General features: G+C 39.5%; 22 protein-coding genes and 2 long non-coding RNA genes across 63 annotated transcripts in view; 10 read left to right on the top strand and 14 right to left on the bottom strand.

The window, feature by feature from the left end:
- The first annotated feature begins 18,227 nt into the window (after nucleotides 1–18,227).
- Nucleotides 18,228–20,406, top strand: LOC124177038 (negative elongation factor E). The gene is made up of 3 exons (XM_046559085.1): nucleotides 18,228–18,479; nucleotides 18,845–19,341; nucleotides 19,655–20,406. The coding sequence occupies exons 1-3, from the start codon at nucleotides 18,399–18,401 to the stop codon at nucleotides 19,896–19,898; spliced, it is 822 nt and encodes a 273-aa protein (XP_046415041.1). The 5' UTR covers nucleotides 18,228–18,398; the 3' UTR covers nucleotides 19,899–20,406.
- LOC124177037 (titin) lies at nucleotides 20,103–28,646 on the bottom strand. Of its 3 annotated transcripts, none has more exons than XM_046559082.1 (4): nucleotides 28,247–28,646; nucleotides 27,162–27,543; nucleotides 23,045–25,006; nucleotides 20,103–22,692 (listed from the first exon to the last, which is right to left on the bottom strand). In XM_046559082.1, the coding sequence occupies exons 1-4, from the start codon at nucleotides 28,453–28,455 to the stop codon at nucleotides 20,356–20,358; spliced, it is 4,890 nt and encodes a 1,629-aa protein (XP_046415038.1). In that variant the 5' UTR covers nucleotides 28,456–28,646; the 3' UTR covers nucleotides 20,103–20,355. The 3 variants fall into 3 exon arrangements, with proteins under 3 accessions (XP_046415038.1, XP_046415039.1, XP_046415040.1); XM_046559083.1 differs by lacking the exon at nucleotides 28,247–28,646 and adding an exon at nucleotides 27,760–28,042; XM_046559084.1 differs by lacking the exon at nucleotides 27,162–27,543 and having other exon boundaries at nucleotides 28,247–28,373.
- An 815-nt stretch (nucleotides 28,647–29,461) lies between these two features.
- Nucleotides 29,462–34,358, bottom strand: LOC124175704 (protein SCAI). Of its 2 annotated transcripts, none has more exons than XM_046556126.1 (4): nucleotides 34,061–34,358; nucleotides 33,012–33,859; nucleotides 31,917–32,327; nucleotides 29,462–31,005 (listed from the first exon to the last, which is right to left on the bottom strand). In XM_046556126.1, the coding sequence occupies exons 1-4, from the start codon at nucleotides 34,252–34,254 to the stop codon at nucleotides 30,761–30,763; spliced, it is 1,698 nt and encodes a 565-aa protein (XP_046412082.1). In that variant the 5' UTR covers nucleotides 34,255–34,358; the 3' UTR covers nucleotides 29,462–30,760. The 2 variants fall into 2 exon arrangements, with proteins under 2 accessions (XP_046412082.1, XP_046412081.1); XM_046556125.1 differs by having other exon boundaries at nucleotides 29,463–31,005; nucleotides 31,917–32,330.
- Nucleotides 34,359–39,592: 5,234 nt separating this feature from the next.
- Nucleotides 39,593–86,568, top strand: LOC124175732 (transcriptional regulator ERG homolog). Of its 10 annotated transcripts, none has more exons than XM_046556188.1 (6): nucleotides 39,593–39,999; nucleotides 43,108–43,391; nucleotides 73,333–73,392; nucleotides 81,005–81,064; nucleotides 82,370–82,673; nucleotides 83,566–86,568. In XM_046556188.1, the coding sequence occupies exons 2-6, from the start codon at nucleotides 43,121–43,123 to the stop codon at nucleotides 83,897–83,899; spliced, it is 1,029 nt and encodes a 342-aa protein (XP_046412144.1). In that variant the 5' UTR covers nucleotides 39,593–39,999; nucleotides 43,108–43,120; the 3' UTR covers nucleotides 83,900–86,568. The 10 variants fall into 10 exon arrangements, with proteins under 10 accessions (XP_046412144.1, XP_046412143.1, XP_046412142.1 ...); XM_046556187.1 differs by lacking the exon at nucleotides 39,593–39,999 and adding an exon at nucleotides 40,771–41,264; XM_046556186.1 differs by lacking the exon at nucleotides 39,593–39,999 and adding an exon at nucleotides 40,771–41,819.
- Nucleotides 86,569–90,262: 3,694 nt separating this feature from the next.
- Nucleotides 90,263–92,301, bottom strand: LOC124176576 (telomere length and silencing protein 1 homolog). Of its 2 annotated transcripts, none has more exons than XM_046558041.1 (6): nucleotides 91,978–92,301; nucleotides 91,720–91,825; nucleotides 91,490–91,638; nucleotides 91,188–91,406; nucleotides 90,973–91,106; nucleotides 90,263–90,726 (listed from the first exon to the last, which is right to left on the bottom strand). In XM_046558041.1, the coding sequence occupies exons 1-6, from the start codon at nucleotides 92,007–92,009 to the stop codon at nucleotides 90,560–90,562; spliced, it is 807 nt and encodes a 268-aa protein (XP_046413997.1). In that variant the 5' UTR covers nucleotides 92,010–92,301; the 3' UTR covers nucleotides 90,263–90,559. The 2 variants fall into 2 exon arrangements, with proteins under 2 accessions (XP_046413997.1, XP_046413996.1); XM_046558040.1 differs by having other exon boundaries at nucleotides 90,264–90,726; nucleotides 91,973–92,301.
- A 3,588-nt stretch (nucleotides 92,302–95,889) lies between these two features.
- Nucleotides 95,890–100,163, top strand: LOC124176578 (YEATS domain-containing protein 4). 4 transcript variants are annotated; one of them, XM_046558047.1, is made up of 5 exons: nucleotides 95,890–96,085; nucleotides 96,435–96,712; nucleotides 96,868–97,149; nucleotides 97,386–97,464; nucleotides 97,572–100,163. In XM_046558047.1, exons 2-5 carry the CDS (start codon nucleotides 96,665–96,667, stop codon nucleotides 97,742–97,744), a joined length of 582 nt encoding a protein of 193 aa, XP_046414003.1. In that variant the 5' UTR covers nucleotides 95,890–96,085; nucleotides 96,435–96,664; the 3' UTR covers nucleotides 97,745–100,163. The 4 variants fall into 4 exon arrangements, with proteins under 4 accessions (XP_046414003.1, XP_046414001.1, XP_046413999.1 ...); XM_046558045.1 differs by having other exon boundaries at nucleotides 95,895–96,039; nucleotides 96,603–96,712; nucleotides 97,284–97,464; XM_046558043.1 differs by having other exon boundaries at nucleotides 95,895–96,085; nucleotides 97,284–97,464.
- LOC124176894 (testis-specific serine/threonine-protein kinase 1-like) lies at nucleotides 98,092–99,200 on the bottom strand. The gene is made up of 4 exons (XM_046558730.1): nucleotides 99,060–99,200; nucleotides 98,567–98,969; nucleotides 98,221–98,493; nucleotides 98,092–98,132 (listed from the first exon to the last, which is right to left on the bottom strand). The coding sequence occupies exons 1-4, from the start codon at nucleotides 99,198–99,200 to the stop codon at nucleotides 98,092–98,094; spliced, it is 858 nt and encodes a 285-aa protein (XP_046414686.1).
- On the bottom strand, nucleotides 99,318–102,151 carry LOC124176577. 2 transcript variants are annotated; one of them, XR_006869414.1, is made up of 3 exons: nucleotides 101,737–102,151; nucleotides 100,951–101,651; nucleotides 99,318–99,984 (listed from the first exon to the last, which is right to left on the bottom strand). XR_006869414.1 is itself a non-coding variant. In XM_046558042.1 (2 exons), exons 1-2 carry the CDS (start codon nucleotides 101,818–101,820, stop codon nucleotides 101,034–101,036), a joined length of 702 nt encoding a protein of 233 aa, XP_046413998.1. In that variant the 5' UTR covers nucleotides 101,821–102,151; the 3' UTR covers nucleotides 99,318–101,033. The 2 variants fall into 2 exon arrangements, 1 of the variants encoding a protein (XP_046413998.1); XM_046558042.1 differs by having other exon boundaries at nucleotides 99,318–101,651.
- Nucleotides 102,152–102,364: 213 nt separating this feature from the next.
- LOC124176573 (ATP-binding cassette sub-family F member 3) lies at nucleotides 102,365–106,283 on the top strand. 2 transcript variants are annotated; one of them, XM_046558033.1, is made up of 9 exons: nucleotides 102,365–102,572; nucleotides 102,658–102,763; nucleotides 103,060–103,255; nucleotides 103,452–103,792; nucleotides 104,098–104,587; nucleotides 104,667–104,890; nucleotides 104,984–105,351; nucleotides 105,438–105,658; nucleotides 105,749–106,283. In XM_046558033.1, the coding sequence occupies exons 1-9, from the start codon at nucleotides 102,500–102,502 to the stop codon at nucleotides 105,902–105,904; spliced, it is 2,175 nt and encodes a 724-aa protein (XP_046413989.1). In that variant the 5' UTR covers nucleotides 102,365–102,499; the 3' UTR covers nucleotides 105,905–106,283. The 2 variants fall into 2 exon arrangements, with proteins under 2 accessions (XP_046413989.1, XP_046413990.1); XM_046558034.1 differs by lacking the exon at nucleotides 102,365–102,572 and having other exon boundaries at nucleotides 102,658–102,758.
- LOC124176575 (formin-like protein 3) lies at nucleotides 106,258–111,039 on the bottom strand. Of its 3 annotated transcripts, none has more exons than XM_046558037.1 (5): nucleotides 110,882–111,039; nucleotides 110,411–110,591; nucleotides 109,780–110,090; nucleotides 108,998–109,628; nucleotides 106,258–107,117 (listed from the first exon to the last, which is right to left on the bottom strand). In XM_046558037.1, exons 2-5 carry the CDS (start codon nucleotides 110,568–110,570, stop codon nucleotides 107,002–107,004), a joined length of 1,218 nt encoding a protein of 405 aa, XP_046413993.1. In that variant the 5' UTR covers nucleotides 110,571–110,591; nucleotides 110,882–111,039; the 3' UTR covers nucleotides 106,258–107,001. The 3 variants fall into 3 exon arrangements, with proteins under 3 accessions (XP_046413993.1, XP_046413995.1, XP_046413994.1); XM_046558039.1 differs by having other exon boundaries at nucleotides 106,258–107,114; XM_046558038.1 differs by lacking the exon at nucleotides 110,882–111,039 and adding an exon at nucleotides 110,688–110,777.
- A 269-nt stretch (nucleotides 111,040–111,308) lies between these two features.
- Nucleotides 111,309–114,537, bottom strand: LOC124176579 (LITAF domain-containing protein). 2 transcript variants are annotated; one of them, XM_046558049.1, is made up of 4 exons: nucleotides 114,356–114,537; nucleotides 113,859–113,987; nucleotides 113,413–113,569; nucleotides 111,309–113,135 (listed from the first exon to the last, which is right to left on the bottom strand). In XM_046558049.1, the coding sequence occupies exons 2-4, from the start codon at nucleotides 113,971–113,973 to the stop codon at nucleotides 113,030–113,032; spliced, it is 378 nt and encodes a 125-aa protein (XP_046414005.1). In that variant the 5' UTR covers nucleotides 113,974–113,987; nucleotides 114,356–114,537; the 3' UTR covers nucleotides 111,309–113,029. The 2 variants fall into 2 exon arrangements, with proteins under 2 accessions (XP_046414005.1, XP_046414004.1); XM_046558048.1 differs by having other exon boundaries at nucleotides 113,859–113,990; nucleotides 114,356–114,536.
- Nucleotides 114,538–115,176: 639 nt separating this feature from the next.
- On the top strand, nucleotides 115,177–116,574 carry LOC124176580 (transmembrane protein 258). 2 transcript variants are annotated; one of them, XM_046558051.1, is made up of 3 exons: nucleotides 115,177–115,323; nucleotides 115,560–115,799; nucleotides 115,934–116,574. In XM_046558051.1, exons 1-2 carry the CDS (start codon nucleotides 115,321–115,323, stop codon nucleotides 115,797–115,799), a joined length of 243 nt encoding a protein of 80 aa, XP_046414007.1. In that variant the 5' UTR covers nucleotides 115,177–115,320; the 3' UTR covers nucleotides 115,934–116,574. The 2 variants fall into 2 exon arrangements, with proteins under 2 accessions (XP_046414007.1, XP_046414006.1); XM_046558050.1 differs by having other exon boundaries at nucleotides 115,178–115,323; nucleotides 115,883–116,574.
- LOC124176574 (tumor susceptibility gene 101 protein) lies at nucleotides 116,283–118,980 on the bottom strand. Its single transcript, XM_046558036.1, has 8 exons — nucleotides 118,705–118,980; nucleotides 118,337–118,421; nucleotides 118,054–118,119; nucleotides 117,801–117,964; nucleotides 117,584–117,704; nucleotides 117,246–117,472; nucleotides 116,764–117,119; nucleotides 116,283–116,681 (listed from the first exon to the last, which is right to left on the bottom strand). Exons 1-8 carry the CDS (start codon nucleotides 118,756–118,758, stop codon nucleotides 116,495–116,497), a joined length of 1,260 nt encoding a protein of 419 aa, XP_046413992.1. The 5' UTR covers nucleotides 118,759–118,980; the 3' UTR covers nucleotides 116,283–116,494.
- A 10,285-nt stretch (nucleotides 118,981–129,265) lies between these two features.
- Nucleotides 129,266–140,513, bottom strand: LOC124175097 (cytosolic endo-beta-N-acetylglucosaminidase-like). Of its 4 annotated transcripts, XR_006869095.1 has the most exons (9): nucleotides 140,099–140,513; nucleotides 139,573–140,025; nucleotides 139,306–139,477; nucleotides 138,875–139,093; nucleotides 138,235–138,620; nucleotides 137,974–138,147; nucleotides 137,772–137,875; nucleotides 133,936–134,048; nucleotides 133,294–133,355 (listed from the first exon to the last, which is right to left on the bottom strand). XR_006869095.1 is itself a non-coding variant. In XM_046554994.1 (8 exons), exons 1-8 carry the CDS (start codon nucleotides 140,350–140,352, stop codon nucleotides 133,303–133,305), a joined length of 1,815 nt encoding a protein of 604 aa, XP_046410950.1. In that variant the 5' UTR covers nucleotides 140,353–140,513; the 3' UTR covers nucleotides 133,294–133,302. The 4 variants fall into 4 exon arrangements, 3 of the variants coding, with proteins under 3 accessions (XP_046410952.1, XP_046410950.1, XP_046410951.1); XM_046554994.1 differs by lacking the exon at nucleotides 133,936–134,048; XM_046554995.1 differs by lacking the exons at nucleotides 133,936–134,048; nucleotides 138,875–139,093.
- Nucleotides 140,514–142,565: 2,052 nt separating this feature from the next.
- On the bottom strand, nucleotides 142,566–182,386 carry LOC124175101. Of its 3 annotated transcripts, XR_006869096.1 has the most exons (5): nucleotides 181,997–182,386; nucleotides 151,253–151,389; nucleotides 145,900–146,230; nucleotides 144,192–144,463; nucleotides 142,566–144,116 (listed from the first exon to the last, which is right to left on the bottom strand). XR_006869096.1 is itself a non-coding variant. In XM_046555000.1 (4 exons), the coding sequence occupies exons 1-4, from the start codon at nucleotides 182,058–182,060 to the stop codon at nucleotides 144,291–144,293; spliced, it is 705 nt and encodes a 234-aa protein (XP_046410956.1). In that variant the 5' UTR covers nucleotides 182,061–182,386; the 3' UTR covers nucleotides 142,566–144,290. The 3 variants fall into 3 exon arrangements, 2 of the variants coding, with proteins under 2 accessions (XP_046410956.1, XP_046410958.1); XM_046555000.1 differs by having other exon boundaries at nucleotides 142,566–144,463; XM_046555002.1 differs by lacking the exon at nucleotides 181,997–182,386 and adding an exon at nucleotides 152,223–152,274 and having other exon boundaries at nucleotides 142,566–144,463.
- On the top strand, nucleotides 161,258–163,427 carry LOC124175100 (UDP-glycosyltransferase UGT5-like). Its single transcript, XM_046554999.1, has 5 exons — nucleotides 161,258–161,879; nucleotides 161,968–162,341; nucleotides 162,413–162,635; nucleotides 162,710–162,929; nucleotides 163,019–163,427. The coding sequence occupies exons 1-5, from the start codon at nucleotides 161,405–161,407 to the stop codon at nucleotides 163,317–163,319; spliced, it is 1,593 nt and encodes a 530-aa protein (XP_046410955.1). The 5' UTR covers nucleotides 161,258–161,404; the 3' UTR covers nucleotides 163,320–163,427.
- On the top strand, nucleotides 163,708–167,068 carry LOC124175098 (UDP-glycosyltransferase UGT5-like). Of its 2 annotated transcripts, none has more exons than XM_046554998.1 (5): nucleotides 163,708–164,321; nucleotides 164,896–165,269; nucleotides 165,341–165,563; nucleotides 165,638–165,900; nucleotides 165,992–166,032. In XM_046554998.1, exons 1-4 carry the CDS (start codon nucleotides 163,844–163,846, stop codon nucleotides 165,859–165,861), a joined length of 1,299 nt encoding a protein of 432 aa, XP_046410954.1. In that variant the 5' UTR covers nucleotides 163,708–163,843; the 3' UTR covers nucleotides 165,862–165,900; nucleotides 165,992–166,032. The 2 variants fall into 2 exon arrangements, with proteins under 2 accessions (XP_046410954.1, XP_046410953.1); XM_046554997.1 differs by having other exon boundaries at nucleotides 163,713–164,321; nucleotides 165,638–165,857; nucleotides 165,947–167,068.
- Nucleotides 182,387–185,673: 3,287 nt separating the features above from the next.
- On the top strand, nucleotides 185,674–189,604 carry LOC124176285 (serine-threonine kinase receptor-associated protein). Its single transcript, XM_046557384.1, has 5 exons — nucleotides 185,674–186,280; nucleotides 187,055–187,353; nucleotides 187,444–187,673; nucleotides 188,278–188,414; nucleotides 188,767–189,604. Exons 1-5 carry the CDS (start codon nucleotides 186,163–186,165, stop codon nucleotides 188,973–188,975), a joined length of 993 nt encoding a protein of 330 aa, XP_046413340.1. The 5' UTR covers nucleotides 185,674–186,162; the 3' UTR covers nucleotides 188,976–189,604.
- LOC124176294 lies at nucleotides 186,274–186,817 on the bottom strand. The gene is made up of 3 exons (XR_006869343.1): nucleotides 186,770–186,817; nucleotides 186,412–186,676; nucleotides 186,274–186,347 (listed from the first exon to the last, which is right to left on the bottom strand). It is a non-coding gene; the product is annotated as an uncharacterized LOC124176294 (long non-coding RNA).
- LOC124176293 lies at nucleotides 187,497–188,368 on the bottom strand. The gene is made up of 3 exons (XR_006869342.1): nucleotides 188,255–188,368; nucleotides 187,862–188,048; nucleotides 187,497–187,726 (listed from the first exon to the last, which is right to left on the bottom strand). It is a non-coding gene; the product is annotated as an uncharacterized LOC124176293 (long non-coding RNA).
- On the bottom strand, nucleotides 189,603–227,378 carry LOC124176272 (peroxidasin homolog pxn-2). 2 transcript variants are annotated; one of them, XM_046557331.1, is made up of 7 exons: nucleotides 227,221–227,378; nucleotides 225,409–225,513; nucleotides 209,543–209,622; nucleotides 207,714–207,801; nucleotides 205,218–205,390; nucleotides 192,181–195,791; nucleotides 189,603–191,772 (listed from the first exon to the last, which is right to left on the bottom strand). In XM_046557331.1, the coding sequence occupies exons 1-7, from the start codon at nucleotides 227,268–227,270 to the stop codon at nucleotides 191,512–191,514; spliced, it is 4,368 nt and encodes a 1,455-aa protein (XP_046413287.1). In that variant the 5' UTR covers nucleotides 227,271–227,378; the 3' UTR covers nucleotides 189,603–191,511. The 2 variants fall into 2 exon arrangements, with proteins under 2 accessions (XP_046413287.1, XP_046413288.1); XM_046557332.1 differs by lacking the exons at nucleotides 225,409–225,513; nucleotides 227,221–227,378 and adding an exon at nucleotides 222,087–222,659.
- Nucleotides 227,379–263,880: 36,502 nt separating this feature from the next.
- On the top strand, nucleotides 263,881–265,026 carry LOC124176290 (peptidyl-tRNA hydrolase ICT1, mitochondrial). Its single transcript, XM_046557388.1, has 3 exons — nucleotides 263,881–264,136; nucleotides 264,274–264,462; nucleotides 264,558–265,026. Exons 1-3 carry the CDS (start codon nucleotides 263,978–263,980, stop codon nucleotides 264,816–264,818), a joined length of 609 nt encoding a protein of 202 aa, XP_046413344.1. The 5' UTR covers nucleotides 263,881–263,977; the 3' UTR covers nucleotides 264,819–265,026.
- Nucleotides 265,027–265,150: 124 nt separating this feature from the next.
- Nucleotides 265,151–269,846, top strand: LOC124176281 (clusterin-associated protein 1). Of its 4 annotated transcripts, XR_006869341.1 has the most exons (6): nucleotides 265,513–265,662; nucleotides 265,775–265,971; nucleotides 266,488–267,131; nucleotides 267,203–267,459; nucleotides 267,974–268,350; nucleotides 268,488–269,846. XR_006869341.1 is itself a non-coding variant. In XM_046557376.1 (5 exons), exons 1-5 carry the CDS (start codon nucleotides 265,641–265,643, stop codon nucleotides 268,255–268,257), a joined length of 1,326 nt encoding a protein of 441 aa, XP_046413332.1. In that variant the 5' UTR covers nucleotides 265,513–265,640; the 3' UTR covers nucleotides 268,258–269,846. The 4 variants fall into 4 exon arrangements, 3 of the variants coding, with proteins under 3 accessions (XP_046413331.1, XP_046413332.1, XP_046413330.1); XM_046557376.1 differs by having other exon boundaries at nucleotides 267,203–267,381; nucleotides 267,974–269,846; XM_046557374.1 differs by having other exon boundaries at nucleotides 267,974–269,846.
- Nucleotides 269,292–279,968, bottom strand: part of LOC124176279 — a 19,305-nt gene continuing 8,628 nt past the window's right edge. For 6 of the 8 annotated variants that reach the window (XM_046557363.1, XM_046557364.1, XM_046557367.1 and 3 more), the window contains 7 exons: nucleotides 279,741–279,803; nucleotides 278,321–278,590; nucleotides 276,853–277,061; nucleotides 274,616–274,802; nucleotides 273,891–274,136; nucleotides 273,024–273,355; nucleotides 269,292–271,833 (listed from right to left, as the gene is read on the bottom strand). In XM_046557363.1, coding sequence (XP_046413319.1) covers nucleotides 271,308–271,833; nucleotides 273,024–273,355; nucleotides 273,891–274,136; nucleotides 274,616–274,802; nucleotides 276,853–277,061; nucleotides 278,321–278,578 — 1,758 coding nt within the window. In that variant the 5' untranslated portion in view covers nucleotides 278,579–278,590; nucleotides 279,741–279,803 and the 3' untranslated portion in view covers nucleotides 269,292–271,307. Of the gene's footprint in view, nucleotides 271,834–273,023; nucleotides 273,356–273,890; nucleotides 274,137–274,615; nucleotides 274,803–276,852; nucleotides 277,062–278,320; nucleotides 278,591–279,032; nucleotides 279,151–279,740; nucleotides 279,804–279,864 lie in introns of those variants that run through there. The other 2 variants (XM_046557365.1, XM_046557362.1) reach the window with 2 other exon arrangements.

The raw sequence follows: 279,968 nt of genomic DNA, 5'->3' as shown, positions 1-279,968 counted from the left end.
CCCCGAATTTTATTCCCTCTTAAACATGAATGTGTCTTTTACATGTCTTTTAAAGAAAACGCACATCGTGGATCTATTGCCAGTTGCATTGAATATCGTATCAACTATGTTTCTCGTCTTGTCGACTATGTAATAGTTTATAACGTAAGTACCGTCGCCTATGTTTCAATGTAGGGCTGCCTTGGCCAGTAAATTTTTAAAATCTGGGCTGCTCGGAAATTTGAGTGTGATTTTTATGCTGAACATAATAATAATAATAATAATAATCAATGCCGTTCCCCGCCATATCCGGTAGAGTATGTCCCCGTCAGTCTACAGAATACTTGTGCGGGGCAAGGAAAGGGATAGATTAGTGACAATCATTATGTGGCTGCAGCCGTCTTAAGATGTTTAGTATAAACACCCGCATTTGCACGAGGGACAAGGGAAATCTGCAGAAAACCTTGCCCAGGTGTAGTCGGACCGAGTTCCACCATCAATTCACCAATTGAGCGCCTGAACGGCGTGAGACCCGCCTTCCTTTGATTTGTTTCAAGCTGCCGCTCAGGTCCTCCTTGACAGGCTGGGGATTTGAACTCGGCGTGTCCTGTTCTGTTGGCTGGCACGCTACGCACTACGCGACTACGGTCGATAAGCTATTATTTATTTAAGAAAAATCCAACTCCCTGAAATAATTTGACGCTCGTACGAAGACAAAATTGTCGAACACGGATCACCCAAGATGAGCGTGGAGTTCTCCTTTTTTCGTTGAGCTCATATCGAAAGGAGATCAGCTTTTGAAATAAAAGTTTTCACTCACTTTTCATTGATTTGGGTCATTCGGTTTGAGAACTCGTTTGCCTGCTCGACGGTGACTAGATGTGACAAATGACGAGATTTTTAGCCCCACGTTTAGTGAAATATTGTTTTGCAACCGGACGAATAAACTGTTTACGAATGGTTGTCTCCCAGCAAAGCAGAATCCGAGGTGATGTTTCCTTCAACTCACAACATATATCGAACACAATGATCAAGTTTAATACTAAAATGATGACATTGAAACGAAGTCGAGTCACCGAGTTTGTCACTTATCATGTCCTGAGCCACTTCTCATCATGTATGAACCACTTTGTTATAACGACGGTTTTCAACTTGACTGCTTATCTGAAAGATTTTTTGTCAACTGCTTTGATTTTGCATGCTGCAACGCTCTTTCGAGGTCATTCTTTTGCCTGCGATTTTGTGTCGCGTTTCCTGATTAATTATTTTCATGTTTACGGAAGTTAGGGCAATGAGGAAGTTTCAAGTGTGTATAAATAATATTCCGGGCATTCGGGTTTATTCGATTTTCGGATATCTGATTTAATATTGACTCGTTCTTTTAGTATGCACGGGCACGTGAAACTGTTCTAGGATTTTCCGTTAAAATTGTATCTTCCTTTGTCTTTTACCGTCAGTTCCCGCCATACCCGTTATAGTATGTCCCCAGAGATCTGCGTAGACCTGTGCGGGGCAAAGGAAGAGATGGATTAGTTACCAACATTATGCGGCTGCAGCCGTCTTGAGATGTTCAATACGATCATGCGCATTTGCACGAGGGACAAGAAAAAACTGCAGAAAACCTTGCCCAGGTGTAGTTGTCGGACCAAGTTCAGATTTGTTTGAATTTGTCAATTATTCGTATTTTTATCGTCTAAATGGAGTAAGAAAATCAAATTGATACTTGAGAATAATATTATTACTTTTAAATGAATGTTAGGAATAAAATAATTTGGGACGAGGGGACGTATTTCGTAGACGACGGCACTAGGATAAACCGTGATCGTTATGGTATCGTGAAATATGAAAGAGTTCACTAATTCAAATTCAAAGGTTAAAGCTGAAGTCGAACGATTTTGTCAGGCAGTAAGACCACAATACGATTCGCGATGCGCCACCCCAATATGTGTGAGTACATCTGATTCGCTGAATTGACCGTTCAATTAAGCCCTTGTTATTCGTAATAAGATGTCTCCACGCGTCCGAGTCGCAATTATTGAAACTGCGTTTTGCACAACGTGACCTCCTACAATTCTAATTAAAGGATTGGAAAGGGTACGCGTATAAAACCTACGAAGGGTAACTTGTGGGTTGGATATTGATTGACTCAAGAATACTATTTAAAAATATATTCTAAAATTAATCATCTTGTTGTTGTGTTCTTTCAATTTCTTACCTATTGATTGACTCAAGAATACTATTTAAAAATATATTCTAAAATTAATCATCTTGTTGTTGTGTTCTTTCAATTTCTTACCGCTCGTCAATCTTTGGTACAATCGCATTTATTATATAATATACTTTTTTCTACAATGAATCAAGTCGATTGCACTATTGATACGCCTATGTTTCATAACAATCTTTGTAGTAGCAATTTTTTCCTCGTTGCCATCTCGGTCCTTTTATTTGTTGTATTTCGCTTTGTGGCTTTCCGGCCACGCGCACTTCATCAGAAATATTAATGCTGGGCATCAATTCCTTTATGCATTGATAATCGAGAACGAAGCTGAGAGCAATAGAATCCTTCTCAGGACGATTGGACTATACGATGAGCTATGACTGGACCTTGGGTTAGGTAAACGAGCGTGGCCAATAAATTGACAGGAGAAGGCAGGCAATTCTTACGTGATGGGAAATCAATATTTGTTTATTCATCATATTAACAAGGCGACATGGAATGCATATGGTAGGAGTGTGGGTGTTGGGTGTTTAGGATCTGGCGCAATTTTAAGTCTATTTGAAAAAGGAGAGTGGGTGGAATAACGTCACTTACGCTGTCAGAGAATTGTAAAGATAGTCAATAAAATTCCATTGTCGGATTGTGACACCAGGATTGATGATAGCGAACCTACACTTCTGGATGTTTACACTCAGATCCACTATCAGATCATTATTACAAGGATAATTAATTCTAAACCTCCACTATCTGATTGTTACACACAGAGATGAAAAGATAGTAGAATTCCGCTATTAAATGACGCCTATTATATAGTCACAAGGACCTTCCGACGAACGACAAATGTTGTCTTGAAGATACGGAGGGTAAATGACGTTTATAAGAAGCACCGAAATACAATCCGCGATGCGTCGCCAACGACGAGAGTTGATAAATGAGTTTAGAAAGTAAGGAATTTGTGGTTACTCGGAGTAAGAAAGCCCACGTATATGCTCATTTGTTTGCCGATCGGTGGAATAAATTGATGAAAATATGCGAATAGAGTAACCTAGACGAATTCCGTTACGTTTCTTTAGAGAAAAAGTCCTTCGGCTTGTAGCTCGCTGCTTTTCGATGTTTAAATGATTTGGTTTTTGCGATTGAGCCCGCAACTTATCAACATTTGCAAGATAATAATCGCGGTTTGTCGTTCGTTTGATTTCCGTATAAGACTTAACGACTTTGTTCTGCATTTTGCGTATCGTTTCTGTTTCTGAACACAAATATTTGTCGCGGTTTAGAAAATAGCTTGTATATTCACCATTTACCTCGCTAATCCTCAGCGTTCGCAAGATGAACTTCTAGCACGTGAACTCGCAACTTGTTAGCAATTTTCAGATAATAAGTATGGTTTTTACGGTATGTATGCGACCGGCGGTTGGTGGTAAAGTTGCACTAATGGCGACAGCGAATGGACCGCCAATGATATCGTGCAAAGCCAAATGCATTTGGCACCAGCGATTCCAGTTGTGCTCAGAATTTTCCCAAAGGATCTTGCGCAGGCGTTTGCGTACCTTCGAGTTTTCATCTATCCACCGATAACTATTGTGGACTAATGTTATTCTTGGATATGATAACTATTGTGTCTGTATACCACAGTGTCGATGAATTCCTTCTCGAGCGATTCTTCCAACGGCTTCACTGAATTTTCGGTACGTGAACAACTTACACACGTACCGCTGCGAGTGATATTTGGTTGCTGGTGATTTTCGCATCATTCGTTTTGAACAACCTCTGTTATTGTTCAATGGTTGTGGCGCATGTGTCGTCAATTGTGCTATTCTTCCACCATCCAACAATAGCTTGAAATTTTCAGGTATCACAAACCGAACGAGTCCCACTAGGTTCAGGTAGTACGCAGTGTTTTTTGCTCACAAAAGTTCGAAACACCGATCTTGAAATCGGGGTACTTTTCCTTGAAGGTGCGCTATGCCACTTTTAAATTGGAAACTATCAGTCGTTTCTGTTTATCTGTTCACCGATCATTTTCTTTAACCGCAGTATATTTTTTTCCCTCCTTTTACACGACTAATGAGTTCACATGTATAAAAAACTTTTCGCCAGTGTTCACGCTCGGAGTAGATAATGTTTCGTGTTCCTCGAATCCTTCTTTGGCTGTAGTAACCATTCGGTTCTAAACATCGAAGGTTTTATGAATTTTGCGAAATGACCGATTTTGAAATACTGTTTAAATATGAATTTTCTTCTTCGAGTTCCCTTGCTTTTGGAATTATTTCACGGTTTCTTGTTTTATTGATGGATGCCTGATCTCGAATTACACAGTGACTAACGCACACTTACAGAAATAAACTGCGTACGGACACCAGGTGGCTGAAAAAAACCTCAGCTTTCAAAGGATTTCACAACTCTTATTTTATCCACATTGCACTTGATACACGTAAAGTTATAGGAATGAGAAATCACATCCAATTTTTATTTATATTACAGTACTTTCCATCAATCAGTTTATTCACGTATGAAACAAAAGCATTATTTTTTTTATGTCTTCTCTTGTTAGGATTTCCCAAATGAAACTCTCGAATATCGTATGTTTTATACGACATAGTGTGTTCGCGATGGTGAGAATTGGTGGGGAAGATTTTTTATACATCTTTTTTTTGTAAACAAAAAAATGACTGAGAACTTTCAACAGGATTTCAAATTTTGTATTTCACTTACTTACAGCGGGGACTGAGCTGTATAGCCAACGAAAAAACCGTGATTGTTTATTTGAATGTCATTTCTCCCAAATCCAATCTCTGAAGTCTAATAATCCTGTAACATAACGTTTTTGATATAATGATAAATCATGCAATACGCTTTATTCCCAATATCTTCCGGAAAGTTTGTAATCTTGACATTAAAGTTTACTTGTTTCAATCGACGATATTTGCGATTTCCCATATACGTTGAAAACTCTAAATCGTTGTATCGATCGTTACCTGGAATTGAGGTTCAACATTTTCTACATAAGATACATATAAATTATTAGAACGACAATGTACTTTTCAATATATAAAAACGAGTACCACGTTCAAACCTGATATAACATTCGTCAGAATTTGTTTTAGATTTTACAGATTCGGTACTTGATGCGATTTTCCTAACCTCAAAAATTACACATGTACAATAGGGGTATATGCTTTCAAATCTTCTTACAGAGAACACTAAAGTCTAGCATATTGCTTACAACTTCTGCTACTTCATAAATACTAACATTTAGAATAATTTTTACAAAAACCACTTCATCTGTCGTCATTACTTTTTAACACTTTTAAATATATAACAGTAGATAGTATTGTTGCTAATGGGAGTTTATTAATTTTTGCTTAGAAATATTCAGGCAATGCAATTTGTTCACGCGTCCGAGTCAGAATTATTGAAACTGCGTCTTGCACAACGTGACCTCCTACAATTCTAATTAAAGGATTCGTGAGGGTACGTATGCCCCCTTTGTATTGATTGACTCAAAAATACTATTTAAAAATATATTCTAAAATTAATCATCTTGTTGTTGTGTTTAACGGTGGATGTACAAATTTATTTCAAGTTAGTTCTGTTCGGTTGCTCGATTTCTAGATCGATAGATATTAACGAGAATATAACTTTAAACAGCGTTGTGAAACGGGCAAAGACCGTGTTCAGGAAATTTTTGTATCTTGATTTGCTATCGAAAAAGTTATTTATTGTATAATAAGCGGTACGGACTGACTTTGCTAAGATCACTGTAGTTTTTACTTATTTTGATGTGAATGTATACGTCGCAAGACGCGTAGAAAAATATCATGATTTCAAATTATTGTAAGAATGATTATAAAGCTGTTGGAAAATCCCTGAATTCTTATATTTTGAGTCTTATATATTTTGAGTCTTATATTTCGTTATCATTCAGGGTCGTTGGACATTCCGGGACTTTGTTAACAATCAGTCGAATTCAATGTACAAGTTGCTGGCATTTCATTTTGACGAAACTTGTTCGTTTAACGCCTCCTTAAATTCGCTTTGAATCACATCTTCGTTTAACGTTAATAGCTAGATGTCACACGAGGTGAAATTCACTCCAAATGTGATATTTTGCTTCAAAAATGAGTTGTAAGAATTAAAAAAAATATATATCTGGGTATCGTTTAAGGATTAGAGAAAAAGCTCTCTCAGTTTTCCTCGCCAAAATTGATTATTTAAGTGTTTTAGAGCCACTGTAGAACATCATTGTAAAACATCAGCAAAGTTGAAGAAGGTGCCAAAAAATGTCGTCAAACCGTTTTTATTTCGCATGAAAAGAAAATACAATTCCTATTTCTAATCCTTGACATGTTTCTGTTGGATAAAATGATAAACAGACCCGGTTCAAATATTATCACAAATAATATATACGAGATATTTTTTTGGAAAATATTTTATGCAAAGTAACACGTGAGTCGATGTACTCAAATTTTCCAGATTTATATGACTACACATATAACGGTTTTGTGGACTGGATTGACTTGAGCTATTATTTATTTAAGAAAAATCCAACTCCCCGAAATAATTTGACGCTCGTACAAAGAAGGTTTTGGAACACGGATTACCCAAGATGAGCGTGGAGTTCTCCTTTTTTCGTTGAGCTCATATCGAAAGGAGATCAGCTTTTGAAATAAAAGTTTTCACTCACTTTTCATTGATTTGGGTCATTCGGTTTGAGAACTCGTTTGCCTGCTCGACGGTGACTAGATGTGACAAAAATTGACGAGATTTTTAGCCCCACGTTTAGTGAAATATTGTTTTGCAACCGGACGAATAAACTGTTTACGAATGGTTGTCTCCCAGCAAAGCAGAATCCGAGGTGATATTTCCTTCAACTCACAACATATATCGAACACAATGATCAAGTTTAATACTAAAATGATGACATTGAAACGAAGTCGAGTCACCGAGTTTGTCACTTATCATGTCCTGAGCCACTTCTCATCATGTATGAACCACTTTGTTATAACGACGGTTTTCAACTTGACTGCTTATCTGAAAGATTTTTTGTCAACTGCTTTGATTTTGCATGCTGCAACGCTCTTTCGAGGTCATTCTTTTGCCTGCGATTTTGTGTCGCGTTTCCTGCTTAATTATTTTCATGTTTACGGAAGTTAGGGCAATGAGGAAGTGTCAAGTGTGTATAAATAATATTCCGGGCATTCGGGTTTATTCGATTTTCGGATATCTGATTTAATATTGACTGGTTCTTTTAGTATGCGCGTGATCGTGCAACTGTCTGGCTTAGGATTTTCCGTTAAAATTGTATAACTCTTAAGATTTCCCAAAAGTGTTAGGTGATCAAAAAGGACTCGCGTGGATCGCGAGCAAACGTTGTAAAAGAAATAAAATTACAAGACAAAAAGCGAAAAAATTCTCTGGACCAATCGTAATATGAGTCCTAGGCTATATCTGTATGGTTTTTTTTAGGATCCGGCAGTTTAACGAACTTTCAATATGTTTGGCATACTAGTTATCGGTTCGACTGATAATTACCTCGTCGCGAAATAAAATAATAAAAACCCTGTTAGAGTTTCAACGTTCGCAATGAACAAATCAGAAATGAAAAAAAAATTATCATCCACTTTTTTTTTACACAATTTGTGTTTGCTATTTTAGGTATGAAGTAATCACAGTCCCAATTATTAAGATGTAGTTTTATTGTATTTACTCCTTTACAAGAACGTTCTGCACATAACGCTGCTTGCCTACCCGGTGTCTCTCTGTTTGCGGAATGATTCATTTATGTCGTGTTTCAATTGAAACGAAATAATAACAAATATTGGATCATGTTCTTACATGTACACTATTATACCACGAGGCAAAGAAAATTCTTGCTGCAACCGCTGAGCTGAGCTTCGTACGTAGTTCGGAATGTTTTTGCTGAATTAATTTCACGAGATTGGGACATCCTGACTTGCTGCTTATTAATTTTTATCTTTTCAGTGGAATTGTCAATTTTTTTTGCCCTTGTATGCTCGTGCCTAACATTTAAATTGTGTAAATACATACCTGCGTAATTATTTATTTATGGCTCCGCGTTTGTTCCAAAGGAGTGGAGAGGAGAGGAAAGGAAAGGGGGATAAAATACGGGAACGTTATCCACCGACATTTCCACATTTCCTTAATGTAAAAATTGAGACAAAATTTGATAGAAAGACATTTTTTTTTTTCATCTTGTTCGTTACGAGAAGTCTTGTAGAATTTATCTTAAGATAAATTGGCGATTTGTTTAAGACGATTGCTTTTAAGTTTTGTGAATTTTCCAAATCTTTAGCTGGTTAAATCGTGATCCTTGGGCTCAAGTCCTTAAGGGGAAGAGTGTTCTGGCGAAATTAGAGTACCTCCATCATGCGCGTGCTTCTCGATTGCTGACTCTCACTTTCTTTTCTTGTAGACTTGGCGAGCTTATTGAGAGGTTCGCACGCGAATAATTCGAGCTTTGAATTTGAGTAACAACAACTTAAGTTTCGTGGAAAAACGTTAGGGAATGTTGAATTTTTTTACGAGAAAAGTCGGGGATCTTATATAAACCTTTTTTCATCGCGCGGTATGTCTATATTTTTTTTTCTTCAATATCCTTGGCTTGAAAGTTACTCGTTCGATTTTCATCCCAAAATATTGTAAATTCCGAATTTTGTTTTCCATTCCGAAATTCCATTTTCCGATATTTCGTTGCTGTATGAATTTTTTTTTTAATACTCAACATATTGTTTTTCTAATTTTATGTGTGATTTCATCCACTTGCACATACCTGGACCTCAGTTACGATAGGCGATGTAGGTTTTATACAGTACATGACTTTGTTCTAATATTGGTTAACAACGATTTGTCATGGATATCAATTTCAACGTAAACTGCAAAATCGTGCTACTTTCACCGATGATTAACACATTGAAATCTCAAAAATTTTTAATAATGAGGAAAAAGTGCTATTTAAAATCCAGGAACCGGATAATGAAAATATCGGTAATCCAAAAGTTTAGGCCACGTTGGTTGGCAGTCCGTTGTCATTTGTAAAATTTTTTCCCGTTATTTATGCTGTAGTGACTTCGACAGAAATTACTGAACAACCTTTTATCGGCGGTATTGGTATGATACAAGTTTTATCCGTGTAGGTTTAATGAAAAAAAAAAAAAAAAAAAAAAAAAACATGGATCCAGTTTCGAAAAGTTATGAGCAGATGCTGTGATGAGCCTGATATTTCACGCATGTTTTCCTATTAATTTATACAAGAAATAAACAATTACGTTTCTCATTAATAACTGAGTGAGAGCTTTCGATATTTTTTAGTAAATAGAAGTTCCGGTGAAACAATGCGGACGATAGATTAGCCTTTCATTTAGCAAAATCGCATTCGCGAAGTCGCTTAGAAAATTTTAGTGTTTTCCGTGATGGCCGTAATGGTACTGCGGAGATGTTGAATGTACAGAAATCTTCCATTGGCTGTGAAAAAGTCATATTGTCGGATTCGAGTTGGACGCGGCCTTTGTGACGAAAAATCAGACCGAAAATCGAACGAATGATGATTTCTCTGATTTGACTTGAATATTCTATATCGTATTTTCGTGATACAATGATTTCCCGTCGATGAAAAATGCATTTTGTCATTCGTTTCATCCAGGACTTGATGATAGACTTTCAATCTTACCCAATGTCAGTTTTTCACCATTCATTTCTCACAATAAATATAAATCTTGAAAAACTGCGAAGTGGTCTTACTTTGGTATAACAATGTCAATTTTCTCTAAAAAATATTGAAAAATTAAGAAAAATGTCGCGTATTGGAACGAACACTCAATTTTGGTCCTGGCTTTTTCCCTGGATCTTTTTTTCCATACGAAGATACTAAGAATCCGGTATGTTACAGGCTGCGGCATCTTTGTAAAACTTCAAAATATGTCTAGGAATTTTTTTCGAAAACTCTGAAAGTAGTGGTGATTTTTTTTTTTTACGCTGGGGTAAGAATTGCACATGGTGGACCATTTAAACGTGAAATTTCCCCGCTTTTTCCGACGCTGTCGTTAAGAATGGGGGTTCCCATTTAAAAAAAAAAAAAAAAAAAAAAATCGACGTCAAAGTGACCTTGAATACGAGGTCCAAGATGAAATCAAAGGTCACTTTTGAATACCTTTTTAAAAGTTATCTAAGATTCAATCTTAGTAATTTTTTTTGTTCCAGGTGCCAAAACATCGAGATCTAGTGAATTGACATTTCTCGATTTTCGGTGTGATTACAATAACGCTCTTCGTTTTTTCCAAAATCTGAGAAATGGGAAGTTGTTGAAGAATAAAAAAAAAAAAAACTGGATCGTATCACGCACGAACAAATGTATTTCATATTCATATGAAATCCAGCCACCAAATTTAGTAATAAATTAAATTTCACTAAACATTACCATTACGGGCTCAAATATTGGCAGGCATGTTTATTTCCTCTTTTTACAACTATTTCCAGCCACCAAATTAAGAAATAAATTAAATTTCACTAAACATTACCATTACGGGCTCAAATATTGGCAGGCATGTTTATTTCCTCTTTTTACAACTATTTCCAGCCACCAAATTAAGAAATAAATTAAATTTCACTAAACATTACCATTACGGGCTCAAATATTGGCAGGCATTTTTAATTCCTCTTTTTACAACTATTTCCAGCCACCAAATTTAGAAATAAATTAAATTTCACTAAACATTACCATTACGGGCTCAAATATTGGCAGGCATTTTTATTTCCTCTTTTTACAACTATTTCCAGCCACCAAATTTAGAAATAAATTAAATTTCACTAAACATTACCATTACGGGCTCAAATATTGGCAGGCATTTTTATTTCCTCTTTTTACAACTATTTCCAGCCACCAAATTTAGAAATAAATTAAATTTCACTAAACATTACCATTACGGGCTCAAATATTGGCAGGCATTTTTATTTCCTCTTTTTACAACTATTTCCAGCCACCAAATTTAGAAATAAATTGAATTCCACTAAACATTACCATTACGGGCTCAAATATTGGCAGGCATTTTTATTTCCTCTTTTTACAACTATTTCCAGCCACCAAATTTAGAAATAAATTAAATTTCACTAAACATTACCATTACGGGCTCAAATATTGGCAGGCATTTTTATTTCCTCTTTTTACAACTATTTCCAGCCACCAAATTAAGAAGTAAATTAAATTTCACTAAACATTACCATTACGGGCTCAAATATTGGCAGGCATTTTTATTTCCTCTTTTTACAACTATTTAACGTCTGTTTCTGGAGGGGAAAAAAAGGTGACAAAGTCTTTTTTTTTTTCTTTGTTCCGGGGTGAAATATTTTTTTTCGAATTTTGGGAAATATATTCTTCTTCAGCCCTTGACCGGCACTATTGAGAGTTTGTGCCGTATTTAGGTATCTTGTCGATCAACCCAGAATAGGTTGTTTGCAAGCATAGTTCAGCTCTGAAAACTCTGGATCAGAGACGTTTTCCCTCACTCACATGTACTTGATTATCGCCGATGTGCGTAAATCGTTACTTTGCGATCACATTGCTTCGATCAGCAGTAACTGAGTAGCATCGTTCCCTGTAGCATCAGAGATCAATCGTTAAAGTCTTTGATCGGTAGCGCTTTAAGCCAGATATTTTCGATATTTGCCCACTTGATGATGATAAAGTAAACGATAGTAATACACTGTTGTTAATTTGGAGATCGTGTTCAAGAAGAAATTGTAGGTGAAGTTCGTTGTTGACGATACTTCACGTGAAAATAAACCAAGCCTCTGAACAGAAATCGCTAGATCCATGTACCAATACTTGTATGATGATGATTTCGGACGTTTCTCATTTTAACCTAAGCTAATTTTCCTCCCTTGATATTCTTTGCGCTATTCAGTACATAAATTATATTCTCAATTGTCTGCTTTTTCCTTCCAACTAACTCGATTAATCGATTAACTTTCGCTTTGATGACTATGCTCTTGTTCCTTAAATATTTTTGATAAACGATCTTTTTGACAATTGTATTTTTGGCGTTTAAATACCTTGGATAAACTATTGCTCTTACTAGAATTATCCTGTAACATCGTTTGTCCTTTCTAGTTTCGAATTGAAATTAATGAGTCAAAGTTGCTCGAGTATCACGAATTTTCTCCCATTTATTCGAATAAATCGGGCGCTTTGTATCATTTTCTGTTCGAAACTCTGTTAGCCACTTGTTCTTTCCTGCAACACTGCTGCTCGTGCTCCAGTAACGCGTCCTTTAATAGAAAGGATCTGGTTTTAACCTGATTCGATTTTTCAGGTAGACGGGGAATAATACTTTGGTTCGGTTGACTTGGTCTCAGATTTCTGTCAGCAACTGAACCTGTCAAATAATCGATATCCCCCAGAATAGCTAGAGCCACTGCCAAAAGTTAATCACTGAAAGCTTCTACAAAAATACATTCACCCGATGCTGGTTTTGTCATCATATTTTAGAAAAGCCACTAACTGAAAATTTATGAAGACAAGAAAAAGCTCTTTGGTTCGGTTGACTTGGTCTCAGATTTCTGTCAGCAACTGAACCTGTCAAATAATCGATATCCCCCAGAATAGCTAGAGCCACTGCCAAAACTTTTTCACTGAAAGCTTCTACAAAAGCACATTCACCTGATGCTGGTTTTGTCATCATATTTCAGAAAAGCCACTAAATGAAAATTTATGAAGACAAGAAAAAGCTCTATGTTGAGATTGGGTGTTTTGTTAAACCTGTCCCTGATAACCAAGAAGATGCCCGGTTCATAATAAATCGCAAATAGTCAGACAAATTGAATCAATTGAAAGGAATCGGCAAAACACTGAAGAAATAAGAAGAAAAGAAAAAAACCTTGAACATTTACTGCACGGGCATATCAATTTTTCATACTAAATTACCTCCACGTTTTATGATACAAGAAGAATTGGCCTTCACATTTCCATTTAAAATTGCACTCTCTGGCTAATCGATCGAATTGTGCAAATTTTTTTTAGCGTGCTCGGTTTGGTATTGGCGGAGCAAAATGGATGTGGAAATATTATAGGTAATTCTAATTTCGCCCATATCATTCTCCGTAACATGCGTTGTAAGTGTTAAAATACTTTGCACCGTAGAATCATATTGTAGTAAATTATATAAATTGAATAGTGCGCGTTTTTTCCCACTTCCGGTTACACATTTTCGTTGAATTCAAGAAATTAGTCGCGCCAAATTTCTACAGCTAATCGTAAGATGTTATGCATGTCCCAATATTGAACGATAAAATGTTACACGTCAAAAATTGATTATTGAGGACGGCGTGAAATTTCATCCCAAGAAGATATCTGTTTTTTAAAGAATTTCCAAATACATGAAAACCGAAATATGCTTGGAAAATTTTTTGGACATACCGGATGTTAATCGTCGTTTCATCATATATGTTTCTAAAATAGCGAAACCCTTGACAGAATTATTATAATATCCATAACCTGACGAATGAACGAGTATAATTCGAATATAAACGTATAGGTCAACGTAAAGGAGTGACAAAAACGTATTTTAGAATCGGACAAAATTATTTACTGCCAAATATCAAATTACAAGATCAACAGTACGTTACGAAATGCATAGAATGCCAATTGAAAGAATTAACAAGACTAAACACTAATCAATCCATGATACTAACTGGGTCAGGTTTTTTTTTTTTTTTTATTTTTTTTTTATTTTTACAAATTTTACAAATTTTACATTTTTACATGCCTACGATATAAGATCAGTTAAATAAATATTTATTCTGTTGCAGTGCTGTCGAATTCAACAACTTCAATAAATGTGGAAGATACATTAATCGAAAATTTTATTTGCAGATTCAAAGCTCCTAAACAAAAGTAAACAGATCAAAGTGCATCATTCTTACTAGTGCAATTATGAAAGCTGTAAGACTGGCCAATAGTAAAAAAAAAAAAAAAACAACAGTTTAGTTTGGGAGATTATAATTGAATGAATAAATTTTGATCGCACCATCGAACAATAACAAAATCGTCATTTATTACTAATAAAGTTTATTCTTTTCATCAGTAACGTGAAAGAAATCAAAATTTAACATTTCGAATCAAATAATTTAGAACGACTGCTTCTAATCCCCAATCAAATGGATCGATCGAATATTTAAAACTATTTGTTACTAATGAAATTAATTAGGATCGATGGCTAAATTCTGCAATGTTCGATGATTACTTAGTTGAAACTTTACTTTTTTTTTGCCGTCAAAAGAAAAATCTCATCATTCGTTATGATTAGATAACTTAAACCAGATGATGTTTACTGTGATTAGTAAACTGAACAAGTATTTGGATCCAAGAAAGTACAATTCTAAATTCAGGAAAATAAGTACCAGACTGTTAACATTATTAATTACTTGGAAAGAAGTTGTTTAGGAAGGAAATAAATGTAAACTAAAGCTTAAGTTTATAAGATAGAGTGATTGTGTAAAATTTAGTCAAAAATATTATCCAGAAGTTATAATAGAAACTAACTACGAATTATTAAATTACTCGATTATCCGTAAGGTTTGAAACAATGCCTGAAATTTGATCTTTGAATTCAACAAATAATCTTTGCTTGGCTGCGAAGTTGTGATAATAAAATGAAAGTTAGAATCTGAATTCTGAGATAGATTTCAAGTATTCATAACAGAGAGATAAAATGTATGTTGCTTGAAATTATGATATCGTAAAGTAAAATGCCATGTGCTGTAGATAAATATATATTTTATAAGTGACGAATATCAATCCAAAAGAGTTTAGAGCAAGAACCTCAGCCTGCAAATATATAATTTTCACTTGTACGTATTTGATTATTGGTTTCAACAACTCGACGATGAATCAGAAATAAATTTTACAACATGTATCCAGTGAAAACTTCTACGACTGCACTGCACATATAGAAGAGAACGAGGTTCCAGAACGCAACGCATTCAAAATCGGTTCAATCCTCAGCGTTGTGAAAAACTTGACATTCCTTAAAACGTAAAGAAGCTGCCGATATCGGATCACAATCCACGTCCACCATGAAAAGCATGGTCAGCAAAACAATCAGCAGTGTTGACCAGAAACAATGAAACCAATTCCACGAATAAATTGTGTTGAACATGGAATTATGTCGTCTTTCAAATTCATTCGGGATCTATCAGCAGCAGATTCCAAGGACTTTATATACCTATTATATACCAATCATGATGACTTAAACTACATAATTTCAATGCTTGCTTCAGCTGAAACGCATATTTGAAATTTTCATCAATATTTCCACGAACAATGATAGAATTTTATTGAAAACAGAGTTCAACCTTCACCAATGAATGACATTCGTAATCGGATGAAGACCCAATGAATTCTACGATAATTACGCTCCTGATGGATGACTTGCAGTAATTCATCTTTGTGGACCAATCGAAGAGACTAACTTAATGCAATATCATCACAGATCCGTGTTTCAGGAAGTACCAAATCAATTGACGAATCTCAACATCAAGACGCAGAAATTTTTATGGAAAAAAGAAAGCCTTGAGACTGATGATATTGTCCATTATTGAAGGAGTGTCCGTTGTTCAGAACAACTGACAAGTGTAAATGGTACCGGTGGAGATTTTCAGACTGTCCGTTGTGAAGTGGAATCCATCATTGGGAGGTGTCGAGAGTTAAGAGAAGTTTCACCGTAAACGTGCGTACAACATTTTAAACTAATGGAATCAGGAGGTGTCATTTTCCTATATTCAATGTTTTCGCTTTCATTACCCAATTTCTATTTCTTTTATCGATTTTGGATTGATATTCACTTAATTCTACATTCTATCATTATAAATTAATCTTTTCTCATACCTTGTGTGTTTTCGTTAAGTTGTCTTTTTGTATCGTGAGTTATCCAGTCGAGTTCAATGTGCTGCAATAAGGGCTACATTTTATTAGTGAAACGATGAGGAAATTCAAAAATTTCCAGTTTTTGCGAATTTATCTTCTAACTTATTATCACGTGACGTTGTCTGATGGACCCGTCCAAGTTATTTAACTTTACCTTCTCAATTTTCTATTGAGAAATACTGGATTTTCTTGCGACTGTATAGTCTATAATGCATCGCTGTTTATTACAGTTTGCGTTTTATTTCATTAATTTTGAATTGAAGCGAGCAAGCAAATTGAGCAAATAACAGATTAAATTCTTCAATTCCTTACTTATTCGGCATATCCGGTCTATACTGCTTATTTTGATTGGTTGCATACCATCAATTACGTTCTGCTTATATCGCCTGTTTCGCATATATGTTACAAATTTCGCTTGCTGTACATTTTCTTTTTCTATATATCTAGTCGTTAGTATAGTATCTTCTTTTTATGGATTACGCATCTCACTTGAATAGAAAAATAAGGTCTTCATCAATGGAAGGTTTCTGTACATTTAATATTGCCGCAGTAATATCACTTCGGATATCACAGACACTAACATTTTTTAAGAGAGTTTCCAATGCGGAGTTGCTAAGTTAGTTTTAATATTACTTATAATATCGTCTTTTTTTTTAAGGATATTACGAATGATTTTCGCAACTAGCGTACCGAAATGTTTAGATTATCTGTACTTTACCTTACTTAATCGTTCTGTGACTGTTTTGATTTATGTAATTTATGGTATTTTAATTTTCTTTATTTTTTATTGTTACCTGTACTATTCTTTTTGCACTGTTACGGCCGTTCAAACGATGCGAGACGTGTTGAAGCCATTCTTTTCTTTCATTACGTTAATCAAACCGGAGAATTAAAAAAGACTGTGATTGCTATTTAAAAAAATTCCAGAAATAAGTTACTATCTGGTGAAGACCAAACAGTTTTTCTCTTTTTTTTTTTTTTTTAACTTTTGGTCGCAGGCAATTAGAGCATTTTTTAATTCTCTTTAATTTCTTGTTTCGAATATGCCTTACTCTTATTATTTATCTTGCCTAGTGTTCTACGATCTTTTTCTGTTATTTATTTTCTTTGTCTTATGTTAACTATCGCCTTTCTCTTGCTTTTGTGAATTTCGTTGTTTAGCTTCAACCTTTTTTTTATTATATCGAGTCGCTCAACTGAGTTTTGTTTGTTTTGTTCATTGATAATAATAGAATTTGCTGTGGTATTTATATAGTGTTTTGTCTTATTAAGATACATTATACTGTGTTATATCATACTTCGTTTTCATACACATTAGATGCGTTATTGTGAAATATTTTATTGGTTGTTAAAATTTTAGCCTTTTATCGTTGTATCTTGAAATGTCATGTCAAAATATCGTCAGAAATTCTCATTATAAATTGCGCAAGGTTCAAATATACGGATTAATATCCACTGAAGGAAATAATTTGTCTGATTACTTAATCTATTGTTTAATAATCCCCTAAATCCCTCTTGTCTGCCATAAAGCAACGTTATCGCGTTAGCTGAATCGGCCCGTCATGAATTTTCTGAATTATCTATTTTTACTTTTTGTATCGTTAATGTATGCTGCATCTAGTTCCCCAAAAATCGAGCAGTTTTACCTTGTAGCAAATTCTATCGCTAGAAATTGCAGGTCAACAGTGATAATATTTACGACCTTTTTTAATTAAAATTTCAAAGCAACTGTCATCGGGGTGGTTAAGTTTTGTTCATTTAGCCAGATACAATAATTGTGAGTCGAACATTTCAACCGTTTTATTAAGAATCGTTTTTCAATAGAATGAAATATTATTACAATTCGATTCGTATCGATATACTGATGGTTAACACGCCTTCAAATGGACTTAGGATCAGTTACCGGCCGAGTACTAGTTGCAAGCTATTCACTATGGTAAGTATACTCTGTATTATCCACCACTTTTGGGGAGTTTGCACGGAAGGATACCAGTCGGTAATCGATCTGCAATTACCGTCCGGCGTGTCTCGAAAATTAATTTCTAAAACTCACACCTTCCCAGGCAGCGCTATCAAATGAGGGGGACACGTTAGTTTAGTTGTATAGAGGTCAGTGTTAGCGGCGCGTCGTTTTGTTGATTCCGGGGTGTCCGAAGGTTATGTGTGTTGACGTTTTGCGCGAAAACTTGTTATATTTCCATCTATTTATGTGTTATTTTTATTCAGTTTATACGAAGGGTTAGCGTATAGTGATATGACAAAATGGTGTACTTACACTTTCCGTCGAATTTAACTGAAGAGGAATTAATGCTGCAGGCTAAATACAACAAACTCAAACGGAAGGTAATTTTTCCCTCGCTTTGCTAGTCCGTACGCAATACCTAATTTATATTCATGAAAACTTCACTTGCGACTTTTCGTTCTCACGGCTTAATATCAATTAGGTCTTAGACATCGAAGTTACTTAACCTAGCTCTAAACTTACCGCTTTTGACGCGGTCCGTGTCGTCTTTTCCAACCTCAAAACTTACGTCAAGGAAGTCAGTTCTTGCAGTCTGTACCTATCTTAATTATATCATTCGCGAGTTGAATATATTTCTGGAAAACTAAATACCCAATGTATCTTTTACTTATGCGAGAAATTAGTTTTGATATCTTAATTCATATAATTATCTTAAACTCTAACCCTGTCTGCTTTCTTTATCAAGAAAAAAGCCTTGCAAGCTCTGAAGACACCTAAACCGGAGCCGGAGCGCATACCTCAGTTACCAAAGAGGCCTACAGAAGCCAGGGATGCTCGGGAAGTTGCTAAAAAATTAATCAAGTCAGGAATCATCCCTGCCATTACAAAGACGCAAAAGCGTCCGGAGCAGTCATTTAAGAGGCCGAGAGGGTTGGAAAGGAAACTTAATAGTACAGAAAAAACTATTTGTTCTTATCAACCATTTTCGGCGACGCAACCAGAGGAAGACGATACCGAGGCGTCGAGACCAAGAGTAAAAGACCTATATGATAGTTTTGTCAGTGCTCGAGACCACGAGGAAAGAGGGCTGCCTGACAAACAATTAGGTACGAGGACCGAAGCCAAACCTCGTGCTGGTAACACGATATTTGTTTGCGGACATAAAATATCAGAAGATTTTCTGAAGAAACACTTCCAAACGTTTGGACCGATTGTGAATATTTCTATGGAAACAGAGAAAAAGTAAGCAATACCATTTTTAATACGAATATTCACCTTAATTTGATGGATAGCATAAATATCTTGGATAATTTTGAAAGTGGTTACATTTCCAAGCTTAAAAGTTAAATTTTAAACTTTACGTACCTTTCTTTTTATAAAATTGACAAGTTTTAATGTGAATGCTTGTGGTCGGAAATCTGGATTCGATACCATCATTTTTAGTTTTGTGTTTACATTTTTTGTAACTAATTTCTCAGGGGGTTCTAGATTTTTTAAGTAATAGGTATCTGGCAAATACAAATATATGTTATGTTTTGAATTCTTATTATTTTAGCCGAGGATTCATAACCTTTGACAAAGCTGAGGTAGCGGAAAGAGCCATCAGTGAAATGGATGGCAGCATGGTATCGTCGATACAGCTGAAAGTGTCTTTAGCGCGAAGGCAGCCTGTGATAGATCCTATTAACGACACGACATCGAGTTCGATGTGGTCTTCAGTAGCAGCTAGCTACTCCCAAAAAAGTTCGCATAAGGACAGACGAGATTTAAAGGTTTACGATGAAGATCTCTTTGGATAAATGGACTAAGAAGCTTGATGGGAGTTGTAATAGGACTTTTATAATTGTGCGTTTTACCTGTGAAAATTGAGTGGAGCTGATACCTGGACTTGCGGTGTACAGGTACTCTAGAGAAACGAAGGTAAATTTTTAAATAGCAAAGCTAAATATCGTCAAGTCTACTTGGATATTTACGGAAAAGGAGATTGTTAAGTTTGCCTAAAGTGTAAATAATTTACAGATTTATTAAAACGTAGGTAACCATCAACAATATAATTAATAAACAATAATAATTTGATAAATCAAACTATAGGGTTGCGTACAAATCCACTATCATCATTATATCAAAATAATAGTGCATTAATCTGTTTCGAGGGATACGTGTGGCGTATATATACGAAGCCGTTTTTGTCACATTTCAAATGTTCATGTGCTCTGATAGATTTCTGCATAAATTCGTGCACTGATGATCTCAGCCTCATTGCGGAGGGTTGAAGTAATCCCAATGATGATGATGCGTCACGGTTCTCGGTGACCCAAAACATAAAATGAGGAGGCCAGCTATCAATAGCAGCAGCGCGCATATTGCAAGTTCAATTTCCTTGATCTTTTCGCCACGGTCTTCAGTGCTTACTCTGGAGGCGACATAGCCAACGAAATGCCTCATTGCTCTGGTACCAGCCAATCTAAGAGCCCTCAGTAGCTGCTGGGTCATGTCCATTATACTCGGTTCAGACTCATACCTTGAGTCGATCGGGGATGCTAGGGAGAAGAAGTTTGCTGGAATTTGGGATGTTGGGAACGCCACGAACTGTGTGACTCCGGCAACCTGCTGCCTCAGAGAGACCTCCTCGTCTATGCTTTGAGTGTAAGACACAGTTGCGCGCTGCGGCTGTGCCTGGACTTCTGGTACTGGGCTAGGAACTGGATCGGGTGTGTCAGGTGTCACCGAGATCAACGGCGGTAGCGATTTCACTGGAGAAGCCGTCTGCCTCACAGCTTTTTTTCCGTCTATCGTCGGGGAGGACGACCTCGATCTCGGACACTTACGTTTTTCACATTTGCTCTCGTCTCTGAGAGAGGATTGGCCTTGAATCCGAATCTCTTCTTGGTCAGTGTTCAAGCTGGATACTGTATTAGGTTCGGAAATATTCGGCGGTGCGGAAGCCTTGGCCGGTTCAAGATTTTCGATAATCGGTGGTGACAGAGCTGATTCAACACTTGCAGTTTTTACTGTAGATACCGAGTCGCTGGTGCTTTCAACTTCGGGGACTTTTTCGGGAGTCTTATCATCGGGTTTTACCGCCATGATATCTACGGATGCGGGTGATATGTTGAAAACCTTGGTGTCTTCTGTAACCTCCGTCTTTCTCTCGTCTCGCTGACTAACTTCCTGAACAGTTTCAGTTTTACTTATCGACTGATCCTCCTCAATGGGTTTAAGCGCTTCGAATAATGTTTTTTCATCATTAGTTTCAACCTGTTCATCAATTCTCTCACTCTCTTCCATGATTTCAGTTCCCTCATCGCTGCGGTCAGACTTCTTCAATGCCTCAATGAGTTCGTCGACTGCGGACAAAGGCTGGTCTTTTACCTTCTCGTCGATAGTCTGGACCCGCGAACTTTCAGGAGTCGGCTCGCGTCCCTGACGAGCCAAAGCGGCTTGTTCGAGGTGACTCCTGATCGCAATCAACTCCCTGAGTAGCGACGGATGGATTCCACCGTCCTCCGCGTTGGACGTATTCGAATTATTCGACATCTCCGAGGCGGAAATAACGATCGCATCTACTTCAGATGCCGATATTTTGTGGGCCTCAAGCTGACTTACATTCAGCCGTTCCACCTTAAGGTCTCCTACCTCCAGACTTGCGATCCTGATCCTGTCGTCGTGCTGAAGAAGGAGCGAACTCGCGGGTCTAGCCGGAGTAACCGGTCTGTCCGGTCGCTCCTCGGATCCGCGAGGATCCGGCGTTCCGGTCTCGGCCTCTTCAGACGGCTCGACGAACCTCTCGGAGTGAACTGACTGTGGCAATGGTGGCACAGCAGGTGAATTTCTCCCGAAAGTCGGTGTCGCGACACGCTCGGTGGAAACCAAGATCTGAGATCCAGCCCGCGACGGTGTCATAACGAGTCTCGCCCTGGTCACCTCTTCCTCTATCACCACGTCGTCGGGTAGCGGGTCTGTCTGGGTGGACGCGGCAACCTCGCCGAGGCCATTCGAGATTGTGCTGGCCTGATCCGGAGCATCGCGACGCGATCTGGGCGGTCTTGGCGGAGCGGGAAGTGGCCGGCCTTGAATCTTGTTGAGGACTTGACCGCTCTGCAGCTCGTTGCAGTCCGGGTCGTCGGAGTCGAGCTCTGTGTACGGCGTAACGTCCATCTGGTTCACCGACCTGTCCTCGGAGGGCGACCGCCGTCTCGCTGCTGGTCCCAAAGTGCTGTAGGCACGGGTGGGCCTCACTGGCACTGTTGGAATCGCCGTTGTCGGTGGGGTTCTTGGCGACGTTGCGAACTTTTCGCGACGTCTTCTCGGCGGCGGTGGTCTCGGGGGCTTTTCCCGTTTGTCGACAACAGCGTAACCCGGAAGATCACGCGAGTCCGTCTCCTGACCCGCTGCGTCCTCCTCGTCGAGGTAGCTCACCTCTGGTAGCGACTCAGCTCCTCTCGATGTTCTGTCGTCGTCTGCCACCGAGGTTCCCCGCGACCTTGACCTACGCTTTGGCGCGATCGGAGCTGGCTCTATGTACTCGTGATCCAGACGGTTCACCAAGGTCTGCAATTGTTCGCGGTTCAAGTTTTCGGGCTCGTTAGAAACCTGGAAAATTTAAATGTAAAGACGTTGCGTACAGGGTTGTAGTGAAAATGTGGCAAGATTGGAGAATAGAACATAATAGAAGTCCTATTAAAATATGGAAAGGTAGAGTATAGAAGACCAAAATATCGTAGTCTCAGAATTCTGACGGCTCTACGTTTTGGCCTTTCTATATTTTAATTTCCTACATTTTTACCACAACTATAGAATTTGCAAATGATGGGGCGAGATTCTTTTCTACCAATTTGATATGTTCGGACGTTTTATATCAATTCTTGCTTTATTTTGCTTCATCAACTACAATTTACTTGATCCAGAAAATTGGTGTAAAATTGAAAAATAATCTTTCTCTCACCTCAGGGGGATAGTCGATTCCCTCCGACCACTCAACGTCCCGACGATGTCCGTTGCAGATGGTGGTTGTTGGTCCGTGCCCGTTAAGGTACGGCCCGTTTCCATTGGCGCCGAAATTACGACGGCCGCGTTTCCGGCGCCTGGGTGCAACAGGAGGCGTGGGGGGCGTAGGAAGTGGCGGAAGAGCGTCAGATCCTAAATCCGAGCAGCTCCTGGCGACGGACCTGGACTTCCTGCGAGCCGGCTTGACGACCACGATATCATCCAGAGGTTCAGCGGCTCGGGGAACAGCTTCAGTCTGATACATGACGCGGTGTCGAGACCCGGAAACGCTCCCAGCTTTCTCTGGCAAATAGCTCTCGTATTCCTCGACTCTGACGGAGTCCTCGCTGCGTCGTCTGTCCCTCTTTGGACGGGCCGGTGGCGTTGCGTTGTGCGATTCCGGGGGTGGCGTTTCGTCCCACCGTTTCTTCCTGAGGGACCGGGTTCGGACGGGACGCGTCGGCGGACGGAGGTCCAGTTCCTGATCTGCAAGGGCGTTTGGCGTCGGCCTGAATGCGTCACGGATTTCGCTAGCCAGAAACCGGCCCAGGTTCATGTCGTCCTGACTTATCCCCTTGGCGCGGAGGAAGAATTCGTCCGAGTCTATCTCTTCGAGGACACCGCGGCGTCGACGGTCACACGAACTTCCACTGGACTGCTGTTCCCGGTCCGACCTCATGCTCGAATCCTCCGGCGTCTGCTCCCGCTCCAAAACGTACTTCATCGGTGGATCAATCGGCATAAACCCACGGCCGTAACTGTCTCCCGGTACCATTTCCCCGGAGTATTCATCGTGCCCGTAAGGATCCCGTTCCCCGACCACCTCTTTCTCCGCTCGCTCCCCAGTCATCTCCTCGTCCGATTCGTGTTGCCACTTCTCCTTCGCCCCCCGCCTTCGCATCTCCTCATCCAAAGAGTCGCCACGCAGTCCACGAGGATAGAGCCTCGGGTCCGGAACCTCCTCGACGACGTGAGCTGCCAGCTCCTCTTCGGGACTAGGCAGCAAGCCGTGACCCAGCGGAAGTGCGACTATTATTCGTCGGTTCTCGATGTCCGCGGAGTCCTCCTCGTAGTCGACGTCCTCGTCCTCTTCTCGGTCCCGGTTGGCGCGTTCTTCGCGGGATTCTTCGTCCGCTATTTCGTCGGGAAGTGGAAGCGGCGGTGCCGGCGGCTCGATTGAACGGTCGTCGGATTCCTCCCAGGGCAGTCGCTCTCTGGATTCGGTCGCCTCGCGTCGAAAAGCGACTTGAGGTTCCTCTATCGAGGGATGACGCCAGGGCTTCGAACGCTCAACCGCACTCTCCGGTTCATCGTCCGCGAATTTTAGGTCCGAGAATTTTTGCACCCACCTTGCGCCGATCGGCGCCTTCTTCTTGACCCGGGGAACGGTCGCGACTTCGGGCGATTGGCCGCGTGACGCTTTCGGCGATGACGTCGCGTACTCGCCCCGGTTCTTCGACTTCTTGTCGAAGAGTCTTGGATACGTTGAAAAGTCGAATATGTTGCGTTTTGCGCTGGAGTTTGACTCGCTCGAGTTCTGTCGCTCCTTCAGTGGCTTCCGGACGCGGCCCAGAGTTGGCAGGTTTATGTTTGGCCGTTTTATGTTGAACTTTGGCCGCTCGGGCATCGAGAATTTCGCCCGGTCTGGAAAGTTGAATTTCGGCCGTTCCGGCATCGAGAACTTTGGTCTGTCCGGTAGCGAGAACCGCGATTTTTCACTCTTCGGCTTCGCCACCTTCGGCTTTTCAACTTTTGTCGTTTTCGTCTTGTTATCTGTTTTTTGTCGTTCCGGCAACGAGAAACTCGGCCGCTGTATTCCTCGCAGACGGGAGCGCAGCTTTCCTGCCTGAGAACGCAACCGCTGGGGAAATCCCCGAGCGCCGCGACGGAGCGGAAGCTCCTCCAGGGCCGATGAATCCACCTGAAAGTAAAGCGGATTCTCATTTTTTGCCTTGCCTTATCTACCCTTCCCTGTTCAAGCATCTCCGTTTCACTCCGGAATTTCACAAAAACGCAATCCACCGCGTATTCCCGATTCTGTGATTTTTCACAAAAATCCCAGCAAATCCGACGAGTTTATTTATACATGTAATACAGAGGCGGCTTACTACAGGTATACAACTCGCGTTTATTAAGCAGTTCGTAAACCGCACACCGACGCAGTGTGGCTTTTGGTTGTGGGCGCGGCCTATTTTCCACACGAAATGCTAATATTACCTCCGTGGTTCTTGAATAAGTTAGGTAACAGAGAGCGGAGACGACGGAGTTCTCGAGTCGAGGGCGGATGGTAAGGCGAACGATGCTGCCGCGGGTAACGTTTTTTTACCTCGCCAAGTTTACAAGAGTTTCATTTAGGTCAGAGATTAGCCTTCCTGCAGTGCAAAATACATTATTCTTAATTTTTGCCACGACATTATCTACATTTAGAATACGCAATGTATAATTAAAGAGGAGACTTAAAAAAGGTCGAAAATTCCGTTCATTTATTTATATTTCTTCCCTTCAGAAAGTAGGTATGTATATCCCAAGGCCAATGTTGTCTAAACATGTTTTTTTTTCTTTTTTTTTTTTCACGGCACCAACAGGGATTTTTTATTTCTCCTCTTCGATTAATCAGATGCGAAAATTCGTACCACCGATCAGATTTTTCTCTCCTATCTTTGGAATTTGTTGCATTGGCACTATATAGCCAGATTAATTATTCTCGGCAGGTGTCAGCAACATCTAATTCGTATTGAAAATTTATCGATTGTTTACTGCGAATTTAACTCTCGCTCTTTGTTCTTTTCTATTTTAGATCTAGATACCGAATCGATTTGCGCATCGACGCGACTGCATTTCTAACAATAAGCCTGTTTGTTGAGATGATTTATTTTCATACTTGAACGTGTCGCGCGAGTCTTAAATCGACCGGGCACAGAGACAAACATTTGTTTGCGCTCGGTTCCGGACTGTTTTAGAATCCTTTGCGTCATAGCCTCGTTGAATCACGGCTACTTCAAGTCTTCGCTGTACAGATACGAAAAAAAAAAGAAACAACTACACGCACACACATACCGATAACTAAACATTCGCTCGTGCGCAATTAGCGTTTAATTTCTTTTTGGAAATTCGATAGTTTCAAGTGCGTTTGTACCAGTTCAAATTCAATTGTTCCGTGTTCGATAATTAATCGCTTCTACCTCGATATTGCGGAAAATTAGGAACTTCAGAATCCGATGATTCGAACTTCTAATCATACAAATAGATACGAACTTGAATTCGATTATTTTGCATCCATATACGTGTATATACCGTACTTGGTATGTATATTCCTCGTGTTCGGATTGAAATTCTGATTTAAATTCATACCGTATCATTGGTCGTGAAACGGCAACGATATGGGAAATAAATTACCGCCTATGATTTCATGTTATAATTACACGAGATTTTAGAGTCGGCAAATATTGCCGCGTAGTATATTCGCCGATAACAGCTGGGCAGAAACGCCAAACAACGCAACTTAAATTCCCCCGACTTATTAAGACTCAACGTCGTTTCAAGCCCACTTTACCAGGATTAAAGTCACAAAAGCTTCTCGTACAATTTCAAACTTTCTACACAACTTTTAAATACTCAAACGAAACAGTGTGCGTTTTGCGATTGCGTTAACAATACAACCTTACACAAGACTCGGAGTATTCATGGAAATAAAAAAAAAAAAAAAAACAACGAATGATATTATTCCACATCCATCTATGTTTCGGACCAAGTATTCCTCTAGTTCCGGATCTGAAGGTATATTAAAGAAATGTAATTAAACGCTTTGAAAATAATTGATATCGTATAATTTCAGTTATCGGAACTACATTTTTTGGCAAAAAATAAAAATTATTATTCAGGTGTATATATTTTGGTAAAGAGTTGGGATGCTCGACGATGCGAGTAAAAATTGTGCACCTCGCGCAGCCGTGATGAAAAAGTGCATTTCTCCCGTAATCGCGGTGCGAGAATGAGAGAGAAAGTACGTACCTATCAAGAGAATCGAGGAACGAGTGAGTGAGAAGTAAAATGAAGGTGCATAGTGGGTGCGCTACCTGACTCGTATTGATCTCAGCATCCGTTCTGGACTCGGTGCAGGGTGTTGCTGCGTTTAGGAAACGCTCCTCGAGACGATCCTGAAGCTGTTGGGGTGTCTCCTGGTCCTCGGACGTGTCGCCGTTGTCGCCGAGTTCTCGTGCCTGCATCGCGTTGTCCTCGATTTCGCCGTCGAGCGGCACGACGACGTCCCCGTCGAGGACCAGCTTGTTCGAGGTGTAAAGTCTTCGTTCCTGGGCGTCGATGCTCTCGTCGCTATCAGCGACGTGTACGACGTCCGTGTCGTTGATCCGCACCACCGGTGCAGTGGTTCCAGGTGTGCTGGCGTTGCTCCGGGCCATCACCAACGCCGGAGTCCCGATCGGCTCGTATTCGTGCTCGCTGAGGGCAGACGACATCTTGGTATATGCAGGAGGAGACCGGGCAGCACCCTCGGATCGTGATGGGGGTGAAAAGGGAGTACTCGAATCGAAACGAACGATTTCAAAATCGAAAGTACAATATATTTATAACGGGATGGATCGTGTCTTTACCGATACCAAAAGAGAACTTCGCGGGCAATTGGCCTGACGAAAAATGGTAAAAAGGAACACTAGCCTTCGGTTTATCTTCTCCCCGGCACAATTGAAGCTCCGTTTTCCACGGTTCACGGTTTCGGTCCCGATTAGTTGTTGTTGTTTTTTTTTTTTTTCTTTTCTTGCTTTACAATCGAAATTTTTCCCTTTACACCTGCACCGCCCCGGTATAAGGTCCCTGGTGTTTTCTGGTTCGTTTTTTCATGGCTGTGCAGAATTGGCGCGTATAGAGGAGATTCGGAGGAAGGTGAGAGATGGAGATGCCTCGTCGCCGCTGGACGAGGTACTGCGAGCTGACCGATGATTCTATCTATAGCCAGCCGGGCGGACCCTAAATAGCTCGGACACTAAGCGAGAACGCGATGGCGATGGTGTCCCGCGATGACGAAATCGCGGTTCTCCAATCCGCGATTGAAGTGACCGAGGATAGGATACGGCGAGATTCTCTCTTCTTACACACCATCCGCGCTTTATACCCCAATCAAAACAAAACGTCGTCGGATACTCACCATCTGGCTCCCTGGACCGTATGACCGGAAACCATCGGCGGTGGTGTCTGCATCGCTGTCCTCGAGGACGGTCGGCCTATCATCGCCTTCCGTTCAGGGAGCAAAGAATCGCTCTGGTAAAACTGACAGCCGCAACGCACTTCGCGGCCCAAACTCGAGGTCGACGAGGCCCTCGAGGCGCGGCCCTTCTCCCCACCGCGGTCAGCCATTTCCGATTCCGGGTATCGCGAACCCTGAACACCAAGCTCTTCACCGTCTCTTCGGCCAGGCCGATCTCAAGGCGTCACGCCATGGCGAGGAGCCGTTAACGCGGCCTGACTCCTGCAGTTTAACTGCAACTTTCGAACGGACCGGACCCGGTCAGTGTCGCGTCGCGGCGCGCACACCTCTGCAGGGTCGAACCTGATTACACCGGACTCGGCCAAGAAACGCTCGGGGATCTCTCTTTCGGCGCCATTATTTATAGCCTTTTCTATTCTCTTCGGCGAGACTGATCTTGCCGGCAAAGAGTGGATTGACCGGACCATCAACCGGCGATGACCCTAACGAGTTACGCAACCTGCACCGGGTTCGAGGCCCCAGCGATCAGCGAAGGGTCCCTGCACTCGGGATTACGGATCGGCGAAAAAACCGACGTTTAGTTTTGCCCTACGCGGCCCACTCTTCCTACTGTCCCAGCTACATAAATAGGAATCGGTGTCCACCGAGCGACGCTGATGCACCGCTGACGTCACGCGGTGCCGAACAGCGTGGGCGTATGTCGAGGAAACCTATAGCTAATGTCAACCGAGCCAGTGTGCCTATTTCTCCCAAATTCTTATGTGTGTGTATCCAAACCGCCTGGTATCTTCTTTGCTATCATGTCGTGTTATACGAACGTTCGTTTATTTTAAGATGTACACAGGCTGCCACTTCTTCTTCTTCTTCTTCTTCAGTTACGAATGCGTCTGTTTAATAACGGACATACAAGTCCTGATTTAATACCGAAAACGTAAATAACGCGTGGCGAACCCGTGTCTGTGTTCGAAGGTACGATCCGCCGAATCTTTGTTTATTTATAAACGTGAATTTCGTGGGTATACCTACGCACGAGAGTGAACCGTTTTGTGTATTACAGTGTGTATACCTAATATTTCTCATGTTTTTTTTTTTTTTTGAACTCTTGTATATATGCATGTGTGTCTGTGTTTTATTTATTTATTTATTTATTTATTTATTCATTCATTCATTCATTTAGATTTTTCAACTTCCTCATATTTTGCTTTACTTTTCATGCATTTCCACCATCATCACATCCCTCCCGTCTATACACTTGCGCGCGTTACTTTTAAGCTTTTCTAAATAATTTACTACCTAGGGATGCAAGGACGAAGTTCGGCCAAAAACACAACGTCATAAATTATGTACAGAAAAACGGCCATCATCGGTGACGGGAGGCCGTTGTCAGTAATGAGGGTACCATGTACTGGACGATAACAAACCGTCGAAACTGTCCAACTGGTCAGTCTCTGCATATCGGTCAAATTTGACCGAAAAATTCAATTCAGGATGGGATCTGACGGTCGAGTTGACGAGGGTTTCTGTATGAAGGATGCGGACTGAATGGAATATGCATTATCGCGGAATCTAATCACGGTTCACATATCCCTCTAGACATTGTCGAGTAAGCTACTTGCCGTGGCTTCTGCACTTATTACCGAGTTAAACTGACTCATTAATCTTTCTTATGCCGGTTATCATCATCATTCGTTTCCAAAGATGCTCACCGGATTTAAATTGACTAAAACCTCACTTCGCATTAACGATCACCGAATGATTGACTGATACTTGGTATCCATTTCCCAAGTCGCGTTTCTCTATAACAAATATCCTCGCGAGTTTTTTCGTTCACTGAGCTATGTACTTTGATTGAGGACACGTTTTTTGGAGCTTCGAGTGGCCTTACCTATAAATTCAGAGGATCAAATAGAAACTTGACCTACGAAATGGATATATAGGCTTCACATCGTGCAGTAGCATGTATTTCTTCTCTTCGTCAACTTGACAGTCAGTTTACTTGAGAAACAATGTTTATGCTACAGCTTGATTGGTTGATAAGATTTTCGATCATTCGTCAGTTATATAACCCTCGTTCAATTTCGAATGGTGTATGGATTTTTGGAAAAAGAACTTATCTACTGCAACCCGTGACGTGACCATGCCTCGTGTTAAGCTTATAACATAAAACTGATAACCGAAAAAAATCTCGCATTCTGAATTATAAACTATATAATCAGTATATGCGTATGTAAGTATATATATATGTGTGGTTGTATATATATATATATATGTATATATATATATATATAACGTATTATGGCACACTGAACAGACACAAGTCCGAGACGCGTTTTAATGAGGTCTCAATGTAACGATTTTATTGTAGTTGTAATTGTAATTGCAATAGTTATAATGATCGTGGTAGGGAGGCAAGGAGGTGGTTGTGTTGATGGCCGGGTAGGAGGGACGCCGGGGTCAGGCGAGTTCGCTGCTGTCGGGGAAATGGTCGCGAGCATCGATGCAGGCCGCTAGGTCTAGAACAAAGTGGTGCAGAGTTGGATGCTCGAGGACTTCCGCTTCCGGAAGGGGTGGATGACACCGGGGCCGTTGTTGGCGTCCTCGGAAGGACCTGTGCAGGTGCAGGACCACGTCGCAGAACACATAGCGGACAAGGAGCAGCCTCAGAAAATCATCACCGAAGAATTGCAGGACGCTGGTTTCTGGAATATAACAATTAATTATTGCCGATAGCGAAGGGAATTGGACAACGTGTCTTTTTACGTATCGAGACCTTACGGGACATTGGCATTTCTGGTTAGGTGCTGCTGAGAACGTGACGTCGGGACTGCGGGGTTTAAGGATTTATCGAACTCGCGGGTTCGTTCCGAATAATTATAATTCATGTTTCTCGGTTGAATGGCTGGGAAATTATTTCCTCTCAATCTGTCAGTTAGCTACTACTTGGTACAGTTCTTACGAGCCAAGTTTATGTGGTGGTAGACAGGCGACGTTATGCAATAATGAGTTCTCGTGTCTGGAAACGATTTCCGCTTGGTCGTAATTAATCCTAGTCGAGTTAGTCCTGCTTCGACTCAGTTTTCGTGACATTGTGCTTGTTTGACTGGCAAGTATATGGATATTGTATACGGTTGTCGCGTTCTTCGAAATATTTATACGAATAAAATACGTCGCGGTGTGTTATAAAGGTACACGATCGTGTTTTACCGTTCACAACGAGCTGTTTTTACCTTGTTTTACCCACGTGCAATTTCCATTTTCGAATTTATCAAACTACGATACCTAATCGCTTTGAATACACGCTTGATGGGACGGATGATTCGACCTTTTCCATTCTTGGTCAGCTGTGCTCGTGTGATATTCAAAGGCAAAAGCAAAGACGCGGTTACGGATTATAGACATTGTGTTCGGTTGACTGGCATGTTGGATCCGTATCAAGACTTGGCAGACGGTCAAGTTTTGAAAATGGGTCGAAAATTCGTTCAACCCAAGTTTGGCGAGGGGGAAAGTGAAAAAAGAGAAGACGAGAAAAAGAAGGATAGTGGGGAAAAAAGGCAATGCGAAACCCGGACGATCATAACTCATCGGAGTAAGGAGAGACGCAGAATCTTACCGCATCGCGAACGCGTAACCAGGCGGCTAGCCTCGACCAGGAAACGCTCTACGTAGGTCTGGCATCGATCCCAATGGTGAATGGGAAGGCTACCCACGTTGCAAATAAGGCAGAATGCGGCGAGAGGCGCGTGGAGGAATAGAGTGAACAGGCTTCCCCCGTGGCGAAGATCCCTCAAGGTCGGCGGTGTGTCTTGAGGCGACATCAGGACCATCAGCGGTTGTCCAAAGTACCGAGGTATCTGTTGGAACACGAAACTGTTGTCCGAGTCTACGACGACGAAAAGAGGTTTCCGTGTGAAGGGGTAGAGGTCACCGGGGTAAAGACAGTGGGGCTCCTTGCCCCCCGTTGGCCTCTTCCCGTGTTCCGGATCGCGTTTACTGCTCGTAGAAACTCCCCCCAGGTCGTACCCCACTGCAAGCAAAAGGCGAACAAAGTTTATTAGGCTTAGAGAAGGGGGGCGGGAAGTACGTAAAGTCTTTTTTCATCGTGGGGGAGTTAATGCTGCATGTGCTTTTTTCGCCTATATACCTTTACGCGCTCTTTGGAACTCGCGACAAAGGTGCAAAAGAAAATAGAACTTCAACTACCTGTCCGATATTAACAACATGCCTGCAGGTGAAACTTTAGCATGAATATCGATCGAAGTCTCGTACAGTGCTACAAATAATTACGAGTACATCGATCAAAGGGTGTTCAAACTGAGATTCGTTGTATTATAAGTATAATGCGGTGGGCTTTCGATTCTCTTACATTTTCACCCTGCGTGCACGTTCAGTGAGTGGCGCATGGAAGATGTCGTGGAGCGTCTTAAAAGAGGCTATAGTTCACCGCGTATACGATTGCTACAAGTAGCTTGTCGGAGCACGGTCAGGCTATCGGACCCCTATTTTGTCGTGAAAGGGCGGATGAAGCAAAATCGCGATCACACTATAGAAGGAAGCAGGGTAGATCAGACCACCAAGCAAATTGGATGGCTTTACACGAAGTACATCTCAGTCGAATTTGCTTGGTGATCCTACGTGTCTCACTTTGCAAGGTGCCATGCTACTAAAAAGTCCCGCGTCAAGCGAAGAGGGTGTTGAAGCAACTTACTCTCTTCCGGCTGTTTGACGGTCGAGAAGCAGCCGTCTGCCGAGAGGTAAAGAAGCAGGGCCCCGTTCGCGGGCAGCTCCTTGAACCCGCTCGCCAGGAATACCTGGACCTGGCTGTAGGTTGGCTTGTAGAGTAGATACTTGTGGGGGTTGTCGCGGCGCGGGGCCCCGTTTTCGGCGGGGTAGGGTCCCGGCCTGAAAGGCAGCCTTCCGGCGGGCGAGGCGTCGTGGAGGTGGGTCGGATCCTCCCTGGGTTCCCTCTCGAGGGTCTGCAGCATCCTGAACATGTCCATTGACAATTCGCTGAACTTAACTTGGTCGGAACAGTTGCCGACGATCAGGATCTCCTGCAGAGATAGGCACATGGGTGGTGAACGTTCTACGGGCGGCGAGGTCAGGGGGCCGAGTCGGTGGGTCAGGACAACGGGGTTCGCGTCCGCGTGGAGAACCCCGACCGCCGCCTCCGCCTTGACGAAGGCCTTTATCTCGTCGAGTACGAGGTTCCACTCGACTTGGTCTTCGGGCTCGTAGGTGCTGGTGTAGTCCGCTATCTGGGCGTCGAGTTCCTGCACCAATTCCCGGACCAGCTTCATCTTGTTCAGCAATAAGCACACGACGATGAACCTTGCGTAGTACCGCAGCTTCTTTACCATCAGGTCGGACCTGTCCTCCTTGGCAGCCCGACTGTAGTAAGCGCGGCCCCTTATGGCCGCGTAAAACGAGTAAGCCTCGTGGAGGTAGCTGGTCTCGCTGGTCCTCAGATAGTAGTGGTAGTACAGCTGTCCGATCTTGCTCGCTATCTCCCCGATCTGCCAACGCTTCAATCCGTACTTCGTGTCAAGAATTATCCTACAACAACGATCAGCTATTGGTCACATGGTCATGGTGGCATCCGCATGGTGGCCGCCGATCACCCTCATGCATCTACAAAAACTCGCAGGGCCGCGTTTTCCTCATTAAAAATACCGTCGTTACCACCGAGCTGAGCTTTCGAGTCCTCACCGAGCGACTCGTACTTAGGAGGGCGAATTAGCGGGCCAAATTACTAACCTGTGCTGCTGCTGGAACTTCCATAGTTTCGTGTAGATGTCGAAGGTGCGCCCGAAGTAGGCCTGCCATTGCTTGTGACCGTATTGGGGCAGGTCGCGGAGCCCGTTGAACAACTGTTTGCTCTTCTCGAGGAGGTGGCAGAACTCGACGACTACTTTCCGCTCGTGATCGTCCATTCCAGCCATCATGACCATCTTTTCGGTGTTCGCGGAAAACCTACGGTTACGTCGGCCCTGACGCGGTGGCCCGCGGGATGGCGCCTGACTCCCCGCTGCCCCCAATCAATACTGGCGCTCTCCCCCGCATTACGGGGGCGAACAACGCCGTCGCGACGTCCTCTCGAACTCGACCGCTGATTTCCCCCTCCACTCCTCTTTTCGGTCGGCAACTTCAGCTTTAATCGATGAGGAACCGCGTTGATAATCCACCGTGGAGCTTTTCCAGCAACCCCACTTTACTTTCATCTACCCTACCGCCAGATGGAAGCACCGGCTCAAACCACTTCATCCCTTAGGACGGGGTGCAAAATTCTCGAACTAAAAAATCGATCCTCTGCAATGTTTTTTCCGGGGCTGACTGCACATGCCAACGCAGAGGAGTCGAGAGGATTCATCTTTGTCAGGGATGATTATGGCCAAACATTTCAACTAGGGATAAATGTCGTATATGTCGTTTGTTCGTTATTAGTAGAAGCTAGAAAAGACTTGGACTTTTGACGAAAGTTAGAGTTTCACTGTTGTTTTCACAGTCGAAATAATAATAATTGTCATAGTAAATATTTGAAAACAAAGTTTTGTCTCAAGTTTGAGTTTGTATAGGATTAAATTGGCAATGAAAATACACACTGCATAGATTCAACAGCTGCAAGGTGATATTGAGCATAATTCTTGTGTTTCTTTTTGCATTTGAATCTATGTCGGAAGGTACAAGCTGTTAAATTTACAACAGATATATAAGCCACGAAACCCAAATGGGACTCTCTTTTCTCTGCTCGTAATCATTATACCCATTGCAACATAACGTAGGTTTTGTTAAACCAGAACATTTCGAAGACCTTTCAAAATTCACCTTACAGACTATAGTGGAAAGTCCTGGATCCGAGTTCCATTGAAATTACATGGCGAAGAACAACGAGAAAAGCCTACACGTTGAATATAGGTATAGGTATATATATATATATATTTATTTATTTCCATTTCCATACACAGATCGCTGCTCACCATGGCACGAGTTGAGTTATGAGCTAGAAAAACTTATACTTTTTTACATTCGTTTGTTTCTACGTTTGCGCGTGTGTGTGTCTTGTATGGTATAGTGTATGCTTTGCCGGATCGAGAGACAAATGTATCCAATCGCATCCCTCCCCCGAACGTCAAAAAAGCTTATATAAATTCGTTCTCGCTGATATTAATCAGCCCCCACCTGATGGAAAATTTTTTTTTCTCGCCAATACACGTAAATCGATCGACAAATTCATACGCGGTTGATGGTGAAACGAGAGATTAATTCTGGTCGAAAAAACAACCAAATTTTTGCCCATCGAATAGGACTTATACTTTTGCAAGTCATTTCCAATCTACCTGTGAAAATGCAATTCAAATATGTAACAGTCCGTGCTAGTATATAACGATGATCTGATCAATTTCAATCCATTAATTGAAATGAAATATTCTCTCGCAAGTAGTCAACCACGTGGGGTTGACAAATCAAAGACAATTTACTATGTCACTTTTAATTGGCACAGATGGAGTAATTTTATTGAATAAAATCATGCAATATCATCTCCAGGAATTTTCCCATCATTGTCATCATTGTCTGATACGCAAATGCGGATAAAAGTGGTTCTTCTTCAGTCAAATGATCAAAGCCAAAGATCTAAAATGTTCATGAAAGAATTTTCCTGGACCGGAGAAACTGGTCGAGTCAATTACCGTCAAGTTGTTACTGGGAACGTGTGTGTTTTAGTTCGTCGATGAACCGAGCTGCCGGTCATCTCAGAGCGAATCTCGCGGCGTCACAGACCGGAACGGCACCTGGAACTGGATCACCGATATTAAGCAGAGAAGTGATTAAAATCTGAAGCCTTTTACCGCCCGAAGGTACGATCAGCAGAAGTTGAACCCCGTTAGTTGCGGGGGCTGGCAGCCGTCGTCCTTCATTACGGAGTTTGTACAGGCCCCGTTCAACCCCCGGGTTCCAAACCCTCTCCTCTCTCCTCTCTCCTCTGGCACTCGGCAGCCGCCACCGCCGGCGAAGATTAATTAACTAGATTACGGGTGGTAATACAGCGTCGGCTAGAGACGGTGGCGGTTCTCCGCTAGCCGGCTAGATGACATACAGCTGCGTGGGCGTTTCGCTAGGGTGGTGGTCGCGGTGCAGCTCCGGTTGTATCGACGCTCGTCGCAGCTCTCTCGCCTCATCTACAAGTCAATCAGGTTCGCGTGCCGTGAGACCGTCAGGTCCGTTGGCGGGGCCCACGCCGTACGCCCCAAGCCCCAATCCAGAATTCCATCCACTTCCACACCCCGAGCTGGTTCTCCTTGGTAATAACCCTACAGACGTTCCTACCGAACGCTCGAGTGAATATATGAATGCTTATGGAAATCTTCGTGCAATCCTCAACCGATCGACTACCGCTTCTGCAGGAATAAGATAAAAGATACCCTGGCACCCCGACGCCCATCTCCTATCGCCCCGATCGCCAACCCCCGGCATTCCTCCCCATATTATACAATAATCCATTCACCGCGTCTTTCATCGATTCTTTGATACAAGATTCAGGCATCGATCCCACCTCGTTCTTTCCTCGCGGTTTATCGCTTAGTCTGACCTCGATGCGTCCTTTTTGGTACCACTGAAAAAAAGAGACTTGGACGTGCAGAGGATGACCAATGGTCAACGTCTTCAAGGATATCCTCGCATCGCACGCGTGCTTATCAGTGTTGTTGATTGAGGTAGGTACCTGCGACGATTTTCGGAATTGGGTGAAACGACCGTTAGGACAAAGTGAAACCCTTGAAACGAGGCACACTGCACCGTAGCCGGGAATACCCAATAATCCAGCGTGGGTAGTTTGAATCGTCGATGATTCGAGGAAATTATCGACATCGCGTGATTTAATTTGTTACAATTAAGGCAAAGGCTGCAACGGTGTACATGCTGGGAGGGGGGTTTAACCGAGGGGGCGCGAGAGCCGAGTTTCTATACCGCGCCCTGCTATTAATATCAGTTAACAAGCTGATATGATCGCATCGCTTATTCGTCTACCACTCGCACACCCATTGCCCCTGCACGCGGCCTCTACACGGTTTATCCTACACTCTCAAAGCGTGGATCGACCCCCTCAAAATGCCCAAACCGCCACCCGGGGCTCCACGAAACTTTACTCGCAGCTGAGTCACTCTGGAAACTCTTCAGACAGACAAATTTGACTGGTGATCTTGTCGAAAGTGAATCCAGAAAAGTGAAAATCATACATCGAGTTTCCAGACCCGTATCGATCCTGATTGGGAACCAAGAGTGTACAACACGTGGATAAACTATTCCGCCAGTTGGCCTTTCATCCGAGCCGAATGTCCTTTCGACTTTTTCCCATTATATCCACTGGCGGCTGGTAATGTCGTAATAAAACCTGTTGAGCGCGTTGCCTTCGTGACAACTGGTAATTATAATATGAATATACATATACACTTATAGTTTATTATTTTTTTTTTTTCATCCATTTGTCTTTTCCTCCTCTCATTCTGTTCTTGTTTCTACTCTTCCGTACCGTACCACGCATACAACCGACAAGGTACCTACTATTTATTTCCAGACATACACAGGCTCACACCGACCCTGTTATACCACATTACTTAACAACGTTACGTGGTACACGATTTTCCCGTGCGTTTACACGCCAGGCTTTTGCACCCGTTTTTTTCTCCACCCTTCTCTTCGCAACCATAAATCTACCGATGCTTGCAGTTGTATTTCGCCGTGCAGTTAGGTATGCCCATAACGTGAAAGGCCGCAAGTCGGTGGAGTCGTAAAATCGAGCATGGCAGTAAAGTTTGCTGGGAAATTATCCAATCTTTGAAAGTCGGAAAAAAAATAAATAAAATTGACCAACGAAAGATCGAAGTAAGCGACTTGCAGAGACTCTCAGCGTTAGAGGGGAAAACAATTGGACGCGTATTACGGTAACCGAGTGGGAATCCGCGACGCGTCTCGACGGTAATTAACCTTGAGGACGAAAAAAGAGCGTGTAAGGTCGAGTGGTCCCATTTAATTCCCGAAACACTCGGCTTTCCAAATACCACCATCATTATCACGATCATCATCATTATCATCATTCCCAGGCGCTGGTGCAGAGCGAGAGTTTCTCTGGGGGGTAGGTACCGAGGGTTTGGAGTCGGGTACGATAGTAGCGGGATGCGGTGGGATGCGCACGCGGAGAAGAGCCGCAGGAAGTCCTAACTCACGGGGCGAGGGTAAACCGGCTCCAGACCCCCAGGGTTCACCCCAACCTCACCCCGCCTCCACCATTAACATTAACCACTGCGCGTAGGTACGGGGTGGGTGTGTTTAGCACGTTCACATATTATCAGGTTATGTACACACCCGTGCACGCACCTATACAGATCGATTCAAAAAAGAGCAACGTCAACATCACGCCTCGTGCCGAAGTCACGCGTGCATCCGCGCTCCCATCGTAGTTACGCTGCACGGACAAGTCATGCTCTTGTATATACATACATTCCGTCCAAACGTCACACCGCGATCTACAAATATTTAGTATCTAGGGGAAGGTCGATGTCGACGCACCGTGCTTCGCGTTTAAGGTCGTTTAACGGTGAAACTGTGCGATTTGATGAATTTGTTCAGTGTATTTCGATCCAGAGAACTGCAGGAGCGATGGATAGATGTTGTTTCAACTGGGTGGTGCAGCCGAAGATATCGTTCGACATGGAGGTCACAAGGGAGAAAGTGAAGGGAGAGAAATCCTACGAGGTTTAGTGTATCCTCTGAGTTAATTATCCTGAATTCCGTACTTTGACGACCTAGAATCAGAACATTCGTTTGGTGATCAACGTCGTGGAAATGTATATATACTGTAGTGTACAAAGCTTGACGGTCCCGACAGGACTGGTGTCTGGGTTCAAGGTGTACACCCGTTACACTCGGCTCCCCTTTTTGAGGGAGGTGAATCCTGCAGGAGGTGGATTTTCTGCACTGTATCTAGACGTCCTCCTCTCGGCTGAATCCCTGCCATAGAGGAGGAGTAGGGGTCGAGCCCATACACCAGTCCTCGGGGGATGATCCCGCCTCTAGGTAAGGAATATCTCCTTCGCCGTTGCGGGGAGAGAGAGAAAGAGAGAGAGATAGAGAGAGAGGGAGAGAGCGAGAGAGGGAGCTGAAACCAGCGAGGGATCCTCTCGGCGCAGACTCCACGATACAGCCAATCGTTGGTCCCGGACTGATAACGGTGCCAAATGTGCGTCCGCCGTTACAAGCTGCAGAACCAAGCGGTGCCGGCGGTCCGTTTTCTCCCCCGCGAGCCTCTGACGCCCCGTCGCCATCGACGGCACCCCCGTTCCCTTCTTCATCCCCGTTTTCTTCGTCGTCTTCTTCTTCTTATTCGGTCCCGCGACTCGAGTAAACCGACGACGTGTGTCCTCCGGGACGTGTTTTCCGCCCTTCCGCCGCGCTAGTTTCTCCTCGATGATCTCTTCTCGCTGTTCACCCGAAGACCTCGATACCTGATCGCGCGCTCATCCGCCCCTCAGTTACAACCCCGGTTTACACGGTGAAAGGGTTAACTTGTTGTGAGGCATGCTTGCCTGGTGTGATTAGAAACGTGCACATCCCGTTCCTCCTGGGATCAAATCGTCCGTCGGCATCCATCTGGTATACTTCTAATCACGACACGAGGTCCAGTCTGGATCCCCGCGCAGACGGTGAGTCTTGTTTTCAATTTTTCTAATACATTCTCGACTTCTCGTGGATATACCGACCAAACAAACCCGAAACTTGCCAAGTTACTCACCTCCACAGAGGATTTCTTCTGTTGTATCAGTTCACTCTCAACTTCTTCGATATAAATATGTCAACAAGTCCTCGAGCTCCAGCTCCAGGTTCACTTTCGACCCTCCATCCCAACTTCCACGTACAATTCTTTGAAGAATCTTTTCTCACAGGTACAGTTAATGAAATAGATTTTCTTTCGCAAATTACATTTTACTAAGCTGCGAGCACCACTAGGTATATCAATAATCGTCAAGTACAAATGCATTCACATACACATAGAAAGTGAAAACGCGTGAATCAAATTGCGTAAACAGATACAATCAGGTAACTATATACCTCCTCCACCTATGTGTGCTCTGGAAGTTAAAAGTGTGATTATTTTTTCTATCCACTTGCCGTTTGTTCTCGATATTATTATTGTTTTTTTTTGTATTCTCTTTTTTCACGCGATCTGGATGTGCCACGGTTTTGCAGCCGCGTTAACACGCGCGTGGAAATGTAGTAGTGCCAGTTTGTTGTGGCGATGTGCGATATGTGAACGTACACGCATGCAGAGGCGAAGAAGAGGACTTGTATAGACGTGCGGCGGCAAGCGGAGGGGTTTCCGGCGAGCGTTAACGGAGTAACAGAGTGATGTAATGAGGCCCGGAAGCAGTCAATTTGCTAGCCGTGCGGCGAGCGCAGTTGTAAGAGTGCCGCAACCTGGGCGGACCACCGCGCGATTGCGCTTCGTTCGTCTCAAAAGCGCCGACCGTTCTCCAGGTGAATCCTCCGCTAGCGGTGACGTTAACGCCGACGGAAATTTCGGCCCGTGACTAGAAGAGGGGACGGACAAATAATCGGCGGGAATTCCGGAACTTACCGCATCACGATTTTCGAAAGCAATGGAATTCCTTTTCCCTTGGCTTGCGATGGTGATGCGAATAGGCGAAAACTGATCGATCGCACGGACACGTATTTTGCAGGACCCTGCGATCACCGAAGCATTATACCTGGATCGGTGATTAATATGTGCGCGGTGTTCTAAAAGTCAACGCGTTTTTTTTTTTTTTTTAAAGTTTTTATTACCTCTTTGAAATTGAAAACATTATGGTGACGACGTTTTACCTGTGGTCGTTTGAAAGTATAAAACGGGCCGCGAAAGTGTCGGATAAAATATAAAATATTCCTCTGTATTAATATACGAATACAGATAGTACGTATAATATTTTTGTGTTAATATTATAATATTTGTTAGACCGTACAACATCGAGGACTGTGCAACGCTTAGGGTTTCTCATGTATAAGCGGTAATCGCGACGGTTGAATATGACGGGATAAAAATAACTTTGATAAGGATACAAACCGCGGTGCGGACCGGAAGCTTTAATTCCGTAATGGACATCTTTAATTTTATTCGTCGTTGACTGACCGCCAACGGTTATTGCATCATAACAGCCGACTGATAACAACGTTGCGGTCTCAGGCTGCGCGAAAATACACGCTATGCGACAAAGAGTTTAACGTCACGTTGGGAAGAAACTTCCAGCAAGTCCTCGAACAAGGATAATTTTATTTTATAACAGTTTTCAGTGTAAGCTCAAGTGCGCTTCAAACACTTTCAACAAATGCGGTCTCGCGACTTTGGCAGTGTAATCGTGCGTTCATTTGGAGCACGCGATATCGGCCACCTTCCGTTCATCTCTGCTTAGAAAGTGGGAAAAGGACACCCTTGCAACCTACACCGGCCGACGCGACGGTGAATTGCCAAGTTCGTATAATGGGATGATTCGACGGAATATACAGTCAGGGGTTGATAATAGCTCTAAAACCGTTCATCCCATCATCGGGTTGGTTTTCAAAACTTCGGACTCGAATGGTTCACATAAAATCTAACCAAATTTCTGTGATGATTGGTGGGGTAAACTTAACACGTCTGCAGATATGTTAATTGTGACTGGTTATACGAGCGAAGGAGGAATTCAGGGCCGAGAGGAATTGTGAAAAATCAATGAATTAGTGCTACGCTGTACGTGCACAATATACAATACGCTCTTTCACTCTGGAAGGAAATACCTCCTTTGTGAGTGACTTTCGAAATTAAGACTGACTTACGCCGGCGGGGTGGCTTTAGGGTGAAAGACACGTTGTTAACCTCGGTAAATACGCTGCTTTAGCTATCAAACGTGACCTGGTCACGCGACGCTTACTTTTTACTTCATTCCGTTTTATCGTCCGCGCTCCAGTATGCGATGTAGCTCGTCTATACACGCCGACGTGATATCGTCGATCGTCCTTTTGACAAAGACGAGAAGTTATTTTCAGCGATCGTAATTCATCCCATCGTTATTGAGGAACAGCTTGTAATACACTGTATAATAAAACGGACCTTCGAAGAATCGGATCGCAAAACTGAGCCGGGGTCAACGATCGAGTGGAGATTCTTCGAATGAGAAGCCAGTTCGTACAGGCTTCGTAGGTATTACTCATATCATACCGTTTTGCTAGTTGCAAAATTGACCGCCAATTTCCACCGTCTGCAGGAAGTTGTCCCTTGTACGTTGAACATGCACACAAATCCAACAACTACACTAGCAGACACGTTATAATGTTGGAACCGCGATTGTGCTTCGACTCATGAGTCATGAATTTGCGGTTGTCAGTTATAGTTCGCATGGAATTAATGAACCCAGAAGCTCCTGCAGATACATACTCGCATATAATTACTTCATTATAACAGTTTATATACGCGGCGAGTTCAGGCTATCGAGATTGAGGAACCCTCTGAAACACAGAAACGAATTGTCATACCAATACGTGGATGCTTTTCTTCCACGTCGTATCCGAAATGACCGGTCAACGTTTTCCGGCCCATAAAAACGACGCGGATTCCTAAAAATTCACCCTCGAAGTCCACCCCTGGCGCGGAATTGACCGATTATCATGCTCTGACCGAGAGAGTCGGGTCGGGATGAGGGGTCTTGATTTACGTTCCAAGTTCAAGAAACCCGCGGTTGACCTTTGCACCGTCTTTACTTTTTACCCCGGCGTGATTTCAGGGGTGCTGTGGTGATGTACGACAGCACAAGCTGTTCGTACGCAGGGGCGCTAGATCTGAAGGGAGCTGGATCTGGCACGGCAGTCGCCACCGCCGGGTCAGGGGTCAAGCAGGAGAACTGGCCTTATCGGGGTCTCGCCTGTGGAAGCACCTTTCAGCAGCTCAAACAGAGCGTCGAAAAGGCGAAGCAAGCCTTGGCTGATCGAGGCGGCTACCTGGCCGGCGCTTTCTCACCACCACCGAGGGCTAATTCTGCTGCCATATCACCGACCACTTCCATCACCGGTAAGTCTGGAAGGAAATGTATTATCACCATTCTAACCTCAAAATGGCGATTTCGGCGTGATTTCTTGGCTCTGGTGATAAGTAATACTGATCGAAACTCATGTGGATAAGGTTTTTTGATTCGCGTGTTACGTACGTCTCGTCAAAAAGCCTCATCCATGCTCGTTACGAAATGTACTATTATTTAACGCAAGCATGTTTTACGCGTTTTTCCATGCGTGTTTTCCGTACACAAAGTACCCGTTTTTTATAGAGTGAGTCTGCGAATGCGCATGCGTGGAGTGCGGAAAAGACTACTTTTTAGTTCTAGGAGTTAAAAGTGGTGTTTTCTGTACCGCGAGCATGCGCTGTCGCGAATAAATCTGTCATTACGCGACCGTAACCTCAATTTCGTGCTACGTGGAAAAAACGTGTAACATACTCTTGTTATATAAAGAATAGTCTGCTAGAAGGAGGCAACGGTTTTATTGCCTCGCGTATTTGAAATATTCGTCTTCGACTCACTTACGACTTTTATTGCAAACTCACGCCCAGTCCGAAAAGACCGAGCTTGCTTCCTTGTTACGCAATATACTATTTATTTTATTTTTACTCGCTTAGAAAAATGGCTGATGGAAATTGACCTCAACCTTCGTTCAGCTGTTTATAAATACTACAGCGTGCAGACTATAAAAATGTTAAAAACTACTAAATTTTGAGGATAACTGAAACCATAAATTAGGGCTGAGGCATGCGCCAAGTTTTTTTTATCTGTGTACTCGTATTCTTCATGGTATAGAGAAATATTGTTTTGCGTAGAACTCGAAGATTGTATTATTATTTATGAGTTGACTGCTCTGAAGTTTGCAGAATTTAATCGCACTGCGTGAGCTTTTTTGAAAAATTTGATTTTTCAATATTCAGAATCTACGAAGCTTTGATTTCGGTTCATTGACCATTCGCAATTGAGGAGAAATCGATGAACTATTTTCACAATTTTTAAATAGTATGAAATTTCATTTCGTAATTGTTGGGATCTCTGAAGATGACTCTTCGGAAAACAATTTTTCATTTTACGAACTGTCCGAATTTGGAAAACAGAATATACTCTAATCTTAATAAAAAAAATTAATTTTTTGCAAATAGATATAATAAGTCTACCGAAAATATTTTCCACGAATATTACGAAATATTTTCACCAAAATTACTTCTATCCTGAAAAGTTTTGTACAAGGAGAAGAGATTGCAAATTTCGCTATTTCAAATAACAATACCAATGAAAAAAGAAACGAAGTCCTGTCAAATACTAGAATTTCGTTAGGAACAAACAAAACTCGGTGAATAATTAACCGAGATTATTGTGTTTAACCGAGATTAGCTGTATAAACGAAAGTTTATATACATAACATCCGTACAAGTTTTACCGACGAATATAAAACAGTCTCTATAAATAATATAAACGGCTCGCGACGTCTGTCGATGTAAGTTCGAACGTTCAAACTCTGCAACGATCATCACAAAAGCAGAAACAAATCGGAGGATTCGACTTTGAAAATGGGCGGGAAAATATGATGCACGTATAATATATTATATTCGATAAAATTTCTATCTCCAATCTCCATGAGCTAAACGAACTTATAAATCGGTCTGTCGTGTAGTGAAAACAAAGGGCAAATTCTGCGGAGCAATCTGCGTTTAGGTCGAGATACATTTTTTTCGATCGGTTTCTCGTCCCTTTTTTTTCCTCGCTTTTGCGGTAACGGTTATGGCAAGATGGTGGGTCGATCATGGCGGCGAGGCTGCAGGGAATGTCGGCGACGAAACGTCGGGGTGTGGTTTGGGGCTAGCTGTGCCCGTTTCCATGACAACCGACCGCCCTCCGACCCCTTCAGGGGCGAAAACCACCCCTGGGGAAGGCCGGATGCTGCCTTGAGCATCCCGCCGCGGCTATCTCTTCGCAGCTTCGCTCCGTTCTCCCTTTTAGGTATAAACCTTCCATCCCGAACCGGCCAGGGTTCTTTCAAACGAATCACGTAGTACAGCTACAGCGAAAAGTTTCGCCTCACCCTGCGCGAACCGCGTTTTTCCCTTATTATACATATTCACCAAAAACAAAACCGACCCTCTTTATTTATTTTGCAATACCTACGCATGGAATTTATTTTTACGAAGAGACGCGGTATCCGTTATTACTAGGGATGGTACAAAAGTTCTACCGCGTATTTTAGAATTGTGAAACTCTGCAGATAAGTCCAGGTAATGGTACCAGTTATTTCCCTGTCCCGATTATTGACGTCTTTTTGGTTCTCTCTGTGTCATCCTTAGTTACAAGATTACCGAAAAATAAATCTGTAGTGTTTAATCCTGAGAAATTCACAATTTGTGACGTCAATTTATAATTTTGGAAAATATTAAATACGCTATTTAAATAGTACAACCATGAAAATTTGAGACTGATCAGCTTGGAGCTTATCACAGAGATAATGCGTTCATTCATGGATCACGTTTATACACGAGGAACTGCGATATTGATTTAAAATGTAGGGCATATATATATACTGAGGTTGAAGTATTTTGGCTAATTTCTATTTAACCCTTTCAAAAATGTCAATATCAAAATCAAATTTCCTAATCGAATGAAAAGTTGACTTGGAAAAATTCAAGTTATCATTGCTTTATCTCCTACAACTTTAAGAAATAAAGAAAAGTATAGGTGAAAACGATTTGTCGTCACGCAATATTACGTCCCATCATCTGTAAACGCAGTGCCGTCGGTCAGGTTTCTCTGCATAATGTATAACTAACGTGGATCGGTCTTGTTTGCATTGGTAATTGATGTTTGACAAGAACGCGCGCGGTTGTATATTCGCGTTGACTATCGTGTTTGTTCGTGGCAACGACACGTGGCCTTGTCCCCAGTAGCACGATAGATTTCAATTTTTCAAGCCAAAGTCACACGCGTCTGCATGTATATGAAAGGCTCACCTCACATATCTAAATAGTACGTGTATATACGTCCTAATTTTTATCAACGTTGAGTAAAAAAGAATCCGCATTTCTCTCTACTTTTCTCATTGCTTTTAAACGCGCCTGTGTCATGAAATATATAATAGGTATACGCTTTGCACAAACACGAAGGGAAAAGAAGCTTGGACCAAAGTAGATATATGTAAGTACAGAGGGGATTTTCGGCCAATCTGCCTTACCATGCGAGTGGAGGCTGCAGGTGAGACACACCTTGCAACCCCTGCTCGTATGGTAAAGCAGATTGGCCCAGAACACACCCCTCCCCCTCCATATATCGACTAACCAATAAAATAGATTTGGTTGGAGTTCGTTTACCTCAATCTAGTATCCCTTAATTGTTCCAAATACGCTGACTTCAATTCAACAATTTCGATTCAGTTAGTTTGTGAAAATGATTCAGTGAAGCGAATTCCTTGATTCAAACAAAGCTTTTCTTATGGGTGAAACCCACAAAAATTTGAGTGAACAAAATTATAAATGACATTATTCGGAGAATACGTTTTGTACGCTGGAATAACTCTAATGCTCAATCAATGCAAAAGAGTTTTGTACCGACAAATTTAATTATCTGATTTTAACCATTGATCTCTCGACTCAAGGAAACATGAATCCGAAGAAGCTTAATTTGTTTTCATACAGCATTTGATATTTTTAAAACAAAGAGTTTAAGGTGCGTTCAATCAATTTTCTCCTAGTCATTTCAATCACAGATTTTCTTGATACAAAATTCACATCATGGCAAGAACCTCACGCCGTGTTATCCTGATTAAATTGATAGTCAGCATGGTCATTCAAAGGCTTGATTTAGTTCTATATTAAGTTGTAACAAGTATTTTTTTCAATTAAGTAAATATTGTGTTCAGTGTATTTGACCATAGCATTTAATTGAATCAAACGAATGCGACTTGACGCTAATAATCCTTTACCACCGTGTAATTGGTTCTTCACGATCTTTGGCAGTTGCAGTAATATACAGAAAAATTCTTTTGCGGTAAGAATTTACCGGTTAAACGACGCGTGACCGCAGTAAAACTGCACAAATTGCACGAAATGCAACGATTCGGATTCTGCACCGCTTCGCCCGCAGTTAACCCCTTCGGAAGAGTTTATGCCGTTAGTTTTCGGCTCGTTGAGTCCGTTGTGAAAAACACGCGTTAACAACGGGCCGCTGTCTAGGTGCGAGATAAATTTCTTTTCGGATTAAACGAGGCGGTTATGCACTCGCGATTCAGTACCTTTTACATGTACAATACATGTAACTTAATACGTGTGCCATGAAACAAAGCGAAGTATGAAATTCCCTCGCGTGTCGTTGATTGCCCATAAACCGAGGGTAGGGGTGTACGAAGAATATGAACCCAACGCCTGTACGGTTAGTTTTATGCCAAATTTATTTCCAGAAATTTAGCACCTCGGAGTTAAAAAAAAAAAAAAAAAAAACCAGCTTGTTAAGTGACTTTACAGAGAAAGTATATTTCTTCAATTTATCAAATCACCATCAAATTCAATTAAAATAAATCTTTTTAAATAAAGCGAGTATCTTTAACGCATTTTTTCCATACGTGTTGTCCGTGCACAAAGTACCCGATTCTATAACGGTAGAGTGAGTCTGCGAATGCGCATGCGTGGAGTACGAAAAATACTACTTTTCGGTCCTAGGGGTTGAAAGTGGTGTCTTCTGACCGCGCGCATGCGCTGTCGCGAACAAATCTTGACATTACGCGACTCTAACCTCAATTTCGTGCTTCGTGGAAAAAACGCGTAACATACTCTTATTTTATGAAGAATCGTGTGCAAAAAGGAGGCGACGGTATTTTCGCCTCGCGTGTTTGCGATAATTGTCTTCAACTCACCTACGACTCATATTGCAAATTTACGCTCGGCCCAAACACACCTAGTTTACCTTCTTGTTACACAACATCCTATTTTCATCTGAAGCAATGTTCCAGAACATTGATCGGGGTTATTTCATACCGCCACATTTATTTTCGTAAACAAAACATTTCTTTTGTGCATATTTGATCGCGATACTAGGTAAATGGAATACATTTTTTTCGTTCATACGAGAATTAAGTTTTCAACGCATTCGCTTGGTATAATAAGAGATGAAATATACTCATGAAAAAAAATAACTAGCATGGGGAGGGTATATTTGAGAATGATATATGCGAATAACATCATATGCATTCACATTGATATGCATTTTACATATTATATATAGTGTAATAGTCAGAGGGAATAAATCCTGACGATGATTATCATTGTTATTATTATTCGTCCAGTGGCGCTTTGCGCGTTATATCTTCGCGAAATCTCTCTCTCTCTCTCTCTCTTTCTCTCTCGCTCGCTTTCTATTCGCCGGGGTGTTTCATCCCTCCTCCGAGTCCCAGCGAAGGGTGCAGCAGGGTGAATCCAGGGTGACCCGGGGCAGTCGAGGGTGGCCGCGACGCGTTGATAATTGCCGGTATCGGTTAACCCGGGCCTCTGCCACCCTTCCCCCGCCCTCATTCCTCATCCGTGATACCCGCAGGTCTCGCAGAGACCCGCAACATTTTCCTTCCCCACACCGCCCCTCATCCCCTCATCATCTCACTCTCGCCCTTCGCTTCCGCAACCACCGACTATCGCTCCAGGGAAACAAATTCTGTTTCTAATTCATCCTTGGATTGCGTCCAGCGGGATCAAAAACCGAGAAAAGATTTTTCGATCCTCCTGTGACTGGTCTTTGTGCAGTTTTTGAAAAAAGGTTCGCGGTGCGAAGAGAAAATAATCGATCTGAAAATTAATTACTTATACAGATGCAGAATTATCGAGGTGAAAAAAAGAGACTTTGAATCTAATTGACAAATCGGGGATCGGTGTAGGCAAAAAGTTTGCAGAAATATTTCTGATGCGAATGTAAAAATGTATGAATGCGTGACCAACGGCCAAATCCTTAAAATTTGTGATTTAGAAATCAGTACAGGTTTCAACTGATCACCATTCTCAAAACTAGAATTACCAAAATTCAGACGAAACTATTTCTATCATTCAAAAAATACTTAATGATTAAAAAATTTCATAACATATTGATATAAACAATTTCGATTAATACGATTTATTCAAGACCAGTCAATTTTACTGGTCCGGTAGTTCTAGCGTTAACTAAATCCTCGATCTTGCACTCCATAAATTTGCCTCATATTAAATACATATTTTCGTTCAGAATTGTGTATATATATGTATGCACGAGTAAATTTTTATCTGCTTTGTGTGTATGAAAAAAAATTCAAATATCAAAAATTACAAAAAACGCTTCATGCTGTATGTGTACCTACAACAAAAACAAGTGACCAAAGATTTCACTTACATAGATCAGAGGTACGATCAAAGGACGAAGGACGTTAAACGATGCTTAAAAGTGACCCCGATTCTCTGCAGGACCCCAAGCCTGAAAATCAGATATGGGGTCTTTTGAAAAATATGATTGATTTTTGGTGGAGAGGGTTGCATATTATTCTGGGGTGTTTAACTAAAATAACTGCTGATTAGATGAGATGTGTTTAAAAAAAAACAAAAAATCGGAACAAACATGGTTATTCCCTGGACAAGCAGATTTCACTATCAATACAATGATTCTAAGAAAATTTGTAGCGACATTCGATATTCGGCAAGTTTAACTAAATGGGTTTGCTCGTACACTTGGAGCCAATGAATCTGAGACGGCTAATTTTTTACACTAGACAGTTACGTTGGCAACACAGAGAAACCTACAGCGCCACAGTCGGTTGAGCGCGAAACAAACTCAATCTCAATAAACATAACATAACTCGCGGGGATAATGACTTGTTGGATTGCACGTCATTTTCGACGATTCGACGGTCATGGGTTATGTTTTGTTTATTGAGATTGGGTTTGTTTCGCGCTCGGCCGACTGTGGCGCTGTAGGTTTCTCTGTGTTGCCAACATAATTGTCTAGTGTAAAAAATTATCCGTATCAGATTCATTGTCCCCTTGCCTTGACTCACAGGTGTACCAGCACTATAAAGTTTGCTGGTTGACCGAATTACTTTTTTCCGAATTTGACGCGGAGACCTTGCAGTAAGACTTAACGTAACTTACAGTAGACGGTTCGAAATACGGTGCGTCGTGGACGTAAGACGAACGTGGGGCAAAAGTAACGCGGGGGGCGGTCCGTGACTAATCATGATAGTTCCGCCCGGGAACGGCTAGGACACACGACTCTCGAGGTTCCGGTTCCGGCGCGTGCCGGTTCTCCCCCTGCCGGCCTGCGGGAGGCACACTCCCAAGCAATTATTACGCGATGCACAAAGCTCCGCCGTGCCGTGACGAAATAGCCGCTCGCGGGATCGACGCGGAATCAAAGAGCCGATCGGAGAACGAAACTCGGAGACCGGAACGCGGACCCTGTGAGTGCAGCAGCGCTATCTCTCCCGCTGATCTGACACCCCCAAACTCTCCCGCGATCATTATTCACCCGCCAACAAAATGCACCTCGTTATCCCCCGGAATATGCGCCTTGCACGTGTAAGTCAGCTATTCGTGTATATATGTATAAGGTACGTTGTACGGGGTGGTTCAGGTATTTGTATGTACACGTTAGGGTTATTTTTGAATTTTTATCATCCCAGGGGCTTAAACATTATCAAATTGATAGAAAAAAAATTTCCTGAAAATTTCGCTCTTTATGTCAACTCTAAGATAGTCCGCTTCGCGATCGAAGTATCTCATGGAAATAACATGGGAAGGACTTTTTTTAATCTTTGAAGTTTTATAAGCCGTTAACGAATGTACTGATGATATTGGAAAATACATATTTCTGTAGAGAATTGGACGCTCTACACTAAAGTTCTGATGCATAAAATTCGTAAATGAAAGCGTTCGTATGTTAATTAAGGTTCAAAGTTTGATTTATATAAAACGATCATTCTGTCAAGTATAGCTTCGAAATGAACAATCGGGTTGTAAAATATATTGCATATTTCTTTTAGGTTACAAAATTTGAAAGGAGATTTATTTAATTACATTATTCTACAATAGAATATCATTATGTAATAAACGAATATCTAAAATTATTGTCTACTAATAGTATCGATCGATGTAACTCTAAAAAAATTTGAATACTTCTAGTCTTGGTTGATAATGTAACCTGGTTACAATACTTTACAAAAATGTTTATTTTGCAATATCGTCAGTGCGTTCGTCAACGACTCATAAAATTTCGAAGAACAAAAAACGCTTAGCCCTAAATGATCCATATTATGCTAAACTGTTTAGTTTAGCTGTAAGCATTTATAATTATGAGAAAACATGCAGTTAAGCCCTTGTCCAAATTCCAAGATATCTGAAACTTCATTTGTGCAAACATGGCGTATGATGCTTCAGAACATGTCGAAAATTCAAAATCGTCTGCAACAAGTGTACTGTACGTATCAGAATTTTCAGTCTTGCAATTCAAATCGGAAACAAAAAGAAAACGTCGTAAGTTCCAGGTTTTGTAAAGAGGTTAATCTCTGAATTCGTCGAGATTCTAGAAGCACTTTCGTATACATAATGCAAAAAACAAACGCGATAATATTTTCAACATATTTTTTCAACATCCCAAAAAGATTTTCCTAACCTAACTGGATCAATTTAGCGCTAGATTTCGGTTGATCTATTGAAAAACTCTGAACGAAAGCCTGTCTAAAAGATTTCCAAGTCAGAAGTTATATTTAACCAGATCATTCACCCCTAACCTAAAAAAGCTGCGTTCCGTACCCTTGGCCGCTAATTATTATCACCGAAAATTAAGGCTTTATATTTAACCGGCGTTGACTCGAAAGATCACGACTTGACCGACGACCACTCTGCTATCCGAGGGTTTGTTTTCGACACCTTCCGAGATCCAATCAATAATCCGGCATACGGCTCGTTGGCTGCAATTTACCCCGCAGTGTTTCCGCAGCTGCGAGTAGATGGCGCTTCCCGTGTTTCCACCCTTGTTTTAGTTCCCGCATCGAACACCAGATGCTCCCGCGACGCCGGCGCTGCTTCATCTTTTGGTCACACGTCCGATTGTATCGGATTCATTTTTCATACCTTGACTCTACGCTGCTTGATTGCTTTTGTTCTTACTTGAAAAAGCACCATTTCAAGACCAACGGCATGTGCAAAAACAGGACTTTTAAACTATATCAATGCGAGAATAGACTTGTTCTTAATATTCCCTCGATAAATTCACCACGATTTAACCGATTCGTAAATTCTACTGTATACGGTACAGTAGCTACAAAAGCTTTTTCCACATCGCCATGTACATATAACGCCGATATAAACTAACAACTCAAGTTTCCTTATTATTCTCATAAAATTGCAGTTATCAAATAATATCTGAAAATTTAAATTCTTATCTCATTGTCAGACGGGGAACGTTTGTCTGGAAACAAACAACGCGGCACATAAATGGCATCGATGAAACCCAGCCGCATGTTTATTTTACCAATTAATTCCTCGCCTGGGTGTATAAAAAATATCCGAAAACCCCAGAGACCTGCGAGACAAAATTTTCATTCCAAAATGTGAACCAAGGTGATGATCGAGGCCCCGTTTTAATTGCCCGGTAATCCTCCTCGTCTAGTCGTCCAGCTTTTCGACCCCCAGATCTAAAGTGCTGCACATCCGGAGTCGAAGGTGGCACTCAATTCTTATCCGTCGTGACTCGGCAAGATTTCCTCCCCGACTGTGTACGTACGTATGTATGTATGTATAATCGCGACGTGTCGTTAGTACGTACACAGAGGATCCCTGGACGTCTCGGTAATCGATGATTTGTCGCGACGGGGGCTCGACGGCTGCAGAAAGTCATTAGCTAGTTAATCATGCGTTATCGTGTGTGCTTAATGTTGCGTCAATGAGGGAGGAGTGAACGAATAAACTCGCCGCCGAGTTCTTTGCTCCAACTGCACAGGGGCGGCGGGGGGGGGATGGGGGATGAAGGTTGAAGTATATACGCGGCCAGCTACCCCTGCGATGCATGCACCCGGAGCTTCTTGGCGCGCAGTCAATATTGTTGGCGTTCAATGCAGCGTGAGCAGTCAAGCAACAGATCACTGCTACAACTCCTCCTCCTCTTTCTCCTCCACCTTCACCACCGCGTTGCCAAAGGGCAATGGCGAAAAGCGTAGGGGGGGGGGGGGGGGGGGGTGAGGGCCCTATTCGTGAGCCGTGCAACCCTCAGCCAGAAGCTAACGCGATCACGATCAGTAGCTCTTTTCTTCGGCTATTCCTGTAACACGCGTTCGTGACCTTATACATACATGTGTTACAGGTATGTATTATAGAAAAAAAAAAAAAAAAAAAAGAGAGAAATTTGGTGCTTGAGAACGTAGAATTTGCGAATAAAATCATGATTATATCAGAATGGCTCTGGTTTTTATGTTATTTTAGTATCGAAAGAGGGGGTGGTTCCTAGTACAATCATGATTTCATTCGTAAATTCTAGGTTTTCGAACACCAAAATTTACGGAAAATATCAGGGCGATAACAAAATTGTTTTTTTAACCCTTCGTGGTCGCACTGGTTTATGTTCCTCCCCAGAAACCATGTATTTCTTATGGAACGACAAGTAAGTGCGACCGCGAAGGGTTGAAAGAAAACAAAAATTTTCAATGTAAATATTGCATTTTTGAGACATATATGAAAATTTCGATAAAACAAATAACTACAGCCAATTTTGATAAACTACGTTTACTCCTAGGGTCGTTGACATCAAATCTTACTAAAATCACTCAGATATCAAGAGCAACAAATACCACTGTTGACCAGTGTAATACATGTATGCACCTATGTATGTACGACGTACGAATCTTCGATACTCTTTGCATTCCTTTATTCTGAAAGAATTGCAATACGCGTGTCGCTCGGTTTCGGCGATTTTTCTTCTGCACGATGCGTTTAAAACTTTTCTAGCAAGTTCCGAACCGAGGAATAAACTACGTCTCGGGTCAGGAGGGTTGTATAAAAGTAACGTCAAATAAGTTGTCTTTCGTTTTGCTCTCGTCTAGGCACTTATTCAACCCTCGTCTCTGACCTTGTTTATTTTTATCTTTATTTTTTATTCTCTTCGTTTCTTTATCTTTTTTCTTTTTTCTCCATTTCAAAGTCAAATGTCAGAAAACGATATTGACTTTCGTCAAGACTTATCTGCAGGTAGGTGTCGACGTCTTTTGGCACTGGTCAGAGCTTCTCAAATTACAGTTATCGAATGTCCAAGACATTCGGTTCGTTGTACAGATATCGGAATACTTCGACCCTTTTCAAATTACAAGAAGATCGGAGAGTGTATACTCGTGTAAATTGTTCTCTAACCTTCGACGGATGAAAGTAGACAAAAAAAGAAAAAAAAGAAAATGGGAAGTTATAATCGATTAGCGAATAAGGGAAACCTCCGGATGCGATAAAACGAAGGTACGAAAATTTCAAAGAAAAACGTACATAAAACTCACGGTTCTATTTCGATTTACAAATCGCACCTATTTCTCGACTTCGAGGTGTACCCGCAAGATGCATGGGGAAGGGGGGAAGGGGAGAGGGGTCCGTTGAAAATTTCAGCAGGGGTTCGATTGTCGAGGGGGGCACGTGTGAGGGATTTGCCGGCGGAGGGAAGGGGAGGGAGGATAGGACCAGCGGCGACGACCGGTGTTTGCGGCGTCCGCCGCCGACAAAAAGGCGAGAGAATTTCCTGAAATCCTTTCTGAGGGGCTGATTGCCATCATTACCGTGGAGTGGGCGGGAGTCGGGAGTCCGGAGCGGCGGCAGAGCTCAGGGAGCAGTTGGGGCGCCCGGTGAGTGGAGGACAATCAGCGGTATTCAGCGCCAACGACGCCGACCGAGGCCTCCTCGACTACGAGAGGAGAGAGGAGAGAGAGAGGGCGGGAGGGAGGGAGGGAGAGGGAGGGAGGAGAGCGGAGGAAAAAGGGAGACGGAGAGAATCGATCCATCCGCCGCACGGCTATGTACGGCCAAAGGACGACCGCGACGTAAGTCAACGTCTTCGTCGGCTCTCCCTCTCGCCCTCTTTTTTTTTTCACCCCCTGTTTCATCCTAGAACCAGAGGATATGTTATACCTGTGTAACGGTACATGATATAGCTATTTATAGTGGGTAGGGGTGAAAAACTAGTGTTGCTGATTGGTAGAAGAATCGGAATGTCGAATTTTAATGGACGCGAAAATGTTAATCGTGGAATTTAAAAATTTGGAACGCTCAGGTTCGAAGAATTGAAAATATAGTTAGTTGAAGTACGGATAGATAAAGTATGGAAAGGGCAAAACATGGAACAGTGAAATTGAGAATCTTATCGAGAGGGATTCTGACGATTCTATCGTTTGGCATTCCATGTTCTGACCTTTTTCATGGTTTACTACGCTATACTTTGACTTTCAAGATTTTCGGAATTCTGTATATCTAGTTTTAGTTTTTTTCAAAATTCGATACTCCGGCTTTTCGATTTTTTCATCTTTCTATATTTTTACCCACACCCATTTACAGTGGACCAGGTGAATTATCGTTGAAAACTGGATTTTTATCTTCAAATTTTTTAAACTTTTCGTACAGGATTGTTTTATTAGACTGAATTTAACCTGAATATATATATATATATATATATATATATATATATATATATATATATATATATATATATATGTATACCAGTTACTATTGAATGGCAAAACTCTGCCAAAGGTAGCGAAAATTACTCACTTTCGGAGTAAAGACTGCACAAGATATTTATTATCTGTTATACATGTGTATCTTGTAACATTTTTCACAGAATCAACTATCTTTATTGAAAAATACTTGTCAGATGATTAGAAAAGTACAAAATTTTCGCGTCCATTAATTCCAACGATTTATTTAACCGTTCCAAACAAACGAACGACAAGAATTAGATTTCCGTGGTGCCAAAATTTAATGATGAATTTCGTATTTTCGAGTCGAAATAGACAAAAATTAAAGAGTGCTAAAAATTGATATTTCGATTATTTTACAAGATATTTATTACTACACAAACATTGTTATACGGCTGCCAATCTCATGATGAAAAAAGGCGTATATCGAATTACCGTTAAAAGCGCTTTTATCTCCTTAAGGAAGACGAAACTGAAAATTTATTATTCTTCAAATTCTCATCATTTCGGATCAAACATTAAGAACATATGGTCAAATTGCCATTATCTGACGATTTCAATTTTGTGGAACAAAACAGGATAGAAAAATCAAATACTGCAGTTGATAAAGAAAAAACCAAAAAAAAAAAAAGGAAGAAACTAAAACATACAAAACACGCCTATCACACCCCATGATGACCCTAAATTCGGATTTGCGGGGTTGAATCGCGTCGCGACGATCAGCTTACAATACTGAGGGAGTCTTTCGGAATTCCTGCACGGCCGTGGAACGGAATGCGGATACCCTCCTCCGACTGATAAACATGCAAGGTATTCCAGATGCAGACGCGTCGACGGTGGGCAGGTTCCAGAGTCGAATCGTCGAGGCGAGCCGGGTTTCCGCGCGGTGGCGGCGGCTGATCGATGTGTCGCCATGACAACGCTTCCGTCGGGAGTCGGCAGCCACCCCCGGGGGGCCGCTTAGGTGCCCGACGGGCCGTCGCTGATCTCTCCGGGGGTAACGAAGCACCGTGAGGAATTCGGAACTTCACCTCACTTCAGCGGACCCGCGAGGAGGAAAAAGAAGCAAGCCTATATCGCACGACGTGCCGCGAAGAGGGCCCTTCTCCTGCCTCCGCGATCTCGACGAGGAGGAGATCAAAGACCGGAAGTATCCGGTTCCTGATCGCTTCACGCTCCCGGAACCAAAGACCCGGGGGTCGCCTTCCGAGGCGTTGAAACCCGCGGCGAAGACGCCTAGCGGATCTCCGGATGGGTCTCGTCTCTTCTCCGATCAGACTTCGTCGTTTGTCATCATTTTTTTCATCAAGGCTAATTCGCGTCTTCGGTTATAGGCGGACTGCGTTTTTGATGAAACTTTATTACACTGATAATGATACTGGAGTATTGACCTCGATTTTTTATTGCTAAGGTAATTCTGGGATATGCGGGTCGTTGAATAAAAAATGCGGTAGGCTACTTTTCGATGTTTCGATCGCAGTTGTGGATCATCCTTAGAGGAACTGTTTATTTCTGTACACAAAGGCAAACCAATTTTTTTTGCATTCAAGTTCAACCGTAACACAGAATATAATCCAAGCCATTTTTCTTAAACGAAAGGAAAAGTAAAAATATGTATACAACTCATGTCGTTTGTAGACTACACGAATTGAATTCCAGCGTAAAAATCAGTGCAAAGTTTATTTCACTGATATTACGGTGACTGTTGACAAGAAAAATCATTCTAGAAATGATGATTTTGATGCATTTCAATCGGAGAAATGTCTCGTTGAACTTTTGCAAATCTTTGAATTATAGTTTCTCTCAATTGATCAGAGTTCTATTCGTTTTACAACATTTATAGCATTTTTATTCTTTGGTGCCTACAATTTTTGTGGTATCATTACATAGGTTCGAAATAATTTTTTTATACCAGTAAAACTCTATTGAACTTGATAAAATTATTCACTTCTACGTTTATTGAACATGGAACGAAGTTTTCTTCGTGTAGACAAAAGAAAATGAAACTATCCTTTGGAATCAAAGAATCACGATTTTTACCATGGGATATACAAAAACCAAGAAAAGGGTAAAATAAATAATAACATGAAAAAATCACCGAAATTAAAACGAGAACAAAAATAACAGCGTATCAAAATGGCGATACACATTTGTTAGTTCATAAATCCAAAGTTCTGCGTATGAAAAATTTCATGTTTCACATCATTTGGTCAAAGGTAATGAAACGATTAGCGGTGAGAAAATTGGTGGACCAGATGACTGAGGAAAGGAAGGTTTCTTATTTAACATTGACTTCACTTCGGAATAATCTGCGCCCTGCGGTACAATAAGCGCATGCTGTGAAGAAGAAAAACAAAAAAAAAAAAAAATATCGTGCTTAAAACATGTAGAGTCTTGAAATGGAGTCGACACTTGTAACAAAGTGTCACGAATTTGTTGACATATCCCACCGCTGACACCATTTTCGATAAATAAGCGTACACGTGCTTAAAAAATATGGAAAAGAAAAAAAAAATTGACAACCGGCAGAGTATTTCTGCACGGCTATATACGACGAAACGAAATGAAATCAGATATTAATGAGTACACCGTATTTCATACGACATAACAGCACGCGACGTAAGCCAGTTGAATATTTGCCATGAGAGATTGAAGGAGGCGAAGGGGTTTCCCCGCGTGACGTAAATAATCATTTATTGATTAACTGTTTGGCTGCGCAAGTTGAGTTAACTATGGCTAATCTCTGATTTGCAACGCCTCCCCCTCTCCTCGCCTCCTGGGGTGGGAAGTGGCGCAGGGTGGGCCGGGGGACGGCAGCCCTTCGCGTAGTTTTCGCCCCAGCACCCTTCCACGGCGCTAACACGGAATTAATATCTCGCGAGTTAGCAGCCCCCATTCCCATCCCCGTCCCCCTCCGCCCCCCCAACGACTACCGCCCGACGGCCCCAAAACGGAAATGAGCGCGCGGATGCCTCTACTGCCTCTCGTCTGTCCTCGTCCTCGGCCGCCTCCACTTCGTTCTCCTTCTCATTGCTATCCAAGGTTTCGCTCAATGCCAAAAGAATTAACTGTCATCATCAACCTGCGCACGCACACCTGAAATTACCTCTTGGACTCGTTTTCACTATGGTTCAAGAATTTTTCTTACGATGTTACGATCCCGCGAAGAGCGTTTCAACCTTTCGCAAAACTGGAATTTGAACTTTGATCAAATCATTATGGTTTACGGGTACTTTGGTCAGAAGTTAGACCTTGGATGGAACGGAATAGTAAAGCTGTATCTGAAATCATTCAGAGATACTCAGAAGGTAATTATCGCTTTAATTAGAGCTTGAACTTGGAGCCGGTTCACTGACTTGAACTTATCAGGACAATTCCAGCAGGTCTTGGGAGCTTCGACGTCGAGTAAAAATTCCTGGAACGAAATTCTCTGACACGAGTACCCGTGTCATCCGTGTGCATGCTGATTTCGAGTTATCCCTTCGATATGAGAGAAGCAAAGAACAAAGGAACAAAAGGCTGGGAAAGACGGAAAATAAAACCCGGAGTAGGGGGTTGGTTATATAGTAGCCAGCAAAGCGAGTATGGGTATGCAAATTTCGGATAATTAGCGGTGTTATATGAAGCGTGGGCGATACAGGGCGACGTACAACGTTGGTGAACACACACATGTACGGCTTCGTAAAGGCAGAGCAAAGTCCTGCGTGTATTATTCAACATATTATACGTATGTAGCCCGCGCCGCGGTTGAAGTGGGCGCTGAGGCAAAGAGAGAAGAGAAGCACCTAGAGACTCGCGGAGTCCTTTGTTTGAGACAACGACTGCGTTCTTCCGTGACGTAATTAATGGCTTTCAGTCCTTTTGGGTAGTACCGCGTGAGCAGAGGGAGGGTCGCCGAGACCTCGAACCACCCACGAACCATCCATCCATTCCTCTATCTTCCTCGCCCACTTCTCCAAACTTTTATACCGCTCGCTGCACGCACCTATACACTATACCCATACCATTTACGTGACTCGCCTCATCAAAAACTGGGACCAAGAGGTCAGAGAAGTCCGAAGACTCGATCAGGAGCATTTGGATTCGGCATCACGTTGTGTCACAGTGGTTGTTCCACCGTTGGACAATCCTGATCGACCAATTCTAGGCTTGGAATAAATGTTTCACGAGTGAACCAGCGGTCGGTTCATCGAACTATGATTTCTTTTTAACCCCAGTGGACCAGCCAGCTAAACGATCCCTTGGGTTTAGGGGCTGCAACGATACGTCAGATAAGCATCGGGCGATTTGAAACGGGTTCTTGGGAGTTGTCCGAAATCGTGGATAATCAGTGACCATTAGTAAGACCGCCAGCTTGGAATATGTATGTTTCGGACTTTTAATCTCGGAGATTGGTTCGGAGAGGTGGACACTTTTTTGGTACACACTTTAAAATTGGCTCTTCTTCACAATTGAATTGTCATTCACTCGGTTACACCGACGGTTGACAAAGGGTTGTTGGCACTGCAGGGCAAAACCGATGCACTGTATTATGTCGGTGTCATACGCACCTCGACAAACAGTCGCGTGACGTGGTTTGGAGTAAGTAACGCGTCGTAGAATGTGTGAGCTGAACAAACAGGGTGTTTTCGTCGTTGGCAGAGAAGGAGGAGTTGACGAGGAGGAGGAGTTTAAACGGAGATTCAAATTTTTTTCGTATAACGACATGCAGAAAGAATGTGCGAGTTGTCTGGAGAAGCGAACGTGACTCGAAAAGCAATTTCGTTTCGATTACTATTACTGGCGGCTTCCAGGCTTTCTCGGTCTCTCTGTTTACGAACACCACTTGAAACAACACACGTGACGACAACGTCCCTCGTCCTCTATATACTATCTGGTAAATTAGCTGGTACAGTTAGCTGCTCAGCAACGTCCCTCTCGTCGTCATCGGATAAAACGCTTTGATTCGGGATGATGAAAGCCGAGTGAGAGGTAGATCAGCCCCACTTAAACGACGCGGTGGATACGAAGTGACTCGAGCGTCGCCAAAGTGCCATATTTTCAGGATAAAACCGTGTTTAAAGAGCGGTAAAGAAGAAGAGCATCATCGGCACGAGACAGTCGAGGGAACTCGCTCTCAAGGCACTCACGTTCTCGCCTCTTTATTATACGCATCTTTCATGTTTATGCCGGAAGACTCGAGTGCCTCGGGAGTAGCTCGAAAATACGTTAACTGTCCGTAGGTACCAACAGTCAAAAATCACGGACAAGTACATGTCGGAGATGGGAAAAGTGGTGGAAGTTTTTGGTCGTTGAAATTCTTCATCCAACGCTAGGAGATCGCTGTCAAAGAGCTCCCTTCACGAAGAAAGGGTTCTTTTTTTTGGGGGGAGGGGGTTGGTTTGAAAGATTTTCAGCCGCGGGTTATCTTCTCCGTTAGTCAATCGGCCGGGGTAAAACGAGACCAGACGATGATGATCCGGAGGATGGCTGGTGCGCCATTCTGGATTAAGCATATTGTACAAATTGAATACACCGAATAATCTGGGACTCGCGATTCGTATCGTCTCGCACACTTAACCGTCCCCTGGTGTAACAAAGTGGTTACTAGGTGCCCCCAGCGCAATGCTGCAGGCTTATCGCACAACGAACGCGCCCTCGCCTCGAGTCTCTCGACAATACGACGTCGCCCCCTTCAACCCCGTAGCGATTCGTACCCGGGATACGGACAATGTGATACCGACCCTGAACGCTGGCTGCAGGCTGCCTCGCCAATCTTGTAACTCTATATTTTCGCGCATCGAGATAATGCCGGTGACGATAGCTGCCGCCGATCGCGATCCTGACAACGCGAACTGAATTTCGACGATGTAACCAATCGGATCCCGTGTACGTTGCTGCGATAACGAGTCACTGTGAAGGAGAACGCGGATCGAGTTACCGTCAGGGACTATTTTCTGTTTTCATTTACCGAGGGGGTCTTGGATCTTACGTCATAAATTTAGAGTCTTGAAGTGAAGTTGACACTTGGAATAAAGCGTCAAGAATTTGCTCGCACATCCCACCGCTGACACCATTTTATGTGGTCACACGCTTGGAAAACCTGAAAAACCTGGAATTGTCAGGGGATTTTTAATTTGGTCATGGAAAAGACTAAAAATATCAGTTTTATGTCATGGAAATTAGAAATGATTTTTTGAGGTGAACAAATATAACTTAAACTGACTTTTTTGTATGTTATATGTTTCTTCAATTCGAATCGAACATGAACCGAATACAGAGCTTATAAGCTGAACGATTTAGGTTTTAGTAACTTGATAGAACTAGGAAAATTTCAGAGAAACCTAGGTTTTAGGCCCCGGAAATCCTGAAAATGCCATGGAATTCTTTTCCATAAGATTTGTGGCCACCCTGAAACACGTAATTGTTTGTTTGAAAAACTTGGCTATTAGTAGTTATTCTAATCAGTGACGCTTTCGAAAAACAAATTTCCGAACAATTCGTATTTCGATACTTTACTTTCGCATGTTTAAAATTTCGATACATCGGCCATTTGCAATATTGACCCTTCCAAGTTTCGACCCCCACCCCCATCTATCTCTCTAAAAAAAAAAGACATCTAGTTCAAAGCAAAACTCAACATTAAGCTCGGACCTACCGTGGCTCCGGTGATTCGTTCCATAGTTTCAATTACGCCCCCCGTACAACGCACGTATCTACATCCATACGTCCATACACAGACCAAGTTATAGGTACCTTATAAGTACGTTACAAAGCCGCGTGCAGCGTTACACGCGGTATCCATATCGTTGCCAGCTCGGCGTGACCGCGACGCAGACCGGAAGGCCAGAGTAAAGAGCGCCAAGGGGGTTCAGGGGGTTCAGGGGGTTCAAGAGGGGTCCCAGAGTCGGAGGGGAAAAGGAAAGGCCCCTTTCGCGGGCTGACGGCCCAGGGCAGGAGACCACTCGAGAGCGATCGCGCGTTAAATGCGACGACGGGCGTCGACGAACGTCGGTGGTCGCGTGGCCGGCGCGTGTCTTCCTATCTGGGGGATCCCCGGGGTTCCGAATAGGCGAGAGAGAGAGAGAGAGAGAGAAAGAGAGTCTCTACTTACCTACCGTGAAGCTAGACTTCGCCGGGCATGATACAACAATACAAACTATATTTAATCGGAAATAGGAACTGGCTTCGAACTTCCTGCGTTGCGGGGAAGCCGACATATATTCAAGGATTTTCGGGACGAAAATTTGGGGTAAAAATTATTGGTACAAAAAACACGATTATACAGAGGTTCGAATTAAAAGATTGACCAAAACAATATATTATTCTTCCTTACAATCGGTTTTTGTTTTTTTTACTACCATTAACGACGCAATATAATATCAATTTATGTCATTAAAGTATCAATTATTATCATTGTTTTATTTAGTTAGTACCTATTTGATGGAATAACTGAAAGATAAATGAATATTTTCACCTAGAATCGAAAATTATTTCAAATGAAACTATAAATCTTGAAAAAACTTTTACCGGTATTAAGTCTACCTACTGAAATTTACGAAATTTTGATTTCGAATGCGACTGAACGAGATATAGCTCATTTTATTCTTCAATGAATCATCCACAAACATAACTATGAAAAAATACTATTCAATTTCACATTTCGCATGTTCACGTTGATTTCACAACAAATCTCTTGAACAGTGAATTCCTCTTTTTTTTTCTTACCAAGCATCGCAAATTTCACCGCAATTCAAGATAGATTTCTTGAATCCAACATTAATTCTTGACCGGATCTTGCCACGTTACAAGCTCGCAATTACTTTTCGTTTCAAAAATCGTATTTTCCGACCATTTTTATACTTCGCCTTCCCCTCATTTCCCCTCAATTATAATATTTCCCGCTCCGATCGTTCGTCCACCTCTTCACGAACGTCACCTTCTTCGTTCTACGGGTATTTATTCAACCACGCAGGGGCTTTAATGAGGTTAAATGGGTTCAGTGTTATATCGTTACGGTAGCGATTGGTGTCCCCCCCCCCCCCCCCCCCCAAGCTCCATACTCCTGCAGGGTATGAACTCCACGTGAATCACGGGTTAAAGGAATCGGCCACTTGCAGCCACCGGGGCGAGTCGTTGGCTGCAGGCTGCCGACGGCGGCACGGCAGACAGCCTGAGTCACCCCTCGTTTCCGGGGGCATTATTTTTCATTTTGAATAATGATAAATCGGACAGTAGCTGGTACATATGCATTATGCATACCTGCGTACACGTGTGAACGAGCCAAAGTGGCAACCGGCCCTTAAAACGCTCGACGATTCCATGCACCTAGCGCATATAATTTGACATTTCATTTTTTTACAGACGATTTGAAAAAAATAAATAAATAAAAATTACCAGCATGTCTGCTAATATTATTTGGATTCATTCAATCATTTTTTCAATTCATTACTCGTCGAAAGAAAAGGTACAAATTACATGTTACATGTCGATATGACAATTTACGTAAGTTGAAATTACAAAAGTTTGCGTTATATTTACTGACAGAAATGTAACGAGTAACGTAATAATAATGCGGATCTGTTGGGATATTATGTTCAGTCAAATTTTTCTTATGGTGCTCGAGGTACAGCTACGCAAAAAAAAACTATTGAATGCGACAAATGTGGCAAAAGATATATTTTGTCAATACAAACACCTAAATGTTGCTTCACGGAATGTCTGAAGCAAATTGTTTTTTTTTTCATCACTCTTTACATCGAGATAAATGAGAGTCATTTTCTTTCTTTCATTCTTTAGTTGACAGTATCGAAAAAAATTATGATATATACTATTTTTCAAGTGGCTGTATCATCTCCATTATTCAAAATCATCGTTTTAAAATTCTCAGTACACGATGACATATTTTTTATTTCGAATTATATGAAAAACATACACATCGACCCCGACTTCAAACCAAGCTGCATTTCTTTCTATAAAAAAAAAAAAAAATACACACACAATGCAAACATATTGTATAGAGAAAATGGAAAGCAGCCTAGATCACGTAATTCATAGTATAATTACATAGTACAAACGGCCAGTTATCGTGCAACCGAGAATCAAATAGTAAAAGCTGACCGTGTGGCCGGCAAAACTTCAGTGTAGAATCTAACGCAATGATTTTAAACGTATTGAATCAGCCTGATGTTTGAGATCCGTTGAAAAGCATGAAACCGATCTCTTTGTTTCCTCGAAAAGAAAAAGTGAAGAAATTTAATGAAGACGCTTGGATCAGGGTTGAATTTAATGGGCAGTCTTTGGATTGCCGTTGTTTCAATTTACTCATCGTCAGTATTTATGCCAAATTTTCATGGATTCTCGTTGCAAAGATGAATTCATGACGAATCGCACTCGGTAAATAAAATCACGGGAATTCTGTAATTGGAGAAAAATTGATAAAAGTCAGTGATGGTCTCGGCCATGCGCAGTGAAATGAGTCGCCGTTCGCTCAGACAGGCAGTAGAAGCTGTCGTGACGGCCAGCCGAAATTTATGACCGAGGCTTGACTTACGTATTTATAGACTTTCACTCAAGTTCAGACTTGGTTTATTCGGTATTAACGAACAAAGTTATTAAAATCAAAGTTTGATTTCTTTACTTTAAGTTTCGCCACCAAAACGTTCAAAATTAGGCGCTTTCGGAACTTTTCAAATTCGGAACTTCAACCTCGCCCCAAATCGAATAAAACATTCAAGGTACCTCAGATGCGACAAATTGTGATGATATAATTATGTCACTTTACCCTGTATTGTGAGATACTGTAAAAAAATTCAGATTCAGAACTTCAACTGTTCGTAGAATTTGTAAATAATCGTAAAGATTTAAGAATCAAACGAAACGAATTGAACTCACCGTTTTCCGTCATCCTAGGCAAACGATTTATTGCTTTCCTAAAAATTTGAATTTCAAATAATTCTTAATCAGTAAAGTCACACTTTGCAGCTTACGGAACAATTCTCTGCATTATAGACTCGCACATGCAATGCGGAAATAATTACGCGTGGCTCTAATCCAAGCGAATTGATGCTCGCTGCAAATTAACGACACGGAATTCATTACCATATAAAATTTCGCTACTCGTATACACCCCGACCTACAGCAACACTTCGTAGAAATCGATCTGTCACAGTTCCAACTGTTATTAATTCTTGTTGAAAAAAGATAATTCAAATCGCTTTATCGGCCTTTCCAGCTCTTATCGCAGCCTCCGATTTTTGAGTACATTTTACAGCTATATGAATTATTATATGAGAACCAAAATTGGGACTCATTTAAGAATATTCCGGGTTTTAGTCCTCAATTAATCCTTAAACTTTTCTTTTCTCGAATTCCATGTATTCGAGGTTCTGTAATTAATTGCAACTGAGATGCGAGGATCTCGAAGTTGATTCCGATCTAAAAATTTTAAAAACTTCAAGACTGATTTGTCGAGTCAAACTAACAATGAGCTGTCAGAGGATCTTGAGGGTATAAATGAGTTCTGAATTCGAATCGGCTTAGCTGAAATACAAAGAAACGAAGAGCCAAGTTCGATTCAAACTAGCTGTAAAATTTCGACGCGGGATTATAGATCCGTGATTTCTTGGTTCTATATCATGGTGTAAACCTAGTTAAAGACCAGTGTAATTATTTGAAACTCAACATCCCGTTATAAGACTGAAAAAAATGATGGCATAAGTAAGAGTGTTCAACAAGTGCAATTGTAGAATAATACTAGCCGCAACATGTCATAAAATAGAAAACAAATCATATTGTCATTTGTCCAAGTAAGGAAAAACGCGACTTCATGCATCGGTTAAAAGACTCTCGAGATTCTCGATCGAAAAAGATCCGAACTGGGTTTCGCTAGAAGCAAAGATGCTCTTGATGTACTTCACATTCAAGAAAATCCAAAGATCAATGATAAATAAAAAAAAAACAAATGATCTCACCCTGTCGAATATATACTCGAAATTTACGATGAATTCTTTGTTTCGCGAATATAATATGGAATAAGGTGAAATATCGTCAAGGCATATATTATAAACGAACGAACGAAGCAATGAATATGAATATACCAGATCCGTGATTCGACTTGGGATCTAAAATGATCGTACATCTACATTACCTACCGCTGATAAGCGGTACCTCTGTAAGTTTTCCCGTACTTATTTGAGATCTCGGTGTTTTACTTTTCCCTGCATCGTCTTACTCGGATCGGAGGGGCGACACGTTGATAGGTCGCTTCGGTGACTATAGCAACTCCTCTCCCCGTCTTCCGTCCCGTCATCGGGCAGGCTGCATGGATTCGGTCCGTCTTGCTCGTGTTCCATGGGGGTTGATTAGGAAGTAGTTGGGATGCGCGCGGCCGCTTCGACGGGTGTGAAACCCCGCCTACGTTCGGCGTCGCGACGCCGAGGGGGCGGTCCGGGTTTCCGCGGCGCCAGGCAACCACGGGGTTAACTTCCAGTGTCACTAAGAGCGGGAAGCCACGATCATGTCCTCACACCTACGTTGCCGACTGGGCTCAACCTTGGCCCGCTGCAAATGAATTGTGCTGTGCACGTGAATTTTTTCTTTATCCTTATTGTACGCGTCGAAACACCCTTAATTCTCATGGTTTTTTCTCAATTCTGTGTGCTTCGGGATCATCGTACCGCGTGATTAATTATATATTATTATTATTATTATTATTATTATTATTATTATTATTATTGCGGGTCCATTGATTGTTGTTGTTATTGTTATTATTATTGTTGTTGTTTTTTTTTCTGGTGCGGTGCTGCGTGACGGAGAGCAAAAAAAAAATCATAATAAAAAAATTATTATTGTGAAAATTTACACACGTACATTAAGGGGACTGTTTTGAGTATAATAAGAAACCGTCAGGATTCCCCGAGAGGACTGCGGTTCAACTTTGACCTTCCGGTCATCGCGACCGCGATGCTGGACCTAAAAAGCAGCGGTACCACTGCTGCGGAATTGCCAAGGACCACGGCCTTCACCAATCTATCGATGTTGTTCGCAGGTGAGTATTACGGATAATCAAGGAACAACTAGGGACGAGGGTTTAAGCTTGCGAGCTTATCAGCGAATCGTAGAAATTATTAACTCAGGGTGAATTGTTGACGCTTCTTATTTTCGTGTTAAATATTTTTTTTCTTCTTGTAAGAGTTGCGTGCGAGATGAATTTCTTGATTAATTATTCAAAAGGAACGCCTGTAATAAACATCTTACAAAATATATGTTAGTAGTAGTTGTGATATATATATATATATATAGAGAGAGAGGCTTATACACTGCACGGGGATGTTGCATTTTGATAAGTGAAATGTTACTGTCACCGCAATTTCGCAAAGCATTAAAATTTCGAGATGAAAAAAATTTGATGATTCAAAGCTCGGATTTTGGGTGAATAATTTTTATGTAAGCAGAAAAATCTGAGCTCAGAGATATTTTCTTTGGTATAAGTAAGAAGAGTATATCATTTAGATATTTATTTACTGAGGACCTATACGTAAGGACCTACAGGAGGTGTATACATGCCCGTAAATAGGTTGGTCCTACAAAATAAAAAAATTAGAAACAATGTTTGTTATAATTAATAACAGACGTAAAGTAAAGAAATTAAGATAAAAAATAAAAGACAGAATAGGCGGATATACTTCTTGAGCAGTTACAAAAATTACTTAACAAAATAACAATTTTGCATAACACGATAATAGAAAGAAATGTTCACTTGACATTGATATTATTAACAGTACATTATTCAGATATTTTTCGTTCTGATAATAACGTTTAAATTCTATTTGTTTATAGGAGTATTTTACACGCTCTATATTTTGTTCTTTCTTTGCGGCGATATATTAGTAATTGAATATATCTTTTCGTACGTTGCGTCTCAAATTAAATATAAAAGTAGGATAATTTTGCTACACTTAAGTTTCTTCACGTACGGAAATATTAATATGAAACGTTGTGGTGTAAAAAAAATATCATTTTACTCTGAAACTGCCTTATTAAAATCACGAGTAAAGAAATTTCAGATAAAACGGTTTAAGAACGGTTTTCAGTACCGTCAAGGTAAAAAAATTTCCAAGTCATCGTGACGAAGCAAAGGGTGAAAGGTAATTATTTAGTAGAATTGAATGTTTGAACTTGCTAACCGCCACACAATATTTTCAACGTGTAGTTTTAATGCAAAATAGTGTAAATCACCACATAAACTAGCACGTGTCGTCACATTTACGTTGATACATCTTCGTAACGTGAAAAAAAAAAAAAAAAACTTGGGGGAGAGTTTAAAACCGATTTCAATAATAATTAATAATTATATAATATTTTTACAAATATTGGATATCATTCTATATCTTATTTAACATCTCACTCGTATTTACAGTCCCGATTTGTAAAAAAATTGCTTAATTTTCAAGGTGTACCTACAATGTTAATGCATACAGTTTCATACTTATTCGGGTATAGTTTTGGTATTAGATACATAATTTTACGCAGCAATCCTCGTTCCCACCTGACAAGCTGCATAGATTTTAACATATTAACATACAGCCACACGTGATCGTGATTCGTATCTGACCTGAGATTTGAATTTCTAGGATAAGCTAACTGAAATTCAGTGACCGATTATTTCTGCAGATTGTTACCAAGATAGGACGAAAAAAAAAAAAAATTCCTTCCCTTTGATCATACCAGTGAATCAAATTACGTCGGTTCTCCAGATCGGATGGCGATAAACGGATTCCCGTATATAATACCGGTTAAAATAAAAACCTGAAAAAATATTCGTTACGGTACGTACGATTATAATGCACACATATAAATCTCAGAAACTTGAGTTTGAAGGTAAAGTTAAATGGAAAAAGAAGAACAGGTAAAAAAAAAAAACAATGAATCAATAAAGATAGCAAAAATCACACGCGAGCGAAGCTCCCTTGTCTGAAGACATAACTATCCAACTCGCATGGCGAAATTATTCTGCGACAATATATATATATATATTTTCTCAATACACTGAGAAAAATTTCATTTGTTACAGTAACCAGAAAAATTGAGTAAAACAGGTATCGTTAAAAAAACTGTTTGAATATTGTTGGAATTACGAAAAACGAAGTACGCCTAACCATTTTGCGCTATCGTCGATCCTTTTTTCGGTTATTGCAACGCAAAATCAGTTTGTGAGGTTTATTCTACTTTTATAGTTAAACAAGGCTTTAACGTCAATTTATCGTTGCACGAGCGTTAAATTTTCGCAACAGTTACGGGAAAATATATCAACAGCGATCGTAATGATAAAGAATAGCAACGGATACCAGACTTTCCGGTAACGGCTAGAAAACTAATTATCATTTTATACCCAGAACTACATTTTTCGATTGTGGTAAATAATGAAAATAGTCAAGGACCGAGCGGTAACCGGAACTAAAAATTCCTCTCAGTCTATGTAAAAAGGCGATCATTTGTACACATAACGCTTATTAGCACACGTTGATCGAGGCTCTGATTTTCGAATTAACCTTTTAAGGGGGTTAACGCGGATCAGTGAGTTTTCACACTGGGCCAATTTATGACTTTTCCGGACGACGTAGGCAGCATAATGCATCATATGCGGCGGTGGCGGCATCGAGACCCCCAAAAAAGCTGCCCCGACACACGACCCTCTGAATTCGGTCGTTAGCCGACGCTTCATTCGCTCATAGATAGGCGCATACGTATGATATCTGGAAGGTCGTTTGACCTTGGCTTGACCTCTGCAGACTCGTTCGTCTCCGTCGTCACGTATGCCAAATTAACGCTGGGTCATCTCGGCTGTAATAAAATTACGTTCGCGGAATAGTTTCTGTGCAAGGAAGAAGGGGGGAAATTTTTTCCACGTGCTTTTATTTTTCACGATGGAAATCAGACGAGGCACGAAATTTCTCTCGTCAATTCATTGTTCTCCCGTCATTCTGTGGCTCGTGGTCGGACAGTCGTTACCATTTTGCGATTCTTTGTACACATGTAAGGGTCGACTTTTACCGCCGGCCGAAGACAGGCCTTCGATTTTTACGACCCCATACGTGAGCCGTAAAACTGGCCTTTTGGCCTACGCGTCGAAATAAAATACGCAAACACCATGCGAGAAAACCAAACATCGCTCTTTCGGCTTTCATCTTATACGTGCAGAAGGGGAACGAAATCATCAGTCTTATCTTTCCGGTTGGTGTGTTATGCGTATCTTACACCGACTATGCAAATCGAATTTCCAAAATTATTTCTCCACTCGACGATCTCGGAGAAATTCTGCAACCGTTGAAAAAATATCGAATGGTTTTTTTCAAACAGCTGAATATTAAACAACAAACTCTTGGCTCACAAGGAAGGTATCTCAGGTCGATCTCATCGATTTTGATTCCCTCTTTAATATGTTATAGTATACTAAAAAAAGCATGTCAACGGGTGATTTGGTAGTTTCTTTTTTATTTTTTAATTGACAAATTTACCTTTTTTACTTCTCGTTATGAGAAAACTTTTCCCAGTTGGATAGGTTGAAAAAAAAAATTATATTCTTGTGGGTGAAACTGCCAAATCACCCCTCGACATGCCTTAGTTTGGAGGGTGGTTTCACCCCCTTAAAGTGTTTAATGGCGGATAAAAAAGAAATACGTGTCGCTTAATTTTTAGTCTACTGTAACATGCTGCAAAAGAAATCAAATCGGAGATATCGACCTGAAATATCTTCCTTCTCAGAGTCCATTTCATATTACTGATTCTAACCCTGTTCAGCGTATACCGCAACGATCATAATCCTGCATACCTTCTCCCCGAAGATTTTCCCCTGCCGTAAAAAATCTTTCATCATCGCGAAACAATCGGTCGATCATACCCTCCATTACACATATCGTAATCCCATAAGTCCGCGAACCCATCGAGGAAAAATGTCAAGTGGACCACTCGAAAATATTATAACCGCAAGGATTACCCGGATTTTGGTATTCCCCGTAGGGAATAGACAGAAAGAGAGAGAAAGAGAGCAAAGAAGGGGAAGAAGAGAAAATTTCTTATGCCGTGGCCATGTATTGTTATAGTTGTCGAGTAACCTGCACCATCCCCCTCGTCGCAACACGTGAAATTCGAGGCTGTATTAATGGACCGAAAGAGGCGAACTCGGAGGGGGGGACGGATCGGAGCCACTGGCGGACAGTGTTTGCTCCGAAGGTCACCCTGGACTTTAGCCGGGTCTTCGGTAGCCGGGAAGAACTCGGCGTTGTCGTCCTGGCACCGCGTATGTACACACTAGGGTACGAGGGGACATCCCCGGCGCGCCAATATCTGCCAAATGAAAATATATCTGTTGGCAAACATGCCCCCCGGGCTGACGAGCTCGAACCTTGGGAAAATTCATAGATAGAAATTCCCCAGACGTCGGCACTCGCTCCTATTTTACCCATCTCGACTTATGCTCAGCTGAATTCACATACGCGGAAACAGCGATAACAATGATATTCCAACACTTCGGAGAGTCCTTAAAGTCTTGACCAAGCACACAGTCGACTCGTTGGAGAGAAGTAGAAAGGCACTTTTTAAGCCAATGGTCGGGACCTTGTGACAATCATGAGTACGCAAAGTCTGCTAGTTCGGTAACTCAAAGTAACCGATTATATGTAACATACAATCTGTCTGTAAAATGACTTCTCATTCTAGTCAACTTATGGTCAAGAGTAACTGTAATATTGGGGTAACTATGATTTCGTTGATCCTTATTTCCAATGCGCTATTTCAACTTATGCGACTACTGTACGATATCTATGTTTTGTTGTGAATTTCATTTGATCTCAACGTTTTCGAGGACATTTGAGGTCGTAAAATTGACGGTACTCTGACTCCAGGCTTGTCAATCGTCGTGATTCGATCTCAATTGACTAGTCACCACTGTTGAGAAGCTTGGATCGAGCTTTTCGAATAGCAAAGGTATTCGCAAGATGTGGAAAGCGTGTCATGTCTCATGCTTGACTCCAAGATTCAGACTTCTTTTAAACATCCTTTCAACATAATCAAATGGATATATCAATTAGTCTACAAACTGATAAATTATCGTCAAGTCCAATTTTTGATCATTTACTGATCGGTCGAGAAATTCACTCTAATACTGTCAACGTGAGAATATTTTATTTTTACCTATTTTCAGACGGTTGATTCTGATACAGAAAATTTTACACTCTAGTACATTGTTTTTATTAATAATTCCATTTACTTTTACAATGTTTCAGATGCCAGCAGTTCGTACAAAGGCGGCTGGAGTCACGCCGCTTCACCTGCCCCTGGCCAGGGTGAGTTTATTTATCAACACCATTATGAGATGCATTTTAATCCCTTCAGACAGGTGATTTTAATCATAAAATTTGGTTCAACCCCATTTCTGGTATTCTATAAACCATTCGAACTAAAAGAATGTGTTCCAAATTGGAATCGCGCTCACGTCTCGACCGAGATCGTGCTCTGCGACGAACGAATTCTCCTTCCCATTTTGCCAATCTGAAAAAAAAAATCTCGTAGATTTTGAAGTTCATCATCGTCGAGAATCAGGAAAATTCGTACCATATCTTACGATTAAAAATACTCCGAAAACCATGTCACAGAGTCTTGAGGTCGAATATGAACGGTCTGGGAATTGGTTCGCGAATCGAGTTCGGGCGTCGCGACGTCGGGCGGGGGCGATAGGAGTCTCGGGGGCTTCGCCGAGTCGAGTAGGGCGTGGGCGTCGCGACGCTTTGTGGCGCGTTCAACCGCGACCTCTTTGTCGCGGAGTGCCCGAGGCATGCAAACGGGTGTGGAGAGTGACGCCTCGACGGGCGAGGAGCGCCGGAGGCAGCGCTGTGCCCTGTTGAAGGCACAACTCGCAATCACGGTGGAGAGATCAGAGCTGCAAGCCGCGGGGCAGTTTGTTATAAACAGCTTCCACACCCCCGTTCCTCCTATCCCTTTGCCGCATGCATCGGAGGAGCGAGAAAGGGCGAAATCGCGCCAAAGGACGTACCTCATCCCGTTCCCTGGCCTTGTTGTTGTCTCGCTGACTGCGTTTACACTTTGCAGAACACGCCGTTACGCCGCCCCCATCTCGCGGTCACTGAGCTTATGAAATTAGACCCGTCGCGGTTGCCCGGGGCGTTTCCATCCTCCTCCCCACGATTTTACACCCCGGTGACGGGTTCGACGGTTGGTTCAATCCAGAAAAACAATCGACTCTCAAAGACAAACACCGACGACCTTTTTGAACGCAAACGGTTTTTCAACGGAGAATTTCCTACTGTGAAATTATGTTTGATGGGGCCAAGAAGCACCTCAGACCTTCACCCTTCTGATCAAACTCCTAGACTGAACACTGTTTTCGGATTCGATGACACTTTTGGGGACGAGAACTGACCGACTTCAACAATTTTGATGAATCGACTTTCCCGGTAGTCACTCAATTGGATCAGCAGCTCGGTGGTGCTCATTGAAACTAGAATATTCAGCCAGAAATCGACCACGGTTGTAGGATCACATCAAGATCGGCAGAATCATTGAGCTACCGTTTCAAGAAGTACTTAGATTCGCAGGATGTTCGTTACATGATCAAAGAAAACCTGGTGATTCTGTAAATATCCCATACATCAGGAGGATAACACAAATATTTTTTCATTGGTCTCAGGAACGGCAAAGTGCATCGGATAATTGAATAGCAAAATCATATTTCAAAATAATCTTCTCCATTAATGACTACGCGGAGTTGTTGAACTGCAATAACGATATAGACAACAACTAATGCGGGTTAATTTGCTGAAATTTTGGTTTGCCCCTGACATAATAACTCTGTAGAAATCTGGTACCAAAAATCAAGTTGGACCTGCTAGTTAACACGGTGAAGTTTGCGGTGTTTAAACATCGGAGGTAAATATGCACCCCAGATTGTGTGGACATCCGTATGCAGGAAGCAGGTATCCGGGTGTACAAAAGCGGGGTGTGCAAAGCGTTGAGCAGTACCTACTGCAGGTAAGAGGGCGCCTAAGGTCAGGAAGTTGGTCGAAGCAAGCTCGCCCCGAGTCAGTGGTGTAGAATGAAAAATGGGTAAGAGTGGCCGCGGAGCTGCTAGGGGTCATTCGCGGGGTCAGAATCGAGGAGGGGAAAGGGAGGTTCGACTACTAGCGTGACTTTTCGACCCAAGTCGAGGCCCCAGAGACCAAGCAGAGTCGGTTCACCGTTGTACGATAATTATACGCCCCACGTCGGCGCGTGCCTCGCTGACGGCTTACGCGCCTCATCGCGTATCGCGTGACTATCTTACCAACTCTTGGGTAACGATCGGCCCCTCCGGAGTACCACCGACACGGAGGAGAACAGCCTTCCTTGGCTAATCACGCTTTTCGACTTCTTGCGAGGCGAACGATTTGTCCCCGCTACCGTCGCTCCATGCCATGTATGGCAGACCATTGTGCCTCCGCGTGATCCTTTGCTCGGAATCAGGTGCCCGGGTCACACCTCAATTACATCACACCATCCAGCAATAAGCTCTCCACTCGACCCGCGTTAGCTGAGATTGTTTGTCCCATTGCAGGTGTAACCCAACATGGTCACCAGATTGGCGAATCGAGAATAGGGCATGGATTTAGGGAAATGAACACAGCGTTCAGTGTTCTAGTTCCAAACGCCTTTGTGAAATATTCTTTTACACGCGTACCATGAGAGAACCCGGTTTTATTCTTCTCCCGTTCTTTGCTCCTTGATGTAGCGACTTTGATCGACGCGCATGAAGTTGTTGACGAGGAGGCTGTGGATGCCTTTTTGAGAGAAAACAGATTTCTCGGCTTTTACAGAAGCATCGCGAAAAGAAGTTGAAACGACAAACGTTGTATACATATATATGGGAGGCAATTTCGAAAAGAACCCCTCTGTTCAGCCAATCGAACGAACCAACCAGGAAAGTAGGTATATATGTACGAAAGTTTCGGCTTGATTCGTTCTCGAATCGTACAACAGTCCGAAAGATTCATCGCTCTTACATGCCTCTCTGAAAGTGACACGAGTGGCGGATATGGCTGGGCTTTTTACACGCACTTAAGCACCTACGTATCGCCTCATTTTCATGATCAATCAGATGCGGAGATGGAGACCATACCGAATCGCGATTCATGGTTTGAAACGTAATTCCAGGCTCATGACAAGTTTCATCGACAAGTATCTACTTGCTGGATGTTTCACACTCAGCGATTCCTTTACGCAAAAAACTGAAGACCCTAACTGCCGATGAGGGATGGAGGTAGCTATCCGAGTTCTTCGACCCGGAGTTGGTTGGCTGATCCTTCCAGGAGGAAGGAAATCGTCGGAGAACAACACCGTGGAGTGTAACTCGGGGGGATGACGATCAAGTCGAAACACAACCGACGATGCGTGAACGTGTCACGCATTGGCACGTGGCCGTGTGTGTACTGGTGAAGACATAATACAGTCTCTCCCCCATATGCTCACGCATTCGAGCCATTCGAATTGGGGGATGGCGACGCGTTTCCTTCGCCGTTATACGTCACGCGCGTACCGCTAGCTCTACGCACCGTTTCCCACTGACTTGTTGCCCGATCCGTGTCCCCCGACTCCCTCAGGATCGCGTCGGAGCCCGGCAGTTCGGAGCCCGCACTTCCTGCCCGAGGGATGGGAATGGGGATGGGGATTGCGGACCCTGATCGAAGGGTGCAGCGTCGCGTGCGTTTCGTCCACCCCGCCTCTATCTCCTCGTCGCGTGCGTTCAGTCTAGTTACTCACTTAGCTCTGTACTTATTGCTTATATGTACCATGCTTCTACTGCACCGTCGTGATTTGCACCCTGTAACCGGGGGTCGCTTATGGGTCCTGGTCATACAGCGTCTGCTCAGGACTCTGGGGTCGAAGGTCGTCGGCGTTTTTTTTTTTTTTTTTTTTATTCCATACATTTAAAGTTCGGTATATCAAGTATCAAAATTTTTAACAATCGCAGTTTGTCTAGGGTAATAATTATTATAAGATAGAAAAAATCCGGTGATCCTACAAGTCCTGGAAAGCTTCTGGAGAAGTTCTCCCCATTTTATACGTTAAAGGTCACTGGATGTCCTGTTCAGTTACCGTAACCTTAACAAATTAACCCACCCAATTCTTCACTTATTTTATTTTTAAACGCTCCAAGGCTCGCCTCGAACGCAGCAGCAGCAACAACCTGTTTCAGTCCGCAAGAGCAATTATACCAGCTCGGGCGTCTCTGCCTAGTAATTTTCGTTTTTCATCGCGGCTGCACAGCTAACGTTTTCACAGTATTGTTCAACGTTATAAGTACCTACTTATTATACACTAGAGCGTCATGATTTGTACAGCGGATGGCTAGCGGGGGATGTAAAAGCCGGAGGGTCCGCCGGTCTGGAGGTCGAAGTTCATATAACTCTGGTTCCCTCCCCCCCCTCCCCCTCCTGCCCCCAGCAGTTAATTTGAAATTCTCACTTTTTAATTATTCGCGTTTTTCATTCTGCTCGTGACCCTCACCCTCCTTTTTCGCGCTTCGATATATTTTCATCTCGATTCTCTTTCATATTTTTACTTTTTTCAATTTCGTGCTACGGTTTTGTTGCGAGTTTTTCCTGTTTCTCTTTATACAGACGTCCGGTTATCACGTGTCTTGAATTTTTCACGTTCATTTCATCCTCCTCGTTGTATACAATCGTACCTCATACATGTACACGCCGGCTAGCCACCTCACTCACGGTCTTCGTGACTAGTTCAAAGCCCCTTTGACTCACGGAACAAAGATTTCAACTCGTCACAATAGCAATCGTAAAGCGGAATTGCGGCTCGCGTTCTAAAGGGGTTCCCTCGAAGTGGATCGCCCCCGCAAACCCGCAACCTTCCATTCCCCCAAAGTTTCGCTTCGCCACTGACGCGATGTCAAATTGAACCGTGTAATAACTAAATTTTAATAGCTCTGCTTTTTGTCCAGTTTCAATCGAGACGTGATCGGTATATTCATTCCGGACCAAAATGTAGAATTCTGGAAATCGTCGCTTTTATCATTGTTTCATCTCCGAGCCCGCGTGTATCACTTTTCAAATTTTGGAAAAAGCTATTCATGGTATCCAATGAGTCTATACAAACGAAGTGCCAGGTTGGATGCTTCAAGAGCGGGTTCAGAACAGGTCCGGGCTTTCGAAACACTCGAGTGACATGCTCGGCTGAATCTAAGGTGATCGAAGATGGTGATATTCTCCGATACGAGAGTGAGCCAAACGAGCTAGTTATCTCGACAAGAGAGGGAGCTTGGGTCATTGTGCTGTAGCAAGCGTCGTCTCGAAAGTCGAAGGGACGGCATTCGCGCGGAAGGACAAGGTCCTTTGATCCTGCGGCGGTAGGAGGCAAAGGACGAATTTCGGAGGAAAGAGAGGATGCAGGGCGCGGATCCGTCCGGGTCCCAGACGCGTAACCGGATTACTCCGCCCCGCGTAATTGCTCGTGAATGCACTACGAGGATCCGAACGACAATGGGAATGTCACGGGAGCTCGGGGTGTCCAGGAGTCGGTGGTGCCCTTGGAATGGGGTTCGAGGAAGCCCCGCGGCTGCCCTGATTGCGGCAGACCCCCTAGGCGCCGCTCGACCTCGAGGAAGACGACGGCGTTCCACCCGACCCCCGAATTCCCAATCACGCCCGAAATCAAATTGTTTAACATAGCGGACACCAACTGCTACTTAACCGTGACATCTGCCCGTTTCAATCCCCTCGAATAGAAATAGCGCGATTGTTTTTACGTTCGGCGTGTTATTTTCTATTCAATATATATATACATACTCAGCGCGCTGCTGTACGGAGAGAAAATAACGTTAGGTTATAGGTACAGTACTGATAATTACCGCCCGTGTACCTATGTAGAAGCAATTTCTTGTTCGATATTCTTGTTACGATCTTCTTCCGGAGTTTCTTTTTGTCCTCCAATTCCAGCCGGTAATGCAAATCATCGTCCGGCACATCAACCTCCCCGAATCGAAATGTATTGCCTGCATTTAACCCTACCAAGGTTCATGTCAAGCTACTTTGAAGGTAACTGCACCTAGAAATCCTACGTTGACCCTCTAAGTGCTAAAAATTTAAGAATAAATCCTACACCGAACCTTCTATTCCGAAAATTAAAGTACCAAATCCTACTTTCACGCTCTCAGTAGACGATTCAACCTATTTTGACGCTATTCGATCTACAGCTCTTTCATTGGACCTGTAACTCCTCCTCTATGGATATATTATTACAGTGAAATTCTAGTGCTCACAAAAAAAAACTTCTGTAGGGTTAAAGGACGTTCTAAGCAGACTCTATTTTTAGTCTTAACTCGGTAAATCGGTGAATTTTGGAGATTTTTAGCGTCAAAGTGGGGTCTGATACCGCATTGAAATAGAAGCTACTTTCCTATCTTTAAGTCCTACGTAGGAGCTCTTTTAAGGTAGGCGCAAAATTTCGTCGTCAGAAAACCGCCCGTTTCCCCCCTTTTGAATCATGCCACTTCCTCGACGTTGAGACCAAGGTCTGATCATTCGACCGTAGCGCAATCATCCGTAATTAAATTTAGCTCGTTTTCTCGTACGTGGCCAGCGGCTTACGGCAGAGTTGATTTGGTCCGACCCCGATGACTCGGCTTGACTTGAAGAGGTGCTCGGTTCCTTCGGATTCCCCAACAAAGAGAGAGAGAGAGAGATAAAGAGAGGCGGGTCGGCTTGATAAGGCAGCTGTAAGGCTGTAACTGTAGAGACTCGAGAGCAATCGGACTCCTGGTTGTATATACGTGACGTCGGAGGGTAGGAGAGAAAGAGAAAGAGAGATAGAAGCAAGGAGAAAAGCACTCAGCCGGTGTTTGCCTACACGGAAATCCTCTCCGGCAAATTCTGCCGCTCGAGTGGGTCATCTCTTCATCTTGGTCCTCACCGTTTACCTTAAATCCCCCGGCTTTTCTGATTATTCCCAGTTCCTCAGGTGCTTTTAACCCTGAAAAATATCGTCGTTACCTGAAATTTACGCGAGGCACGTTTCGATGAGTACTGATCACTGTTTCGGTGACAACACTTCGAAATCGTAAGTATCAAGATGATATTCTCAGAGTCTGGTGAAGAAAATCGAGTACATTATGGTTATGCATTTTGAATTCCGTTACCTGTGTTGAGTGCGGCTATTTTATACCAGTAACATTCCATCTCAAAGTTGTTCGCATAACGTGATCACTGGGATATATCAGCCTGCGCGTATCGCCGGAAGGTACAGTTTAAACTAAATCTCGACCAAGGGTGTTGACCAAAGTTATCTCGACTGTTTCGCTCTGTCGCTTCGGTACACATACTCTAGAAACCATGCAGGCTATGTATGAGGCTACGGACTCAGCTGCTGTCAACGGATACTTACGACCGATTGCACCCAAACAAAATACATTCTTCCGACCCAATACCGCTCCAGAATTCACCTCAAAAACCCTCGTGTACTCTCTCTCCGAAGGGAACGCGACACGCTACTAGTCCCAGAATAATTCCCCCGTCGCAGATTGATCGCACTCGTTTTGTACGTGGAAATTCATTTCGCGGATTCATTCCTCTCATACATAATAAAACTGTATACATACGTATAATCGACATTAAATTCGAGCACACGGACATTTGTGAAACTCATAGTTTGCATGGGCTTGACGTGCATGTAATTGCCTCTTATCCTGCACCTGTAATTTTCGCTGCTCCGTGTAATTTTTTCACCGTTCATTCACGATTCATTCAAGCCGTGAAAAATTGACCGCGGTCCGTTAATGTTTCGGTTCGGCATGTATTATTCGCGATGGCGGATGACGATAATCCCGAGTTGTCGAAAGAAGTCGAAAAGAGCCTTGTCAATGTTCTCAACGCAAGTTTTTTTCTCTCCTTTCAGGATACGGCAGTAGTCTTTCAAAGTCTGCGCTCGACACGCATTCGCACCTCAGACAACCCGGTGAGTACACTCAAGTAGTAAGCCTGCATACACAGATTCGCATATTTCACCCAACATCCAGGGTTAGCATGAAGGGGGTGGGTAATAGCCACAAATCACAGCGGTGAAAGCAAAGTGAGGTAATAAAATTCCGTTACACAAAGATGGTCTCCTCCCGCGAAAAACGCCTCCGAATACGAAGCTCACTCGCACACGAATTCTTCGACATTAGACACGCGCAAGGGCGGGTATTGGAATCGATATATTTCACGGCTATTGCTTGTGTAAATGTGCAGCAGTCGGGCGGTAGTCGCAACTCCGAGCTCCCCGGTGCTCGAGACGATCATCCTGCAGGCCTTGTCCCTCCTCGTATCCAGCAGATAAATGGGAATGCCGCCCCTCGATCCCCGCCACCACCCCCCCGTCCATTATTAACTTGTAAGTGAATTACCGTTCGATCAAAAGGCGATCAAAAGGCGATCACTGCTCGCATTCACGGGGAACGTCGACCCGACTAGCTCGCCGTTATACGGCTAGCCGACCCTCGGCTTAATCCGTCCTTGCATCATGGACTGCAGTTTACAACAATCTCTCTAAAAACTTGCAACAGTCAATAGTTAAACACAATGGACAAACTGGTTGTGCATAGGAACTTATTTCTCGTCTCGCAGTGTTGCCGACTTGATGATTTTTTCCCTAGGTTTGGTGGTTTTGCAGGGTTTTTGGTGGAAAGATCCTACCGCCCAGCGGTTGGCGGGAAATCTGGTGATTTTAGGATGACAAGTACTTTAGTGCGTGAATATTGTGCATGGATCAGACTGAAAAATTGGTCTCTGTTGCTCGTGCTTGACTTGGAATTATGTTTTTTACTTTCTCGTTTTGGGGAGCGCGCGAGTTAACCTCCAACGTGGTACAAGATATAACCCAAAGATGTTTTCCTCGTCGTCTTTCCAATTGAAATTATTACGAGCCAAATGAAGTCCATTCTATTGTAGGGCTGCTATTATATCCTTTGTGTAGACTGTAGGGTGCTCGTCGAGCTCGTCGAGCCACTGCACCGCGCGCTGATGACGCATTGTAAAGCTTTTAAGGGCGATAGCCACCAACGGTGGCTCTGCGGAACTCTCTAGCTCCGAGGGGATTTCGCTCGGGTTTCGCGTGCCACGGAAATGTAAGAAATATGTCGCCGTTACGCCGAGAGAAACTTTGAATCCTAATCCGACTGAAATTCCCTAGACTCGTCGTTACAGGTTGATCGGTATAGGGAATTTTTCAAATAATCGAACTGTTTCTTACTTTCAAGCCAAACTTATAACGGGGTTGCAGTTTCTTTATTTTTTGCGTTTCCAGGAGTTTTTCTCACGGTCGACACTATGTCGGTATCGGTTCCAGATCCGTACCAAATGTTCGGAGCGACCAGCAGTCGTTTGGCGAGTTCGGGCTCGGGGCAAATTCAGCTGTGGCAATTTCTGCTCGAGCTATTGTCCGACTCGAGTAATGCTGCCTGCATCACGTGGGAGGGTACCAACGGTGAATTCAAACTGACAGATCCGGACGAGGTTGCCAGGCGGTGGGGCGAACGGAAGTCGAAGCCAAACATGAACTACGACAAGCTTTCGAGAGCGCTCAGGTGAGTGACGATCAACCGATTGAGTCTATATCAGTAACAGTGCATGCGAATCAGACGTATCGTCGTTGAAGATTTTTGTATTCGATGTCGTTGCATAAGAAAGTGAATTGAGGAGAACGGTCTAGGCCTAATTTTCATTCGTCGTTGCTTCAGAATTATTAGGCACTTCAGTAATCGATAAATGCGCAGATCGATTGAGTTGACAAGAAATTGAATGGGTCGAATCGAAGAGTGCAGTGAAAGTTTTGATTACCTCAGAGGATTACGCGAGTCTCCCTCGGTCGAAAAAAATTATAGGTTTGATTGTTTCGAGTCGTGAAATATTATATTGTGTAACAAGGAGGCAAACGCGGGCGTTTCGGGCCGAACGTAAGTTTGAAATATGAGTCGTAGGTGAGCCGAAGATGAATATTGAAAATACGCGAGGCGAAAAGACCGTTGCCTCCTTCTTGCACACGATTCTGCATACGAAAAGAGTACGCCACGCGTTTTTTCACGAAGCACGAAATTGAGGTTAGGATCGCGCACTGTCAGATTCGTTCGCGACAGCGCATGCGTACGGTATGGAAAAGACCATTTTTAACTCGTAGGACTGAAAAGTGGTATTTTCCGTACTCCGGGCATGCGCATTCGCAGACTCACTTTACCGCCATAGAAACAAATACCTTGTATACCGCAAACAGGAATGAAGAACCGCGTAAAACATGCTCGCGTCGTATAAAACGTTTGTTTTTCATTATTAACGCGGTACCTGCAACTCCTCTCACACCGAACAAAAAATCACTACAGCCTTAAGTATCCTCGAAGCGATTCGCCGAGTTATTGATACAATATAGGTACATACTCGAGTTGAAATTGACTTATGAATACCACCGTCGTTTAATGATTCCAGGTACTACTACGACAAGAACATAATGACGAAAGTTCACGGCAAGAGGTACGCCTACAAATTTGACTTCCAAGGTTTGGCGGCGGCGACGCAACCGGCGGCGGCTGATCCCGCGGCGTACAAGTACCAGAGCGAACTCTTCATGTCGGGTTACGGTCACGCAAAATTGAACCTGATGCCACCGCCGGCGGCCTCGGTCTCCGTATCGGTTCCCGGGGGCCTCTTCCAGTCGGCCTCGAGCTACTGGTCGAGCCCCGGGGCGAACCTCTACGCCGGCCACCACACGGCGAGCGGCCACGTACCTCCGCACCTTGGTACTTACCCCCATTACACATGACCCACCGCCGAGCATTGGGGCGCTCTTGGAGCCCCGCGCTGATTGTGAGTCGAGCCCTTGATGGCGCCGCGCCACGTGCCGCAGTGTCCTACCCTGTGCTGTGCCATACCGTGCCATTGCCGTGATAACTCATAACCGCCGGTCGAACCTGCACCCTTTCCACCCTTAGACCCTTACACCCCCGCCCCATCCCCTCTCCTCACCGCGCTGCTCGTTTTTTCGTGCAGAAAATTTCCCCGCCCATCCAACAACCACCGAAAAAGATCCTCGAGCAGGATCTTGTGCTATGTATAACTGTTATACGTATAGTATTACATATAGTATTATAGCTATATGTATAACGTGCAGACCAAATTCGTGCGATCGTATGTGCACGCTGTATGATAACACCAGAGACTTCGGCTTCTACACGCGATTCACTCGCGGCTATAAGGACGATACAAAGACTCGTTATATTTTACTGCGCTGTATTCCTGTACGTACGCGTGTAATGCGTTACCAGTGAGAAATTACCGACGCAACGTCTTGTAAATACACAAAAAAATCTCTCCACCGGGATCCGACGGACGTCGTCGACCGTCGCCCCGCGGGCATCGCTAGTCTTAAGTTATTATAAATATATTGTGTGTATTATAAAGTCTCTTTATTTATTTCCGTTGATCGTTTGTATACCTGAAAGGGTGAACCGTCGTTTGGTGTTCTCGAATCCGGGGGCTGGTCGGTTGTTCGTAAACGGCCTGTACCGTGCACTCTAATTCCGCGGTTCGAAAATTTCGAAGCAATAATGTACGATTGAACAATTATACAGAGTCAACTTGTTGTTTTAACGAAACTTCCAAACGAATCAGATCTCTGCTCCGTCTAATTTTTCACCTTTTACACGATACGTGTATTATTTCTGTTCAAAAATCGTGTACATTTTTTTTTTATGCAGCCCGCCTGTAACTTGAACAAGGTCAGAAGCATGAAGCTTGGACCTGTGAGAACCAATATTATAAAAACAGTATAGAAAATATCAAGCGACGTGTTTACTTCAGAATGATAAGGAAGGAGAAAAAAAGAGAACGAAGAAAAGAAGGAAGATGATTAAAACATACCTCTGTCAAAAGAAAACCAAAAAAACAACCAAAAAAAAAAAATCGTTAATTCTAAGTCGTATATTGTACCATATTACTACCATAAGTATAAAGTGCGTAAGCATTAGCGTAATAATTAGATACTAAAAACAAAAACAAAATAAATATATATATATATGTATATATATATATGTGTGTGTGAGTCATTTCACGTCAAATCACTCACTTTTAGAGCAAAATTTACATCGATGTTTCCAAATTTCACAAAATTTTGTGAATATGTTATTTTTTTCACGGGACAATTTCCCTAAATTTTATGTAACTTTACTATCAGTATTTTCGACCCCGTGTAATTTCGAAAATACTTATACTAAACTTCGAAAAAATTAGAGAAATTCTCTCGAATCGGAGGCGATATATTCACATAGTTTTATAAAATTTGAATACCCGACCGTTTCGAGAGTGTGCGGTTTGACGTCAAATGACTCATATATAAATATTTTAACGCGTTCGGGGAATTTCTCGGGCTGGATTTTTTAGACTCACGTACCAGATGTATTAATTGAAAAATTTATACTCGTACTGCGGAAATGTTCGACTTCCGATCCGGGAAATTCCCGTGCGACACCAATGTAGATAGGGTGTTTTCATGTGTAGTGTATTTAAATATAAATTCTATACAATAATAGTAATAATTATTATTATTATAAGCGCGTAGCGATCCTAGTCGAGTGCGTGAGAATTTACGCTGCAAGAACGGTGAAAATAATTAATAAAAACGAGTATAAAAGTTGTGCGTGAGTAAGATATATAGATACATATAAATACAGGTATGTATATATACACGAGAGTGTGTATGTGTGTGTGTGTGTGGATGATATACGTACGAGTGCGAGTCAGCGATTGCCCGTGGCGTTCGAAATTATAAATAGGATGAAATAATATTATACTTATTATTACTATTATCACTGTATTATTGATACGAGTATTATTTTCATTCTTAAAAATGTGTTAGTTACTATTATTACCATTACAGTGTATACTATATACCTACATGTAAGATTACGAATCAAACCGCAATAATTATATTAGACGGAGACCGTGAAATTACGACGAGAAAAGAATCTATAATGCAGTTGTATAATATACATGTTCGTTTCGTTCTTGTTATTGTCTATTTTTCTCGACACTTCTGTCATTATTCTCAATTGTTTCTTTTCCTTTTCCTTTTTATTTTATTTCCTTTTTTTATTTTATTTTTTTTTTGTACGCCGGATGTCTGAGTTTTAAGCGTAGGATACGATACGTTAGGTAGATACGCAGCCCTCCCGAATAACCGTAATCACCGATCGAATGAATTTTCAACTGTTTATTATTTATTTATATTTTTCATATTTTCATCAGAAAATGCGGGGAATTTCTAACGTCAGATTTCACGACGACGACGATGATGATGATAAGTGTAACTTGTGAAACGAATACGTGGTCGGGTGGGCTTGCCGTTGTTGTTCTTGTTGTCGTGCGCTTGTATTAAAGTCGCCATGTTCTAATTAAATGAGCCGATGGGGTTGTATCAGTCGTCGGCAAAATCAATGCAACCTATATCATGTCTTCTATCGCGTACCTGTCGTAATATTGTGCTGTATAAAATTCTGCGCCTTGGTACGTATGTCTATTAACGTAAAACTCGACTATTTTTTATAGTCGTTCAAAGCTTCTATCCAATGTTCTTTGTTCCAGTTACCGCTGCGTCATTTATAACCATCCACTCTGCACATTACGTGCAGCGATACCTTCGAAGAAATCATAATTTTTCGGTTCAAAAATTTGTTCCCGAAAAACCATCATTATCTGCTCGTGTGACCTGTGATTGTTTTTCACAGAAATCTTTGAAAAATATATTATTGCCACGGTTTGTTTCAGTATTGTGAAATTTTTATACTTCTATCATTGTTTGCCGCGTACTTACGAAAGAAAAAAATTGCTGGACCAACAATTATGAACTATGAGGGTAGGATTGAATTTCAATTTGCTGGGAATAAAATATTCTTTCAACGTACATACGTGATTAGTATGCTCCTTATTGAGGGTGGTGAGGAATTTTTTACAGTCCGCCTTCCAAATCAGTTTTAAATAGTTGAAAAACAATTCCAAAATTTTTTCACATTTTTGTCTTAACTCTAACCCGTGCCCCATAATATGGAAGATTTCCTCATTTAAAATACACTTGTTTCAAGCACGTTCTTAGTATATATTTTATTGTAAGAGTAATAAAGTTAAAAAAATCTGTAACTGCGAGGTTTTAGTGGGCATTAGTGCTACTATGTGAGAAAAAATTCACATCATCGTACCAGGTAATCTAGACAAATTGCACTTCCTCTTAATGGTAGAAAATCAGATTTCGAAGGTGTGCAATTCGTCGAGATTGCATAGTAATGGCCACTAAAACCTCGGAGTTACAAATTTTTTTAAACATTATTATTTTTACAATAAAATGTACGCCAAGTATGTGTCCGAAACAGGTGAATTTTAAATGCGGAAATCCACCCTCTTACAGGAGCACGGGTTAGAGTTGAGATGAAAATGTGAAAAAATTTGGAAATCGTTTTTGAATTATTTAAAATTGATTTCGAGAGTGACCTCAAAAAAAATCGTCCACACCCTGAATAAGGACCACCCTAATGCGTGAATTAAAAAAACGATTAATTGAATCGGTATTTCAAGACAAAAGTTCAGTTATCAACACCTTTGACCTTATTAAACAAAGATTTACGCAAACTCATTTGAAAGGATTAATCAAAATAATGATTTACAGTAAAAACTTCCAACATCCGATTAACATATACTTATAGATGAATTCTTCAGCCGTCAAGTTTGTTCGATAAATTTTCTACATCAACTTGGCGTATCGAATGGCTAGTGCAAAAATTGTAAAAATCGGAAATTACTCCGTCTGCATTCTCCCGTAAAAAACAACGATAAGGTATCGCGGCATCGACTGCATCATCGTCAGTGACGCAAGTTTGCAGACGAGTACATGAACCGTATGCGTGTAAATTGTCCTCCTACCTGGCCACACACTCGCATGCACATTATGTATACCCAGGGAATATTTATGCCTAGGTATTATACACAAGGTGGCCACGACCCTCGTCGAGAAAAGGATTCCCATTACATGCTGTACCCGGTGACGGTGCGGGGGGAAGACATAGCGAAAGAGGCGCGCAAGCGGGGTTAAATGAGGGTTGCCATGGGAAACGCGACGGTGTGGGACGTGCACCCGGAGGACGGAGGGCTGGGGGCGGGACCAACAGGAAACCTTCGGCCGGGAAATTCGCGGCGTCGCCGAAACTCCGGCGGAGGCGGCGGAGGTGCCTCAACGGCGGCTAATCGATTCCGCTACCAATCAGAGCCTCGCTGCTGGTGCTGCTCCGCGTTCCCTCTGCCTCCATTCCATTTCCCCTGATTTCACAACCCCCGGCTCGTCCTCTCATCCTCTGTCTCCGTCAGCGTATCCATACCGCGTCTATACCTGTTTCTGCGTTGCTTTATTTTCATCCTTTTCTTTTCTCTTCCATTTTTTTCATACGCCTCGCTTTCTGTTCTTCTGTAACCCTTCGCTTCCCTCCTCGCTATGTTATACATGTGTGTGTATATATATATATATATAGTAAATTCGTTTTTCCAGCAAGCAACAACGCGTAGGCGAGGCCTCAACCCCCTTATCCCATCCCTCTTATAATACCTTTGTACGCAAAAAAATTAGGCCTGGTATATCACTACATTTCGTGGAAACCATGCGCCGGCTGAAATTTCACGACTGCGTAAATGTATCGCATCTTTTTTCTTTTATTCTTTTTCAACCTTTTCTTTTATTACTTGTCTTTTTCTTACGCTTTTTCAAACGTAATATCGATCCCTTGTACCAAGTTCCTTCGGTCTGTAATGGTAGACCGTATATGGACGCTCTGATGAAGACTATGCTATTTGAATGTTTAAAGTATAGGATAGGTGTTTACTTTTTGTGTAGGATATACATCTTTAATTTTTTTTCTTTAACATCCTATATATTTGGTTGGACATTATAGAAACAAAATAATTTTCTAATTCCAAACTCAGTCTAATCTCTAGGCGAACATATCGAAATGTAACCTGACAGGCGACAGTAAGTAGTAAACTCAGAGTATGGTCAGACGGATAGAAGAATACACGATATGGACATAGGCAAATAGATAGGAAAGAATTTTAAGCCTGCATTTACCGATATCAATGTTTAAAATACATAAAGAATGAACCGCTGCGTGAGCTACGTCATTATCAATCTTTCACACGTTACAACTTTGTTGAAATGATAATTTTTTAGGTCTTATCTTCATCGACGGTAAAATCCTGCAACGCGGTCGGTACTTTTGTGTCAGGACTTAAAAGACTTGTCAGATTTAAAAATATATTTACTATAATAATTACCTGTTGTATACTCATTTTGATGATTAATTGTTAGTTCTGCTACGTTAACAACGCAATTTTTCATAATCCTATGTACAAATTTTCATAAATAACGTTTTTGCGTTTAACTCATTTATTCAAAGTTCAATATGTACCTCAGCAGAAACTCCTGTTCCAGTTTAGAAAATGTTTTCTCTTAAAAAAATGGTTCGGAATCGACGTAGCGTGGGTACATAAATAATATGCACAATATGCACAAATTAGTTTAATTTTCTTTCTCGTTCAGTGTTCCAATCGTAATTCTGCTCATTGCAAAACCGTTTATTAGTAAAAATACCGGTCATCCTTTTGCTCCTCTTTTACGTTCACCACTATCTACTACGACGTTATCTTGCCGTACGATACGAACTAGCGATTTAGCGATGATAACTGAGCTAAAAATTAATCGAGTCAAAAAAATAATCAAACATGACTCGATTAAATCGGTAAAAATGAATCGATTAATCGATTAATTCGTATTTTTTTGAAATGGTGCATTTGAAAACAACGTTTCGTGAATTTCAGTACGTAGTCTGAATGGTGGAAAAGTTTTTTTATAATTTAAAGTTTCATTCAAAATACTTGCAATTACAAGCAAAAATTTTCATTTATTTTTCACTTATTATATCAAATAGGTATGTACTTAGTAAATAAGACAATGATAATGATTGATACTGTTAATCACATAAATTGATAACGTATTGCGTCGTTCATGAGGATAAACAACAAAAACCGATTTTGAAGAGAAATAATCGAGTTGGAAAAATATATTTTTTTCGATCATTATCAACTTAATCAAAAATTGATTATTTTAGTCATTCCAGGCAATTTGATCGCACAAAATGTTATTATTATTACCGATATAGTTTCACACCGATTATAAATCTCGTGCGACACAAGTGAATAATTTATTTACCATTATAAAGAATTGACGTACCGCCCACGGTTTTTTTTTTTTATGAGGTATGATTTAGATGAGTTTTCTTGAAAGGGATTAAATGCAAATTGTTGTCATAATATATATTGACAAATACATATGTATCTTTGATTCAAATTCAAATGTACAGTAAATATATTACGTCTAGTGTTTACTAAAAATTTAAAATCTACGAAACTGTTTCTTGAATCGTTCGTAATGATAATCGTCCGTTGCTTTTTCTCCATTATCTTTCCGCTTTCCTTTAGCATCGTCGTTCCGAGCTGCGAGTCTCTTTCTTTCCTCAGCGTCTCGCTTTCCCTTCTGTACTTCGGAGTCTTCAATATTGACTGTAAAAAATTAGTTTGTTTGAAAAAAAAATTATTCCTTATTGTACACCTCATTAAAAATGTATGATAGAAATCATATTCTTATACGACGATAGACGTAAAATTTCACAGGTACACGGAATATGCGTTAATTCTACTGTTCATGACTCAATTTCTTTGGAACTTGCATTCATTGCTGCTAAAATCAAATTTGCATAATTCGGCTGTTCTGTGAAAGTATATGATCTAAATTTCGAAAGTCTTTACATCGATTGTGTTGAACGAAGTTAACAGCCATGTTCGTGGGAACGAATTGAGAAGGTCCATCCTTTTTCCTGTGTCTTTCCCAGAGCAGTTTAAGTTTCGCTTCTTCGGTAGCTTCTATATTCCGTATCTTGGCTCTGAAATACATCGTTTCAGTGACATGCCAAGGTTTGCCAGAGAGAAATACTTGTAACTGTTCACAAGGCGATTGTACTTACTCTATCCCAAGGTCAACTTCTGGTATGCCAGACAGCATTTGATTCGAAAGCATTTCCTCGCTTCTATTAGTTGAACTTTGTCGCAAGTGTTCAGGTACAGCTTGTAGAGCTGCTTCTTCAGGTGAGCAATAACTACCACCGTCTCCATCACCATTGGCATCGCTTGTGCTGGGATTTTTGTTTTTACGCTTCGACAACTGTTCCTCAATGTACTTCATCCTGAATTCAGTTGAAAGTCATTTGTTGAAAATTTTTAAACATTAACTGTCAATTTTATTCGAAAGATGTCTAGCTTGACGCACATTTCTTCATCTTCGTCTCGTTTGTTTGTTTCGGCACTAAACTGTGTTCCGATTCCAGTATCATATGCATCGTCAGGCTGTTTAAGCTTCGTATTTTTCAGTGCTGCCATATTCACCATTCCTCCATTTTTAACGTTGAAAGGATCAGACTGAAGTATCAATTAGAGTTCAAAAAATGTATGCATTGTGATGTCTGACTTATTCATTGAAATCAACCGAAATCAACTTACCGTCGAATCTGCGGTCACTTTTTCACCAAGCGCTAGTCCAGCAATATTAACACCATGGGGTCGTTGACGGAGTTTCTGGATAGTTTTCATCTCATCTAATCGACCTCTGTAATTTTTAAAGCCTAGTATTAACATCGTTATGCAATTTCTTGCATTTGAACAAACAACAGAACGTTGTTACTAAATAGCTTCGACATTGATTTTATATGTCCTCCTTAACACCCGCATCAAAAATATAAGAACGAATTCGTACCTTACCGTCTCTCTTTCACCGTCAGAATCATCATCATCAGAAGATCCAGCTCGTTTCCTTAACGATTTAACTTTTTTCTTCTTAAATTGTATCTTGCTCGTAGACTCCTCGGTGCCTGACATTGTTTACCCCGTCTTTTTTCCTCAAACCAAACCAATGATCGTAATAGTTTGTAGCTTGTTGTTTTCGGGAATGAATTTGCTCAATGCAATCTGTAATTGATGTATTATTGTCTCTTCATCAGCATTTTCAACACAACAACATAACCATGCACCAATGTGTCAATTTAGTGTTTCGTATTTTTGTGAGAATGACTTGTCCCTCTAGTAGTAGCGCACGTCACTGCAAAGTAGGTTCACGAAACTAATTTTTCAACGGCAAAAGCATGTCGGTAATCCATCCACGCTTATCGTGACGGACAGCAGTAGATAATGCAGAGCGCACTAACAATTGCTGCTATAAAAGAAATACGCCTATCGGAACGGCAATTCTGTTTAATTGCAGGCCGCGTTCTAAGAAGACTAGAGACCCTAATACTTGGGTAATGTGGTACTGCGTAATCAAATGATTCAAAATAATTCTAGTCTCCCTCTGTCCCTTGACACCACCTTGAATCCCCTGAACCTCGATTCCACCGTTTTTGGTGTAATCTTTGTCTTAAGCCCGCTGCACACGGGGCTTGTTTTGCTGATAGATCGCATGCGGGGTACTAGGATGGCTGCTCTGCTGGGAGCGCTGCTAGAAAGTGGCGCCTCTGATGGCTCTGAAGCGTGGTCGCGTGCTGGATTTCGGTGATAGAACGTGTGCTATTTTTCGTGATGGTTTTCTTGCGCGTAGCAAAATATTATTTTTAAAAACCTGATAAAAAAACGACGAACGAGAAATTTTTATTTTCCACGTGTTCCTTTTCAAAATTCAAAAGTCGAAAAAAACACCCTATCGTGCCTTTATCTCCGTAGAAAAGCAAAAAAAACTTTTAAGCAGCCTGAAGGGAATGATAAATGAGAAATTTCCATTTTTCATGTGTTCCTTAAATTTTCAATTTTCAAAAATCGACAAACAAACCAGAAAAAAATGATGAACGAAGGAAATTTTTGTTTTCCACGTTTTTCTTAAATTTTCAAAATTCAAAAATCGAAAAAAAACAATCATGACAATTTCTTCGATGTAAAATCTTGTTCGATCGAGGGGGAATAAATTCTGGTTAGAAAGTGACAGAAAAAGAGTACACCAACCTGTTTTGACATCACCGACAACCAAAAAATCTTGATTTTCATTTTCTTTTATAAAAATTCCATTTCATAAGTCTCCTGTTTGTTTTTTCATTTCGTTATTTATGTTTAATATTTCACGTCATTCTTTATGTATAATTGTAAGCATTAAAAATTACTCCAATTGCTAAAATTAAGGTCAATGTGAAGCGGCAAGATCGATGAAGGAACAAAAATTAACTACAGTTCACAGTTCTCAGGAACTATGGATTTTTCTCGGTCGAACTTTTCTCTCTGACACCAGCTTCGATAATCGTTGAGAAAAAGTCGTAAAAAAATATAATCGTTCCCTTCGTCGCTTGCACTTTGAACGACACTCTGGCCATTCACACTCTCCGGAATTTCTCGAAATTTCCCAGAAGTCCTCGGCGAATATCCAAAAACTCGAGAATCTGTGTAATTTTGGAGGGATTCTTTCTTCAATTGTCGATGCTGCTTAGTCAAAGAGATCTTTTCAAAAGTCTTTCGTACACAAACAAAATTCGAATACTATAAAACCAGTAATGGCATTCATTTATTTCTGTATGAACATTGTACAAATACTGTCAAATACAAATACAAGCCACGGCCGCAGTGCTAGTAAATAAATTAATAAATGAATAAATACTATGAACTTGCTCGTAGAGCAACGACTAATAGTTACCTCGTTCAATAGCCGTATATTGAAATGGCACTATGCCTGTAGTATTAAAGTATTCACAAAATTTATCTCGTATCTCTAGAACTTCATTACTGCTTCAGTTATTTCTCAGATATAGGGAGGCATTCTGCCCTTCGGATAATTGTACTGCATTACAATTACTATCAACTCGGGTTGAGATTCTGTAATTATGCGGTACGTACCATTGACTGGAATCATTGTTAGATTTATTGATTAAATAATTATGTAAAAGCACACACGCGTAAGTTATTTTCTCTACTTTTTGAACGGAGAGAGATATCGTAGAAAGTAAAACGCGCCATCTGTTTGCCAGTATGCCAAAAGCGTTTTCAACAGTTCTGCGAGCACGGCTCAATCTGTAGTTGAATATTCTTTTGTCAAGCGTCAAGTTTCTATCCGGATACGGCTTTAACAAATTAGGTTTCAAGGCAAATGCGTCGTTACCGACAATCACGTACGGTAATTTGTAACAAAAGCCTGGAATTTCACATGGAGCAGGTAAGTTCAACGTTCCATCGTTGATCTTAGTCCATAATGGGCTCTCACGCAAAACAGCAGAATCGTGCATACGTCCATTTCTTCCGACGTCAACGAACAAAAATCTGTATTCAGCATCGACAAGACCCAGAAGCACAATGCTGTCTTTTCCCTTATAATTACGGTAAATCGATCCGTCACTTCGAGGGGGACGAAAATTGATGTGTTTCCCATCCAGCGCACCGATGCAATGAGGAAAATTCCATAAAGTATCGAATTTGTGAGCGATAACCTGCCATTCCTCCAGCGATGATGGGAAATTCCATACTTTTGAGTCGAGTACTTCTACTATTGCTCTTAAAGTTTCGTCAATCACTTTTGAAATGGTGTTCGCGGCTATGCGAGTGAGGTAGCTCAAATCTTGAAAGGTATTGCCCGTTGCTAAATATCGAAGAGTCACAGTGAGTCTGTCCCTCGGTGATATAGCTTGACGCATAACGGTATCCTGTTTTTTTATGGCCGGAGTCTGAAGTGTCAACAACTCATTCCAGTCATCTTCCATCATTCAAGTATAATTGGTGAAACTGGCTGGATCTTCAGGGCTAAACAAAAATTTAGTATAAATATGCATTGAAAAGTCAAGTATAAAATTGAAAATCCAAAAAAGTAATAATAAATAAAATGAAAATCATATGGTTACATACCCGAGCTCACGAAATACCATATTTAGAACATTCTGTCCTCTATCACGCCGTAACAGCCACTCGCGACTCCACAATTTACGTTTTCGTTGTTTCAGTAGATGTCTACGTTTAAAAGCAGTTGCTACAGCTGACACGATAAATGCTTTCCTACGTCGAATTATTTCAGCCGCAATAGTTTGTTGCACTCGAGCGTCCATGGTACTGTTGAGGTTAGAAATGCTAGGACTACGTATTCGCCTATACTTTCTCTCTAGGCTCCCTGCACGCCAGCACGCCTAGCGACAAGCATCGTGTGAAGCCAACCCAACGACGGTGCCATCGTTGCACCCAGCGCCACAGCCAACTTGGAACCCAGCGGTAAAATCTAGCAAGCAACCCAGCAGCAAAACAAGCGTCGTGTGCGGGGGGCTTTACATCCGCAGTTGATACTGCCATCTCCTTCTAGCGGTCTCGGGGTGGGGATTTGTAGGATGGCACACCTGCGCCTGCCCGTCACTTGCTTTTCTCTTCCGCTCTAGCGTTTGACTTCACCACTATGGGCGGTATTAAGAGAGGAGTAGGGCGGAACAACCCATAAGAGAGAAAACTACAGCAACAATAACGATAGGCCTTCAGGGGACAAAGGAAACGGCTGGCGTGCTCAGTCTATTTCATATACCTATAAGTCTATGCTTGACAAATGTATGCAGAGATGCCACGGACGTAAGAAATATAGTATACATCCGTGAGAGATGCGCAATATCGGATTGCGCAACTATTCAATGCTTAGCAGCGCCACCAAGCGGCTGCCGTGTGAATTGGCCCATTGGGTAGAAGTTCGGTGAACCAGTTATTTGTCTTTAGTCTTCTTGCTGCGTTCTGCGTATTCGCACGGTCCGAAGTTCGGAATTGTCCACGGTGTAAAAATAAGAGGTGGTCCGACTGGCCCTCGGTCGCTGTGATTATTTTGCCGTGGTATGGTGGGAATCCGCGAGCGACCTCATGCGTCGATGCGAATGAGGTAAACAATAATGGCGGCGATTTAACCACACAGTATTTACTCTACGTAAAAAAAGCCACGTTAAATTCTAAAAATATTTTAATATAATAATAATAATATTATATACAATGCTTAATTACTTTATTATTAGCCCACACATTAATTATTGTGCATCCTTTGGATGATTGATTTAGTGTGATTACCGTTTTCTATTTATCAAGGAAGCGTACCGATGGAATTTTATTTAATCTTTGGTCTTTCGATTCATCATGCATTTCATTTTCACTAATAGATTGTCGCTATAGTCACATACATTCATCGTACAATCATTTTATTTTGTCAAATATTAATGTACCCATGTAATCTTCAGCGGCAGATTCGATGCAAACGTCACTTTCGTTAATACTGTCTGCTAGATCGCTGCCATTTTTGTTTACCTCTCCTCACCGACGCACGAGGTCCCTGGCGGATTTTTTCCGTACTGAGACATATTTTTACACCGTGGAAGTACAGAGTAAAAAATATTTCGTAAACGCAGATTTATCACTAAATAATTATCATTCGAGTTCTCAGTAATTATGATAATAACCGCCACAAATTATGGCAACAGCTAGTGAATTTGGACCGGATTCAGGTGGAAGAGTCAAGGTAGGAGCCTGGCTTCCTAACCTATATTTCATCACAGACATGACAGATCAACAACACATTGCGTGGTATACCACAGTGCAACATGCATACAAATTTGTGTCATGTTCCAAGGTCTGCGCCGTAACTTAACTACAAAATCTGCATTTTTTTTACAGGGTCTCACCATTGTGAAGCCCATCGTCTATGGAAATGTGGCTCGATATTTTGGTAAAAAGCGAGAGGAGGATGGCCACACGCATCAGTGGACTGTTTACGTTAAGCCGTACAACAACGAGGATATGTCGACATATGTGAAAAAAGTTCACTTCAAGCTACATGAAAGTTATAATAATCCAAACAGAATCGTCACCAAGCCACCTTACGAATTGACTGAGACAGGATGGGGGGAATTCGAAATCGTCATTAAGATCTACTTCCACGACCCAAACGAGAGGCCGGTATGCTTTTCATATTACCCTATGGATGGCTGACTCTTGAAGTTTTGAAAATGATGACTTCTGTATTGTTTTTGAATCACTGTTGGCCTTGTGTCTTCATTTGCAATAGTCAGTATACTTTATGTTTATTATAGGTGACTATTTATCATATATTGAAGCTATTCCAATCGACACCAGAAATACAGTTAGGGAAAAAGAGTTTAGTTTCTGAATTTTACGAAGAAATAGTCTTTCAGGATCCAACAGCTTTAATGCAGCATTTGCTAAGTTCTTCCAGACCTATGACACTGGGTGTTTGGCGCCATGATAATGATTGTGAGTAAAATTATTATAGAAATGAATTATGTTATATATTATGTATATTATACGAATTATATTGTTATGTAGAATATTTTGTAATACAACTATTATTTAATTTATAGTCGAAGCCAAAAAACAGTCAACCCTTCAAGAGATTGTGGAGGCAAAAAATAAAATCAGGGGAGAGGTAACAGAGCTTAAGGAAAAACTAACATTGGCAAAAGAAACCATCGCCAAGTTCAAGGAAGAGATTTCTAAGATATCAAAAACAAACGGAGGTTTAAGTATTAGTTGATATTAATAGTTATTTTAATTATCAGATTGAATAACAATTATTTGATAGTTGTGCCGTAACTAAACTAATTGACAAACTCTTCTGTTATTTTTAAAATCATTTCGTACTTTCTTGTATAACAACAAAAATAAAGGTATAAAATAATATCTACATAAAAGGTACCTAAAAGATTAAAAAATATATCAACGCCGCAGTAAAGTGCGATTGATTGATAGAAAATGTAACTAAATTTGTTGATTTTATAAAAGCAGCTACTTACTTGGATATCAAATTAATGGCTCTATTAACAGAATCGCGTAATACATTGTTGGAGGGGTGACGCAACCAAGTTGATCTTGCTACTTGTCTCATAGTTGCACGTCGTGTAACATCTGGTTCCAAGAGATGCCTATTCAAATAAGAAGCTAATTTAATTTAGCTATTGAGATAATTAGAACTTTAAATTAACAATAAAATGACTCACGAAATTAATTTACAGACTGTTGAGCCAGCTTGAATTTTCTCATTAAATTTAATCAGTCTGTTTGTCTGTGCTCGAATCATGCTCGGCATATGGGCATCGTCAAATGGCATTGACGCAGTCAACATAATGAACAAAATGCAACCAAGCGACCAAGAATCATACATCTTTGGATTATACATGGTTCCTTGCAAAATTTCTGGCGCGGCATAAGCCGCACTACCACAGAAAGTGTCTGATAAAATTCTGTGCCCTTTTTCGTCGCGACACCATCTGGCAAATCCGAAGTCTATAAACGCATTTAACAATTAAATGTTATAAAAAATCGACTAATACTAAGAAGAACGTTAATATCGTGTTACCAGCAATTTTCACGTGGTCCTTTGTGGTCAACAAGACATTTTCACATTTCAAATCCCTGTGAGCAATATCCAGCGAATGTAAATGTTGAACTGCGGATACTATCTGTTTGAAGAAATGTCTTGACCTAGATTCAGTCAGAGCACCTTTTGCCCGAATATAATCCAAGAGATCACCTCTCTCACAGAAGTCCATGAAAATGTAAACATAACGTGGTGTGCTCAGAACATTCAATACTGTAACTATGTTCGAATGCCTTAATCCTCGCACTACCGACAATTCTCGAGGTAGAAATTTGGTGACAAATTCATTGGATGCTTTACACTTGTCGATGATCTTGCAAGCAATCTTTTGAATGTGATTATTTCCGGCCCGTTGGTATACTGTCTTAAAAATAAAAAACTGCTAATATTTTTCGTGACTCAACAATTAATTTTTTTTTTATGTACATATGAGAGGGAACGCAGATTCTGATCTTTGTTACAACGTACATACTTTGACTTTGCAGTAGGAACCTTCTCCTATAGTTTTTCCAAATGTGTAACCCTGATCTTTTAGATGCAGGTCAATAGAATTAGAACCAACGTCTTTGAATCTGGAAGATTCTACTTGGGAACTCGATGGCCGTAAAGACATTTCGGAAAGTAACCCACTATTAGCCCTGCTCCTAATGCAGTGCAACATTATTGGGCACTGCGTACTGTTTATGAAATATAAATAATAATATCGTTGAAGTAAAATGAATATAGAGGATTTCGTTTAGAACATGTTTATTTAAAATCAGATCTCAATTATCAAATAACTTTCAATATTCGGTAGCTTATTGTTCTACCTCACCTTGTTCGGACGCTATAACATGAATGTTGTGTCCCGTGCAAGGCCAAACTACTAAAATTTTTTTTACTGAAAGGTGTCAATTGAGACAAAATCTGAGTGCTACGAGATGGTCATTCCATTAAAAGTTAGAGTAATTTCGTGTTTCTCAATAAAAGAAAGCAAAAGACTTCAACCAGAAATCATTGGAGAGAGTGCTCTTTACAAAAAATGACTCTCCATGATTAACAGTTGAATTGATTGACAGTATCGCATGATTCTAGATAGCTTCATGCATCTCAGTTTCTAATTTTTTAAAAGCATATGTGGTAAACAAGTTATAAAGAAAATTATTGATTTAAAATAACGGATAAGGATACAATTGCAAGGCCAACGAGAAGCTTCTTATAGTATATACATAAAGGAATTATATTTTATTTTGTTATAAAATTTACTGTCAATATAATAATCTCTATAAGTCTATTAGGTTTTTCTAAATTAAAAATTAAAATACTTGATATAACTTAACTCGGTATTATTATCGTATAATATTCAATTAATTACAGCTTAGGAACTGTTAAGATTCTCCATGATTTGTTGCTGTATCCTGCGGCATGATTTAAAAGAGATATATATTATATATATATTTAAATTACCCATTAATTCTCATGGTATTTTTATATGAACTTTTGAACCAGCCTTCTAAATGCGAAGTAATATCGGTGATTGATTCATGTGTCAAAAATACATTTAATAGAGAATGATGGAATATCACCAACAAATTGACAAAAAAAAAAAATTTTTTCAATTAAAAATATATGCATAATTCAACATTATGCGATGAGTAACTTTACTCATATGATTAAAAATTGATTACATTGTATTTATAACGGATTGCAACGTTCCAAACTAAATAGATTCTAAGGCAATAACAAAGACAGGATCAGTTATTTATTTTATATAAATGTGAGAGAACAATGTTATTGCCTTTCATTCGTATTCCCTGCTGTTAAGAAAGGAATTATTTCTCACATAGATTAATACAGGTAACGCAATTTCTAAGTCTAGGCTATTGGAATGGATACATTATACCCAGTATTATGTGTTTGCGTATAATGGTACGCAAGTTTAACATCAAAACTTATGTATCGAATACCGTATCGTTCATATCAGATATAAAAAATAAAACCTAATGGTGATCTGAATTATAAATTATAAAATTTATATTGTATTGCTATAAAACTTTTGTTTTACGAGTCAGAGTCGTATCGTTGATGGAAAATATCTATTAGAGATGCTTAAATAATTTGATAGTGAATTAGTGTCGCAAGAAAACAAATCAATTCCAATTTGCTAGCTAAAAATTGCTCAAATAATTATTATTAACAAAGTGGGGACAAAAGCTAAGACACCTATACTGGGAACAACATGATAGGATTGATTGATATGAATGATATGATTACAGAACATGTATCAGCAACTATTAATACAAATGTTGTCTTCAATTAAAATCTAAAAGTTACGAAAAGGTAGTCAGTGATTGCACGTAGCTAATGTAAAGTACCGTACGTACCCAGCCGTTTGCCGATATAGATGTAAAATAGAGATGACTGAGTACAGTAGCAGCAAAACGATAATTGTAAATTCAAATTGTTGTCAACCATAGTCTACGCTGAGTGCGCTGAGTCCTTTCTTCTTTATTGCTTCAGCAACTGCTCGTTCAAGAAAATCCTGCTGCTGATTATTCTCATCCCCTTTGTCTCCGACCCAGCAAGCATTTTCCTCATCCTGCTTCAAACTGCCGTATGTTTCATCGGAGGAAGCAGCAGATCCAGCCAAGGTGTCTGCTTTGTTTTGCCCAATGCTCAAAGGACACATGCATCGATCTTGTTCAATTACGCTGTCTTCCCGAACCCAATATTCGTTTACCGGATTATTGCGACGGGCGGGAGGATCTGCACTGGGTACATAATTTGCGGTCAGTTGTACCAACCCGTGATTTTGAATGGCCATTGCGACTGCTCGGTCTTCCATATCGTTGGTTCGTGTAATAAGGCGAGGATATATGTCGTTGAATGGTGGAGACATTACATAGTTTTCTAGAACACGGTTTATCGTGTTGTCTACAAAACCTTTGGCCACTTGCCTTGCCTGCCATTTCTTGAGACGTTCTCTGGCTCGTGTTTCAATCTCATTGCTTTCCTCGTCCTCGTAATTTTCTTCTCTACTTGCATTCCCTGCAACAATCTCTTCAGTTTCTATCTCTTGTTGATCCTAGGGAAAATGAATACGAATGAACGACACGTGCTTGAAAAATTGTACTTCAAATTAATTATTTTTGAGACATTTTTTTACTTACCATTTGTACACGATCTTTATCGCCAACACGCAGTCGTTTAGTGGGCCGTTCATCGGTGTCCGACTCCTCGGCGTCTGTTGCCATTATTTGTTTACATATAGCCAGATAAGAGAATGTTGAGACAATAGTGGAAGATGCAAATCAGTTTATAAGATAGCAAAACACTGGGACAAAGTAACCGAATAACATCGACCAAGCCCTAGAAAGTTGGAAGAAAAGCAAACTTTCACATACGTCGACACGTTTTTCTAACGCGCTTTATCATTCTCTCGTTGAAACGCGTTTCCTGAGTCCGCTTCGCATCACTTCGTAGAACAAACTATGTAATTGAGGGTAATTAGAAACGTACGCGGTACCGACAGATTGCTGTATTATTGATATACAAGCCGAACGAACGGAACACGGGAATTGGGAAGCCCACTACCACTTTTTGACAGTTCTAAAATGGCGAATCTGGTCATACGATTAATTTATAAATTATACAATCAGGATAACATGTTTCTGTTGTACGGTCAAGGAATTACGGTATGAAAAAAATTTATTTCATGCGTAAATACTTGGCGCAATTTATTCCAAATAGAAATCAATAATTCTTTAAAAGTAGTTTGACGCGAGGCTATTTTTCCTCAGTCCCAAAATTTAAAATGGCGTGAACATGTGTTCGCGAGTTTGATGGTGCTACCCTTTTGTCGGTTTTTTGATATAACGTTAGAGTTAAATAATTTATTAAGACAACGCGGGGAAGAAATATAAACCGATCACCATGGCTGCTTGTGGCGATTATATCAGGACTGAATTTCCCTCTATAGATGACGATTTGTATAAGTATGTCGAAGGTATGGTTTACCAAGTTAACCTAAAAACGATTTTACATCATTTCTACTATCTACACATTCATTTAAATACGCTGAAATTTTTTAGGCATTCTTGACAGTTCTCGAGATGACTTTGAGGATGGAGACGAGGTTTACGAAGCTATTGGTGAGGTTTTGCACGAGGTAGCTGATAAGCCTGAGAAAGAGGTTAGGTCGGTAAAATATTCCGTTAAACTCGGTGCAAACCACGTCAAACTATGGGTGACTTTTGAATTTTATCGTCAGTGATTTCCAGCTATTTTTTTGTAAAAATTTCAATGCTAAATGCATATTGCATTCAAATTTCTTGACACCAATTGCTATTAGATGAAAAGCTCATCTGGACAAAAAAAACAGCTGAGGTCCTTTCCAATTTAGTTGTCTCAGTATCTGAGAAAAGGTTCATATCGCTGACAGTAAAATTTTGAATAAACCCTGAGACAAAATCATAATTTCGATCATCTTGCAGGAAAATATGCAGGAGACTATTGGCAATGTTGAAAGGGACTCCAGATGGGGAATTACATGTTGGAAATGACAAACGTAACAATGGCGTGAACAAAGTATTAAATGCTCCGGTTAATTTAGGAGCAATGGCTGCAACCCTTGAGGATCAAGTTGAAGATATCAAAAGTATTTGGGTTACAACCAGGGATGACGGATCGGTAATTTTTTGAAAATTACACTCAACTGTTTATAAATTTGTAAAAAAAGAAAATCTTTCAAATATTCTAATAGTTTTGAATGGATCTATGGATTCTTGCTAGGGCATTTTTATGAATATATAGTGCATCTGGATATATTCAAACTCAGTGCTTCTTTACCAATGAATTGGAAAACATCCACATTTCCATGTTTTAGAAAGTGGATGCTAAAAAGTTGGAAAAGGCAGAAGCAAAACTGCAACAAAAACTTGAGAAACGAGTTGGTGGTGATTCAGGATCTGTAAATCGAAATGTCAACGCGACAGTTGCGTTGGAAACTGCCAGTGCTAGTCAAATGACCAGTAAAAAAGACAGTCGAATGGAGGGTAAAGGTGGGGTCAATAGAACACAGGATATCCGAATAGAGAACTTTGACGTGGCGTATGGCGACCGAGTCCTACTGCAGGGTGCTGATCTAACGCTTGCATTTGGCAGGCGATATGGTCTTGTTGGTAGGAATGGTCTCGGAAAAACAACTCTGCTTAGAATGATATCCAGGTAAAATAAAACATCTAGTGGTCCCTGATATTTTGGAAGTATCCTGAAACCCATTATTCTTTGATATAATGTGAAAACACTCACAAGATTTACTTGTCCGATTAAAATTTCTGGTACTCTATCTGATTGATTACCTTCGGAAAAGTTTGGACTTCATTAGTTACTATCAAAACAAGCTTCAAATGTTTGCTGCTAAATCTTTTCTCATTCATTTTAGTTCCTCGAATTACTAAAATCCATAGGATTACTGTTTCATGTAAGTCATAAATTACTTATCACCAACATTTTTGCCCCATTGTTCTCAGCAAACAGTTACGGATTCCTACACATGTACGAGTTCTTCATGTAGAGCAAGAGGTCGCGAGTGACGATACGTCAGCGCTACATTCCGTGTTAGAATGTGACCATGAGCGCAGTGAGCTGCTTAGCCGCGAAGCTGACCTCCAGTCAGCTCTGGATCAGGGGGGAGGAGATTCTATTGGTGAAGAATTGGCGCGCGTTTATGAAGCTATGAGGTTAGCAGAAGTAGATAAGGCTCCTGCGAAGGCAAGCGCCATTCTTTCGGGTCTCGGTTTCTCTGTTGAGAGGCAGGCATGGCCCACTAAATCTTTTTCTGGTGGATGGCGCATGCGCTTGGCCTTGGCTAGGGCTCTATTCTCAAGACCCGATCTTCTGCTCCTCGACGAACCCACCAACATGCTTGACATAAAAGCCATTCTCTGGCTTGAGAAGTATTTGCAATCCTGGCCCACAACTCTTTTGGTCGTTTCTCACGACCGAAATTTTTTGGACACAGTATGTATCAAAGGATTCAATGCACGGAACGTATTTTTATAATTATACTAATGAACCTTTGTGACACCTTTGAATACAGGTACCGACAGATATCCTGTATCTTAAAGCACAAAAAATTGAAGCTTATAGAGGAAATTATGATCAATTTGCAAGGACAAAAGGTGAACGAGAGCGAAATCAACAGAGAGAATTTGAGGCACAACAAGCTAAAAGAGCCCATGTACAAGAATTCATTGATCGTTTTCGTTATAATGCTAATCGTGCATCCAGTGTTCAAAGCAAGATCAAGATGCTGGAGAAGTTGTATGTTTTCTTCTAACAAATCTTTGCTGTACTGTTTTTGCTCATATTTTCGTTAGTAGATCGGATATTGAATGAGGTTTCAAAAATTTTTAGACCTGAGTTGAAACCAATGGAGAAAGAGGGAGAAGTTACGCTTCGTTTCCCAGAAGTGGAGGCCCTTAGTCCTCCAATTCTCCAGTTGAACGAAGTTTCGTTCCGATACGACAGCAGCGGAAGCAATGCCGATTTCTTATTCACTGGTGTAAATCTCACAGCCACTTTGCAGTCGCGCATCTGTATAGTGGGAGAAAACGGAGCGGGAAAGACGACGCTTCTCAAAATAATTACAGGGAAATTAAGCCCGACACGTGGCACAGTACATCTTCATAGAAACTTGAAATTTGGATATTTCAGTCAACATCACGTGGACCAACTAGATATGCGTGTCTGTCCTGTCGAACTACTACAAAATCACTTCCCAGGTACGTGTTACTGAAGACTATCGTTGGAAACCTGAGTTGTAAGGTGTAAAATCCAAGTTGACCAAGGAAATTTGGTTTTTTATCAGGGAAACCAATGGAAGAATATAGACGAATGTTGGGCAGTTTTGGAGTCAGTGGAGACTTGGCATTGCAAACGATAAACTCACTGTCCGGAGGTCAGAAATCAAGAGTGGCTCTGGCTCTGATGTGCGCAGCAATGCCGAATTTCTTGGTACTTGACGAGCCCACAAATCATTTGGATATTGAGTCTATCGAAGCTCTTGGGAAAGCACTTGAGGTTTATCAAGTACGGTTTACAATGATTTGTAAAAGTGAACGAAATTGCTAGTTTTATGCGTCATAAATCAAATTTAACAACATTTATCGAAATTTCCAGGGTGGCGTTATATTGGTATCGCATGACGAACGTCTTATCCGTATGGTATGCCACGAGCTATGGGTGTGCGGTGATGGTGGTGTGCGATGCATTGAAGGTGGCTTCGATGAATACCGCAGAATTATAGAAAAAGAACTTGAGGCACAAAAGTCGTGATTGGTTGACCATTTTCACGACTAATCACTCGTGCCAACCAAAAACCAACGCACTTTTCAATCTTCGATTCCGTGATTAATCTTTCTCATTGGTTGTTGAAGTTATTTTTCATTGGTGATAAAATGAACAGAATTACAGACAACAGTTCTGCATAGAACCTGTGTAAAAAGCAACACTTGATTATGAAAATTCCGTAAATGAATTCGAAGAAAGTAATACATGGGTAATTAAGAATCATGGGTTCGTGACGTGGACAGGACAAGCAATCAGTCACATTTCATACTGAATTCGGGGTAGGTTGGCTATCGACGAGAAATATATAAAAGGAAAATATATAAAAAAAAAAAAGTAAATTAAAAAAGTAAACTTATTATATTATCGTTGCTGTACATCTAATTTAATAAATCAATTATTGATCACTCTGCTAAAACAGTCCGTCTAATTTAACCGCCTTACCCAAGGATTTTATAATTAAAATATTGGCAGAAAATGTTCACAATTAAAAACAGGTAAAATATTCACATTGCACGGTTTAAACTAGGAATGAAATGAACTAGAGCATCAAAGTTAACAGATCATTGATTAATCATTTGGTATTCCAAAGTTTTTTTCAATTTTTAAAACTTTACTAATGAACATGAGCTCATTCAACGTAGTGCAGATTAGTGACTAGACAACAGAGTGCATTAGTTTAGTAGTTTCTAACATTGTAGTTAATTTTTATTAAGTTGACTGAAACGTAAATAACGGCGTTTTTTTTTTTTTTTTTTTTTTTTTTTCAAATAAATAATTTCAACAATACTAAAATAGCTGATGAATTTGTGAAAAATATCAAGATAAGTTTCGACCATTTAGCATTGATATACGTGCGATTCTAAAATTCGAATTTCCATTTAGCGCACTTACCTCTATCCCTCTATAATACAGATTCTAACTTAATATGGTCTATTATTGATTAATACATTCCGTATCTTTCTAATGACCATAACACAATATCATATTGGGAGATAAAAAATGAAAAAAAAAATGTACATAAAGATCTTACTGTCGACTGTTAGGTGAAATAGACGTATGGAAGACTATATTTAGTGAAATATTTAACAGGCGGACGAGGCTGCATCACGTGGCCACTGCCTTTCTCCATGAGTTGAATTAAGTTGAAGCATCGTGTTGGGGGTTGTTGGCGGTGGAGCAGGAGCCTGTTGTTTAGCTGCTGCAATATCCCGACATAGATTCATTGATTCATTCTTTAGATATTTTTTTCCTTATCAACCTCCAAAACACCCATTACAGCTAAATACCCATCAAATTAATTTTAACAGTATATGCAGCATGCAATTGAGTTAAATATACATATATGTGCTCTTTAAATACAGAACAGTTGTTCGGTTAGGTGCGATATAATTAAATTAGTAAAGATTATTAACACAGTTATACATTTATAATTCTTTAAAGTATTAACTACAGTCCATTGAATGAAGCCAATTTGCCGTATGCACTAGTAAATATCCGAAATAAAAATTCGAGTTCCATATACCTTGTATTAGAGAAATTATTAGTCGCGTGTTATAAAATTATTTTGTTTGAATAAAGCTGCATTCGGTATTAACATCTGATTACTGATCGAAACACTTTGCAAGAAGAGGGAAGAACGCCTCGAAACGTATCGCGAGAAAAGAGAAGCGTCGCATTTCCAGGTAATTGAGAAATCAGATGTAAATACCGAATGCACTATGTAATGAGTAAAAACTAGATTAATGGAAGTGTTAATTGAATCAGATATGTCGCATGTTATGATAATAATTGGAACCCATTAGTTATTTACAACTTAAAAGTGAAAACTGCAGATTCGCTACTTACTTGTAAACTTTTCTGTGGAGATGTGAAATCAGACAACGGTAGTAAAAATTAAAATAGTGATAGTATGGACTTGTTTTCCATATTCTTTCTTATCTACCGATACCAAATAATATTATATTACCATGCACAAAAACTGAAATGTATCAAAAGAAAAATCAGTCAAATACTAATCCTTGATCATTGTAACTCTAAACATGAAGAAAGTGCAGTTTTAAAAAACTCTCTCATTGTACAAGTTTTGTCTTGTTTGTAGTTTAGTGTAATGTACAGGAATGCGTGTATTAAATAGAACTGTATGGCTTCATCTAATATTTATCATTGAAAGAATCAGTAGCATAGATAATATGAACTGTTTAATACTAAGAATAGTAATGGCAACGCGAAGCTGTAAATCTTATTGTTATTTCAATAGAATAGACTAGGTTTGTTTTTCTCTCATAAAATAATATCTTAATAGTTCCCAAATCCACAAAGATTTGTGACGAAAGAGGTAAGGCACGTTTAATTTTCTTTGTTTTTTTTTTCATCCTTAATCTACTCGTGGTTCTCGAAATATTTACAACATTTTTTCGAGCACAATATTTTTTCTGTTCAATAATTATCAAGACTATACATTGATCGTTCATTTACTATAGTAAACGCTAAATCTACCATATCTTCTGGCATAATTTTGCATATATGTGTAGTGCGATCGCTGGATGAAATCTTAGGAATTATTGATTGTCCCTTGGATGAAAAATTTCAATTCGGCATATTAGCAGTTTTAATAAAAAAAAAAAAGAAGTATTTTCTCTGCTTTCATTAAGATCAGCGATTGAATAATGAATAGAAAATTCTGTCTCAAGCCATACGTATTTTTGTGGACCATGCATATGGACAGTTCTATTACAAATGCAATATCACAAACATTCAATTTTGAATTTTGCTATTTGATTAGTTGAGAGAGTCTAAACACTAAGAGTAGTAAATAAATTTGCCTGCCTTACCTGTCTGTGCAATAGCATGCAAAACGAAGAATAGAATACTAATGAATACATATGAAGCTGGTAGCATAAATTATATATACATATAAAGTGTTATACAAGCTCCAGTGATTAGTCAACAGCAGGGTATTGTAATTCTGATTAGCAGCCAGAGATGAAAGGACAAATCATGCATCAAACTCTGAAGAATGACGGCTAAGATTGAAGCCAAGGATAGACTGAGGACTGAAATTTCTGGGGCTGGTCTCACCGTTTCTGCTGTTGTAGACTTTTGGGAATCCCTTGAAAGGTTCTGGAGGTGGAAATGTTGAGGCAGAATGAAACGTGTCGGCGAATCTTGTCTCAAAATCCAACCAGCTTGAAGATTGGCCGTTACGCATCATCGAAGAACCTCTTGTAGGAGGTGTTGGTGGAGACGGAGGGGGTGGAGCATGTCTTTGATGCGAATTGCCAGATCGATGAATGGGTGGCGGCGGGGGAGGAGGCATGCTCGGTGCAGCTGTTATTCTAGAGGGAGGAGGTGGTGGTGGTCTAGTGATAGGTGGTCTTAAATGGCGAGGAGTTGGCCTAGGAGGTGGAGGTGGATGTGGATCGTTCAAGCAATCTTGAGATTGATGAAGGGAAGACAGGGTTGGTGCAAGAACTGGAGGAGTCCGAGGCACTCGCATGCTTTGGGCTCTTGTAACACCTCCGCTGGATGAATGAAGACTGCTTAAATTAATCTTTTTCGGAGGTGGAGACGGCTTCTGTGGGGCAGCAAATTGCGGCGGAGACGGTTTCTGTGGCGCCACAGATGAGGGTGGAGGCGGTTTTGGAACTAATGTTGGCTTTCCAAACCCTCTTGATTGCTCTGAATTCGTTAAAGCCGAATCAGATACACTCTGTAATGTGAAGGTTTGATTCATTTTAATGCCTATTGATGATAGTTTTTTGTTTCAGATAGGTCACTGAAAAATTATCTGATCAAAAAAATCTTTACTAAATTAGAATTCTACCATCCAAACAACGAACCAAAACTAAAATAGGTTATACCTGGAGAATTTGGGGTTTCTGTGTAGCTGGTGGAGGAATGGGTGGCGGACCCCTTTTGGTATTTGTGTTCGCATTACTACTGTGTGTAATATTGGTGCTGACATTATCACGTTCTGTAACATTTCCTCGTTCTGTAACGTTTCCACGCAGGCCAGTCGGTTTCAACTTGGGCATACCACCAGCGAATAATCCGCCAAGACCGATTGGACCAGTGTTACTATTATTATTAATACTACTGCCGTTAGAGCTGGAGTTGTTATTATTTCCACCAGCAGATGATGAAATGCTAGAGGACTCGCCTCGAATTTTTCCTGAAAATAAAACAACATCAAATTCTCCAAGCAAATAAATAGGATTTGGAAATATTAAAAATGATTGAAATAATAACTTGTAGATTCACGAGTGATATAATAACACAAAACAAGATGTGCCATATATTTGTACAGACATCACAATGCGAGAGTTCTATTTGCTACCAGATATAGAAAGAGCATCACACGAAATAGACCTGAGGTGTCTCAATGCCTTGCATTAACTGTTGTTGGTTTGCCCCCGATTAAGTGTGATGGGTGATGGAATTTACAAGATTCACTCAGAATGAATGCAAATCTGTGAGTAGTTTATACGATACCTGCAATAGCTGGAGCACTTTTGTCGACGGTAACGGTTTTTTTTAATGGTTTGCCAGCTCGTATTGATTGTAAGAGCATATTTCTGCCTTGGTCGCCACCAGAATCCGATGAGACTGGTAACTTCATCATTGGAGGTGGAGGAGGCGGCGGGCCTGACATCGTTGAATTTTGTAGAGTGAACTAAAAAAAAATATGAACCTTTGTGATAAAGATTTTGAGCGGTGGTTGACCGAGAGAAATATTAAGATATCATAATGTTGACAATCTCTTGAATACCGTATGAAGCAATGTGACAGGAGTAATGATTTAATTAGGGTTGGGTCATTTTCCCCCCTACAAGGATATTTAGGTTAGAAGCGATTGAGGTTCTGTGTTTTGAATACGGTGCTTGTTGGGCGTAAATATTTAACGGGTGAATTCGAAATGATAAACTGAATTAAAGGGGAAATATATTGTTGTTGGATAATTACCGTTAATTCAAATAATATTGAACCGCTGCTCCGTCAAGTATGCATAACAATATTATGTGCTAGATAAAACAGCGATTTCTGACAAGCTACGTTGCATGTGTCATCGCCATCGGTAAGAAAGGGTAATCATTTGAATTCCATACACGGACTGACACGAGCCATTGACGCGAAACAGTGGATAGATTATGAATGCATTTTCAGCAAATCACACGTTTGTATTCCGCCCACATATTTTTATTGTTCAATCTATTCAATTATTCTGTTCCACGCGGTAAATTGGATTTATATTTTCTCGATACAATTTAAAGTAAATTGTTAAATGCGTGTGGGCGTATGTACATTTTTTCAAAGAGAAATTTCAGCGGGTACACAAAAATATACGTATATTGAGGATTGGTTTATTAAGTACACTAAGTATATGTATATATAATTTATATATATATATATTTTTCTTTGTATTAACGTTTTTACAAAAAATAATAACAATTTAAGTGTTATTAGTGTAAAATGGATAAATACACGTTAGAAATGGACAATGCAATTTGCGTCTGTTATCCTCATATCGTAATATACCTTACGTAAAATATCGCTGTATCCTTTGCTTCTTTGCGGTAATGTTAAATAAGACGTGGATAGCGTTTCGAGTTTGTGCTCCACTGAACACTTTCAAATTGTTATTTAGAAATGTAGAAATCACTTAACTACATTGTCCATGATTATAATATTAAAGAGACAGTTTTCGCTTGAAAGGCACTCACGTTTATGCATTTCGTACGAAATACTTGTTTGGTTTACTTTCGACATTACAATAAAATGAAAATTCTGCGCAAAATAAAACCACTGTTTCTTTATACTTCTCTTGTTCGATTTAACGAATCAACGCAGAAAAATAGCAGTGCGTGTATGTATACGTACATACATACTATACATAAACGTCCACCACTGTTTCAGAAAAAATGGTGAGAGGTATCAAAGTAATACAAAATTTAATGTACTATCATCCAGCCTTATTAGCCACAGCGTCTGACTCGTTGGGTTCTTTTTCTTTTTTTCATCATGGAATGAGATAAAGCCCAACATTTGTGTAGGTGAAAAATGGCACATTTACGGAAATATAACGTAATTGACATAGTAGATTTGTAGAAGAATATATTTCAATATTGTAATTAGTTTCGCTTTTATCTTTAGTGAATCAATTAAAAAAAAAATTGTGTAATGTAGCAAAATAATTCTCCTATATTAGGTATATTGGCTATATTACATCAGATATGTATTATTCTCTGTGTGCATACAATAAAATTATAGCATTCAAGTGATTGAAAAATAGACAGTCAGTGACCCGATACATGTATTACTAATGTATTGCTTATTGGTAATACAATGGGATAAAAAGAAGTAATCATCTATAATGTGAGAGAAAAATTTGCCTAATGGCATAAAAATAACAATCGCGAGGAAATGTAGAGTTTGCAGTTTTTTGAGTGGATCATCATAATTAACACGTAACGATGCAGTTCGTTAATTGCATTTATCAAGCCCAACATCAATGTTAGTATTAGATAATAGCGCCAAATTAACGAACTCTTATTTAAAAGCCCATTAAACGAGCAGCAAGAAGGGCGACATAATGTAAAAATAAAATATGTTACTATTTTGTACGTAAAGCTACTGACCTAATTTATTTTAATTTCATATTTAAATAAGCGAGGTTAGGTAACTTTTGCAAATAATTGCTTAAAAAAAAGCTGCCTTTAATATATCTATAGCAACCAAAAATAGCTTACCCAATTAGAATTGTTCAAATTCTACAACCACTTTGTATAATAATATTTAAGTGCGAATCATATATGTTCAAATTTCACTTTTTTGACTGAACGTATTAGATATATTGTTACAAGCTGCTATGAATTATACAGGGTCGCGACAATTTTGCTAGAATAAAATTGACTATTCCCGGATTTCCCGGTCAGTCGCCACCCTCTTGTAGATATGTAGCTGTGAAACAGTTCTATATGTGCTGCAAACTGCGGCAGTACTTTTAGCTACCATGCTTGGATATTTGACCTTCATGTTTTTATTTTACTCATGTTATATTATATATACCCTTTCGAAATGCAGCGATTTGAATTTCATTTTTCTTTAGATCGTTTATCTTCGATGGCGACCTAAGTATGCCTTGCACTGTGGACAGCTGTGATGAACATCCATGCATTCATCGATGCAGCACGGAATTAGACAGCAGCCTAACCAGCATCTATAAAACAATGAGATCATCGTTAAAAAACAGGGTTTGTTACTCAGGTCTTTTGTGTTAAGCTCCATTAATGTTAGTAGCTTCTACCCATAGAACTAATATCCATGAAACGAATACGTAATCATTGATCATAATCATGTACTATGTTAAAATTCAATTGAATTTGGATGTTGCAGATCGAGAAAACTTCAGATGTTCGTAGGTAGCAGTAACCCTTCATTATGAATACAAGAATTGTCATGACATTTAGAAACCATTTGAAGAAAAGATAACATACCCAAGCAGTGCAATAATGACTCCAGAAATATATGCAATCATTCCAGGTTCTGTTTTGGTAGCTGTATCGATCTCAGTTCCACATTGAGGGCATATCATATGGGTCGGATGTGGTCCAACCGGTACAACTGTTGTAACTATAGTTGGACCTCCTGCAACTGTGAAAGGAAAACATACCACAAGATGTTATAACCAAGAATCAAGCGTGTTTAAACTTCTTTGTGACATTCGATCATCACAATTGATGTTTAAGTAATTTCAACATTAAAGTATTGTAAGTTTGCAAGTAGTTGAGAAGAGAGGAGACATATGAGATATCCTATCGTTAATCCTCACAGATGAACAAGGCGCGTTACTTTAGTGGCATTTGAAATGCACAGATGAAGTTATAATAATAATTTTGAGGTCATTCCTAATAGTAGCATCGAGGTTACATTATTTACTCACACGATTGTATCGGTGTATAAGGACTGGCAGGTGGCACACCTCCCACACTTTGAGAATAGGTAGGCGGTGCAGTCGGCGGTGGTTCGTATGGAGGCGGCGGCCCATTCTTATTCATTTTGGTCAATTTAGCTGCTGATAAATAAGACGTTATAGAATAATTTCCGATATTATGCTTTGTGCAGCTAGATACTAGGGCCTCGTAAGCTAGGGTCCAAATATAGATGACCTAATTAACAAATTTACATGCCATAGACCTGAACACAGTGTTAGGCTGCAGATGATGTCTGAAGCGAATCGAAGAAATATCCTATTTTTCTAGTTAGAAAATCTTCAAATATAGCGCATATGTATATATGTATCCAATACGTCACTGTTCGACCTTGATTAATTTAACATGACTATTAAATAATTCAATGTTACAAATATAAACGCGGTTATCAAGTATGTATGCGAAATTTGTATCGATTAAAATAGCAGTGTAAAAGGTTATTACTTACTTCAATTGCTTTGCAAAATCTTCAAGCAAAAGTGCAATCATACAGATCAACACGAGATTGCGTCAACTTTCCTTCTTCTTGCAAGTCGTACGCGTGTTTCGCTATAATACGACTAATCGAGTGTCGTTGCGAGTGTGTGTGAGAAAATAAGTACGTCAGTGACGTCAGTGATCACCACGGTTTAAGGATAAGTGGTAGTCCGGTTGCCTTATACTCCCCACCACGGTCTTTTACACAGGCCTGAGAACTCCGTCTCGAAAACCGTCACCTCAAAATATTGCCGACGGCGCTAGTGAGGGGGAGGCCTTTATATATTTCTCTTTGTTGCACACCTCTGCACATCCCGGCCGCGAAGATTGCGTTCTTTGCTGCACACCGGCTTACACGCCGGCTTCTGAGATTACACGCTCTCAAAACGGTTACGCCGCGTTCTATGGCAAAGGCATGGCAAAGGGATATGAGTACCCAGACCCGCTGTGGTGATCACGAATGTAAAACACTGCCTAGCACGTATTAAGGACTGTCAACGTTATCAAGTATTACATGCGCGGCGTGGTAAATAGTGCCTGCTCCATGATTCTGAGCGCAACGACATGGAAAGTCGGTAAGGCAGAATACTGCGCGCGACATATGTACGTATTTTTGTAAAAAATGGAGGTAAATCGGATTACAGTGTCACGTTGACAACAAACATATAAAAATTGTCAAATGCTATGCTTGGATTAAATAATGAACTCATACGAAGATTATTATTTTTAATAGGATTTTCATTTTTCGACATGTTTGAAAACCTGTAATTTTAATTACCGACTGTCTAAAAGGCCTCGATAAATTAACGTCATCCACAGTCCAAGTCAGTCTAAGGGTCCACAAGACCATCTACTATCAAGTCAACCATTGGTACACGCTACATGCCCATTGCCCAGTACTACCGGTAGGCCACGTCAAAATATATATCCACTAAAATGGTAAGAATATAATTTGGTATTATTAGGTACATCCTTGTATCGCAAAGCTAATAGTACATCTAATTTAAATATTATGTGTTTTTCTAACATTCACGATGAGAAAAATGGAAAACTAAATTTTTTCCGTATGGCGACTGCGAATAACCAAGAGGTTGAACTGTCCATTAGTACTTCTAATCGCTTCTCCCGTTCTTTTGGTTATTCTTTATTTCATATTAACTCGTAAAATTTTGCAGATTGAAATCGAGTCCATGACGAGGTACGTCTCACCGATAAACCCAGCTGTGTTTCCACATTTGGCTGTAGTCCTGTTAGGAATCGGTATATTCTTTACCGCGTGGTTTTTCGTCTACGAAGTAACCAGCACCAAGTTTACCAGAGACATATTCAAGGAATTGCTGGTCTCCTTAGTAGCTGCAATATTCTCCGGTTTCGGTGTACTGTTTCTACTGCTTTGGGTCGGAATTTATGTTTAGGTAATTATTAACAGAATAATTAGGTTCTTGACCATACACAGGAAGATATGAATATTTTATTCCTGATGTGCATTTACTTTCAGTCATGGATCACAACCCATTTTGCTACACCAGACATATTCAAATTTCTACAGGTTGAACACTGACTTGCATGTGATTCTTGTGACTTCAAGGAGCCGTGCTATACATCTGGTAATATTCCATTGAACCGAAGTCTTTTTTCTAAATATTTATAATAAATATGGTAAAATAGATTCCACTGTGTGTTATGGCACAGACTCTTTAAACCTTGTACAGTGTTCCTCAATTCTGTTTTTGACAAAAAAAAAAGAGAAAGAAAATAAACTATGTAATAAAAACAAAATACAACACTGTACATATTCATACTAAATGTAAATATATAGTTTGCAAATTTTATTCTCAAATACATGTCGACTGAGAAATTGAAAGAATCATGAATCTTTGTTTGAAATGTGCGTTATGATCGTTTCGTAAGGACTTTATTTTATTACAGAGTTATTACTTATCATTTCTATTCATTCAATGGTATATCGATAATTTTTTTTTTTATTTAATATACATTGTACGTGGTAAATAAATCTTTGTTCGCATATATTGAAATAACTTGTGTAGGTATAATTAATTACATTTTAAAGCCAACTGTTCATCATCTCAGCACCAAAATCAATTTCTATTCAACCTGCCAGACCAGCCTTCTGTCTGCAACGCAACATTAGTGCTCGGAGCATAAATTGCCGACGTGAAAGCTGTCGAACTTGCTTCAAAAATGCTTCTAAATCAATGATTCCTCCGCGCAGACCTTCTCCAAGATAATAAATCGCATCTTCGATAGCAGCTTCCTCCGCAAAGGCATTCAGCATCCTTGATTAAACAAAAAATACTCATTTTAATTTGCAGCAACTGTATATGGTACATAGTCGTAAGAACAAATGAAATAACATACTGTTTGTACAAGGGAGCAATTGTTGTCACTGCTTCGTCAACATCGATAGTTTGATTGTCAGAAAGTTTACTAATTTCCCTTTCTAATTCACTCTCTTTTTCCTCGAGTATATTTATATTTTTCTCAAGTTCGGATTTCTCCCGATTCAACTTGTTGAGCAATTCCTCTAACCGTGCTGATCCGCTCGCTAGTTCTTGCTCGGTGCGACGCAGAGTTTCCAGTTCTGCTTCTCCCTGAGATAACTGTTCACGTAAACGGCGTCTCAACTTATCACCAACAGCGGATAACAGTGATTCTCTGATATGTTCTTCCGATATCGTATCTGTGTTGTTAGAATTTCCAGGCACCCTTGGCGACTGAAGTATTAAAAGTTTTGAAGTAGAGAGATATTATTTCCGACCAATTAAGCATCAGTGTATAAATATTTGCTGATAAAATTAGCTGATGCTAATTCAACTTCAATAAGAATTCGTATAACGTACTGGCTGTGTGACTGGTGGATATGGCGGTGGGTAAGAACCAGGGTACACGGCTCCCCCGTAACTCGTGCTACCTGGATATGGACTGTACCCAGGATACGGTATTCCAGGTGTTCCAGATGTTGGATAAGGTGGATAAACGTTACTGCCAGTTCCGTACTGTGAACCCGTAGGATAAGGTGGGAAACCACTCGCAGATGTTCCACCACCACCGGGAACTGGCATGAAAGCTACAATATCATAAGAAAGATTAATAAAATTTAATGAATAGCAAAGGTCAGGTATTTCTTTTACAACCGAACAATAATGCGATTGGATATTAAGTTTTTATAGTAACTTACACTGTACAGGATATGGCGTTGAAGAAGTCTGATTGTCGTTCTTCGGTTTAGCATAAACTGGTGGCTGGTCTCCAAAGGTTATTCTCATCACTTGAATCAAGCTTAACAAATCTGATTTTTGCTACAACAGACAAGTTGTTTGTATTTTGCACAATTTTAGATACTCTGCTGCTAATGTGAAACAAAGAATAATTAAGTAAATACAATTTTTACTTACAGGGACCCATTCATGAAGATAAGGAAGGTAAATTTTTCCATTGTGATCCACAAACATGCTGACCTTAATATTCATGTCTGCTGTAGGTTTGACGTAACATATTGGTGCGTTGTTGGGATGGGTGTCCATCAACCATACGCAAATGGGAATGTTGTAGACATTTCCTATGGGAAAAAATGAACAGTGACTATAAATTTGTTACGTGACAACGATAAAATAGCTTTCTATACGTAAGGATATTGTAAAATTATACCTTTGTAAGTAACTGGTATCGTTCCTTGTAAGCTGAATAATTCTTTGCGCGTCCCATCGGTGAATACTGTGAAATTGAATGATAAATGTTGAAAAATATTAATGACAATATATTGCATGTTATTAAAATGATCAAACATTAAATTATTTATTAGGATTAGAGATACTCAGCAGAATTCAGAACTGTACAAATCTGCTGAAAGTCAAACTTGTTTAGCAAAATCAAAGAGATCAATTACTCAATACAATTGGAAATAAATTTGAACGTATTGGAAACTGCGTACCATACGGCTCTACTCTATACTGCAGAGCAAAATATTGGCTTAGGACACTGACGACATCGCGATAGGTGAGGTCTGGATGTTGATACTGCAAAAGACGAAGTAAAAAACAATAAATTTTCAAAGCTTAAGCATGCTGTTCAAGAATTTCTTTGTTGAATGAATTTCCACATCTTTAAATCGGATTAGCATGAGTGGTCAAGTTTATGAAACTCATGCAGTATGAGTTAACGTCTGAATCGACGCAGCATAAGGTCATGGGCCAAAACTTCAGGAATGTACTTCGAACTGTACTTCCAGATGATTTGAAAGCAATGAAAAGTTAGTGATTATTGGAGGCCGTTGATCTACGAACGATGAATGTCATTTACTTTCGTTAAGCACTGCCTTATCTTCCCTTCATTGATTTGAGTCATTTTCACCATTTAACCTGTAAATGATGAAACAATGGTGCCCGCTCGGTTTATATACGGCAATTTAATCAGTGCAACACGATATCGGAATATTTTCTTTTCAATAGTACAACCACTTGATAATTATGTTACAACTAATATCGCAGCAGTTCTTCCAATCACTCCCGTTGATATTTTTCGTGCGTAAATTGTGACTGGATTGCCTGAGTGACGTTTCAACTCCAAGGTCCATAGATGCAGTAAATGAGTCAGGTTGGGCATGAACACTCCGTCGCAATTGGTTGTTAGATCTCACTAAACAAAAGTTCACAGGCGAAAATTCAAAAATTCTTTCACTCCGATGCAACTATTATGATAAGATCAGTGACTATCTATTCGGGGGTGAAAAATTTTCGAGGCGTGAGAATGGGATGGCAAATTAAAACATTCTTCGGAGGTGTTTTTTTTCGGATTTTGAGTTAGAAACAAATACCTGGCTTATAAATACGAATTGATTTTCGATTTCACGTCACTTGTCGGTTGTATGGTGTAGGGTACGATGAGACCGAGACAGTGAGTGGAGGAGAGACAAAGTGGAAGAGTATATATGAGATAATTATTATTTTACATTGAAAGTGTTTTTCGTTCTGGCCAGCGTACAGGTGCAATGCACCACTGCAGAAAACGATATGAGTGAGATTGGATTATTACGATTTGAAGTAACATGAATTGGAATGAATGAATAGAGAATCATTTTTTTGTTTTCGTCCGGCTGTCGGTTCTGGTATGATTTTAATGTCCTTCTGAATACTTTGGTGTATAATTAATCTCGTTATAAGCGCTTAACTCATTACTGACGGCAAAGGTTCTTAGCTCGAAGAGTTGCAGGAAGAGTAAGATAATACATATCAATTGTTGGTGAAAATTTGAAAGATTTTCAAAAATGCTGGAATCAGTTCATTGTTGCACTATATCGACGTAATTTTGGGAGAGACATCGATTAAGCGCAGTCCCAATGTGTTGCGATCAACTGATGACAAGTTACAGCCGAAAAACGAAGAATTTTACTCGCCATTTCTCTCCTGTTGGTCAGGAAAGAGAAATAGGCAAAAAAGTAAGGCCAACCCGCATTCTGAGGCTTTTCGTCACTCCCTGACGGTCAGAGGCGCTCGACACTGGAACTTTCTACCTACCGAACTCAGGGTCTGTCTCGACGCTTGCAGTTTTTGAACGCGATCTACATCAGCATCTCTTCCGGACGGAAGAGATCCGCTCTTGATGGCGACTCGTCATCTAGTCTTCCCCACTTCCCGTTTCGCACGTTTCTTTGTTGCTGCTTTCTTAGCTTTATTCTGTTTTCTTTTCTTTTCTGTTCTTTTCTTTTCCGCTCTTTTCTGACATTGTCTTCGTCGTCTTTCTCTGTTCTATTCTCTGTTCTAATTTTTTATCCCTAGATCTTAAATAGTAATATAGAACTAGGCTAAGGTTTAGGAATTAAGACTTTCTTTATTTATAATTTTGCAATGATGTTTTCCAATATTGTCATGAAAAAGATGAAATAAACCATTAAAACCATTAAACCCCTTTGTATTTTTGGCGAAAAATTTCGAGATTTTGAAAAGTGCTGTAATAAATTCTTTGATGCACTATTCCGACGTAATTTTGCGAGAGAAATCGATTAAGCGCAGTTTCAATACGCTGCGATCAACGCATCAAAAGTTACAGCCAAAAAACGAAAACCGGAGATTTCGACATTTTTCAGCAGGTGCTTTTTCCTTCGTGATTTCAATCCTGTTGATCCCACGCTGTTTTCGCTGCGTTTTCTGAGTTCCTGGGGGTCCAATTGGTCAAAAAAGGGTCATACAAATCGAATCGGAGACTAAAAGTTCTTCGCCCAAAAAAACAGCAAGGCTAACCCCTTTGTATTTTTGGCGAAAATTTTCGCGATTTTGAAAAAAGCTGAAATAAATTATTTCACGCACTATTCCGACGTAATTTTGCGAGAGAAATCGATTGGGCGCAGTCCCAATACGCTGCGATCAACGCATCAAAAGTTACAGCCAAAAAACGAAAACCGGATATTTCGACATTTTTCAGCAGGTGCTTTTTCCTTCGTGATTTCAATCCTGTTGATCCCACGCTGTTTTCGCTGCGTTTTCTGAGTTCCTGGGGGTCCAATTGGTCAGAAAAGGGTCATACCAATCGAATCGGAGACTGAAAGTTTTTCGCCCAAAAAAACAGCAAGGCTAACCCCTTTGCATTTTTGGCGAAAAATTTCGCAATTTCGAAAAGTGCTGGAATAAATTCTTTGATGCACTATTCCGACGTAATTTTGCGAGAGAAATCGATTGGGCGCAGTCCCAATACGCTGCGATCAACGCATCAAAAGTTACAGCCAAAAAACGAAAACCGGAGATTTCGACATTTTTCAGCAGGTGCTTTTTCCTTCGTGATTTCAATCCTGTTGATCCCACGCTGTTTTCGCTGCGTTTTCTGAGTTCCTGGGGGTCCAATTGGTCAGAAAAGGGTCATACAAATCGAATCGGAGACTAAAAGTTCTTCGCCCAAAAAAACAGCAAGGCTAACCCCTTTGTATTTTTGGCGAAAATTTTCGCGATTTTGAAAAAAGCTGAAATAAATTATTTCACGCACTATTCCGACGTAATTTTGCGAGAGAAATCGATTGGGCGCAGTCCCAATACGCTGCGATCAACGCATCAAAAGTTACAGCCAAAAAACGAAAACCGGATATTTCGACATTTTTCAGCAGGTGCTTTTTCCTTCGTGATTTCAATCCTGTTGATCCCACGCTGTTTTCGCTGCGTTTTCTGAGTTCCTGGGGGTCCAATTGGTCAGAAAAGGGTCATACCAATCGAATCGGAGACTGAAAGTTTTTCGCCCAAAAAAACAGCAAGGCTAACCCCTTTGCATTTTTGGCGAAAAATTTCGCAATTTCGAAAAGTGCTGGAATAAATTCTTTGATGCACTATTCCGACGTAATTTTGCGAGAGAAATCGATTGGGCGCAGTCCCAATACGCTGCGATCAACGCATCAATAGTTACAGCCAAAAAACGAAAACCGGAGATTTCGACATTTTTCAGCAGGTGCTTTTTCCTTCGTGATTTCAATCCTGTTGATCCCACGCTGTTTTCGCTGCGTTTTCTGAGTTCCTGGGGGTCCAATTGGTCAGAAAAGGGTCATACCAATCGAATCGGAGACTGAAAGTTTTTCGCCCAAAAAAACAGCAAGGCTAACCCCTTTGCATTTTTGGCGAAAAATTTCGCAATTTCGAAAAGTGCTGGAATAAATTCTTTGATGCACTATTCCGACGTAATTTTGCGAGAGAAATCGATTGGGCGCAGTCCCAATACGCTGCGATCAACGCATCAATAGTTACAGCCAAAAAACGAAAACCGGAGATTTCGACATTTTTCAGCAGGTGCTTTTTCCTTCGTGATTTCAATCCTGTTGATCCCACGCTGTTTTCGCTGCGTTTTCTGAGTTCCTGGGGGTCCAATTGGTCAGAAAAGGGTCATACCAATCGAATCGGAGACTGAAAGTTTTTCGCCCAAAAAAACAGCAAGGCTAACCCCTTTGCATTTTTGGCGAAAAATTTCGCAATTTCGAAAAGTGCTGGAATAAATTCTTTGATGCACTATTCCGACGTAATTTTGCGAGAGAAATCGATTGGGCGCAGTCCCAATACGCTGCGATCAACGCATCAATAGTTACAGCCAAAAAACGAAAACCGGAGATTTCGACATTTTTCAGCAGGTGCTTTTTCCTTCGTGATTTCAATCCTGTTGATCCCACGCTGTTTTCGCTGCGTTTTCTGAGTTCCTGGGGGTCCAATTGGTCAGAAAAGGGTCATACCAATCGAATCGGAGACTGAAAGTTTTTCGCCCAAAAAAACAGCAAGGCTAACCCCTTTGCATTTTTGGCGAAAAATTTCGCAATTTCGAAAAGTGCTGGAATAAATTCTTTGATGCACTATTCCGACGTAATTTTGCGAGAGAAATCGATTGGGCGCAGTCCCAATACGCTGCGATCAACGCATCAAAAGTTACAGCCAAAAAACGAAAACCGGAGATTTCGACATTTTTCAGCAGGTGCTTTTTCCTTCGTGATTTCAATCCTGTTGATCCCACGCTGTTTTCGCTGCGTTTTCTGAGTTCCTGGGGGTCCAATTGGTCAGAAAAGGGTCATACAAATCGAATCGGAGACTAAAAGTTCTTCGCCCAAAAAAACAGCAAGGCTAACCCCTTTGTATTTTTGGCGAAAATTTTCGCGATTTTGAAAAAAGCTGAAATAAATTATTTCACGCACTATTCCGACGTAATTTTTCGAGAGAAATCGATTGGGCGCAGTCCCAATACGCTGCGATCAACGCATCAAAAGTTACAGCCAAAAAACGAAAACCGGATATTTCGACATTTTTCAGCAGGTGCTTTTTCCTTCGTGATTTCAATCCTGTTGTTCCCACGCTGTTTTCGCTGCGTTTTCTGAGTTCCTGGGGGTCCAATTGGTCAGAAAAGGGTCATACCAATCGAATCGGAGACTGAAAGTTTTTCGCCCAAAAAAACAGCAAGGCTAACCCCTTTGCATTTTTGGCGAAAAATTTCGCAATTTCGAAAAGTGCTGGAATAAATTCTTTGATGCACTATTCCGACGTAATTTTGCGAGAGAAATCGATTGGGCGCAGTCCCAATACGCTGCGATCAACGCATCAATAGTTACAGCCAAAAAACGAAAACCGGAGATTTCGACATTTTTCAGCAGGTGCTTTTTCCTTCGTGATTTCAATCCTGTTGATCCCACGCTGTTTTCGCTGCGTTTTCTGAGTTCCTGGGGGTCCAATTGGTCAGAAAAGGGTCATACCAATCGAATCGGAGACTGAAAGTTTTTCGCCCAAAAAAACAGCAAGGCTAACCCCTTTGCATTTTTGGCGAAAAATTTCGCAATTTCGAAAAGTGCTGGAATAAATTCTTTGATGCACTATTCCGACGTAATTTTGCGAGAGAAATCGATTGGGCGCAGTCCCAATACGCTGCGATCAACGCATCAAAAGTTACAGCCAAAAAACGAAAACCGGAGATTTCGACATTTTTCAGCAGGTGCTTTTTCCTTCGTGATTTCAATCCTGTTGATCCCACGCTGTTTTCGCTGCGTTTTCTGAGTTCCTGGGGGTCCAATTGGTCAGAAAAGGGTCATACAAATCGAATCGGAGACTGAAAGTTTTTCGCCCAAAAAAACAGCAAGGCTAACCCCTTTGCATTTTTGGCGAAAAATTTCGCAATTTCGAAAAGTGCTGGAATAAATTCTTTGATGCACTATTCCGACGTAATTTTGCGAGAGAAATCGATTGGGCGCAGTCCCAATACGCTGCGATCAACGCATCAATAGTTACAGCCAAAAAACGAAAACCGGAGATTTCGACATTTTTCAGCAGGTGCTTTTTCCTTCGTGATTTCAATCCTGTTGATCCCACGCTGTTTTCGCTGCGTTTTCTGAGTTCCTGGGGGTCCAATTGGTCAGAAAAGGGTCATACCAATCGAATCGGAGACTGAAAGTTTTTCGCCCAAAAAAACAGCAAGGCTAACCCCTTTGCATTTTTGGCGAAAAATTTCGCAATTTCGAAAAGTGCTGGAATAAATTCTTTGATGCACTATTCCGACGTAATTTTGCGAGAGAAATCGATTGGGCGCAGTCCCAATACGCTGCGATCAACGCATCAATAGTTACAGCCAAAAAACGAAAACCGGTGATTTCGACATTTTTCAGCAGGTGCTTTTTCCTTCGTGATTTCAATCCTGTTGATCCCACGCTGTTTTCGCTGCGTTTTCTGAGTTCCTGGGGGTCCAATTGGTCAGAAAAGGGTCATACCAATCGAATCGGAGACTGAAAGTTTTTCGCCCAAAAAAACAGCAAGGCTAACCCCTTTGTATTTTTGGCGAAAAATTTCGCAATTTCGAAAAGTTCTGGAATAAATTCTTTGATGCACTATTCCGATGTAATTTTGCGAGAGAAATCGATTGGGCGCAGTTCCAATACGCTGCGATCAACGCATCAAAAGTTACAGCCAAAAAACGAAAACCGGAGATTTCGACATTTTTCAGCAGGTGCTTTTTCCTTCGTGATTTCAATCCTGTTGATCCCACGCTGTTTTCGCTGCGTTTTCTGAGTTCCTGGGGGTCCAATTGGTCAGAAAAGGGTCATACCAATCGAATCGGAGACTGAAAGTTTTTCGCCCAAAAAAACAGCAAGGCTAACCCCTTTGTATTTTTGGCGAAAAATTTCGCAATTTCGAAAAGTTCGGGAATAAATTCTTTGATGCACTATTCCGACGTAATTTTGCGAGAGAAATCGAATAATTGCAGTCCCAATGTGCTGCGATCAACGGATCAAGAGTTATACCGCCAAAAGTTATAAATTTCGCGCCGGGTTGCCTGAAGGAAGGGGAAGGAACATAACAAATTCACAACTGCAAAGCTTAATCTTTAATTCAATTTTTGTTTATTTAATATTCAAGAATTCTAGTACAAGTGTTCAGGTGTCAGTGTCGAGTACTCCAACGAGTTGTTAAACAGGAAAGTGAAATGCAGGATATATTACTTCAAGCAGCTTGCAATAAATGCTATGTGATAATTATTTTTGCAGTATTTTAGTATAATATAAGTTGTGTTATGCGCACAGATGAAATGTATCTCCGCAGGATATGATATGTATGATATTATCATGTTACTATTTCATGCAATTTGTATTAAAATGAACGAAGAAATTGATTTCCCCATATTATGCTCTTTGTTTTTTCTGAGTTGTATGACGCTATTTCAAATGCCTTACTTGCCACCCTTGGTCATTGCTTTGCTGCTGGTCTTTTACTCTCTTTGATGCCGTTTCTGCGTTCCTGAGAGTCCAATTGGTCTAGGAAGGGTCGTTCTAGGAGTTGATCTTTGCAGCTGCTGATTCGACAAAGTTGTACTTGCACAAGTCGAATTTCTGAGGGTTCAAAACCAGAGACTACAGGTTCCTCTGCCTCGATTTTGAGCCAAGATAATTACGGAACGAATTCAAATTAGGTAAAATATATGTGGCATACAATAATACAGTTATTCGTTCTCTTCTTCGTTCATCGTCAGTTAAAATTCACTGCAACATCTTATTCACTACGTTCAATAACATACGTAGGCATATCATTTCATCCCATTGCTGCGATCAAAAAATAAAAAAACATTCGCAAAACATAATATTTATTATTATTACGTTTACTCTGATACAATATTCATCAAACATAATACATCGATTTAAGCAGAAGGAATAAAGCATTCAAATAATGTTCCACCTGTTAGCATCGTATTCTTCTCATGTTTTCGATCGAGATTAAGATCCCGTGTTAAAATCAACACAGTCAGATGTCATAATTTCCAATAGATGCGTTTTATTTTTTTGTTATGACGGGCTGGAGCCCCGATTAACCTTTGCAATATTCATTGGCACAATATTTATTTCGTCGCACAGTTTTCTACAAATTCATAAATATGGGGGACCATCTCGATGAGGCATTTCGCAAAATCGTACGCGACATTACCGAGGATATAAAAAATTACCCAAAAGAAGGTTCGAACCTCATAACATTACAGGATCTTCGAACGCAATTATAGTCTATAAGCTAATTCGTTAACTGTTCGATCCAGATCGGAAAACGGTAGCGGGATGGCTGCAGCAGGTAGGCAAGGAGGTTCAGACGGATGCCGATCGACGTGCTAGAAATGAATACGGTCGTTACTTAAGATACGTCGTACAGTCTGGCGAGCCTTTACCCGACGAACTGAAACCTGCTCTTTGTTCGCAAGATCTTTCATCGGCGGTTCCTAAGCCTGGAGTACGAACTTTTCTTATCCAAGTTCTTCATGTTTCCGGAACCTCACAATTGACTCCCCCATGATCTTTTCTCCTATAACATCGAGAGACATGAGAAATCGAGGCGAATTGCTTTAAAAATTTTCGAAAACGATTATTATTACATCTCATAGGATACCCCGAGGGGTTCATCACTCGTGAAATCTGATGTACACTTTTCCGGAAATCTTGTGAATTCTCTTGCAATCTTTTGAAATCCGTGAAATCTGTTTAAATCCCTGAATTCTTTCAAAATCTTTTGAATTCCTCTGAAATCCGATGAACTCTCTTGTAGTCTTTTGAAATGCTATGAAATCATCTGAAATAGTTAGAAATTTTTTAAAAATCTTTATAATCTTTTGAAATCTTTGTAATCTTGAAATTAGGTGTACATCAAATCGATGAGTGACTAATCGTAACATATTTGATATAAAACAGTATGTTGATTATTCGTTTCAGAAATCAGTGTGCCCTAGAAAAGATATCATCGCGCAATTGCAGCCTGGTGTGAGTTGCACATTGTTTAATTTTCTGTCGTCCTTTCTGCACCGAAACGCTAGCCACGATTGCGCAACAGCAGCTCTCTGAATAATTACACAGGGTATAATGCATATACATGTAACATAACTCTCTACATGGCAGACTGACATGCGAGGAATAGCAAAGATTTGCGAGGATGTACGCAACGGCGAGATAACAACTGCTGCGGAATTCGTATATGCTCTTGCACCCTACGTATCTGATCGCGGGATGCTTTTTCGAGATATTTTGGACAGAGATCTCAACTTCTTTCGTCACATCGTCGACGAGACGGTTGATCGAAGGGTATTCAAACTCCATTCATTTACATTCTTTCACTGTAAACGCTTGTTGCCGAACTCTACGGTCATTTTCCCATTGATACTGGATTAGCCGAACGTTTTGGTTTGAAAATTGAATCGCTGTTCGATTCGAGAATCAGCAGCGGTTGGAATTACGGTGGAATTGCGGTTTAGGCTGAGCGAGATTATTCGTTACGAATTAATCGGTTTGATTGTGCGGCAAACGAGGAAATCGCATTTCACGTTACTGAACATTATTTCATCATAACGAAATTGCGATCTCATTATCGAACAGTAGCTGCAATCAGTGATCTCAGATATTCTTTTGTATTAAAATTGTAACGGATATTGGAAACGAAAGTGGAACCGCTAGGTTCGTTACGCTAAATCCGCGCAAATCGATTCCTCTTGTGAATCATCGCGATAAAATTGAATTGCGGAGGAGCTGTAACGGAATCTTGTCGAAATCGACTAATATCATTTTCGTTCAAAACAGGTTCAGGACGAGGCTGACGTAATGATGCACACCCAGAATGATATAAAGCAAAAATTTCACTCGTTAACAGATGCGATGGTTCACAGAACGATGAAAATCAGGCAACGCCTTTTGGAAATATCTCCGAAATTCGATTGGGCAAAACACGGGAAGAACAAGTCGAAAGTGACGAGACTCATCAAAGTTGTAAGCTGATATTAGCAAACTAGAAACAGTAATTTATTAGTTTCAATTCGAAATTTCAAAAATATCGAATTGGTAAATTAGATTTAGATTAGCAATAATGTAAAAACGCCTCTGTACATGATTAATCCTCGTTCATTGATCATTTCCCGTTTTTTTTTCTCTTTCTTTTCATTTGTTAATTAATTAAACAGGACCAGAGACGTAAGGGAGTTCACGCGGATCCAAACATATTGGACAAGCTACTTCATCAAGTATTTATGCGGGGACAATGGCTTAAGAAAGAGTTGGCACGCCTGCAAGAAGAAAACCTAAACTTGAAAATGTTCCTTGGAAAGTTTCGCGTCCTAGCTGCTGAAAGAAAGGAGCAGGAGAGCCACGTACCTCGGATGCTCTGCAAGGAGAAAAACTTCCTAGAGCAGGAGCTCGAGAGTCTTCAGGAAGAGTATAGTAAAAATCTCGAGGTCGTAAACGCCCTTTACATCGAACATCACAGATGTGTAAAGCCATTACCAAGTCAGACTTCGGTCAGTGACTGGTGTGACTAATTTAGTCCTGAAATATTGAAACCTATTTATTACCATTACTTGATAAAGTATCATAGACGAATGGAGCTGGATTCGAATACAGAACACGACGATTTAACGATTTTAATATATTTACAGACGTAATTAGTGTACTTTCTTATTTTACAAGTAATTTATTAAAACAAAAACTTAAATTTGGAATGAAATACGCTCCCTTTTTTGAATCGATACGTATACGGTCCGCATAATACTTTAATATTTCGAACTGCTCGTATCTCATTGAACCTACTGAATCAAGAGGCGATTCTGTGCTTTCCCATCAAATACAAAAACGAAAATCAATTTGATTATTTTCATTTTCGATTTATTTGCGAAAGCGGCAAACCAGCATGTATATATTTATAGCACCACCTTAATGAAGAAAATAAAATTTTTCAATCAAGGTCCAGATTGGTTAAGTACCCAAATACATGGGTCAATTATTTCAGGTAGATTCATAACTCCTAAATCAAACGTTATATGGGAATCTCCTCTTGTCTATAGTCAGTAAACTTGATTGGAACCACTTGTCATTATATAATATATATATAAAAATAAGGGGTTGCCTTGGTAATTCATTTCAATTTATATGGCTACAAAAGTCTTAAAAATATTTTTATATCCAATTCGTTGAGCATATTACCTATACTAAAGTACATAAGTCGAGTACCGTTACAAATAGAATTATACATACACATATGCATAAGTAATAACAAACAATAGACTCTTAATAGTTATTACAAGTAACAAAGAATAGATTACATTTGTTTCGTTTCGTTCTATTTTTTTCAAGTTTTGGCAGTGGGAAATGATTTAGAACTAATTAGGCATAATGATTGCATCTCTGTATCATACCCAAAAATTGTCTACTGTCCATTACGGCATTTGAATCAATGAGCTTTACACGAAAAAAAATACTTTCAAATAGGCATGATGCACGTTAGAAATATTCAAATATAGCCTCTAAGCTGAATACCCATACATACAGCGTCACGAGTAAACGGTATAGACGAACATTTATCGTAGTATATTATATTCAAAACTTCGATTCTGGCAATGTTGCAGGAGAATTTCTGGCAGCTGAGCTAATTTCGCTTGTATTGCTGCTCGAAGCTTTAGATTTTTTATCTGGATCCATGGCGATTGAAATAAATTCTTCAGACATTTTTTTGTCCAAGCCAGTATATGTCTGAGACAAATCAACCTGATCTGTACTTGGCATAAAAGCTTCAGCTTTTCCAACTTCTTGCTGTGACATGGGAGATACTGGCTTTGTACGATGGTTCGGTAAACTGTTCGATTCATGTTCTGGCATTGCGTATCTCTTTCGCTTGATGCGTACCTACAGAAAAATGTTTGTCAATGGTTTTCCTAAAATTACTCTCCAAATGCATGATAGAATACTTCATAAATATATATTTCAAGCACATGGAAATATGCTTACCATTTGTGGATGGTAATGAGGATTTGGTGGATAAATCGGACCTCTTGCCATTTTACAACAAGGTGCAGGCATGGAATGATACATGGAATGTGGTGGAAATGTCCCTGTTGCTGGTATAAGAGTTTGATATTTTTTAGGTATCGTCGCCATGCCGTACGGAGTCTACAATAGAAAATCAAATAAACTTTTTAAATTGAATAAGTAAAAGTTATAACGAGTAGGTATGCAATTGAATAAAAGTGAAGGGCTCTTCTCAAATGTCAAATTACTTGGAAACACTTTCGTTATTTATATAATTAACTGAGTGCATTCTGGCATAGAAAACACGAAAAGAGAAGAAATTTCCCTCTGTAGAAATATTACACCGTGAGAGATTTCTAAATGGATTAGCTGCAGGCAAAGATATTACAAGTTTCTCCCAAGCATCATTCTCAATCTCAGGATTCATGGGATGAGCGAACTTTCTAGTGTGTCACTGACCTACCTTCCCCCATACGAAAACAAATTCTTTTCTAAACGCTTACAACGATAATTTCTTTTGAAGATTGTATAAGCTAAACCCGTATTGAACGTACATATTGATATTTGTTAGAGAAAGAACCGCACAGCTATACTCACTGGTAACACGGGTTGTACAGACATAATGGGCTGTACCAGATATATCTGCTGGGATTTGGGATGCGATGAAACCCACTGGTGTACCATGTTGTGCGTTTTCAATTGACCCTGACCTGAGACAGGCGGAGAAGATCCTTTCAAGCAGCCGCACAGGCGGGGCGCAAGCTTAACGCAGCTGTACCCAGAAATGAGTAATTCAATGAGGCTCGCTATCAGAAGACCAATGCTAGCCATCAATCCTGCCCATCTGTGGTCAACACCCATTACAGAGTCATCGTCATTCTGAAAAAACAGATCTCATAATGACAAGAACTCGTATCACGATTACGAATCATTATGCGGTTGAATTGTAAAATTGGCAATTCAAGTGATAAACGTTCCGTGCTTTTTATTATACTCTGCTTACTGCCGTAGGTGTGTACACACACGTTTTTGATTCGAATTAAAATACAGAGTAGAAAACGTAGATGCTTCATCTGTGAATCACGACTATTTACAACTATTATAATTCTAATTTGATTCCGCGGATTTTTAACATAATCATAATAGCCATGTTTTCAATGGTAAATATGCGGACCTTGGCATTTGGCAGTGAATTAAAAGTTACTGCTTCTCCTCCTGGTGCTCAACTTTCTCTTTATCATTTACACGTGTGTTGAAAAAAGTTTTTAGAACTCAAACCGTTCACATCTGGTTTTTATGGTGTTAACTTTAGCAATAGGCCCCTCAATATTGATTTTAATATTTCCAAGAAGCACAGAGCAAATATTAACCCGCTCCATTACCACATTTGAGATTGGTATCTCTAGAAACCCGTTACATGCTGAACAAACTTGACTGGAAGATCAATAGTTAATCCACAATGAAAGAACGCATACCACGCAGGATGAATTATAGTTTTCTCACCTAAAAATGAGCCGTGTGTGAATTGGTTTCACACTCTGATTCAATGCAACACCTAAATCTAATTTAAAATCAGGGTAAACCATCTCCTGAATATCGCATAGGTATATGAATCAGACTCCACCAGATATTCAGGCTAATTAGAGTCAAGGCACTTTCGTTCTTAATTAATACCACAGTTTATAATCTAGAATTTAGTGTAATAAATTATTCATTATTACCACAAATGAGTAGAGTTTAAATTCCCAGGAAATATACGTTGCATGTATGTTGCATGTGTTTCAAAAGTACCAGCCTTGTTATTTTTGACATGGCAATGTGTTTACACGCGCGTTTAATTTCTTCAACAGTTGACCCAAGATTTATCACCTGGCCTAAATTATACACATAAAAACTATGCCAACAACTCGCTAATTGCTTACCGTCGTTCCTAAAAGATTTATCTCAGGATTAGACCTCTGTGAATCCCTTACGACGGAAGTGAGCGCCGTGATTGCAGCCATGTTCGAAAGAGCCAGAGCTATTAAACTGGATGCCAAATGAGCAGAGGAGAACCCCGAGTATTGAAGGCTCTCTTTATCAGCTGAAGTCGTCAAAGTGGCGACAACCCCTAAGGCACCTGCGACCAGAGCTCCAGCTCCTGCCCATAATCCCGCTCCTGAATTTCCCAATGAAGCTCCGTGTACCAGGACCAATACGCCAAACACCACAAGAATAACACCTGACAAGTTTTGTAATTCACAGGCCTCAAATTGTCGATCATAGGTGTGGATAATTTACGAGGTTGAAGTTATTAACGTTGTCGTAGCAAAACATTGGGGAAAAAATCATTATTTTCTTAATTTTACAATGATTTTTAAGCAACTATAAGAATTCGAAATATGAGTGTCTTTTGTTTTATGACAGTTTACTGAATTTAAAATAATTTCAAAACGGTGAAATAACGGTTTTTTCTCGGCATGAATCGTTACTAACTTCAATATGATGATAATTTCATTTTGATTTATACATCTCCTCAATTGCTAAGCTGTACATAAATTTTGATAACTTACCAAGCAGCAGCTGACCGCAGGACATAAGCATCAGTAAATTCGAGTCATTCTTAGTTTCGGTTTCTTCTTGTTTTTTCGAAATTAGAACTTCTTTGGAATGTTTGGACTGCATTGTGCTGCTCGTTTTTGAATCCTTTGAATCACCGGATATTTTTGAGTCGTTTGAATTTTGACTCCTCACTGTTAAGTCTGCTTCCATTGTAGTATGATTCTCCGTCATGATTATTTTATTTTACTTTACTTACTTACAAATATTGAATTATATAAGAATATAAGATTTTAAATTATGTTTTCATTGTATAATCGAAAAACATGTGTTATAACTCGATTCTCTCAGATTTTTTTACTCTTTTTAATGTGAATTGTTTTTACAAAACTTTTCTATGTAATAACAGTCAATTAAAGTTATTCGTATAATTGTTTACGGGAGATAGTTTATCGGTCAAACAACATCTGCTGACCTAATTTAGTTCTGACTAAACGACAGCCGGGCATTCAAGTTGAAGCGTTTGATATCACACTGTACTGTTGAGTCTATTGTAAGACAATCAACAAAAACTTCAATAGGTCACTGTCACTTTTCTCTTTAACTTCCTAATAGTTGACGTCAGATATTAAAGTTCCCAAGTCCTGGTTATCACGGTAGCCTGAAGATGAATAAAATTTGTAATGAGGAATGTACGAAATCAAAGTTGAAAAAAGATATAATTTATTTCCTCCCCCCCCCTCCCCCTCACCCTTAATTTCTCATTTATAATGATCGATTGCACTGTTCACTATTGAACACAATAAACGGATTCTATTTTGAAATAACTTTGGCAATATATGTTATAACTCTTTCGTTTTTATTGTTGAATTGATCCGATCGATTACCCTGATTTCAAATCTTTTCAAATATAACACTGCGCAAGAAAAAAACTCACCAACATTGTCATTTTAAATAAAAAAAACAACAGTCACATCACTATTAAATTGTTAAGAATAAAATTTGCGAATGATAAAATAGATTTTATAACAAACAATTCAAATGTTTAACAGAGCGTCAGAGTCGTCTTGGATAAGAGAGAAACTTTGTCTGATTGTGAGGAGTAAGTTAAGTAGCTCGTGGTAAGCCTGGTCAGTGACTGGCAAGGCACAGGTACCAGAGAGGCATGGGCTTAATAAACTATACTTCAAGATACAGCAACAGGTACAGTTCATGCTTACGAGTCTGTAGTTTCTCTCTACCTTTCTACAGAAGCATCCAGAAGAGAAATGTAAGGAGGACCGTTTTAAGCTAAACTGTCCATCTGTAGCTAACTCAAACATTTTGTCTTATCTCAACGATTTTTTTCTCACACCCATTACGTCGAACATAAAAAATAAGACACGATTTATTATTTATTGTCTATTTTAATCATAATGCTGGATAAAAAATTGCAAACATTCTTATTGTAGAAAGTAAAATAGAATAAAATGTTCAATATAGCTGAGTAAGTAAAATTTACTAAATCTAATCGTACCAATGAATCACGAATTTGATTACTCGGTAAGATAATGGTACGAGAAAGCGGATGGAATCGATTTGATTTTAAATTCTGATGGAACAACAATTAGGTAAATTGGATGTTTAATGTACAATTGCTCTTACTTTCATTTATCAATATCAGAGCCGATGTAGATTACAGACCTGGCGTGAGTTGAAAAGGCGTGTAATTTTGCATGTATACAATTATTTGCGTCCTGTATTTTTGTTATTCAATTTTTTACATGCTGTATTTTTATTTTCTCAACGTGATACCTGCTTGGGTCACTTTCATATACGAGTGAACTGGAATTTCAGACGACATTATTTCAACTAGAATTCGTACATTAGGCTCATTTCATTCTATTTTTTAATCTTTCGTCATTCTCTCCATTGCGTAACATCAAATTATCTCATCCAGGTATTCTTTTACAAGAATTACCTGTTTTTAAAAATTCGTTATAGAAAGTAGAGGAGAATTGCGTTAAATTTACAATGTTTCGGTTTGTCGTTGCAAGACAACAGCATGAAGCATTTTAGAAGGGTCAGTGGACCATAATAATTGGAATTAAACAAAATTAACAAATACCGTAACGAAATTTTTTGTGAACTGTAATGACGATCACCTATAAATTACGATCATCGGCTGTATAAAAATATCCTAATAATCGCTAAATCGCGTGAATAATCCAGACGTATAATGAGATAATCTCTATGTGTGAATGTGCGCTACAACCGTCTAGAAAACTCTGGACCGTGTCTAGTTGAACATAATGACAGCGAGCTGATAGACATGCAGGAAAGCGCGAATATGTTAAATAACACGTTGCTGACTGACAATTTCTTGATATATTTTACTACGCAGGTGGGCACTTCATTTATTTACCGATGATGAGATCACGAGAAAGTTGAGAAAAAGGAGAAGAGGTGGATGTATGCGAGTTCTACGACCTCCGCATCTCTCCATTTGGTATACATAATATATGAATATCATGTGCAAGAATATTTCATACGATTTTTGGTTGGAGGGATATTAGCATGAATATTTGCGCGGTGATTTATTGCTACCAGTATATAAAAAATGAATCACAATATAGTAGCCTGTGTTTTGTAAATTTGTCAATTCCTAAGCACACATGAAGATGAACGGAAGAGTTTAAAAATACAGTTACGTGATTTCAACAATTTCGAAATCAACGATATCTCCACAAGTCCTTCTTCAACAAGTATTAAAATCAGGGAAAGGAATCGATTTACATAATTCACTCTTCCTGATTCCATGTTTTGGATTAAAAAGGACTGATTGAAATTGAATGAAAAAACTAAACCAAGGCATCGAAATGTCGCATTGGAATAACTGTGGGTATGCTCTGATGACGAGAGTTAAAAGACCGGTGGAAAACCATGATTGTGCGAGCCTGCTTCTCGTCTCATACTTATAATATATATGTGAATACCTATACATACGTGACAGAATCTCTGCGATGGAGATGCAATCTCAGTTCGCAATAGCGTAATTATTACAAGATGTGTAAAATTTTATAATCTCGTGTCCGACATGCTCTTACTGTTTTACGGTCGCCCACATTGCGTATTATACAGTTAGCATTACCGTTACAATAACGTATTATTTTGCAACTACGTAAAATAATTGTAATTCTCTCATTCGCTCAACTTCTCGAGTTTCAATGAATCAACATCGGAATATATACCGACGAGTTTTATCTAAGAATTCAATAGTGCACAGAAGCGAATTCGTAATTGACCGTGCGAACCTGCAGACAATTAAATGGTTGCAAGTATATTTGTTTCAAGTGAAAAAAATCTTCAACAAAATTCTTGCACAATTTTATTCTTGCTTGGTAATTATTCAGTTTGAAAAATGGCAAGATAATATTTACTGTTAAGCATAGCAGACAAACTGTTAGGTATGCTATTAAGATTATTGACAAGACTGAAGTAGATTGCCTTGACCACGCAGCAAACGCAGGAGGCTGATCTCATCGCATAAACATAAGAGGCGACGACATAGCGTTAGAGGTTGAGCCGCTAAATTATTCGATTCTAACTTGAGGAAGCGAGAAATTCCTGCTGCTTATACCATATAGATACACTCTTTTTAACGTAACTTTTTCTTCCAAGTTATCCAGTATCATTCGATGATTTAAAGTCTTCGTCAATTGCGTGCTTGTGATATTTTTAAACTCAAAATTTAATTTGTATCACTCTTGAAAATCTGACAAGAAACGGATAAATTCTCTCTACTAAGCTGTACGCTGTTCAATATATCTATACACAACAAAATAGTTTATATTCAAGGTACAGGCAGGTGCTCCAAGTTAGCTATTGCCGGACCTGTTTCACTACGTGAGACTTGAATATCAATAAGCTATTGAACTCTCGAATTACAACACAGCATATTATGCTTAAGTGTAATATGGGTCAGTTTGAGATTGTTTCTCAGCGAAATATGCATGCCAAAGGAGAACTTCAAGTCCGTGGGTAATTTGTAAGGATGTATAAACGCGAAAGAATTCATTTCAAGATTGATATTTGAATTTCATTTATAAGAAAAATTCTAAGAACCAAATGTTGATTGTTGAATCAATTGATTGTGCAATGAATAACAGGTATTGAAATTTCTAAAGTGAAATTAGCTCCTGATATGCATCGAGCTTCGATTATGATAATTCCTGCGGAGCAGGATTCTCGATTGTTGCATGTCATTAATATGCTTAACACAAATAACTCTGCAATACCACGCGAACCTATTGTTTCTCTCTACACTTCCTACATGAAAAATTTCCTGTTAGCTAACCGGTTGATCTAATTTGCTAAGTACATGGCTTTGGAATAGCTAATTCAAACCCGTAAGTACGTGCAGTGATCTACCCATGTCCATTTCTACACGTTCTCGAAACTGTTAATTCTTTAGAATGAATAATATTGCGCTGGCAGAAATGTTAAAATCATTCAAGTATCATCCTCTTACTAAATACATCGATGTAACAAACGGCATGTAAGTGCTGTTACTCAACGTTATTAAGAGGGACATTTCCTGGCTGTTTAACGATAGAAAGTATTAATTTCAGGGGTAGTAATAAGAAAAAAAAGAATGACAGCGCAAGAGACAATAAATGCTGTTCCTTTTCTTACGTTTTTCTCTACGTCTCTTTTACAATAAATTAAATGTCAGAAGGCCACAATATATGAGGTATTGTATGTCCCGTGTTCATTGACTCCACATAAACACAAGCGTATGGTCTTCCTTTCACCGCAGTGGTTCTCAAACCTACTATTACCGTGTCTAACTTTTGTTTTATCTATTATGAGACTTAAAGTTAAATGAGAACCGAGAGCTGAAATATCGCATGATGTAACACACCTGCTATGTGTGCCTTGGTTTACATAGGCATGCAGAGTTTTTTTTTTTTTCGTTTTATGTCGTTTTATTTTTTCTCTTTTTTCGTGTCCTCAAGCTCGAATACATTAGAATACATTATCCCGAGGTTGGCGGTCATTCGGTAAAAATGATAAAAAGGAAGACTTTATAACTCACCAGGTTGTTTGTCCTGGACAACAATTTCTCCGAGTGTTATTCGTCCTTCCTTTGATGCTGCTACTCCAATCTCTGTAATCCTTTCAAACTTCGTGATGTACAAACTGTAAAAAAATATTTAAACACATAATTGCAGTTTAAATATAATCAATCACTTTTTACACACGTACAGAAACAGAAAAGATAAATAAGTATTTCGTACTTTTTTTTCCAAGGATAGTCCAATTCCTCCGTTTGGTATTTACTTATCAACTTTAAATTCCCATCATCCCCTGCAACGAGCATCAGCTCGCATTGATCTTGTGCGCAATTCTCCGTGCTGTAGACGATGCTAACTTGAATGCCGTGTGAAGAAGTGACTTGAATAAGAAATAGCCTGGAAAAATGAGGTGAATCAATGTCAAATCGTATTATTTTTTAGTAAACAACTAAAATTAATTTCAGGTAATCGCTTAAGTCTTACCTATGAAACAGGCGAGGGTTACTCGTGATTATTTCCAGACACCCTCCGCCATTGAACGAACAACTTCTGCAATACTTGAAGTAATTTAACTCAGAGTTAAGAGTTGTGCTCGTAAAAGCAATGGTTTGGCCATGTACTTTTACAAAGCTTCTCTTCGTATCGTACACAATGTCTTCGACTACTTTTTTAAAATCTGATTCCGTAGTTAAAACCTGCTCTGACGCAGACTTGGTTTCATTTTTATTCAGCAGATTCGACTCTGTCACAACCTTGGGCTCTGTTATTTCTGGCTGGTTTAATATTTCAAGGTGCGGCGACGGCGTTGATACTTGAGGAGACTGGACACTCAAATTGAAGAAGGGTTTATCTTCAGAATATTTTGCAGACTGAAAAAAAATTGCGTATTTGCTGATTTTCTTTGGTCGTTTCATACATATAAGTTCCGCATGGTAACCGCTGCCTTCATGCCAGATTTCGATCATCAGAGACAAATTTTGAGTTCAATTAATATTCTAAATACGAAATATTTTCAAGATGTTCAACATATCTGAGAATACTAGACGTTAATTGAATATACTATTAGTGCTAATTCAATAGTTAATGTGATTATTAACGCTTCAACTTTACTCAAATAACACACCTGACCTAGGCGATAATTCGTTAAACCAACTCCCAAACACAATGATGTTCTAAATGTCTCGTTATCGTATAGAGGTACGTGGATGTAAAGATAGGGGAAAAGTTGGGCCCAAAACAAATTCTCTGTGTCTATAAATGTTTTTGGGCCGAGATATTCGTGGGTCCATCCTGGTGCGAATATAGCCACAGACAGATGGTGTTCTCTTATCTTTCGCAATGCCTATATTGAATGAAAGCCTGTGTTAGACGAATATCTTAAATTCAATTTGAATCTGAAATAGACTAAAAATTAATTGCGGCATTCGAACAATGTATGTCAGGTGATAATTTCTTTGAAAAAATTGAAGATTTTACGAGAGAAGTTCAGCTATCTTCGATTATCGCTAATTTGAAAAGTTACATTCATTCCATAGATTGTTAAATTTCATTTACATATTCGGACTGGAATCCACCTCCGCCAGGACAGCCTCGACCCCAGACATCCAGTCCTACATAAATGTCTCTAACACGATTTCCTGCAATTGCTTGATTGCGGCTACTGGCTAGGCCAGTATCAGTCCAATTATAATTTAAAAATATGCCGTCACACACCTCAAAAAAGCATCTGAAAGTACGAGTACAATAATTGTAGAAAAGAAAAGAAAGAAAAATAGTTAACGGATAGAAGCAATCGACGTGGAATGTACGCCCGATTCCTACTTGTTTAAATCGTTCAGCTCGTTCTGCCACTTGAGTTCTCCTTTCACAGTAACGCTATCATACCAAATAACTTCGGAACCTTCAAGTGCAGTGTGAATAGTGTTTGTAAGGTACTTGACAAAGAATATTAATTTGTCAATATCGTCTTCGTCAATCTTATTCTCCACATTGATCAACCACCCGTCGAATTTGTAAAATTTGGCAAGAGTTATCAGAGCGTCGGCAAACCTCTTTATTTCTGCTTCTGATCTGAATATTTCTTTCCATATTCTCTCACCGTCTGTCCACTCCGTTATAACAGTTCCGAGGACTTTGACACCATGAGTATGTGCTGCGTTGATCCAACCATAAGGCGGTATAGTCACTAAGTAGTGGCTAAAATATACAAAGCTGTCCACTCCGCTCCAGTGGTAAAAAACGTACGAATCATGGGCGTCCGATCCAAAGATGAATCTAGAAGCAGTCGAACCGAGCTGTCATACAGCAGACGACATGGTGCTTCATTCTGAATAATCAAAGTCAATACCTGTCATCGAGATATCCACCTTTCATGTCGTGGCACACAAGGGTCCTCGGTTTCTTGTTGCGGTTCCACTTGACCAACGGTTTTGTCACATCGTTAATATCTTTTCCCGAGTAAACATAATCCGCCGATTTTCGCACATCTCGGATCTCGGGCCAGGGCGTTAAACTACTCAAGCCGGCATAAAGCTCCTCCAGAGTTTTGAACGGTTTTGAGGTTAGAACCTGACTCGTTTCGTTTTCGGCCTTACTCGACATGACTGACCTATTATTATCCTTTATAAGGCGATTCACGGGCTGATTTAGCTTGTGCACTGTATCAGTAGAAAGTGAACACGGAAAATCAACTTATAAAATAAGAAATATAACCTAGAACGATGAACACAAGTGACGTATGTCAAATCATGAAACAGCTGATTTATCGCGTGCTACAGACTGGCCACGCGGGTTGCAGATGGTCAGGCGTTTAAGCACGAATCGATTTAATCACTACACGTGTCGTAATTCTATTTCGCCTTCGAAATTTATATCGATTTGCGATACACCCAATTACAAAGATGCTCTTTTCAAATCAACACAGATTATTATATCCGATGCTTCGTTAAATCGTATTTTCGAATGTGTATGTAAAAAGTTTTCGTGCATAAGGAAATGGAAATATTTGATGCTCCGGATAACGATCGGGATGTTTGAAAATATTTTAAATCCGTAACAAGCTTTTCCTGCGCTGTATCAACACAGGATTATATCTATATGGCGTATCATTTATTTACGAGTACAAAGTTTTATAATTAATTCAAGGGGGAGGTTTAATCGAGCTGAAATTTTCCCCGTCGTTATGCGATGGCCGCGTAAACGCCAGTGTAATTATTTACAATATTACTTTAGAAGTGAAATAAATAACGCGGTTATAGGGAGTGGGAATTGAAGGGTTGTTTCACGAAAGTTTTTACAAATTATAGGTAAATACGTGTATAATTCAACGATGTAGTATATAATAACACTCTCTCGAGCTGCACATTACAAAAGGGAAAGCCACGAATGCTGTTCGTAATGTGCGTGAAATGCAACCATCTCAATAAGACAGGCTTACATATTTGAAACTTGCGCGCCTCTTTAAACGCATTGCACTGTAATTAACAGGCATAAATATATCCCAAGAATACTAATTTCGCACATATTTTATCCTTTTGTTCGTTGATTTAAGCAAAACGAATAATGTGTGACACGTGCGTTTACAAAAAAAAAAAAAAAAAATTAAAGGAAATAAATACGTTGATGCTGATATAATTTACATCTTAATACGCAATGCGCAGAGCTCAGAGGTGCGAGAAATGAACGTACAAGAGTGAGGCGAAGAGAGAAAGAGAAAAACGAAGTAGAAAAAAAAAACAACAAAACTATTAGCTCATCTGTGAGTAACAGTTTAAATTGGTTCAAGGGAGCTTTAATCTACTTGAAATACTCCCGCTGTGTTATCCACTTAATACAAATACGCTCGCGCACTTCTGTGGTTGATATTTCCATTATTTCTAGTGAAACGAATGATGAAAAAAATTGAACAAATACCGCTAGGAAAGTCTTTGTAGTCTCGTGACACGGAGCAATTACGATGATAAAAAGAAAGTGAACTCGCCGCACCGTCCACAAAAGATCTTCATGCACGGTAAACTTTCGCATTTTCATATTTGAATGTAAGCGGTTGGAGTTAGATATTTATTCTTCTCCACGTGCACGTCGTTTTGTTCGGAATGCAATTTCAGCTTTCAGAGATTATAATTTTATACACTAATAGAAAATGTATATTAGAAGAAAAAAGAAGCAAAGGATGAATTATAGACTAGATCAGGCGTTATGAGACGGTGATTTAAGCTGTAAAAATGTGTTTTATTACATTGCAGCTTGTTTGAAAGGACATGAATTCATATAAGATATAGGACAAACGCGAGATGGAATGAAACAACACTATTAGAATGACTGGAAGACGTATGAGATCATTTATGATGCTTACTTAAATTTTATAACAACAAATTAAAATATATAACACGTGTTATGATTAATAAAAATCGGACTACGTTAATACTGCGTACTACATAACATTAATTTGTAATAATTATTCAGCCGCCAAAATGGTCCCACGATGTTTACATAGCTGCTCGAATCTACTGCGCAATATTTATAATCTTCTCTGTTAATGACCGCGCGTTTACATAAAATCGGTATAATATACATATAGAAAACATAACTTATTCAAAATCAATAAGTTAATGCATGATCACATGAGAATTAAAATTATTTATACAATATTAATATAATCATCTATATAGCTTGTACTGTTCAGTAAAATATATATAAACGTAGGATCAGCACCGACGGCAAATTAAATTTATTTCAGAGTCTAATGTGTGCGTAGCAACGGAAAGGAAGCGATTATGCGTAGGTGTATATAGTTATAGACGCTAATGATCAGATTTGTAAATTGTCAGATAAAAGTTATTCTTTTTTTTCTTCCCTTTTCGTTTTTTTTTTTTTTTTTTTCGTGGCAAGTAGTGTGTGTATATATCACATTTGAGTCTACCTATCGAATACTTTGGTATTTTACTAGGTTTCCTGTTCTCTACAACATTCAACGTCATGTATTATAATATGTAAATGTACATATTACGATAATGTTTCATACGTGTGTATGTAACATATGTGTATGTATGATTTCTTTCATCCACGATAGTCATTTTGATATTGATGAATTATTATATAATATAGTGTATATACTTTATAACTTCCATTTTATAATGTTATTACACCTATCCATTTTTCTACACACCAAATACTATAATACTTTTCTGTGTACGTATATTTATTGAGTATATGAATATTTCGCATGAAACGGATCAGTAATGTTTTATCATATCGGTAGTCATTTCAGAGCTGTAGCATTTTTCTGCCGAATAATTTATTTCCTTCTATAGTACGAAAATTCATCGAGTTAATTGCAATTAAGAATTTGGTAAAGTTGGATGGAAAAAAATACCCAGGCTGATCTACTTCATGCAACCAATAGTTAATTATCATTCATCGTTATTACTGTTAATTTAATTATTATTATTGATAGTTGGTTCTCAGTATGTCTGTATATATTTATAATATGCTATTATATCAATATATATAATATATATATTTAACACTATATAATGAATGTAAATTTCTAATACAACTTTGTTATGTTGGTACTATAATATACTCGTAGTGTTATCATTATTGTATACATATAATTATTCTTTAAATTTAATGTCTGAATTTAACTTTCCAACGAGTATTTTGATCATAAAATGATAAAGGTTATTATTACAAAGTTCATGCGGCGTTCGCAGCAACTATAAATATAATAACGAAGTTAACCATGAAACAAAATGCAGATATGTTATAAATATTCAAATCTATTCAAACTATTTTGGATCAAGTAAACACTAATTCGTAAACGTAATTCAATATAATTCTAGACATACCGCATAACATGTTTTTGTTGCACATGTATATTATATGTATACGTAAATGCGTATTGCACACGATAGGTAAATTACGATATGGGATCATGATATGGGTAAAATTTTCATTCGCATCGATCATATTACATACGTATGTATAATATTATAATACATGCTACAGGTCTCAAAAGTCAAAAGTCAAAAGGATTTTCTAAAAATTCGATCATATTATCCTGCACTTGTCTCGTTTTTCTTTTTCGTTTCATCTTTATGTCGTTTTTTTTTTCTTGTTTTTTTTTCCTGGTGTTAAAAAAATCTAGGCTAGACGTTTCTACACTCTACGAATTATCTATTTAGGTATTTACGTATGTATCAGTATGTGTATCGCATATTATTAGACTAGGTTTTAACATTTATTTTCATCATATTTTTAAATACGTTTCATTATGCGTATTATACCTGTGCACACTCAATATTAGTGAAATTTAAATTCTCGTATCATTTATCCACAAATTTGTTTCAGTGGCTGCAATTTTGCTGTAATACAGTTCCTCATAATTATCGAACAGGAATGGAAAAAGGGCGTTTTTTCTCTTCCTATTTATTACTTACAATTTTCCATACAGATTTCATATTCTGCCGCATATTGAATGCTGATTTCTTCACGGTTTAAAATCTCTCATCATCATCATCAAACCGCCAAAATCCTGTCTAAAAAATCTCGTCCATTCCTCTGGATAGATCGACCCCAGCTCCTGAAGGAGGCTGCAATAGCGGGACGCAGTCCTGCGGGGAACATTCGACCCGACCAGCGGCTCCGCAGCCGCATTGCACGCAATTTCCGGTCGAATGTGGCAGCGCTTCACCTTCCTTGTACTCCACACCTGAACAATTAGAGAAAGAAAAAAAAATGGCAAAATAAGTCGAGCACATTCGCATATCGATCAACGAGTTTAAATCGGTGATAATGCATAGCATTCTTAAAATCTCCAAATGTAGCAAAGTGAACGCTACCGCAAAATCAATAAGACCGAGCTTTATTCGTTTCAGCTTATATTTTAGCTATATGATCGTTTCTAGGCCCAACGAGTTACCAAGCGCTCTTTCACGCGAAATAAACCGACGGCAAGAATTGCTTGTCACAAATTTTTGCCCTCGCTGAAAGGCTAGGATTTGCGAATTTAGCTTACGAAATTTCGCCTTTAATAAGAGTGTTGAAAAGGAACACAACAAGGAACGTAGTCACAAAAGCGATGATCATCTCGCCAACTACACAAAGTATACGATTATTTAATATTGACGTTTTAAACCTACGTTTTCAAAGAAGAAAAAAATCTTGGATTTTATTGATTTCATAAGATATCGCGGTTTACGGTTTTTGATTTCGTCATATCGCGGACAATTATGCAGCGTTTTTGTAAATTGGATTCTCGTGCGACATAAAAACAAAAGATTCCGTAAAAATAACTATTACTTGATCGATTCGCGCGTGTTTAACGGCTGTTGCAGCAATTTTCAACACGATACGGAATATATGAATAGTTAATCAGTGTATACTGTTATACATGCTATATAACGTACTAGCATGCACATAACGCGTCAGCTCAAGATTAGAAGATTTCGCGTAGATCTTCGCCCCAAGCTATGTATGTAAAACTGGAAATGCATACATTTATAACATAATGACAGCGATTATCCAGCGTTTTATTGTCTGCAATCTCAACATACCTATAATAAATTCCTCGGTGAAAACTTTCGCAAACATACATATATATATGTAATACGTACGTGTGCATACAGGTTTAATGTATTCTTCACTCCGACATAATCGCGCGACTCATGAATTTACTATGCAGCAGCAGTCTTATACTTTGGAACTCTCCGTTTCACAGGCACCGTTTACATTATACATACTGCACAGCTATTACTCACGCGAAAGTTCGCTTCAAGTTATAAGCTAATGCAACGTCGCCGATTATTTCAGCCCGTTGAAGATGGGCGATTATATTTTGCCTTTTCAGTTTGACTGATGTACGTTTTCGATCTGATCCCGATTGGAATTTGAGGTACGAATGATGGAATTCAAAATGGCGGATGGAATATGGCAAACACGAACGGAAATAATTAGTTTCCAGACATTTTCGGGACCCCAATTCTGAATCTGGTTTCAAAATTGTGAGCTACGAAAATACGGTTGACCAGAGATCGAAATATTCCAAGTATTTGGAAAATAGAGCTTTGTTATGGGTTTTGGTTAACCATGTTTGAATCGGCATTTTCAATTCATAATTTCGCGGTAAAATTCTCTATCTTCACTTACCCATAACGACGCAGGTCGTCGGAAGTGTGCTCTGGGTGCCAAAGTCTTGATATGTTGAATTTACATCCATGTATCCCTCTTCTTCGATGATTTGAGCCGCTAATTCCGAACTCTCGGTTGTCATTGTTTCGTTGTCATCCGCTTCTAAGGTCGCAGCAGTGCCGAGGGACGAGTTTACGCTTAAAAAAGCCCCCGGAATCTCGGTGCTCTTTAAGCTTCCGTCAAAGTTCTCAAAGTCTTCCGGTTCCGAGTGGAGAAGGCAGTCCTGCCACCAGCAATAAACTTCACCGGCAACGCAGAGGCAATGCGAACACGGATCACTCGTTGGTATCTGTGCAGGCACCGACGATCAATGTTAGGCAGTTATATTTTATCGATCAAACGGTTATACTACACCCCGTTTCAAGTTATTTATAGACTCACTCACCGATATGTGGCCTTGAAACTATACGGTTGAAAAAAAAAAAAATGTTTCACCACGTCCACAAAAATTTTCGGATTCTTGATATAACCATTTTTTAACGCATTATTAAGTAAGAAAAAAGTAAAAATTACAACGTCAATATTAAAATTCAAATGATTTGTGTCATATTTACTAACAGAAACGTAACAAATAATATAAACTTAAAGTGGACCTGCTGGGACATTGTGTTTCACGAATATCGGGATGCAGAATACTGCGTGCAAACTGTCGCAATCAAATTGTATCACGTCGAATGTATTTAGCGTAAAATATGCGATGTTTGAGGCCTTTTATTATTAAATACGACCAAGACGAAGCAGCATATTTCCGTCACAAAATGGCACCTTTGGAAAAATGTATTGCTTTATACTTTGCAAACGACAAATAAAAACGTATAATCGACTGTAGACATTTCAAACGTGTTTTGAAGACTGAAAATTTCCAGTTCCATTTCAGAAATACCGACGCGGTTGTTCGAATGTTGAATTTTTCTAATCCTGCAAGCATCGCCGGCCCGATACCGAGATAGAATTGCGTCTAAGGGGTAAGTAAGGAGTGCAAGGACCTTGCGACTGTACGTGAATGGGACGTGTATAGATATATATGGCACGGCGCAGGGGATTCCCAGGGGCCTTGGAAAGGACGCGGGCACGATGTCCTCGCGTTCCGCTCCGAGTTCATTGACCCGATATATCGCAGGCGAGCGCCAGCGCTCATGACTCTCAGAGTCCCGTCGAGTTTACGTTGGGGTTTAATCGCGTTTCCAAATTCCACGCGTACGAGATCCGCAGGGTCGGCTGAACCGCCGGCCTCCGGGTCTCGTCGGTCCTCGGATAACTAAATACCAAAGCGCGACCCGCAGCCCTAAGTGCACTACGTGCATTGAATTCGCCCCACCCTCCGAAGCTTCGCATATTTTCATTCGAGATTTCAGATTTCAGCTATCATTGCCTAGTCCCGATTACCTACTTTGCATTCTCTCTTCGTACATAGAAGTACTTTTCTGTGAAACTCGCTACTTAACGCCAACAGATAGGCAATCACACCTACATTTTAAATATGTAGGAACGCCGCATTCAGCTTCGGGTTGCCTATCAACTGGCGTTGATTGGCTAGTTTGACGATGGCCGCTAAGCGAAAAATAATCGAGGCATCGATTAATCGAGTTTGATAAATAATCGATTATACTCGATTAATCGGGAAAAAATAAACGATATGATCGAGAATAGTTTATTTTTTATCATTCTTACTAGTTTCATCGAAAATTCCCGATACATTTAATTTCGTTTAGCGTACACTGTATAATTATTACATCGTTCTCGCCTTTTGGTGCACCTTTTATATTACTGTTATTTATTATATTTTATTTTTTCATTCTCATTCTCGCCCCATTTTTTGTTCCTCTTTCGGCGAGGTGCAAAATTCGCGGGCTAATGTGAAATTCTATGTTATGTGGATATAGAGACGGTGGTCTTCGCAACGAACCGGGGGGTCTGATAAGGTGGATGAAAAATATGTTCGAACGTTAGCGGCCGTTATACAGGAGCGGTAATTTAAAAACGCGAGTGAATCCAGCGTATAACTTCCCTCTCGCTCACGCTTCATTCTTTTTACAGTTTTCCGTTTGTTTTCTTTCTTTTTTTGTTTTTTGTTTTTTAACCTTTTTTTCGACGTTTATTTTTATTCTCACCAGCGGGCTTTTCAACCGCTTCGCCGGTTGTACAATGCATTTGGCCTAGTGCCACACTCATCATTTTTCACCGCACGATAGTTTGGATGGAAAAAGAAAAAAAAACGCAAAACAAAACGGGCAAACAGCTAACGGCCGAACGAAAACCAATAATAATCATAATAGTAGTAGTAGTGATAATAATAATAATAACGATAAATATAACAACAGCAACGATAAATAACTAAAATTTATCCCGAGGTCGTGATATTTCGAATACGCAGGTGATCATCATTCGGATAGTTCAGTTTGTCCATCTATCTACACATACACTATAGATACGTACGTATATAGGTAATGTACACACCGCAGGTACAATAATTAATATACGGGCTATATCCTCGATATATGCGCATAAAATATGAACCTATGCATATATCCATACTTTAATTATAAGCGACCGCTGCACAGCTCGGCGGGATGACATCAAGAGGTGCGAAAATGGTTTATTAGAGAAGGTAAAAGTCAAGAGGGAGTCGACTCGTTACCGCAGATAAAAATAGTCGGAATAGCTTTTACAATATAAATACATACCTGTATAGATATTACGCTGCGTTATTATACAATGTACTATATTATACTTTCAATGTTATTGCACACCGAAAATTTCTGTGGGTTATATTCATATACAGTAAGTAGAAATCAATTCCATTTTCCTTACTTTTTATTCCACACATAGGTGTATATATACATATATATGTATATTGGATAGTAGGATGTTTCAGAAAAAAATAATTTAAGACTTTCCATCCTGACACCCACCCCCCAAATAAAAAGTTTGAAAAGATGAGCGTTCTACGTTATGTGCAAGGTCGCGCTCAGTTGATTTTTCACTTCTATACATTTTTTTAAATTTATGAAGTACGGTGAATACATTTTTCTTTTGTTGCTTAGATCAATCACAATATCAATTTACGTCACAAAGAAGATCCACACTTGTAATATCAAATCTCCAGTTGATGTTCGAGAAGTGGATATGACCACTTTTTTGTTATTAATTCTATCTCATAAAATAGTTATAATTTAATATGAACTTTTACTGTAGGAGAATAAGATTCCCGGTTGTGATATATGGTTGTGTTATGGATCGCGATCTTTGGATTGGATATAAATGTCCGGAAAGAAATAATAATTGATGTGCTGGAACTTGTTTTTACACAAATTCAAAATAAATTTGTACAAAAAAGTTAAAAATCAAATGAGCGTGATCTTCCACATAACGTAGAACGCTTATTTTTTCACAAAATCTTTCTTTTAACCTAAACAAACTTTTCAGTGGATGCCGTAGTGAAAAATCACGAATTATTTTTCTCTGAAACACCCTAATATATAATATATACATTATATATATTAATTTTTCGCCAACTTCTTAAGTTCTCCGCAGAAATTTTTCCTATGCATCACCTACTGAGAATGTTTAGTCTTGGCCAGTGGCAGAGACGTTACATAAAATTGGACAGTAATTTCACGAGATTGCGGAATGCATTTCCGAGTGCATATCTACGCGCATATAGGTACGTATATCTATATGAAGTTGAGTTCAAGGTGTGAGGTTTTGAATGAACCCTAGAATTATGTAAAAACTTTCAAGAAGATTCGCGAGCGTTCGCGCGTACGTGCCAAGTTATTTTTCTTCGAGTAAAATTATGCCGCATCTGCAGGCTGAAGAAACGGGAATTAAGAATTATTTTTTCCCCCTATTTCGTGGCTTAGGACATTTGATAGATGTACACGATCGATATTACTGAAAGAGCACGCCGAAATTGCGCAGCTGTACTGGTTCCGAATACTCATTCGTGAATTTAAACTTTCACCCAATGCCTGCAACGTGAACTACAAGGGAAAACTGATCTAAGGTATAACCGGGAAATCTGTATCTCATCCACGTAGAGTAAGTATATCGTCAGAGGCAGTTACCGGAGTCTTTATATTAAATTTACTCGGACTTGCTTCAGTGCTACGGAATCCCACGAGATTTGCCCCAACTCTCACGCTGCAGACTTCATCTGCACCGCAATCTATTTATCTCCAATCCGTTTATTGGGTAATACTATATGACGTGAACTGAACGAGTTCTGGGAAGCATGTACAAGGAGTTTTCTGTGAAACACACCGCTTTGTGTCGGCATGCAAGCACCGAATCTACGTTTTGTATTCCTTGCACATTCGAAATGTAGCTTCGGTTGTCTATCTGCTGGCGCCAAGCGGCGAGTTTCACAGAAAACCGACTTTCACAGTTATTATAGGTATAAATTTACGAAAAATGCATCGAACAGGCGCGCGGAGGTGTAATAAAAGCGTAACGTAATAGTCGAAAATATTTTCTACGATAGGAAAAGCAGTTATTATACGGGTTACTCTTGAGAAATATATTCCAAGAACTTACTCCCATTCCTGAACTATGGTATGCTGCATATACTTCGTCTTACCGAAGTCCTAGGGTACATAAAACATTCAGTATATATTCTGGGTGAAAACTCTTGAGACTGAGGTTTGCTCGGGTTTTACGACCGCGCGTGCTGTGCAGCGCGAAGACGTCGTTTGGAGTCGGTAAATTGTTACTCCTCAAGGAAGTTTTACTCCGGTTTCGGAGTTGCTGCGCATAAGATAATGCAGACTGTGCAGGAAAGTCGAGAAGCACGCTATGTCTGACCTCGAAGCCAATCATCGGGGTGGGTATCGATGTGTTCGTGAGAAAGAGAAAGAAAAAGAGAGAGAGAGAGAGAGAGAGAGAAAGAGAGAGCGAGAGAGAGAGAGGGTGGGGAGGGAGAGAGAGTACGGCTCTAACTCGTTTGATCGTCCCGGTGATTAACCTGACGAAAATGACGAGTTTGTGAACCATTTTCAGGACGTTAATTAATTCAACCTCGATCAGACTGCAGGTCCCCAATCAACTCTTTGATCATCTCCGAGACTTTCTCTCTTTTTATCCACAATATACATAGCTTTCAAAAATTTCATTTCCGCACCTTTTACTCTCGTTGTCTCCACGTGCCGGACCACAATTTTTACTGTTTTTATTCCTTCGCCACAGGTATCGAAAACCGTTAAATCACGTAGGAGTTCCCGCCTGGTATACAGAATTCTAGCTGCATATGCATGGATGTAGTCCGAAACGATGTGCCGAAACCGTTACGTTAGACGGATCGAGGGGAACTTACCGTTTGACTATGGGTGTAGGTCGTTCCCCCAAAGTAACACTTTTTTGGTACAGGTTCTTCAGTCGATATTTCAACCTCGTCGTCGGTCATTATGTCGATCTCACCCAGCAGGACAGCGTCCGTCACGCTGGCTGGTGCTGAAAGCAAATTGTCATCGGTTGAATAGCGATTGAAAAAATATATCGCAGATATAGAATGAGAGCGCAAGGACGAAACGACAGATTAAAAGTTTTTCGATGAGACAAAAAAAAAAAAACCACTTGCAGCCACGAAACACTTTGCAGCCTAGTTAACGTGACTACAAGCGAGTCCGATAAGCACTTTAACTGCAGCACACATATGTGGTTTTGAACAAATGCGGATTAGGCAAAGCCGTTTAAAGACTGTGTGTGAGAGAGAGAGAGAGAGAGAAAGAAAGAAAATAAGGGGATAAAAACAGCTAATGCTACATTCGCCTTTCGGCCACCGATGGAAAACAGAGGGACGAATGAAAATACGCAGCGCGAGCGACGTGTGTAGGCAATCGAAAACTGATCGAAAAAACGACAGTAAAGGCTCAACTTTGATCTTGAATTTCACTCAACGAAACCTGAGAATCTTTGTATTTTATTAAGATAGATAAGTCTCCGTTTTCCGGTAATACGTTCGAAATTCGAAAATTGAAACGCCTTTGTTGCTCAGCGCCGCGCTCGCACGCGCGTGATGCGGAAGGTATCGATCAGGCGTCTACAAGCTAAGATCCGGGAACGTCTTACTACGATTATTGTGCAAGGTGGGTACAATTCGTGCGACGTGAATAGCAACTGATGTAAATGCGACGAACGTGCCTGCAGCGCAGCTACGGAAGGTTGGGATGGTTGGGAATTTATGGAGAGGAAAAAAATTGGTCCGTAATTTATATTTATATATATATATATATGTATGTATAAAAGTGAGAAAATGAAAGGATATATAGGGAGCAGGTATGTACACACATAAGAACGTTATATTCTCGGAATGCGAGGTGAGGCATGAACATTTGTAAGGATTAGAATGCCCGATCATTTGTCACGCAGGATGGTTCAGGCCGGATGCTGCTGCACAGCCGGCTGTCAAGACAGCCTCATCATACGTCTTACTTCAACTACCGATCTATCATAAATCTATATTAATTATTCCTTGTGCCTCAAGTCGTACGGACAACATAAGTTCATATTTTTTCAATCATCAATTATGGGCTGCACAGACGCGTTAAGTGAGATCCTTTACCTCGCGGGCTATCGCAAATAATCATGTTTCAACCGTTCAATGGGGTTTCGTATTTTCTCGATTACGGTAAATCGATACCAGCGTAATTTTAGTAGCGAGTACTCTACGTGATACGTTCAGCAACGAATCCCAGCTGCGGAAAAAATTGATTTAAAAAACTCGCCTCGCTTCCCCGTTCGAGTTATTTTCAACGCTGCAATTGCAAACTTCAAATATTTCCGATTCCCTGTTACCTAAAATAATAGAATCTTTTCGCAAGTATAATCGCAACACTACAAAAATTTTATAACGCAATAATCAGTGTTGATTGATTGGATGTTCGATTCATTGACTGTTTGATCCAGGGCTTACTGCCTGGTTTTATCTCCAACCGCGTTGTTCGATATTCTATAGAAATTGAAATACGTGTATCAGGAATTTTCTGTGAAATTTATCGTTCAACGCCAGCAGATATGCAACCATAGCTACATAATGAATACGTATAGGGATACGAAATGTAGCTCTGGTTGCCTATCTGGCGGCGTTGAGCGGTAAGTTGCACCAAAAAACTGCCTTGACATCGACTCGATCAACCGCATTGATATGGATATGCATTATCCAAGCGATTCGAATGAATTCTTTAGGCGCGTTGATCACGCGAATACAAAAAAAGCCCTCGGTGCACGACGTTCTTTGAATCCGCACAAAGACTATGTGACTAAATTGATTTACCTTTCGCAGTGATATACCATGTGCATGTATACGTATACCGCAGGTGCATGTGTACGCATATAGGTACGTACATATGTACAACTAGTCTGTGGATTCTCGGTGTAAAATTAGGCGATAAATCAAAGACGGTCCTTTCAATTGCTTTCACACGTACAATCCGTGTTTGAGTGTGTGGGTTGGTGAACAAACGCGCGGTATGCTCAGCTCTGCATTCGATTATAGAATCACAAGGGTGGCAATGGGGAGATTCGTGAACGGGGTTACACACCGTTATGTACATACACTTTACATACTTTGGCGACTTATGCACACTCGCCGAAGGCTCGAACCTCTCGGTTCGGCTTAGTGCAGCCTTACTAGCCATTATATACCCTAAACTATCACCCGGTTGACTAACGACGTTAGGCTGTTGAAACCGGTGCAGCGACGACACTCCCCCACCCCCCATTGGCCATACCAAACTGGTGCCGAACCAGTTACACACACGCAAATACCCACGTAGTTTCGACGCTAATGCCATAACGCCGCATACGTTGTACGACGCGGCTAAGCTGCCTCAAGTAGCCCCCCACCCCTGCCCCTTTGCCCCTTGATGCATGGGGGCGGGATTCGCGGGTCGTCAGTTGGGGCGAGTTGCGGGGGTGGGAATGGGACTGCAACGGACTGTACGGCTCCCGCGGACGGCGTCGAGGATCGATCCTTGCACCCACAATGCGCGGCTATGTGCGACGAAAGCCCGCGTCGTGCACAGCGGTGACCTAAGTTTTTACAACTACGTGGGAGAAAACATCCCACGCGATAGATATTTTCCTCTTAAGTATACCATATTATATAGATTTCTCGCAGCCTGCATTCACGGAAAAAGTTATTTATTGCAATAACTTCCTATTTATTTATTTATTTTTTAATCTATCGTTATCGTCGCTTATTTATAAAGCGATGATTTAATACGTTCAAAGTGTTTATAATCAATGTTTAATTTGTTTATTTTCACGAAATGGAAAATATAGACTCTTATCGGAGACTTGGGTTCATTTGGGACAAACATTTTTCAGATTAGATTGGGCGGTTTCTTTTTTGCTACGAAATGAATGTTTTATGCAACTTTGTTGGGATCTACGTATAAGAAATAACGATTTTTATTGCTCAGAAAAAAAAAAAAATTGTTGATTTGTAATAAATGAGAAAAGATAAATTACATATGATTTTAATTAACTGTATCGCAATGCCGATATTTCTTTGGTCTTTAACAAATCTTATTGAATTTAAATATCATATGTATTTATACACAATATTTTAACTGCTTTTGTTTTCTTTTGGTAAATAATTTGTATTTCAGAAAGTGAAATTCCAATATTTTACGCATTTTTCACGTTTCATTGCACTATGCATATGGATATTTTATTTTGAAGCTCGACTTAGACAAATATCGGATTTCCTGCAGTAAATAATTCCTGCTACAGATATAAGGCATCGTCTCGTATGATTATACAACTGTTAACGCACATTAAGGTGTTTCGTCCGGAGGCAGCATTTATTTCTCTTTGGATTCCACCTGAAAGACTTGTACATAAATATATCAGGGAAAGAATCCTTGCGAAAGGATACCTCTTAAATCCAATTTTAAGAGGCCGCTCTCGGGACTCGAAGTTTTCCCATTTAAGTGTACAAAACGGATAAGATGTAATTTTTTTTTTTTTAATTCTCACATAATTTTGTTACAAGAATATTTACATAAAGAGACATAACTCGTCAGCCGTTTACTGTTTTCGAAGAATATCATTATCTACAAAATGCTTCCAGGATGATGTCTATATTATTAAATGCGGTTCAATGGTACATAGTTTTAAGAAAAAAAAAAAACGACGTTTTCCGCGTATGATTTAAACGGGAAAACTTTGAGTTTCAAGATAGACCTTGTAAAATTAGATCAAGGATATATAGGTATATCCTTCCGTGAATATTCTTTCTTCGTTATTTACAACAATTTTTAAAGCTCAGAGCTGAAGAAAAAAAAAATACAAGGCTTTTTCCAAATGAAACACTTTACAAGTTGAGGAAAGAAAAAAAAAAAAAAAAATGCGGAATAATGGAGAGAAATCGACCACTTCATGCACCGCCATCAAAACTTGCAGACCTTTTAAGGTTAGCGTCGTATAACATTTGATCGGTTTTCCTCGCGTATAATACCGATATAACGTATACCCCATCAGTCGGATGTGACATACGCCGAGGCGACATCGTTTTCTTATAAACCGTCCTTATATAAATATACAGGATATATAATACGACGAAAAGGGCGCGGGAATCTAGTCAGCGAATTTTTAGACTATTGTGCAGATCGCCGGGAACCGTTTCTCACAAATACATATAATATAAAGGGTATGAGACGGAATGCGTATACAGGCCTCGGAAAAACCCTGAGGAAGCTGATTTTCATTTTTTATATTCTTCCGTATAAAGGTTCGTACGTACCGCGTTTTGGATGTGTATTATATACATATTTACCACAGGCGACGTATCGATGCCAGGTTCAGGTGCTTCTGAGCCGTTGAAATTTTGGTTCAGTGTATCGGTCGAATTGAAACCTGCGTTGGTTGCGGTGCCGCTGGAATAAAAGACGATTCTTCAACGCCGTCCTCATTTTTCACTCACCGTTCTAAAGGGACGAAAAAACTCCGCAGAGTACGGCGCGTCGATGGGGAATTCATTCCAATGAATTTTTATCTCCAAAACTGAACGGTTAAAACAACGAGATTTGAAAATATTTGTAATGTCTACAACTCGTTAGTTTTGCTCGAATATCTAGAAAACTATGTTTGATTATTCTGAGAAATAATCATTCCTGCGCAATGAAATGTTTTTATAACGATGAAAAAATATTTTATACCCATACCGGGCCTGAACGTGAAAATAAGTCAACTCGGCGCCTCCGTATAGGCAACTGAAGTTACAATATGCAATCTAAGGAATAAAATTGTAACGCTCGGTTGCCTATCCTTAGGCGCCAAGGTGGCTTGTTACCACGTTTAGATTCGGTTTATTCAATACATGTAATACTGCAGGTACGAAATAACTTCAGAAGGTAAAAAAAAAGCTTTGCAGCGAAATCGTCAAGAGATGATAGCTCTGGTTTCATGTATACAACCATGCAAGGCATGTAGAGCCCCGCACACCTCGTGCATAAATTATGAAAGGGTAGCGGGTGCAGCGACTGTGTCTATTTTAGTGCGACTCGTTTTCTCTCTCTCTCTTCCCTCTGTTTCACTTTTTTACGTTACCATCGTATAAATACAGCTTGACTCGTCCGTTCTCAGCTGTAGATACACATACTTCAAACGGAAAAACTTTTACAACTCAGGATAATCCCAGCGGACAATTTTTTTTATCTTCTTTCGGTAGCTCAAACATTAAATTCTGCCTCTTTCATTGTACCCACACACACGAGCACACACGCACACACGTCAAAGTTCTGACAGTGTGTATGTTTGTATAATATAACATTACGTAGTATACGATTTCCGCGAAAGTTTGCGCTCACACATATTCCAAGTCGCACTGAACATGGTACGGAATAACTTATTTGCAAGGTCGAAAGCAGCGCAGCTTTTCAGCATGAAATTTCCAAAATTATGCGTCATCTCTTTTTTTCCCACATCGCCGCGGACTGACGGTATGTATTATTTTTTTTTTTTTTTATACGTCATAAGAATAAACGTCGCTTGATTCATGGCGGACTTTTACGGTAGCTGCATAACTTGGTAAACGAGAAGAGGGTGAAACAAACAAAAATAATACGGAAAAAAAATAAATTGCCGTAATTGCTATATCACGCCGCTTTGTCTACTTTGAATTTATTTAATTTTCTTTTTTTTTTTTGTGGTCTTCCTTTTTTCCTTTTTTTTCAAACACCTGGCGCCGTGCCGTTTTTCCCGCAGAGATCATACCCTCTCTCCATTTTTCAACTTCCACTGTCACTGATCCTCCTCGAGCCCTTGATCTTTGAGGCCATATTTGATGTCGCTAAAGCTCAGAGTGTTCGCCAGCTACGGCCCGCGTAAACTAGGATTTGCAACGGAATCTGGCTGTGCAGCCGATTCGGCGTCTCTCTTTATGATTCCCACGTCTTTTCCGGGGTTTATCGGTGAAATGACGCCGCGGTCGCTGCAGGAAAAAGGGTGGCGGCAAGGGTATCAAAACCACACATACGTACACACAGGCTCACATGTATGAATATAACGAATTCGAACGTATAATACCGCCCAGCTCCGAAGCTTTTCGAATATTACACGTGCATTTCTTCTTTGAATGTTTTTTTAGTTTTTATTTCAAATCAGCCGCTCGTCTGGGTGAAATAATCACGGAAAGGTCTCTGAGATTGCAGATTTTTGAAACAAATATAGCTATCAATGACGGAAGTATTTAAATTACACACGCAGTTTCAATTATCCCTAAATTGATGTGCCGTTCTTGGTAGTTGCAAAAGCACTATGAAAAAATGAAAAAATAAATAACTATAACCAGTCGCGACGGGTTATAACGAGTAGAAGTAATGCCGCCGCGACTATATGTATAGTAAAAAAGAGAATAATTACAAAAAAAAAAAAAAAGTAGGAAATATAATGAAGGAGAAGAAAGGGCATCCGGTGTACCTGAATTATTATACCTGCATTCTGCAGCGGGTAACAAGTATATGCGATGTTGTGTTAGTATAATGACAGAGATTTAATTATCCGCAGGGCATTGCTGAAAGTTACAATATACGTACGTGACAACTGCGTTGATCGTGATTAAACGTGAATATAGTCGGTAATACATGCATAAATGCATGAGGAGGTATTTTTATCGCAATACGTTGTGTAAAATTACATTTCATAATGCGTAATGGTTGAAATTATGCGTTAAAATATGCCGAGCTACAGCTACAAATATGGTAATAAATTTACTCGATGTATCTATTTTACCGGATTGATATATTTATTGAAATTCGTTGAATAATAACGCGAAAGAGAGCGCCAATCAAGCGGGAAAAAATTGGGTTATATGTATAATGCTGCTGTGATGTAACGTAAAATATTCCGACCATTGGCTCGAAAACCCCATCGGCTTAACTCGCCATTTTCACCCACTGAATTCGAGGTAATGTGTGTACACGTAGATGTGTTTGGGATAGTGTTACTTCCACCGAACAAGTTGTTAGAAACGTTACACTCCCGCCCCCGAAGCCGTAATTGGACCACTAAATTCGTATTTCTCGTTGGAGAAGACTATTTTTGTCAAGGATGTATGGAACATACGCAGTTGGGTCGAAAATTTATCGAAAGAAAACATAAAAAACGGAGCTTTTAAAAGAGCAACTTGAGCTTATAAATTTTAAGTTGATTTATAAAAATGCCTGTGATTGAGAAATAAAAATTTTTAAATGTCACTGAATATAAAAAGGAAAAACCTAATTGTTATTAACAGTGTCGGAGAAATTACGTTGTTCTATTATTTTTTCACCAAAAAATTGAAACACGTTACGTTTCATTCTACCAGAACATAGTTTTATTCGGTGACAAATGAATTCTCTGTACAAGTCAAATCTGAGAAATTTTGTACTTGAGCTCGTCGGTTCGTAAAAAAAAACCTGAAATATACGATAACAGTGATAATTAACAAAAAATGATAAACTTTTATGATTTGGTAACAAATACATTATTGTTTGTTAAAATCTAACGCATAGACGACTTGTGGAGAGTATTATTTTGTAAACCTATTGTCAATTATAGAATCACACAAGTAACATAGATTTTGTGCTCCAATATTCCGAATTTTTCCTTGATCAGGCATCGAATGTAACTATTAATATAGCTTCAGTAAGTGAAACGCTGATATTTTCATATAATTATGTGTAATTTTTGTCACTTTCAGAGAAAAGTGATGGAGAAAAAAATTGTTTTAAAAAATAAATAAATAAATAGAAATAAAGTGTGGAGAACCGGGAAGTCTTACGAGTACCGTCTGAATCCACTTGACGAGGCTTGCGCGACTGCACAGAGTAGTAGTAGGACTACTGCAGGGCGAACCGTACACCGACGGTTTCTACTTATCGCTAAGAGTCCGCAGGTTGTCTGAGCCGGTCCGGGACGCTTCTACTCGCGTGGGTTAAAACCGAGTCGACACTGCGGTCTGACCCAGATAGCCGTTTCCACTTGAGTCGGTGGCGGCAGCCCGCCATACACGTGTGAGAAGGGGGTGGCATATCCGCAGGCGACCGCACTAGACCGAATGAGCCTTCCTAATTAAAAATCCTCACACGGCGTACTGCAGGCAGAGACAATGAAGAATAACGAATCGGCGAGAAGAGAGCAGGGCTGAGTATCTTCGGATAAGGTGAAAACGAGCCTTTTTGGATAGGTTTCGCGGCGGATTCGAGTCCCACGGTATTTAGGGGCCATTCGAAGATCTAAATCTGAGGTTCTCGGCCGGGCGAAAGGTCGTTACAGGTGAAAAGGGAGCGAGAGGGAGGGAGGGAGGGAACAGCACATTTAGGTGGGCAAAAAGTGACGTTCTATGATGAATGTCCTTGGGGGATAAAAAGAGGCTCAATTCATAAATCTTGAGGCGTTTATATCTGTTCGGTTCGGCCGGCGTTTCTCATCCCGCCGATTTTTCGCCGTTTGCGATGTTCTCGAGTGACGAAACCAGCGCGAGGAATGTTTCGTTACGTAGTCGGGATATTCGACGGGCAACGCTTTGCAGATAGACCTATTTGTCTCGTGGACGCAGCTCATCAGTTCTGCCCGCACCGGCAGCCTTGTTGATTTCAAACCAAATATAATTTTGAAGGGGGGGGATATTTATCACTGGCTACGTCAGCTCCATTGTCTGACCAATGCTCACTCACCCGGCTCTAAACCCCTTTCATTAATCCTCAAAATTTAATTAAGCCACCAGCTGATATTCAGACCCCTGCAATCTAGGTATATCTGGCACACACAAGCAAGACACGCGGCTATATAGCATTTGCATATACTGCATACCTGTGATTCATTTTTGGCCGGTACGATTCTCCGGTACTTGAGCAGAAATCCGATCCACTTAGGGAGTTTCCTTCATAGATCGTGATCACTTAGAAAAGTTTTGTAACAGATGAAGAAACCTGCTTCCTTATATGATTGTCCAAATCATTGAATGATCAGATACGCTGTAACAGTTATCGGAAAACCATGCAAAAACATCGGCACGATAAGATTTGTGCAAATTACGTGAATGCATCATCAACCTGAGAGATATAAGAGTAATAGATTTAATCGAATGATTGAGAAATGCATGAGATACAAATAAAATCGTAGTGTAGTTGTACAAGTGATAGTAAAGTCAATCTGCTAGTCTGTTAGTCTGATCGAGGCTACGAGATCGTCATCGTTACGCCATATCCATTGAAGAACCCAAATGTGAAAAACTGCACCAAGGAAGACGTCAGCTTCAACTATAACGACACTTCACTTCAGTGAATCTCATATACACGAGAAGAACTTCGGGAAGGACTGATTGGATCTGGCCGATCGTTTCGAGATTTCTAAACAGTACTAAAGAAGTCTTGGATCATCCGGAATTCAAGAAGATCTATGCACGGCGCAGCGGCGAGAATTTCGACTAGATTTTGGTAAAGATTTTTACTGGCCAGCCATTTTTGCATACGGGAAACATTTCGATGCTACGGTAATCGGTAAGTGACACAGTTTGATAAATAATGTTACATGATTTTTTCGTCTATATTTTTCGTCAAGATATCGCCTCTCAAGAACGTATACCTACATAGCTCTAATTCTTACCAATACACTTGGAATCAACATACTTTGGCTTGATAATAACATACTGGAAAATATACGATCACGTTCCTCTGTAACATTCACGCACGAGACTCGTGTATCTTTCAATGTCAGTACCCATTTATAGAAAAAGTACGTTCAAGCTTGAGCTAAAAAATAGGATATTACTGCAATCTCGTATATTATCTGTAATAATGAACATAACGACCTCGACGGCAGTTCATCACACCGACCACGCAGAAGAAGGGATGAATATGCCGCGTCACGTTCGTTTAAATCAACTTTCAAGTGAATGTAGTACAGCATAAATTCAGGCCTCTTGTACACGTTCCGACGTGGTCAGTTATTGCCCCAGAGTGATCTACAGTTTGTGAAAATGACGGGAAAGATCATCGCACTAGCCGCACTGATTTTTTTCATGTCGATTCTGCACCGCGGAAATGCCTCGCGAATACTTTGCGTATTTCCATCAGCCTCGGTAAGTCATCAGGTAGTTTTTCGCGGATTGACCCTGGCTCTTAGGGAACGGGGCCATGATCTCGTTGTCGTGACGCCAAACCCGGTGAGGGACCCGAATCTGAAGAACTACACCGAGATAGACGTCAGTTTTCTTTACGAGGAGAACTACGAAACGGATTATATAGAACTGCGACGAAACGCGTGTTGGATTGACTGGTTCTGGAATGTTGCACCTATACTACATTTGTTCTGTGAAAAAACCTTCGACCATCCAGAATTCAAGAAGATTTACGCACCGGATAGCGGTGAAGAGTTCGATTTGATGTTGACGGAGACTCTTTATTGGCCGGCATTTTTGGCTCTCGGCAAACGATTCGACGTTCCGATCATTGGTGAGCGTCTTGTTTTCTTATGTGTATAAATTAAATTGTAGCGTTATTTTTTAGTCAAATCTGATCATGGATATCGTCTAATGTTAAGGTATGACGTCTTTGGGTCTTGCTCTGAACCTTCAATACTCGGTTGGGAATCCGATACTAACTTCTCATCAATCGAACTGGGACCTTGCAATGAAGGAGGTGTCTGATTCGCCGACGCTTTTTGAGAGGCTGAAGAACTTCTACAACGTATGGAAGTTCATTTACAATTACAACACGGAGTTCATGCCTGCGCAGCATGCCATTGCAAAAAAATATTTCGGAAACGAGATCCCCGAACTTGGCGAAATCGAGAGGAACCTTAGTTTAATTTTCACCAACCAACAGGGACCGATTTCGTATCTTAGACCGAATGTACCCAACGTTATTGAGATCGGTAACTTCCACGTGTCGAAGAAGATCAAGCCTCTGTCGAAGGTATTATAGATTTAGCGATGGAGTTTTCACCTTACAATGCACGCGACTCACATAATTCTTCTCTTACAAAGGATCTTCAGAAGACTCTCGACGAATCCAAACAAGGATTTATATACATGAGCCTTGGGTCGAACGTGAAAAGCACCATGCTGGACAAGAAATCACGGTCCGAGTTTATTGCCGCATTTTCCAAGCTTCCCTACACGGTAATTTGGAAGTTCGAGGACGAATTTCTACCCGGTAAACCGGACAACGTAATAATAATCAAGTGGGCCCCGCAGCAAGCGATTCTAGGTACCTGAATACGCAAAACACTTTTTGAACGAATTATGCGGATCAAATGAACGTCACCTTACGCATCTTTTTAGCTCACCCAAACCTGAAAGCCTTCGTGTACCAAGGAGGACTTCAGAGCACGGAGGAAGCGATTTCTCACGGCGTCCCTGTGATCGGTTTCCCGGTGATGGCCGATCAGGACATGAATGTTAACAAAATGGTGTCTCTTGGTGTCGGAAAGAAGCTGGAAATTACTGACGTAAAAAGGGACGATCTGATTGAAGCAATACAATCCGTTGCGACGGACGGCAGGTGAAGTACAATTTTGAGCCAAGGAATCCGATACGCGTCATACGTGAGTGAAGCATAAATTTCATAAAAATATGTCCGATAATTTGCAGCTACAAGCAGAGGATGCTCAACTTGCGCGAACTGCTGAAAGACAGGCCGTACGATTCACTGAAGAATGCCGTTTGGTGGACCGAGCACGTGATTCGACACAGAGGCGTCCCTCATCTCCGTTCCAGTACTGCCGACGAGCCGTGGTACCAGCGTGGCGATATGGATGTAATCTTTCTCATTGCTGCCGCGTTTGTAATATCTGTGATGACCGCTTCAGCTGTACTTTATCAGTTGTTAGTTTACAGTATGAAGATATTCGGTAATCAGCAGTCAGTAAACAGAAAAGAAAAACTCAAGTGACAATACATGTATATTCATTGCACATGGAAAATACTGTTTTTGTGATTGTGTTTGCAGGCATTTATAATTACTGATTCGTGGAAAAATAAATAAATGAAGCCAACGTGGTAGAAATTGAAAGATATATTGTATTGCAAGTAAGACAAGTACCAGCTAAAAAAACGCTTGATGGAATCACGTGAAATCGCACGCGTATCTTATTTAGTGACGTAATGAAAAATAATTGGAGTAAAGATGCGGTTTCGCAAATCTGTCTATACTTCTCTGGGTTATCTAAGAACTAGAATCTTGAAGCAGAACGGTCTATGAAATTAACAACTACTCCACATTGCCTGTTCAACACAAACATTCAATCATTCAAATGAAAGTGCCTTTTCATCATGACTTGCACGTATTTCGAATTCTCAATATCAGCGTCAAAAGACTTGAGTATGTGGAGTTAACACGATGAGATACTACACGTTAGTTGGCGACGCGGGGAACCCTCATGCTTGCACTAGTGACGAAATTTCGAGCGGTCGAAGATGTCGCGACAGTTGGTGTGGCAATCAGTATCACTGATTCTTTTCGTTACTGTATGGGAATTCGGAAACGCATCGCGAATACTCGCCGTATTTCCATCAGCCTCGGTCAGTCATCAGGTAGTTTTTCGTGGATTGACCCTAGCCCTTAGGGAACGGGGCCATGAGCTCGTTCTCGTGACGCCAAACCCGGTGAGGGACCCGAATCTGAAGAACTACACCGAAATAGACGTCAGCTACATCTACGATCCCAATATAAAGTTGGACCTGATAGAACTGCGGAGAAAAATGAACTGGGCTGAATGGATTTGTACAGTGGCAGACGGGTTTCACGTGGTTAGTGAACAAATCTTTGATCATTCTGAGTTCAAAAAGATCTACGAGTCAGGCAGCGGTGAAAAGTTTGACTTGCTGTTGATGGAGACACTTTATTTTCCAGCATTTCTATCACTTGCCAAACGGTTTGACGTTCCGATAATTGGTAAGTCCTTGCACGGTTAATTGTTTTACAGGGTGCTTCCGAGTAAAAGTCAGAGTATATGTTGGGTTGCGTACCACTGGGGGGGACAAATATCGGTCAAACAGACCTCTACCGACGTACTCTTGGGGACAATGAATCTGAGACAGCTAATTTTTTACACTATACAGTTACGTTGGCAACACGGCGAAACCTACAGCGCCATAGCGGGCCGAGCGCAACAAACTCAATCTCAATAAACATAACATAACCCATGACCGTCGAATCTAACCTTAGAATACCGCGGAGATAATGAATTGTTAGATAGATTGACACGTACGTTTCAGTTATAAATAACGTAACAACTGCTTGGCCAAATCTACGCAACTTCGTAACACGGGCATTTCCAGCTCGCTCGAGAGGACTTTGAATTCGCTATCTACCGACAACTCATACCGATATTTGTTACTCTCGGCGGTAGGCAACCCAACATACTGTGGCATGTACTCGGAAACACCCTGTATAGTTTGAACCTGTAATGTAATTATCTGCATTGAGAGATGGCTTGTAAAGGCCAAATGTGTATATTTTCTTGAAGGAATGACGTCCCTTAGTCCGGCCCTAAACTTGCAATACTCTATCGGAAACCCGATACTATCTACACATCAATCGATTTGGGACTTGCAGAGAAACGAAATGTCTGATCCACCGACGTTTTTCGAGAGGCTGAGGAACTTTATTAATGTGTGGAAATACATTTACTATTTTAACACGGAATTCATGCCTGCGCAGCATGCCATTGCGGAAAAATATTTGGGAATCGAGATTCCGGATCTTGGCGAAATCGAGAGAAATCTCAGTTTAATTTTCACCAACCAACAGGCGCCGATTTCCTACCCCAGACCAAATGTACCCACTGTGGTTGAAATCGGTAACTTTCACGTCTCGAAGAAGAGCGAGCCTATCTCGAAGGTATTATAGGTACTATGAATTTCTCACCTCGTAATACTCGCGACTCATTACATAATTCTTCTCTTACAAAGGATCTTCAGAAGACCCTCGACGAATCCAAACAAGGATTTATATACATGAGCCTTGGATCTAACGTGAAAAGCACCATGCTGGACAAGAAATCACGGTCCGAGTTTATTGCCGCATTTTCCAAACTTCCCTACACGGTAATTTGGAAGTTTAAGGACAAATTTCTACCCGGTAAACCGGACAACGTAATAATAATCAAGTGGGCCCCGCAGCAGGCGATTCTAGGTACCTGAATACGCAAAACACTTTTTAAACGAATTACGTGGATCAAATGAACGTCACCTTACGCATCTTTTTAGCTCACCCAAACCTGAAAGCCTTCGTGTACCAAGGAGGACTTCAGAGCACGGAGGAAGCGATTTCTCACGGCGTCCCTGTGATCGGTTTCCCGGTGATGGCCGATCAGGACATGAATGTTAACAAAATGGTGTCTCTTGGTGCCGGAAAGAAGTTGGAAATCACTGACGTAAAGAGGGACGATCTGATTGAAGCAATACAATCCGTTGCGACGGACGGCAGGTGAAGTACAATTTTGAGCCAAGGAATCCGATACGTGACACACGTGAGTGAAGCATGAATTTCATAAACATGTGTCGGACAATTTTTAGCTACAAGCAAAAGATGCTCAACTTGCGCGAACTGTTGAACGACAGGCCGCACGATTTACTGGAAAACGCAATTTGGTGGACCGAACACGTGATTCGTCACAGAGGCGCCTCTCATCTGCACTCCAGCACCGCCGACGAGCCGTGGTACCAGCGTCAGGATATGGACATCATTTTTGTCGTCACCGCCGTATCTCTGATAGCGTCAACTTTGTCTCTGATCATTGCGTATCATTTGTTGAGTTACAGTATTAACGCTTTCAGTCATCAACAATTACCGGTGAAAAAAAAGAAGAAGATGTAAAAAGCTAGTTATATTTTATCGGAAGCGACGTAATAAAAAAATAAGGTAGATAAAATGGCAACGACAATGAAATAACCTGTTGAACGCGTCGGCGGTTCCAGTTGTTTTCCATTTCACATCAACCTCTGTGAATCAAATACTGTGAAAAGTGCAACAATGAATTGTTCGTTTTCAGTTTAAGCCATCCTTCCGAAACTGGGCGATAAATCAATGAACCCCTTGAAGCGAGTCAATCGAGCCGCTAGTCGAGTCATGGCGGTATTAAAATTCATCGCTAAATAATCCTCGCCCGCATTATATAATAATCATATTTCCAGCGCTCTGCCTTAATTCCTCAGGCGTATTTCCCGAGTGTTATTTATTCCTCGTATTATAATGTTATTACCGGTCAAATCCCCCAGAGGTTACACCCCGCGGTTAGAAACAAGCCGTAGTTGCTTTTGCCACGAAACCGTCTTAAGGAATAAGGAATCGTTATTTATTTGGAGGAATGAGGGGAGGCTTTGGAGTTTCGAACTTGCGGTGGTCTGGATTGTTTAAGGAAGGAGAAGTAAGTGCCCCGAGAAGGCACTTAACTCCCGTTCTAATTACTGCAACACTTGTAGCACCCCCTCTCATTCTCAATGCTTTCTGCCCTTCCTTAAAGTTATATGCCTTTTCATTATCATCGTTTAGCAATTGTCCACCACTCCTCCATCGATTGATTCGAAATCAGTGATTACAATTTTCAGAATTTCTTGACAACTCAATTCGTTAATATTCGATTCATTCTTAATACATATTTATTTTTATCGTCTTATCTCTAGAGCCCGGATAAATATGTATTCAAAATGTATGTCCTTATAATTATACATACTTAAAAAACTAAAATATTGAAAAAATATGGAGTAAAAAATAATCACTATTTTCGAGTAAAACACACTTTATTTTGACATAAATCATTCGACAATAGTTGTGATTTTTTACTCTATATTTTTTCCACAAGTCTGCATTATATGTACACTTGGAGACAATGAATCTGAGACAACTAATTTTTCACACTAGACAGTTATGTTGGCAGACGTGTCAATCCAACAACTATTCCAAAGTTAGATTCGACGGTCATGGTTTATGTTACGTTTATTGAGATTGAGTTTGTTTCGCGGTCGGCCCACTATGGCGCTGTAGATTTCTCTGTATTGCCAACATAACTGTCTAGTGTAAAAAATTAGCCGTCTCAGATTCATTGTTCCCAAGTGTACATATTTTGCAATTTTGAATACATATTTACCTGGGCTTTGCTCATCTCACTTTTTGATATATGTCACGGTTTATAGGTATGTGTAATATATATTTGCACTTCATGGACGAAAAAATCAATCTTCACTTATTGAGGATGAATGATTGATAAATACAAGGGTTATTTTCATGATGAAAAAGGAAGCGAAACATTACAAGTATGTATACAAGATTCGATCGGATTATAATTAATCTGCGTAATCGTTTTTCAAAAGACTTTATGGGACAGGCAGCAGACTGTAGGTGAAGTTGAGAAATGAAATACTGAAACAAGGGGATTAGGCACTCTCCTGTCACCAGCAGCTGAGTCCCCGCGCACGTAAAAGACGTTTAATTACAGAAATTACAGGGACGTCGAAAGCTCGGGTGAAAATTTATGCAACTCGTTATTCGAAGGTTACCGAAATCACGTAGGTCGCATCTATTATACCGTGTACGCAACGAGTTTGATCCGTCGACCCTTTTGAATAAGGGTTACCTACAGGACGTGTGCCGAAAATATGGCAATTAATAGGAACCAACTACCCACCCATTTTCGCAAATAGCTATATGCAACAATTTAAACGATCGATGCGTGACGCTTTTTTTTCTTCTCTCGTTTCGTAACCTGAATATCCAACATAGTTAGACTAAGATCCGAGAAGAACAAGTTAGACACACACGAGTATGCGACGTCCTCTCTAAATAACTAAACTTCTATGGACGATGTTAACCGGTGCAAGCAGTTTTGCCAACCCTCAAGAAAATTCTTTATTCTTTTAAAGAATATTTGCTATATGTCGTTTTCGCCGGAAGCCCAAAAAAATCTAAAGATCTCTGAGGAAATCTTAATAGATAATGCCGAAATCTCTAAATAATAGTTGGTGAAATCGAAACAGTAGTCAACTAATTGTGTAGTTTCAGAGAAAATATGCACCAATTAGCGTCTGCAATTTTCAAACGAACTTATTTTACCAGTTTGAGGTCCTAAATATTAATAATAAAAACATAAAAAGTAAGAATTCCTAATATCCTTTAACGTACAATTCAGATTATAGAATATAAATTTGTATATGTTACCTCGTTCGTTAATTATCATTATATATTTCTATCCCAATTGGGTAATTTTTTTCCATCAGTTTTGTCTATTCGTATCGTGATATCATCGTGCAAAGGTAATATTGTCTCGAAGATAATTTGCAGGTGTACTCAATTACACCTTCGTGTCTATAAATAATGTAATTGATAAGCGAATCCGTATCGCGGACGATATTTTATTATGACGTGCAAAAGTTGCATCAGTATACTGGAAAGTATCTAAAACTGCAGAGTTACACGCGACGGATATGTATGGTATATAATATACTATAAATGCAAATGATAATCCTCTCGGTCAATATAATATCCTGGAAATCCCCTTTTCCGAAGAAATTCAATAATGTTCTCTTGCTCTTGGTTTAATCAAACCCGGGGCCATTCGTTCGTTCGTTCGTTCGTTCGTTCGTTCGTTCGTTCTTCCGACAAATTTCTTCAAGTGTATCGACTATACACGCAGCTGGCGAATCAGCCGATGCGATAGAACGAACGAATTCGAAGGACGCTGCTGCCCTCGAGCAACAAATATATCGATCTGCCCGGAGATATTGGATAGCGCAGTTGGGAACCGCAAAACAAATGAACGCGGCGGTCGGTTCAGGATTGGCCATCAACCGAGATGAAAGGATATTAACCAATCACAACTGCGGCTTACAAGGGCCGATCGAATTCCGTATACAGAATGAGCTGGCTACGGCTTTGAGCACGGTTTAACGCAATTCCCAAAGCCTGAGTAAACCTAATACCGGATGGCCGCACTAAAAGCCGCGTCTACGGTGAAATTAAGGCGTTTGAAACAGCTTGATTAAAAACCGTGACGCCTTTGCTCTGTGAACTCGATGGAATATAATTCACTCTTCAGCGTAAAAGAAACACTTGAACAAACTTTAAGAACGATTCATTAGATTCCCCTTATATACCGATCCATCAGTAAAAAAAAAACGGTCGGTTCAATTTGACTTTGGTGAGGCAGTGATTCTCTTCACGAGACATAACATGCGATTGTTGCCCAATAATAGGTTGTTTAAAAAGTGTTTATTGATCATAATAAAACAGTAATCGTCCCGCTAACGCATCCTTCGAAATCCCCACAATTTATGGTACATATACGTATTCGAGAGAATATTAAATACTTAGATCTTGTAGGTACTGCAGTAATCTGCAGTTTTCGCGACATAATGCTTCCTTACAAGAAACAATTCTCTTCCGTTAGAGGATTGAAAAAATGTTTACCTCCGGCAAAACGCCGAGGCGTCGGTAAACCTAAACGTGACAACGGAAGGGCAAAGAGAGAGAGAGAGAGAGAGAGAGAGATAGGGAGAGAGAAAGAGAAAGAGAGAGAGATAGAGAGAGAAGCTGTTAATGAAATACTTTCGGGTAACGGCGGGTCTTTGTACAGCTCGCTTTGAGGTTAAGCGAAAACATTTCTTCCCGCTGTTACGTATAAGCTGCAGTAACGTAAACGTCACGGTAAAGAGGAACGATTCCCGTTTTTGTCAGAGCAATGGAAAGGCGGAAGGGTTTCAGCTGGGCAGCTATGTACATACTTTCGATTCGTTTCATTCCACCAGCCCATGATGGATTGCTCAGGGTATCTATATCGGTCAGTAGCTGGGGATGCGGAACGTTTAGCGTGTCCGAAATCGTTTCGCAATTCTCACCCCTCGACTCTGCACGTATACTGCGTACATTGTTGTCGTTACGTGTTTAAAACCGAACAGTTATGCGAGGGTCGCTCGCGTTGAAGTTACAGGTCAGAGGTGAAACGTGCAGGACCGACCATGGCGAGTTGTAATCTTTGCGATTTACGATCGTGACGCGTATAATTAATTAATGCACGCCCAGAATTATCCGTAATTCCCTACTTCGCCACAATCATCTTCTCGACATAATGGACCGAGGGGATTAACAATAAGACGTTAACGCATTAGCACGCGGCGAGATAACAATCGGAGGATCGCGGAAGGAAATTACCACGGTTCAAGGAAGAGGCTTATCTGCTTAACCTGCAGGGCGAGGGTTGCGTTTCTGTTATGATCTCCGCTCCTGATGCAGATTCGGGATTTTCGGATAAACGTGGTTACAGAGGGTACGAATTATGCGTACATCGTCCTCTACGCACACTGATAAATTCATTTCATGACGTATGAAATGATTTTCGGATAACGTGAGCAGGGGAAAAAACTAATTAGATTAATTCAGATCCATTGAATTTTCCGATAATGGCTTCTTCCCCCTTTCTTTTTATTCTTCTTATTCTACTTATTCTTATATCCCTTGTGTTACATGGCAAGGACCGCCGGCAAAATCGATTTGAGAATTTAATTACGAGGCCGAATATATACGCTCTTCAGGCAATATCGCTACACGAAACCTGTACAGTACTTGTATATGTACGAGGAGCTCGTTTTTTCTCGGATAAAACTGATGAGAATGAAAAAAAAAAATAAAAATAATGAAAAAAAGACAAGAGCGGGTATCCAAGGCTGCAATGATGCCGTGGTGACACCCTCGCTTCGAATTCGGGGTGACGTTAAATGGAATCTTTGATATTCCGTACATTTTACCATATAAATCGATATCCTATAAGGTGCCTGTGAAGAAACTATACTCCAAATCCATGTACATCCCGGCATAAATTATTATACGCACACTATTTATACATATATATTACGCGAGAATTAACAACGTTTTTCCTCTGTATTTTATATGTAAATAAAAATCACCATCCTAGTATTTATTATTACATCAGCCTCCCGAATGATTTCCGGCACTTCGATACACGCATCAGAAAAACATGAATAGCAGACTTTCGCTGGGTGATCGGAGTTTCCTTATAATATAAATCCGCTTTTTTTTCTCATCCCACTAACGCTTTGCTCCCTTTTACTATGTACCCTGCATAAAACGAAATCCCCGAAGTGTGGGGTCGATGGACGGATGGATTATTATTGGCGTGCACTCGAGGCTGGATGTAAAAATCTGGGAGAAGTAAAACTGGGAATAGAGCAGAGGACGACGTAGTGCGCGTAACGTTACGGAAACAATTTTCATTTCAGGACCTGGCAGCGCACCAGGATTTTACTGAAGATCCAAAATCTTACGCGGAACTTGCGCAGACACTTCACCTTTCGGTGTGCACCTGACCCCAGGGATGAAGGCAGGTATGGGGCATTCCGCGTCAAATGAGCAGCCTATGTACATTTTTTAGTATGATATTGATAGCGACCCAAAAAGGGCTCGGAATATTTTTCAGACTTTTTAGCCACCGGTAAAATTTGAAAAGAATCGAAATTAAATTCCAAAAACGCCGTTTTTAAAAATCTGTAACATTCACACAGATTGTTTGATTTGAAATGTGATTTTTATGCACCACCATCGATAATAGGATCTCAATATTAGCTATTCTTGCTTCTTCGTAAGATTTTAGTTTATTCATAACGGAATTGAAGTTTTTTTTTTTTTTGTCATTCCTCTTACATTCCCCGATCTAAATAGATCACGGAATAATGAAAATAATTTGATTCTGCAATTCATTTAGATCGAGGGATATAAAAGAAAAAAAAGAAATGAAAAGAAAAAAAACAATTCGAACGTGGAAAAGCTATAAGAACTTGCATGAAAAAAAAGAGTAAATATTGAAATCCCCTTTACCGTGTGGTGCTCAAAAATCTAATTTTGAATCGTAGAATCGGTGTTAATTTTTTCAGATTTTCAAAAACGACGTTCTCGTAATTGGTTTTTGCGATTTTATATATATAAATTTCACCAGTGTCTAGAGAAAATCTGTTAAAAATTTACGAGACCCTTTTTGGTTCGGTAAGCACATAATACTAAGAACAAAAAAAAATTATCAGAATCGCGTAACCAGTTTCGCGTAAAAAATCACCGCAATTGTCGACGAAATTGGAGAACATGGGGCAAGGATTTGTAGAAATTTTTGAAAAAATGTTGTGTTTTGAGAGTAGGCGAGTTCTTTCCTTTGTTTTGACTTGACGGTTTTTTAGAGTGGCTGGACAGCACTTGCAGGAGGGTCTAATGGATTGGTTTGATATTTTAAGAATCGCCTCTCTTCGCGCCGTTCGCCGGTCTATTGGACCACGGGAACGAGTAAAAGCTACAGGCTGGAAGAAAACATAGAAGGTGCGAGCACCGCCGGGGGTCGTCGAAAGATAAATTACTTCAACAACGGAGCTGCCGCGGCGGCCTTCTCGCCCATTAAATTACCCTTAAACCAGGGCGCCATTTATTCGCCTGGGTCAATCTTAAAACGAACGTCAGGCGTCTGCCGAATGGCCGGTTGTCTAGGTTGGCAGATTTTTTTTATCTATTTTTATTTTTATTTTTTTTTTTATTCTTCGTCACACGAAACAAATGGCTGAACGTACCATAACTCGAGATTTTCCGCGGAGTTTTAGTGATGAGAAAAGAAATGGATAAACGGCTGAAAGTTCGTCAAGGTATACGGATAAACAAGGAACGAAAAGCGTCTCCCGGGGGATTTAATTAAGCTCCTTTCTGAAAATGCACCAGGTGCACGTCTCTCGCGACGAGGACTCAATATTTACGTCAACCACGTACCGTAATCACCACTTTCCTGCAGTGCTCCAGGATTCCGTATATCATGTTATATAATATAAACCGTGTGCCGCGGACCGATCGTTAGTGGAATTACTATTGATTAACGTTTACTGCCTAATTTCGTGGACAGGTGAATAATTATAAGACGGCTGTACAGCAGGGTACTCGAGAATGGAGTACCGGGGACAGAAGAAAGCTTTCGGGAAGAAACCGTGAGGTAAGAAAAGTCTCGGACTGACAAGGAAGTTATCCCAGGAAGATGTCTGCGATTTGATTTCTTTTGTAACATGTTATAGTAGACTTAAAACTAAGGGACGTGTATTTTTTTTTTTTTATATATCCCATTAAACACTTTGAGGTGGTGAAGACATCCTTCAAAGTAAGGCATGTCAAGGGGCGGCTGGGCAGTTTTTTTTTTTTTTTTTATGTAATTGAGAAAATTACATTTTTCATTTCTCGTTACGAAAAAACTTTTACAATTGAATTTTTTTAAAAATATTATGTTCTCGTGGGTAAAACTGCCAAATCGTCCCTCGACATACCTTACTTTGGAGGGTGGTTTCCACCCCCTTAAAGCGTTCAAGTTTTTAGTCTACTGTAAGATATCGCAACAGAAATGAAATCGAAGATATCGACCTGGAATACCTTCCTAGATACACGTGTAATATCTGTAAATTCGCTGAAGGAGGTGTGTGCACAGAATAAAATATACCTGCGTAGATGCAAGATGAAAAATGTCTTCGTCGTGGAGCAAGTCAAAGGATAGAGGAAAGAATCTCAGCGACAAAATCAGGCCGCAGGAAGAGGAATTACGATCGGGAAACACTCGCCCTTATCTCGAATCCTGCAGCAGCAACGCGTTCACTCTCGTGGAATGAATATCCATCCTCGCTCAGCTGGCTTAGGTATTTGCGATCATTCGAAATAACGCTATCGAGGCACTACCGACATATTTTCCGCCCCGCGGAATGATTGACGTCACGGATCCATAACCGTCACAGGGTAGGTACGATATCCTTTCTGTCTTCTGGTATATGTAATACACATACAGAATAATTTTGCGCGCACGCGGTGCGTAAGTTTGTCAGAGAAAACTTGAGGGCCCGACCTTTCGGGTTTCTTCGTTTGTTACCTACTGTGTATAGGAGTTAACAAACTAAGTTCCGGAACCTTGTTCGCTTAATCCAGTTCAAACTTTCCCGCTCAGTCACGGTATAGACCTCACACACATTCTGTTTTCAGACGAGAAAATGGCGAGCCTTCGCAACGGAAAAGTATGTAATCGAATTAATTTACGGTTCTGATGCATCGGTCCGGATTATTCCGAAACAGGCGGAGTTAAGGGGAGAGATACAGCTTGGACGGTCTAAAATCATACCTATTTTTAGAAGTTGTTTTTTTACAAGAAATTGAAAAGAGTCGAAGCAATTTGAGCTTGAGGGATTTATTATTTATAGTTTCAAGAACGACTTGAAATTTTGACACAATCTTTAAACCTTGTTTATCGATCCGAGCCTGTGGATAAATTTTCTAATTTCAATCCCTAAATTTTTATATGAAAATGAAATTTTTTATTCATAATCGTATATATTTTACATTTTTTTACATCTAGGCTACGAGGTCGAAGCCGAAAAAGTATTTTTAACTGAAAAAACTTTTCCCATCTGTTACAAGTTGGACAGTGATGTCAGGAGATGGGCCACCAAAAAATCCCTCGAGTTCGGATTCGTTTGCTACTTATATGCGCCATGCCGCCATTTTGTTATTAATTTCAATGAAAAAATTCCAAAATGTTTTTGAAACTGTAAATAATAAAGCCCTCGAACTCAAATTGCTCCAAGTGTTTTAATTTACTTTTAAAAAAAATCCCAATAACAGTTATGATTTTAGACCGTCCCAGTTGAAACCCCCCCTCCTTAACTTTGACGAATGGAAATGAAAAAAGGGTCATTTTCCGACAGTAATTTGTCTTTACAGGAAACTCTGTGACGTTACGAGATGATGATGGGTCTGTGCCGCAGCTTATCCGAGGCTCGAAATTTTCACTTTGGAAATTACCCAGAAATAAAAATGGCTGAGTTTTCACCGGGCTTATATTTTTGTGTTGATTTTGATTTCCAGAGTGTTAGAATCGACGTTTCAGATTCCAACAAGAGTCACGCTGTCCTTTAGTATGAAAATCGGTCGATTCCCGTAGCGAGAGGGGTTTTAAAAAACAGCAAAGCGATTTTAATCAGCACACTTGATGCACAAACTGGGTCCGAACACGGCGACGTAATCCACACATGAGTGCGGCGAGGTTGTTAAAGCGATTCGATTTATCCCTGTTGAGTTTCGGGGGATTCCCATGGGAGCGGGAGGCTGCTCGGGGGTTTTGCGTTTTGATTCCGTGAGCCGAAAAGCCCGGGTATATATGATATTTCGGCTTTCCTGGTGAGTCGAGATTCCCGGACGAAGCTTATTGTGTGCACGGGCGTGTATGCGAACCTTACACAATAAAGTCCTCGCGGGGATTTGGAATTAAGGAGGAGCAGCCGCTCTCGAGATGATCGGCTCATAACCATAATCCTGGATTAAACGAGATTCGAGTCGGACTCATCCCTGTATCACCGAACATCCACCAGTCTCCCCTGATTTACCCCGCCACTTGCAGGCAGCCTCGCGCGCCTTTAATGTTAATCGCGTTATAATTTTCAATGTGTAATTCAATCTCGTCTCATCCTCTTGAACACCCGCACACACGTCTCTTCTACTTGGCACAATACAGTTTCGGGGAAACTTATCAACTCCGTGCTCCAAATTTGACCCTACTCCTCCTCCTCCTTCCCATCCTCGAAACATCAAACTACGCCTTCGCCTCGAGCTCTTCGAGGATTTCTCGCCCTTACCGTCACGTGTCAAAATTTTGACACGTACCTTATCGTCTATGTACATTCCGCGGTACCGGTTACAACGGATCACGGTACACCGAGTGACGCGATTTTCTCTTCAACATTTGTACTCCAGGTCTTCTGTGAAACTGGTCGTTAAACGCCAACAGATAGGCAACCGAAGCTGCGCGTTTTGTATTGCTATGTAATAAAAATGTAGCTTGGGTTGCCTATCCGCTGGCGTTGAGTGATAAGTTTCACAGAAAACTCCCGTTAGTGCAATAAATTACGATTTCGGACTTTTATGCCACGAGTGAAAGATTCGAAATTATTCAAACACATTTTACTGTACTAATTAAATTCGTGCTTCAATAATTTTCATTTTTTTTTTATTTCAACACATTTCGTTAGAATTTTTAATCGACTGTCGATCATTAATACAACCGCATAGTAATTTTGCTATATATAATGGTGCAGGGTGTTGTAACAGGGTGACGAGAGTGAAAAGAGGGCGGAAAAAAGAGTGAAGCCAGGTGCGCGGAATTTGTATATAACGAAGGAAAACTATTTGAGAGTTTGAGGGGGTGGAGGCAATGGAGTGGAAAAATTTTAAACGGGAACTAACGAGGTGGGTGGCGGGCGGGCATTGCTCAGGTCTTTATCGCCGCTTTATACATACCAACGGCCTCATTGGAAGAGCTGCATACACCGTAGGAGGGGAAATGAATTTTCACGGGGCGGTGGGAGGTAAAATAGCGCGTCAAGGAATAAAAGTTACATAAGACAGGCCCGCAACCGGTTCTCACTCTCGCGAGTCGTGTTGCGGTACTTCAGGGGTTCGGAGATAAATTCAGCCGATTGAGAAACGGGGAGAAGAAGAAGAACACAAGTCCTTTCGCGTCCTCTTTGTTCTGCACCGCGTGAATCTGAATGGCTTCTCGAAGTACTTCCATCGGATCGGCGCGGTGAACTTTAAGAGTGACTTTAACGCGACCTGATTTCTTGAGTGCTCGAAAGAGGGGCGGAAAGAGGCGCGCTGGGCACCTTTTAACATTTAAAACTGCCCAAGGACCGTTTAACGGAGAAAAAGTTGAACTTTTCACTTATCGTTAGGCGTTTCGGGGGCAGTGACGCGACGCGACGTGACGTCGACGGCTGCGCAAATTGGAAATCAGAAAATTGACTGATCCGTCGGTGCCAGCGCGCTTTCAGCACGGAATTTCACTTCATCGAGGATTCTATTTCTCCTCTGCGGAGGGTGTCCGAGGGTCGTTAGAATTTCTACTCAAATAATTATCATCATCAGCATCACCGTCATCGTTATCATCATCGTCGTCATCGTTATTATTATCATGATAATTTTTCAGCCACGAAAAGCCCAGCTGATGAAAATTGCGGGCGCAATTTCGACGATACTCTCGAGGATTTCGCAGGGGTTCCACGATTCGAACGCGGGCTTCGCTCCCTTCGATATATTTCACGTTTTAATATCGCTGCGTTAGTATGGGTATAGGTATAGACACGAGTCTGCAGCTCGCGAGCACGAACCACTCAGACGGTAACTCCTCACTCGCAACGGAGACAAAGAGAACCGAGAGCTATGTAGAAGAGTTTGGATGTTCGAGGGTGTGTTTATCGCGAATGAGGGATGGAGGAGATTTAAAACGAGTCTCTATATGTCGCGGTAAAAGCGAGGCGTTCGACGACATCGCGGTGGATCTCCGCATTCGAAATTCAAATTCGAATTCGATCTTCAGCTCACGGGGCGTAAACTCGATTGTTTGTAAATGATCTGTGCAAGCGTTTAGAGTCCCTTTCAGGCGTTGAGCGAGTTTCATCGCGGTGCGATGGCGTTAAGCGAATGGAGATGGAAAATTAGCGGACAATCGAACATCAGCGCGGCACAGCGAATATCGGAAACCGTTTTAATTGAATGGACGTAATCGGGGGGTGAGAGACATTCATTTGATAAGTCTGCACAGACGTATGTTCCACACAGTCATCGCCGCCCTCCCGATGTGCCAATTCCATTTTGCGATTGCCTTCACGCGTTGCAACCGGCACAACCATCACGCGACTATGCGCTCGCATTTAACGTCGCTGAACGGAATCACGTCACGTCACTTCTTTTCCGACTCTCGTGACTGATAGAAGTAGGTACATACCTACCGAGAAAAACGAAAGAAGGAAAGAAATATCTAAAAAAAAAAAAAAAAAACAATTGCCCGAGCATAATAGAGATATAGAGGAGTGGGAAAAAATCAAATGATTTCGAAAGTATTGTTCTCACCTGCACAACAACGAATTTTCTTCCCTAACAATTGTTATACACGGTAAATTATATGTATACTGAGGCGATTAAAATATTGCTATTATTATTATTAATGCGAAAGTTCGAAGAAACTTTTTTCCAATTTTAATTTAAACCACACGATATCGCCATTACGCACGTATCATTATTCTTCGTTTAAATTTATACATAATATACAATAGGTCGTTGAAGTATCGTGGAAACTTTCCTCATATTCCAGCGTAAATGATTGATCTCATTCGGGCGTAAATCTACGAAATTACATCGTCCCGGCTATGCCAGCGAGGAATGATGGGAATGAGAAAAAACGGTGAATAAAAAAAGAAATTGACCCTGGCTGAGTTTGAACATGACGTATGACGAGTTAAATGATGGCGAGAGGCTCGTACATGCAGGATAATCCGTCCCTTCGAATTTTTTTTTTACGAAATGAACCTCTCTCACTTATTCGTCATTGGTTACAAACCTTTGAAATACCGCAAGTCTCGCGGGTACGTAATTAATGTCACATATGTATCGGTATTATTCGAGTAAAGAGTATCTGCAAAAAAAAAAAAAAAAAAAAAACGATACGAACTTTATCATTTTCCTCTTTTTCGAAAGATAAGTATAATTATACAAAAGTCTAGAAATTTTTTCGTATATTATAGACAGAGCGAAATGCAATAACAATATGGATCTTTTTATTTCATCTTTTAAATCCTGCGAGAACTCTCGCAATTCCCACAGTTCAGCCCCTTCGTCGTTCGGGCTCAATCTGCCGCGGGATATAAGGTAAACATGTATACAATCCATGCACATACATACTGATAGATAGGTATACGAATTTCTACCCTTCTCCATTACCGTCATTATTCTATACTCCTCTAGACTGGAGATTGTTTCCAACTATAATACGCAGGCATCGGTATACATAGATATTATATCATATATACCTATATATATATATATATATATATATATGTGCTGGTATACCAGATACGTCGAGTATTATCTCTAAGCGGAAAGAGTTTTCTATAAAGGTATAAAGGTAAAAGAATCCTATGTAACCGAAGAGAGGAATTTTCTGAGTAAAAATTATATAACTTGCAAATTTTTCGACATTTACATATACACACATATATATATATATATATATATATATATATATATATGGGGTAGTCCAAACGAACGTTAACATGGTTTGACCCCGACCCCCACCGAATTGGTCACCGATTAATTTCCTACTTCTACTCCACCAAATATAAGTTTTCTAATTTTTTCAGATTTTTTCCAACTGTCGTTTAGGAGTAAATAATTTTTTCAGAATTTTCTGTAAATCCTAAGTCATTGTATTCAACGAAAAACGCAAAAAATCGGTTTTCTCAAAAATCGCGTTCTCCAAAAAATTCTAAACATTTTGTGAATTTTCTTTGACTTAAAAAAAAAACAACCTTTTTTACATTTGACGTAAAAAAGGCCCGGCCCCCGTTTGGGAGCTACGGTTCTTTTTGCACATCAATGTGCGCGTTATCGGATGAAAAATGGATTGAAAAAAAGTTGCAGCCAAATGTTACAATAAGATAACATGCACATATAGATGTGCAAAAAGAAGCTTAGCTCCCAAATGACAGCCGGACCCATTTTGCGTCAAATGTGAAAAAGTTAATTTTTTTCTAGTCGAAGAATATTCGCAAAAAGTTCAACATTTTTTGAGATTGATGAGATTTAAAATACCAACTCCTGAACGGCAGGTGGAAATTTTCTGAAAAAATTAGAAAATGTATGTTTGGTAGATTAGAAGTGGGAAATGAATCGGCGTTAAACCTTGTTCACGTTCATTTGGACTACCCCATAAATTACAAATTCACCAATAGGAAACACGCGATAACGTTTGCAAAATATTTTACAAGTGTAGAGAGGAAGAATGTTGGTATCATAAAAAGAGAAAAATAAAGCAGCATTAAATTATTCATTGCGTAATACATGTATACGGTATGAATAAAGAAAGAGGACGCATAATAGGGTGAGACAAACGGCTTTGCTCCGCGAGAATGAACGCTGCAGAAGAAGCCGCAGTTTTTCGTGTTGATTATAGCGCATGGTGCTGTTGAAAATTCATGTGCGGTCGCTTCTAAAACTGAAAGTTAATTTTCCACGATCCTGATATACAGTAAGCAATATAAAGCTGTGATATATATATATATATATATATATAACAAATGCGGCTGCATAAATTCTGTACGATGGTTGTGATAATAAATTTGGCAATGCGCCGGTGAATTTTCGAGCGTCTTTAGAAAAACCGATTACAAAGATAACACAGGCCTGTGATGGTTTTCCCCTGACAAAACTGATTAATAATTTGGTTAGGTATTAGGTACAAAACGATGAAAAATAATTTGTTAAAATTCTATCACATAAATGTTCGTAGAATTTTTTTTACTCTTTTCTTAGTAATACTCGAGTTAACTTCCAATTTCTGTGGTAATTATATGTATTAATGTTCGCGATAATATTTGAATATTCATATACCCTCGCTAGTTGTTGTTTATGGTGATTTTAATCATATTTAGAGTACGTAAGTACAAGAGAAAAATATTGAACAGGAGTTTTGAATGTAGTAGAAAAATATATCATAAGTCTTTTTGACTTATCTAGACTCTTAAGTCTTCTTTAAAACTAACGCTCTTCATTTGATAACTACGCATTCACTTTTATATTCGTTATATTTTTTGTTTTTTCATAAAAATTGTTCAAAAATCTGCGTAAATACGTATATCTTGGATGAAAATGAATTTCGATGTACTGCACGGAAAAAAAAAATCTGTTCGGCGAGCTGTATTCTACAGCTCCAGTAACTATACGCACTCTACGGTCTATCTTGTAGTTACAGCAACTATATATTAGTCAGCTCCGATAGCTGCAAGTTGTTCAGCTCTCACAGCTGAATGGTTTTGCTCTAAGAGCTGTAAGTTGCGCTGTGCTCTGGTGCGTTGACATATTTCACAACCTTCAAATTTCATGAGTATGATTTAAATACAGTTGATAGATAATTGTTTAAATAGTCCATTCAAATATGTAAATGACACTGAATAAATAATGATAATAATGATGAAAAATAATACTAATAGCAATATAATTGTACTATTTAATAATAAGCGCTGTGAGCGGAGCCGAAAAATTCTGGTCTAGCTCTTCGAACGAAGCTGTTTAGCTGAGAGAGCTGAACAACGTACAGCTATGACTGCTGACTAGCAGTCAGTTATACGAACCATGCAGTGCTCTTCCAATAACAGAACGTTTAGTTCGACGAACTGTTTACAAGTAACTATCTAATATTTAGTTCCACGAGCTGAATTTTTTTTTCCGTGTGTAAAAAAAACTAGCCCTATATTTTAATTCAACATACCTGATACCTAAAAAAAAGCATTATTATTTTAAGGGTAAATTAAAAGTCATATTTCGCAGGCTTGTTACACGCGTTAGTTGTTAGTTGTTATTACACGCGTGCAGAATAAGTCACTGCGTGTTGCCACCTGGCAGGCGTTACAACACGCGTGTTCAAAGAACACAAAATTCAAGCTACAATTGCTCCGTCGGTAAATGTACGTACATACGCTGTTATTTTATTAAAAAATATTTCTCCAACTCACCTCCATAGCAACGGTTTCCTGCCAGCCCAACAACCATCAGTAAAAACTTCACGGTCATAATCATATTTGCGCAAAATATGAGCCGAAAAACGAAAATAAATATTGGACACAAAAATAAAAAGATACTACGTCTTGTTCGGTTTTCGTTTCTTTTGTTTTCAAACGAACAACTTTTCCCGCCGTAAGTTTCAACAGATTTATCCGTACAACGTCAAACTTCACAGATTTCTTTATAATACCGTTTTCAAATCACTCGAATTTATCCATTATCGAATTACGTTCGTAAACCTGTACGTCGAATGGCTAATATTATTCATTTGTTTACTACGTTTTTTAAATAATCGTGCGCGCTTAGAAGGGGATTCGCCCACAAGCTCCCCTGACGCGAGTCTAAGCCCGACTGCGGAGACGAGAGCTCGAATCTTTCGGTTCTGCAATACATGTTTCGTCCAGTGTGTTTGTGTGCGAATTCGATCACGTGACTACACAATTGCGCCGCGCAGGCGCTTTCAACCCCCGGTAACGCTGCCTGCTTTACGTTCTCGTCTCCAGAGGCGGCAACAACTTTTTTTTTTTTCACTTTTTCTCACAGATCGTAGTCGATATGCCGTTTCTCTATAATATGATTTTCGTCCGTTCTTCACAATATCGGTTGAGATAATATTTTCATCTTATTAAACTAATTCATACCATCCAACGCTGATTAACAAGGACAAAGGCTGATCATGTCGATTTAGAGTTAATTGCAGTATGAGTGGAATTACAATTTTTTTTTTGTTTTCACCGTCTTTTGGCAATTTCAATTTACAAATTGCTGACACTGAGCCGCATAGCTTCAAATACAACAGATATCAGCGATGCCTGTGTAGCGTTTCTAAGAAAATAAAAAAAAATAAAAAATACCGATAAATTTTGCAGTATATTACAGCAGGGCGAAGAGAATTTGCGGAGACGCGGGGTAAATAAAATTTTTGCACGCTGCTGCACGCGCGGCTCAGCCCAGCGTGAAAATAACTGACTGACCAGGTTATACTTTTCGTGTTTTATAACCGTAAGCTTGGACGAAATTTTTTTTTTTTTGTTCTCTTTCGTTACTCAGAACTCGACAATTACTCACGGTAGAATCATTTCGACCCGCAATTGCAGAACAACGTTCACGATTTAATCTGAAAATTGGATCAGCGACCATTCGGCGAAAATGATTGTTTCACAGCGTTGACGGTGTTGGGTGGTTTTTTTTTCTTTTGCTGTTTTTTTTTTTTTTTTTGTTTCATTCCGTACCGTTTTCTGCTTTACGCTTTGATTGTTGAAATTGCGTTCTCGAAATATTCCTATAAGCCCGCTGTCACGCACTTGTAAACTGTGTCGTTTATAACGAAAGCTGCGATTAAATATTCACCGAGTCAATACACCGTGCGTATGTTGTTCTATGCGGTACAAAGCCTCTCGCACCGCATTTATTCCCACGCGACTGCGGAGTTTGCTCAGCAGTTCAATTTCGCTGTTCAATATTTTTGTCGCCGACAATTTTACGGGAAGAGGATTAATTAAATTTTTAAAAAGTGTCGCCACAGCGGTCCCGGCGTCTTAAGCAAACCTCTCACTTGTCGTTTTTTTTTTCTTTCTTTTTTTTATTCCAAACATTTTGTCATTTTTTATTCACTCTCCACCGATTCTCACCTCGTTTTCTTTAAACATCCTGAAAAAGTAGAACGAGAAGAAGAAGAAGAAGAAGAAGAAGAAGAAGAAGAAAAAGAAAACGAAAAAAGATGGTATGGACCCGCGTAAAATGGAAAAGGACTTAGGTATGAAAATATTATTCCTTCGACGATATGGTGTGAAAAAGTAAAACGCTCCGTAGCATCGGAACGAAATAATTTCTGTAATAAAATAGGTGTGCGAGGGAATAATTTTTCATCGATTTACGATTTACGATTCTTCAATTTACGATACATGAAGTATATTTTTTATGACCGTTAATTAACGCTGGGTCTCAGATTCACCCAAGTTATCAGCGAGCGCGAAACTCATGTATAAAATTTGCACGTGTATCGGTGTGTTTTAATTAATATGAAGAACCTCGCAAAGAGTTTCTATCGGCGTGAAGTCAGCCACCCCCCTCTGCATATATTTCTGCAATCTGCTGATACAAATATATATCCTCTTTATCCAGAACATTGAGATTTAATTAAAATAGCTTGCTTTCAGTTACGCATCGATGCCTGATTCGCGATCGGATGCCACGTTTCGCGGCGCTAATTAGATTTCGTTATTATTCTACTTCGTGTTTTACTTCGACGATTAGGCAGACTTTTAGAATATTTTTTCTCCCGTAAAAATGAATAGTCATAAAAAATGACTATTGCGTGTAAATCATTTTTGCCGGCGGTGATAAGAATCCCTAGAACCATTCGACAGGTCATTATAGCAGATGTAGAATGACGCATATGAATTCTTTGGATTCTCCGGCGTATGCAGTATACGGTATATTCGCTTAATTTATATCCCAAATAACCCCGAAACCTAGTTCATTTCTCGTCTAATTTATTGCAAATAAAGTTTCCCCGTACAGTCCTTCGAAATGAAGAACATTCTTCACTGGCCCGCGGGATATCAATGTCACCGTAATTTTCCGGCCATTCAAATTAAACCCGTTTTCACGCTGACTCGCATTTCAACCCTAGAAATTTTAGAGGCGAGGGGAACCGGAAAAATGATAGGCTTATATTCTCATGTCTTGAGTGAAATCTCTTTAATGCGAACTGCACATGTACGTACATTTCTCTGTAGTAAATGAAATAGAACTTTTTAATTCTATTTTTAAAGACACATCGGACTGAATAAAATTAAGGAGGACATCTACCGTTGAGTGAATTCTTTCATTTACCTTCTGATCCTAATTTTTTTCGTTATTTTCGTATTATTCATACTATGGACGGTTGTAAATGCGCAAAAAAATTATTTACAATCATCTGCAAGATTGATATTGCATGCAATCGTTTAAAGACCGTCTCTGATCAACCTTATAAGTAATACTTCTTGCACAATTGCAACGTCATTCGTCATTCTAGAGAAAAAATACCAAAGATATTTAGAAGATAATTCCATATCTTTTTTTTTTAATATTCTTACACATACTGAATGCCTTGAAGAACTAGGCATACATTTTTCTAGGATATAACAAACGACTGCAACGCTATCGTTTAATTCTTTAAAAACAGTCTTGCGTTAGTCATTTTCAAAGTGCTGTAACACCTTCCTAAATGAATACAAACAATTGTTTAAGGATTCTGAATAATCGCCTGTAAAATGCTTGTAAAGTTGTTTGAAGAAAAAATCCGAAAGTATACAAGTCCATTTTCTAAATTTTTTTTTTTTTTTGCGGATTGGGGCTCCTGCAGGCAGACAACTGGTATTACTGTCCGCGTTAATGTATATATGGTTGCTAGCTTCCAGGGATAGCGACCAACTTCAAAGTTTCATAATTCTAATCTGGTAAACTTTTTCTCGTTAAATCAACACCTGATCGTGCGTACAGGAGTACCATAAACCGAAGCAGAAAATTACCGGAACAAGTTCGCCTTGGGATGCATTATAATCATTGCAGATTCGTTATTTAAAAATGTCACGTTCGAAAACAGCCGAGTCGCACAAAGAGGCTGACCTGACAGCGTCCTTTCGCGTTGTGTGTGCGCGTCGCGATCTGCGTTTTACTACCGGTTAAAAAATAAAAGACATAAAAGTTGCGGTGTGGGGCGTCAAGTTTGGATAGAAATTTCATGGTCGGTCCATGAAAACGTCGTCGTTGCACTTCGCAGTTGCAGGGAGGACTGGCGGCCATGATTTCCTGGCCAAAGTCCCTGAAGTCTGAACTTGGCTGCGTATCGCGTCGAGCCGAGTCGAGTCGTCAGTCAGTCGGTCAGATCGTTTCGATTATTACCACCGACTACGGGCTTCAAGAACAAGAGACAAGATAGTAAACGTCTACGAGCGTCAAGACGGCGAAGCATCGTGTGCGAGAGGCCGTTGCGTCTCCACAACGAGGAATCGGCGCCGAAAAATACAAAAAAACTTCCAGTAAACTTAACTCTCGTCATTGTCCGTTGATATTTAGTGCGCGCTTTACGGTGACAGCGCGCGTTTCATATCAACACGTTGAAATATAAATGATGGCGAATTTGAGGCAGACACCGTTAACCTGTAGCGGGCATACGAGACCCGTCGTTCATCTAGCCTTTTCCGATGTTACGGAGTCCGGCTACTACCTAATTTCGGCGTGCAAAGGTAAGGATAAATAACGCCTCGATTACGCGCTTATGCGCTTCCGAGTCCACTCATTTCTCCCGTCAATCTGGAATTGAATTATTTCTTCATCGTCATATTTCGCCTTTTCGTTAGACACTCTTAGGTTTTACCTGTCATTTATGCCTGTTTTTTTTTGCAAAATTCCTCTTCTTCCTCAATTCCTTACCCCTCCTCTTCTCCTCCTCTTCAAACAATGTTTTATTTTTTTTCCCTCTTTCACGCTTTGGCTGTCCATTCCATTCTGGTTCGCCTTGGCCTAGTTTCAAACGATATGCCCAAGGCCCAGGCTACACTCATGTACAGAGACACATGTATAAGGTGCACATGGACGCTGCACGCTTTATGCTATAAGCTTTATCAGCGTGTCGGCGCATTCTTGTTGCCAATGAGAAAAAATCAATAAATTAGAAATAAGTTCGATAGAAAAATTTTACAGCCTCATAGCTGAGCGTACCGATTCCTACCTACCTATTGTCGCCAGACGTGTCGCATGCGGGATCATCCCTCACATCTACGGTGTCTGACCCCGAACTAAACCTTAGAAATGCGTGCCTAATAATCCCACTCCCCCACCTCTCTCAACGTCGTCTCTATTTTGTATAGAAGAAATTACCACTATATGGCTAAAATCTAGGATATATCATCGTAGTACACATTGACAAACATTCTAGTTAGCCGAATATTTGTAAAATGGGAAGAAAAATGAGTATATGAATATGCCAGCGGTAACAAAATATGAATAATTATTTACAGATGGAAAGCCGATGCTGCGGCAGGGCGACACTGGGGATTGGATCGGCACGTTTGAGGGGCACAAAGGGGCAGTGTGGGGTGTCGCTTTGAACCCACAGGCCACCAGAGCAGCTACAGGCGCTGCGGACTTCAATGCCAAGGTGTGGGACGCGATAAAGGGTGAAGAAATTCACTCCTTTCAGCACAAGCATATAGTCAAATCTGTCAACTTCAGTTCTGACTCAAATTACCTGTGTACTGGTTCCAATGAAAAGCTAGTCAAGATCTACGATCTAAACAAGCCGGAAGCAACGCCGCAAGTGAGTATAAATTTGTTTGGAATATAAAAATCCAAAAACAATTGGGAAAGTACAACTTGACTACTAATTACGTATTTTATTACCCTGCAGATATTTTCCGGTCACACTAGTGGCATAAGGCATGTAACTTTTTTCAAAAATGATACCGCTTTGGTTACCTGTGCCGATGACAAAAGCCTGCGTTTGTGGGACAGAAACAGCGGGCAAGAAGTGAAAAGACTCGATTTTCCAGCAACACCCAGCTCGATGGAAGTCTCCAGAGATGGCAACATCATTACGACAACTCATTCTAACGTCGTCACGTTTTGGGATAGCAAAGAGTGAGTATTGACCCCCTCTCCACCCGACTTGGATTCCAAGTTCAATTATAATTCTGCATCGCCGATTGTCGTATGAAAAAAAGTAAATAATCTCTGAGGCAGTCAACTACGCAAGAAATCCCGATTTGCAGCCGTTGAATATTGTAGATTTCATCGGCTCAGAAAAGATTCGAGGTAACGGTACATACCTAACATGAACTTTCATTGCGCTGTATCGAGTGCAACAGGAACAGAGGTATTTGCCATGAAAGATATCCAGCCATTTATGGATGTACAAGGTCTGGTTCCGTGCCAGAGTGGACAGTTTTTACTTTCAAATAATGAAGACCATTTTACTTCCTGATCAGCAATGTCCCTGGCTTGAACAGCCATGGCCTAGAAGGAAGTTGGGCTCTTGTACATTTATTTTCATCTCCTGGTAAAGAGAACTACTTGCAATTGGCACAGGCAACTTGTTTACAACACGAGGAAGGAGAATAATGCATTGGCATTACTCGTTTTCTTTTTTTTTTTCATCTGCCATTTCTTCCAGAATTAGCAGAAAAAATATTGCTGCATTGAAAAGTTTGTATCCTACTCACCTGACTCGATTTGTTGATTGCAGGTTGACCAAGATCCGAGAGTTTATTGTTCCTACTCAAGTGAACAGCGCAAGTTTACATCCAGACTGCAGCATATTTGTATGCGGAGGAGAAGATCTGAAAATGTACAAATTCGATTACAGCACTGGAGCAGAAATCGGTACGGTATTTAACATTTATCAATGTTCCTACTTTACTTCATAAAATTCTTCCCTAAGCGTATAAGTACATTTTCTGTTTACCTACACTCATTATTCATTCTCGCAGCAGCAAAGCGCAATTAGTAATTCTCTCATCACCCAACAACGGAATGACAATACAGAACTGAGGTCACAGCATGCAGCATGCCTGGGCGTTTATAATATAAGGCCATTCTTAAGAGGCTTCAATCCTGTGCCTTATTTCCCCTTGAACTTCGTGCATTTAACTGATTTTTAGAAAAATTCTTCATAGTTTATAGTGACGAAATTTTTCCTCACGATGTGGTGTTTTTTATTTTTTTATGTTTACAGAATCTTTCAAGGGACATTTTGGGCCTGTTCACTGCGTTCGGTTTTCTCCGGATGGTGAATTATACGCGAGCGGATCTGAGGATGGGACGCTGAGGCTTTGGCAAACTACCGTTGGAAAAACCTACGGCCTATGGCGTTGTATCGAACAAACTCCAATGATTCCAGAAAATGCTGTACTCAATAACAAGCAAGAGGTCTCGGCAAGCTAAACGCCATATCTCAATTCATACCTCAGATGATAGTCTTGACCGTTAGATTATTCCAGGATGAATTTTGACGCGGGGATAAACGTCTGGCAACAATAAAAATTCCAAATTCCGTGATAACAGACGCGCGAAATCCTTCAAAATAAATTTTAGAAGAAAACCAAATTATATATCTAATTAATTTGAAGGTTGGTGTCTTCGGAATTGAAAATTTGCTCGTTATCATCAAGCATAAAAGTGTGAAATAGGAGAGTATGAAAAATGAACGTTGAGAAACTTGTATTTGTTGGAATAAGTTTCATAATATTCCAAAGCTCTTGGTTGCGTTTAAATATGTTCTCAAGATTTACACTTATCGCGATTTTAAAAGTTTATTGAACAACCGTTAAGCTTCTTTTCAAATTTTACTCATCTCGATATCGTTTCTATTAAAACGGCTTTTCCTAAAGAGCTGAGCGGAAAATCGATTAAGAAGCAAAAGTGACCTTACGTTAATTCGTGTCATATCGGTGACTCTGTATGAGAAGCTTTTGAACTACGAGTTTGTATTTATAAATTTTTTTCACTCGAATGAGACATGCAGTATAGTTATAATGCCATATAAACTATATTGTACACCTTTTTCAAAAGCAGAAAAATAAAAGAAAATGAAAAAAATTTCTCGTATCGAAGGATAATTCAAACTGTATTTTCGCTTGGGGAAGCTTATGAAGAAATCTTCTGTACATAATATTCATACTCATATTTATAAGGTCCCGAAAATATAGTTGTAATAATCGTTCGTCTGTACGTTTTTTTTTCTTAAGCACCTCAATGATCTATAAAAAGATGTGAAATAAAAAAGTCTAATAAACAACTGAAACAGCTAAATCATCCTAATCATTGAATTATATTCGTCGTTATGCGTTCGTTAGGGATCTGAATTTTTTTTTTCATTATCAAGAATACTGTACGAGAATAACATTACTTCCGAATCGTATACGTCCAAAATACAGTATGTTACAGTCGAATGAAATCGTATTACATGATGATGAACCGAATAAAGACGAAACTATTACCTGTGTATTTTAGAAAAAAATAATAATTAAAATTTATTATTAATATACACATACACGTGATATCATATCTATGTGTATAGTGTTACTATGAGAATTTGTAGCGGCTTATAGCTATGCGTGTGTATATGTATATATATATTATCTATTTTTATTTAGAAAAACAAAACAATAATTAGGTACAAATTAAAATCTATACAAACAGCGTTCGTTAGTACAATAGAAAACGCTGTAAATAACATTATTATACATACTTTTAATAACATATATTATATAAATTCTAGCACGTGTAACAATGTCCTTATTATAATTTTTATAAGGATATGATATTCCGGATTTTTTTTTTCTCAACCGGATTAAAAGATTGTTGAAAAATAATGAAACATCATTCTGTGGCAGTATTCTGTAGTAGATGTAGCTTTCCTAACAAGCCGTCACGGCATTTTTCTATCGTTTCTACAATAATCACCGAAAATTTAACTGTGCATACAACACTCGCACATGAAAAATAATTGTATCCACAATTTAGCGTGATTATTGCAGAAACAAAATATATTTATTATGCGTAACCACGCGGGGCCGATTTTATACCTACGGTCGATATCGTAATTGATTTATACACAGAAGTATAAAATAGGTATTAATTTTCTATAATAACTAAATACCGCGGGATTATCTTCTATATTTACATTTTTCGTATAGGCCACTTTTTTATAGGTATAATATAATATATAGTATGTATATCTATTCATACAGAAATAATCGATCCTCTTATCGAGTTGCTTTGCTGTGGATTTTTTTCAGGGCGATGACCGGATTACGAGGGACCAAAATTAAAACATAAAATAAAAAATACACAGCAATATATACTGTAGATATACAAGTCACAGTATCTTCAAATTATCAACGGTTTCCCCAAATTATAACGTACTTCTATGTGTCAGTTCTATTGTGAAATGAACAAGTTTCAGGATTGATTGATTTTCAAACATTCCCGTTCTAATGTCAGTGGATAATAATAACGAAATATGGTATAACGATAACGGGCTCACAATCAGTTATATTTGTACTCTACCTTTTCTTTCCGACGTCAAGCAGATGACCCGAACTTTTCGCAATCCACGTCACTGCGTATTGCCGATCTAGATCCTGACATAATCTAACTCGGAATGACGATTCCGTCCGAAGAACAGTATCAATTTGGGACCTACAGCGATTACTACGGTGATGATACCTAACGGGCTGAATATTTCCGCGATGATAATAACACAGGAAACAGAATGAATTGTCGCATAAATTCTGAGCTTTTACACGCGTTACGAATCTCCTTTTTCCCGCCTTTGAGTATTCTAGCCTTTGCAGATCCATGATCATATCCCCAAGCATTGTCCGATGCAATTGGTTGCGTTCTTCGCTCCTCACCTTCACCATGCTTGACCTTAAAAATTAATTGAACAAATGCGCGACCTGGTCGCGGCGTATATTTAACCGATAAACTGCGAGAGATCCGGCAGTTTGAAACCGTTGAACGTTGCTGCTGTTGGAAGGTTTCTCAAATTGTTCCCCGGCGAGGGGAAACCCCGGAACGCATTTGAATTCGGGAATTGCAACCTCGCTGATGCTTCCGATGCGGCCAAAACAAAACCGCACTGAGCCGTGCAGACATCGTCTCGAAGAATGGCTTCGCGAGAGGCTTCTCTGAGAAGCTGATTGCAGTCTGTAACACGGAGCGATGCGCACTGGGTCTGAAATCGAACAATTGCACATCGTTAGCAAAGAGGATATTACTTAGAGAAAAGTGTTTTAAATATCCCGGGCTCAAAAGTACCCGAATCTATTAGGGTGGGTTCACATAGACGCGGTCAGGCGGTAACCAATCAAATTGCTTCAAATCTGGTGAACAATATATGTATTTTAGGCATTGTGATTGATTAGCACATATGTGAATCGGTTTCCCAACCAGAATCTCTTTTTTCAAAATCCCCCGGACAAAATGCCCCCTTCCCCAATATTATTATACGTTTATTAATGTTCGTACAGTTATTTATTTATTTGTTTGTGGAAATTTCATCCAGAGGAATTTTCTCCTCGAGATTTTATCGAGGATGTTTTGTCAGGGGAGATTTCGTACGTAAGAACTGGCTTATACTCACTCCTTCGGCAGTGCATACACAGCTGGTGCAAGGCGTTGGGAATCCGGATTCACCAACGGCGACATTGCGACTGCCGATTTGGCATCCGTGGCTGGTTTCTCGCCAGGCGGCAAAGTCCATGTGCGGCATAGACGAGCAGGGTACCCTGGGGTTGAGGAAATTGCTCGGAAGATCGAACGCGGCGCGTTGCATATCCTGGTGTTGATCCATGTTCTCGCATATCACCTTGGACAGCGTCGTCTTCCTTATCTCGGCCAATTGGTGCTCCGTGAACCGAATGTTGGGGTCGTCGGTCTCGTACCAGAACCTGTCGCACTTACGGGACTGTCTGAACTGTATGGCTATGATGCATGCGAAGGTGGGTCCGACCAAACCGCCCTGAAGGGGTCGCTCGCTCATACCGCCGGGGAACAGATCGATGTCGTCGACCGAGGCATAGATCCGCTTAAGCCGGGCGATAACTTCCGGCGCCATTTCTCTCGAAAGGTCCTCGAAGGTCGTAGCACGTTTCAGATTGCAGAGTGCTCTGTAGTTGTTGTATGATGGGATACCGTGGTCCCTAGCTCTCTGTACGTTGAGGGCGATCAAATCAACACCCGAGTGGGGGATCCCCCTGTTTTCGAAAAGATGATTGGTCACCTCGCCGGTTATAAACTGATCGAGAGTCTCCATAGGCGTAGAAACAAGGCCTCTTATCATCTCGTCAACCATTCCCGGATCGTAGAGCATGTCCGGATTGAAGAAACCGTCACGAAGCAAAATGGGCGGATCGATGTTCTGGAAGTTTGAATCCATCCTGGGCAAGTGAGGTCTGAGAAGCGAATGTCCGATCCTGAAAGCCGCGGCTGCAAATTCGTTCAGTACACTGGGGTTACACGTGGGCGAGTACTCCTTGTAGTATCCCTGTGGCAGTAGTTTCAGACCGTACAGACTAACCGCGTTCCAGCCGAGTATCCTCGGCAGAAACTCGTTGTAAACCAAGTGCTGAAGCATGGCGGAAATGATCCTTCGCGAGTGTTGGAAAAGCTTTTCACCGTCCCAATGCGGGTTCACCTGTCTGAGACCCTCCATGATTCGGTTGTGCTCGCGTACCCAAAGAGTGTGCATAACGGCGAGTGCGGGCTGCTCGGAGACGCGGCCATCACCGCCGATGAAACAGTACCCGGATCTCGTTTTGCATTCAGGATGAGTCGCCGTTTGCGGCAAAAGATCTTTTCCGCGGTTCGGATGACGTGTGATATTCATTCGGCCGTTGAACGTGCGAAGAACCTGGCAAACGCAGTCGTTTTCACCGTATATAACAGAGCCGTCGAGGAAGGCCGTGTTCTGGTTGATCTGTTCACGCGGTCCGAGCTGTTGCTGACCGGGCAGCGACCTCATCGAAGGTATGCAGAGTCTCGCCCCGGAGGAGACGTTCACCGTTGGATAGAAATGATCGCCGGGTGGTATGGGGAACGGATTACACTCAGGATGCACGGTGCGGGCCGAGTCGCAAGATCTGCAGCTCGGTATCGACTCGTGGAAACCCTTGTGGATCGGAGTCATGGTCATATCGTGATCGACGAACTGTGCGAACTGCATTACCATCAGAGTGTATCGATTGTGAAGATTTGATATATCGGGGTGAATAACGGTCGAGATGACTCTGGGGTTGGGCAGAGGTATGCCGGTTATGGAGTTCATTCGCGGTTTCGATACACCGTCCTCGTAAATGGGAGGTAGGAGTCTCGCGAAGGTGGTGAGCGCGGTACCCAGTTTTGGATTGCGAAGATTGTTGCAGTGCCCACTGAGGGTTCTGAACGGGGAGCTTGGATCGCAGGGACTGTCGTCGGGTGGACAGTCGAGCTCGTCTGGGGTAGTCTGGCTCTGAAGGAAGCTGGATATGTCGACGGTCTGCAATATGTCGCTGAACTCGTTGTTGGGAAAGCCGAGAACGTTGTCGGATGAGTCGAAAATCTGTCGTTTTCGTCTACGTAGACCATGTGCCCCGTTTATAATCTCGTTTGTCGCGAGCTCGAAGAGTATCGAGGAGTTTGCTAGAAGTAGGGCGTCTTTACTGGCCTTCGAAAAGCTGGCCGCGGTACCGATGGGTGATTTGGGATCAGCGGTCTTCTGCTCGAGCCAGGCGTTGTACTCCAGCTGTTTTCGCACCACGAGGTCCTGCTCGGCCTTCCTGACCGCGTTGGCGATCACCTCGGGGGTCAACTCGGACGTGACCTCCTTGGCAATAACGGAGGTCATCGAATTGTCGGATATCATGTCCGGCGTGGGATGTTCCCGCCACGCGGCGAGGTCGGCTATACCGTGCTGGTCGCAATTTATCTTGACATTCAGGTACGGGTCCTGCTGAATGAAAGCCATCGGTTGAATTTTCGCTATTCCGGTGTTCTTGCAGATGATACCAGCAAGCGATACTCGCCTGACCTCGGCCAGCTGTTCGGCGGTAAGACCGGACGGCGGCAGATCATTTTCGTACCAAAACCTGTCCGAGTTTCTCAGCTTTACGAATTGCTCTCTGAGCAAACATCCGAAAGTCGGTCCAACGGCAGCTGCTTCGGTAGGTTTTTCGAAGGTCCCTCCGACGAGTAAATCGACATCCTCGGCGGTCGCGTAGAGCCCACGAAGTCCCTCGACGTCATCCTCGCTCATCGTGTACTCGAAGTCGGTGAAATTGATCATGCGATCGTTGCCCGAACAGTAAGAAACGAAGTGCGGGTAACCAGGCACTCCGTGATCCCTGGCCGCGTGGATGGCTCTCTCGGCTTCGTCCCAATCTCCGTTATCTACGCCGGGAATCCTGAGGCTCACCTGCCTTGCCGGCCTGGCGAGAAGGTCCTCGAGACTGACGGATCCGTTGTTGAGGGAGAGAAGCGCGCGCAGAGCGCCAAGCGCGACGGAGTCAAAAACGCCGCCGCGATTGGTCGACGAGTACCCGGAGTAAAACCCGCTCCTTACCGGTTTCAGGTCGGCGTTGACGAAGGCCGCCTCGCCGAGAATGCTTGGTACGAATTCGTTAATCGTGACGTGCTGCAGTTCGGAAATGACTATGCGCCGTGCCTCCAGGAAGACCTTCGCGTCCTCCCAGTGATCGTTTACCTCGGCGAGGCCATCGGCCAGGCGATTGTGCTCGAGGAAGAGGGTGCGGTAAAGGGCACCGAGGGCCGTGCCGTCTTCGCACTTCTTGCACGCGGCCAAGCTAACCCTTCCATGGGAGTAGGTCCTAATGGCGTGAAGGTCCTGGTCGGTGTTCCCGTAGAGATCGGAACCGTCGAGGTACCCGGACACGGCGTTCATCTGCTCCCTGGTCTCGAATTTGCAGCTGGTCGCGGTAAGGGTCGGCAGCGAACGAGTGTAGTTTCTGCAAACTTCACTCCCCCCGTTTTCGCTCCAGGTCGAATAGCACTCGGCGTGATTTGGGCCGTTCACACCGCAGCAATCAATCCCTTTCGGATTCATCGTCTCGGCTATGTCCCGCAACAATAATTCCGCCCACACCCCGGCCAAGCTGGCAAGTCCTTCGTGATGTGCAGAGTCTCGACGAAGCGACGATACAACATCGAAGGGTAGCGGCAATGCGTGAGTCCCTACCGATTGTCTCGGTTTGCTGATTCCTGAAAAACAAATCGTGCTCGGTAAAATGATTGCTTGAATAATTCTAGGGAATTTAAATGCTATCGCGTTATTCTTGTTGCGATAATTCAGGGGTTGCAGGTACGCCTTGTTGCATGCAACACGTTACGCAGTAATACGGTAGAAGAGACATGGCGTAAAATACCGCCTCATTTTATACAATTCAACATGCATTTATGCGGATATAGAAGAGAATATGTAGGCGGCAAATTGAAGCGAGATTCTCTCGAAAGATACAATTGGCAAATTATAGTTGATTAACGATAAGAATGAATCGACACGATTTAGAGGATGACGGTATTTTATTTGAAAAAGGCGAACGACAGGTCGATGATCTCGTATTATATACACCCAGGTTTTTTAACTTGTATTCTTCGTTTCTACGCTAGTAAATCAACCGCTGGTGAATGGTTAATCCGTGCACTATGATAATTGGGCTCGTTAAAAGGATCAGATAAAACAATTAAGAACCAAACATCGCGCAGTGTTTTGATACAGCGTTTCAAACTCGTTGAGTAATAGTCACGGGTTTGGCTGGCCTGCAGTTAAAATGAAAGTTTGGAACATCTTTCGCACGAATTATAATCACCACCACGGCATTGCTTTTGCTCTTGCCAAAGTTACGCAATAAGTATCGGTTTTCAAATCCTGGCAGTAGCAGCAGCAGTAGCGGCAGTAAAATTAACAGTAGCAGGCTGTGACTATCTCATTATCGCTAAAAAGTGTTTCGTAAAAACTATGTACCAGACTAATATAGTGTGAAACAGAATTGCTCAATACGCGTCCTCGCAATAAATACCAGAAAAAGAGGTGGAAAAAGAAACCGAAAAACGAAGCGAAATAAAGAAATATCCGAGGTATCATAAAAATGGTCAGACAGCTTGGCACATGCAAGATTCGTATATTACATCCTTGTCATTCATATTCAAAATTATTATATAAACATATACCTCGGTTCTGTTTAAAAATCTTGCGAAATCATCAAGTGATAAGAATTAAGAAGCAACGCAGAGGGAAAGAGAGAGAGAGAGAGAGAGAGAGAGAGAGAGAGAGAGAGAGAAAGAGAGAAAGAATATATAAGAAATAAAAGTGTGGAAAAGAAGAAAAAACGATCAAAATTAAAAAAAAAAAGAAGAAAAAAAGAAACGAAACAACTTGTTACGAAATATTTTATGAACATTCCTTGGACGTTATATATAACGCCTCGCGCGAAACTTGATTATTGAAAAAAATACGAAAAAATAAGGCCTCACGTCCCATTTGCACAGATTTTCAGGAGGCACGTGACGAGAACTTTATAACAGCCGGTTAATTATAAATTATAAATTACAAAGTGAGAGGTAAAATTATGCAAAACACATCCGAGGCGACGGCAATTGCAACTCTGTAAGAGGTCCTAATGGCAAGCCGTGGAATGAAGATGAGTTTAAGTTGCGAAACAAGTGGACGTAAAACAACAACAACAACAACAACAACGTTTCTAATTATCATTCTCAAGCTAGCAGTAGTATTTATTTCACACCGAGTTGTGTGGTAATGAATTTAATTCGGAAACAACGCCGCTATATAGAGTGGTGTAAAATAAAAACGTTCCCTTTTTTTCCCCCGAATCGAATTAAACCGCTATCGATCAATGCCACGTGCCAAAGTGAACGTGTGGAAATTTTCGTCTCTTTCAATCGAACCCTACACATTAACGTTAGAATAATTTAGAACTCCAGGTTAAGGCTACACCGACATTACACGGTCTTTATAATGTATCATGTACTAGGAATTTCAATCTCCTGTACTTTCCTAAATTCGTATTATACACGTATAAGAATTCTATTGTAAATCTATACTAATACCATTGAATGACGCTGCTGTTATATAGTTGCTTCAGTGAAAGTTTACATAAATTCGATTAGAGAACGTGTATAGCGCGCGGCACGTTTCAACTTGTAATAGGACCTTACGAAAATATTCTGAAAATTTTTCCACTCTCTTCTATTCTCATCATCTGTCGCATTTGTACACATTATACGCTTTGATAACGAGGAAGAAAAGTTAATAAAGATTCATGAGTCGAATCGATGAAATTAATCGTAACCCCCCCCCCCCCAATACGATCTTGCAACAGCGAGTTTGCTGCACCGCGTATATAAAGTAAAAACCATCTATCAAAGGCCTGTTTACTTTACAATATAATTACTCTCCCGCATAATCGTGTTTTCTTTTTTTTTTTTTTGGTATCTTTTGTTTTTGTTTTTTTTTTTTTGCTCATTCTCACCACAATCATTATATTCTTGGACAGTCGGTGTAATAACAATCTTGCCTCGAGTTTCACGGGGTTATTAGGAAATTCTATTCACACGCCGCCCGTGACGCGTGGTGCCGTGTACCGAGCTCATATATCATCGTTACCGAATCTTCCATAATAATCCCTACACGCATCTCTCGATACCTTTTACATCTACACCTGTATAAATGTTACAGGTATACGAATTACGAGAAATATTTAATTTCTTCCGCTAATGGCCGATGCAATTCACTTTCGTCGCCTCATTTTATACATACGTACCTATTATATGCACCATGTATAAAGGTATCTACAATAAGATATCCAATCTTAACAACAATGGGATGCTCAGCGTTTACTTGGAACTTCAAATGATCTTCGTTACTTCGTATAACCCCAAAAACCCCCCGAGTAACAAGTTTCAACCAGAATTATCGAGTTTTTATAGTTTTTTCGATTTTACGCCCGCCATATTGAATCCGCCATCTTGGATTTAGAAATCATCCAATTCTGACTTCAGAGTCCTGATCAGCGACTGCGAAAAAAATCCCCGACTGACAAAATTCAGGCCAAAATATTGAGTTTAGAAATGTGGGACTGAAAGGGTTAATTTTTTTCTCCTTGTCGTCCGCATCGGCGACTTTTCGCACCTGTTTTATCCTCCTCGTCTCTTTCAGCCGGCCACATTGAATTAAAAATTGCTAAATTGTAACCGAAACACAGCCGAGGTTTTCACCGATTTTATACAGATCATGGTACACTGGTAAGGTTCAAATTTATATCCCACAGCCCAACGCCTTCAGCATGTTTACGAAAGAATTAATGAAACTCGAAAGTTCTTCACAGTTCTATACGCGCGGCTCTGCATTGCCGATTATTCAACGTTACACCCGGTTGCAGGTGTAACGTACAATTTGTCCATCAATTTTCTTGGTCTTTTTTTCATTTTATACCAAGATTATTGCCTGATTTACGTAATCCACGCGTAATTCTTCATTCGCCAAATTTTAATTCAGTTAATCGGTTCAACAGCTGCGGTATAATATTTGGCAACGACTAAAAATTCGCAACAAATTTCTTCATTGGAAGAGAATTAAAGACATCGGATGAATTGAGATGAGATGCTGAAATTGTATTAGACGTTGAAAATGAAGAAGAAAGAAAGAAAAAAAAAAAAAAAAGATAAAAAGAAAAGAGGTAACGAGAATGAGAGTAGACAAAAGATACCGGTGTGTTCCTGTTTAGCTCGTTGAACCACTCGAGAATGGAGAAAGTTTGCGATCATGATGGTACGCGAGAGAGAAAGAGAGAGAGAGAGGGAGAGAGAGAGAGAGAGAGAGAGAGAGAGAAAAGCACCGGCATGACAGCTCAACGAATATGTATAAAGAATTTCACACATTCTCGCGGTACGAAAAAAAACACTGCACGTAAAATATTAACGATGATCAAGGAAGGAGTGAGAAAAAAAAAATAAGTAAATAAACCACCGGGGTCAAGTGGCATATATTTATTGTATTGCAAACAGTTATTTTCGTCAAAAGAAGTTAATTATTTCTTCTCTTTTTTTTCCTTTTTTTTTTTATAATTATTGGCGAGCCATTAAGCGAAATTAAACGATTCGAGAATTTTCTGCTGTAAGAATAGAAATGAGTGTGTGTGTTTTTTTCCCCTCATCTCGATATTCGCAAAAACTGTTTGCGGAATGACATATATATATATAACATTGTACAATTTCGTCTGAAAAACTCGTATCAACGGATCTGTAGCATAATTTTTTTTTTTTTTTTGAAAACTGATATCCAAAAATCGAACAATTGTTTTGAAATTTTTCAACAGTTAACAAATTCTCTGCGACGAAGTAAATATAGGTAATATTAGTTTCATATTTTAGAGCAGGTTTGAAAAAAAATTAACGTTTTTTTTTTTTTACTGCTCTAAGATAAGAATGAAAAAAGTAAAGGATCGTTCTGTAAAAAAAAAAGGAAAAAAAAAAAGAAAAGAAAATGTTGCAATTTGTGTATATAATAAATAATTGATCGAAAAATTCGTGAGAAATTGTTACTACCATTAAATTACAGTACAGCTTGTGAAAACCGTGCGGACGAAGTTTTAATTGGAGTAACTGTGTATGTATGTATGTATGTATGTAATGTAAATACGTAGTTACACTTAGGTATAAATGCAGCCTGCATACACAATTCCCGGAAGTATTTTGAGGATCTTTACTTTCAGTGCAACACTAATTGTAAGAAAGGTGCAGTGTGCGCATGTGATACAATGTAATCTGTACAAAGCTCTTCGACAACGACCCACTTTCCACAAATTTTATACCCACATACATGCACAGAGGTACTGTACGTGTATCATTAATATAACAACTTTGAAACAAAATGAACATTTGATATTTTCTTATCTCTCTTTCTCTCAATGTCGGGCAAAATTGGAAACGCGGATTGTAAAATTTGTCAGTTGACTTATTTCCTCCTTAAGTTATAGAATGGAATAAAATATTGTCCGAAAATTTTCAAAATAATAGTGCGTTCTACCTTGACGAATTAGGATGAAATATATTATGTAAAATATAATATACTTTCACAATTATATACATATATATTGGTATATATCTGCGATGCTGTTTTTCGTTTTTTTTTTTTTTTCTCTTTTAAATGTTTATTACCAAAAGCTATACCTCACGTAATATTATGTATTAAATAAACGATTCGTTCCGTAATTAGTTGTAAATTTTTTCATTCTTTTTCCCCAATTTCATGTAACACCTGTTTCCTTCATATCTCTATTTTTTATTACCAATTAAAATTCAAATATATAGCGTAAATTTTCTGATATTTATATATATACATACATGGAAGAAAAATATTGAAAAACTCTCTCACGGCGAATTACAAAATCGTTTTTGTTATTGTATCTATGTACATTCAGGTAAGGTTATTATTACACACACCGGTATTTATAACACGTATGCCGGGATAATCTCTTGAAACTTGAAAATCAACCGCGCATGCGCCAGATAATTAAATCTCATTGGTCGGCGAAATCTTCCCGCAGCGATATTCTTGTCCGCGATGCAGGCGGGCCAACCTGCGCAAAATGTGGACGTTTCGAGTTTTCAAAGAGCGTAAGCGTTGAATTCCGACCGATCTTTGAAGAATCAACTTTCCGACCCGATAACAAATGCTTCCCAAACCTTTCCGAGTCACCGCCTCGATTATCCGAGATTCTAACCTCGAAAATTCGTATCAACCACATCGCCGGCAGAAAGAGTTTGACAGCTGAAAATTCGGGTTGGCCAGCCTGCACGAACAGCGGACAAAACTCGCGCATGCGCGGTTCATTTTCAAGTTTCAAGAGATCGTCCCGGTACATACATACACACAACGCATCGCTTCTTGCCTGCATTTTTATGAATGAACGACCTTTCGTCTGCAGGATAAATAATAATTGCACACTGCAGCAGGTGTGCACTTCAAGGTCTGTAATACGTCGTCTTTCTTCTCGAGTATAAGGTTGTTAATAGTATAAAAAAAAAATGGATGTACAAAGTACTGCACAAAGTATAACGTACGCATACATTAAGCCTGTGCGATTAATCAAAATTCACAAAGGTCCAGAAAGGAAGAGGAAGGAGGAAAGCGAGTAAAAAAAGAAAAGAAAAAAAAAAGAAAGAAATCTTTCCCAACCTTAAAAGCGTATCGCGAAAGACATTTCACTTATATTTTGAGGTCAGCACACGCGGACTCGCGAGTCTCGTGACCGCTGTTATTGGCCTGTGTGTATGTACATAATACAGGTACAGGTATGCCGTCGAGGCGAGTCGCTTACTTACTTTCTTTGACGTTCTTACTTTCATACCTACTTTCGTTTCGTATCGCGCGTTCGAAAATAAAATCGATGTCGAACGGGGTATCACGATGCTCTTGCACTGCAACGAACAAGCCTTGCCCGTCATCCTTCGATATATATACTATATATGTATGTATGATAATTAATTTATAAACATTGTTGTAACGATCGATTTATTTTCTCATCTCTGTCGTTTTTTTTTTTTTTTTTTACAAACATCTAATATTTTCGTCGATGATTATACGCGATATGATTCTCGTGAAGAACGATTTTCGTTTTACTTTATTTCATCAAACGATAATTCTTCACAATCGGCACGGATTCAAAACGATGGATATTTGGTTTTTTGTTTTTTTTTTAATTTTTTTGTTTTCGTCGCCAAGAATTTTGTACAAAGGCGATTTTAGGGAAAGCATCGAGTATCGGGGACAAATTGATGTACACGGTGGTGTTTTAAGATCTTTGAAATTAGGCGATAAGCGGCTAGTAGAAACGATTCTATCCGATGAAACGAATGAAACGGCGCGGGGCTGAAGTTCCGAATTGGAAAAGTTTCAGAAGTCCGTAATTCCGAATTATTTACCAGCGAAACTTGAAGTAAAGAAATTTTTGACGTTTCGTCAAAGTTTCATTTCTTCACTTCAAGTTTCACCAACGAAAAATTCGGAATTAGGCGCTTGAAGCTTTTCAAATTTTAAATTTCAACCGCGTCTCAAGAAAAAAAAAAAATTAAAAAAAGAACAAGGAAGATATAAGTAAAAATAAATACATATAAATAATATCGTAACGGATGAAGAAGAAGAAGAAGAAGAAGAAATCGGAATTGGAATAGTCTAATTGGCATTGCTAAATTGCATAATCACCTGATGCCTAAGAAATCCGTGTTATTTATGTAGCATAATAATTGAATTTGTGTGTGAATATATTTTGTACCAACGCCGAATTTCAAATGTCTCCGATGAACCGTAAAGGGTGAAAATCACTTTTACTTCGACTGCATGAATATAATTGTATTATTTTATATACCTTTTATGTATTTGTAAGACGTTGTATTGTTTTTCGTCGCTGTCTCGTTGTGTTAAAGATATTATTTTACCGATCTACTTTTACCAACTCGGGATCACTGCACCAATGCACGCGTTTCAAATAAAGCAACAAAGAAAAGTCTTTTGTATATTCGATAAGAAAGAAACGATCAATAACTATTCGTCTATCGATTTCTAAACACAGCGTCGAAGCTTCGCCTCAACTAAAATCTATTGAAAGTATGAAGATAAAAAAAGTAAATAAATAAAAATTATTTTTTTACACCCACAAGATGATAAGTTGAGATATTGATGCTTAACCTCATTCTAATCAGAATATTATTTATTAAAAATACAATGTACAACTTTATTTTCATCATTTTGGGATTGTCGAATTTATTCAATTTAATACAACATTGAAATCGATGGTGATGAGAAAAAATAACTAGCAATACTGAATTGACTATGAAAGAAGAAGGAAAACCAACTTCAGTAAATTATATATGGATAATAATAAAAATGTTTTTTTTTAATACTCATCCGAATAAAACGAACCATCGTAAAATGAAACCGAACGAATCTACTAGTTTTTTAACAATTTTGAAACGATTTGAAACAAAGCATCGATGTGAAAGTTTTTTTTTTCTCAAATTCCAGTACTATTTGACGGTAAACTTTGAAATTTTTATGATATATTTCACGAACTATGATGAAAATTTGAATCCTCGAAAAAATGATTTTAGAGAGGTTCATATTTTTTATTTTTTTTTGTAAATACTATTTTTCTTTCAAAGAAATCGCATCTTCGTTGTACACAACAAACAAAGCATTTTTTTCTCATTTATTCCTAAAAGCAAAGTTTGCACGATTATGAATCACATCTTTTTGTTTTTTTAAATGAAATTGTTTGCGATCTAGAAACATTGGAATTTTTCCGACTCCGAAACGTCGAAATTAATTCATAAATTAAAAATTTTACGAACCATGTCGAAATAAAAAAATCACATTCAAATTATTTCCGTATTAAATACAAAAGAACAGAAAATACATCAGACAAATTTATTCGTCAATTGTAAATATTATATGGAATGACCCATATATTTCATACATTTATACCCTGCAACGGCAATTCATTCACTCTCTATTTTCCCGAGTAGTATTATCGGCATTCAGGCGATGCGCCGATTTGAACGTCCGCTTGTATTTTATACACACAGGCACACATACATATATATATATATATATACATATGTAAAATATAAAAGCCCGCACGCACATCCTAATCGAAAATAATCGAAGAAGTGTGTGGACAGAGGTTATAAAATAATGTTATTCTTAGCCGGTGCGCGTACCTGGCTATCCGCCTTGTGCAATTCACATACATACCGAAATGCGCGCTTAGGCATTGGCTCTGTAATATAAATTCCTGCGACGATTTACGATTAGGCATTATAAGGTAGGATGCACGCACGCGCTTGTATTTTCACTTTCCCTTCTTGACCCACTGCTCGCATGCCTGCCCCATTATATCGCACTCGACATTCGTTTCCAATTGTAAGATATGCACGAACTATGATTAGCATTTCCGATCGAACCGGCATCCACTTAATTCGTTTCTTTTTTCCCGCGTTATTTCAAATCAAACATCCTACTTCCGGCTTCTCTTAATGTTATTCCTCATCTGTCGCAACGATTATACATATTATCAGAATTGTTTCAATCAATCGATCGATCAATTGTCAGGTTGACGATATTTCAGAAGATAGATTTACAAATCGCTATCATAGAGGTAATTTCTTAATCGTTGATTCAAAAGATTCAAAATGGCGGATCAAATATGGCCGACGAAAATATCAAACTCGATCGAATCGGGGAAAAAAAATCTGTCCAGGGGTTTTCGGGGTCGCTGATTGCGAATCTGTGATCAGATTTTGCAAATTCGGGATGGCGAGACCGATCTGTGACCCCGAAAATCACTGCGTAAGAGTTTATTGACCGTATTCGATGAAGTTTGAAATTATCCTCCGCCATATGCGATCCGCCATTTTGAATATTTCAAATCTGATTTCAGATTCGTCATCAACGACCCCAAAATACACAGAATACTATCTTATTCCAACAATTGATTCGGCACAATAATGTCTGACCCTAATTAGGGTTAAAATAAAGAGTGTTACAGACTCGTGGCTTGACTTCAACTTCCGGTAGCAAATGGAGAAAAGAAAAGGAAAGGAGAGACTCACCATCGGCATAGGCAGGTCCGATGAGTCTGAGCATAGGCGACCCTCTCGCACCCCAAGCGGGATGCCGAACGTTATTGCAAGCTCCCGATGGCGCTCGATACATGCTTGGTGGGCAAGGTCTTTCCGGCCGAACTCGACACGGCGATCCATCGGGTCCGATTCTGTCCTCGAGCCTGACGATAAGAAAGAAAATGATGAAAAACAATTTCACGAACAATTGTTTACAAGAAAAAAAAAAGAAGAACACAAAACGAAATAAAATTAATAAAATAAACGATCTGTGACTCGTTACTATATTATAATTAATACGTGTAGCACAGGGAGTTATCGGTCTGCTTTTTTTTTTCTTTTTTTGCTCAATTAATTTTATTTCTTCAAATTTTTCGTTTCGAATGAAAAGTACGAGGAAATGAAATCGAAATTCACAGCTCAAGTGCAACGCTGTAGTTCAGGTATAATATTAATGTATAACATTGTATTGTATAATAACAAAGCTTGCAATGTGTGTTGTATGGATAGATTTTTCATTGAAAAGAATCGTTGAAGGGAGAAAACGATGACGATAGTATTTCTAATTCGTCTGCTATCCAGGTGCGTTCTATAAGCAACAACAACAACAACAACAACACCAACAAGAGAGCTGATGTTATAATTATTCGTACCAACTACGGTAAAGAAAAATTTTACACCGCACATGCGACAAGACAAAGACTCGCGACGTTGTACGTACGTACGTACGTACCTATCTATAATGAATTTTTAATACAAAACAAGCCATTAAGTACATAAATTTACACGTGATATTGTTGAAATTTACTGAAAAACTCGACTTTCACAGATCATAAAACCTCCTGATATTACAAAGTGTCATGATAATTGCAGAAAGAAGAAAATAAATAATTAAAATAATCAACACACGCGCATAATAACATGTTAATATTGTATATATCCTCGATATCGCCTCATTCCTTCTTTACACTTCTGTTGTAACAATACAATATAACAATAATAATAATTATCATTATTATTTTTATCACTATATATTTTTTCTTTCCACCGCCTCCTTCTCTTTCATTTTTGTTGTAGTGTTGTTGTTTTTTTTTTTTTTTTATTTTTACGCCACGGAAAGGAAAGATTTATATAGGCATGTACACATATGCATGTGTTCACAGGCCTAAGTGTAAGTATATATACATATATATATATGTAGGTATATGTATGAATTGTAGTAGAGCGGTTTTCTTTTTTCACCTCGTTTTTATAGTATAATAATAATAATAATAATAATAATGTACCATTACCGGTCTCTAGCCATTCTCGTCGTTATCATCACAATATATACATGTATAGGTATATATGCACAAATATAGTCTATCCTATGTATATATATATATATATATATATATATATGTGTGTATTAGATTGTCACGTTCATTGCCGATGAAATCGAATAGCTAGAAACGATTAACAATTAACGACGCTACCGTTGTACACAATATTATTTCAATTATTACTATTATTATACATACACACACACACACACATGTATATATATTATCCTATTAAGCGAATAACCGAGCATTTTCATTTAAGTCAATTCTTGACTTTCCATTCATTTGACCTCCGACACCGAGAATCTCTACGCATATATTGCTGAAGATAAGATAGAGAAATCATTCAACATTTTCATTATTTAACCCGTCGGCACTTGACGTACAATATAGGTATAATATTATTGACGTTGTATGCTCGTTCATGTTTATCAAAATGATGAATATATACACGCTGAACTGTGCGCAGGTGATGGAAAATATTTTTTTCTCTTATTATATTATAAATATATATATATTTTTTTTTTTTTTTCATAGCGAGCAAAACAAAATTTTGTTTTCGATTTCGACACATATATCATATAATTATGTATATCGTACATATATATACGGAAAAATTGATTCTCTTTCAATTTTTTCCCATATAAATATTATACATATTGTACATTACAAATATGTACCAGAGTCAGTGCGCATGCGCCAGAATTCGAGAGCGGCTGTTCGTCACGGTGACCAACTGTCTATAACCTGAAAATTAATTTGACAACTTATCGATGGGGGTAAATTGTTCTATTCGCGACTGTCAAAATAATTTTGAGGTTAGAGACAGTTGGTCAGCCTGTCAAACAGCCGCTCTCGAATTCTGGCGCATGCGCATTCAATTTTATGGGTATACATGTACGTGTGTAATGTTTATTCTGCTGTTTAGAATTCCAGTACAGACTACGTAGATAAAAACGAGAGAAACGAGAGGAAGAAGAAGAAAAAAAAAAAAAAACAAGTCGCCATAACACGAAAAACCGCGAATATAAATATATACATATATATACATATTCTAGAAAGTTCTCTCCATAATTACAGGGTAGTAAAAAAATGCGGATTTAGGCATAATCTAGATGAACGTGTATCCAAGGCAAGTACGAGATTTTCAAGTTTATCAACTCACCAAGTACGGGATTGGTAGGCATGTTTTTCAGCTTCCAGCGCTGCGACAGCCCTCGCCTGTAGATCGATGTCAATATTCGCGACGTATTCTGAAATTTGCGATATAAAAATTTATAAACACATAATACACGTGTTACATTATACAAACAAGAATAAATCCGGAGAGTTATAAAATTAATATTTATAAATTTGTCGTCTATCGACTTAAAATTTTCATTCTACGTTGTGCAAGAAAGAAAAAAAAAAACATGTAAAACAATATTTAAAGAAAAATTTTCGTTTCGGGTCAACAATATTAACGAGACGTAAAACTCGTTATGTGTAATATAACGAGTATAATATAATGATGCACGTTTTTGGTGTAAGAAAATGTGAACATGCATATATATATATATACATATACGTATATACGATTACGTTATAACCGGTACAAAAGTTAAACAATAGGATCCTTACGCTAATTTCCATCATCCAAGTACGTATTAGTTTTTATCATATATATCTGTACAAGTTATGACCTCTCGTGGGATTCGTCCCACACTATTATGCATGTTTCTGTGCACAGTAGTCGCAATGGGAACATTCGCCTGAATTTTTCTAATTTCTTTCTTTTTCTTTTTTTTGCTTCTCATCTCATCAGCTCGTTTATACGTCTATGTATGTCATACAAACCACGCAATATGCGATAAAAATTTGATCAATGCCATTCCCAGAATATATATATATATATAGAACGTGAGAATTGTAACATATTACATATTATTGTGTGTATTTGTATACGGAAACCTTGTGTACACGTTAGAGAATAAATGATTTTTAACAACGGCGATATCGAATGATTAAAATTATTTAAGCGATAGAAGATCTTTTGATATATTGAAAAATAAAATTTGAGAATGAAAAAAAAAACCAAAGAAAGAACAAAAGAACATTTTTCTTGCACGCATATTTAATTTATTTCAATTGCAATTACTATTTGACTCTTGTTCATTTATTTTGCGTCAAATACGAGACGGAATTTCTTCTTAGATTATGCATGTATCTTTTTTTTTTTTTTGCTTCTTCTCTCGTGTATTATAATATCATCCCGACTGTTCGTGATTTAAACGATATAAACCAGTTTTCTCATTATACACACGTAATAATATATTTTTACCGATTTGGGAATTTTATTATTCTAGTCTAGTACGATTTCTGAGATTATTATTAATATATGTATCACCACTATTATCATTATCATTATTATTATTATTACTGTTGTTATTATTGTTATTATTATTATTATTATTATTAATGAAAAGATGAAAACAGGTACGACATACAAAAATAACGTCGCGTCCTACTTAGACTTTCATTATTACTACAGGTATAAATAAATTTTTATATAAATATTGCACCGAAGTTGTGAGTCATTGAAAAAGTGCAGAAAAGAAAGATGTAAAAAAACACACACACACACACACATACACACGTGACGGTAAAAAACGATTTTACATATTCGGAAAGTCATGATAAATATATAACCTATTTTAATAACGCATAAAAATAATGTAATAGATTTTAATTCACGCAAAAGCTGACAAAAATTTCGATATAACGACCAAATCATATATATATATATATATATATATATATAAAGGCAGCGATTATTATGAGATTGCGTATTTATAGAAATTTTGAATCGACAAAGAATAGGCGAAAAAAAAAAAATTGAAATTCCATTATTTGTCATCTATATCTGTGATATATATATAATAAAATCGTTTACGTTTACGGCACAATCGACGAAATAAATATTATTAACAGTTTATTTATCGTTGGTAAACTTACCGGAAACATTGTATTGAACGACAGCCGGTGAAACAGCAGCAGCGATGTAGAATAGCGCAGAAATGAGGCCGGCTATCGCCCTGTAATCAAAAACAATGAAAAAAAATTAAACATATACACGAGCGAATGGTAACGAGCGGAGTGAATAATCGAATGAATAAATATAAGTGCAAATGTCTGGAAATCGAGAGACGTGTTATTATTTACCGTAAGATGCAAATCGCGTATAAAATGTGTACAAAAATTAATATACGTGCGAAAATTTTGGCCACATTAATTATCATCGTCGGGTTTATTCCGATCGACCTATTATAAACAAACACCGCTACGTATTTGGCGCGATTGTTGTATACGGCTGTATAAAAAACGAAATAAAAATCGTAAAAAAAAAAAAGAAAAAAAAAAAATTCATCCGTGCTTATACAGGTAATTATAATTGGCATAGCGGATTTAAATCGCGTTGATGGGAGCGTTGACACGCTTTCGAACTGATTACCGATCATCCCGAGATCCTTGCGCTAGAATTTGACTAGTCAAAAAAACTTTCATCGATGATCCGAATCGACTCGTCCGCTGTAGGCCTAGCCTCCAGTATTTATAATTATTCAACTAATATAAATATAATCTTATCCTTGTTCTTCCCACGGAACTTAAAGCTGTCGAGCAGTAGTCGAAATATACGTAAATTAAGTCGGTGGGGAGTGAAATCGAAATTCTTTTCCAATTACTGTATGAAAAAAAAAAAAACCTATATTTTTTTTGATTTTAAAAATTCGATTCGATGATATTGTTCGGAATGACGGTAAAAAGAATGTTTTCCAAGTTTGAACTCCTGATATTAATATTTCGAGACGTCTCATCGCGATTTTCCATTTCCCATTTAAATAAGATCGGATAAAATTTTTTCCAAAGTTTGGAATTTTATAACTCGTCAACGCGTTAGGATAACGATAAGACCAGGAAGTATTTTTCAGGGAATTGAACGCTCTACAAAAACGGTCTCTTATCATTTTGTGATAAATCTACTCTTTCAAAAGTTATTCAAGCTCAAAGATCAACAAAGGGACTTAAATAACTTTTGAAATAGCAGATTTATCATAAAATAATAAGAGATCTTTTTTGTAGAGCGTTTAATTCCCTAAAAAAATACCTCCTGGTCTTATCGTTACACTGACGCGTTGACGAATTATAAAATTCCAAAGTTTGAGAGAAAAAAAAAAAAATTCCCAGGTTATTTAAACGGGGAAATAGAAGATCTCGATTAGATACCTCTAAATATCAATATGAAGAGCTCAAACTTGTACGGCATTATTTTGTCGTAATTTCGAACAATATTTTCGACACAAATTTTGAAAAACAAATCGTCAGATTTTTTTAATACAGTCTACCGTCAAAGTACGATCCTCATTTTGGGTATATATTTTAATACGTTTTAATTTTCTAACGTCATCTCCTCCAAATTGAAAGCAACTATTCCGCAGCTTGTATTAGTATGAGGTTATTCGATCGTTAGCGCGAAGGTGATAAATACAAGCCGCGTCGTCTAACTGGTTGAAAATCGAAAGTAGACGTGTAGGTATGTGGGTAGGTGAACATACTTGGAACTCTGCACATAAGGTACAAGTTAGAACGGACAAATCCGGACGTTGGTATGTACTTGAGGTTGGGACGGAAAAAAAACGCTGAAACGAATACGCGATGAAACGTATACACATTTGAGTTTGAAAAAGCGTGCAAACTGAAACCAATCGATAAGTGTATTATAGTTATGAATTGAAAAGGAAAAAAAACGTTTCGGTTATTTCAAAGAGGAATTAAACAAAAAAATAACAATATAAAACATTAAATTTTACCAACATAATATCGTAATAATACGCGTCTCCTTGTACAATTGTTTAAAAATCAGGTAAATCCTATATAGTTGTGTTAAATATTATTTAAGATTCTGATGAAGAATAACGCGTTTTTGTAGCTACAATTAAATCGCGCCTTCGTTTTCTGTAAATTATTGTACATACGACTCTGCACGTTGGATTTTACTTTCATCGTCTCTGTAACCGTAATCGATAAGCTGAAGAAAAAAAAACGAAACAAAACGATTCTCAGACGAGATTTGCCAAGAGAAATTGATTTGAGAGGGAAAAACTGCAGCAATTTTACGGTGTTAGAAAGAAAATACAAAGCTAGGTTTCAAGTTCGTAGTGAGAAAAAAGAAAATAACAATATCCAATTCGAGCTTCGAACTGCAATTCAGATCCGTGATTAATGATTTGAAACCTTCGATTACGGTATTGCACGAAAATATGAAGATTTTTTTATTTTTAAACACTATGATGCATCCACAATTACAAATTTTGGAAATCTGAACTTGGATTCCTTATCGGTGACCCAAAAAATCTTCGTTTCCGCCACATTGTATCGCCATTTTCGATTCCGCAATTTCACTTCGGATTCGTGATCAGCCAACCAACAAACCGACGCGTACCAATTTTCATCTAAATCCAAATGTTTTTAGTTTTTTTTCCAGCTTATTGAACACATCAAATATAAATTTTGCAAATCTGACCTTAGATTCGTGATTAGCGACTCGAAAAACCTCACGATACAAATTTTCATTCGAATCCATTTATTCATTCCCAAAATATCATCATTTTTATTTGTTTTTTTTTTTTTGAATTTTATTATTTGAATAATTGAAGAAATACCGAACCGATCAACGCCAAAATCGAATCAGATCTAAGTTTGGAAAATCCGCATGGACTGAGACCAAAATCATTGAAATCCGGTAACTGGTTCTCGAAATATCGTCGGTCAAAAAAATTGATCACATACGCACATACACACACACAGCCGTCCATCTTAAAATGATTGAAGATGATTCTCGAAACTTCGGAACACGGAGATTTATGGAAAACTCCACTTTTCACTTTCGAAATGATTACAACAACTTTTCTTTTTGTTTCTGAAAACAGAGAAACGGTAAGTCGAAGAGAGAAAAAAAAAAACATTTCATAGAATATCTGTAACAAACATGATTTTATCGGTAAAATTTATCAAAAACAAGTTGCTTTTCATTTCGAAATACTCGCGTTGTTTTCAAAAAATAATTTTCCCGCCGTCGGGTGTTTGTCAACTAATCGACTCAACCTTGTCGTGAGAGGTCGAGTCCCAACTTTCAAACCTATCGCAGGTTCGATCGCCTTTTTCCTTCACCGTCAAATTACCCACCCAACGTCATTCTGCTGCGCCTATCACCTTTTTGTCATCAATACGCCGTTTATCCCAAATAATAAACAACTCGCCCGACGATCTCTCCCAAGCATCTAACGATCGGTGCGAGAAGAGCGAGAGGCGCCGGCGGTCTATCTCCTCTACTTCCTGCTCCGATCCGTTCATGGAATGATCACAGCCGCAGCCGAAGCCGCGGGCGATTTGAAACAAGAGACAAGACAAGACAAGTCCATGGTCCCGGGCCCGGAGGCAAGACACTCGAGTCACGTACGGACTATTTCGCTCCGAGTCCATTTGAAGAAGGAACAACGCCAAGGTGTCTCTGTGTCTGTCTGTGAATTATATACCTTTCATTTCACGTTGTTATATTCACGGTTAAAAACCGGTAGCCGTTCTCCGCGCAAAATTAATGTGTGCTTGCGTATATATGTATAACGAGTATATATATATATATATATACACACACGCACTTCGTGCAACGACACCTGAAGACTACGTACTTGTAGACCAGGTAAGTCCAATGCCAAGGTGCAACACCGATACATACGTATGTTCCTAGCTGTAGGTATGTATAAACACTTGGGGACAATGAATCTGAGACAGGTAATTTTTTACACTAGACAGTTACGTTGGCAACACGGAGAAACCTACAGCGCCACAGTCGGTTGAGCGCGAAACAAACTCAATCTCAATAAACGTAACATAACCCATGACCGTCGAATCTAACCTCAGAATACGTGTCGATCTAACAAGTCATTATCCCCGCGGTATTCTAAGGTTAGATTCGACGGTCGTGGGTTACGTTACGTTTATTGAGATTGAGTTAGTTTCGCGCTCGGCCGACCGTGGCGCTGTAGGTTTCTCCGTGTTGCCAACGTAACTGTCTAGTGTAAAAAATTAAGCGTCTCAGATTCATTGTCCCCAAGTGTACGTACATACATGACATGTGGATCGTCGTCACTCTCTTTCGTTTCGCCTCCGGGACACTGATCAACAAACAGGAACTTGGTAATGAATCCAAGGTGTCGCGCGCATTGTCGATGGAGATGCATTTTCGTACGTATATTGTGTGGGTGGGTTTTAGAAAGAAGTTAATTTACAATTTTCCACCGTGGCAGCACCTAAAATGTTTGTTGTTCAGGTTAAAAGAAAGATTCTGCGATTAGACGATAGTTCTATAACGTTACGTGAGATAAGATCGCGCTCGTTTGATTTTTCGCTTTTATTATTACGTTTGTTGTTTTTGAATTTGTGAAAAAACACGTTGCGACGTTTCGATTGTTATTTCTTTCCCGACTTGTTCGCATTCGACCCAAAGATCACGATCCGTAACGCGACGATACAGCACAACCGGCAATCTTATTCTCCTAAATAAAAATTTCATATTGAATTACAACCGTTTTATGAGATTGAATTAATAACGAAAAAGTCGTCGGATACGCTTCTCGAACATCGACCGGAGACTTGACATTACAAGCTTGGGTCTTCTTTGTGACGTAAATTGATATCGTGATTGACGTAAGTGATAAAAAAAATTTCATTCGCGATACTTCGTAAATTGCAAAAATAAAAATTGTATCAAAATGAAAAATTAACTGAGCGCGATCTTCAACGTAACGTAGAACGCTCATCTTTCGAAAGAACCTTTCTTTTAACCTGAACAAACTTTTTAGGGAGTACTGTGTTGGAAAATCGCTAATTATTTTTTTTCAAACACCCTGACTAAGAATTACATATAATCCATCCTGTATGTGTATCCATGTAATGGATTCTTTTTAATACCACTTCGATATCTTCTTCGTTCAAGAACGTAGGTTTCAAGCTTACTGCAACTTATTAAATAACGTTGAAAGAAAAACTGACCACTACATCATCTTCCAAGCTTAGAATATAATAACCCCTAAAACTACAGCGTACAATCACTCAATTCTAACAGTGCTCAAACAATTTTCACAAAAATTCATCCATCTTCGAATTCAATTATTAAACCTCATTTTCATTCGCTGCTTTAGGCTATTCTACGTGTAATTTAAAAGGCACTTTTGAGTCGATGGATTCGTGCAAGATTTTTCAAGATTTCAAATAGTTTAACATGTGTAATAAAACTATATGCAGTAAATATATATACATGTATACACATAAAATTGCGAATTTAGTGGATAACGTATCATCGAAGTGGGTATAATTAATCAGAAGCTTGAATAATGTATGTTTGAATTCGAGTAACTAGATAAATCGTCACACGTCCTCATTTTAGTTACACTTAAGCCGAAGGTGGATTTCAAGCGGAGTTTCGACACGTTTTAAAATTATAATAAATCGATTTCGAAGTACCTAGTATACGAATATATTTTTTCATTTCACGATCGCCTGCATACATCATACCTTCATATATATATATATATTATACAATAACTTTCGCAACGCGATTTTATTTTCAAGTCAAAATTCACCCGGTCATCCTTACATTCGATATTCGGTCTGAACTTCTCTCCAACAGTCGCGACAAACTAAATCTTCTCCAGCGAAGAAAGCGAAGAGAAAGAAAAAGAAAAAAGAATGAATAAAAAGAAAGCCCGTTAGATCGTCGAGCGTGTATTAAATATCTATAATAAGGCATTGCTCATGAATTCCTCTCGACGCGCCGGCCAGAATGCGATACCTTACAACACGACCATACCGTACAGATATTAATGCGAAAGTATTGAACCGTGTACCGATGCAGAGATCCGCATACCAAGAAAGCCAGGGTCACGGTTTACCGCCAAGATTTTCGGCCGAAAGGTAGGTATAAGAATTTAATCGGTCCGTGCCCGAATGATATTTCGAGACTTTATATGTACACACACATATATGTGTGTGTGTGTGTGTGTGCGTCTTCGATGCATATGCATACGTGCACAGAGTTTCGAGTTTTTGGTATACAGTGTCAGTGGGTCAGTTGGTGGGCCGTGAGGTATATATAATGTATGTATGTACATACATAGCGGGCCATCGGAACCGTGGAGAAATCTTTTGACACAAGGACCATCACCACCGCCGCCACCACCACCGTCGTCATCGCCATCTTTCAATTTTTTTTTTTTAAGTTTGTTTGTTTTATGTTTATCTTGAAAGGAGCAAAAACAAAAAAAAAAATGAAAAAAAAAAAAGAAATGGAAATAAGAAAGGAAAGTCTCAAAGACGGGGGAAAAACCTACGGTAACGCAAAAAGACGATGTATTATGTTAAAATGCTGCACGGGAATGAGATGTATTTGTATCCGTGTATACGAGTAGTTTTCTTTGTACTTGTCTTATCGATACAAGTTTAACGTTAATTAAAGCGATATATTCTCTAATAAAGCGAAGAGAGAGAAAGAAGCATGTAATACGAGTATAAAAATGGTATGTATATGTATATATATATACACGCGCGCATAAAGAAGGAAAATGAAACAAACAAGAATAAGGAATGAAAAACATGAATGAGAAATAAATTTCTGAACATTATTGCCTCAGGCAACTGAGTCTCGAGCATATGTACACACACACACACACACATAGTCTTTTTTGAATGTATTATACATATATTAGACACACATATCTCTAATGCGAGGAAATCCTCAGCAGCAGGTGAAAGTAGTCTGGTGATCCCGATCGTTACGGGAGATCCGTTCGCTCGCGGCTTGTAACAAACTTCGTTTCGTTAGAGTTCGTTATACAGGTAAATACCGGGACAATATCTTGAAAGATGAAAATCAACCGCGCATGCGCCAAACAATTGAATCTCATTGCTCGGCGAAATCTTCCCGCAGCGATATTCTTGTCCGCGACGCAGGCGGGCCAACCTACCCAAAATGTGGACGTTTCGAATTTTCAAAGAGCGTAAGCGTTGAATTCCGACCGTTCTTTGAAGAATCAACTTTCCGACCCGATAACAAATGCTTCCCAAACCTTTCCGAGTCACCGCCTCGATTATCCGAGATTCTAACCTCGAAAATTCGTATCAACCACATCGCCGGCAGAAAGAGTTTGACAGCTGAAACTTGGGATGGCCAGCCTGCACGAACAGCCGATAAAACTCACGCATGCGCGGTTCATTTTCAAGTTTCAACAGATTGTCCCGGTATATATATACGTATACGTATTTGTGTGATACACAGTTATCAAAACGAATCGTTTGATACGATACGAATGAAAATAATAAAATTAAGAAGGATTTGATAAATTTAAAATTTCGAATTCCCTTTGTCACTGTAAATTTATTCGAATACAGTAGAAAATGATTTATGTATTATTGTTATGTATATTTTTTCACGTTCATATTTTCCTCTTCTTTTTTTTTAATCCCGAATCAAATGACGACTCGAGATCGACCAGCGATTCGCCGCTGCACTTATGACGTCACGAGCGCACGCGGCGCCATCTTGAGATTATTTCGGAACGTTCAAAGCGCACGTCGCGTTCCTAAAGTCACCAAGTCTCTGCCTCGTCCAGCTAAAAACTTGACTTTGATTGTTACCTTTCGTCGTTTAATTACTGGCAATGAGTTATCGAAGAATTAATTGAATATAAAGAATGAAAAGAAAAGAATGTAGAGAAAATATAGCGTCGAAACTTGGACTCGAGCATCGCGGAGAAATAGAAATGATTTATGAGTCTCGTTTTTCTTCCGTGTTCGCGAAGAACCATTAAATCCATGGAACGAAATACAAGAAATAAAAGAAAGAAAGAAAGAAAGAAAAAAGCTAAGCCTAAAGGCACGTTGAAAGGAAGGCGACGAAGTGTTCGGGAGAAAAATATGTACGCAGTCTTGCTTTACTACATTGAAATCTGTTAATTCGTTTCAATCGTAAAAAACTAAAATCTCAGCGGCGAGACCCTTCTCGATAAAATTTCTTCGTCGCTGTAATAACCTCACTTTTCTACGTATCCGTGCGTCTGCCCGACAATGAGTGAGTGATCGACTCTCTCTCTCTCTCCCTCTCTCGCTCTCTCTATCTTTCACCATCTTTCTCTCGCAGCATAATAAATACCACGCACTTGCTGCACATATTACTCCACTGTATTCAACCGCCTCAACTCGTACATCAAGTATTTATATAATGAAGGACGATTAATGTCGCCACGTTTGTGCGGCAAGATCATCATAAAGTCAGAGTGGAATGATACGTCCGAAGATGAGCTGTTAATTCCACAGGCATGACTGCGGTGACGAAACGGTTTGAGGATGATGATGATGATGATGACGACGACGATGACGATGAAGAAATAAAAAAGAAATAGAAAACGAAAAAAAAAACGAACAAACAAATCGAAACAAGAAAGTTAAAATAATGTGTAAAGGTGGTTCAAAAAATTTCGAACGATCTTCGATATGTCGCCGCGAGTCGTTCGCCTTGACTCCATATTTATAAATCCATTCTGCTGATACCTTGACGCGATCGTCGTCGTTTTCTTTATATCATACGTATACCAGTAAACCGTAAATGCGCACCGTCAATTACTTAATAATTGGTAAAGCGCGGTCTGTGCAGGTAATTGTGCATCTCCTTAAATCGAGTCGAAGTTTCGAGGTCTCTTTTAGCATCTCTGCAGTTTTGAGGTCATTTCCATTTTTATTTCATCTTTCTTTCGTTTTTTCATATTTCGTTTCTTTCTTTCGATTGTGATTTTTTAATTCTTCTTTTTTTTTTTCCAACTCTCTTCTTTTCAACGTCCATTTATAACTTCGCGTCGCGTGCCGAGAGGCAATAACATTATACGCACAAACGCATTACAAGTATATACATGATGAAATATGACGACAATGGAGACCGACTTTTCCGGAGCGAGGTTCGGAAAAAAAAAAAAAATTAAAACCAATGGAAAGAAACAGAAATAGGACTAAAGCGCATACGATTGGAGAAAAAAAAAATAAAAAAAATAAATAAATAAATAAAATATCGACAGAATAAAAGACTTCGTTACATCGCTGGAATGGCAAAGTTATTCGATGATCGCCGATTTATTACACGCGTGTATTTTCTAGCCCGAAACAATAATTTAAAGTCGTGATAGGTCAGGCACAAGAGCTATATACGTATATTGTAATACCTTATATGAATATAGAAAAGGAGAAGGTGGATGGATTTATCGTGTTTGTCTAGTTGGTACCTCGTGCACAGACGATATTCGTACCGGATTGAAATTAGTAACGTTATCGTAGTAACGAAACGTTGGGAGCAACAAAAAAAAAAAACACCATTTTCCTAATCTTACAAAATGAGTTTCAACGAACCAAGATTTCGAAATATGAGTGTATTTTGTTTTATCACGGTTTGCCGAATTTCGGACAATTCAAAAATTTTGAAAAAACGATTCTTCAGCGGCACGAATCGTTGCGATAACGTTACCAACTTCAATTATGATCTATTCGTTGTAAACTTTTATTTTTATTTTTTTTTATTTTTACACGTTAACCCAACGCCGTGAATAAAAATGAGTTTTTACTTTCGCTGTGAAATAATCATCGTCGTGTTATTATTATTGTTATTATTATTGTGCAATAGAAAATGTCAACAAGACCCCGCCTTATAATTTTACAAAACCGTGCGTGAAAGTATTTATCGACCGGTTGTTTTCCTTTCGTTTCTCTTTTCTTTTCTTTTTTTTTTTTTTTTCTTTTTCATTCTTCTTCCTTCTTTCTTTCGTTACGTTTCTTTCTACGGAAACGTATTTAATAATCGAAAAGCTACTTCGATGTCATAAAAAAGTCATCGTCAAACTCGCGTCATGTTCGCAGAAGCAAATTTCCTTCGTCACACCGTTTAATCGTTGCGTGCTGTAATATATAATGCATTTTTTTCTTTCTCCGGTTTTCCTTCAAGTTTACACACCGCGACGAATCGGTGTAATTTTCGTCGACGGTAAAATTCGCCACGTCCCAAATTTCTCACCTCCGTTTCTGTCGTTACCATTGCCATTATCATTATTATATTGTTCATATTTTTCGTACAAAAATACAAAAATACATCGTTGCACGTCAGGTCAGGCATTTAAGATGTACAACCGTTAATCGATAACGAAGCTTTTTTATCCACGTTTTCAACGCGCATACGTACTTTTATTACAATATACACTATTATAAATTTGCGCGAAAATATCCTCGGGGCAGGTTTTTAATCGCCCTTGCGCTTTCTTGCAAACATACGCGAGAAGAGTAAAATTCACGAGCTGTTCCAGCGGCTGCAGAAACTGCGTATAAATCATGAATTGTAATATAGATAGGTATGTATAATGTTATTGTCTCGTAGGACGGGTTATACAATTATTGTTGGCACCTTTGGCCTCTGACAATATTTTACCGTTTTATTGTACAGTTTGAGCGATCTTCAATCATTGCACGCATATCTATATACACACCTGGGAAAAGATTATCGTTTTGAATAACAATTTGTACGCGATGTTGAAAAAAAATGTTCCTTTTTTTGTATCTACATTTTTTTTTTTTCTTCATTCATATCTTCAAACCTGTTTCATATTATTTGATAATTTACATGTTCATTGGACTGTATCAAAAAAAATTGACAGTTTTTTTGTTTTCAAAATTCAAGTCGAAGGTATTGTTCGAAATGACGGAAAAAAAGATGCGGTTCAAGTTTCAGCTCTTGATGTTAATATTTAGAGGTGTCTCGTCGCGATTTTCTATCTACCGTTTAAATGTGATGGAAAAGTTTTTTATTTTTTTTTTTTTGGAATTTTATAACTCGTCAACCCGTTAGTTTACCGATAATATCAGGAGATATTTTTTTAGGGAATCGAACGCTCTACAAAAAAGGTCTCTTATCATTTTATGATAAATCTAGTATTTCAAAAGTTATTCAAGGCCCTTCGTTGATCTTTAATATTGAATAACTTTTCAAAGAGTAGATACATATATGAAAAAATGAAATAGAAAATCCCGACGAGACACCTCTAAATATTAATATTAAGAAGCTGAAACTTGTACAGCATTCCTTTTTCGTCATTTCGAACAATATTTTTGACTTGAATTTTGAAAAAATATACGTTTATACAGAGATAGAATTCAATAAAAATTCAGGTTTCACGAACAATATATAAATAATATGTATAATATATAAACAGTGATGCACATAGTACGGATCAACATACTTTTGGACTTGGTGTCGGTAGTTTGTCGGCAGTTTGTTATAATAAATACAGGTCCAAGTATCTCTGTGCGTGTATGTGTGTGTGTGTGTGTGTGTATAATACCTGTACAAACTTAATATTATAACTCTCGAATTCGATTTCACCGTTAGAGGCGTATTATAATAATAAATGGATTTTACAAACTGAGCTCTCTACCATTTACAATCCCGATATTTTCACTAAATCCAACTGCAGTTCCGTCACGCCCGGTGCTAATTGATTCGACGAAATCTGTTTTATACACCGCGTAACAAGCAACCTATATACATACATATATAAATATATATACTCGTCACTTTCGCGTTGGATTTTCACTAACATAACATAATACGTATCTGCATACATAATAACAATAATAATCTACCGAACGAAACTGTGACGGAAATGAAAAATCGAGCCAAAAAACGCAAAAAAAAAACAAATATATAAATTTGTAAAAAACAAACACGATCGATTTCTGGATATACGGATAAACAAAAGTGTTATCGATATGATGAAAATTTTAATGAATCTCATATTGCGTTACGTCCAACCGCGCATAATTATACCGCTCTTGGAATCTCTTTGAAAGTGATTCGGTTTCAGGAAGGTGATTATCGACAGTGAGATCTGTTTCAGCAGCTCAAAACGCACTCGGACTTTAATTATTATAGATCAGACTAGTCTGGACCGGTCTACGTGTTAAGTCTGATCGTGAGCGAGTGCCATATTATTATATTACACACAGAGCCGGCACGCACCGCTGATCGCGAAAGGGAATTTCAGTTTCGTTTTCATCTCGCGAATTTCTTTTCGCATTACGAAAACGTTCAACACTGTTTCCGCTACTGTATATACATGTATATATATACATACACACATAACATTTTTATACATGCATAACAATGTGTATCAATTATCAACGATTATTAGCTATTTCAATCTGTACATCCAGGGACGAAAATGAGACCGTTATTATTGTACATATATAATACACTAAATATGAATATCGCAATGAATGCAAAATGATAAACGGATCGATGAAGAAGAAACTGTACGTAATGTTGAGGAATACAAGAAATAAATGTATAATTAATAATCCGTCTATTATATGTTTTCAAATCTTTTGTTCTACGTACAACACAGAGAATTCAACTCACCAAATATGTGTTATCCTGTTCATTCTGTTGTAACGCTCGTGCAACATGATGCTTCGTTGATTGGTTAATTTTTTTTTTTTTTTTTATTTTTTTTCTACACTAAAAACATTTGGCGCCGTTATTTGTTGATTTGTTTATTTAGAAGAAGAATAAAGAAAAAAAAAAAAACTTGGCCGATACTTATTTCTTTGATCCTTCTCCCTTTTCTCTTTTACTTCTTTTTACAACAAATTTAATTTCTCACCACGATTTGCATATTATGTGATCTAATTTTAATTCGTAGTTCTTCTTACGATTATCGTTATTATTTCAATTATATTTAGAATTTCACCGATCGGCGTACGTGTGTAATAATATAATCGTTAACGCCGAGTCAGATCGTGTCATTGGACGAAAGTAAGAAAAAAACAAATAAAAAAAACCCCCCAAGCGACAGTTCCGCACTCGCGTCTCCGAAATTTTTCAACAACTTTGTACGAACGAAGAAGGTACAGTTCGAAAAGGAACTTTGTCCGCGGAGGCGGGGGTCGGGGGCGGGGTAGAATAAAAAATAAAAATAACAAATTAATCCTAAACGAAAAAAAACCTTGCTCTGGTGTCTGTTTTTTTTTTTTTTCAATGTTTTTTTCGTCGGATTCTTTTCCCTTCCTTTTCGTTTACCGATCAATGTCAGTCTGCGAGGGTGTAATAAAACCGCACTCTCTCTCTCTCTCTCTCTCTCTCTCTCTCGATCGACGCACCACAACTAACCGCGAACAGAGTCCGGTATGAGCCTCTCCTGTCTCGAGTCCTCGTATTTACCGAGTCCGCGACACCTTCTCCTCTGTGGTTTCTGACGGCCAAACGACCTAGTGGGGGGATGATGATGCACGGACCTCGCGATTCCGGAATGATAGAACGCCGTGCGCGTGAGGCGTTTAAACGCGTTCACAGTCTCGGATTCGAATGCGGGTGTAAATTCTTCTTTTTAATTTTTTTTATTTTGGGAGGTGTGATTTTTTTTATACATATACATATATATATATTGTTTTTTTTTTTGTTTATCGTTTATTTTTTTGGCAGAGCTAGCCGACCGACTATCGATCCGTTCAAATTGTCGTCGCAAATATCCCCGAAATATATAATTTCAAACATGGCGCCCCGACAGCGATCAGCTGACGCTCGGACGCCATGTTGCTTTCCGGGTGATAATTTCACGTTTCCGATGATTTGGTAAGGAACGATCGACTTTTCCCGACGAGTGATCGGCCGAGGCTCGTCTATCAGTGAGCGGGAATTTTTCAAGATTTGAAAGGCGGGATTATTGACTCGGGGAAAGCCTAAAATCTATTGGAAAAATTCGAGGTGAGATCCGGGGATTTAGTAGGTCGAGTATTTCTGTAACATTCGTTCTTATATACATATATATCTATATATATATATGTACATCAATTGAAGCAGAAAGTTGTACTTGTATATTTACTGTACGATAATTCATAATTCTATTCATTAATCGAGTCTCGTAGCGTGTGATAAATTTTGTACCATTGTTGCAAAGTAATTTTTTCCACTTACAAGGAAAACACGATAATTAAACGATTCGAGCTTTGAAGAAACCCATTCGAATAATTAACGCCTTGCATATTATCTTCCGTCCTTCTTTATTTCTGTGAATCATTATGCCTCTGTTGTAGATACCGCAGGCTTCGAACTGGGTATTAACGATCACAAGAATACGAAAGAAATACTATTATTTTTCTCTATTTTACGTTCCGTACAAGCATCGCGATGGAAATTTTTATTTTTATTTTTTATACACACTTTACACGTGATTACGTCATTCAAAGGGAATCGGTTATGAAGTTTTCGTTATTATCCTATCTCTGTTTTCGATTAGTTAATCACGGACGACAAACATCACCTTGACTCTAAGTACAGGTTTTATTACTTTGTACACCGAAATAATTTTCCTAGAATCCTCGGTCCGGATAATTTTTTATTTATTTCATGTAATAATAATAATAATAATAATAATAATAATGCATATGCGATTCAAGCACTTATTTCTCTGTATAAAAATTTACACTCACACAATATCGTACAATGTTTATCTTTCCAATCATCGATCTTACATAATGTTAACGACTTTTCACAGATAAGAGCCATCTTCATCTACGTATTAAACATACGCACGTGTATAGACCATAGACGCGTATCCGTCTATTTGTTTACTTTTGGTACCTAATACCTGATCGTTAAACAAAATTTCAATAAACAATCGTATCGACTCCGAAAAATCCCACCGTCATTATTATTATTATTATTATTATTATTTTCCCTCTTTCATCCATCGGCTTTAACGAACATCGCAAGGATAATTTTCATCGATGAACATACAGCAGGTATATGATAATTTCAATCAGCGTCGGACATTGTTCGCGATTAAAAATTAGAAGAGAAAAAAAAAAAAAAAAAGTAAGTAAATATATATCAAGAGAGCAGCCCGGACATCTCATCCTTGAGATTTTAAATTATGCAGAGACGCCGTCGCCGAATGTGGGTGCAAAGATTTGTTGTCTCCCATGCCAATTATATTACATAGAGCTTCGTTAAAAATTTATTACTCTTCTTCGTTCTACTTACTTTTTGTTATTTATTTATTTTCACACACACACACATATACACACATATATATATATATATTTTTTCTCTTTCTCTTTTACTTCTCTAGCTTGACCGATTTCGTCGCCTGTTTGTTTGTCATTTCGCAGAGAGCGAAACTGCAGCGTGCAGGACCGTTTCGCAAATTCATCTACACATGTATACATTTTTTTTAAAACGCGTCGAAAAGGGAACAAGAAACGAAGAATAACAAAAAGATGTAAAAATGTTTTACTTCGATTAGACGCGTCGTTTAAACTGTCGGTAAAAAAGTTTTCTCCCTTCATCCGTTCATCTTCTAAATTTACTCGTTCAACAAGTGTTTTCTGTTTTCTTTTTCTTTTTTTTTTCTTTCTCTCTTTTTGCCGAACGACTAATTGGATGATAATAATATTACGCTGGCCGTGCAGAGACGCGATATTTACCACTTTTTTGGTACCTCGCCGGCGTGTAAGTTTAGATTTATCGACGCAAAACGGAATAATCAGGATTTCGTCACAAAGATACGTCCGTCTGCGGACGATAGTCGGCCAATGTAAAATCATCCGACTACGAGGATGACGCCGACGTAAACTTTCGCAGTTTGTTTTCTATTCAAATTATCACCGCTTATACTACTCGGTTGTTGTATACAGAGTTTATCTTATACCCGACCGACCAAGTTACTTACTTACTTACTTACTTGCTCGTGGATATTGCAGTGCGACATTCCGTTCCCTTTCCCTGAACACCACGAGTCCCGTGATCGTTGGTCAATGCCGTTAACGACGAACGATTAGCAAACCTCCTAAAACAACCTCGAAACCATGTCATTATTACGACGAATTAGGCCACCGTTGAGAGTTTCCATAATATTGGCCGTGTGATTTTATATCTAAGGAAAAAAGAGAAACAAAAAAAAACAAACAAACTTTGAACTGGGTGGTAATAAAATGTATATATATGTATATATAAGAAATATCGAAACATCGAGAAGAAATTTATTATTTTGAAATATTTTTACAATCACTTTTGAGATGTTCGTTTTTTTTTTTTTTTTGAAAAATATGGATATTTATTGGTTCGGTATGGATATAATAAATTTCATAAAAATTGTAATGACGCGTAGCGGCGATTTGATAATTTCTTTCATGAATGACGATTAAAAATTTTTTAAGTCGAAAAATTAGAAAGTCCCGGATCACGCTAGAATTCCAAACTGTCGAATCGTGAGAATTCCTCTCGATAACACAGAATCGTGTACAGATTCTCGATTTTACCGCAGTTCCACATTATCTTTTAAACTTTCTGTGTTTCGACTTTTCATGCATCTTCAATTTTCTGTACCTACTCGAACTTTCCACATTTTCGCGTCTGTGAAAGTCTAGTTTGTTTGTTTGTTTTTTTTTTTTTTTTGGTTTTGTTTTTGTCCTTTTTACCTCAAACCATTTTACACCCGGTATACACCGTGTATACATATGTTTAACGCGTTCGTTGAACATGAGCGATTGATCGAATAAAAAATAAATGTAATAATTTTCCTCGGAGGAATTTTCCTCCACATATCAAGACGGCTTCAGCCGCATAATAATGGTCACTAATCAATCTCTTTCCTTGCCCCGCACAGATCTACGCAGATCTCTGGGGACATACTCAGACGGGTACATAACTGGCGGTAAAAAATAAAAAAAAAAATAAAAAAATTAAAAAAAAAATATATATATATATATATTCCTGCAATTTATATTATTGGTATTATTATTGTTGTTACTGTTATACCGATCATTCATAATTTGGTAAATCCCAGATACTTGTTACATATATAAACATTTTTCATTAGTCGATATTAATATATGCAGTCCTCGAATATCCTCGAATCCTTCTCAACGAATAATCGATTTCGTAGTATTTTACGAAATATTTTTCCTCGAACAAAAAAACTCGTTTATACCCGTATTTGGATCCGATCATCCGATGCTTGCATCGTTTCAATGTCAAGGAAAAATTTTTTACAAAATGCGACGAAATCGACGATTTATTGATAAGGAAGTTCAATCGAGGATATTTAATACAATTTTTTACACTCAGGAGTCGAATATAAAATTTTATACGTATGTTTTTTTGGCTCACCCCAATATATATATATATATATACATTTAATGCCCCGCAAGAATATGCCTTGATATTATTTTTGATTAAAACGGTTCAATAGTTACAGCATTTATAATGAAAAAAATTATTTTCGCGTCGTTATTTGAATGGGAAATTTCAAACGGCCAGCGACACTTTGTAAAATTGAGCTCTGTAAAATTTTTTGCCAAACGGTAGAATTTTCCTTCTCAGTAAATAGATCCCTTTAAGACCATAGATTCGATAGGTCAGTTTTTTCGGCTCACCCTCTATATATATATATGTATGTATTGTACGGTGAATTATCAAACAGAAAATTTTATTATCGAATTTCGATTATTGCTTTGCGCGTTTAATCGTTACATGTATGCGCAGAGATACTCACCATAGACGTTGGTCTAGGACTGATCCTAGATACAAGGTGGATATGTACATTTATGTTATTGTAGAGACGCCAAGGCGAACGGATGCCCGAGGGCTGCAGCCTCGTTCTCGGTCCACAACTTCCTGTTTTCTGCATCAGAGCTTTGAACTCGGGCAAGCAATTATTACAAATATCCATACACATACCTGTAACAGAAAACATGTAGAAAACAATTACATGCAGTACTTATATGTATACGTGTGTAATATTCACCGTGATTTAATCATCGATATATTTATAATAATCTATTATACAGGCATACGGGTGTGTTTAATTAATACTGACGCTAAATAATCGCGATGCATATCTATGGGGCATTCCGGGCCAAATCGGTAACACGGTTGACCATGATATTTTTACATTTCACCAAGGATTTTTCCTATCAGATGGTAGGACTTGATTATTTAGTTGATCAAGTGATTTTAACCCTAAGAACCTTCTGGAAAAATATTTACAATTTTCAAATAAACCCATCTCAAAAACGTTCAGATTGATTTTTATGAATCAAGAAGAGAAGAAAGACACATTTTTTTCTCCGAAATGAAACATTTTCTCGAAAGATTCAGAGTGTAACCTCGTTGTTTCTATTTTTATTTAATCGTTTTCTACTATTTTCATACCTGTCGGCAAATTTATTGTAAAATTTTGAAAAAAATCTTTAATGTATTTTAGAACCGGAGAAGCGATGAAAAAAAAAAAACAAAAAAATCATCGATCAAATCGGAGATGCGGTATTTATTGTAATAGATTTCTAACAGGTATGAAAATCTAAAAAACGATAAGAAAAAAAAAAAAAAAAAATAGAATAAAGGTCCGACTCTGAATCTTACGTGAAAATGTTTCATTTTGGTAACCGGATTTTGTTTTGTTCTTTCTTGTTTCATGAAAAATCTATTTTGGTGTCTTTGAGAAGAGTTTGAAAAATCAAAAGGCCAAGTACGAGAGATTGAACGAAATTTGAAGAGATTTTTTTCGCATGCTTTTCCAGTCGTCGTACCAACGTAGGAAAAATCCTTGGCGAGATAGAAAGAAAATTTCACGATCAACCGTTCGCTGAGTTCGCGGGGAATGCCCCATATATCGAGGTTTACGTACGAAGAAAATTATGTAAGCCGATAGATTTTCTCATGGCTTTGCTTGCAAGCGGCGTTTGTTGTTTTTTTTTTTTTGTTTTTTTGTTTTTTTTCAATTCTCATATACCATGCAAGTCGATCTATTAGCCGTGATCTCAGTATCCGACTGATTCTAAGTTTCATTGGAATCCGGGTGATATTAATCCTTTCATTATCTATAATCCTTCGTCCCGATTTTTATATCCTTGCGATTAATTCCGCAGCTTGTCTGTAATTTCTTTTCTGATGCAATGCGTGTGTGTGTGTGTGTGTGTGTGTGTGTTTTTTTTTCCCCCCTTCGTCTATGACAACAAATTACACTTCCGTGTTTATAACTGTAAATGCAGCGCTGTGCGGAGGATTTTTCAAATAAATAAAAAAAGAGCGAAAGTATAAATAACGAAAAAATACTCGTATAGAAATCCAGAAAAATCGAAGAAAGAATGAAAAAATTAAAGGAAAAAATTATTGTTTGTAACGATTATGCGGTTATACCGATGTAGCAAAAAAAAAAAAAAAACGTGCTTTTAGTTTTTTAAATTTAATGCCGAAGAGTTGCTGCAACATCTTATCAACGTTAGTTTAAAAATTACGCGGATCCTACATATAAGTATATTTATTATATTATATGCCAATGTGTTATTCTCAATAATTTGATTAAGTATATAAATAAGTCGATTAATAGTCACACTATCATTATTGGTTTGAACAGTTTTCGTCGTCACGATGAGATAAAAGCGTCTTTTACAGTCAGTTTTACTACAAAGAATTAGAGTCGTTGAGGTTGAACCACGATTTTTTATCGTTAGTGTGAAATATTATCCATATATGTATATATATATAGTAATATTACAAAAAATTAAAAACAAAAATAAAATAAACTGATTCTGCTTACGCGAACAATAAAATGTAAGACACACCGCAGACCGCGGAATATCCGCATTACTGACCATCGCCACTAAATCTGTACAACAAACACATCGAATCTCATGCGTGTGTGATTATACAAAGCTTTCGATTCGCCGATTCTCGAATGACCTTGCAACGCGAAATTTCGCGACCGAGAAAATTGAAATCTGCAACGGAAGCTAAAACTGAAAAATTTGATACAAAGACTCAAGCGCAAAATGTTGTTTATACATTAATCAGAATGTATAATGTATGTATATTTATATACAACAAGTATATATACAGTCATGTGTATATATACGGGGAAAATCTGTTGATACTTGAAAATGAACCGCGCATGCGCGAGTTTTATCGGCTGTTCGTGCAGGCTGGCCAACCCGAATTTTCAGCTGTCAAACTCTTTCTGCCGGCGATGTGGTTGATACGAATTTTCGAGGTTAGAATCTCGGATAATCGAGGCGGTGACTCGGAAAGGTTTGGGAAGCATTTGTTATCGGGTCGGAAAGTTGATTCTTCAAAGATCGGTCGGAATTCAACGCTTACGCTCTTTGGAAATTCGAAACGTCCACATTTTGCGCAGGTTGGCTTGCCTGATTCGCGGACAAGAATGTCGCTGCGGGGAGATTTCGACGGCCAATCAGATTTAATTATTTTGCGCATGCGCGTTAGATTTTCAAGTTTCAAAAGATTGTCCCGGAAATTCTGTGATTTTAATTGATGGATGATGATATAATTGCGAAAAGAAGAAGAGAGAGAGAGATGGAAATAGTGTGAGAAAGAAAAAAAAGAAAACTAATTAAGGGTTTGAAAATTAAAATTAAAATGGAAATAAAATTGAGGGACCCAGGGGAGTTCTTACGATGGGCTAATCACCTGCCCGATTCTATTTCCCCTTTAGGATACCTCGAAAATTTCGTTAGTTTTGCCGTATCTATCACCGTTCTCGAGATATTCGCGATTTTAGATTTCTGCCGTCGAAATTCTGTGAATTAATTGGAGTTGATGATAAAATTAGATATTTCAGACCCGCGGATCCCGAATTATTGCTATTTTTGCGCTATCTATCACCGTTCTCGAGATATTCGCGACTTAACAGAGAATGAATTAGAATATCTCGAGAGAACTTTCGCTATTAAAATTGAGATATAGATGAATCCGATAAATCTATACAGCCAAGTATGTAATAGGACCGTAAATGAGTGAGTGTGATCTTGAAGTGTTCCTTGCATCGTCGATATTTTTCTTCATTCCTTTACAAAGAGAGATAAAGAGAGAGAGACAGAGAGAGAGAGAGAGAGAGAGAGAGAGAGAGAGACAGATCGCTCACAACCACCACCACCACCACCACGACACGTATAATAATTAGTCTATATCGCATCGCTTCTCTCACAATCAGGAAAGTTAAGAATCTTTATTGACCGAAACCTTTTCACGTATATATCCGATATTCCGAGCCGCCAATAGTTGATCAGCGGCGATGTAAATCGAGAGGAGGCCAAGAGACTCCCAGTGAAAGTGTCCGTACGACGTCGAGAGAGAGAGAGAGAGAGAGAGAGAGAGAGATGCATATCTCTCTCGAATCGGTTTGTAACCAACTCGTCGCCTTCGATCCTCGAGACTTGGAATGTCTGTGTGAAGTTTTCTGTCTGCACAGTGCAACGCAGGATTTCTGTGATATCACCTTAACACAGACAAACCAAACTGAAACATCGATGTACAAAGTCCCATGAAAAGTTGTTGCCGTTCCTTTTTTTCTTTTTTTTTTCATCCTCATCATCTTCTTCTTCGATTCTTACTTTTTACTCCATCTCCGTTCAACGAGTCCTTTTTTGCACATATATTATTATATGTAATATATATCGCTTCATTACCGATTTTTAATCCACGGTTTGTTTACATTATACATCTTCTATGTTACAAGTATATTTTTTTATATTTAGAGAACTTTGAAAATATATTTATTTGCGGTTTTTTGCTGTTTCCGATAATATACTAACAGGATTTCGATATACTCGAGAGTAATTATTGCGATGTGATATAAATTATTACTGTTAGAAACAAATTGATTGGAAAAGAATCGTGAATAATTCATTTCCGAGAAAGTTATCCCACTACACGTATGCGTGTTTGACATAAATTATAAGTTTTTGGGATCGCTGATTGCGAATCTGAAATGAGATTTAATAATTCAAGATGGCGGATCGAATATGGCCGAAGAAAATTTCAAACCAGATCAAATCCGGTGAAAAAAAACTCTGTCCAAGGATTTTTGGAGTCGCTGATTACGAATCTGAAGTCAAACTTGGAAAATTCAGCATTTCGAATCCAATTGGGGACACCGAAGACCCCTGCGTAGAGTTTTTTCACCGTATTCGATGAAATTTAAATTTTTCGTCCGCCATATTGGATTCGCCGTATCAGATCCGGCATCTCAAATTTTTCAATATTATTTTTTCGTATTTTTTCAGACGCGGAGGCCGCGAACGAGCCGATTTTGTTCCGATTGACGAACCGACTCGAATTATTTTTCCTCAACATCGGTTTTTGTTTTTTGCTCTTTCGAATGAAACTATAAAATATATCAAAAAACTTTTCCGCTATTAAGACTAGGTACTAAAATTTACGAAAATTCAGTCTCAGATGCACAGTTTCAAAGAAATACTAAATAATCGATCGATCGATTAAATTCAACCGATCCAACCGAGTAGCGTTTGGTTATTTTTTTCGAACCGATTATTTTCAGCTTAGCGGCCATCGCGGAGCGCAAGCAACGCTTTTACAATAATTCACATCTGAATCGTACGATTGTTATTTAAAATCTGTATCATAGCGACAACGCAAGATAGAAAAATCCGCTATCCAAGGAATAATTTGAGACATAAAAGCGTACCGTTTTCGGCGGCAATTCCTCCCGAGTAACAAAACTCGCTTTGCTCGCGTTACACACGTCACGAGGCTTTCCATTGGAAACCTTCGGTTTCATTCCTCGGCGATGATCCGCCCGGAAATGAGGCCTTCGATTTCGCTCTTTAATGCCCAAAGCATCTCGATTCAGCGCATCTCTGTTAATACCTGTAAAGAAATTTCGCATGAAAAACATTTCTGACAAACAAACGAACAAAGAGAAAGGAAAGCGAGTTAATATAAAAAAATCAAAGTATATCTTTAAAACTAGATAATTATTTAGACAAAATTATTGTAAAATGGATTAACCGAATATTTCACAATACTGTGTATATATATTAAAAATAATTAATTTATACATAAAAATATCAAATAATTATATAAATCCTGAAATTTCGTATTAAAATTGACGTGAAACTCGGAAAAATTCTTCTACTATATACAGGCAATTGATCCTGAAACATTTTTTTAACTTCACATTTTTTCTATCTTGACGTACAATCTGCACACATTCTACTTTGTTTCAAGAAATCTTGACGATGAAACGAGGTTGAGAAATAATAATAATAATAATAATAATAATAATGATGATGATGATGATGATGATGATGATGATGATGATGATGATGATGATGATGATGATGATGATGATGATGATGATGATGATGATGATGATGATGATGATAATCATAATAATTCGTTTCAAACAGCGTATAAAAAAATATATATGTAACGTTCGATATATCGCGCGTGCAAAATAAACTCTAAGAGAAAGAAGGAATAAAAATTTTTACACGTATAAAAGTTGATTTTGAGAAGATGTAAAAAAATTTTTTCTACGGCCACTTTTTCTCATTAAAAGTTTCCGCAATTTCGTTGAAAATTGTAATTGAACAATGGCATAATTCGATGCACGCATGGATGCGTGAAAATTGCGCGCGCAGTTTTATAATATATTTTACGCTCATGTGCGTACATCAATACATATCTAAGTAAGTATTACAATACACATATAAATACATACATACATACATATATATATATATATGTATATGTATATATGTATAAATATGTATATTTATACAGTGTGAAGTGACGATATTGTTGTCGGTGTAATTAGAAATTATTATAGAGTAACGAACCGAGTTTTGCGTACAAATTTGTCGTATTGCGTGTATATACATATAAATGTGTATACTAATATAGCGTCGGTTCTTCTTGTAACGTGACGTCACAAAAACGTTCGACAACTTTGAGTCTCGACCGTCTTCGTTATACCTACCTTAGGTGGAAAATTTAGTTCAAGGATTCGGTGTCCGTTTGATTTTATACACGCGCGTAAGGGTATAACATCTGCATATATTTATATGTCTAATAAACAAATATATATATATATATATATATATATATACATATATATATAAAGCGACGGGAAGATCAGCGACAATACAATTATTACATTATATTTCAATAAACGATTTCGTAATACATGTGTACAAAAATCGTTATCGGTTAAACGTCATGTTATATGGCTAATTTTTATTTTATAGCAAAAAAAAATAAATAAATAAATAAATAAACAAATAAAAAAAAAAAAATTGCTCCTGCACGTAAACTTGTATTCTATATATATATATATATATATAATAATAATAAAACAACGACAAAGATTTTATTTTCATTCAGCGAGATATATTCGTCGTTAAGGAATTTGCAATCTGTATTTACGCTTTCCCTTAATTTGTTGACGTTTTCTTGGAAGTAAAAAAAAAGAAATAAATAAATAAATAAACACATAAATAGTAATAACGTCACTCGACAACGCGAGCATCTGAATCATTGAAAATCTGTCGTATGAATAAATAAGGTAAAAAAGAAAAAAAGAAAAAAAGAAAATACTTCAAGGCACGTCGTAATGTTCCCTGTTTTCTCTCTCCGCGGGTTTTGCTGACTTTAAAATGCTGCACGTGTATCCCACGTAACGTAAAGAAGAGTACTACAGAGGTATGTATACCTGTACCACCGATATATAAAGAATGAAATTTGAGAGCTCGAGATGAAGCCGACACTCGCCCTGCTTTCCCTTTAAAACACGGTACTTACCCGTCCTACGGTGTACGCAGGTTTTCTTTCTCTTCTCTCTCTCTCTCTCTCTCTCTCTCTCTCTCTCTCTCTCTCTCTTTTTCTATCTAATTATTATCGTTAAATTTTAAAAGATATTACGCGTATACAATCAGTATACAATCAGTATAGAGAAATACAAATTTCTATACAACATTCAAGTTTTTTTAATTTATTCTGCACACACAACGCGTCATCGGCAAAGAATATCATATAGGCGTTTGGTAGAAAGTGCGAAAAAGAAATGAACTTTTCGGAATTATACATACGTATATAATGTAAGATATATTATATAGGTAATTAGAAAACTTGTTTTAACGTGACTGGTTTTCTCTTGTTTTTTCTAATTTATTTATAGGTATGTGTAATATTTGTTGTTGTTGCAAAAAATATACAACAACAAAGTTGTTACAGGCATCGAAGTGCATATAAACTGCGGTTTGGATGTATAATGAAATAGAAAATTTGGCGTTTTTTAATTCTATAATATGATACATGGGGTGGGTTTTGGAAAGAAATTAATTTACGACTTTCCACCGTGGCAGCACCTAAAATGTTTGTTGTTCAGGTTAAAAGAAAGATTCTGCGATTAGACGATAGTTCTATAACGTTACGTGAGATAAGATCGCGCTCGTTTGATTTTTCGCTTTTATTATCACGTTTGTTGTTTTTGAATTTGTGAAAAAACACGTTGCGACATTTCGATTGTTATTTCTTTCCCGACTTGTTCGCATTCGACCCAAAGATCACGATCCGTAACGCGACGATACAGCACAACCGGTAATCTTATTCTCCTAAATAAAAATTTCATATTGAATTACAACCGTTTTATGAGATTGAATTAATAACGAAAAGGTCGTCGGATACGCTTCTCGAACATCGACCGGAGGCTTGACATTAAAAGCTTGGGTCTTCTTTGTGACGTAAATTGATATCGTGATCGACGTAAGCGATAAAAAAAATTTTATCCGCGATACTTCGTAAATTGCAAAAATAAAAATCGTATCAAAACGAAAAATCAACTGAGCGCGATCTTCAACGTAACGTAGAACGCTCATCTTTCGAAAGAACCTTTCTTTTAACCTGAACAAACTTTTTCGGGAGTACTGTGGTGGAAAATCGCAAATTATTTTTTTTCCCAAACACCCTAATACACGCGATGTAACAATTTCGAAAACATCGAAGCACGTTGTTCCATTAATAGAAAAAGCGCAGGCGTCTCCAGGTGATTTCATACATCGATGAATATCTCTTTAAAAATAATAATAACTTGCCGGCTAACGACGTATGAATGAATTTCCGAACGTCGGGATCAAAGAGCCACGACCGAACGTCGTTCGTTCTCTTTTTTCAACCGGGTCTCTCTCTCCCTCTCTCTTTCTACTTCTAAACGTAAATCGCATCCGGGTCTCACGTTCCGCCTGTCGAACAAACCGTGCAACGAACGTTCTTTTCCACGGATTCGTTTAATCGTTTTTCACAAATACTCAATTGATTTTCACCTCTTGATTACTCGTGGGAGAAAAATTGTTTTCCCGAAATCGATCGCACGCCCACCGCAAATAATCCAATTTAGAGCTTGGGTGTGATTCAGGAAAAATTACGGAATCAAAAAGGTTAAACTGTGCATCGAAATGGGACAAGTTTTCGATAATTTGACAATATATATTTATATATATATATACTGAGCACTGAGAAAAATTTCATTTGTTACAGTAACTAGAAAAATTAAGTAAAAACAGATATCGTTAAAAAAACTGTTTGAATATTGTTGGAATAACGAAAAACGAGGCACGCCCAACCATTTTGCGCTATCGCCGATCCTTTTTTGGTTATCGCAACGCTGAATCAGTTTCTTCGGTTTACCCTACTTTTTTAGTCAAACAAGACTTTAACGTCAATTTATTATTGCGCGAAAACATATCAACGGCGATCGTAATGATAAAGAATAGCAACGGACACCAGACTTTCCGGTAACGGCGGGAAAACTAATTTTCATTTTCTACCCGGAACTATATTTTGTCGATTTTGGTAAAAAATGAAAATAGCCAAGGACCGAGCGATAACCGGAACTAAAAAATTTCTCTCGGTGTCGATGAATGCGATCATTAACGGGATTCGCATGACGGTGACCCGGTTTTGCGGCAAAGACATCCTCGTTTCGTAATATTCCTAACCCGATACAATGATACATAAACACAATACATACATGTATATATATATTAACATTGTTCAATTGTACATAGAGCAAGGCTTCCCGCATTTCACAATATCTATAAATTTACACCCACATAAAATGTGCATCATTTTATACATACCTCGATATTCGCGTGAAATTCCCGTTCGCATATTTTACATAGGTTATATTATTATGTGGTCCGTATTTGATAATAATAATAATAATAATGATGATGATGATGATGATGATGATGATGATGATGATGATGATGATGATGATGATGATGATGATGATGATGATGATGATGATGATGATGGTGATGGTGATGGTGATGGTGATGGTGATGGTGATGGTGATGGTGATGGTGATGGTGATGGTGATGGTGATGGTGATGGTGATGGTGATGGTGATGGTGATGGTGATGGTGATGGTGATGGTGATGGTGATGGTGATGGTGATGGTGATGGTGATGGTGATGGTGATGGTGATGGTGATGGTGATGGTGATGGTGATGGTGATGGTGATGGTGATGGTGATGGTGATGGTGATGGTGATGGTGATGGTGATGGTGATGGTGATGGTGATGGTGATGGTGATGGTGATGGTGATGGTGATGGTGATGGTGATGGTGATGGTGATGGTGATGGTGATGGTGATGGTGATGGTGATGGTGATGGTGATGGTGATGGTGATGGTGATGGTGATGGTGATGGTGATGGTGATGGTGATGGTGATGGTGATGGTGATGGTGATGGTGATGGTGATGGTGATGGTGATGGTGATGGTGATGGTGATGGTGATGGTGATGGTGATGGTGATGGTGATGGTGATGGTGATGGTGATGGTGATGGTGATGGTGATGGTGATGGTGATGGTGATGGTGATGGTGATGGTGATGGTGATGGTGATGGTGATGGTGATGGTGATGGTGATGGTGATGGTGATGGTGATGGTGATGGTGATGGTGATGGTGATGGTGATGGTGATGGTGATGGTGATGGTGATGGTGATGGTGATGGTGATGGTGATGGTGATGGTGATGGTGATGGTGATGGTGATGGTGATGGTGATGGTGATGGTGATGGTGATGGTGATGGTGATGGTGATGGTGATGGTGATGGTGATGGTGATGGTGATGGTGATGGTGATGGTGATGGTGATGGTGATGGTGATGGTGATGGTGATGGTGATGGTGATGGTGATGGTGATGGTGATGGTGATGGTGATGGTGATGGTGATGGTGATGGTGATGGTGATGGTGATGGTGATGGTGATGGTGATGGTGATGGTGATGGTGATGGTGATGGTGATGGTGATGGTGATGGTGATGGTGATGGTGATGGTGATGGTGATGGTGATGGTGATGGTGATGGTGATGGTGATGGTGATGGTGATGGTGATGGTGATGGTGATGGTGATGGTGATGGTGATGGTGATGGTGATGGTGATGGTGATGGTGATGGTGATGGTGATGGTGATGGTGATGGTGATGGTGATGGTGATGGTGATGGTGATGGTGATGGTGATGGTGATGGTGATGGTGATGGTGATGGTGATGGTGATGGTGATGGTGATGGTGATGGTGATGGTGATGGTGATGGTGATGGTGATGGTGATGGTGATGGTGATGGTGATGGTGATGGTGATGGTGATGGTGATGGTGATGGTGATGGTGATGGTGATGGTGATGGTGATGGTGATGGTGATGGTGATGGTGATGGTGATGGTGATGGTGATGGTGATGGTGATGGTGATGGTGATGGTGATGGTGATGGTGATGGTGATGGTGATGGTGATGGTGATGGTGATGGTGATGGTGATGGTGATGGTGATGGTGATGGTGATGGTGATGGTGATGGTGATGGTGATGGTGATGGTGATGGTGATGGTGATGGTGATGGTGATGGTGATGGTGATGGTGATGGTGATGGTGATGGTGATGGTGATGGTGATGGTGATGGTGATGGTGATGGTGATGGTGATGGTGATGGTGATGGTGATGGTGATGGTGATGGTGATGGTGATGGTGATGGTGATGGTGATGGTGATGGTGATGGTGATGGTGATGGTGATGGTGATGGTGATGGTGATGGTGATGGTGATGGTGATGGTGATGGTGATGGTGATGGTGATGGTGATGATGATGATGATGATGATGATAATAATAATATAGTAGACAAGCTTCGATTTCAGTTTCGTCGATTCGCGACCAGAACGTTCGTTCGTTTATTCTCAATCGTTGATTTCGCGATATTTGTAGTAAACGAGTATTATTGTACATATGTTACAATATCGACAATAATTTACATCCGGAATGCGACGAGTGACGCGGTGAACTGTAAAACCCGGTGACGAGACGAGCTTATAATTAGATGATGACGCGTAACAAGGGAGGAAAAAATGTTTGCGATTCGTTTGCAAGAATTCGGAATTATTGTTGTATAAATTTTTTGCTTTGTTTCGGTAGAAAATGAAAAAAAAACACCTCTGAGTTTTCGAAAGTTTTCCAGGATTTTGGAAAAGCTCGGTGACTCGAGACGACATTTACACGAGGATGGACGATTTTAAAATCGATGAAAGGTTTTTGTTTTTTTTTTTTTTGTTTTTTTTTAAACACATCTTTTCGTCACGATTAGAAAATGTGATAAGAATGCTAAATATGTATGCTAAATATACATATATATATATATATATATATTCTTTTAAATTTTTATTCTTGATAAAAACAAAAATCAAAATAATAAAATCTCATCATTTTCATCCCATTTTCGAATATTGACGAGAATATATATGTTTCGGAGTATCCGATTTGAGGGAAAAAAAAAAAAACAAGGTTTCATACGATTTAAAAACGTCCGTCTTCGTCCAAAGGTTATTTCGTATCGTCGCACTTTTCCGAAACGGCGAAAGAATTTCGAAAAATTATAGCCATCGTTATCGACGGAAACTGACCCGGAAACTGACCAAAAAAAAAAAACACAAAAATCCATTGGGTGTATGAAAATCCAAGAGAGCGAGGTCCGTGTGACACGTTGGCTTGACGCGGAATGCCCCATACGTATATTATTCAACGTATTCTATTTACAGATGAACTAATTATAGTTACTTGCCGCACATTTCACGCGTCATATGCGTAACAAATGCATATATAGTACGTATGCAATACGTATGCACAGACTGTACAATTTTTCATCGGCATGCCTGCATGTAATATCATGACGTTAAGGTTACGTCAAGAGAAATCGATAACCCGATTATATATATATATATATATATATTATATATGTATGTATGAATATATATATACATACATAAATATCAGTTTATAGCCGCATTGATTTACGTACACATAATATCTCATGGATACGTACAATTTGTTCGTCATTTTCTTAATTAAAACAATAAGCGATCAGATTAAATCACTCACATTTGTGCACCGAGAGAAATTTTTTAGTTCCGGTTGACGCTCGGTCCTTAATTATTATCATTTTTTTTTTCCAACAATATTCAAACAGTTTTTTTTAACGATACCTGTTTATCCTGATAATCTTGAAAATAGAACCGCGATTTAACGAGTATTTAATATCCGCTATACGGAATTGAATGAATAGGGAAAAACCTGATGAATTCTTTAGCGAGCAGCGGTTAATTAAAACGATTGTCGTCGATTAGAGTGAAAATTTTTTTATGTAATACACAGACGCACGCACACACACGCAGGCAGGCTGATAAGAAAAATGAGGCTGAAGTTGGCTAACGTTATTGCGATGATTACATCAACGTTTCGGAAAATCGTTGTTTCGCAAAATTGATTGCGGAAATTTATTCAATATTCAGTGAATCGCAACGAAGAGAAATTTATTTATATTCAGATATTTTCCGCGTACTTCAAATTCACTGTCAAGTTGCAAGATAGTAATTTTCTCCCCTCGCACACACGCACGATGTTTCGTTTCGTCAGCGTTACCGACTTCAGATTCATTAGGAAAACGGTCATTATCATTATCCGCCATGCAGGATCCGGTAAAGTATAATATCGGTCATTCATCGATCGTCGTTGTCTGGTTAAATTTTTGTCTTTTCATCACCTTTGACGACATTGTTACGGGGTAGATTGCGTAGGCTCCGATGAGCGGTAATCGGAGCTTACTCCACGCCCAGCCAAGGTGTTATTTGGCTATTGTAGGGTCCGTTCACGTCGACTATGCACTCGCGTGCTACTACTCCCAATGCAGGAAGGAAATGGAATAGAAAGGGATCGGTATTAAGGGAAGGTAAACGATTTAAAGTATATGATTGTTTATTCGTGGTCAATGCAACGGAGTCGGTCAAGGGAAAAAGGGGTACGGTCTTGATTTAGAGGGATAGGTGTCTTGCTTGAGTGCTGGGATGGATCTGCCGCTTCTGCCGGATGTAGCAGGCAAGCTAGCCGCGAGTTACAGGAGAACCTGCTGACTCGCGAACGATAAGGGTAGATTACAGAGCGTAAGGTAACTAAGAGCGTGGGAAAGGAATATGAAGTCTGGAGGACGTAACACGCCCCCCCTTGGGGAAGAACATTCGGTGAGGGTACGAAATAGAATGTTCGGAAGGAAGCGGAAGGCCATGAAACGTAGTGACTCACTTACAGAATATTACAAAGAAAGGTCTTAAAATCTAGCGCCTAGATGTTAGTGCGCGTTTAAGTGGGTTAGTGTACATTTGAATAAAAAAAAAAAAATTTTATAAATGACATCTTATCGTACTGAATCACTTACAGAATATTACAAAGAGGAGTCTTAAAATATAGCGCCTAGATGTTAGTGCGCGTTTAAGTAGGTTAGTATACATTTGAATGCGAAAAAAAAAATTTTATAAATGACATCTTATCGTACTGAATCACTTACAGAATATTACAAAGAAGAGTCTTAAAATATAGCGCCTAGATGTTAGTGCGCGTTTAAGTGGATTAGTATTCATTTGAATAAGATTTTCTAAATGACATCTTATAAATGTGGTGGTATATATGATAGATTTGTATATATGATAGATATTGTGTATATTATAAACGAAACTTATGCAACCTGCTGATGATTATATTACGGCTGCAGATTATTACGGGCAGAATAAAGCAATGAAAGAATATGATTGCTAATAGCGAAGGGCTTAGCGCCAGACTTCGCTATCGTTAAGGGTCTGCTCGGGGAGCAATTTACGCGGCCTAGATATGCCTAGTTCCGTCATTTCAATTTCCGATTGGGTCCGGAGCAGCGACGAAGGGCGAGGAGGCAGGTCATCGGGAAATGGTATTATTTCTAGGCGCGGGTGGTGGATGGCATGGCGCGTAGGAATTTGGGGTTTTGTACGACGCGGGTGAGGGATATGTTTAAGGCTGGAAATAATTTGTTCTGGTGATACAATTTTAGGCTGGACGATACCTTTTTGGGCTAAGGGGATAGCGTCTACTAAACTGGACAGGTCAAGTTCGTATTCGTTCAAGCGTCGGTCCAGGTCAATTAGTCGGTTAAGTGTGCCGATTTCAATTTATTGAAATGGACGATTTTAGTTTTTCGGGGGGTAATCCAAATTTCAGCGTTAATATTGTCAATTATACGTTTAATCGTATACACTCCTTTATAGTGGTCGTCGAATTTGGATCGGGTTTCGTTCAGTAGATAGACCTTTTGACCTGCTTCGAAATTTTGGCTGTTGACGTTACGGTCGTAATACGTCTTGGAACGATGCTTTGCTTGTTGTAGGTTGGACGCGGCGTGTTTTCGTATGCTGGATAGGTTAGCGATTAAGTCTAGAAGGAAGGAATCGTAGGAACGAGTATACGCGCTGGCAGGGTTCGCGTCTGTTGGGAGTCTGGCTTGAGAGCCAAAAATTAGTTGGTGGGGGGTGAAGTTAGTACCTTCGTGCTTCGCGGTGTTATAACAAAAAATTGCAAAGCGGATGTAATCGTCCCAGTCTTTACCAGCATCCGTGTAGTGTTTGATGTGCTCAGTGAGAACAAGGTGACTGCGTTCTAGCGATCCGTTAGACTGTGGGCGGTAAGCTGTGGTTCGTATTTGCTTAATTTTGAAAAGTTTACAAAGATGTTTGATGACTGTGCTCATAAAATTCTGTCCTTGGTCTGTGAGTATTGCTCGAGGAGCACCGTAACGTGTAATGTATTCTTTTGCGAATGCTGCGCCTATAGTTTTGGCGGTGGCATCAGGTAAAGGGATGGCGTCCAGGAATTTTGTCAAATTGCATTGTATCGTCAAGAGATATTTGTTGTTCGATTTAGTAAGGGGTAGAGGTCCAACAATATCTAATGCCACTTTGTCGAATGCATCGGCAGGCGTGTCCGTTATCATCATTGGCAATTTGGTTTTTACTCTGACCAATTTTTTTCTTTGGCAACTCTCGCAAGTTCTTATGAAATCTTGGATTTGTTCTTTCATACGGGGCCAAAAATACTTTTGTCTAATGCGGTTATATATTTTAGTGACACCTTGATGACCGCCGACTAACGATTCGTGGCATTCTCTGATTATTTCTTTTCGTAAACATTCGTCTGGGATGACAGTCGTGTTTCGACAAAGGATGATTTGAATTTCTAAGTCTGCGAAAATATAGGATAGAAGTTTTCGTATAACATGAGGGTCGAGAGCGTCTAAACTGTCATCGGTTATCGGGAGGGCAAGAGACTTTAGGTTTGAATCGGCTAAAGCCGTTTTCAGTTTGGACAATAGCTTGAAGATATCGTATAGATTGCTTTTATCTGAGCCTTTTGTTTTCAATACTAGGGTGAAAATACGTCGACTATTGTGCTTAGATTCAATGATATCAAATTTTCGCGGACGAGGCTTCATTACTATTTTTGGGTCAACGATATTCTCGCCGGCAAGTTGGGCTGGTATACCCTTGATCCAAGCGCAGTCTGTCGATATGAAGTGCGCATAGTTGGTTTTGAGCATCAAAAGTCCATCATTGGTATCTTTGACATTGTCCGATACTGGTATGTCGTCCAAGTTGTCAATAAAATATGCGAAACCGTGAGGGTCATTAATTTGATCATCGTTAGTGTTGAGAGCACTGTCATGGTTATGGTCAGTAATTTCCATATGGGAGTCGAATTGTTGAGTGCACGTATAGTATTCAGCGTCCGTGAGCAAGTCGGAACTGTCGTCGTTATCAGAGGTGGGTGGGAGGGGCGAGGGGGGAGGGGAACAGGAGTGTAAGGAAGGGTTCGTCGGCCTGGAAGTAGCGGGGGAGTATCTCCTAGCGGGACGCGGAGGCCCGACAGGGGGGGGCATGATGACGTCAGTGGGTGGGGGTGGAGGTGGAATCGAACGAGGTGCTGCAGGTTTGGTCGGACGTTCCGATTCCTTTCGGAGATGGCGGCGGGGGGGTAATCCAGATGTGGAAGGGACAGGGTCAGGGAGGTTAGTACAAACGGGTGGGGGTGTAATGCAGGGGCGCGCGGTGGCAGGAAGCGGAGAGTCGAGGCGGCAAACGGTGATTCTTATTTTCGAATTTTTAAAAACGTAATGGATCATTTTGCGCACCGCGCTCCATTCTAATTTGTCGAGTCCGCAACCTATCAATGGTATCGAGACGGATGTTACGCCATCTTCTTCCAAGGTTTTCCTAAAGTTAACCAAGGTGTCAAAAAAAACGTGGGGCAAAGGTTTGTCACTGTATTTGGACTTTGTAACTAGGTTATAGATTTTCCGGTTTCCATGTACCACAGAAATAACGTCAGTCACAGTCGGGTCGAATTCTCTAAGTTGTTCGCGGTTTATGAATTTACGTTCTGTCAGTTCTGAAGCGATTCCTTTTGACATTTGGCAGTCAGCCGATATGCAATGAGCCAAGTTATCCTTTTGCTGTAAAAGGTCAGCTTTTATTTCTTTGATACGTCTATTACGCATGAGAGGAAAAGTTTCGCTTTCTATGAGGAAATCGCTATAAGAAGGCCCCGGTAAATCGGTGGCTGGACAAAGGTCATCGGTTCCTGATTCAGTTTCTGGGGTCTGTAAGTCATCCGAGCTAAGGGAAGAATCTGAAAAATAGCTCAGGTAAAAAATAGCTCAGGTATGGTCTTTTATGAGGCCCAGGATTTGTTGAAGAATTTGTTTCGCGATGGCGTTTAAGTTGGTGATGTACTGGGATCGGTGCCGGGGTAACGAGGGGGGTTTTGAGCAACGGAGTTTCTTTATCGCTGAACTCATCGTCGGAGAGATCAGAGGAATCAGAGGCATCAGAGGAGTATATCATCTCACAGGGTTGTGAGATTTTAGGGTGTTTCAGTGGAGCTGGGTTAGTGGACTCGTCTGTGGTCTGTCGAGGGCGTCTGGGGTACTGATGAGTCTTTTTAGTGCGTTTTTTTGGTTTATCGCTAGAGGCTTCAGTCGTTGGACGGGGGCGTTTTGCATCTATGGGAAGAATTTGAGCGGTGTCGGGCGGTGCGTTCCTGGACAGAGCATCAGCGTTGGTATTAGATTTTCCGGACTTGTATTTCGTATCGAAGTCGTACTCTGCTAGTTCTAAGCTCCATCGTAATAAACGGGAATTAGGCTTCTTGACGCTTTTTACCCATTTGAGTGGCTCGTGGTCTGTTATTAAAGTGAACTTCTGACCATAGATGTAGGGGCGGAAGTGATTCATACTCCAGTAGGCGGCTAAGAATTCTTTATCAGGTACCGAGTAGTTTAATTCAGCGGGCTTGAGGGCTCGGGATGCGTATGCTACCGGTAGGTCAGCACCGTCTTTATCTTGACTGAGAACTGCACCTATCGCGAATTTTGACGCGTCTGTAGTGAGCGTGAATGGTTTGTTGAAGTCCGGGTGTTGTAGAATTGGTTCTTTGCATAAACAATCGCGTAAGGTTTCAAAGGCAGACTGGTGTTCGGACGTCCAGATGAAAGGGGTATCCTTCTTCGTTAAATTGTTAAGGCATTTAGCAATTTTTCCAAAATTTGGAACAAATCTTCGGTAATAACCTAAAAGGCCAAGGAACTGTCTAACATTTTTGGGACTTTTGGGGACAGGATACTCTTTTACAGCTATTAATTTGCCAGGGTCAGGTTTTACTCCTGACTCAGTTATGAGGTGTCCGAGGTAAACGACTTCCTTGCGCAAGAATTCGCACTTGTCTGGCTGTAGAGTTAAACCAGCAGCGGTTAGTCGCTTCATTAATTTCCGAAATTTAATTTCATGTTCTTGCAAGTTTCGAGCGTAAATAACTATGTCATCTAAATACACGAACATCTCGTTGCCTTGTAGGCCTAGAAGGACTTGGTCCATGAGCCTTTGAAACGTGGCGGGGGCGTTCTTTAGTCCGAAGGGCATACGAGAAAATTCATAATGGCCTCTAGGTGTCGAAAATGCAGTTTTCGTGCTGTGATCCGGATGCATGGGAATTTGGTGGAACCCGGAAGCAAGGTCGAATGTGGAAAAGTATTTAGCTGAGCCAAGCTGGTCAAGGATTTCCGTGATATCGGGCATGGGGTATGCGTCGCCGACTGTTTTTTCGTTAAGTTTTCTGTAGTCGATTACCATACGCCATCGTTTATTGCCGTCACTATCCGGTTTTTTTGGAACGATCCACACCGGGGAATTGTACGGAGATGAGGAATGTTTAATAAGATTTTGTTTGAGTAGTTTATCAACTTGGGATTCGATTTCGTCTTTGTGAATTTTGGGAAAACGGTATTGTTTGGTATGAATAGGCGTATTGTCCATCGTGGGGATAGTGTGATGAGATAAATTGGTGTGGCCTAATTTATCACCTGGGAGGTAAAAGAGATGGTTAAATTCTGTTACGAGGTTAAATATAGATTGTTTTTCGGTCTCATTCAAATGATCAAGATGTAAGCTGTTCTTTAGGACGTCCAATCTTTCTGACCTACTGTCAGTCAAGAGCACTGTTGCGGCACCGGGACAGGGTGTACTGTCGTCAGGGATAGGAGGATCGGATTGCAGTTGCGCGAGGTCAGTGGACTGGATGGGGCAGGAGGGGGGATTATTAGTCGGTCGCGATGTACGCTTGGCGGCAGAAACAATTAATGAGTTGCTGAGGAGAGGGCCTGGGTGCGAAACGAGGGTTTTAGCGCGGGCATCGCTGTGGGGGTTACTCGATGCAGTGGGCGTAGCGTTGGGCATGACTGTACTCAGTGGCTCGTCGAACTCGTCTAGGGTTACTGTTGGGGGTCTTATCTCTACGGCAGATTCGTTACAATTGAACGCGTACGAGTAAGCGATGCCGTTCTGGTTTTCAACTAACGCTTCACCACATAGAACATTGTTGCCTAAATCGATGCGTTTAAGGTAACCTACTTTAGTGTCTGGGTTCGCAACTATTAGTGGGATGGCTTTCACGGTACGGGCCTGTATTGTAATTACGCGCGTTTTTTCGGGCGCGGACGAGGGTTCATCGAATTTACTAAAGTGGATTGGCAATGAGGATCCAAGCATCACCGAGTTTGAGTTGAAAGAAATAGTTGCTTTCTCTTTTCGTAAGAAGGGCTGGCCTAAGATGCCGTCGTGCGGAATCGGAAACGAGTCCGGGACCAAGTGAAAGGTATGGGATTTATTATTAAAACGTATTTCCGTTTTTGCGATAGTTTGCGTCTTTTTGTCTGTTATACCAGTCAGCGTCAAACGTTCGTCGGTTGTTCGTCGTACGAGGGGCCTAACGGAACTTTCTTTGACCAAGTTGACGTCTGCACCGGTGTCAATAATGAATGTAGATATTTTATTTAGCTCGGGGGTGTCAATCGAAATTAGTGGAGGGTCAGCTGAAGCTGTTATGAGGATATGACTTGAAGATCGGAACGCTAGTTGTTTGCATTGCTCGCGGGCGCGTTCTCCCCGCGGGCGATGTTCCCGTTTAAATGTTTATTTGAGCCTGCATTGCCTTGGTTATTACGCGGAAAGGATCTACATCGGTCTACTGTGTGGCCTCTGCGGTTACAATTGTCGCAGTGCAGTTCTTGGTTTACGTTGCATTCATTGTGGAAGTGGCCCATTCTGCGACATTTGGTACAATATCTTTTACTTTGCAAACGGTGACATTCCGTGATGGAGTGACCCTGGTGGTTACAAAATTGACAAGTGCTGGGCAGAGCATTAACGTGGTCAGTAGAACTGGTATTCGGATGGAGCGCTTGGGCGTAGGTTCCGGGTTCGGTACGAGGCGCTGGTTGATAAACGTAACCACGTGTGGGCAATGACATCAGGGGGGGGATAGAGGAGGCCGCGGTAGGCACCTGAGACGGAGGAGCAGTATGGGGGGGTAACGGCAGACACATGGGTGTAGAGGGGGTAAAATAGTGTGCAGAGAATTGCATCTGACGGTTAATTAGCTCGGCTTCTTCACCTTCGGCGATGCTGACGGCAGTTTCGAAGGTTGGTAATGGTCTGATAGTAGCGATTCTCCACTCCAATTCTGGCCGAAGCCCTCTAATAAACGATCTAGAGGTATCCTTCTTTAGATCGTTCAGTAGAAGCGTTGCTAAGTCTGGTGGGTGTTTGGCTATGATCGCTGTGCTTATTTCTTTTGATATTGCTCTTATTCTGCACGAGTAATCTATAATGCGCTCATATGGTTGTTGTGTAATTCTATCTAATTGAGCGGATAACTGGCGTATGGGGATATCCGGGCGATATGCTCGGCTAAGGGCAGTTATGAGGTCCTCGACGTCATTACAGTTAATGCCTATCAAATATTGAGATGCGGGGCCTGTAACCTTTGATTGCGCAAATTTGGCAAAAGTCATTTTATCCGAAGCTTTTATAAGAGTCTCTACGTGACGTAATTGTTCTACAAATGAGTCAAAGGGCATGTTGTGGCCGTCGAAAGGGGGGATTGTCGGCAAGACATCTTTTACTGACCAAAAATTTGAACCGGTTTCGTTAGTTGGTGCCATGTTGATTTTTAAGCAGGGTATTGCAAGTACAGGAATAAAAATATCAACTTAATACTAAGACTTAGAATAGACTTACAGGGCGAAGGTAAACGCAAAAACAGAGTACAGCAGAGTACAGTTCTAGGCAGCTGGACGCAGGTGAAACTTGAAGAGGCGATACACGTCATGCGTCGGCACGAGGAGGGTATAGATGAGGTACTCCGTGGCGTGTTGATAAATAAGTGTGGTAATCCAGGTCTTAGGGCGATGTCATTTTCGGGTCCAGGTTCTCGTCTTAACAGGGTTGCAGGAGTCCGAATGAGCGGGAAGGGTCCATTCAATATTTGTCGGTTCGAAGGGTGATGTGTTCACATGCGGTGTGCGGCTTAACTTGGCTATCGCACTGAATTTCCACTCGCTACACAGTTATTCGACGTCGTACGTATCGATGAATTTCAATAGTACCAAAATGTGACGGAGTTATTGAAATTGGGGACTGTTTGTAGAGCCTGTGTCCGTGACGAGTTGAATAGGTTCTGCATGCCTGTCACAGTACCTCGTGGGCCGAAGTTCGTTCGTAACACGGCTATCACTGATTGATACGGCGTTAGAAATTTTGAGCACTGAACACTTTCGTAGAAAACATGCAGCACTGCACTGACGGGTAGGTCGACGGGCAAAACCGCTGCCACCAAAATGTTACGGGGTAGATTGCGTAGGCTCCGATGAGCGGTAATCGGAGCTTACTCCACGCCCAGCCAAGGTGTTATTTGGCTATTGTAGGGTCCGTTCACGTCGACTATGCACTCGCGTGCTACTACTCCCAATGCAGGAAGGAAATGGAATAGAAAGGGATCGGTATTAAGGGAAGGTAAACGATTTAAAGTATATGATTGTTTATTCGTGGTCAATGCAACGGAGTCGGTCAAGGGAAAAAGGGGTACGGTCTTGATTTAGAGGGATAGGTGTCTTGCTTGAGTGCTGGGATGGATCTGCCGCTTCTGCCGGATGTAGCAGGCAAGCTAGCCGCGAGTTACAGGAGAACCTGCTGACTCGCGAACGATAAGGGTAGATTACAGAGCGTAAGGTAACTAAGAGCGTGGGAAAGGAATATGAAGTCTGGAGGACGTAACAACATAAAGAAAACTGTTCCTTTTTCTAAATTTAAACTTGAATCAATTTTTTCTAATTTAAACGAACCTTCTTCACCTTTTCCAACGACTAGAATCCGAAAAGTAGGTTTTCAGAAAAATCGTATAACTTGATAAATCTCACAAACGAAACGATGGACTTGAAAAATCGCCGCGTCTCGTTTCATTTGAATTTCAACGTTCAACCGACAAACGTATATAAAATTTTTATGAATAAATTATCATGTTTTTCCTAGATTACATATCATTTAAAACAAAAAAAAAAAAAAAAATAGCACAAATTTTTTCTCTTCTTCGCAAAGTTTTTTTTCTTTTTTTCTTTTTTTTTTTTACAACTTTTCATTCTTGCACTTTCGTTTTGTTTTTTCTTGTTTTTAATTTTCTCTCCACGTTTCTCTTCGCACTAACGTTCGTTCTTCGATATTATATTCATTTTCGTATGCGTGTCGTTTTTTTTTTTTTTTTGCATTTTTTCTCGCAATGTATGAATGATTTTACAAAAAATAAACAGCGGCAATCGTTTCGTCGGAAAATTTCACCCCTGTTTTTACATACTTGACAATTATTTGATATGCCGGTACACGCATGTCTCGAGAAAATCGAAAAAAAAAATCAAAACTACACTACAGTGTAACAAAGAATGGATAATTTTCTAATTAAAAATTTTCATCATTTAAAGTCAAACCAAATTTTATCGAACGATCGATTAAATACATCGTAACTCATAAATTCTTTACACATGTTTATAAATGACGAACGAAATTTTTATTTTTATTTTCTTTCCATCTTCTCTTTTCATGACGAATTTATTTATTGCAATCGCGATTATTGCCAGGTAGACTGAGGGGAGAGAAAGAGATGAAAAAAAAAAAGAAAGAAAGAAGAATAAGAAGAAGAAGAGGAAAATAACATACTTTGGACACTAATCTCGTTGTACATATATTATATGCGATTTATGGAACTTTCGAGTTATCGGCGTATAATAAATATAGCAAAAATGGTAGTGTAGATATTTATGTAATAATATAATTATACATCAATATCTATATAATTTATTTATTTTATATGTTAGAGGATACGAAAATATGCTGTATACAGAGATGAAATATTGACAAAGGGATGTGATATATTTATAGTATATGATGATATTAATACATCGTTCGTTAATATCTCTAATTGTCGTTTTTAATTCGTTAGTGTCACGTATAATATCATAAAACACTCGAGTGTATTGTACATAATGTACGCCCATATACATTGCCTGTATATATATATATATATTATATACCTACCTTTCTCTCAATTATGTACGTACAACGTTATACTTTTACCTTTCTTTCTTACCTTGTACATAAAGTATACATATATATATATATATATATATGTGTGTATATATATCGTATGTAAGGAAATGAGGTATAATATAAAATATATCGCGGTATGAAGAACGAAGGCGTACGGTGTATAAGCATCCGACGTTAGAAAGTTCGTTATTAATTTATATAAAAGCTCCATTCATCAAATTGGTACAACAGATATACAATTCTTCCGATTCTCCTACGTATGTATATATATATATATACATATATACACGTTTCAATAACTGATATTTTCTCTCCCGATTAAACTGTTTTTGCATACAGTGGAACAACTTCCACAGCGGAAATATTGATAAATTAACAAATTTTCCAAAATATTCAATTCCGTGCTTTACTATACTATAATATTACATATAATATTAAACACAGCAGCCGCGAGTTTCCCGGTACGTGGCAACATAAAAATTCTCGAATCATCGTTCAGGAATTTTAATCGGACTGATAAATTATACACGATATATAGCTGTGCGAAGATGGAATATTTTATACGGCGGTTATACCTCAACACATAATATATACATCTTCGCGGTATCGTATATATATATATAATACAAGCGACTTTTTAAACTTTTCAATAAAAAAAAAGAAGAAGGTCTAGAACGATGCAGTTACGTGTCGTCGACCTGTAGAAATGTGCGCTTCGATATTACGTTGAGGCGGTAGAAATAAAATCAAATTAAACTGTGGTGGGAAAAAACGATGAAAGGGGAAGAGGAACATATAATTCGACGTTAGATTCCTGTCGAAAAAAAAAAAAAAAAAAAAAAAAAAAAAAATTAGAGGTACGCGCGTACGGAGCCTCCAGTTTTTTTCTCTCGCGACGGAAAGAGAAAAGAAAAAAAAGAAAAAAATACTACTTGTCTGTACAAATAATGTGACGATAATTTGTACCCGAAAGAGTCGATGATCGGAACGAAAATAGAAAAATAAAAGAAAAGAAAAGAAAAACAAAAAGTTGAATAGAACGATGGAAGCAAAGTGTTTGAAAAAAAATAAATAAATAAATAAATAAATAAATAAATAAATAAAAAATAAAACAACGATTAGATATCGCTCATCGATATCGTATAAATTATTGGTGTATATAATACCGTATAATGTATGCCGACGATATGTGAAATTATCCGCAGTCGTAAAAGTAAATCGATTGGAAACGCGACGACGATGCTGATCGTAATACTCTTGTAATGAATGCTTCCTGGTTTACATCGCCGCAGATCGAAGCCCAAAGCCATCCTTATACGTACGTATATGATGTTATACGCCTAATCGCAGAAAATTTATAATTATTAATACATCGTTGTATTATTTATACATACGTACATCCACATTGCGAGGTGATAAAATAAAAATAAAATTCGTTACGTGTATTAATTTACTTATGTATGTATTTATATATATATATATTTTGGAAGGTTTTTAAAAAAAGACGAAGAATGAAAAACGATATATGTATATATAAGGCATTCCATCTCAAACCAACCTACATGTGACACTCGTCGTCGGTTTGCTTTTGTTCTTTGTTTCACGTTGTTTTTTTTTTTTTTTTTTTTGAGTTTTTAAATATGCTTCAGAGTCTGGAAAAAAACGTCTTTCACTGCTGATTTTTACTGCATTGAAAAACACGAAAATCCAATTTCAGAACGAACAGTCCGAATCGATTGATTTCAAATTGTTATCCCGAATTCTTTGCTGAAGAACGAAAATTTTGAGACCAAGACGCAACTGGGCAAGCTTTTGGTTCAGACGATACAGGCGAAACGAGCGATGAAAAAATGGTAGAGATCGAATTAAATATGAATTTGAAAGAAAACGAAAATTTTTTATTCTATTCGTTTTTTTTTTCTCAATTTTTAATTAGTCGTTTCGCCCGTAGATTCTAAACCAAAAACTTGCCCGCATTCATCTTGGTCTCGAAATTCTCGTTTTTCAACAGAGATTTCGCGAGAATTCTTCTTCGGCTGTTCGTTCGAAAATTGCAGGGTTTTCAGGTTCTTAAAAATAAATAAATAAATAAATAAATAAATAAATAAACGCCTATTGTGAGGGTCAGACGCAGGTTGATTTGGGATGGAATACCTCGTATGTATTTCGAGGGTTTTTCCAAAAATCGTGCCACGTGATTTCTATACCCATAAAAAACCGCCAAAAACGCGACGATAGAAATAACGAAGTCGTGTCATAATGACGTCGTCATCTATTGACTTGAGAGAGAGAGAGAGAGAGAGAGAGAGAGAGAGAGAGAGAGAGAGAGAGAGAACCGGATCTATCTTGAAGATGGTCTTCTTCGATCGGTAGAATTATACTATATATTTATATGGGGCATTCCACGTCAAATCAACAGCCCATGTACCTCACCCCCTTCGATTTTGATTATTTTTTAATATCATGTTTATAACAATCCAAAGGGATCTCGGAATTGTTTTTCAGATTAATTTAACCACCGGTGAAATTTGACAGAAAAAAATCAAAAAACCAATTCCGAAAAGGCCAGTTTAAAAAATCTGAAAAGTTTCGCAATGATTCTATGATTTAAAATGTGACTTTTAAGCATCGCCTTCGACAATGGGATCTCAACATTTGCTTTTTTTTTTTTTCAACGAAGAAAAAACAAAAAACTCCAACTGTGACATGGAAAAACCCAAAACTTGCGAAATAGAAAAAAAAAAAAATAAATAAATATTGAGATCCCATCGTATCGTAGAATGAGTATGATTTCTTTCAAATTTATAAAAACGACATTTTAGGAATTAATTATCCATTTTTTATGAATTTCACCACCGGTTGAAGTAAATCTGGAAAAAATTCCCGAGGCAGCTTTGAGTTGGTAGAAACATCGTACTGAGAAATGATAAAAATCTAAAGGGATGAGGTAGACGGGCTGCTAATTTAACGTGGAACGCCTTATATACAGGAGTATCGGGATCACGATGCAGGCTTCCAGCCTCCCTCTAAAGTCCATCACGTGATTATAAATTCGCGATTTGTAGAAACGGCCTTGGCTGTACGTTGAACGTATACATGTAATACCAACCTATAACTATAATGCCGTAGCAGAAAGGTGAGAGGCGGCGAACTTCACGTTTCTCTCACAAGTCGGCACACCGTTCATTTCTACCCACCTTATTTTTCACGCATACGTCGATATGTGGATGACTTAAGATGGAATATGATAAAGGTACGTCTGTACGTATTATACACAAAGTATAAGTATATATTACATAATGTATGTAATTCGATGTACCGAGACAATCTTTTGAAACTTGAAAATCAACCGCGCATGCGCCAGATAATTAAATCTCATTGGTCGGCGAAATCTTCCCGCGGCCATATTCTTGTCCGCGACGCAGGCGGGCCAACCTACGCAAAATGTGGACGTTTCGAATTTTCAAAGAGCGTAAGCGTTGAATTCCGACCGATCTTTGAAGAATCAACTTTCCGACCCGATAACAAATGCTTCCAAAACCTTTCCGAGTCACCGCCTCGATTATCCGAGATTCTAACCTCGAAAATTCGTATCAACCACATCGCCGGCAGAAAGAGTTTGACAGCTGAAAATTCGGGTTGGCCAGCCTGCACGAACAGCGGATAAAACTCGCGCATGCGCGGTTCATTTTCAAGTTTCAAGAGACTGTCCCGGTGTTATCAAGACTTCCATGAAACGTAACCAAGGTACGACGATTATAACAAATTACGATTATGTTACATGCTTGATTAGAAGAATATTACAACAATCGGTAGCGACCTCTAAATATTTTCCTACCTCCTCCAGTTCTTACGACAATTTTTTTTCAGTAGCGGTCAAAAATTTTTCGAGAACGATTTATCTCTCGTCTTCTCACTCTCTCTCTCTCTCTAGTAGGGAGAGACTTCCACTTTTACGAGAGCCTGTAGCTCCCATATTCTGTACTTTATACCTCTGTGAGTTTCCTTCCTGGTGTCTGCATGCGGATAAAGGTCAAATGGCATCGGTCAATTATCCGGCTGTGCAGCAAGCTTGAGCGAAAAAATGACGGACGGTGATTCCGGAAGCGGAATCGATCGTTCATCACGCTTCTTGCGCAAGTTTGATCAGCACATTCCGTAAGCCGATCTGTCTATACAAAGACCTTTCAAACCTACGTTATAGTGTCTATATAATGACTGTCCATCAGCGGATCCGCGAAAAATTCGCTTCGGGCTTTCTGCAATCCTTATTTATGTATGTACAATATTCGATATGTAGTGTTCTTTTTTCCCGTTTTTTTTTTTTCATTATGTTTGCAATAAATAACCTTCGACGAAAATTTATTTTGGCATGAGAATTGTTTCATCTATATGGGGCATTCCACGTCAATTTGACTAGGATCTAACTCTCACCTTCTTGGATCTGGTCTGCAATTTTTTATGTTGTTGTTTCAGCTCTGAAAAGCTTTACCGTTTTCGTCAGATTTCTCGTATCCTCCCTCAAGGCTCCTTAACTAATAATATTTTAACAGTGGTTGCGACGTTTTTGAAAATTATGAAAAAAAAAATCACATAAATTCTGTGGCCAAAACCAAAAATATTCCAACTAAAATTGAAGTGAGGGGCAGGCAAACCGGTAATTTGTTATCAATTTTCGAACTTATTTATACATTTTTTTTTAATGATTTTGATTTTTTTTTCTGAAGGCACATGGTTCAGTACATCTTGCTTAATACAACCGGAATCTGTATTACATATTAAAATTGAAATTCAAGAACGAATTCAAAATTCATAATCTTTTGTTTGTTTTTTTTTTTTTAGTTAATCATTTTGGCTCTTCAATACTGAATTTTAATTAAAACCTGCATATTCTTATTGTATTTTGGGAAGATTTCTCGGGCCCTGAAAATTCAAAAAGAACGCATTAAAGTAACCTAAAAAAAACTCTATTGACTGGTTACATAAATCAATGAAAAAAATTATCGTTTTTCCTGCCCACTTCGATTTTGTTTGAAATATTTTTGGTTTCGGCCGTAGAATTTATGTATTTTTTTTCATAATTTTCAAAAATTCAGCGATCATTATCGAAATATGATCCTTTAAGGAGCTCTGGATGAATCGGGGAGGGTTGAAAAGATCTTTGAAAAAAATGAAAAAAAAAAAAAAAAATGATATAACTTTTTAGAATTAAAACAACTCTACAAAAATGACTTGATTTTCGATTTTAGAACGACTTTGAATCAACAGTTAAATATTCGAAATTATACGAGCATACTTATCTCGTTGTATTGCGGTTTAATAAATTTCAGACAATTCGCGAGTTGCACGGCGGTAAAAAAAAAAAAAAAATAGCTGGAAACGCGTGAATCGTTGCGATTAAACGTTAAGCTAACTTAAAACATGATCGGCATTGAGCGATCTGCGTGGCCGATTGCCGAGCATTCTGAGAAATGCACTTTTGCGCAATCCTGGAACAATAAGATGAGGATGAGGATGAATCTCGAATGCCGATGAGGCAATATCGCGAAGAGGCAAAGGTGAGTTCAGAAGAGGAGACTATCCGCCAGCTATTAGAGTCAACGATCTGTCCCGGCTTCTTTCTCCTCCACTACATATAGCTGGTTTTATAAGGTCAAGGTGAATGATTATTTACCGAAAATCGATCACTTCTACGAATTTTTAATCAAAAATATTTCTCCGAAAGATTTTAAAAGTAATCTTTCAATTATCGGAGGGGGAAATAACTCGAGATATGAATGAAACGATAAATTTTTTATTTGAATTAAATTGAATTTATTCACGAATGTGATTCGACTTAATTTTTTTTTTTTTTTTTTTTTAAATTTCAAATTTAATTTTTCTTCATTCGGATAAATTTATTTGATACGACTTAATTCGTGAGTTAAAAAGTTTTTTTTTTTTTCCGATCATCTTCGATAATTCATTCTATTTCAAGTCAGTTTCGAAAAATTGCAATTCGTTCCTGTGTGTATTATATCCTGTTGTTTACAAATAAATTTTTTTTTTTTTTTCATAACTCTATTAAATTTTCTTCTCCTCTCTGTAAACAGATAATTCTAATTCAAATAAACTTGACTCAATCTTCCATATTTCAGTTATTTCTCATTTAATTCGCATTATTTCCGATAATCTTGAATACATCAGTTAATTCTCATTAATTCAGGTGAACCGTAATTAATTCACAAAGCTATTGACTCATCAATTCAACGAGTTAATTCCCCCACGCAAGTATCGTCACGTACATACATACAAATATGTATAATATTCTTCGAACCAAGTTCTCAGATCTCCCATCTTATTTAATTTTCATCTCTCTTCGATTAAAAATAAATTTATAAAATTATGACGTCGTTGCGAAGATCGGTCATTAAGGGCGCGCATTTTTGGTTGTCGTATTTTTCTTTTTATTCTATTTTCAATTTTTGTCCAACTTCACAGACATTTATTATTATTATTATTATTATTATTATTATTATTATTATTATTATTATTATTATTATTATTATTATTATTATTATTATTATTATTATTATTATACATATAGCGCGTGTGATTTATGACTAGGCACAATATCAGGTAGGCAGATGGATCGCCATATATATCCAGGATATGGATTGGTTAATAATGTTAGCCTGAAATTGCGTGCCTGCTCTTTGTCACGTGCCGAATGACGACACCCGGATCAAAATACGTGTAACTACGAAGACGACGGAGTTGGAGGTGATGACATTCGTTACTAATGCATCATCGACACTGTCTAATAATCACACATCTATACCGGGACGATCTGTCGATACTTGAAAATGAACCGCGCATGCGCGAGTTTTATCGGCCGTTCGTGCAGGCTGGCCAACCCGAATTTTCAGCTGTCAAACTCTTTCTGCCGGCGATGTGGTCGATACGAATTTTCGAGGTTAGAATCTCGGATAATCGAGGCGGTGACTCGGAAAGGTTTGGGAAGCATTTGTCATCGGGTCGGAAAGTTGATTCTTCAAAGATCGGTCGGAATTCAACGCTTACGCTCTTTGAAAATTCAAAACGTCCACATTTTGCGCAGGTTGGCCCGCCTGCGTCGCGGACAAGAATATCGCTGCGGGAAGATTTCGCCGGCCAATGAGATTTAATTATCTGGCGCATGCGCGGTTGATTTTCAAGTTTCAAGATATTGTCCCGGTCCTTACTCTTGCCACAAAACTGTTATTGTAACGTTACGTTCACTTTACATATGTATAATAAATATATCTACTATGTACAGGGATCTTCTGTGCAGTAATTACGTGAAAAAAAAATGCAATTTTTTTTAACTTCTGTGATAATAACAAAGTTACATATGTCATAGTGTAGGTGTATATAGGTATATATAATATATATATATATATATATATATATGTATCGATGTATGCATTCGTAATTTGTATGGTATATGCAGAGATGAGGAGGTATAAGGAAAGAAAGCGAATAATAAAATTTACACGCACGAGGCCGTGACCCACCTCGGCAAGAATCACATGACGACCGTCGCATATATTATACATATATGTATAAATGTATGATAATATCTATAATCTCATGAACGCTCCGAGCGCACGCGTTTAGCGACTTATTGTTATAATAGTACGATTAAATAATAGACAAAAAAAAAATTTTCATCGAAAAACATAAGAATTTGCAAACGAAGAAGAAGAAAGAAGAATACACGTATTATAAATGCCACAATGCGGGAAGGATGAAAAATTTTCGGAAATGATGAATCTTCAGAAAATGCGATAGAAGAGAAAAAAAAAGAAAATAATGTTAATAAAACTTGAAACTGCATTACATATCGTCGTAGACTTTGGGTAATTGAAAAATTCATTATTATTTTTCAGTTTACCTGATTCTTACGCAGTAAATTCGATCGTTTTCACTAAATCGATTAAAGTTATGGCGAGTATGTACGATACGCACGTTGTACAATAAAAATTGAACAAAACCGTGATCGAATTTCAATGAGAAATTTTCGCTTTCTCTTGCAAACGGTTTATCATTTGTGACGGAAAAGGAAAACGAGAGAAGAGTCTGTTTTATTCAAATTTTTTCTTTCCCCACTTCTACTTTCGTTCATAGAAAGTGTAATTCTTTCCACACAATAATAATAATTATTATTATTACAATAACAGTCAACGAATTCTGTACAAAGAAATATACAAACAATAATAAACTTCAATTTATACAGTATATAAATACGAGTGTTTTCTGCGAAGTTGAAATTGCAGGATTTGTACGCAACGTAACTAACAACATCCTAGTTGGTCGATAAGTAATGATGCTGATGAAGATGATGATGCATGTATTTATCTTTGACATGTAAGAATTATTTTTCTTCATTTCTCACAAGGTATTTCCCCGCATTTCAAACTCCGCATCGCCTCGAAACAATATTTAAATATGGATCGAAGATATTAACTATTAAATATGTATATATGTATATACATATATTATTAAATATTAAAATATTAATACTTACTCTCCTGATACGAGAACGATAAATCAAGGTTCCCTGACGCGTCACAAAAATATTCAGATCTGTCCTTTCTAATCGGTTTATTATAATACTATACACACAATAGCACACGGAAAGAATTAATCAGTCACAGCTCGAAAGCGCGTTTCAACGACCCGAAAAATTCTTCTCTGCAGTTATTTTACACGATACGTACACGTATCCGCTATACGTCTGTCGAAGTTTACAAATCTACGTCTGCATACATTCATCTGTAAGTTGTAACGAAAAACGGTATAACCTTGATAATCTCTCCGTAGGATAAGCTGGACAAATTTTAAATTTTTCTAGTTACTGTAACGAATGAAATTTTTCTCAGTGTAAATTTGTATTTGTATCTAGGTATCACGTATATTGTAACGTGCAAGTGTAGTTGTAAGAAATGATACCTCTGATCGAATAGATTGTAATAATGTACAAATATATGTCCACATCATGAATATTCATTCGCTTCCGCGGATTGTTCCGTCACCACTATAACATGTATGAATAATACGACGCTCACCGTGACGTCATATAATAAACCTGTGCTCGGTATTGTAACGGTTACAATTATCGTGCGGCTGGAAGTTATATGCGCGAAAAGAGAGAGAGAGAGAAGAAAAAAAATACCCCAGACCCGATAATTATCGTGAGAGGTTTAGATTGGAAAGTAAAACTTGGGGGAGGAGGTAGGGAGGGAGGGTGGGATGCAATGGACATTTTTTTATACATTAACTTGAGTAAATTGTGTCTCTTCGTTGCGATAAAACGAATAAATAAATTTGACGAATGAACAGAGAAAATAAAATAAAAAAAAAAAAAAAAAGTTCATCGATAAGCGAATCGAATATCGCCAGATATATTTTTTCTTCTTTTCTTTTTCATACTTTTAACTTTGTTCGTCGTTCGAATCTTTCGTTCCACCTTCGTTCCCTCCCCCTCCCCCCCCCCCCCCCCTGCCGACATTTTTGTGTGTGTGTGTTTCTTTTCTTTTTTTTTTTACCATTTTTTCTCCATTATTTCTGTATTTTTGTTGTTTTTTCTCAATAGTTTTACGACTGGCAATGCGGGATTCGTTTATAACTATAATAACGCGTGTCCTTGAATTAAACCGAATCAAGGAACAAAATATCGTGAATGGATTATTGGCTCCTGCAGAGATAATCCGTCTAATTGTTGTAGCGACCTAGAATTCGCAATCTCTGCGAAGATACGGTTTTTTTTCTTCTCTCTATCTCTCTCTCTCTCTCTCTCTCTCTCTCTGGCTCTCTTGAGCCAGGATGGAACGTGACAAAGCAAAGCAAAGCAGAACAAAGATGTCACAATTTTGAGTAAAAGGGGTTACCCAGTTTCATTGCGTCTCATCTTCTTCGCTCGTGATGTTTGTTCAATGATTTGAAAGAAAATCGTTAACTTTCTGTTCCAATAGACGATGATAATGTCTAAGCCTAACCCCGCGCCATGTGCGAACTAGTTTTGGAAGTCGGGCATGTTTGCTCAGTAATGAAACACATGCAGGATAGTTAAATGGAACGCATGGTTAGTTAAGTTTAGTTTGGTTTAGTTTAGTTTGGTTTCTTCGTCGTTTCTTTTCCCCGTTTTAAAATCCCTCGGGCTTGAACGTAGGTCATTATCTATACATTATTAGAATATAAAATTTATGTCGATATTTGAAGGACGGTATCGGAATTCGAGACCTTGCGTCACGATAATCAACCGCGATCGAAAAAAAAAAAAAAAAAAAAAAAAAAGAACAAGACATAATAACTATTATTTATTAATAAAGCGATCTTTTCATCTTCCTAACTCACGTGATATTTCGTTTACGATAATTATGATAATGATGATAATAACGGGAGTTTTAATTGTTACCTTTGAAACATTAATTGCTATAGTACCTACGGTCAGAGGAAATTAGAAGGTTGGCGGTGCTGCAGTAGAGAGTTTCGATCCACCTCTCTCGAGTCGTGGAAGCGCGTGATACTCTCTTAAAGACGAATCCACCGGGACCGTCCCGGTCAAAAGTTAGGGAAAAGAGCAAAAACCGTTTGAATAATACCCGGAAATGGTGAGGCAACATCCTTACTGTTGCGATACGGAATTTCAATGAATATGAAGAAACTCGAACGACGTAAGCAATGATATCAACAACAATTCGAAGGGGCGGGAGGGGAGGGATGAAATTCCGAAAAGTCAAAGTTACGAAAGTGCGAGAATGAGAAAATTGAAAAATCTGAAACGTCGAAATTCCGAATGATCGAAGATTTTCAGTTCCGTAAATTTCTGGCTCGGTGAAATTTCACCATTTTGATCTTTCTTTGTTTTTGATTAAGGTGCAGAATCCTGGTCATTCTGATTTTCGGTTTTTTTCTCATCTTTTACACCCACTCGTTGTGTATGCATACTATGCGGTCCGAGTATATTTTAATTTTCGGAATTTTACTCCATCGAAACTTTATTTTTCAGAATTTCTCTACATCGTAACTTTGAGCCGTCGGGTTTCCAGCCCTTCGAAACTTTTTTGCTTCGTAAAAGAACGAAGCGTTTCCGGAAGTTGAATCCCGCCCGAATTTAAAAAATGAAATTCCAATTAAAACATTCAAAATAATCAAACTCTGACGTTTCCAATCCAATTCTAATGTTCCTCGGCTCATCTTAGTCGAAAAAAAATTTCCTGAAAATCATTTAAAAAATCCAGCATTACGGTTTGTCTCTGATTTCGTTTATCGCTCGAGCTTTTTTCAAACTATTTTATACATTTCCGCCCAATTTTTGACTGGGACAGTCCAACCGATTCGTTCTTAATTCTGCCGTACGAGAAGGGAAGCACGTTGTACGTGAGTATATCAGCGTATAATACACGCGTGCACGTCGTACGTGCAGACGGACAGGCTTCTGGCTGAAAACGGCGTATAATCGAGCCTGTGTTTCTGTTTCTCACGAGTTAGGCCGGCAGTCACGCGCGCGTGCCTCAACTTCTTGTGTAACGCAAAATATCCAGGTGGCGGATATTCGCGTCTATAACGTACTGTCTTCGAAATATTCAAGACTCGTGCGTTTCAACCGCCGAGGTACTTTCTTCCGTAAATTACGAAAACTCAACTTTGAACTACACAATAATACTTTCTTCTCAACACGTGGGCCAAAGTTCTGCTGCTGCACCAGGTTTTACGAATTGGAAAGGGGAGACATTTATCAACTAGGTTAAATAGCTACGGTCCGTTAGAAAACGCGAATGATACATAATTTATTGCCCGGTGTAGAGAAGGAAGTCAAAAAATAAATAAATAACGTCAGAGATTTATTAATTCGTTTACAACGGTCAAATTTACCTGTATATAACTTTGTTTGCGTATATTTTCTAGAAAGTTGATTACGGTATCTCGATAATCAATCGCTCGCCAATCGCGATGGCATTTTTGTACCGTAATACGAAGTTACTGTTTACCCAAACGATGTGAAAAGCGGGCAAAGAGCTCACGTCTCCGTATGACGAACAACTGTAAATTGTTGCGTGGGGCGTATGCCGGAAGTACTTTAAACGACTGCTTAAAGAGTAAAAGTATATACGAAGGCGAGGGGAGTTTCACTTTTTCTTCCATCAAGAGGTCTTGCGTCGATGTTGTTTTACTGACGAGTATGTAAGAATTTTCCGTCCGTTCGTGATCTGTCTGCCACAATCTAAAAAACGAACTTCGCAAGGATATTTACACGACTTAACGTAATCTTGTGCAATATCTCGTGACCGACTCCGCTGCTGTAGTAACCACGATATCACGATATATGCCTGCGTAATTTCAACGAGCGAGAAACGTGAAAGCTGGTTTTTAAATTTGAATGCCGAATCGATCCTCGATAATATCGAAGGCGTGACCGGCGATGCTCGGCTGTCGCGGTTAAAGCGCGGGAGAAATGTTGCAAGTTTACCAACTTCGCATATTTATCCCCAGATTCAGCGGTTTTCAATTGTTGCAAGTCGCGATTCTACGATAGAATCCGAATGTGTGGCTTAGAATTCTTAAAAACAAACCTTGAGGAGTGATCGGGTTTATCTAGCCAATGATCCTACGCTTGTGCTAACAAAAATGCCAACCTTTGCAGATTTTCCAACGATTCAGTTGGGAAACTGTTCCGTTGATTCACTTCAATGTTTCAGATTTTCCAGGCATGCAGCGTGATGGATTATGGCACGAATTACAATGAAGAACTCACCTGGTAAATTGAAATTCTGATCTCCACGTTGAAATCTCCCCTCCTTCTTCTTCTTTTTCTCCTTATTCGCCGCATGCCTGATTCTTTTCTGTCAATTCACACAGTCACTGCACAGCACTGAGCACGTTCTAAGTTCGACGTTCTCGATTTCACGCTCATTTTCAACACGGTGAGCAGGGTCTTTATCAATCGCGAGGTTGGCGGCGGTTTCTGTTTATTTGTTAGTACCAAAAACTTCCGCTCAACGTATGAGGCAGCACAACCTGCGCGGGGTGATCAGGTATTATAAATATTACCTTGGAGGTGAAGGGAGCTGCATTGAACTTGATTAATATATTTATAGGTATATTATTTATCGAAACATCGGATTAAAATACGAAGATGAATTTCATCGCTAGGCAATGCGTAAAGGTGATAAAAAACGAAATAACAAATCAAACTCACGTGTGCGGCCTCGGAAGAACGTTGTCTTACAAAAGTGCCTACTCGCTGGATAACCTCTATCCGAAAAGCAGCCTAAAGCTTTACACGCCCGATTTTGTGAGTAATTTGTGTTGATATTTCTCTATTTCGTTTAATTTTTCCAATAGCAATCACTTCGAAATACTCGCATGGCCGATTTTACATGCCGGCTAAAAACATAACCTGAACTAGCACATCATATTTGATACTTCAAGGCACCCGAAGACCCGAATGTGAAATTCAACGGGTTCATACCGATGGATCAACTCCAGATATCCTACAGCAGAAGCAGCGGACCTGGAGGGCAAAACGTAAATCGAGTAAACACCAAAGTTGACCTGAGATTCAACGTCAAGAATGCTCGATGGTTGAACGACGAGCTGAAGCCAAAGTTGTTAGAAAAGGTGAGTTAAGAATACCGAAGCCTGGAACAGGAGCACGACGATACCATTTCCGCAAAGTTTTATGACCGCCTTTTTTACAAACCTTTATTTTTCAGTATAGCACGAAAATAAGCAAGGAAGGAGACCTGATTATTAAATCGGACGTGACTAGATCACAGCAGCTAAACCTAGCCGACGCTTTAGAGAAGCTGAGAACCATGATCAGAGAAGTCGCTAAACCCCCGCCTCAAATTACAGAAGAAACAGAGGAGAAGTTGCGAAAAAGACACCTCAAGGCAGCCAGAGAACGCCTGATAACTAAGAGAATGCGATCAGACATAAAGAGGAGCAGACAAAATTCGGATTCCGATTTTTAAATTCTTCAATGTCTTTGGTTTTACACCGTAAACTATTCGTCAATTGAACAGTAAAAATTGATTTTCCCTTAACAATAAACTCTGGCTTGCACAAAATCTACTGTGAAATTAGATCCAGAGCCAATCGCGGTATATTTAGTGCTAAGCCTGTTATCGTAAGTGTAAATCAATCCTGTTGATCAATAAAGCTGAAGAAAAGTAGTTTTAACCTGAAGGCATTCGCTAAACCGAACCTAGCAGCCGGCGCGACACTTACTCAATAACTTTATTCCGGATCAGTGTTTATATTCATCACAAATTCCGATAGGCACGCCACTGCTCGGCTGAAATTTTTGTTTTTGTCAAAACCTGAATCTACACGACTGCCGATTTGACTTACCAACAGAGGCTCGAGTCTCCGAAGTCGGTAATTCAGCAACACATCGACCGCACTGCGTTCCAGATTCCGTCTTTATCGGCAAGAGTGACCGCCTAGAGACGAAGCGTATAGTGCTATTTGCGTCAGAAACGGTATTTCATACCGAAAAATAAACTCAATACGTCGCGAAGAAAATGACAAAATTTTCAAGACAAATACGTATGCTGCGAAGCCACTGAGGACCCGATCGATCCACTCACAGATCGAACATCTTGAATCATGAATACGCAATCAAAAATCGCCGTGGACTGCGAATCAGTCACGCAATCACGCACAATACGAGCCCACATAACGTGTGTACGAAACGTTGCCGAGCAACCGCGGCGAGTCTCTAAACGTAAACATTGGACGTTCTGTCGTTCAGTCCGGCTTCCCGAGGTTCACAGAGTTATAAACACGGAGAAATGTCGTTCCGGGATATGCGGAGTAAGTACGAAACCTTATTGAACCTGAACAGTGAAATGAAGGACAAAAATAACGCACAGATACGCATACCTCTAACTTGTTTGTCCATTTTCAACGAAACTTCCGTCCTCAGATTTCACCGAGATGATGCGAGTTCTCGGTTACCCGAGGCTGATTTCTCTAACGAACTTTCGGGTGCCGAATTTCCCTCTTGTCGCCGAAATACTCGTCTGGCTTGTCAAGAGGTTTGATCCCGACGCGGATATTCCAAGTGAACACAACGCGGAGCAAGAACGCGTGGCACTTGTTCGAAGAACAGCTGAGTTTATGGTGGGAGGATTTGAATTTTTTGGGATTATTGCGCAAAGGACCCCGTGAAATCCTTATGGAAGATGGCTCGCAGTAAAATTGGCTAGATTTTCAGTATGTAGTACATATCCTCCCGGTCAAAAGTTTTCATAGCCATAAGTTCCAAGAATCAGTAATTTCCGAGAGTTCGTGGATGGAATCAATCACAGCTTTCGGCCTATTTTTTTAGAATCAACTATCCGGTTTTTGACGATTTATTTTATTTCAAGTCCCCTTGAAGCTTTATGATTCATGAAAATCACGAAATCGATAGATATCAAAAAATCTTAACACCCCTCTTCCGATGCCTGTATCTCGGAAACTACTGATTTTTGAGACTCGTGTTCATAAGAACTTTTGACTCGAAGGATATGTACTATAATTTATTGAAAATCCAGCCAATTTGACCGGGAGCCAATTTTCATAAGGATTCTGCAGGGTCCTTTGCGGGAAAAAGTTTCATTCTTCTACTTTTACGCTCTTATTTGCTTGTTGCAGGCGGTGAAGGCAAACGTGAAACTGAACACGAAAAAGCTCTACCAAGCTGATGGATACGCGGTGAAGGAGTTACTGAAGATGACAACACTGCTGTACGACGCCCAAAATCGTAGCACGGAAAAGGCGATCCTGATGGGGGATAGCATGGAGATAAGCGGGGCTAACTTCGACATCTCGAACAGGATAAGCGAGCTAAAAACTACGAGGCAGCTGGCTAGTCAGCTGACGATAAACGGGGCGACGCTGTTCGACCTCCTGGGGCGGGAAGTCGAGCTGCGGGAGGCGAGGAACAGCAAAATTTCGCGGCAGTTCGACACTTCGGAGATCGAAGTGGCGATGAAACACGTGATAGAGAGCATAGGACAGGAGATAACTGACACGAGGAAGCAGATCGAGAACATAAAGGACACCGAGCAGACTCTGGATGCGAAGATCGAACGGCGACGAACGGAGCTCAGCCGGAACGAGAAGCGTCTTCAAACCCTGAGGAAAGTGCGCCCCGCCTTTATGGAGGAGTTTGAGAAACTCGAGGTCGAGCTTAAGGCCCTCTACGAGGATTACCTCCAGAAGTTTCGCTACCTCGCTTACCTCGAACACCTCCACGAAGACGCCGCCAAGGCCGAGCAGGAGAGGTTCGAACGAAGGCAAGTATCCCCGTGAATTTATTCCTCTAGTCCGAGACCGAATTTTATTTTCACCTTCAAATTGTACGCAGGCAAGCCGCGACGAAGAAACAGCTCGAACAACTGAGAGGGGAAGACGTTACGCTGGAGGGACTCCTCGACGGAAGTGACTCGATATTCAATTCGAACCAGGAAACGATCGGCCACAATTTGGCCGACGCCGAGAAGCAGCTTCAGGAACGAATCGGCCAGGGGGTGCGGATCAAGACCGGTAAGAATTGGCCGGAAGCGACGGAGAACCATCTGTATGATTTCAAGTCCGAATCACTCTTGACTGAACTGCAAACCAGTAGGTCCCCCCTTTCGCACTGACAACTTCTCAACGTCCCTCCCAGTGAACGATGAACATATTGAAATATTAAAATTCATGAAAACAGATTCGTTTTGAAGTTTGTCAATTCGAGGTTTAGAAGAAATCTACCGATTACATGAAACGAGAACTTCCTTTGACTTCATTCGATTACAATTGTAAAGCAATTTCAATCCGATCCAATCTGTAACCGTACACAATTCCATCCTATTCGATTCGTTTTTTTACAAATTCTTATTGACCCAAAATATTCCCTGTCAATTTATCACAATTCAAGAATATAAAAAAACAAATAAAAAAAATGAGATGGCAAAACCGATTTTCGCATAATGCAAAATTATCGCCGATTTCTTGTCTATAAAATGTTGCGGATCAGCAGAGCGAATTTGTTTCAATAAGTATTGCAATATTTCTTCGCTTACTGGGCTCCTATCGCAAAACATCTTCCATTATTATCGCTTCTAACTCTTTTCAATCTCCCGATTTCGTTCAGGCATGGACGGCGGATCATCCCGAGGAAACGCTCAAGCGTTGCAGCGTCGCGTTTACGGAAGCATGTCAGGACGACAGCGCGCGGGAGTTGGAACGGCCCTGGATTTGAACGATAGCGTCGGCTCGTTGGACAGCGACAGCGATCTCTTCATCGACGGAGACTTGGAAGACGACGACGACCTCCTGAACTCGGAGGGGGACCTTGAGCTGGGAGTATTGCACCCGAAAAGCAAACAGGAAAAGAGATCGGTCAGCAAGATAGATCATTCGGACGAAGATTTTTGAGCGAAGAATGATTAAACGAGATTAATTCTTTCGGTTGTATCGACGCGGATGGGATGTTTACTCGATACGGTTGAAATCTGACCGAAAATCCGGGTGGGTAATTGAAACTAGTTTTTACGCTATTTCCGACAATGCGAGGCTTAATTGGATTGTAAGTACTTTTTGCTCGCCGTTTCGTTTCTTCCTCATTTCTTTTTAATTCGACTTGTTTTCCTTGTCACGATATACAGTTGTTATTCGGTGTACGGATCGGGGATTCCTGTCATCACTCGCAACGTCAGTCAAGGCTGAATTGGAGTTTTTTGAATCGCGGGAAATACGCATAACACAAACCGCGGGCATTCTCTGAACTCGAATCTGATTCATTGATCTTAATTAGCTGCAAAACGCGATTCGCAACGCCGTGAGTGATTCGCGCTTTCGCAATTATATGCTCGATAATGATGATAACGCCGAGTGGAGACTTCCGTTTCAGATATATTTTGTATAAGGATATATACCTATATGTATATACACACCTAATTCTGTTTTTGTCACACGGAGATTGAATCCAAGTGAAAAAAGTTTCGGGACCAATTGATCCAGCGATATTTCAGATCGAAGATTCTGGTGTTTTTTCCTTCCTCATATCTGAGCAGATACCAAGGGATAACAACCGAACTGAATTTAAAAATTTTGGATCTAAATAATTAGGACTTATCGTAATATACTGATTTATTTTTCGATATAAGTATCCTTTGGCATTGACGCTATCGCGAAAATGCGTACCTAGTTGGTAGAATACAATGTTACGTATGTGTTTTATTGTTACACGCATAATTCGTACTCGTGTCGGCATTGTGTGCGTAAACTTGTGTACCTATGACGTGTAAGTTATACGCGAAACGGATTAACGTTACTTTCGATAAAGAAAAATGAAAAATTTTTTATTCGTAGATTCGACTTATACGTTGTATTGTGTAATAATAATATACAAATCTATATATATACACCTGCCTAGATGCACATATATACATGTAATATTGATTATTATGTAATTAGGTACTTTTATATATATATATTCTATAATATATGTATACATAGTATTGTGGTAAGACTAAAATCACACAAAAATAAATTGTACAAGTTTAAAGATGTATTATATATATACAACCGGGTGTCTTAAGAACTAGAAAAACAAGATCCCGAGTTATTATTATTATCATTATTATTATATTACATACAATATAATAATAATAATTACATCGTTATCGGAATTTTTTCATTCACCTAAACATTTGTCATCACTTTTTCTTAAACAACAATCATTGGTAACATAAGGCAAACCTCGAAATGTGTGTCTGGAAGGGAAGAAAATTTTTTAACCAATCACTAACAAATATTATCCATAATAATAAATATTATTCATTTGAAAGTTGAATAATTAGGAAAAAACAGCTCACATTTTTCGTTACTATTAACTATTTAATGATGTACTTTTTTCAATTTTCCATGTTATGTAGATATGCGTCCGTGTTGCTTACCTCGTATTGGCTTTACTTATAAACATGTAATAATTTACATTCGTCTATTTGTTTTTTCATTTATGCGAAAAAAAAAATTGTCCCACCTATTAGTCAACTACAAACAATAACCACTATACTCTGCTTACACGCATACAAATTTGTGCACTTAGACCGGAATTAGGCTATGCTCGTTTCGTTTTTTATCATTAGGCTGCAATTCTTGTACGGGTGTGCAGGACTTTGTTTTTAATTTTCCTGTATACAGTACGATTACGATCTTTGGTTTTCACGAATATTCGATTGACTTTTGCGTTATCAGTTCGAAAGACGTTCGAACTTTCTAAATTCAATGCTGCGTGACATACGTACATAATATAGATAGGTACGTATGCTTCTATCCCCTAATTACACGTATAAATATGTATAATGTATATGTATACGTGACGCGATAAATAAAAATCAATATATATAAAATTACATATTATTATAAAATTGCAAACAAGCACCAGATCCAAACTAATTCGAGGCAAGGCCTTTTTTAAATATACATATACATACAATTAATTATACGAGATAATCTTTCTTCGTAGAAAAATATCGTCAGTCTACGGTAATTATTATTTTATTCCTTCACTTTTTGCTCCTCTTCTTTCCGTTTATTGTTCTCGTCGTCTTTTCGGGGAGTTTGCATCTTCTGTACCTTCAGTTTCGCCCGGTTTAGTTTTACATATTTTAAATACAAACATATCTTCACATAATTATACAATCATATTACATATCTCACCGCATATTATTATTAATTATCATTGTTGTTATTATTATTATTATTATTATTATTATTATTAGTTTTATAATATCGTATTATTTCGTCGACTGAACACGTCGCACATATTGTTTAAATATTATATTATATATTATATTATGCATAAAAATTGTTCATTTTACAATTCAATATTTCTTTCACACACGGCACGTTATAATCGTGTGGTTGAGTAATTGTCTCTTTAATTAATTAATTAATCAATTAATAATTCAATCAATCGATCGATCGTCTATCTTTATCACCATTATAGATTAACGTTGCGCGATCACGGAATAAAAATTAACAATAATAAGGATCCGATAATAGTTGATCACACATATACACACAGATCTCAATTCCCTATCTGTATATTGAAATGATAAATACCTCTAATTGGATAGTTATTTTCGTCGTTCAACACAAGAAGATGACGAGGGAAAAGTACGGTATTAACTGCAGAAGTAATAGGTATAACCAGATAAATAAATAAGTAAATACAATTTGCAGGCAACCGGAAAGTTTGTTGAAAACAGTATTGAAATAAAATTATATCCTTCTAAAAGTAAAAGGGAATTATAAATCATAAATGAAACTTTTTTAATATTATAAGGCTGTCGTCAAAAATGATTGTTGTTGTTTTTGTCGTGAACGTTGTAATTATAGCTGTAAAAATACGTCCTCGCTATTATCGGTGTCCCGTGGAAATTTTTCACGTAAAATTCGGGAATAACATCGGGTTTTCGCTACCTGCTCGCAGGCTGTACCAGCGGCGAGGTTTGGGGTTTAGATTCGGTCAGGGTCGCCGGGGCCGCAGGAACGGGTTCGAGGTCTGGGAGTGAGCACTTCTCCTTGAGCTCGGCGTACCTCGTCCTGACGTTCCTGGCCAAATCCTGGCCGTACCTGTAGGCTGTTTTATCGACAATGGACTGAGTCTTTACGCAGTCATCGCCGCCGAATTCGCAGACCCTGTAATGGTGGAGGATGGCCGCCTCGGCCGGGACGTTCAGGGTCCCGTGTCCAGGTGCGAATTCCCATACAAAGTGATTACCGGCCTCGACGATGTGCTCCGGCTTACAGATGTACTTCGAGCGCTGTTTGTGCGGGTGAAGCTTCGTTTTTCGACGCGTTTTTCTCAACGTTATCAACGCCGCTTCCTCGGCCGTTTGGCTCTGCTTCACGCTCGGGTCGTCGCCCCATTGCAGGTAGAAGAATGCGTTTTGAAATGAATAAGAGCCGGTTGACTTGGTGCTGACCCTCTTTCCCAACCACCTGCGAAATCATACGTACAAGCGAAGATTAGTCGTTAGTTTTTCAACCGTTCATTAAATAGACACTCATTGCTCAATTTCCGTTTGTTCAGCTTCTCTGTCGCCCAATATTAGCTTTCACACTTTGTACTATAAGGTATACATACTCCCGTGCGACAAGCGAGTGCGCAACAGCTCGGAACGACTCTTTGATCGACGATCGTATTCTTCAGAGTCAAGGCTAGTCGAGGCGGTGAAGTAGTTTCTTTCTTTTTTCTTTTTTTTTTTTTTTATCTATTTCTTTTCTTTTTTTGTTCGCCGTATTATTTACTCGTATTATAATAGTACAATACATTAGTCATTACAGGATATACACTTTATATCGCTCGCTGTTACAGCAACACGGAAATCGGGCCAATTGTTTGTCCTCGCTTTTGTTTTCTTTTATTCAAAAAAATTACATTCAATGGCTAAAATGAGGAGGGATTCAACAATGAACTTGAACTGTTCCATGGTCAGTTATTGTAACCGTCTTCTGAACGAAACAATTCTATAAGTTAACAAGTCTATGTACCACCATTGGTAAAATGGTAGAATAGTAACGAGGCGAATGAAATGGTAGCGAAAGAGTTCAGGGTTATAGATTCCGTTGAACGCACTACGAATTTAAAAAAAAAACTATTTGTTTTTCGTTACAGTAGCCTTGATGTGAACTGATTTTGTCTATCAATGAATCCTGTAAAAACCGTCTGAACCGCGTTTTTGGATTTGAAAATACGAGAGAATTTTCTAACTGCTGTTACCGCATGCAGTCCTTGACTGTTTTCATTTTTTATACACAGCCGAAAAGTGTAATGGTTCGCACGGGTTTCAAATGACAATGAGTTTGTGGCTGCTTCCTTGTTATTTCAACAGAATAACTTGAACCGTTATTGGAACGACTCTTAAGTTCACTAGAATTTTCTAGTGACTTTAACAAATGAATTACTTCTCAGCGATATACTTGGGTTCACTAGAATGTTCTAGGAACTGTAACAAATAGACTTCTTCTCAACGATATACTTGGGTTTGCTAGAATTTTCTAGGGACTTTAAAAAATTAACTTCCCAGCGATATGCTTGGATTTACTAGAATTTTCTAGGGACTGTAACAAATGAACATCTTCTCAGTGATATACGGATGAATTCTCTGCTAGGAAACTGCGGCACCCACCTTATGAGTTCGGGTATCGTGTCGTTGTGTCTGGGAATGATGTACTCGTCGAGGTCGAGAAAAGCGACGTACTCGAACTGGTACATGGACCGGTACAAACAGTCGTTAAGTGCGGCGAACAGACCCTCGGTCCGTATTTCGAGCTGAGAAATCATGTCGAGGTGATGCCATGGGAGTAACGTCACCAGGGGATAGTCGCTCCCGGGTGCCGAGCGAGACTCGTAGTCCCTGATGACGCAGCCAGCCTCCTGACCCAGGGTGTCGTTATAGAGGGTCACGTGAGTCGCGCCCAGCAGCAGGTGTAGTTCTACGAACTCAATCAACTGCATGACCTGTGTGGCCAGACAACAAAGGGTTAAATCGCGATCCAAAGCTACAGGAATCTGCAGAAGCTACTTAGGAGTAATTCGCTCGGTAATGAACTAGGTGATTTCAATCCGTTAACGTCGCCGTCGAACGGCTTCCATTGATTCCTCTTCTATCATGCGGTTTTCCTTCATTACTATGTGTACCAGGTGATTTCCATTGACTTGTTACAATGTTATCCCTAATTTTCAACGGTTACGAATGGATAGAATCACTGGAAATCACTTGGTGAATTAGTAATCAACGAACGCACACGACGAGATTGAAGTCCATAGCTCCATTCAGTGTCGACGAATCGAAACCATTTGGTCTTGAACGCAAGACGCGAAATGATGTCCATGCCATGATTACCAACACTTCAAATCCTCGTTATTTCGAGGAACATTACAGTCATTCAAATTTCTTTGATTTACAACTCGATTTGGGACGGTTAAATTTACAAGTTTTTTCAGCGAATCCCCCCTGTGCAGAAGGAAGCTTGGAGATGACGCTTCTAGTTACCCTGTTGAACTCGAAGTGCAACGGCTTCACGCAGACAGCCAGAGGCTCCTTTTTATTCGGCCTGTCGGAGGGGCGATTTTGTATCAGAATCCTGTGCGCCGGCGGGGCTTTTAGCCTCGACACAACGCTAACCGAATTCGGAACTGCGTTTGGAACCGGACCCTCCGCCGTTTCTGGAGGCGTTTTTGGCAGTGGACAAATTACGAAGGTCGCGCTGTACTTGAGATTCCAATTCTCCCGAATTGTCTGCGAATTCGGATAAAATTACAGTTTGTAGCGTCAATTGGTTGATCAAATGAATAGTGTGGTTATCGTATACAGTAACTTGACTATTTCTACTCATTATTAACCCTCCAACGACCATATGATTTTTTACTGACGTCCTGAGTTCTTTTTCCCCCACTTAGGGCTTTTCAAAAATTTCCACAAAATTCAGGTAATCAGTTTCAGGTGCCTACTCGAAATTCCAATAGTTTGCATTACAAAATTTTTCGATCAGTTAATTAGTAGAAATGGTTAAATAATGAAAAATTCCCGAGATACTGCGATAAGTGGGAAAGTCAGGGCGGACAATATCGTGCATGTTGGCCGACGGAGGGTTAAAAACGAAAGGTTTTTTCTCCCTTGCGACTTCAATTCATTATACGGAGAAATTCAAACTAAAGGAAAGTAAACTAATGACGCTCCCTTTTGGATCGCGACAAGTATAATGGCGTTTTAATTACCTTGACCTTAGCGGAAACCGTAATAGATGCCGTGGCGTTACCGGTCGCATGCAAATTGTACCACAACCGGCACCAAACTTGTTCCGGTCCCCTGGTTTTGGTGGCCCCGATGACCCTGATCAATCCCGGACCCTCGCCGCCGTTCGCACGGTTATCGTAATAGGCTGAATAGACGAAGAACTTGAACCTGTTGGAGAGAAATTCGGAACTGTGAGAATTTTTCCTGCAGCAATGACACCGCGTGCAATAGAGGAAGACGCTGCTACCAATTTGCATGACGCGGAGGCATTGACGTGATTTAGAATTTTTTAAGCAATCCGTAAACGGCTCTCGCGAGTCCCTGTAACGCGAACTTATGCAAATGGGACTTATAAACGCACAAGAGGGTCATCAGTTGGAGGGTTCTTGTTATACACGCGGATCCTCTCAGCAGAGTACTGAGGACCGGGGGCTGCAAAGCTCAGCGCTCCTTCACAAAATCTACGATAGCTGAAGCGGATAATTTTATAATATCGATTTTACTGGATTTAAAAAAATAAAAAACAAAAAAAAAAAAAACGTCGTTTTTATATACCTAGTACTCGACTCGGAATTATAATCGATTCACGTTGTTCCATCGATAGACAATTAACCCTTTGAAACATAAATTTTTCCTTGCAGTAAAATTCCTTAAAACTGGATATATAAAGATTCTCGAGGTCACTGATTTCAAAAATGAGGTCAGATCTGAGAAATTTTCCAAATTCACAACGGCGGATCTAATATGAGCGAATAGGATCAAATTTTGTATTTTCAATCTACCGTATTGGATCCGCCATCTTGAATTTTGAAATTCTGACGTCGGATTCGTTTTCAGCGATCCTAAAAACCTTCGAGTAACAAATTTCAAGGGGATCGGATCTATTTGTATATTTTTAATCCGCCATATTGGATCCGCTGTGTTGAATTTTGGAATGTTTACACGGGATTCGTTTTTAACAACCCCAAAAACTTAAGATTATTCAGTTCTACTTTTCTAATCCCCATAACCTTCCCACAATCCGATTTATTCTGTAAAAACCGGCATTTTCAACACTTAGTTTACTCACAGCGCTCACTATATTTGCGGAATCATCATAATTCCTCTTAAAACATCAAGATTGACATCTTAAAAGTTCGATTATGCAAAAAAACAAATTAATATAAATCTTGAATAGCCGATTCAAAAAAGATGTCTCGAATACGAAATGCTGTACCGAAAAGGTTTATTACCCAACTGTACTTGCACAACACGTAAATATAGATATATATTCTACTAACATATGTTTAGAACACTGTTCAAATGTTGCAGCTGTTATCTGCAACATGTATCTGTGCATGTTATCAAGCTATAGCATACCGATAAGCGGTTTAATTTATTATTATCGCATTGTTGTGTCAATCGTTATTATCATTTGATTCCGATTCTGAGTTTGACGTGCAATGCGTCATTTTCTAAATCGTTATCGTATTGTATAATCGTCGTACGCGTGCGCAATCAACATCAAGTTATATATTTGTGAGATTAAATCTTCCGCCTCCGGCGAGCCTGTAATAGGAAATTAAAATACCATAGATCACTGTCGAGCGTAATTCATCTTGTCGATGACGAATAATTACTTCTCCCGTACAAATTCTTTCAACGTCGATTTTCACTGCGTTAAAAAGAAACTGAACACTTGAGCAGCTAATAATCGGATGAAAGAGTCCGTGACAACTTCCGGTGACTCAGGTGCTTATAAGCAATCTGAATTCATCGGGATCAATAACGAATTGTAATTAAATTGAAGGCAAGTACGTTGTGTTTTCAGTGCTTGGAAGAATTTATACCCACGTCGTATAATCGATAGCCAACTGGGTGAATTTTTTTAACACAGATGACCATTTGTAAAGATAATAAATCACTCGGCAGCGGAAAGTTCGATTATGGTACATATATTCTAATTGGAGATAAATATGTTCTCCCAAAATGCGGGTGTTCCTGAAGCGAGTAAAATTGTGCAAATTGCGTTCTGTCGATCAATCGAACGACGAGTGTATTTCAAAAATCGGAGGGCGATCATTAATGCACGGAAACGCGAGTTTCACCCCAGATTCTTGAGCAGCATCGAACTGATTCATAGATAATCTTTGCGGCGTTTATCTCAACTCAGCCAATATCCCAGTCCTTTTTACGACAGTTGTTCACCTAAGTAGTTTACCGGTAAAATCGAGTTTACCTGGTGTTTGTCACGTTCAGCCAATCGGCGTGGGTCAGTCTCAGGCTCTGATTAAGATGGGGCAGACGGGATTCCACGTTTGTAGGGAGGCTGGGTAATCCGCGAGGATCGGCGAGGGATGCGACCGGTTTTCCACCCTCCGCAGTATCCTTGACAAGGAGTCCAACATGGTCGTCGAAGCCACCCTTGACTCCGGTGTAATCTTCGGCCTGTCATTTTAAAATACCGAATCAGAAGCTGAGCAGTTGTGGGAAAATTTTTACAGTAACTCTTGGTGCGTTTGGTTATTTAATTGATTGTGTCGAAGATTGTAGAGTTTGGAAAAGAGTGAACCGATCAAGACCGTGCTAATCAGGTTCGAGTCACGTTTGCATTTGTTTGCGAACGTTATCGAGATACGTCTCGCGATAACGATTGTGCATGTGATATTCATACCATAGCGACATCGAAGTGATCGATACACGTGCCTAGTACGAAAAAAACCTATACGGATCACTGCATATCGCTAACGAGGTTGAATTATTATTATTACCCTCCACCCACAGCCCCAAATACTGCATCAGTTGTTCCCGGTATAATTGGCTCCACCTGTCGACCCTGTTAAATTCGCGAAACCCGGTGTTTCTACGAGGATAAGACGTGGACTGATCGTTATTTCCAAAAGTTGGATACACTTGACATGCAGAGAAGCGAAAGAAAGAAAAAAAGCGGCACCTAACAAGAGGAAATTGATTTGTTTCAAAAATTGACGGATCACCAATATACTTATGTATGTGTAAGATAGAACTTGGACACGTTGAAAATGAAGGACAAAATCACGAACAATAGGCGGAAGAGATAATTTCTCGACAGTTATTGAACGACGCTCAATTTGTCACTGCAGCATTGCATTTTATGTCTAGATAAATCTGTCTTGAAAATATATGACAATGGTTTCATGTTGACGCAGGGTTACAACTGTGAATTTCACGAGCTAAATTCTCAATTCTACAGGTTCCAACCGACGGCCACACAATTATGCATTTGTTCTTGCCATCATTTTCTTCAGCATGAAACGTTGCCCGATAATTATCGACCGGTGGAAACGATTATATGTCCAAAATTGAATCCCAAGTGTAGAGAAATCATCGGCGCCACGGCCATCTTGATTTTGTATTTTCGATTATTTCGCACAACTCTGCACAAGGTACAATTTTTCACGGTGAATATTTTCGTTAAAAAGAACGAAGAAAAGTCTTCAATATCCGATTTAAATGGAGAGATCCGTACACTTTTGCATGCGATTTTTAAATTTATGATTTACAAAACGCTAATTAAACGAACGACCGCGCAACGAGGGAAATAAAGAAACAAACAAGGCGCAAAAATACATCTATGCAAGGCCATAAATGCCAGCGGGATTAAGCGGTGGCAGTAATTAACCCCGTCGGTAAGGAAAAGCAGGGGTGAAACCGTTAATCACACTCACCCCAACCTCCTCGTAATCTGGTCTGTCCGGGGCGGCGATCAGCCTGTGACCATTTCTGTGACCGTTTCTATGACCGCCAAGTGCCCCAGTACCTCCGACATTTGAGCCGTGCCTGTCGTCGATGAGAAATATCTCGGTCAGAACGATCAGGCCAAAGACCGCGAAGAACATCACCACCAGCATGAAGGACATGTTCGCCCTCTCCTTCAGGACTCCGGCGCTCCGGCCGCCTCCGGGACCCCCCCGCCGGGCCCCCATGCCCAAGGCTCTCTGAAACGCAAGAGGATAACGATTAAAGGGTCATACAAGAATGCCAAGTGACTCCCGGAGCTGTTAATTTTCACATTTCCACGAAATCGCGAATGTAACAAGCAGTTTACAACTTAGTATATGTAAGTGTAATGTAAAGTTGTATGTGTAATGTGTAAAGTAACAGTAATGTTCCTTAATGCATTGCCCTTTGCGGCTAACTTCATCTCGGTCCGAAACAAAATGCGAGTTCGATTCTATACGGATTATGTAACAATGACTGACGATGCAGCCAACGTGAGAGATCGGGAGTCATTGTTACGTATAATTCGTATAGAATCGAACTCGCATTTTCTTTCGGACCGAGAACAAGTTAGCCGGAAATGGGAAGGCATTAAAGAACATTACTGTACATATGAATTACGTATGAATGAGGAACGAATTGGAATCTTATTAAACTTACCAGAAAGTCAGAAATTCGGCACTGAAAAATCATTACGGAAAGTGATGCAGGTAAACAACCGCGTTAATTATTGCACAAGAAAACACTAGCTAATCGAGTGATCTTTTGCACGTTAATAAATAACCGTGCTCGCGGTACGCAGGCTAGATTATAATAGAGTGATATTTTATTTCAGACCCCGGAAACGGCCGGTGATATGTGTACAGATGTTCTCAATTGAGTCTATAATATCGGACGGTAAAATGTGTGTCGTTTTGAAGTCGCCACGTCGGCGTAAATTAGTATAAATCGCCCTTCGGCGTTTCGACAAAACGTGAACCCAAATTATAAGGATATTCGAATGACTGTTACACGCAAGATGGCTCGTTAATTCAGCTGACACTTTACAAACACCAATTGTGTAAACAGTCAATACGAGTTTTCTTAACGACGTTTCTACCTAAAGACTGAGAACCACATTAATGTCCGATTAGATAACGGCTTGGATGTAATATAACATCAAATCCGTTCAATGTATCGAAATTATGTATATAATACGCATACTTCCTCAGTCCAGTAGTAGTAATACTTCTCCCGAATCAGCAACATTCGATTATATAGATCAGACGACTATCTTATACACCGAAGGTGCGAGCATTTACCGTAGCCTCCAAATCATTGAATCGTTCTAGGTTTTAAGATAAATTGTTCGATAAGAAATCGGCTTACCTAATAGAGTTCCAGACGTCCGGCTCGAAGTTATGTCATACATGGAGATGTCGGCATTTGATTCTGAAAGAGGAAAAATAAAAAAGAATTAACCATCAAAACCCAGGGTACCAAAAACTTTTACCTTGCTTCGCGGAAATGACGATTAAATAATTACGAACGGTGGTGGGATAGAGGTAAAGGAATTTTTAAAACAAACGCTGCGGGAAGGTGATAAACAGCAATAAA

The sequence above is a fragment of the Neodiprion fabricii genome, chromosome 2 (assembly GCF_021155785.1).
Source record: "Neodiprion fabricii isolate iyNeoFabr1 chromosome 2, iyNeoFabr1.1, whole genome shotgun sequence".
Taxonomy (NCBI): domain Eukaryota; kingdom Metazoa; phylum Arthropoda; class Insecta; order Hymenoptera; family Diprionidae; genus Neodiprion; species Neodiprion fabricii.
The sequence above is the reverse complement of the archived record's forward strand: the minus strand, read 5'-3'. Positions and strand labels throughout refer to the sequence as shown.

Excerpts from the sequence above, each read along its gene's own strand:
- LOC124176578 (XM_046558045.1), top strand. The coding sequence starts at position 96,665 with ATGGCAACAGCTAGTGAATTTGGACCGGATTCAGGTGGAAGAGTCAAG. Across the intron at positions 96,713-96,867 it reads ATTCAGGTGGAAGAGTCAAG|GGTCTCACCATTGTGAAGCC; the intron begins GTAGGAGCCTGG and ends TTTTTTTTACAG. Across the intron at positions 97,150-97,283 it reads ACGACCCAAACGAGAGGCCG|GTGACTATTTATCATATATT; the intron begins GTATGCTTTTCA and ends TGTTTATTATAG.
- LOC124175732 (XM_046556183.1), top strand. The coding sequence starts at position 42,498 with ATGAGAAGCCAGTTCGTACAGGCTTC. Across the intron at positions 43,392-73,332 it reads ACCGACCACTTCCATCACCG|ATGCCAGCAGTTCGTACAAA; the intron begins GTAAGTCTGGAA and ends ACAATGTTTCAG. Across the intron at positions 81,065-82,369 it reads TTCGCACCTCAGACAACCCG|TTTCTTTATTTTTTGCGTTT; the intron begins GTGAGTACACTC and ends ACGGGGTTGCAG.
- LOC124175097 (XM_046554994.1), bottom strand. The coding sequence starts at position 140,352 with ATGTCGAGTAAGGCCGAAAACGAAACGAGTCAGGTTCTAACCTCAAAA. Across the intron at positions 139,478-139,572 it reads GAGCTGAACGATTTAAACAA|ATGCTTTTTTGAGGTGTGTG; the intron begins GTAGGAATCGGG and ends TCGTACTTTCAG. Across the intron at positions 139,094-139,305 it reads GTGGATTCCAGTCCGAATAT|GCATTGCGAAAGATAAGAGA; the intron begins GTAAATGAAATT and ends CATTCAATATAG.
- LOC124176281 (XM_046557374.1), top strand. The coding sequence starts at position 265,641 with ATGTCGTTCCGGGATATGCGGA. Across the intron at positions 265,972-266,487 it reads GAAGAACAGCTGAGTTTATG|GCGGTGAAGGCAAACGTGAA; the intron begins GTGGGAGGATTT and ends TGCTTGTTGCAG. Across the intron at positions 267,460-267,973 it reads CTTGACTGAACTGCAAACCA|GCATGGACGGCGGATCATCC; the intron begins GTAGGTCCCCCC and ends GATTTCGTTCAG.
- LOC124176573 (XM_046558033.1), top strand. The coding sequence starts at position 102,500 with ATGGCTGCTTGTGGCGATTATATCAGGACTGAATTTCCCTCTATAGAT. Across the intron at positions 105,352-105,437 it reads ACTACAAAATCACTTCCCAG|GGAAACCAATGGAAGAATAT; the intron begins GTACGTGTTACT and ends GTTTTTTATCAG. Across the intron at positions 105,659-105,748 it reads AAGCACTTGAGGTTTATCAA|GGTGGCGTTATATTGGTATC; the intron begins GTACGGTTTACA and ends CGAAATTTCCAG.
- LOC124176285 (XM_046557384.1), top strand. The coding sequence starts at position 186,163 with ATGATGGCGAATTTGAGGCAGACACCGTTAACCTGTAGCGGGCATACG. Across the intron at positions 187,674-188,277 it reads ACGTTTTGGGATAGCAAAGA|GTTGACCAAGATCCGAGAGT; the intron begins GTGAGTATTGAC and ends TGTTGATTGCAG. Across the intron at positions 188,415-188,766 it reads CAGCACTGGAGCAGAAATCG|AATCTTTCAAGGGACATTTT; the intron begins GTACGGTATTTA and ends TTATGTTTACAG.
- LOC124177037 (XM_046559082.1), bottom strand. The coding sequence starts at position 28,455 with ATGGCTGACCGCGGTGGGGAGAAGGGCCGCGCCTCGAGGGCCTCGTCG. Across the intron at positions 27,544-28,246 it reads ACGGTCCAGGGAGCCAGATG|CGAGCACGAATACGAGCCGA; the intron begins GTGAGTATCCGA and ends GTCTGCCCTCAG. Across the intron at positions 25,007-27,161 it reads CTGAGATCAATACGAGTCAG|GTGGATTCATCGGCCCTGGA; the intron begins GTAGCGCACCCA and ends CTTTACTTTCAG.
- LOC124176574 (XM_046558036.1), bottom strand. The coding sequence starts at position 118,758 with ATGGTGAAAATGACTCAAATCAATGAAGGGAAGATAAGGCAGTGCTTA. Across the intron at positions 118,120-118,336 it reads GTATAGAGTAGAGCCGTATG|TATTCACCGATGGGACGCGC; the intron begins GTACGCAGTTTC and ends TCAATTTCACAG. Across the intron at positions 117,120-117,245 it reads ATCCACCAGTCACACAGCCA|TCGCCAAGGGTGCCTGGAAA; the intron begins GTACGTTATACG and ends TTAATACTTCAG.
- LOC124175100 (XM_046554999.1), top strand. The coding sequence starts at position 161,405 with ATGACGGGAAAGATCATCGCACTAGCCGCACTGATTTTTTTCATGTCG. Across the intron at positions 161,880-161,967 it reads ATTCGACGTTCCGATCATTG|GTATGACGTCTTTGGGTCTT; the intron begins GTGAGCGTCTTG and ends TCTAATGTTAAG. Across the intron at positions 162,930-163,018 it reads TCCGTTGCGACGGACGGCAG|CTACAAGCAGAGGATGCTCA; the intron begins GTGAAGTACAAT and ends GATAATTTGCAG.
- LOC124176894 (XM_046558730.1), bottom strand. The coding sequence starts at position 99,200 with ATGTCTTTACGGCCATCGAGTTCCCAAGTAGAATCTTCCAGATTCAAA. Across the intron at positions 98,970-99,059 it reads GTTCCTACTGCAAAGTCAAA|CAGTTTTTTATTTTTAAGAC; the intron begins GTATGTACGTTG and ends GAAAAATATTAG. Across the intron at positions 98,494-98,566 it reads GGACCACGTGAAAATTGCTG|ACTTCGGATTTGCCAGATGG; the intron begins GTAACACGATAT and ends ATGCGTTTATAG.
- LOC124175704 (XM_046556125.1), bottom strand. The coding sequence starts at position 34,254 with ATGGTCATGATGGCTGGAATGGACGATCACGAGCGGAAAGTAGTCGTC. Across the intron at positions 33,860-34,060 it reads AAGTTCCAGCAGCAGCACAG|GATAATTCTTGACACGAAGT; the intron begins GTTAGTAATTTG and ends TCGTTGTTGTAG. Across the intron at positions 31,006-31,916 it reads GGTTACGCGTTCGCGATGCG|AAACCAGCGTCCTGCAATTC; the intron begins GTAAGATTCTGC and ends GTTATATTCCAG.
- LOC124175101 (XM_046555000.1), bottom strand. The coding sequence starts at position 182,060 with ATGATTATGACCGTGAAGTTTTTACTGATGGTTGTTGGGCTGGCAGGA. Across the intron at positions 146,231-151,252 it reads CCTACACCCATAGTCAAACG|ATACCAACGAGTGATCCGTG; the intron begins GTAAGTTCCCCT and ends GTGCCTGCACAG. Across the intron at positions 144,464-145,899 it reads GACGACCTGCGTCGTTATGG|GTGTGGAGTACAAGGAAGGT; the intron begins GTAAGTGAAGAT and ends CTAATTGTTCAG.
- LOC124177038 (XM_046559085.1), top strand. The coding sequence starts at position 18,399 with ATGGTGTACTTACACTTTCCGTCGAATTTAACTGAAGAGGAATTAATG. Across the intron at positions 18,480-18,844 it reads ACAACAAACTCAAACGGAAG|AAAAAAGCCTTGCAAGCTCT; the intron begins GTAATTTTTCCC and ends TTCTTTATCAAG. Across the intron at positions 19,342-19,654 it reads TCTATGGAAACAGAGAAAAA|CCGAGGATTCATAACCTTTG; the intron begins GTAAGCAATACC and ends TTATTATTTTAG.
- LOC124176575 (XM_046558037.1), bottom strand. The coding sequence starts at position 110,570 with ATGTCAGGCCCGCCGCCTCCTCCACCTCCAATGATGAAGTTACCAGTC. Across the intron at positions 110,091-110,410 it reads AAGTGCTCCAGCTATTGCAG|GAAAAATTCGAGGCGAGTCC; the intron begins GTATCGTATAAA and ends TTTTATTTTCAG. Across the intron at positions 107,118-108,997 it reads AGTCTACAACAGCAGAAACG|CAGCTAAACAACAGGCTCCT; the intron begins GTGAGACCAGCC and ends GGGATATTGCAG.
- LOC124176579 (XM_046558049.1), bottom strand. The coding sequence starts at position 113,973 with ATGAATAAGAATGGGCCGCCGCCTCCATACGAACCACCGCCGACTGCA. Across the intron at positions 113,570-113,858 it reads TTATACACCGATACAATCGT|TTGCAGGAGGTCCAACTATA; the intron begins GTGAGTAAATAA and ends TTCCTTTCACAG. Across the intron at positions 113,136-113,412 it reads GTCATTATTGCACTGCTTGG|ATGCTGGTTAGGCTGCTGTC; the intron begins GTATGTTATCTT and ends ATTGTTTTATAG.
- LOC124176577 (XM_046558042.1), bottom strand. The coding sequence starts at position 101,820 with ATGGCAACAGACGCCGAGGAGTCGGACACCGATGAACGGCCCACTAAA. Across the intron at positions 101,652-101,736 it reads ATAAAGATCGTGTACAAATG|GATCAACAAGAGATAGAAAC; the intron begins GTAAGTAAAAAA and ends CATTTTCCCTAG.
- LOC124176272 (XM_046557331.1), bottom strand. The coding sequence starts at position 227,270 with ATGTACATATCCACCTTGTATCTAGGATCAGTCCTAGACCAACGTCTA. Across the intron at positions 207,802-209,542 it reads CGTTCAATACAATGTTTCCG|AATACGTCGCGAATATTGAC; the intron begins GTAAGTTTACCA and ends CGCAAATTTCAG. Across the intron at positions 195,792-205,217 it reads CGGACCTGCCTATGCCGATG|GAATCAGCAAACCGAGACAA; the intron begins GTGAGTCTCTCC and ends TTTGTTTTTCAG.
- LOC124175098 (XM_046554997.1), top strand. The coding sequence starts at position 163,844 with ATGTCGCGACAGTTGGTGTGGCAATCAGTATCACTGATTCTTTTCGTT. Across the intron at positions 165,564-165,637 it reads CCCGCAGCAGGCGATTCTAG|CTCACCCAAACCTGAAAGCC; the intron begins GTACCTGAATAC and ends GCATCTTTTTAG. Across the intron at positions 165,858-165,946 it reads TCCGTTGCGACGGACGGCAG|CTACAAGCAAAAGATGCTCA; the intron begins GTGAAGTACAAT and ends GACAATTTTTAG.
- LOC124176290 (XM_046557388.1), top strand. The coding sequence starts at position 263,978 with ATGAATTTCATCGCTAGGCAATGCGTAAAGGTGATAAAAAACGAAATA. Across the intron at positions 264,137-264,273 it reads AGCTTTACACGCCCGATTTT|GCACCCGAAGACCCGAATGT; the intron begins GTGAGTAATTTG and ends TGATACTTCAAG. Across the intron at positions 264,463-264,557 it reads AGCCAAAGTTGTTAGAAAAG|TATAGCACGAAAATAAGCAA; the intron begins GTGAGTTAAGAA and ends TTTATTTTTCAG.
- LOC124176576 (XM_046558040.1), bottom strand. The coding sequence starts at position 92,094 with ATGTCAGGCACCGAGGAGTCTACGAGCAAGATACAATTTAAGAAGAAA. Across the intron at positions 91,639-91,719 it reads AAGTGACCGCAGATTCGACG|TCTGATCCTTTCAACGTTAA; the intron begins GTAAGTTGATTT and ends TTGATACTTCAG. Across the intron at positions 90,727-90,972 it reads CTTCGTTCAACACAATCGAT|TCAATATTGAAGACTCCGAA; the intron begins GTAAAGACTTTC and ends AATTTTTTACAG.